Source organism: Aricia agestis, chromosome Z (genome assembly GCF_905147365.1).
Source record: "Aricia agestis chromosome Z, ilAriAges1.1, whole genome shotgun sequence".
NCBI lineage: Eukaryota > Metazoa > Arthropoda > Insecta > Lepidoptera > Lycaenidae > Aricia > Aricia agestis.
In genome coordinates, this window is record NC_056428.1 from 25,909,848 (window position 1) to 26,156,962 (window position 247,115).

A 247,115-nucleotide genomic window follows, 5' to 3' on the forward strand; every position below is an offset into this window, starting at 1 on the left:
AAGAAAAACAATAAACCTTTTTGAACGTGGCGGGTGACACGGTAGCCGTGTCATCTACTTCTATGGCGTATGACACGGCTCACGTGTCACGAGAAAAGTGTATGCCGCCACGACTGAAAGTCTTAAAAAAGGTACGCCGCATTGAATCGGGTAAGTGTACTGTTTTTCATTAAATTATACTTTTTACTGTTGAAGAAAAATAAAGTATACAAAATACTGTTTTCAGCATCAAAATGTGACATGGCTTATGGCGTATTAAACGTAGACGCTCACTTTTTTAAAATTTTAAGTTAGTTTTGCTCTAATTAATACCTCGATCGTACTGTTCATTTTACTAAAATACTGTTGAAAATACTTCAGAGATCTAAAATCTGAATATACTTTATTTCTTGCCAAAAAAGTTGCCAACCCTAGCCACACCATACTTTCGATGGCCGCTGCAACCTGCCGCTAGTGCGCGCCCGGGCTTAAGGGCGAAGCCAAACGAGCGTAAGTGTAGTTTAATATAATCAAAGGAGCGTATTTTGTGAGTCATGAGCCGCAGATTTTTTTTTATACAAATCATGACTCACAAAATCACGCTCGTGTGAATCAAACAGGGCTTTTGTTTGACACTGAATGCAGCAGAATTCTGCCCGGCAGAAATTCTGCGGCTCACGACTCACGACTAGGTTTGCCAGATGTCCGGTATTTAAGCGTACAGTCCGGTATTTTCGAGGCCTGTCCGGTAAAAAATAAACGGTCATACCGGACAATGTCCGGTATTTTGAGGAACGTCGGTGTTACTTGTACCCTAGTTTCAGGTGATTTTGGTTTTTTTTAGAAGCTTCTACCTTTATTTCGATATGTAAATTATAGTACTTTTACAATTTTATAACCGCAATAATTAGGTAAGTACATAAATAAAAAACTGTATTTTTGTGACCTACCATACAAACCATTTCTCAAAGTAAGAAGACAAAATAAGTTTGGAAACCCCGTCTACACAGATTGCAGCTTTGAAGGGTAGTTCTTGTATTGGAATTTCGAACTGCTTGAGAAAGCCAAATAATAATATTAAGTATATTATATTTTGTATCGTTGTTTATTTTTATTGTTAAATTTTAAATTCGTCATCATCTTCGGCCACGCTATCATCAGTGAGTGCATGTTACAAGCGCGGCGGCGCGGCGCGGCAGCGTTAGGCCTGCAGCCTGCAGCCAGCTCGGCTTATTATGAATCATGCTATGACGTAGCAAATGATTTTCGACCGTCTAGCGCCGCATGCGGCGAGTGTCGACTGGCGACCGCGCGCAGTACTCACTTCACTTTCCTCGGTCGCTGCGCTCGAACGGTGCGCACAGCTGCGCCGGTATATACTTATCTATTTTTTGGTGTTTGTCTTTTCCAATTGCTACATACGAGATTGTTATTTATTCGATAACAGAACGTCTCTGTTTTTTTCGGCTCATCTTAAATTATTCTAATGCGTAATTCAAAGTGAAAAAGTAGAATCAGTTGTATCGTGGTGTTGTTTACTACTCGTTTTGGATTGAGTGTTTTAATAACTTTTGTTCGGTTGATCATTTGTAAGTTAGAGGACGTTTTCTCCTCTCGGAGTATCGGTCGGGCTTGGTTCCTCTTAAGGTGAAGAGGGAAACAAGGCGGGTGACGCCTGTACCGGACGAAGTAGGCGGTGTCGGGCGACCGCCCTCCGCGGGCCCGGACGGGCGCTGTGCAAATGGTATGAGAGCGGGGCGCCGCTACACGGACCCACTGACGAATATACTTCACGAACTGCTATCACTCTAGAGATGTTCCACGACTGCTATCGATAAAACTATGCACGCAATACACACAAACACCAAATATTTTTGTTTGTAAATTTATTTTATTACTCGAATTTGTACTCGCCGGCGCCGAATGAATTCCAGAAACTAAATATTCAATAAAATAAAGTTTCTGCTTGGCCGTTTAATTTAATGCTCCCTTAGTTAAGTATTAATCAAGAAATAAGTAGACACAAATTAAGTAAAAATATTATAATTATACCTACCCTGACTCCTGAGTAAAGTATCACAAAAGAGCTCGGCGTAGTAGATATAATATTATAATGTAAGTATAAATGAGTAGATCTAACATTAATAATATTTCGAAAACGTTACACAGGTTATTTAAATGCAAAACTAAACTACACACTGACCGAGAGTAGAAGATTGAAACGCCCAGTATACTCGATTGAAAGCCTATTTTCTGAGCGTCTGCAATCGATGAAATAAACGTCACTAACCCACGCGGTCCCCTTCTCCCCTCAGGCCTCGCGCCACGCCCAGCGCGCGCATTTTCAAACAAATCTACTCGAAATGGATGCTCGGAGAAACAAGTTGAGCGAGTCGAGCGTCGTTCACAGCTAGCGCGTTTCAGTCAGTCACGCACGTCACATCAGTCAGTCGAGTAGCGATCTCGATAGCCTGCGAACCGTACGCACGGCGCACACGTGCCCTCGCGCCCTTTCCAACTTCCACCACGCCGCCGCGCCGTGCCCGCTCCGCACAATCGTCGCCTCGGCGCCGCCCGCCGCCGCTCCGACCATAGAGCCGGTCCTAGCCGGTCGCTTCAAACCATCTTGTTATGTAATACGAAAATAAACACGCTTTAAAACTGAGAGCACGTGTGCGTACCGGCCTGCAGTACAACGCCTTCCGTGTCTATATTCTTTAATCATTTTGTAATTTACATCCACATCACGACGAATTTAGCGTCCTCTAGCCTTTACAAATGAACATAGTGAACTAAAAAACCTCAACCGATTGGGACAAAACAAAATTTACAGTTATTGTGTAACAAATTATTACAAACCAGTGTTCGGTGTCCAATAGTGACCGGATTATACCAGTGAAATGTCTAACTCATTGGATCAACAGTTTGGTGAGCTCAGCCTCTCCCAGGAGGATCACGATCAGATTTTTGAGCACGAAGATCACCAGGACCAAAGGTTTGTCCGATTTTTATTAAGTATTAATTTACTTATAAAACATTAAGTACTTATCGACGCGATAAAAATATCGACACATAAACAGTGATATTCTCGGCATCTTTGATTATATATTATATTTACTCTGCACATAAACGAATCTAAACATTAGTGATTTTTGTTACTTTTATCTAATCGATAAACAATAATGTCGATAACTAAATATTATATACTTGCAAGTCACTAGTGTGGCACAGGCAGAACGTTATCGAGCTACGTTATTGTTGTTGCCCACGCCACGGCACGCTATGCTTTCAAGTTGGTACTTGGTAGTCGCAAATTCAATATGGCGGAAACGGGAAATGAATGTAGTGTTGAGCAACTGTCGAGAATCGAGAGTCGATGCTCTACTCTCGAGTCGGGACTTGTCATCAGCGCGTCAACCATTTTGTTTTTTAGCCGGTTTCGATTTTTACGATTTATAAATTAAAAATAATAAATATTATGTATTGTTATTACTCAAACCTGTAATTTTTTTAAGTAAGTATACCTATATTTAAATGAACCAAACGAAAATTTTAGTAGGTAAGTATAGAGCCTAATATTACGATCTAATAGTACCTATGTATTAAATAATAATATTATAATAAATTGATGTATCCAAGACATTACGCAAACTTTGGACAATACTAAACGAGCAACTACCAAAATTATTAAGGGGAACAAATATAATGGCCACCAATGATGAAATACTCAAACTAGATATGTTAAGGTGCAGTGGGGTAACTTCGGAAGAAAAAAAAATGGGGATATTCCGAAAATGGCAAATAATTACCAAACAGAAAGTAATTTTGAGCTCTGGCTACATTAACCGAGACGCCAATTTAATCACCTCCCCCACTTCCTTTCCCTCGAGCCGTCAGCCGGCAGTGTATGTGCGCTAAGTTCATTTTTCGCGCAAAGTGCAAATTTATGATTTTTTTGGGATTATCGAAATTATCGAAATTACCCCGTATTGTTTTACACAGAAATTAGGTAAGTTACGTAATATTTTGTTTGTTTTAAAGAAGCTTTGACGTTTTTTGCTTTCCTAAGAATAGGTTATGTTGCTCTAGCTATGATTTTTAATAAACATTCGAAATAACCCCAGTGGGGTAAATTTGTTAACGAAATTTCCCCAAAAATTTTTTCATAGTCTTTTGCAGGGGTGTCGCAACATAATATAATATTCCGATTTGGTGGTCCTAAAATATGGATTGTTGTATTTGTAGGACAAGGTTACTCTTGAATTATATAACTATTAACCTATCATTATACAAAAAAACAGCTTGTAAGGGTGCCGTTTAAGTCGTTTTAGTTCACTAATCAACAAAACTTAGTTGACTACGGAACCCTGAAACGCAACCCTAACCAGCTGATTTTCTGTATATTGATAGGTTAATAGTTCTATCTCTGTTAGCTACCACTTTCGTTGGCTTTTTTATTGTTCTTATTCTATTTATTTCTTTGCTCCAAATGTTGAGGACATCTGCATCCCCGATGGGGTAATTTCGAAAATTTTTCGGTACAAAAATTAGTTTGGTGTCTTCTATGGCTTGTATGCACAATGTTTTTGTATGGGGTAAAATAGAATAAAAATAAATATGTGCCTTAAATGTATTATTACATTAGGTCGTGTTTCGGCTGTTATTCGAAATTACCCCTTGAGTATTCGAAATTACCCATGAAAAGTAGAAATAGGGTTATATTTTAAAGGGGTAGTTATATCAGAATCCGTAAATACTTTTGAACTAAAAAATATACAATTCACATGGAAATATGTTTATTATAACTAAAATGTTACAGTTATAGGTAACAATATATACAAATTCGTCTTCTAAACTTGAAACAATGACACAATATACTCACTCTTCCAAAAACTTTACGAGATTGCCCCAATGCACCTTACTACCGCGGGCGTTGTGAAGCTTCAAATACGGCCATCGAATTTTCGTCACAGCTCAGACGAAGAAAGACACAGCGAATAGAACTGTCTCTTTTATGTAAATGGTTTTTCGTATCTTTTGTTTCACTTATCTGTCAAATTTGTCAATGTTTGCAATTTTGAATTTGAAAATTGTTCGGAAGAGATTTAAGCCGGAAAATAGTATGGACGTAACATATCTGTATAAGTAGAATATCATTGATGACCACCAAAAATGCACTGATACCCTAAACTTGTTTACCAAAAAAAGATAATTAACACCAAAAAAATAAAGTCTAAAATTGCAATACTACCAGCTATTTTAGTCATGACAACATTTCAAATTGTAATCGAACACCAAATATAGTAAATGATCACCAAATATAGTAAATGACCACCAAATATAGTAAATTATCGCTAAATATAGTAAATGATCACTAAATATAATAAATGATCACCAAATATAGTACTTACTTAAATAATCACCAAATCCTTGTGAGCAAATCAATGCGATATTTCTGTCCAAATAAATCACTACGATTGACAAAACATGTAGGTAAGCATATTATTAACAAAATAGTCGGCCAAGTGTGAGTTGGACATGGAGGGTTCCGTACCGTTATAGAACAAAATTAGACCTAAAATTGTGTTATTGTATGGGAGCCCCTTTTAAATTATTTTTTTATTATTATTATTACCTAATTATTGAAGTTAACATAATATAATCAAGGCCTTTGCGAAAATATCAACGTGCCTACCGGTTGCCATTATTGATATCGAGCAAAAAAGGCCAAAAAAATAACGTTTGTTGTATAGGACCCCCCTTAAATAATAATCTTATTTTGTTGTTATAGTGGCAACAGATATACACAATCTGTGAAATTTTTAGAAATCTAGCTGTAGCGGTTCTTGAGATACAGCCTGGAGACAGACAGACGAACAGACAACGAAGTCTCAGTAATAGAGTCCCGTTTTTAGGGTTCCGTACCCAAAGGGTACAAACGGGACTCTTTTAGACTTCGATGTATGTCTGTCCGTCTATCTGTGTTCTTCTCTTTAATAGGATATTTGCAAAATAAAAATATATTTGGTTATAATTTTACATTAAAATGCTAACGTATAATGTTGGTGATCGTTTACTACTTTTGGTTTAACGATGATTTATTTGGAGTCATTTTGCATATAATTGAACGCTGTTAAGCATTCGTGTACTAACCCACATAAAAATTACGTATTGAGTTATGAATGCAGTTATGTTCTATAAATGATTTAGAACAAGACTGCATTCAAAATTTATCAACAAAAAAAATTGTGGGTTAGGACACTAATGCTTAACAGCGACCATATACGATAGCGAGATAATAAATCTTTGGTGATCATTTTACATTAAAATGCTAGTATAATGTTGGTGATCATTTACTAATTTTGGTGATCATTTACTTATTTTGGTGATCATTTACTATTTTTGGTTTTAAGATGTTAAATCTTTGGTTATCATTTTACATTAAAATGGTGGTCTGTATTTTGGTGATCGTTTACTATTTTTGTCTGTGAAATGTTACTATTTCTGGTGATCAGTTAATTATAAGCCATTATTAAGTACATAATATGTATAATGTATCTACGGGCTACGGCCTACGAGCTACGGGGCCATCCCCCAAGCAAACGACCTTGACCATACATTTGACGCGTCGCCGAGATCCAATTTTTTTGCTTATCTTAGTTCAACATTGATCTAAAAAAATTAAAACGGGGAAAATGTAGATATAATGAAATTGTCTATTGTCGTGTGTTTCAAATAAACGTTATTTGTAAATACTAGGGAGATGCTGAAAGTATGCTTCAATTTTAATAAATTGGTATTTGGTATCACTTTGGAAGCTAATATCATGAGTATAATAAACAAAAATAGAACATTTAAAACGGGGAAAGGAATGTTGATATACTTACTTACTGAAGATTATTGCTGTATTTTATAATAACTTTGTAGCTCTCAAATTATGAGTTTATAAATTATAAGACCCTAAATACGGTAAATTACGGCTAGGGAATGCAATCTTGGACCAAAAATCAAGATTGACTACTCAAGATCTTGGCGTCTTTTTTCTGAACCAAGATTGGTCAGTCCGAGATCTTGTTGAGATTCGGGTCGAGATTAAGATATTACGACAAAATTTTGTATTTAAGCTTGTGCCTTGTGTACGTATACTAACTCTGATCCCTGAATTGCCTTAGTCTGCTATTTATATTTACGATATAAATAGATGGATGGTAATGATGCATTATGCAACAGACGGAAATGAAATTCGATAAGATGGAAATTTAAAGGATTGGATGGAAATGAAAAATAGTTATATGGAAGCGAAAAAAGTTAAGGAATTTCATGTTAGATAAACAGAATACTTGTTACTGTTTTATTTTTATGAGTAATAAAACCAGTGTCAGTTATTGAAATCTCTTCTACTAAAAAAATTGTCAAAAATATAAGACTTTTGTTAAAAAGTAGGAAACAAGTCAGACATTATTATTTTATTTAAGAGCGTTTCTCAAAAAATTTGTACTTACCATTTTTTAGAAAATATGATAAAATAAAAATGTTTAAATATTACCGATTTTTTATTTTAAGATATGGGTAAAAGTCTACAAAATTTGGAATAGGGGTTGTTTTCAGATATAAAATGTTAATAAATAGCAAAATCTATTAAAACAAACCCGAGGTGCAGAAAATTTCCTATTTTGTTACCTTTACTAGATTACGTAAATTCAATGTTGAATTGTGTTATTAGAAATTTTATTTGATTAAATGGGATAATAAAACAAAATTTAATTTGTTAAAAATTAAAGAAATATGCGCCCGCTTTTATGGGACAGTAACCAAAATATAATTCTGGTAACAAAATAGGATTTTTTAAACCTAGTCTACACAGTAGTACAAATAAAAAAAATCTGTTATATTTAAGAGTATCATTTCTCTGTTTCTTTACGATCCTTTGGTTAATAAATCAGTACCTATCTGAAACAAAATATTGTTTGTCTAATCTTATTACATAATAATCAAAAATATCAGTGTTACTTAAAATTATATGAAAAAACAAGATGAGCAAATAATAGAATCTTTAAAAGCTTGGCTACGACTCATGTAATTTTCATAATTATTTTAATAAAAATCACATAGTCAACACTCTGCCTTACAATTTCCTATTTTGTTACCTTCTTTTCCTTATATACGTTACCAGTCAAAAGTAACAAAAAAGGAAGTAACGAATAAAGTTAAATAAACTTTTCAACTTGTATACGCGTACAACTAAAATTATTACTCGTTTATGATTTGACTTACGAAATCAAAATTGGGAGCTTTAATGGATCTTAAGGCGAAATAATAATAATATTAGAGGTTACCTGCGTTTCTTGGACAAAGTAACAAAGACTGGAAATTTTTTGGGCCACTACGCTAATAGACAACCTTCTGTTCGCGCACGTGGAACGTAAAAGAAATATCAAAACGAAAATAAGATGGATATCGAGCTTAACAAATTTGCCACTATACTAAAACATATTTATACCAAAATAGACTCCAAAATTTTAAAAAATATGTTCACAAAAAAGGAATTTCAAAGAGGAACTTTTTCCGCCAACCAAATATTCTTTTTAAATGATTTACGGTCTTGCAGCCCTAAATAAATAAGTACATAAGTTTTTTCAAAAATTTCCGCAAGGCCTTACAAATACAATCAATTGTTTGGGAAGGTATGAAATTGGGACACTTCACTTTTCATACGACTAGATTAGACCGATTTTCAAAATATTTTTATAGTTAATAATTTATTAATATAATTCTAATTTGTAAATGTTTTTTACTGAATTTATTTAACTTACTACGTACACAATTTAATAGAAACGGGTAATGGTCTATTTTATTTATAGAAAAACATATTTTAAAATGTGGGACAAAGATTTAGATAGAAAGTACACTTTTTTTGAGAAATGCTCTTAAATAAAATGCAACCAATCTTTAGTTCTACTATATTATGATCGTATACAATCAACATTCCATGTACATTACCCAACTATTAACTTACTAGAGTATTTAAGGAAAACACTATTTTAAGAAATAGTTTCACAAATCGCAGTTCTATGCAATTTAGCGCCGACTAGTTTAGTAAACTCTTGAAAATAATATCCCAATTTGTTACACACCACTTTATACATTAACTGGCATTGCTGCCATACATTATATAGGCTTATCTCGCCTATATAATGTATGGCAGACATGGGCGCGGGGGTTCCGAAACATGTTTGCACGTAAATCTACAGATGCAGATTTGATCAAAAACATAAAAACCATTTGCTCGGAACGATATGAAAAATTTCGCGTGACAAAATTAAAACCTACGTTCTCTCAATGTTGCACGTATACGCGAGTTCATTCTGATGTTTAAAATGGTTAATATGAGTAGGTATTTAAAGCTAATGTTCCGGTACAAAACATGATAAGAATAATTACGAAAACTCTAAAAAAATTGTGTCTAAGCTAAGCAATCTGGGAAATGTACGAGCGTGGAAAATTAAATTATGGCTATTTGATGATTTGATGTTTAATATCTTTTTGATTACTTAATTATACTTTGCCACATATTGTGTATCCGTAATACACAATATGTGGCAAAATTTGGGCAAGAACACTATAGACTTAACATTGTATTTGATCGAAAAAAAATATTTCGCAAATATCAAATTTTGACCCCGAAAGCAAATGGGACTCGTATACTTCAAGTATTAATAGCATATAAAACTATATAGGTATTAGGAGCGCCTACGACCAGTTTATGGCGAGTATATTTTATAGATTAAGCCCGGCCGCACATTGTCCGAAATTTCTGATATGAAACAGTTGAACGTCCGTGCTGTCTCTTACATTTTGTACTGAGCCGAGTGAGCTCGAACTCGCCGGAAAGATATTTCGGATAGTGTGCGGGGTGGCGGTCCGGCGAAATTCAACTATTTCTGATCAGAATTCGGACAATGTGCGGCCGGGCTAAATCAATGGCTCGTCGGACGCACCGTGTGCCGGCGAAGTAAATAGCCAAGTGGCAACTCGCACCTGTCGGCAGGTGGGCCCCACGTGCCACTATAAATCCACCCTCGACAGATTGCACGCGGTCCACGAGACGCCGTTTACGGTTTAACTCAATCCGACCGATACATTAGCCTGAAGCCAACCCATTATTAATTCCTAATAATCGGCCAAGCGCGAGTCGGACTCGCGCACGAAGGGTTCCGTACCGTTATAGAGCAAAAATAGGCCAAAAATAGTGTTTTATTGGATGCGACTTTTTTATTTTATTTAAATATTATTAATTATTAAAGTACACATATAATTAAGGCTTTTGTGAAAATTTCAAGTGCAATTGATAACGAGCAAAAAATGTTTAAAAAATCACATTTGTTGTATTAAATATCTAATTTATTTTGTTTTTAGTATTTGTTGTTATAGCGGCAACAGAAATACAATATAATCTGTAGAAATTTCAACTCGACGGACAGACATCTAAGTCTCAGTAATAGGGTCCCGTTTTTATCCTTTGGGTACGGAACCCTAAAAATGGAAATATATAACGTTTACAAGCGTCGAGTCTTGGGACTCACGTGCAGCTTTGCGCCGGCCATGCCCAGGCCATACCGTGGCCGTGCCGGTGCCGGCCTGCAATAAAGCATATTTTCGGCTTCTTTTAAGAGGATACACCAGGGGCGAGAGAAATTGAAAATAGGTATTTGAAAATGTATTCCTGTCTCACCAATTTTTTCATACAAATTGGAGCGACATGACGCTTCTATCTTGATCTATTTCTGTGGTTTGTACGATAGTCGGCCAATTTGAAATTGTGTGAGCATTTCTCAAAAAATGTACTTTCTATCTAAATCTTTGTCCCATTACCCGTTTCTATTAAATTGTATACGTAGTAAGTTAAATAAATTCAGTAAAAAACATTTACGAATTAGAATCATATTAATAAATAATTAACTATAAAAATATTTTGAAAATCCGTCTTATCTAGTTGTATGAAAAGTGAAGTGTCCCAATTTCATACCTTCGCAAACAATTGATTGTATTTGTAAGGCCTTGCGGAAATTTTTGAAACAAATTATGTATTTATTTAGGGCTGCAAGACCATAAATCATTTAAAAAGAATATTTAATAAATAATGTTTTTATTGTATCGCGGAAAAAGTTCCTCTTTGAAATTCCTTTTATGTGACCATATTTTTTTAAATTTTGCAGTCTATTTTGCCACTATACTAAAACATATTTAATGTTTTAGTATAGTGGCAAAATTGTTAAGCTCGATATCCATCTTATTTTCTTTTTGATATTTCTTTTACGTTCCACGTGCGCGAACAGAAGGTTGTCTATTAGCGTAATGGTCCAAAAAAATTCCAGTCTTTGTTACCCAAGAAATGCAGGTAAGCTCTAATATTATTATAATGTCGCCTTTAGATCCATTAAAGCTTTCAATTTTGATTTCGTAAGTCAAATCATAAACGAGTATTAGTTTTAGTTGTATGCGTAAATAAGTTGAAAAGTTTATTTAACTTGATTCGTTACTTCCTTTTTTGTTACTTTTGAGTGGTAACGTATATAATAAGGAAAATAAGGTAACAAAATAGGAAATTGTAAGGCAGAGTGTTGACTATGTGATTATTATTATAATAATTATGAAAATTACATGAGTCGTAGCCAAGCTTCTAAAGATTTTATTATTTGCTCATCGTCTATTGACATGAAATTTTAAGCAACATTGATATTTTTGATTAATATGATTTATGTACTTAACAAGATTAGACAAACAATATTTTATTTCAGATACTGATTTATTAACCACAGGATCGTAAAGAAATGATACTCTTAATTATATTATAACAGATTTTTTTATTTGTACTACTGTGAAGACTAGGTTTAAGAAATCCTATTTTGTTACCAGAAATCCAATTTGGTTACTGTCCCATAAAAGCGGGCACATATTTTTTAGTTTTTTTTAAATATTTTAATAGGATATTATTATGTTTTTGTGATGAAGACGGAAATAAATACTTCGTTTTCTATACTTCTATACTAATATTATAAATGCGAAAGTATCTCTGTCTGTCTGTCTGTCTGTCTCGCTTTCACGCCAAAACTACTGAACCGATTGCAATGAAATTTTGTACACAGTTATTCTAGAGTCTGAAAAAGGACATAGGCTACATTTTGATGTGGGAAAATATCTTATTTCCATGAAAATATCGATGAAAATGAATTCACATTGCGCGTAGCCAGCGCTCATCCCGGGGGTCCTGGGTTCGAGTCCCGCAGGCGGAACAAAAAGTTTTCAATGTTTCTGGGTCTTGGATGTGTATTTAAATAAAATTTCAAAAATCTTTAACATATTTTAGGTATAATATTATAAAAAATCCAGAAATATATCGATGCAATGAACATTTTAGTTCTAATACGATTCAACAGATGGCGTTTTATTTTTTACTTTATTGTAACATAGAACTAATCATACTTATTAGTTAGTATGTTTTTGTTTATAGTTTTTAATACGTTAGAATATCATGTTTAATAATATTATCACTTGGTATAATAATATAATCAATCTATATCTTATCTTATAGAACTCCTACTGCATTTCTAAGGAGTTCGAGTGTACCGTGTTGGCCTATATTCCATCCAGAAAATATATCAATGCAATTAACATTTAAATTTTAATATATGAAAACAGATGGCGTTTTATTTTTTACTTCATTATTGTAACAGAACGAATCATACTTACTTTATTATATATTATTGTTTTTATTCATAACTAGCTGTTGCACGCGACTTCGTCCGCGTGGACTTTAGTTTATAGCGCGCGGTGTCAACAAAATTTGTGTCAAATTTAAAAACTTTTTAAAACCCTGGTAAGTGGTACCCCTCTTAGGGCCGCGCTACACCGGAATGGCAGCGCTGAAAGTGCTCGCCTCGCCGCTGCCATTCCGGTGTAGCGCGGCCCTTTTGACACAAATTTTGTTGACACCGCGCGCTATAAACTAAAGTCCACGCGGACGAAGTCGCGGGCAACAGCTAGTTGTATTATACAGGGTGTAACAAAAACAAGTGATAATACTTTAGGGTGTGTACGTATTCCTTGTAGAGATTTCACTGTGAAAGTAGCAGCGCTGAAAGACCAAAATTTTTTTTCACTTTTGTATGGGCAAGGACCCGAGCGTCTCGAGTTTCCCCATACAAAAGTGAAAATTTTTTTTGGTATTTCAGCGCTGCTACTTTCACAGAGAACTCTCTACAGGGAACACATACACACCCTAAATTATTGTCACTTGTTTTTGTTACACCCTGTATATGTATAAAAAATTATTCATGATGAAAATATAGACTCAATGTTGTGAAGATATGAAAGAGTTGTGGCCGAATAGTAACGTAAAGGAAACATTACCGCCTATATTTTAAGATTTTTGTGTTAAAAATAGACAAGTTTCTTTTTAACAAATAAATTTTGTGTTATTATCCCATTTAATCAAGTAAAATTTCTAATAACACAATATAACATTGAACTTACGTAATATAATAAAAGTAACAAAATGGGAAATTTTCTGCATGTCGGTTTTGTTTTAATAGATTTTGCTATGTATTTACATTTTATATCTGAAAACAACCCCTATTTTAAATTTTGTAGGGCAATTCCATATGTGCCTGACTCTACATTTGATACGACTTGCGTTTTATTTTGTCATATATTATGGTTACTATCATGTTGTTAGTATCAATTTTAAGATGGCTTTGTAGCCGATAATTCAAGTTAACTTATGTAGAAAAAATGGTATACACAGTTGTTTTCAAATAGCATTTATTTAGTCAAACATAAACGTGACCGACACTACATGCAAAATGAAGTCGTTTCCGAGAGTGTTTGTAAACACCAATAATCTTCCTCTCTGTGTGCTAAATAACTCTACTTTGTATTTTTATCGAAAGTGCATGAAACAAACTATTATAAAATGGTTACCTATAACCTGTAAGTTATTTAAAAAAATATTTATTAGCAAAAGAAATTGTGACCGACACTACAGTCCAAAACGTGACCGACACTACACTCACTTTGTGCAGGTAAAAGTCGGTAGTTTTACATTAAACATTAAAATTTATGTATCTCAGCACGTACAATACAAACTCAAAAAGTATTTAAAAGCTAATCAGTAATTAGTTAATTCATTAAAATGCTTTTTTTGAACTTAAACGTCACAAAAACGAAATCACTAATAATTAGTCAAAAAAATAACTCAACACTAAATATTCTCAAAAACTATTAACATAATAACCCAAGAGGCAGCGGTAGGCAGACTTTCGTCATTTTTTAAGCTAAAAATTTTCCGTTATATGAGCCCTATAGAGGTAAGAACGACTAGACACTATGGGGTTTCGGTCGCTATTACTTTAGAAGGTTTCCAGTTCTGCTGGTCTATCTTACATTCAATAAAGTTTAAAAATCAATAATTTTGTCTTATTTTCTTGCGATATCTGTAATAATCTCATATCCTACTGCCAGATTTTTGTGATTATTTTTCCGACCCAAATATCGACCAATAGAATTGCACCATTCGACGTCACGTGGTACAACCTACATGGTATTATACTGATAATTTTTTGAAAATTTTCTCTGGTAGTTGCTATATATAAAAGACAAACACGTCAAACTGACAGGTTGAATTCAATTGTGTCTCATGGTGCAATTATATTGGCCGACATTTGGGACGGAAAAATAATCCCGCGAATACCACACGAGCTTCAAAATTATCTGGCATTTCCCTCAAGGTTCCCTGCAAACAAATAAAGTCGTCAAGTTTTACGAACCTATCGGGAAATATCCGTTAATTTTGAAGCTCTTGTGGTATTTATAAGTGAAAATTGCTTTCCATTTCCAGACATCGCAAAATTTTGGATTTTATTTGACTTTGAGGTGGTCTGGCAGGTTCTTAAAATAATAATTTAGCTTTCTGCTTCTCTCTCTACTTTCTATAGCTGTTTTCGCCATCTATCAGCAAAAATAACAAACAAAACGCTACTTTTGGGCGTGATCCACTCTATAATGTGACTGACACTACAAATATATTTTTTAGAGTTTAGGTGTTATAAAAGAAGATGACAAATTTTAATGCCGGTATCATTTGAGTAACGCCATCACGTAGGAAAGTTTCTAATTTTGTTGATGTAAAAGTAATTTTACTGTAGTTATAGACAAAAGTAATGATTTTTATGTGACCGACACTACAACTCGACAGTGTGATCTTAGAAGAATATTATATCTTTATAAAAATGAATTTTCTCGAATCTCAAAAGCTATATCAGTATTGAATGGTTTGAACAATCAGTGTGTAACAAAATATGACAAGAATTAAAAAATCGTAACGTGAAAACTAAGTCAGAACTTCATCACACAAAACCACACTCAGCTGAGCTTACGCCATCATCTCATAAATGGCAGCTTTGCTAGAAAAGTAATGCTTAGAAATTGTTGCTTCTATAAAATCTTAATAGTGCCATAATGTTGTGACTATAATTAAGTATTTTTAATACCAAAATCAGGTATTTATTTTTTTAGTTTAAACATCCACCCTTTTACTAATAAACGTTGTATAAGCTTTGAATAGTTAAACAGTGTTTTATCTTCTTCAATCCAATTAAAAATGTCACTTGTGTGACAGGAACAAAACACTGTATAACTATTCAAAGCTTATACAACGTTTATTAGTAAAAGGGTGGATGTTTAGTAAACCCCAAAGAAGCTTCTATATAAAGCACTGTGACATACAGCAATATTTATTACTCCTGCGATTATGATCGGACATTTTTGATTCGTTTAGCCGCGGCGCGGCGCGGGCGTTGAGCGTAAAGTGTTAGCTCCGACTGGTACTTACTCTGCGAAAACACTCCGAGATTTTGTGTGCCGTGTGGCGACGAATTGATACTATGGCGCACACATGTAACAAGCCGCGCGCGGTGCCTTTGTATGAAGATAACTTACTTCCCCTCCTTTTACTGTAATGGTCGCGTGTCTTCGCCCTACGTTTCATCGCTCCACCACGGTACAAAACTCTACAATGTAATCGTAGCCTTTTTAGCGCAGGCTCTGGCGTAGGGACTGTCGACCGGTCTCGTGACGCCACCTGCAGCGCCCCGGGCGCAGGTGCCCCAATGCCCAAAGTCCCAACGGCTCCAAAGGATTGGATTATTCATATTGCAGCGGCAAAGGGTTCACTGTAAGGGTATTATTTTATGAAGCTTTAGTTTTGAAGATTTGCGCTTGTAACGTCGTATGTATGTACTTTATTCCGTTATAATAAACGTTCGCTTTATGAATTGGTTTCCACAACATTTTATGTTGCTCAAATGTTTTGTGAATATGATGAAATATAAAAGAAAAACTTAGAAATAAAAAAATAATAACTTGGCCACATTTCGGAATGTCCACAATGATGACGTCAGGACCTAGTTGAAAATCACAGTGCACAGTTGCTTAGGCCAATTCCTCTTTGTATTAGCTCCGTGGTCTAGACTCTAGACTCTGGCTAGAATAATTTCAAATTTGGCAATCGCATAGGTTCTATTTCCACGGACTAAAAAGTGCGTCACGGATAGTCTGTCGTCTGCGCTGCGGCCTGCGCCTTATCCTAATCCTACTAAGTATAATATTATCTAGTACTTTTAACTATAAAAATAAAAAATTAAGAAAACTAATTTTTGCCATATTTTGTTTGCAATAAGTACAATATTTTTACAACTAAAAATTATAAATTTTTTATTCTGTATAAACACCTAGCTTATAAAAAAATCTGATTTGCACCCCCCTTTCTAAATTATTCCAATGTTTATCCACCGATCAATTTCGTTTGATCAATGAACTGAAGGGCTATTCCATAGCTATGATAAATACTATGGACTTCAGGAAGTTGCCATGATTGATATGACAGTGGAAAGATATATTTACGGCCGTTTCCAATATTTGATCTATCTCTGGTTTTGCCCTACTAGAGATAGGAATAGCTCACATTAGACATTAGTTCCACATATTATATTTTATGTCAATTCAATGCTAGCTGCGATCGGTTGTATGTCAAACCAGAGATAGATTGAATATTGGGAACGTATACGTTAGTCGTATTTCCTTCGCACCCATGTGTCTCTTTACCAGTTTTAAAATCATATTTGTTGTGATCGCTATTTGACAGTTCAAATTGCTCGCCGATCGCGATCGCGTTGCTGTCAAAAGCCTTAGGTATGTGATACCAAATAAATTGCTACAGTATGGAGATTTCAGATTTGCGATTTAAATGCAATTATAGTTAGTTCCTTGATTGCTCGGCGGAGGGAGTACTGTCGCTCGATTGCTATCGTATTGTTTCTGCTGTTATGTAATACGAAATTGCGATTTTTGCTCAATTTTTGCTATCGTTTTGCTTTCGCGAGATACATGATAGCCCTGCCGGTGTCCGCTTAACTCGCTAAAAGAAACAGAGCGCAAGCGCTGTTTTACACCGGTTTTCTGTGAGAGCGCTGTTTGCCGTCGGTTTTCTGAGTCGGTGAGTCTGTGGTCTCACATGGCTAACACGTATTTTTTTTATTTGGCACAACAAGTATTTTATACTCTATTTTAAATTTTGTATTTAGCACAAGAAACATACTAACTATCTCATACTAACATCCCCTCTCTATGTCAAGGGGATGGGGGATAGGTTAGGTTGGGTTTAATAATTTTTTTGTTGTTTCTGTACTTACGGTTACATACCAAATTTCAGCTTTCTCAGACTTCAGGAAGTAGCCTAACAATTTTGATGATCGGTGAGTCAGTGCCAAAAATGTGGGTTTTTGGACACGTATAAAATCTAAAGTATAATAGTCACAATATTCAAACTTTGCGCATTGAACCCTTGCGCGCTTCGCTTGGCTCATCTTGGCGGTGGCACTCCCGTGCCCCCAGATTATGCATGCACGTCTTACCTCGCCGAGCCGTTGGGACTTGGGCGATAGCTAGGGGCGCAGGAAAAAGGTATAAAAGCCAACGAGTCGATACAACACTTCAGGCTTCAGCGCAAAAATATTAACAAAAATATCAGCGGGGTCTGTGAGACGTGTGGCAGTTGGCAGGTGGTTGTAAAGTCAATGTCATTAGTCATTACTCATTAAGATCCTCGTTTTACAATGATCACCATTCACCACAAACAATACCTACACATTTTGTTTAAAATGATTTGAACTATTTTTAATTCAATAAGTACTTACAATATTATAACGATCATAGTGTTACGTTAATTGAATATCAGTGAATAGTGAGTACCGTCGAGACTCGAGAAGTTTGTCCTTGAAAGTTGCAGAGTAGAGTAATTAAGAGTGAGTGGGGTGAATGGATTGTTACCGTGGTTTTTTATCAGTAGGTTGCGGTGCGGGTGGGCCGCGCGGGTGGCGGGCGCGGGCGGAGAGCGGTCGTTTTGCATCGCATGCCGGTGTGACGGCGCGCGGCGAGGCCCGCTTCGCGCCGGCCCCCGCCGCACCGCGCGCGTTCAGTCACTCGACGCAGTTCGCGCTGGCGCCACTGTAACTCCGCGTTTCGCCATTATCTGCGCCCCCTTTTCCCCGGTTTCATTTCAAATCCTGTTGAACTCGCTTTAGTCTCCACGCACAACTTTTCCTCCACCGTATCCGACGTCGCGTAGCCCGTCGACGTGATACCTATAAATTTTAGCCGCTAGTGCCAGTCTCGAAAGTTGTGCCTGTTTTTGAAACTGCTCAATGGATTCAATGGCAAAATACCGCAGGTAATAATCAAAAGAATACACCCCCTATCGTAAGCATCTGTTTTGGATTTTATTAACGGAGTTATAGTGATACGAGTTTGACGGCTAGTTAGGAGGTATGTTATAACTTATAGCCTTAGCGTATCACCAGTTTTTCGTTTGTACTTTCGCGTCGGTGAACATAATTTAATTTTGTTGGTGGCAAATTGAGTTGCTTATGAGCACGTGGTGCGTAAAGTAAGATGGCGGCGCCGGCGGCGGCAGCGCGGCCCGGAATTCGTGACTCACTGTAATAAAAGCCAAGCGTTTGCTGATAAAACCAAATGACGTTCCGGGCTCCGGCTCTAATACATGATACTCGTATTAAAATGCATCGATATCGAGTATTGCTACGTGCGTGATGATATTAAGTACGTAATTAATAATAATTATGTATTAATATAATCTTGAATGTTACTATTCAAGATTATATTAATACATAAGCTGTCGTACTCGTAACTCGTAATGCCCCTGCGGCCTGCAGTCGCGTAGGTACAAGACGTAATCACCGGAGTACACTATCTAGAGCGAGAGGGGGAATTGTGCGAAAGAGAGAAGGAAACCGTAATGTAAAAATTAAAATTCTTTACAAGCCATTCACCGAATATTTTTATGTATTATCGTTTGTATAATATTATAATGTATTGTAACGTCGCGTACGGTATCGCCTGGCTTCGGGCTTTATCACTTTTGATCCTTATCTCAATAGGAATAAGGTCGACGAGTGGATCGCCGAGCGACCACTTGACGACGACCGGACATGAGTTTATCTTTATCACAATAATTCATAACAAGTAAATACATACTTAATACATAATGTAGTAATCTCAAGTTTCAACAGAAATATTTTATCTTAGTACTTATATAATAGTATAAAGTTATCCCAATTAAATTACCACATGAGATGGCACCGTATATGAATTCTCAAAATCATGCCTAAGTTGATGATATTTTGGAGTTCAATAATAAAAGTAAACAAAGTATGGGGAAACAATCCTCATGAAACAGGAAAATGGCCCTGAGAGATAGGGTGGGAACTTCCCTGTTCTCACCTTCTTCCTTCCCCCTTCCCAGTCACTGAGAAGGACAATAAATCGAGAATGAACCGATCAGATGATCAGGTGATCCACATCTCCACACGATCCATTCAGCATCAAGTTACAAAATAATCTGAAAGTATCCTTCCTCGCCAGTCTCATTGATTTTGTTACACATTAATCAGCGCTGATCATGGACAAAAATCATTATCTAAGAAGATTGAAATATTATGTTTTCTGCAGCTGGGCTTGCACGGCCACCAGAAGAAATGCAAAAGTGTGGACAAACTGTGGACATAAACTTAAGGTCCGTTCCGATCTTTACCGCGGCTAATCGCGACCGACAAAAATTCAATTAAAATGCCACTTTATGACAGACTATAATATAATATGTCATAAAGTAAGATATTATTTGAATTTTTAGGACTATAGTCTGCCATAAAGTTGCATTTTAATTGAATTTTTCGGAACGAAAAAAGATAGAAACTTCACCTTAAGTTTATCTCCACAGTTTGTCTATACTCTATACTTTCGCATTTCTACTGGTGGCTGTGCTAGCCCGGCAGGTGTGGAACCTCCTAGATTTGACCACCATCATGGGACAAGGTGTTGGCTAGTGGACAGTGGCCAGTGCCTGCCTGTATTATGTGACTATTTGACCGAGCTTTGCTCGGCATTCGATAAAACACGAGTAAAATGACATTTTCTAATTTAAAATGATTCCTAGCTAGATCGATTTTGATTGAATGCCTTTTTTAAAAGATAAAAATTGTGTCTTTTCGACCACGTTCCGGACACACTCCGAGTTCCGACAACACGTGATGCACATCTTCCACTTTGTCACATAAACAACAGTTCGGTGGCTCCACTTTACCCATAAGGAACGCAAAACTGTTTAACATGGTTTAACGGGATGTGCCCCAAACCACAGAATATATATTAGTAGTACCAACCCGAACGAAAGTCGAAGGGCCATTACAATCTCCGACCTTCTCATATTGGCCTGATCGATCCACGGTACTGCCGAGATATTAGGTTGGATGGTTTAAGAGGATTCCACACCGCCATTTTTTCCATACAAACGTTGTCCCCTGTTTCCTCCCTGGATAATGCTAGTAGAGTTATAATTTTTTTCCTGAATATCTACGGCCACTAATACAATGTCCCTATGTTTTCTTTTTTTTCATAATTTAATTATTAAATAAGATATGAACGTTCAAAAACCCAAAAAAATGGTCAGATTTTCCACTGTGTTCAAACGTCCAGAAAACAGATTTGGATAGATTATACAAAAAAAGCAAAACATAGGAACACAGCTCAAGCCTTTTTTTAATCTTTAATGAAAAAAGTACTTAAATCGGTTAAGTTTTGGAGAAGGAATCAGGGGACAACGAATCGTTGATTTTCTGGATTTTCTGCAGTTGTCTCTATCGCGTTCTGCGGTATAGGCTTGAGGTAAGGGAGACAGCTATAGATATTACACGTACTTTTTTTTCATTTCTCTAGCCGCTGTGGTATCCTCTTAATACCGTGGCGGGTTATAGTTACACCGTACAAAGCTCAGCAGTTGTTGGATCAGCCTAGCGCTATAACTAGCCTACTAATTAATAAATATCCAGGGGACACTTATATATTATCTTATAAAAGTCTCGTGTCACAATTTAAGCCCGTGTACTCCTCCGAAACGGCTTAACTGATTTTAACCAAATTTTATATGCATATTCAGTGGGTCTGAGGATCGGCTACTGGGTACTTATTATATTGATGAGTGCATTTGTTGAATAAATAATAGTAAATTATTACAACTCGAGACTGACGGCGACCATTGTTTGCATGATACGGAATAGCGATGTACGTTGCCATGGTGACATACTTTTTAGTCACTTCAATAAAATATGGGCGAAATGCTTTGACGTTTGCCGGGACAACTAGCTTAGCTATACTTCTCCCGTCTCCGAAACGGCTTTACTGATTTTTACCAAATTTTGTACTTAAGATATGATATTATTATTGTAATATACATATATATTCAGTAGGTCTGAGAATCGGCTACTATCTATGTTTTATAAGTGATTAATGTATTTATGCCTAAGTGATTATGGTTGTCCCTTAGATAAATGATGGGTCTCGCGCGCGCGCCATCCTTAAATTTTTGTTTTTAGTTTTTGTTTAAATTTTTTTGTTTTTAGGGTTCCGTAACCAAAGGGTAATTAATAATCGGCCAAGTGAGAATCGGACCCGCGTACTAAGGGTTCTGTACCATTATGGAGCAAAATTAGGCCAAAAATTGTGTTTTTTGTATGGGAGCCCCCCCTTAATTTTTTATTTTATTTTAATATTATTATTAAACGAGCTTTTGCCCGCGGCTTCGCTCGCGTTAAGAAGTTTTTTTTTTAAAGAAGGCAGCTCGCTGTAGTCCTGACGTCACTGCGACCCATGAGGATCTATTGTGACTCCTTCGTACTAGAGTATCATCCCCAACCCAATACTGCTCAAAAATTGAACGATATGGTTGGGGTTGGTGCCACGAATTTCCTCTGTGGACTAGTATTCGTGGCGACCAAGGTTCCTGCTCTGTAGTAGAGCAGGGCAGTCGAGGAGAAGGTGAATAGGTGTTTCATCCTCCTCCTCACAGAATCTGCAAGTCGTTATGTTACAAATACCCATCCTCTTTAGGTGTTTGTTGAGCTTGCAGTGCCCAGTTAGGCTTCTGGTAAGGATTCTTAATTGGTTCCTACCCAAGGTGAGCACTAATTCTGATTGTTTCTTGTTGAAGTCAGGAATTAGTGCCTTGGAGTGTTCAAGGCCAGGGGTCTCAGCCCATTGCTTCCTGCATAGTCTGTGACCCCATTCCTTGAGCACTTGCTTTGTGGTACTGGGAGTTATACCACAGACTGGTTCTGGACCATATATGAGACTCTCGGCCCCAAGCCTAGCCAGTTCGTCAGCGGTTTCATTGCCGGGGACGTTGCTGTGGCCCGGGACCCATACTAGGCGGATGTTGTTGTTCCATCCTAGCATGTTTAACGTCTCAACGCATTCCAGAACTAATTTGGACGCGACTTCTGCGGCAGTCAGTGCGTTAAGTGCGGCTTGACTATCGGAGAAGAAAAAAATATTTTTGTTAACTAGTGCCATCTCTAGGCTTTCTAGTGAACAACCGAGGATAGCGAAGACTTCAGCCTGAAACACGGTCGCAAACTCCCCCAAACTGGCGTATTTGCCTTTTGGTGGCCTGCCACTGCTGCTGCTGGTTGTCTTTCCTTGATCCATCCGTGAACCAAACTATGTCGCTAGGGCGGACATCGATTGGGATTTTTCTTTCCCAGTCCTCCCTGGAAGGTATAAAAACCTGGTACTGCTTCGAAAAGCTATACACATTGCATCTGATGGCATGGCCATGATAGGTGATTCACTGAGAGACTGTTCCAGCTGTCGAAATGGGGTGGAGACCCAATTCGTCCTACCCGTCGTCCTGGCCCTGAAAGCCACCTTTTTTGCCTCCATCTGAACAAGCAGAGGAAGTGGAGTTAAGTTGATCAGGGCCTCGAGGGAAGCGGTGGGTGTTGAAGAGAGTGCACCCGTGATTATTAGACATGCCAGTCTCTGTACGCTGTTTAGTCTTTTATTACAGTTTACTTGTTCAGCCTTTTTATGCCACACTGCGCAGCCATATGTGGTAATCGGTCTCATTACGGCTGTATATAGCCACAGCATTGCCTTCGGCCGAATACCCCATTTAGAGCTGACAAGCTTCCAACAGGAACCCAGAGCACATCTAGCCTTTTTCGTAATATACTCGATGTGCTTATTCCAAGTGAGTCCTTTGTCTAGGATTACTCCTAGATATTTGACATCACCCGCAAACTTAATAGTTTTCCCGAAGAGTGTTGGGGGTCTTAGTCCCTCCAACTTCCTCTTTTTGGTGAAAGGTATCAAGACCGTCTTATCAGCGTTTACTGTTAGCTTGACCCTTTGGCACCAATCCTCGACGACTCTTAGTGCTGACTGCATCAACCCAGCGATGCGCATTTTCCCACCACCATAATCGCCATGTCCTCAGCGTACCCTTGAGCGTAGTAACCTATGAGGTTCAGTTCCCTTAGTAGCTCATCCACTACCAGGGACCATTCCAGGGGTGACAGCACACCTCCTTGTGGGCAACCTTGTGTCAGCCTGATTTTGAGTGTCAGGTCCATAATAGTCGATGAGGCTACCCTATTGCCGAGCGTGGCTTTGATCCATTTCCTAGTTGTTGGATCTATATTCTTTGAAGCCAGGCCATTTGTGATAGATCTGGTTGAAGTGTTGTCGAATGCGCCTTCAATATCGAGGAAGACACATAACGCAATCTATTTATCTTCAATTGCTCTATCAATCCGATCTACCAAGTCCATTGGGCCGTCTTGGTAGATTTGCCTTTTTGGTAGGCATGTTGTCTTTCATGCAGCGGCATTTTAGTGAGATAGGTGTCCACCTTCTCCATTGTTTTAAGCATGAAAGAAGTGAGGCTAATTGGTCTGTATGATTTTGGTAGAGCTTTGTCTGATGAGGACAAAATACCCTCAAAAGTTGCCCTATTTTTGTGAAAGCACCCATATAGGGGGTTTCGGGGGCGATGAATCGGTCTAGCTAGAAATCATTTTTAGAAAATGACATTTTATTCGTGTTTTATCGAATACCGAGCAAAGCTCGGTCAAATAGCTAGTTTAATTAACATTACACACAAGAAACGGGACCTCGGCTGTAAATGTGGAGTTTACAGTCGAGGTCCCGTTTTTTGTGTAATCATTGAGTTGTTATAATTACTACGTAAAATTGGGGAATAAAGATTATTGTCATTGAGTTATATTATAAGTACTATAACTCAATGACAATAACCTTTATTCCCCAATTTTATTTTATTTCCCAAAACTGATGGGTCATCAAGTTTTCGATATCATGTGAGGTGCATACGGGCGCTGTGACCTAATTTACACGTTATGCGGGTCTCTTGGAAATGGGGTGAGGACATTGTTAGTGTTGTTACATTATATAGTACTATCAGAGAAGTTGATTCCTATGCAAATTGGGGACCTAAGTAGTTTGGTTGCGTTACGTCAAACCCAGCTGACAGATCACAATTAACATTGAATTGACATATTCGACCAAATAACGTTGGTCTGTCAATTGCATAGGAATCAACTTCCTCGATGGTACATACCTACTTGTTCAGTTGTTCCCCTATGTGGAGTGCTATGGCTATGCTCACCTCACGAGGTTTTCTATTTCCTCTATTATGTCTTGTGACTTAATCGTTTTTTATTTAATAATTATTAAAAAAACTTGAAAATAGAAGACTTTAGGGCCAAGACTACCGAATTACCCGGTTACTGGGACAAGGATGGTAAAGTTAGTAAAGAAAATTTGAATTAAGCGAATCCTGTTTAGGGTTGCCAGGTTGCTAGACCGAAAAGCCGGACAAAGCAGTCAGCTTGGCCGGACATTAGTGCAAATAAGCCGGAACCTTGCTATGGAGTATCGAGTACTAAGAATCTAAGAGACTAATCTTATACGTGGGGGAGCCATGCTTCGGCACGAATGGGCCGGCTCGACCGGATAAATACCACGTTCTCACAGAAAACCGGCGTGAAACAGCGCTTGCGCTGTGTTTCGCCGAGTGAGTGCGTATACCGGAGGCCCAATCCCCTAACCCCTACCCTATTCCCTTCGCTACCCTCAACTATTCCCTTCCCTTCCCTTCCCTACCCTCCCCTATTACCCTATTCCCTCTTAAAAGGCCGGCAACGCACTTGCAGCTCTTCTGGTGCTGCGAGTGTCCATGGGCGACGGAAGTTGCTTTCCATCAGGTGACCCGTTTGCTCGTATGCTCCCTTATTACATTAAAAAAAAACTAAACTTAGTATAGCAATACGTTCGGTAGCGTGTACCGATTTTCTGTTTTATTTGATTATTGATTGTATGAAAAGATATTTACGCGACCGAAATTCTGCGACTCACGACTCACAAAATTACGCTCGTTTGGCTTCACCCTTATAGCTCTACAATGATATAAAGTTATAGATTCTAGGCTCTACAAAAGCCGGATTCCCTTTAATTTTGGCCGGACACGCAAGCGAAAAGCCTCACTGTGTCCGGCTCAATGTTTCACAGTTCAAAATATATAAAATTTATAGTTGCAACTTGCAACGCAAAAATCATCATTGAATTAGCAATAGTGACGAGTTGACATTAAAAATGAAACAGAATGATTTTTCGTTATTAATTAATTATTATAAAAGTACCTAAGTGGTTAAGGCCGTCCCCCGAGCAAACGACCTTGACCATACATTTGCCGCATTTCGAAGATCGCACTAAAACCCTATTTTTTTCCTTATTTTTGTAGTTCAAAATTGACCTAAAAAAATTAAAACGTGGAATATGTAGAACTTTATGATATTGTCGATCTATTGGCCATAAATGCAGTAGCAATACGAGGGCTGCTATTTATGTATCCGGAACTGGCCACTTACAAGAACAATATTTAAAAAGTAATTACAACATTTGAAAATAAGTACAACTCTTTGGTTGAAGAATACATTTTGTTTCATGTGACTGTCAATTATTTTTCCATTGTGGCGTCAATTTGAAAATTGCGTGTCTTCATTTGCCATGGATTTAACGCGTGAACATTTTCGTGCAATGATTTACTACGATTTTCGGCGTGGGCTAAATCAACAACAGTGCTTTATTCAACTCACCGCAACTTTTGGAGATGAAGCGCCATCAAAAACCACTGTTTATCACTGGTACAGTGAGTTTAATCGTGGGCGGTCTATGCTCACGGATGAAAATAAAGAAGGTCGCCCAAAAACAGCTGTTGTCCCACAAAATATAGATGCTGTGCGGGAACTAATAATGCGTGATCGTCATGTTACATATCGCGAGATAGAGGCGTCCTTAGGCATAAGTATGACGAGCATACATAAGATATTACACGAACATTTGGCTGTAAAAAAAATATGTTCGCGTTGGATTCCGCACAACTTGACAATCGATCAAAAACGGGCTCGTGTCGATTGGTGCAAAAAAATGATAACAAAATACAACCGTGGTACGTCAAAAGCCGTTTATAATATCTACACAGGTGATGAATCTTGGATCTATGCATATGACCCCGAAACTAAACAACAGTCAACGGTGTGGGTGTTCCAAGATGAGCCGAAACCAACAAAAGTTACTCGTGCAAAAAGTACTTTGAAGCAAATGGTCGCCTGTTTTTTTGGAAGTAATGGACATGTGGCTATTGTGCCATTAGAGAATCGTAAAACGGTTAATTCTGAATGGTATACGACCATTTGTTTACCAGAAGTCTTTGAAGAAATAAGAAAGGACAACCGACAACGCAGAATCATATTACATCACGACAATGCTAGCTGTCACACCTCAGCTGAAACAACTCAGTTTTTGGAGGGTCAAAAGATCGAATTGACTGGTCATCCGCCGTACAGCCCTGATTTGGCACCTAACGATTTCTTTTTATTTCCATACGCGAAGAACAAATTACGTGGTCAACGTTTTTCGAGCCGCGAAGAGGCTGTTGATGCGTTCAAAATTCACGTTTTGGAGATACCTCAATCAGAATGGAAAAAGTGCTATGAAAATTGGTTCCAGCGTATGCAAAAGTGTGTCGATCATCGCGGCGAATATTTTTAAAAGCAATAAAACCATATTAAATGATATATGTTTGTTTCTTTTTTTAATTCCGGATACATAAATAGCAGCCCTCGTAGTAAACTGTCTGAAACATCCAAACTCCGCCCCGAAAGCCTACAACCTCGAGCCCCGTTGTTATCTTGTACATAGAACCTAACTACATAGAGAAGACTTGTATTTATAATATAATGAATTCTTATAAGAATAATTATGGCCGTCATAACTTATAACAGTCATAAAGTCATAAGTCATTAAACATAATGAAGCCTCATAATATTAACATAATAAAAAGCCGTACAAGGCATATATTGCACAAAATATCTAGTATGCAATGACATACCACAGGCAGTGTTGCCAGGTGAGTCACGAAAAATACCGGACAACCCCAAATGGCTTAACGGCAAATATAAATCAAGTATTTCGCCCATATTATTTTATTGAAGTGACTAGATAAGTATGTTACCATGACAACGTCCATCGCTATCCCGTGTAATAATTTACTATTATTTATTCAACAAATGCACTTATCAATATAATAAGTACCCCGTAGCCGATTCTCAGACTGACTGAATATGCATATAAAATTTGGTTATAAAATTGTGGTCGCCATATACTAACTATAACTTGCATATCGAAATAAAGGTAGGAGCTTCTAAAAAAATCAAAATCACAAACTAGGTACCAGACCGACGTTCCTCAAAATACCGGACATTGTTCTGTCCGGTATGACTGTTTATTTTTTGAAATAAAGGTAGGAGCTTCTAAAAAAATCAAAATCACAAACTAGGTACCAGACCGACGTTCCTCAAAATACCGGACATTGTTCTGTCCGGTATGACTGTTTATTTTTTACCGGACAGGCCTCGAAAAAAATACCGGACTGTACGCTTAAATACCGGACATCTGGCAACCCTAACCACAGGCTAGGCTAGGTGTAGATAAAAGTGATATTATTATTAACTAGATGCGCGGCTTCGCCCGCGTAAATTAGGAATTTTACAGAAACCGCACATTTTTCCATAAAAATAGCTATAAGTACTCCTTTCACGTGGTCTGCTCTATATATGTGCCAAATATTGGCATAAAAATTGCTCCAGTAGTTCGTGAGATAAACCCTTTCTAATATTTTCCCCGTTTTTCCCACATTTTCCTGAATTTCTTCGGTCGTATTAGTCTTAGCTTGATAATATAATATAATAATATAGCCTATAGCCTTACTCGATAAATGAGCTATCTAACACTGAAATAAGTTTTTAAATCGGACCTGTAGTTCCTGAGATTAGCGCATTCAAGCAAACATACTCTTCGGGTTTATAATATTAAGTATAGATTTTTTAAAATTATCGCTCGAGTCTCGATCTAAAAGACTATGAAAAGGCTCATAATCATGGGAGGGTGTATGGTATAATATGGTAGTGATGATGATGATGATGATGATGATGATGATGAATGTAATTTGCATAGTAGCATATGCTTTCCGTTCTTAAAACGACGCCGAAACTCCCAAACTTGTATCTATAAAGAATAAGGAGTTCTCTCAGCACCTTCCGAACCACGGTATACCAGGTATACCTCGGTACAAAATCTTACTTGTTGGTAGCATATGCTTAGAATACTTCTCACGAAACCGAAGTCACCACACACCACGTTTCCCCGTAAATTTTGAGGAATTCCCTCAATTACTTATGGATCCTTCATAGTGTTGGTAAAAATAGCATTAGCAATAATAATTAATTGTTAAATGCCCATTAGCAATAATTAAATTAATCGTACTTGCTAAAAACTACGATTGCTAATATTATCGTGTGTAGCAAAAGTCTGCGATTATGATAAAAATCACGTCCGCGCTGTTTCGTACCGCGGTGCTAACTGTTAATGAATTGCTATTTTTCACTCGATGCGAAATAATACTCGACGCGAGCAGTGCGATGCGAACCGATAATTCACAATGTCGCGTTTTTAGCAAATAGCAAAGCAATAATACTTAGCATGCTGTGACAACAAAATTAGCATGTTAATGAAATTAATAGAAAATACCATTAATTCCCATCACTAATCCTTCATCAGATCACCACTTTTTTTAATATAATACCAAATTGGGATGATACCCTACATACCAAAAGAAAAAATTTGAAAATCGGTTAACAAACGGCGGAGTAATGGTGGAACATAAAAAAACGAACATAACACCTCCCCCATTTTGAAAGTCGGTTAAAATTGTAGCCTATGTGTTATTCTGATATATAAGCTATATTATTGTTAAGTTTCATTAAAATCTGTTCAGTAGTTTTTGCGTGAAAGAGTAACAAACATCCATACGTCCATACATCTATACATCCATATATCTAAACAAACTTTCGTCTTTATAATATTAGTAGGTCTAAACAAACTTTCGTCTTTATAATATTAGTAGGATAGTAGGAAGTAGGATTTATGTTTACACAAAGTACGGAAATGTGGCAGCAACAATACGCGGCGCGGTGCGAGAGTAAATTATGTAGGTAAATGCACTACGAGGGGTCACGCCGAGTGCGCGCGAGAGTGCGACGGAACCACTACGGGCTCACAGCTCACTTGTGATTTGTGAATGGCGGCAACCGGTGAATGCGGGCCGCGTCGCGGGGCGGGGGAGGCGTGCGGCCCGATCCCCGATGATGTCATCTCTCTACCCGCCATTTTGTTGCGAACGCGAACCTTCCGCTTCGGTGTGCGATTATTATAATTTAACGCAGACGATGTCTTCGGAAGTATTCGGGCCGATAGCCGGCGCATGATATCCCCCGTAAGGCCGTAACGACTATATTGTATGACTATTGACTTATATGACTTATGTTTTATCGGTTATGTCGCTTCTCGCAGCCGGTCATCGAGGGTGCTGATCAGTGGCCTCCCTCTCCATGCTCGCTTCGACACCATCGAGCCCCTGCTCTCACAGTATGGCAACGTGCAGCACTGTGACAAAGCGCATACGCGCGATGCCAACACCCAGGCAGTGTTCATCACATTCGAAACACCGGAGCAGGCTCAGCAGTAAGTATCGCACTGGGTAGCGGTCGGGTGTCCGCGACTTCGGGTGTTGGTGGTTTTCGCTTAGAGGCTGTGACGTGCATGTCCCCCTTTTCGTACACTGTGCAACCCCTTTCCTCTCTCTCTTCTATCACCCTGCTTTACTTTACACTGGGTATCTTAGTTTTTGTGGCTTTTCTTCTATGCGATCCTAATAGTGTGAGTTGTGAATAGCATGCTCCGTGAGTGACGAAGTTTCAGAATTGTTTACTTTTTTAATTGATAGTTGGCATGTGATAGATTTTTGCGATAACTACTGTAATTTTCACTTCTACGTCCATTTCGTTTCTTTTTATCTTAAAAGCGTGAATGAAAAATTTATACGTATATTATATTATAATATTATACAATGTGTCCCGACACCGATGATCATGGCATATTTTATGGGCAAATTGGCTCTCAAATTTTTTCTCTCTTTCACGGTTGTTGTTTGGTTTTTCTATGTTTAATTCCACGAAATTAATAACATATTTCCTATGAAAGCGTAGTCCACAAGTTTAGCTATTAAATGAGACCTTTTTTATCTTCATAGGATATTTACATGAGAAGTACTGGTCAGATTAGTGTGAAAGTCCGAGAAAAACTAAAATGGCTGCCATTTTACAACCGTGAGAGAGAGAAAAAATTTAAGAGCCAATTTGTCGATAAAATATGCCATAGATCATGACATTAAAGGATCGGACACCGGTGTCGGGACACATTGTATATATTATTATTTATTAATTAAATGGTTCATTTTCTTCCTTTTCAAAACTATTATTGTGGTTATAAATTAAAACCACAATCATAGTTTTAGATAATTTGGGATTCGTATGGCGAAATCTCTTGATACAAAATTCTCAAATAACAACAATAGCCGGATCCTATAGATAATAAAATTGGATGATCACAAACTGCATGTGTACTTTCTTCTCTCTCTGTAGCCCTTATTAATTATGTATTATACCGTATACGAATAATACACATTCAAAATCAAATTAATATTATTATTCTGCATTTTGGTATGATGTCTTGCATTCTCAGCAGTCATGAGTCAGCTTTTCAGCACTTAAAGCCTGTTTAACAATTTTCGAAATATAATAATTATATTTCGAAAATTGTTAAACAGGCTTATATAATGCAATATGCATACAGTAGGGCCTCAATCCGGAGAGGCAAAAACACGACCCTTTGCGGATTATCGAGGCGTGCGGATTATAGTATGCAATATTTAATGTTAATAAAACATATGCTTAACCTTAGTTTCTTTAATCAATTTTTTAATATCAGTGTCTAATATTTACGTGGCGGCTCCACGATCTTAGCCAACGCACTAAATTGACACTGTACTACGTATTAGGGTCAATTCAGACCGCAACGCGTCGAGGCGAGGCGAGGCGCGGCGCGGCATGAATTTGACAGATTTCAACTGCGTGAGACGTCTTGCGAATCTGTCAAATCCATATAAATTTAGAAATGCATCTACGCGTCGCGTTGCGGTCTGAATCAACCCATGGACACGAAAGGCGATAAACAAAAGACTGACGGCGCATTGGCTCATGACAGCCCGCGAATCCCATTGCCCGGCCGGATTACAGCGATCACCGAACAAGCGCGAGTCCGGATTACCGAGGCCCTACTGTATTATGTATATCGTGTTACATACAGCTGTTACTCAATCCTACACTAGCATGTTCAAAAAATATATTATTAATTATTGTTGTCATCATTTTGTGCAAAAATTACTCTAATCGAGTAGGTATACAATAAATTATTGGCACAGCAAAACCTCTTTGGTGCTCATTGTTTTTCATATTTATCAATTTAATTGAAACACGAATGGAGGATAGGGTTGCCAGGTGAGTCGCGAAAAAATACCGGACAAATCCAAAGTCCAAACGGGGAAGGGGGGGGGGGGGGGGGGGTGTTGTTGTACAGAAGGTCGCAAAAATACAGTTTTTTATATTATTCGGTCATTAAATTGTGGTCGCCATTATATACTTTAACTTACTTAACAGGTAGGAGCTTCTAAAAAAAATAAAATTACCTAAAACTAGGTACCAGTAACACCAACTTTCCTCAAAATACCGGACATTGTTCTGTCCGGTATGACCGTTAATTTTTTACCGGACAGGCCTCGAAAATACCGGACTGTTAGCTCAAATACCGGACATCTGGCAACCCTAATGGAGGAGCAATTAATGCAAAATGGCTTTACTGTAGTGTGGTCTCTTGTCCATCAATAGTGGGAGTAATCTTCAGGAATTTTCCCTAGAACAAAGAACGACAGAATAACCCAAACCTCGCGTTTATGTATGTTTGTATAGAATGCTTAAAATGACTCGATGATCGCAGGGCTGTTAACGGTTTAAACGGCTACGAAGTCGAGGGCAGCCGGATGAAAGTGGAGGCAGCGGAGGGTCTACCGCGCGGCGGCAGGCGCGGGCGGCCGGGCGGCGGCCGCGGGGGCGGCGGTGCCCCCGGGGGCGCGCGCCCCACTGACTTCCCGCTCCGTCTACTCGTCCAGAGCGACATGGTCGGCGCCATCATCGGCCGCCAGGGCAGCACCATCCGTCTCATCACACAGCAGAGCCGCGCCCGCGTCGACGTACATCGAAAGGACAACGTGGGCTCACTAGAAAAGGCCATCACCATTTATGGCAACCCTGAAAACTGCACTAACGCCTGCAAAAGAATACTGGAGGTCATGCAGCAGGAGGCCAATAATACCAACAAAGGGTGAGAATCTGCTTTATAAATCGAGTAGTTCATGTAAATGTTTATCCAGACAGACTAATTAGCTAACATTGCTTCCAATAACTTAAGTATTTACTTCAGGAGTTTACTTATTCGAGTATTTTTTTATTTACAGTGAAATAAGTCTTAAAATACTGGCTCATAACAACCTCATCGGGCGCATCATAGGAAAAGGGGGCAACACAATTAAAAGAATAATGCATGAAACCGATACTAAGATCACCGTGTCGTCCATTAATGACATTAACAGCTTCAACTTGGAACGCATTATCACCGTCAAGGGCACCATCGAGAACATGGCCAAGGCAGAGTCACAAATCTCGGCGAAACTACGCCAGAGCTACGAGAGCGATTTGCAGGTAAGATAGCGTACTTTAATGCCCAGTTTGTTGACAGGACTTTATCTTTTCAACAGCCTTGCTGATTGGGTAAACTCCAGTCAAAATACTTTAGAAACGTGTACTACACCGCATTATGCTGACTATATTTATGTCATGTATGTAGAGACTAGAGAGAGTATAGACTATAGACAGACTAGACATATTTACAGGTGCGCTTAGCGTGCTAGAAATTTGGGGTCAACAGGGTTCAACTAGTTATTGTGGACTGACACGTAAAGGCGCAGTGGCCGAATGTCAATCAAACACCATTTTGAAGCTATTCTCGTGTCAGCTAAATTGAATGATTGCTCAGCAAGTGCCTTATGATTGGTTTGTCAATGTAAATATTTGTTCTGACTTCTGCTTTACACTGTCTACAATCTACATACATGATTGCACAAAATTTTTAATGACACGGAATTTGAAATGAAAATTTGCAAGCATTACTGAACCGTATGTGCACCTTACAGGGTACAAATTATTAAGTACCCTGTAAGGAAAATAGACAACTTGCTCGATAGTTTTGAGGATTTCCATATTACTTTTCACAATCTCTAACTTCGCTGATAAACTTATAAATTGCAAGTTGCCACTCTAATCTTTCGATGTTCCGAGCGCCTCTGGGCTTCCCAAGTTTTTTCGCTTAGTACTTTATCTTTTTCTTTGTTGGCTTCAACTTTGTTCATTCTTGTAGGTGCTGGCGCCGCAAAGCATCATGTTCCCAGGCTTACACCCGATGGCGATGATGTCGACAGGGCGCGGCTTCTGCGGCGCACCCCCGCCGTTCCCGCCGCCTATCTACGCGCCCCTTGCTGGACAGGGTGGCGCGCAGCAGGGAGCTGGTGATTCGCAGGTCAGTTGGAGTTAGGGATTACAAATAACGGATTTTGAAAAAAATCCGGATTTTCGGTTTTTTTCATCCTCAAATCCGGATTATCCGGATAATCCGGACTTCGTAATTTTTGCGCCTACATCCGTCAGCCGCACAACATCAAATGATGCCCCAAGATCTGCAAGCCTAGAGGTGGAACTTACAAAAAATAGGTCAAAGACACAAACAATGATCTACAGTACGAGACGTAGGGTCGAGGTAGACGAGCAAGGAATTCACTATGTCAATGAGTACCTGTACTTGGGCCAATTATAGTTCTACGAGGATCTGATGGCAAAAAGTGAGAATTGGAATTGACTCTAGTAATACCGGGGTAATTGGAATAAAACATTTTGATCCTTTTTTTCCTTATAGCAACTGATTCTGTGTGTGAACGTGCAAATATAAAAATTTATCCAATGATCACTGATATTTTTTGAAAATCTGCCATCCAAATTTGCCATCAGATCTTGGCGGACCTATAGTTTCTTATGACAACAGAAATGCAGAAAAACTGGTCCATGAAGAATGGTGACTTACCAATCTCCCTGAAGCGCAGACTTGTTGATATGTGTATTTCACTCGTCATAACCAACGATGCGCAAACTCTATCATTGGCCGATTTTCGATTTACAAAACTTCCAACTCGGGGTCTGCCAAAGAGCAAAAGAGCTCAAGTCTCAACAAAACAAAAAAACTTAATGTGCTCTCAAACTAGAATCAGAGACGTAGGAATCAAGACGGCCAAGCTAAAGTGGCATTGGGTTGGTCACGTTGTCTGCATAAATCTAGGCTGGATATCGACTGAGTGGATATCTAACTCTTGGCATCAAAATAATCTAATTATTACATACTAACGATGCATAGTTTTTATGAAATAACCCGTTTATTAAGAGATAAAAACAGAGAATTTTGATGAAATTGTGGCCTCTTAGTTAAGAAAATGAAAGATAATTAGAAAAAACTCATCTGCGCATTTTGAAGATGAGAATGTTGAGCTCATTATGCGCTGAACAGATTTTAAAATTATATTAATATTTATTGCCATAAACTAAGCGCACAAACACAACTCGAAATGACATTGAGCACGAAGAGCTGTTTTTAACGCTTGATTTACCTAACATTATCTACATATATGAACTTAAAAAAAATAACTAGCTATTACTTATATTATACGCAATAATAATATTTAGTGTTATTTTATTACTTAGTGTTAGTTTGTCAAGAAAAAAATATACAAAAATGCGCAAATAATTCGCAGCGACTGAATTTTGCAAGACTGCAGCCTTACGACGGTTCCCAATATTTGATCTATCTCTGGTTTTGCCCTACTAGAGATAGGAATAGCTCACAATTGACATAAAATATATGTCTCTAATGTCTAATCTGAGCTATTCCTATCTCTAGTAGGGCAAAACCAGGGATTGATCAAATATTGTTAATATTGTTAATGTCATCACAGTATTGTAAATTGTAATGTATGTTCAATGTTTTCAGTGTTTAATTTGATGTTCTTTTACGTTTTAGGAAACTACATACCTGTACATTCCAAACAACGCAGTTGGTGCTATTATCGGTACGAAGGGATCTCATATCCGCAACATCATTAGATTTAGCAACGCTTCGGTAAAGATCGCCCCGCTAGAGCAGGACAAGGCGGGAGAGGCCGGAGCCGGTGCGAACGCCATCGCTCAGCAGGAGCGCAAAGTCACGATCGTTGGAAGTCCAGAAGCGCAGTGGAAGGTAGGCCATTTGATAATCCTCGTACTATAGTAAAATACCGTATAGAGACACAAAACTTCATATAAAATGACTAAAGTAAGCAATTTTGTGCCTTGTTATTTGATACCTTGGAGCCATAGTATATGAATGTTTTGAGTTTTTTTACACAATGTAGATCTTTGACGAGATTTTGATGAAGTTTTCCAAAGTAAATGAGTGAGTCTAGACAAAGATTAGATAAATATTAAATACTATCATGTATGTATTAAATAGTTTCATTACGTATTTTTTATTTGATGACCATCAAAGTTGTTAAATTTGTAATATTTTGCAAGATTTTAATGCGATTGGAATGCACAGTTTGTGAGGAAAACGTAACGGAAATTGCAGATTGGATATCCTTTGTTGGATTCTGATTCATTATATCTTGTGCCTCATCAGTTATCATTCGCTCGCTATGCAGCTGGGTAAAGCTGATTTAGTATTTTAACTATTTATTAAAATAACAAAAATCAAAATTAAAAAAATGGCGTAAAGTCTTGTCGATTCAATCGATTCGAATGGTCAATACTTGGTAATAATCGATGCTCTCTATGTATACTATTACTCGTTACGAATATAATGCTATCGCGTATAATAAGAGCATGATAGCAGTAGAATTCATGCGTGACTCGTGAATGATATGGACAAGCAGTGATGGGTCAATGTACGATTTTCTGTGTGTAAAATAAACTTTATTTATATCATTTAAATTGTCCATGATTTATTATAATGATATTATTTAAGTCATAATTATAAACCAATAACTTTCCGATACTATGAATGTTATGATGCAAGAAATTAATAGCATGCACATCATTCATAAAGTTGTCCTCTTATCGGTAAAATGATATCAAAGTGCCTTGTTTACTAGAATGAATACTATTACTTCTCGGAAAGGCCAAAGGTGGAGAAAGATTACATTAAAGTGTCAAGTTAAAGTCCACACTCGACACATAATATGAGGAAAAGTCTAGCAGTTGTACACTTTAATAACATCAATCGCAGATAAGGCTAAAATTGAGGCGAGTTGAGATTTTATACAGTATTGTTGATGTGGTCATTGAACTTAAAATATTTAGATTTTACTTTTTATATTTTAGATTTTAGGGTTTTACGTTTAGATTAAATAGAGGCAAAGTAAAGGCATGGAATTATTTTATGTATTAGCTTATGTCTAAATAAACGCACTTGCTTTACCGCTTTTGTAAAATATTATAAGAGTCATATTTGAGAACCTCGAAAAAAGCGACAGAATAAAGTTATCCTTATCACCTGATTTGACACATTAATTAAAAAGTTAAGTTAAACGTAAATTAGTATATTTTATTTACCGCCAATCAATGAAAGCTTAATAGTTTTGTATTCGTTTACTTCGCATAATAACCATGTGATCTGTGAACTCTTTATTGATGACTATAACATTAATATTTCAGGCCCAGTATTTGATCTTCGAGAAGATGCGAGAGGAGGGCTTCATGTCTGGATCGGACGACGTGCGACTGACTGTCGAGATTGTTGTCGCTTCTACCCAGGTATAGTCCAAAAAATATTAATCATCACTTAAATATTTTGTGTCACTATATTTAGTCGGACTAGAGAAGTTTCTGTAACTTCTTACAGTGAGAAATGTCACCGGGAATCCAGGAACCAGGCCCCGTACCACGAAACCGTTTTGAGACTCAAACAATCGAACGAGAATGCCGGTCCTACTCTAACAAAAGTGAAACAACGTTGTTAGAGGAGGGCGCGGCATTCTCGTTCAATTTTTTGAGTCTAAAAACGGTTTCGTAGTAGGCCGCCTGCGTCGATGGGAGCCCACTTTCGATGCCATACAAATAAAGCGAGAAAAAATATCACTAAGGACTCTGAGTCTGAAGTCCGAAAGGATTGTATGTAGACGATTTTTAAAAGTACAGAGTTGATATAAACAATAATCATCATGTAGTCGACGGTCTGAGGAGCTAGCATATTATGCGGGGCGGGTTTAACTTTTTACAACCCCGCACAAATGGGGGGGAGCTTCGGGGTGTTTTCCAATAAGAGCATTATAGCGCATTATGCGGCATAATGCTTAACGTTGAATGTTTCAACAACAACACCGCTTCGCACAATCGAGCACTATCAAAAGTAGTGCTTTCGCTTGATGCGTGCAATGGATACCAACTCTGACAGAAAAGTAGTTTCAGCATAATTTGACATTAAGCGCCACTGAGTCGCGTTATGCTCTCTAATTGGAAAACTAGAACTTCAGACCTTTCTGAGTTTAGATTATTTTATAGGTGGGCCGGATCATCGGCAAGGGTGGTCAGAATGTGCGCGAGCTGCAGCGCGTCACCGGATCGCTGATCAAGCTGCCCGAGCAGCCGCAGCCGCCCGCCGCCGCCGCCGACCACGAGACAACCGTGCACATTGTGGGACCATTCTACAGTGTTCAGGTCAGTTTATACGATAAGTGGTGGTGAGCCTACATGGCCTTCTATCAACATGCGCTTATACGAGCAATCATTGCTCGGCGACATGGATGGACCGATCTGGAGCAATTAGTGCAGATACGAATTGACGTATATCCGATGGTCTTGGAAATTCCAGGCAATAGTAATGCTGCTTGTTGCCCCAAATTGCTTGATGTGGTCTAGACGTCATAGTTGACGAGAATTGACTGGAATTAAGCAATTTTAGTTGCCCGTATAAGCGTACTTTTATCAATTATGTTGGTGTGCTCAAATTGCTAGAGCAACTCAATATAGTAGGGGAGGGGAGAGTGCTATTCGTGTAGTCACTCGAGCGTCATGGAGACCTAGTAGGTTTTTTAGATTAGGTAAGACTAATACAAAATAGTAAGAGCGTTTTTTTATTTTAGCAGTGGGTTCAGAAACTGCAGCCCTTTATAATAATAATAATAATAAACTTTATTCTCATTTTAAAACATTACACAACCATAATTAAAACAACATAAAATTACAGCTTAAATACAAAATAAAAACATAATACAGAAAAAAAGACATGCACAAACAAAAGAAACTTATGAACTAATACTAATAGTAAAATATTTTTGAATGTATGGCAGTGTGCAATGCCAAAAATGAAGAAAAGGGGACCTCTCAGGTTATAACAGCGACATGCGCTGCTGTCCCTGGTCGTGATCACCTACCCCCATCAAACAACATAAAAACAAAACAGTACAAAAAAATGTTCAAAGTGCAACTCTCGCACAGCTCTATATCTTTAAAGTTATGAAAAAGAAAATATATTTAGACAATTACTTTTTCAGGTAAATTATAACAAGATTTTAGACAACAAGGACTAAATTATTTAGTTGAGTGCAACATAAAATATCTGCAAAGCTTAGTTATAAAAATATATAGCTTTTTTTCTATATTTTAAAATGTCTCTACAGCCTTATCTTACCTTTAAATCGTCAGTGCTTCTTTGGGGTATGCTAAACATCTCCTATCTTAATCTGACCGATCCGATAATATTTCAATATTTAAATATATTTCAATATAATACTTACTTCAAAATAACTTTTTTTAAAACCACCACGTGAAAAATCTACCATGATAACTAGACACATGTCTGAAGTCACAAGCTTAATCTGACACGCTCGAGCAGGTCGCAAAATTCCCTCTTCGCCTCCCCTACTAATAGGTGTGATTACACGGGCGACGTTTATCGTAAAGGTATTTTTTGGAATCGGTTGCTGCTCGAACTACAAGCTTTCCAGTGTTTCAAATATAGAATGTAGATGTTAAAATTAATATTTTTTCGAATTTCTCTGCGTTTACAGTAAGTTCACTATTAATTTCATAGTGATAAAGTGATAGCGCTGTGAACACAGAATTTGACTGTTGATTTTTAAACTGAAAAGTTAAACTAAATTGTATTGGTGTAGGGTGTTTTTTTATAAGTTTATTAATATTATGCGATTGTAGCTATTTTGTAATCATTTGTTCCGGCTGTTTGATTCACTGGCGGACTAGAGGTGGGTTGCACCACCTTACTTTAACTATAATTTTTACTTATCAAAATGTCTAATGAACTGTCAAATCTCTAGTTAGAGTGAATAATGGACGCCATATTTGACGATAACTTTCACCTTAACTATAACAACGCCTCTGGTGCAACCCACCACTACGAAATTAATGTAAAAAAACCAAAAAAATATATGCGTTATTAATTTATTTGCAAAGTTTCCGTAATAGACCGGGAGATGGTGACACAAAATTCTTGGTCATTTGTACCAGTATGGCGGTTCTTTAGGGGTCTAATTATATAAAGGCAAAAAGGAAGCTGATGAAGGAATCTGGTCACACTGTTTCACAGTTTGTCTAGAGCAGGGGAAATAGTTAATGTTACCAGTATAATAGACTTCAAAATTGGACGTAAATATTTAGTTAATTAAAGTTATAAAATGATGATGACGTAATCATGGGTTCTCCCCCCTTTCCCAAATAATACTGTTGTATATACAAGTACCCGACCCCCCTTCCGGTGATCACGTAATTGTTGAATGATCCTTAATTAGCTATGCAAAAATTAGCCTGGTACAAATGGTTGAATTGTTTTATTTAAATAAATGTATTCGCGTCGGTATGGCGGGCTGTAAGTCACACCCGAGAAGTATGGCATTAGCATTACGCTAGCCTACTTCTTTTGACTCGACTATCAGCCGAGCTAGCACGGCCACCAGTAGAAATGCGAAAATCTTTTTTCGTTCCGAAAAATTCAATTAAAATGCCATTTTATGACAGACTATAGTCCTAAGAATTCAAATAATATCCTACTTTATTACAAATACTGTAGTCTGTCATAAAGTGGCATTTTAATTGAATTTTTGTTGGTCGCGATTAGTCGCGGTAAAGATCAGAACGGACCTTAAGTTTATGTCCACAGTTTGTAAATGCTTTCGCATTTATGTGGGACAAATCGTTATTTATCCGTCGCGTTCGATTAACGCCCACGCGTTTGGGCCGCCAGCGCGAGCGCTATGGCCTATGACCATCATTTTCCTTTTTGCCTTTACGTAACCCCTGAAGAACCGCCAGCCTGGTACAAATGACCAAGAGTTTTGTGTCACGCATCTCCCTGTCAATAATAATAGGATGATATTTTATATTGTTACCTATATTTATTTACATAATTCTTTAATTCTGCGTTTTTGCTTGTTATGTACGATCGAGGAAATTGATTCCTAGGCATTTTTTCTTTGGTTTTTACAAATTATGAAACAATCTAATCAAACAACCTGCGATGTGTATCTGACGATAATATGTTTTTAAGTTTATTTATCGTAAGAAAGCCGGACTGCTGGAAGAAGTCGCTGTTAGAGATAAGCAGTACCTGTTGTGTATATTTTCACGTAAAATTGTATGTGCAACAAATTGTTAAATAAAATAAATAAAGTATTACATAAAATAAAAATGTGCAGTGCATGAGAATTCGGAGAAAAATCGAATCGGTATTTATTGGCAAAAAGTACATGTAGTTACTCGTCCGTTACCTCTTAGATTGTAGTTAATAATTGTTATCTGGAAGTGTGGCCGCTAATATAAGATAAGTACTAAATTTTATTACATGCTATGCCGCATTGCGAAGTTTACTTGTTAAACGAGGTTTACTAGTTGATGGCGAATGACCGCGACATAATGAATGTTTAAATGTTGTAGCGGTCTCCCGAAGCGGGATGAAAGAGAAGCGACTGCCAACACAATCGCGCCTCGGCCTAGTCCGCTGACCGACTCTCAGTCCTACACCTTGTATGATTGTCCCCATAGGTGAGTTACACATCACTTCTAAATAGCAAGCGAATTGTATTGTACTTTACTTGCTGTTAATAAACTTCATATTATGAAACTGCCTTTTAATTATAATATGCCTCGCCTTCTAATCGTTTACAACTTTTGTCGTTGTAGGTTAGGATATTGCTTGCGCGGAAATCGTTTTGTAGGGGCGTAAGGAGTGTAACTACATGTACTTTAGGTAATCGATATCGGATATTTACCAGTGACGTATTTTTTATTTTGTTTACCTACCTGTGACGGTGTGAATCTTTAGCACCGAGTGACTCTCGCATCGATGCAAATGTAATAATGTGCGCACGCTCATGCGACTGAACGCCTAGGTGGTTAAGTGATTAACGTGTAGCGTTGGTGTTTTCAGTCGGCGCAGCGCCGCATCCGCGCTATGGTGGCTCAGGCGAGCGCGCCGGGCCGCCACCGCCGCGCCGCGCAGCCGCCGCCGCCTGCGTCGCAGTAAGCCCCGCCCCCGCCCCCGCCCCCGCCCCGACCCCGCCGCCTGCCCGCCCCGCCCCCCGCCGCCGCCCGTCACTCGCGCCTCTACTCGCACTGTCCCCCGCCGCCGCCGCCGCCGCCGCCGCCGCCGCTGCTGCAGACGCCGCCGCCAGACACGACGTTCGTGGCAGGCGCGTGTGCAGCTCGTATCCAATGTTGTTGTTGACGTAATTGTATTGAGCATAGTGAAATGTAAATTTGAATATGGTGAATTTTATCCCGGGATTATTATATGTTAACTGATTATATCTTAATGTATTTTATATATAGTATATCTTATTCATATACACTATTTTTTTGATGATAGTGACAGTTATAAATGTATTAGCCGGAATATATTTGATTGTTATATTGTTTTCATACCGTGTTACTTGACTACCCTAGAGTTTTCAATCGAATGCAATAATCGACATTATTTTCTCTGTATACATACATATACACGTGTTAGTAGCAATAGGTATATAGATTACAGCTTTTCTTCATTATTATACAAACGAGATGTACGCGATATACATTATTTTGTTTTGTTATAAAGTAGTAGATTAATCTGTTGAAGTCGATACAAAATATGCTGTTGATATTATACGGAGGGTGAGTGGGTTGCGAACATCGACGCATTGACCAGGAACGGAGAATACGACATAGCTTAATTGATGAGGCTCAATGTTAATCGGATGCTTACGTAGTGATCGTTTGAGGGGTATCGTGTTAGTGGAGAGTGTGTAGTGTCGGGCCGGGCGCGCCCTCCGGCGGCCGACCGTCGGCCCCGCGCGACCGACGGTCGGTCGCCGGCCCGCTCGGCCCGCGGCCGGCCGCGCCCCCCGCGCCCCCGCCGTCACACTGTACTGCCATTTATATATTTTTGATAATGATTGTTTGGGCAGTGAGGACTAAAAAGTATGAAGTTTAATTTGTAAGTGACATTTGTTGATCGTTTTCTTTGTAATTTTTGTCTTTGTTAGCTTTATAACGGTTTTTTTGTATCGAGCGGCCGATGAGCGATCTGTGCGCACGAGCCAGGCAGGGCGGCGCCGCGGGTCGATTCATCACGCGCGACGATACAGTCTTTGCGAGTGTACGATTTGCGTTGTAATTGTGCCAAGTGAGATATTTAAATATGAGAGATTTAAGATTAAGTGGACGATATCAAAATTAATGAAAAGCTTAGATATTTATATTTATAATTGTGATAATAATATATGGAAGTTTTGGCAAAAGTGTAGAATGTTTTACATTCTTATTCCATTGTCTCGATACGAGAGTAGAATTAATGTTCGACAAGCGTGCCAGTGTAGGGCGCCGCCGATTCCCCGGTGTATACGATAGTCTCCCTCCTCCGAGCCGGCCACCGGCCACCGACCACCGGCCACCGACCACCGACCACCGCAGCGCGCCGCGCATTCAATACCTTGCCAGCTTATACCCTGCTACTTCCACATATTATTGATTATCTCGCTCTTGGCATACAAACTGTATACACAGAACCGTTTCGATACCGATTTGATGAAACCGTATCCACCAACGTCACTGCAACGACTTGCTGATCATCGTATTTACATTGTGTAATTTCTGTTCGTTACGTGTGCTCACGTATTTTATTTTTTTATTTTGTTAAAGTATAATTCTTTATTTGTCACTTCTGTTAAGGGGCCCGAATGGAACATAGAGCGAGCGACAGTGACTGTTTCTTTAAAAATGGGCATTGGTTTTTGAACCGCTTACGTGAGGTTAAACAGAAGGCATCAATAGAATGTAAGAAACGAGTGTAACCAGGGTCGAGGAGTTTAGCACCCGGTGTACACTCGTTTTCGATGAAACCACCTAGTTTTTATGTATGTACACCCAAATACGCATACGAAGATTTTATTTTTTATGATGTGTCCTTTGCTTGTACACAAGTCGACCGTAATCTCGATTGATTTAAAATTTTACAAATATTTTTAACACCCGTATTACACTATGATAACTTGAACAATCAATACTATTTAAATGAATTTTAAATACTCAATTGTTGTAACTCGATAATGGATACGTGTCTCGGGAGATTGAGCGTGTTTTTAAGTAATATAATCTAGAAGTAATACGAATAGATTGTGACCATAATTGCTGATTGTTAGTTAAATCAGATCGGTGACGTTATCGGGATTAACGGTTGACTTGTCGATAGAGGTAGCGACGAGCGCGAACCGCCGCGACTCGAGTGTACATACAGAAACATGACCCTTAATCCTTCCAATTGTAAGCAAGAGTATAACATTGATTTATGATGAACGTGTTAGGGTCAATCCCCCTGCAACGTGACGCGCACATGCCGGGAAACACATTTCTAAATGATGTATTGAATTGACAGACTCCAATGTGGAGACGTCACACTAGTCACATTGAAGTCTGTCAAAATGTTATGCAATTTGGAAATGCACCTAACGGCGTGTACGCGGCACTCTGCCGTGGGAGCTGACCCCTAGGAGGCAGAAATAGTTTTAGTTGATTATTATTGTATCGTTGTGAAGTAGTATTAAGTATTGGGTGCGCGCGGGCGGCCGGCTAGAGACTGAACTACACCCCGCCGCGCCGCCCGCGCCCTCCGCCCCTATATGTCATTCGCGCTGATTTCTTCTCATTCTTGTTTGATGGTTCTACTGTTGTTCTATATAATGATCATTTCTCATATTGTGTGTAAATCGACATTTTGTGTATTTGGCGCGTGATTGAGTTGATTTTATTTTGCATGAATGTACCTATTTTAAAAATTGTCTTGAATAAAATTGTCATTTTGAATAACGTTTAAAATTGTCATTGTAAAAGGTATACTTAATTTGGAGGATGTTTGATCGCGGTCGAGAACGTTAAGGCCGCGCTCCCGGCCGGCCGCGCGCGCGCATTTGCCATTCGGAGTATTCGCATTTTGAAAATTTGATGTTTCAATGTACGAGTTATGGGATTAAGTTTCTTTGTCGTTCTTTCATGCTGAACATTTTACATATTCCACTTAAATTTTTTTCCTTTGAATTATACTGTTATTTTTAGAACCATTTTATAATTGGTATAAGTTCAGAAACTAATAACTACCTCAATATTACTAAATGAATATGATAATTATTAATTATCTTTGTGCATGTTTTGGGAACTGATTTAAAAAATACAAAAATCAATATAGTATAAGAACGCTATTACAGTAATGGAATATTGTCAAAGTTTAGGTTTCTTAATGTAATAAAATTATTGGAAATTAATGTATTTATTTTATTTGAAGTATAATTTACCTCTCGATGACTACTAATAATTACAGGACGGAATTGCACTACTTTGTGAATTGTAATACTTAATAGCTTTGTTTTAATTGTAACAGGTAAATAAGATAATAACAGATTTATAATTACGTTAAAGATTAATTAATTATAACTACTGTGTATAGAACATATTTGCCATAATTTTATAAAGTCGTGTTGATATTTTCAAATGGAGTAAGCACTGCAGGTAATTCTAAATATTTTACACAATTCTTGTACAAGTCGTTAGACTAAAATAGTGCTAGCTTTTTTATTGAACTTATTTTATACATGTTGAACCATTGTTGTTACATATAATATCACTAGGATGAATATTATTTGTGCTACATATTCATTGTTCATATTATATTATTATTTTATACAATCCAGACTCGCCGGGAGATATGGATGTAACTGATTTCTTCGATCTTAATTTATTCGTATTATCCGAGGAGCACATGTCGATACGAATGTATTATAACAACCTTTAGTTCCCTCTTCACTTTGGGCCACGATTGACAACTATTGCGCAGCTGTCTATACCACTAACCGAATAAAATCGACGTCGAATATGATCAGACGAATATGCTCCTCTCCAAATCTGTGATAGCTGAAATCGGTCGTCACGAACTATCGTGGAGAGGTCGCACTGTAGATACCCCGATAGACTTCTCTACATCACATTCCATCTCGTGCGAGTCTGGACGGCCTACTGATATGACACCGCGACACAGGATTCTTGTAAAAATATTTCGATCATTCATTATGTTCATAATAATCATTTCATCGCGTAGTATAGTTTGGCACACCCTAACGAATGTATGGACGTCTATAATTCATCGTATTAATATTTGTACCTACATTGGGATTCGTCTATGTTGTGTATCAAAATGGAAATTCTTGTTAGTATTAAACGGTATTGTGTGTTTGTACCTTATATTTAGCGTGGGTGCTGGTTTACACTGGTACAGCGGTGGGCGCCAGTGAACGGACGCTGGCCTGGATTGAGACATGTTTACTCTCTGACGCGGTGTTTACGTCGATACAGTGCTGGCCAGCGACGGAATCCTGAAACTCTGGTGCCCGCTGCCACGATAGGCTGTTTTTGTAGTAAGCCAGCACCAAATCATTTCTCAACGAAAACGAAACTATTCGATCTTCATTCGTCGCCTGACGAGACCTTGTCGTGCGGTCGGTTCTGCCGACGTCTATGTTTCAAATAAAAACATGTATAACTGTTGAAAACACAAAAACTAGTTTCATTTCGCATACCAAACGCTAGGTCTTCGACAACATTACCTGACTTCGATGTAGAGAAACTTAGAGAAACAATATTTTTGCGTTTTCATACTTTATCCGTAGCAACCCACGTAGCAAAGTAAATAAAATAATATACATTGCAAAGTTGGAAGACTGTAAAATAACTGTACTGAATATATATAGTTACAAGGTGTAACAAAAGTAAAACTACATAAGGGATAGGTACCATCGAGGAAGTTGATTCCTATGCAATTGACAGACCAACGTTATTTGGTCGAATATGTCAATTCAATGTTAATTGTGATCTGTCAGCTGGGTTTGACGTAACGCAACCAAACTACTTAGGTCCCCAATTTGCATACGAATCAACTTCTCTGATAGTACATTTAAAGAGTTCGCTGTGAAAGTAGCTGCGCTGAAAGACCAACATTTTTTGTGATTTGCCCTAGCGTCACGGGTTTCTCCATATCAAAGTGAAAAGAAATTGCTCTTTCAGCGCTGCTACTTTTACACTGAACACTAGTATACTCAGGAATCATACACACCCTTAAGTATAGGTAGGTAAGTATGTAAGTATCAATTAGCTAAGTTGTTACACTCTGTATAAGCCAGATTTTCTAATGTTCCGATACCACAGTAGAGTTTGATAGTTTTTAGAATTTTTTTGCACCAGTGTTTAGAGGAGGTCACAAATAGCTTAAATTCTAAAACTCGATCAAATCCGACGTGTGCGTTAGCGTATTGGTTTGAAGGTCCAATATATTTTTAGCTATGAGTATTAAGTATATATCCTTTATTTTTTAAGAAAATGACAAGGATCAAAGTCGCAAAGAAGGAGGGGCATTTCTTTGGGTACGATGTAGCACGTTGAGATATATACCAAATGAAAGGGCTTAAAAAGTTGAACATTTTATTGTATGACAAAAAATCTCTAAGCCATGGGAGAAAGAAGTTAATGGGGGTAGAAGGTAAGAAAAAATCATATAAAAACTCCCTATATTATTGCATTTTATAGTGTTGCTGGTAAGGAACCATTTCTGGAAGGTAATCGTATATGAGAAACTTAACACGTTCGTTCCCACTACGATATTCATGATGTCTTCTCGTATGCCGCCTACATTGTACGGCGACTCACCAGGTGAGTCGCCGGCACTGCAATATAAATTGAATCGACTCACCTTGTGAGTTCACTGGCACTACGTAAGGGTAAATTCAATTGTTTGTTATTTCTGTGGTCGTTACGGTGTAACTAAGGTGTTTAATGCAATTAAAAAGTGTTTGGTGTTGTTGTAGGACTATTCAGCTTGTAAAAATGGCAAAAAACTCTTGATGTTGCAAACCTTTTGCAGGTTTCAAAGTTAGAAAAATGAGTATATTAAATGGATCTAGGTTTCCGATGTAAAATTATTATACGTTCGTAGATAAATTTAAAGAAGTTCGTTGTTAAGTCTTTTTAACTGACTTCTAAAAAGGAGGAGGGTTCCAGTAATAAAGCTTAGAGGTACAAGACCACTTATAATAAAGAAGTTTGCGGTAACCGCTAGTTAGAAATATTTTCGGAAGAAACAATTTAGATTAAAATAAAAATCGTTAGAAGATTAGTAATACTTTGATGTCAACACAAGTATTTTTCTACGTAAAAAATTGCGAGAACTTGAAAGTCTAAAATAATATAGAATAATATGGACTCCCAACCCAATATTACTTACTTCTTTATTTTCTTAAAAGTTTACTACTAAAAAGCCCGGCCACACATTATCCGCATTTCTGATCAGAAAAATTCGGACGCTCATGCATTTTCACACCTCAGAATTCTGATACGAGTAGTATGCGGAGATCCACAACAAAATGTATGAACAGAGTGCGTTGAACGCACGAAATTTCTGATCAGAAAAATTCGGACGCCCACCAGAACGCACTGCGTTCTGGTGGGCGTCCGAATTTTTCTGATCAGAAATTTCGGATGATGTCCGGCCGGGCTAAAAAAAGGAGACACTTCTACTTTTTTCAATTCACAGAATATATTTTAATTTTATTGAAATGGAGTGAGGTCACAATAGACATAACTACCAGTAGTTCGACTGCAAAGAAACGGACAGGTTTCAATATCTGTCAAATTCGTCGGGTTTCACTAGGATTATGAACGGAATGTGCCTCGCGCTGGGCTGGCTGATATAATTTATTTTTAAATATTTAAAATAAAGATTTCAAAATTGGATTCTGTCAATTTTAATCGCATGTGCCAAAACACAAACAACAATACGACCAAAGAGGAACACGTCCATCGAATATGTCATATTTTTAAATTCGTTGGTAACAAGTTAACAACCCTAGCGACGATTTTCGTCATAAACCCCGCGTTCCAGATGACGTTAGAAACGCTCACGCTCAAGACCGTAGTTTTCCCGTTCCACTAGCATGTGAGCGTCAGTGATACAAACCCAAGTGGAACGGATTATGGAGCGTTTTGAGCGTTTTGAGAAAAGTTTACAAAAAGAACTATATTTTTTTATACATAGGTACATTGAACCGAGCTTGGATATTACGATCCTTTTCTTCAAGTCGTAAATAAAAGTAATTTATTGTTTATAGTTACATTTATTTTACAAATAAAATACATAATATTATATTTGTTTCGTTTTTAGTATTACATTTTTTTCCTTAAGTAATCATATTTTAATATAGTTAAACTTTTATTATATTTGAGTATTCACATTAAATCATATTTTAATAACAAAACCACATACTTTGAATATTGACTATTGTCACAATATACATTTAAACGTTCTAAGGTAACAATACCGCTTAATCCTTAGTCAAGTACGAGTAAGTCAACAAACTATAGGAGAGATGAAAATTAGTATTAATTATTATATTTTAGAAATCATTTGACCTTTCATTTAAAACAATTTATTTTCTAATCAAAATATTTCATTATAATATATTATTTAATTTATTTAAATAAAATATTATTTGTAATGAAATAATATAAAGTTTTTTTGTCTCTACTCTCTCCTGAAAACTTTCCGAACATGGCTTTCGCGATATAGTTACGTTAAAATTAAAAAAAAAAACTAGAACGCCCACTTTGACCCATCTTCGTCAAGGGTCGTTTTGAGCGAAAATGATGACGTCATGAGTGACGTCATAGCCGCGATCAAAACGACCCCGGTCGCCAAAGGGAACGGCAGAAGGGGACGTTTTGAGCGTTTTGGTCAAAATTAACGTCATCTGGAACGCAGCCAATACGTCAAATTTAAAAGTCTAAATAATAGTTCTAAGTTGGCATACTCTATCATTCTGTCTACTCTGGTGGGGTGATCAAAAGAACCAAAATATCGCTGTGATTGCATCACACCATAGACATAATATATACTGTAGGTTTATGCATCACACAAAGTAGGCATGGAGTCCAATGTCATTTTTAAAACTCTCCATACGCTTGGTATTAGTAAAATGTTTGTGTACCGGGCCATTAATAAGTACAATGCGACCTCCTCTGCTTGTGGCAGAAAAAGATGCCGTATTCGTACGAAAAAGGTGGTTAAAGCAGTAAGGGATAAAATTTGAAAAAAATCGGTTCGAAATTTTTATTTGTTTATTTTATTTTATGTCTTATCCACTTATCCTTCTGGGATCCAGGTCCTTATTCTATTAAAAATAATCCCACCAAAAACATTTTCATGTAAAAATTTTGCCAAGATGAGAACATAATAATATTATAGTTCGTCGTGTCAAAAAGTAGTGAGATCTCATGTAGAGCCAAGTTTCTAACCTTACATACTCAGCCCTAAATCTAAAAACCTTAATTTTACACTAAAGCGCGGCAAAATATTTGATAATAATATTATAATGTGTCAGACGAACTATAATATTATTATGTTCTCATCTTGGCAACATTTTTACATGAAAATGTTTTTGGTGGGATTTCATTTCTTTTTGTAAGCTGGTTTACGTTGTTTTTTCTTTTAGTTCATTCTTTAGGATTCCGTACCCATAGAGTAAAAACGGAAGCCTATTACTGAGACTTCGATGTCTGTCCGTCTGTCTGTCTCCAGGCTGTATCTCAAGAACCGCTATAGCTAGACTTCTGAAATTTTCACAGATTGTGTATTTCTGGTGCCGCTATAACAACAAATACTAAAAACAAAGTAAAATATATAAGGGGGGCTCCCATACAACAAACGTGATTTTTTGGCCTTTTTTGTTCTATATCAATAATGGCAACAGGTAGGTACTTGACTTTTTCTCAAAGTCCTTAGTTATATGACTGTTTTAATATTTAATAATAATATTAAAATAAATATTAAAGTAAAAAATTAAGAGGGGCTCCCATACAAAAAACACAAAATTTTGCCTAATTTTGCTTTATAATGGTACGGATAGAGGTTAAGTTGGTTTTGATAATTTTTTTGTTGTTTTAGTACTAATGTAATGTTACATACCAAATTTCAGCTTTCTAAGACTTCTGGAAGTACCCTAACAGTTTTGATGATCGGCGAGTCCCCCAGAACAGTTCTTTGTTGCTAGCATCCCTGCTCTACTGAACTAGGGACTAATTTTTTATTTTATAAAGGCCGCATGGGCGTAGCCACACTGGGGCAAGTTGGGGCGCTTGCCCCAGCCCCACCCTGGCTCTGACCTATAAGGTGCCTAACTAAACAAAAAAATATATTTTTCAACTAACTACAATCATAATATCCGTACAGCTCGACAAGGCTTTAAATTAACGTGGCGAAAAAAGGGGAACTAACGCTGCCATCATACAAAAACATCATTTTTCACAGTTCTCCTGCCGCTTTGGTAGGTTGACTGCGGCCCCACCCTGAGCCCAAGCCTGGCTACGCCCATGATAAAGGGTATTTATTGTATGCGGGGAGGAGCTATACTACCCCTTGTAGAACGTTATATAAAGAAAGGGTAACCTGAGTCTAGACCCTGTGGTCTATGCCCTATTGGCATAGTCCGTAGTAAATAATTGCATCGCCTTACACTTTACAGTGACAAGCGTCCCCTATTTACATTACAAAAGGGCGTCCGTAAGTGTGGTAAGGGCTATTCCGTTTTATTTCTTTTAATAGACTTTTTATATAAATAGACTTTTTAGATCTTTTTATAAACAAAGGTTAAACGTATTTGTTCAAAAATATAAGTAACTAATGGGTATTTTTTTCGCTCGTCCTAGTAGCTGTCAACCAGCGATTGTTTTTTTGTCAACCAGTGAGTACGGCCGCGGGAACTCTTTTGGAAGCTGAATTTGCAAGACCAAGAAAAATATGGGATTAATAGGAGACTTTGCCATTTTTTCGCAAAACAAGACGAGCGTCCGAGTTTTAAAAATACAACTGCTATTTTGACATGTTCTTTATTTTTAATATTCGTTTTATTTAAAACAATTTAACCATAAAGTATTTGTATAAAACTTGATATCGCCCGCAATGGAGTCGCGGCAAAAATCGTTTATCATGCGGGAACTGTGCGATTTTTCGGGATATAAATATATCCTACGTCCTTTCCCGGAACTCAAAGTATCTCCATACCAAATTTCAGCAAAATCGGTTCTGACGTTTGAGAGTGAAGAGGTAACAGACAGACAGAGAGGCACATATTCGCATTTATGATATTAGTAACTAGTAATAGTAATTAATCTGTGCTTATGCATTATTATAGATTTAAGTCCTCTTCAGTCTGATGACTTATTATTACTTAATTATTATTGTAAATAAGTATTAAATACATACTACAATAACTATTCCATTATTAAATCAGTTTATAAAATCGGGTACCTTGAGACTAGAATATAAATATAAAAAGTCTATAAAAAGAAATAAAACGGAATAGCCCTTACCACACTTACGGACGCCCTTTTGTAATGTAAATAGGGGACGCTTGTCACTGTAAAGTGTAAGGCGATGCAATTATTTAATACGGACTATGCCAATAGGGCATAGACCACAGGGTCTAGACTCAGGTTACCCTTTCTTTATATAACGTTCTACAAGGGGTAGTATAGCTCCTCCCCGCATACAATAAATACCCTTTATCATGGGCGTAGCCAGGCTTGGGCTCAGGGTGGGGCCGCAGTCAACCTACCAAAGCGGCAGGAGAACTGTGAAAAATGATGTTTTTGTATGATGGCAGCGTTAGTTCCCCTGTTTTCGCCACGTTAATTTAAAGCCTTGTCGAGCTGTACGGATATTATGATTGTAGTTAGTTGAAAAATATATTTTTTTGTTTAGTTAGGCACCTTATAGGTCAGAGCCAGGGTGGGGCTGGGGCAAGCGTCCCAGCTTGCCCCAGTGTGGCTACGTCCATGCGGCCTTTAAAAAATAAAAAATTAGTCCCTAGTTCAGTAGAGCAGGGATGCTAGCAACAAAGAACTGTTCTGGGGGCACGGGAGTGCCCCCGCCAAGATGAGCCAAGCGAAGCGCGCAAGGGCACTACCTACCTTTTCTCGAAACGTTTCGTCGTATTTTTGAACCCTCGTAACTTTGGTTTGAATAATGCCAATTAGTTGAAATTTTTAAGATAAAGTGACATGGGTATAGTTATTAAATGCGCAAAGTTTGAATATCGTAGCTATTATACTTTAGATTTTATAGGAGTCCAAAAACCCACAATTTGGTCACTGACTCGCCGATCATCAAAACTGTTAGGGTACTTCCAGAAGTCTTAGAAAGCTGAAATTTGGTATGTAACATTACATTAGTACTAAAACAACAAAAAAATTATCAAAACCAACTTAACCTCTATCCTAATAATTTATATATTATAAAGCAAAATTAGGCAAAATTTTGTGTTTTTTGTATGGGAGCCCCTCTTAATTTTTTACTTTAATATTTATTTTAATATTATTATTAAATATTAAAACAGTCATATAACTAAGGACTTTGAGAAAAAGTCAAGTACCTACCTGTTGCCATTATTGATATAGAACAAAAAAGGCCAAAAAATCACGTTTGTTGTATGGGAGCCCCCCTTATATATTTTACTTTGTTTTTAGTATTTGTTGTTATAGCGGCACCAGAAATACACAATCTGTGAAAATTTCAGAAGTCTAGCTATAGCGGTTCTTGAGATACAGCCTGGAGACAGACAGACGGACAGACATCGAAGTCTCAGTAATAGGCTTCCGTTTTTACTCTATGGGTACGGAATCCTAAAGAATGAACTAAAAGAAAAAACAACGTAAATCAGCTTACAAAAAGAAATGAAATCCCACCAAAAACATTTTCATGTAAAAATGTTGCCAAGATGAGAACATAATAATATTATAGTTCGTCTGACACATTATAATATTATTATCAAATATTTTGCCGCGCTTTAGTGTAAAATTAAGGTTTTTAGATTTAGGGCTGAGTATGTAAGGTTAGAAACTTGGCTCTACATGAGATCTCACTACTTTTTGACACGACGAACTATAATATTATTATGTTCTCATCTTGGCAAAATTTTTACATGAAAATGTTTTGGTGGGATTATTTTTAATAGAATATGGACCTGGATCCCAGAAGGATAAGTGGATAAGACATAAAATAAAATAAACAAATAAAAATAAAAAATGTTTTATTTCTGAGTACATTTTAAGAAAATACTTTCAGAATGTTAATATTAGCTACGGTGCCTACCACCGGTCCGGGAACTATCCCGGCGAGAAGAACCGGCGTAAGAAACTCGCACGGGGCCCACTTTTTTACCAAAAAAAAGTGAGGTAAAACAATTAATCTTTTAAAATAAAATTTACAATGCTGTAACTTAAAATTATACAATGTCAACATACATACATAGTAAGTCATGTACAATAATGTAGAAGTAGCCTTGTAAGCAGCCATCCTACTCCCAAGATGTGCCATCGTTTATGTAATCATTGACCTTATAATGGACCTTATGGCTTTGGCACACAAACGCTCTTTGACTACTTTCTTAAATTTATTAATGGAATAACTTACTTTCTGATGGATGAAACCATAGGTTCTTAGTAGTGCCTCAACGTGTACTTAGAATACCTGCGAATTTGTGTAGCTCTACGTGTGACACCTGGTCAGGTACCAGGTACCAAAGTGAACAAAAAATTAGTCTTACTTTACTTATTTTATCATGGCTAATATTTATATATAATTTGTAGAATATTATTCTAAACTTGTATCATGTAGTGCAAGACACTTTTTAGTGACCAAAACTTTTATCAGTCGCTTTAAAAATAACTTGCAAAATTTTTTTGAAGGCGTTATTTTTATTTTATAAATTAATAAAACACCTTAGAAAACAATATTGCAAAAATTTATTTTCTACTAGTCGTTAGCCGCGACTTCGTCCGCGTCAGCATAGTATAATTTTTTATTTTATTTTATTTTCTTTATTAGGAACAATAAACAGTTACATGTTAAAACTAAGTTATTACAATTACCTATGGTTTAGAAATGGTAAACACATAACCCACACCATTGTTCGCATATTAAAAACGGAAAGCACAGCGTATATATGGATAAAAATATGTGACAGTAAGATTAGATACAAAACTACAAAAAGCAATAACACATTAAATTAAAGATAATAAAAAGAATTAAAACAAAGGATATTTTCAATGTAAAGTTAAAAAAAAAAGTATAACAGAATAAAAATGTACATTATTAAAAAAAAAAACTACATGTAAAATAAAACAAAATTTTCAACAAGTAAATAAGTTAGAGTTCATTTTCAGACGCTAATTTGATCAATGTCTCCATGGCTTGTTTTTTAAATTTTAAACTATCAGATAGGGCAAAAATATCAATATTAGTGAAGTATTTGTTGTATGTATCGACAAGACGACGTAGGGGGATACGGAGACCAGCATTAGTCTTGCACGTTTTAGTGAAGAATAACTGAAATTGTCGCGCTTTTCTCTGATAAATTGTTCTCGGCACCGTGAAGCAAATCTGATTGGTGATAGAAGAGCAGTCATATTTATTATTATCTACATAAACCATGTAGCATCATGATATCAAGAAGTATATGTCTGGATTTTAGGCTTAAAAGTTTGAAATGGTCTAACAGCTCATTATATGGCAATTTAGATTGTTTATATTTAAAAAATATGGTGCGCAGGCATTTTTTTGTACTAACTCTATTCTATCGGAATATTTGACGTAAAGAGGATTCCAAACGGGTATAGCGTATTCTAATTGTGATCTAATTAGGGTCTTGTATAGCAGCAATAGTGTCGATGGTCTCACAAAGTCACGGGTGGACCTTTGTATGAAACCGTACATGCGATAGGCTTTGTTAATTATATTGTCAATATGTGTATCAAAATGCAGAGAAGAATCTAACATCAACCCTAAGTCCCGGATTAGGTTTACTTTATTCAAAGGCACATTGTTTATAGTATATATAAAGTCAAGTTTTATCTTTTTTTTGGAGAAAGAAATAGTTTGGCATTTAGGGAGATTGAGGAAAAGTTTGTTATGAATGCAGTAATTGTTTAGTCTGCATAGATCCTGTTGCAAAAGCTGACAGTCCTGTATATTTTTGCATGATTTAAAAATCTTCATATCGTCAGCGTACATTAAAAAATCTGAGTGTAACATACATTGTTTAATATCATTGATAAAAATTATAAATAGAAGTGGACCCAATATTGATCCCTGGGGGACACCTGAGCTCACAATGAAGGAGTCAGAGGCGTAGCCGTTAATTACAACCCTTTGTGTTCTGTTATAAATGTAAGACATGAACCAGCGCAATAAGTTGCCTCGAATTCCGTTGAACGCTAATTTCTCCAATAGCAGCGTGTGATCCACTTTATCAAATGCTTTTTTAAAATCTGTGTATATAGTGTCAATCTGAACGCGCATATCCATGTCACTAAATAAGCGACCAACGAAACATATGAAGTTAGTGCATGTAGATCTTTTTTTAACAAAACCGTGTTGCTCGGGTAGGATAAGATCATGGATAAACGGGTACACTGCATCATGTACGAGTCTTTCAAAGAGTTTAGACAATGTAGATAAAATAGAAATGGGACGATAATTCTCAATATTGCTCTTGTCACCGTTCTTGTATATTGGTGTAATAAATGCCTGTTTCCAAACCGACGGAAATACTGACTCTTGGAGACATTTATTGAATAAGATGTACAAAGCGCATGAAATGTTATTAGCGGTTTTCAAAAAGAAAAAAGGCGGAATGCCATCCGGACCGGCACCTTTGGATGAATCCAGTGATTTCAGGGCTTTTAGAATACATTTTTCAGTTAGATGTATATTTGATAGGCCTTGAGCAGATTCGGAAATAATGTCAGAGGGTTTCCAGCTAAGTGGATCTAGAGTGGAATGTTCGTAGACCGAGCGGAAAAAAGTGGAAAATTAATTACATATATCGGTGGGATTATTCGACGAGGCATTATTATAATACATGTGATTAGGGAAATTAGATTTTTTTTTCTTATTTGAAATGTAGGACCAAAAGTGTTTAACATTTGTTGGTATACTGTCTTCCACCGATTTTATATACCCACGAAAACACCTTATGATTTCACTATGAATTAACTTCCGATAGCTAGAAAAGTGTTCGTAGTCTTTACGGTTTTTGTATATTTTCTACTTTATCCATGCTCGTTCTTTGTTTTTAAACATTCTTACTAGATTGGGAGAAAACCAGATAGGGAAACTAGAATTCTTAGATCGAGTTAAGGGGACGTACAATTTAATTAAACCGAACAGAGTTTCATAAAATGTATCAACGGCATCTTCTGCTGGTAAGTGGGAAAGTATTGTGTGCCAGTCTAGTAAGCTAAGTTCCTTGTTTATAATAACAAGGATTGATAATAATTTTCCCCTTTTATGGTTCCTTACACAAAGGGTAAAAACAGGACCCGATCACTAAGATATTTCAGCCTGTTCGTCTGTTTTTCTGTCTGTCTGTCCATTTATTAATTACTTACTGATAATGCCCGCAACTTTGTTGCGCAAAAAAAAGCATTGTATCTCCTTTCCTGGGGCTTAAAGTATATCAGTGCCAAATTTCAGCAAAATCGGTTTAGCAGTTTGGGCGCGAAAAGATAACCTTTTCACGCCCAAACTGCTAAATCGATTTTGCTGAAATTTAGTCCACTTTGGTACCTGGTACCTGACCAGGTGTCACACGTAGAGCTACACAAACGCGTAGGTATTCTAAGTACACGAGGCACTACTAAGAACCTATGGTTTCATCCATCAGAAAGTAAGTTATGTCTTATCCTCCTGGGATCCAGGTCTAATAGGTTATAGGGCGGCTGCTATCGACATGAAAAGCATTTCTTTTTTTTTTCTACGAATAATAAAAACTATTTTGTTTTATTCATTTTATTATTTTTATATTGTAAGTACAATATATAATTACAGTCATCGCGATCAGTACTGTCCTTCATCGGAATACACGTCATCCCTCACTTTTATTTTGTTCCTGTGCTCGTTAACTTTTGGAAATGATTCTTTTTCTTCCTTCACGACACCCTTGCCTTCGGCGTTTTTCTTATGATATTTTTTGTTGGGTCTCGGGTATGATTCCTTGTAGAGTTTTTTGATGACACGTGGATGTCGGTGGCCGGGTATTGGCGTTATTTTGTCGTCGTCTAGCGGCACGTCCCGTATCAAGGCGCTTTTGAAAGTTTGTCCGCGGTTTGGCTCGCTCAGTGAGAAGGTAATTCTGTCGTGATGAATCTACGAAAAGAGATATTATTTGAAACTAATAGAAGAGTACTTAGTAATTAGGTATAACTTTGGGTTTGGAATTTGGTGCTATTACCGCAGCAGAATCTGCACAAAACCTTTGTCAATTTTGGCAAAGTTAAGTTCATTGTTATCCTTCCTCCTTAAAGGGCCGAATTCTCACGAATCGAGGGTGTAGCAAATAATATGCCTCCATGGGACGGCAGTCGGCACCCAATGCTCATACCTTGATTTTGTTACAAACAGCTAAGATGGAATTTAACCAAAATCGGAATCGTATTCTAGTGCTTGTTCAGACTTCAGACACAGCGGGCATCGCGCGTTTCCCGTACAGAAACAGCTGTAGTACAACGCCTTGGTACCTAGTAATAATCTGCGAGCGGTTTAACCGCGCGGGTTCAAACCGCACGGATCCCGCAGCCCGCTGTGTCTACTGTCTGAACAAGCTCTTGATAGTTTTAGGTAGGTACCTTATATTCAATAGCGATGTGGCACTCCTTTTCGTCCTCACAGACCAGCGAGTTGATGTCTGCGGGCTTGGCGGCGCTGGACGGCCGTCTGCCCGCGCGAACAAAACGCCACAGCGAGCGGATACGCGCACCGCATGATTTCACTATGTCGTTCACCTGAAATAACATTAAAATAAGCCCTAGCAGATTATAAGTACCTACTAACCGGTGCTTACTAGCACCTAAAATTAAAAAATCAGCCAAGTGCGAGTTGGACTTGCGCACGAAGGGTTCCGTACCATTATAGAGCAAGAATAGGTAAAAATGTGTCTGTGTGGGATTGATGATATTGCAAACTATCCCGAAACTGTTATGTAGTGAGTTTATTTCGGGATATCCATTCTAATACGAGAAATGTGAAAGCTGCTGAACCGATTTAGTTGAAACTTTGTATGGAGATATTTTGAAGCCCGGGAAAGGACATACATTTTTATCCCTGCAAAATGTACGGTTCCCGCGTGACAAAATGAATTTTGGCGCAACGGAGTTGCGGGCATTAACTACTTTCTATAATTTACTAGGCATAATATTATGCTGCCCCCTAATAGGTACGTCGTCTAATACCTATTTACTAAGTATGTACCACATTATTGACAAGTGCTGCCAGGTAGAAACTATACCTTGATAGGTTCGCCAGAGTCACAGTTGCCGTTGTTGTGGGGTTCGATGCCGAAGGTGTTGACGCACGCGCGGTCCTCCCCCATCAGAGAGTCGATTTGGAAAGCGCACTTCGGGGGCGAATTCACGCGATCCTACATTCAAAATGTATTTAAAAATCAGTTTAGATAGGAAATGAGATTCATTTTTCAGTCCATAAATTGCGTAAGACGATAATTTGAGGATTTCAGGTTCAGACAATCAGGTGATCAGCGTTAGATCTCGTTACAAAACATTTTCCGCGGGGATCAAACCCACGACATCCTAAGTTGAGACTCGAGAACTAAGCTATCCTAGCTCTAAACTCTAAACTGTTAGACCACACAGACGTACAAAGGATTTACAATCCAGTAGCTCTATGAATATATTTCTTATTAAACTGCACATGGTATATATGTACTTAATACTTATATTAATATTAATTATTACAATTTAAAACTATGTTTATGATATCTTACCCATCCAGTTTCGTCGCAATGCCTCGGTTCGTCATAGCAAGCGTAGTAGTTGGTTACCTTAGAACCGTCTTTGCGCTCGTCTATCGACCAAGTGTACCAAATCTCACCGAATTTGAACATACTGTTGATATGATTTTGCATGTAAATCAACGGAAAGAACAAATCGTTTGGATGTAGATGACTTTTTTCAGTTACTTTTTCGTCCTCATCATTTTCATCGACATGTTTGCGATATTTCTTCACAAAGGGCATCAATGTCGCGTCAGTCCTCTTTGTGATGGTATAGGAGTCATCGTCATCAATTCTCGAGTCATCCTCGTCGGAATGCATCAACACTTTGACTTTGCCTCCAAAAGCTACATGCAATAATACAAAAACTAAACAATACTTCATGGCGTGTACTTATTGTTTGACTGTTGATAAAACTACGGTGGTACTTATTTAGAATGTTGAAGGAAGTTGTTTTAAAAACGTGTCTGATAAGGTGTGTTTGTAAATAAATACTTAAACAAGAATCAGTGTTGTAGAAGAACTGTTTTTTTACTTAGTTTCTGGCAGTTTGGTGAGAAAGTGAGAAAAACTTTGTTTGAATTTTAACTCTTCACCTGTTTTCTGTAAAATTAAGTACAAGTGACCCTACTTATGCAAAATGGGACCAATCCACACTTCTGTCAAAATCGAGTTAATAATGTAGAAGTTTTCTAAACTCTATGAAGATCACACTGATCAGATAATTTGCACAGAACAAAACAATTTCACAACAAAGTTAACTTGACCCACATTATAAGTTATAACAGATGTCTATTAAGCAAACAAGAACCAAGCCGCATGGTCACCCAATGTTTTAAAAATAGAATGAATATATTTTTTTAAAAGATCCGTGCAGCAATGTTTTTTGCATTATTTAATTTTTTAAATAAAATATGTTATAGAATTATGTGTCTGGGTTCATATTTCTGTGAACGGCTTTCGTCAGGCCATTAAAACCTCGTTCGCATTTGATGAAAGCTTACTACCAGATCGAAAATGCCTGGTATCGCATGGTATGCTAGGTACAAAAAATTAGTCTCGCAGCTATGAGCTAAGTAAGCTTTGTTAAGTAGCTCTTTTTTGCAAAAGTATCTTAGTGTGGGATTGTTCTTTGTTATACTACTATTAATATTTTTATGGAACTATGTGAAAACTCTATATTTCTTAACTCCGCGCAGTGCCGTAAATAGCCTTTTTTGCGCCCTGTGCGAGCTTCTATATAACTGCACCTTTGTTTTTAACCGACTTTCAAATAGGAGGAGGTTATATGTTCGGCTGTGGATATTTTTTACTACATTGGGAAACATCTCTGGGGCGCAGCGGGAACTTATCGGGAGCAATTCGAAAAATAAGGATCTGTCTGGTCTGGCCATTCTTACGCCCCCCAGAGTCTACACCCTGTGCCTGGGCACCGGTGGTACCGCCCTATTTACGGCACTGACTCCGCGCAAGGGTTCCTAAACTTATTTTGTCTACTGCCCACTTTGCGAAAATTTTAGGTTTTAGCGCCCCCATTGTTTCAATTTAAAATGCATCCAGATGATTTCATTGTGTGGAAGCTTGGGGGTGATTTATTTAAATCACCCCCAAGCTTCCACACAACCCCCCCCATTTTTTTCTCGGTCCCACACCGCCCCCCTTTAGACCTCAAGCGCACACAAGGGAAAGACTGTCTTAAAGTGTAATATCTGCTTATTATTTTTAAAGTATTAAGTTGGATTCACGCACCGTACCGATATAGAGCCAAAATAGGCCAATATTAATTGTGTTTTTTATATGGGAGCCCTTAAACATTGATTTTATTTTATTGTGATTTACTAAATAGTTAACGAAATCCTCAATTAGAGTATAATATAAGTATATTAGATATACTTTATTGAGGATTTCGTTACAATTTCAAGTGCCTACCTGTTGCCATTATTGTTGATATCAAATAAAAAAACTCGTCCAAGTGCGAGTTGTACTCACGCACGAAGGGTTCCGTACCACTACAGAGAGCAAAAAATTGTGTTTTTTGCTAAGAATTGTGTTTTTTGTATGGGAGCCCCCCCCCGCTCCATTTTCTTTAAATTTATTTTTTTATTTAATAGCGTACAAATACAACTGAGTATTTTGTGAACATTTCAAGTACCTATGTGTTGCCATTATATTTTATATCGAGCAAAAAAATTGTGTTTGTTGTAAGGGAGCCCCCTTAAATATGAAATTTATTTTGTTTTTAGTATAAATTGCTGTTATAGCGGCAACAGACATACACAATCTGTGAAAATTTCAGAAGTCTAGTTATAATAGCGGTTCTTGAGTTTAAGTACAGCCCGGACACAGACAGACAAACAGACATCGGAGTCTTAGTAATTATTCGGTCCCGTTTTCACATTTGGATACGGAATAAATTACAAAATATACTATTGTAAATTAAGTTTACTTAAAATAACATTCAGTTTTAAAAAGTAAGTACACAATTTTAATAAAAACGGCTTTTTCTCAGAACTGTCATCGTGTGGGTTGGATGTGGTATGCATAAGTAGGTCCAAGTTTAATTTTAACACAAATTTAAAATGCACAGCCACATGCGATTTATCGTGTTCGTATATAATATTATGTATCTACAGTCTACACGCACGCTAGCTCGCCGACATAACTATTTGGCGTTTACTTAAAAAGTTAAATAATCGACCAAGTGCGAGTCGGACTCGCGCACGAAGGGTTCCGTACCGTTATAGAGCAAAAATAGACCAAAAATTGTTTTTTGTATGGGAGCCTCCCTTAAATTTTTATTTTATTTTAATATTATTGTTAATTATTGAAGTAGACATATAATTAGGGCTTTTGTGGAAATATCAAGTGCCTACCTGTTGCCATTATTGATATCGAGCGAAAAAGGCCAAAAAACTCACGTTTTTTGTATGGGAGCTTAAATATTAATTTTATTTTTACTTTTTAGTATTTGTTGTTATAGCGGCAGCCGGCAACAGATATACACAATCTGTAAAAATTTCAGAAGTCTACCTATAGCGGTTCTTGAGATACAGCCTGGAGGCAGACAGACGGACGGACGGACGGACAGACAGACACGGGTACGGAACCCTTAAAAGGGAAGTAAATAAAACATATTATGAGATAGATTATTGCTTTTATTTGGGTACAAAGTTGTAGAGTATAAAATAAAAATACTGTATTTGGTATCGACCTCTCGTCATAAAACTTTGATTATGAAAATTAAGCATCTCGACAAATACACGTTTTACATCTACAAAACGATATTAAAGCATAAGACATACCCCCTATACTAGTTATTATTTATTTATCTAAATAGAAATTGTATAATCATATAGTAGAAATAAAAAAGCGAGTGAAGTTTGGACCATTGTTAGGAATTTAAGTTTTCCATAGTGCATAATATACATCAGCCATAAGAATTCCTATTTACAAGATTCATTATAATTTTCCATCTAACAATCTGTTCATAGCATAAGGGATAAGAATAGCGTCACTAAGGCAGAGAGGGTGTTTTATTGTACATTATTATTAGTGCCTAAGTTACCTAAACACAGCGAGTGGGCTGTAGGCCCGATATTCTATAAAGCTAAACAGTACAACAGTGAAATAAGGCCAGATCCTTTTAAATAAACGACCCTTAGTACCTACTTAGAAATAATTAGACCTCCAAGTGTTAGTAAATTGGTTCCTTTAGACTCCACACACGACAGAAATGTCTCGTATCCCACCATTTGCATTTTTACAGTGTAAAAATGCAAATGCGTTTGTGTAAAATAAAGTCAATTTTCCCAAAAAACCAGACTGTTTCCCTACAGTCTATACATAGTATAGTACATAGTCAGAATGCAATTGACGGGAAACGAAGACATTTTAGACCGTGCGCGCGTCCTGTGTACATATCGAATAGATCAAACTACTACGTTGCAAACTAAAGAGTACAGACGCTCGCTTACTCTAACGTACGTGCTACAAACTACACTCAGCCGTTCGGTCCACGAGAAATAACATCTAGTGATATAACTATAAGGGCCGAGCGACCCTCAACGATATAATACTATCTAAGTCGTTAGATATATTGTCGAAACTGTCGAAAAACCTCAACTCAGTCAACTACGGAAAATAGACAAATCTCAACTATAAATGTTAATATATTCTTACAATTATCGTTAGCTTTAAAATTTCATTCGATTCAAACGTATCTATATCTAACTTACTAGTAGACAATTATAGTAATTATTGTGGATTTATTGAAATGTGTCGTACCAAAATAAATGACTATCTAGACAGGTAACTCTAATAAGTAAAGACAACACTCGCTAGAAGGTGGGGGATAGAGCAGGAGAGGAGATGGGGGGGAAGGAGAGGGAAGATCACATCGCTTATGTCTATTATACGTAGCTCACTCGTGAAAGTTATCAGGCAGTGAAGTATACAAGTATTACAATCTATTCATCCCCAATCTAGTAACAAATTGGCAACACTCGACACGACCCTAAAACAGCTACTAAGCTCATTTAATTTAAAATTTTGTGCTTTACACTAACTTAATTACAAGCCTCACTTGACCAGAGACTAGTAGCGGGAACACTATCGCCGCTAGCCGCTACACATCTGACTGTTACAGCTCGGTCCACACTCTACAGTACGGCCGCGGAACAAGCGGAACAAACACGCCATTTTGTTACGCCAACGTGTTTAGGAAATCAAAAATATTTTTTTATACATGTACCGCACCGATTTTGATCGGCGAGGTACATATATTATTGTCGAAATTGGACTAGTAAGATGGATAGTAATGGGGGGGGGGGGGGGGGTCCAGACCCCCAGGACACCCCCCTTATATACGCCAATTAATTAATGTAAGAATTTCTGTCTGCTTCTTAAGCGGATTATTTAATGTTTTTGGTCAGATATGTAGCTTCTACGACAGCTTTATAGATGAATAGATCATAAAAAACGTAGTCGACGGCTGCCACCGACAGGCCTATCTTATAATAAATATTGGAAAAATTTAAACATTCAAACGTCCATTAAAACAATTTACAATAATCAGTATAAATAATATATTCTTAAATAATAGAGGTAGCAGCCTTAAGAGAAGCCTAACCGGTAATATAGTGCATTCTTAAAATTTTAAAATTATACTAGCCAGTACATTCTGACGAGAGGTAGCCAATAAAAACTCGACACTACACTAGCTAGTACAATTAGGGTTTATTCAGACCGCAACGCGACGCGTAGATGCATTTTGATTTGACAGGTTCGCAAGACGTCTCTCGCAATTGAAATCTGTCAAATCCATACATATCTATGCCGCGCCGCGCCTCGCCTCGCCTCGTCGCGTTGCGGTCTGAATTGACCCTCAGAGTTTCAGAACACATCCACTGACTCTGCTATTTGGTCGCAATTTTCGCATTTATAATAAATGTGATTTACTGCATTAGTGTTAATCGTTTTTTTCTTCATTCCTTCCAATCAGTTAATAAGAGCCACGAAAGAAAATGATATTTAATCAACGATTAAGGGTCAATTCAGACCGCAACGTGACGCGGCGAGGCGAGGCGTGACGCGACCTAAGGCTGCGTTTCCACTGAAGCGGAGCGGAGCTTAGCGGTGCCGAATTGACCAATCACCATGCTCGAAATCTTCGCTGTCATTCCGCTGGAATAGCACGATTGGTCAATTCGGGCACCGCTAAGCTCCGCTCCGCTTCAGTGGAAACGCAGCCTAAATTTGTATGCATTTGACATATTTCAATTGCTAGACGTCTCTTGCGAATCTATCAAATCCATACTAAGTAATTTAGAAATGCATCTACGCATCGCGTTGCGTCTGAATCAACCCTTACGTAACAAGCGTTGTCAAAATTGGCGTGTTTATATTACCGATCAGGCTATAATATAAAGTGCGAAAGCCTTCGCTATATGTGTATATATAATCGTTGTATTAAGTACAAGTAGTCCGACCAATTAGGCCGTTATAGACAAAGTCGGGGCTAACTTTAGGCTCATTCTACACTTTTATTATGCTTGTTACCAGTACTAACACGACCGTCAAAAAACTACTTATAATAAACTGTTATTCAAATACATAATTAAGAGCTATTTCGTCTCCTCATTAATTTTTTTAACAGGAAAAAGATACTTTAATAGAAACTAAAAGTTAGATAATAATTAATTGAGTTATGAGTCCTTAAATCATTACTCGCCGTGAAGAAGCGGTCAGTTGCAGTTAACTTCTTCGCGGCAAGTCGAGACTAAAACTCTCACACAGAACGGACTGTACAGTGTAGGGTACAATTTTTGCAAATTCTGAATCTTTTTCTTTATAATTGCGATTTTATGTAATCTAAGTGTTAAAAGTACACGTATTGAATAAAACATGTATAATAAGTTATAAACTCATAAGCACAGTATAAGTAACAGTGAAAACAAATTTACAAGTAAAGTTAAATGTTGTGTATAAAGTATTTAAACTATTATAAAACCAATTAACAAAGATTTAAAACTGTATTGCGGTCGGAATTAAATTGACTAACTACTGTATTCAATATATTATTATGTTATCAACTATGAAATATAAAATATATATATGTGTATATGAAATGAGAAAAATTACAAATAAAGATGACGACAGATCTAGCCGCACTGCTGTCTTTCCCTAGATTTGCTGCGGTTCAGCAGTCTCCGCTTACCTTAAATAAATTACGTACCTAGTTATTCTCTCTCAGTTGTCGCCGTCCTTTGAAAAACTATAGTTTATCCAGACAATGCGTGCTAAACGATTAAAGCATTGGACTAAGGAATACTATTACTAGCAGGAGGAAAACAAGTTATTGTAATTGCATTTTTCAATGATGAGGTTAAAGAATATAGGCGTAACCTTAATATAACCCAATTGCTTCAGATCCTCTAGGACAATTCCCAGTTTGTTCACCGCATGCCGCATTTTGATTATAGCCAGACGGCACCTGCATAATAATGCAGGACCTTACCATAACACCAAAAAAATATTAACTTTCTCAAAGATAACAATGTTACCTATTAGACACAAAAATGTACTTTTTTTTTTTTTCAAGTGAGTAGGTATAATAATTAATTTGGCCACCGACGGTAGTCTACTGTGAGAAATCCTTTGACGGTCGTTCCAACAAAAAATACATCAGTCTTAGTATTAAGCTAAAATATAATGGTCGCGCAACCAACTTATACGCATTTTAAATCAATGTATTTTTGTTTTAAAGTACAAAAATCAATATACGTAAAAATATTCAACTTTAAATTGGTCCAGACCCCAGTAGCTACGAAAATGGCAGTGTCGTTTCCAACATTGTATCAACAGTATTTGAAATATATAGTCTATGAGAAACAGCGTATAGGTCAAAAATCATCGTGTTAAATAATATAAGTACATAGGTCTAAAATGACTTAAGTACGATTCACTGCATTCTTAACGTGAGTAGTCTGTGGTTGCGCAACCAGTAATAAGTGAAACCTGGTAACAACGCATTAATACCATTACTACAAATACTCCGGGGTATATGAGGGTACAGGTACCGTCTGACAATTTTTTGGACCTCACGGGTGTTCATTGCATAGTCCTAGTAATAGAATCCTAGTTCTAAAGGACTTAAAGTCGTGATCAATAGCAAAAGTTGACTGTCCAAAACTATTGAGTATTCGATACTTTGCTATCAAATATAGATATTATAACATTTGGGTCCAGTCTCTGAAAACCTTGAAAACCCTGAGATATTAAAATATTCACACATCTGACTCAACTTCAACTCAACAAATGAAATTATTACATATTAATTAAAAAACTCATATAATACCTAATCCGTGGTGAAGTTGACTAATTCACTAAAATTATCTTACTAAAAGTTAAGTTGAAGTTGAATTGGGCATTGGCGTATATACCCCGAATACCTGAAAATACTCAACAAGTATTTATCCATAATTGAGGCGTATTGTAATTTTCCGCATCGATTTACTACTAATAAAATATCAGATCGGAAAACGCGGAATCAGAGCGCAGCGTTTATCGACGCGCGGAATTTGTTTGCATACAAAACATTTGAAGCCGCATACAACTTTAAGATCATTCGGCAAAAATGAGAGGGACAGGTCCGTTATTTACCTTTGAATTAATTTCTTTAACAATACAATCTGAGAAATTAAAAAAGGCGGCCTACATTATTTGGTGGCGTTGTGTCAAGTCAATGTTAGAGCCAGTCCACAGGGCGCGTTGCGTCGACGCAGCGCTGCCGTTTGACGCATAGCCGGCCACACAGCCGCTACGGAGCAGTCAAGTCAGTCAGTCAGTCAGCTTCGTGCTGTCCGTCATGTGTGCGTTGCGACGACGCAGCGCGTCGTGTGAACACTTTGGTTATTTGACGCAACGCGCCGTGTGGACTGTGATTTGGCGGCTTGGTTTGACATAACTCAATCAAATTATGAAGATCTATTTCTCAGATTCACATTATTGTCAGCCGGCCCCTAGACGATCAATTGTATCGGCAATATCACGCTTAAATTTAATTGAACAGTTTATTTGAGAATTATATAAACATGCTGAGTGATATTGCGCAAAAAATTGCTCGTCTAATCCCGCTTAATCTTGTACCCATGCGTCAATCCCATCATCCTGTAGTTTCACAGACCGATCTTAAAGTTACGCGCCTCTATCGGTATTTAATATAACCCGTATCACGTATAATTGAGGGTCTTTCTCTGCAGGAAAGGAAGTATTTCAGCGAAGGTGGGTCTGTGCAAGTCCTCCCGCCGCCAGCACTCGCACATCAGTTCGTACAGGTCTCGGGGGCAGCCGGCCGCGCGGTTCATACACTCGAACAGCCCGTCGTCAGCCTGATGATGCTGTAGATTCTCGAGCACCTGAAATTGATTGAGCGTTGATGCTTATGTAAGTGGAGAGTGAGATTTCAGATTTTTGATAAAGTGACTTTGTAATGTTGGGTATGATAAATGACTAAGGCCCGTATCGCATCGTTTCGCCTCTGTGATTGGTCCAAATTTTGACAGCCAACCAATCACAGAGCCTGAAACGTTCCTTGAGGCCGAGGCGCTTCTTAAGTACTGACCAAAAATACGGGCCTAAGATGGAAGATCTCCGCGTGATAAGTGAACACATAATACCTATGGACGCTTCACACCACGTCAGTCTGGCCCAGTGCTAAGTACCTGAAGGACTTGTGTTACAGGTACCACGCAACGGAAATATATATTTTAATACTTTGACGTGTGACAGGTGAGATGGAAGATTTCTAGGTTATTAATTTTTTTAGGTTTTTCTAGGTTTCGTATTAGAAGATACGAAAAAACGCACACGCACATATTATACGTGTTAATGCTTAAAACTCGTATGTATTTATTATGTAATTAATAATTATAACACAATATAAATGTTTTGTTGTAGAAATATTAGAAGTTATTTTAAGTTTTTTAATTATTGTACACTTCCTCACCTCAGCCTCAGTCATATGCTCGTAGGGTCTCCGTCGGCAGTGCGTGAAGATCTCGTGTACGGTTACCGCGAAGGCCCACACGTCGCTCTTGGTGGTGTACCTGCCCTGCAGCACCGACTCCCACGCCGCCCACCGCAGCGGCAGCGGGACGCCGTCCACCTTGTAATAGTCGCACGCGTAAGCCTCGTTGTCGGTGCCGAAATCGCTGATCTTCACTTGGTAGTTCTTGCCGATTAGACAGTTCCTGGAATGTGGAAGGTTATTTCGTGAAGATATACCCACGATTAGAATTGTTAGTAATAATGTAAGTACCTACAAAACGTCGTCTTTTGCTGAGCCTGAAGATAAGTGGAAAGTAAGTCCTAGATTTTTAAAACCAGACGACGTATAAACGCTATGATTGTTACAAAAGTAAATGTAGGCTGTAGCCTGTCTTCGTATCTATAGGACTTAGCAGGTAGACAACGTACAATGTACCACCGAATAAATTTATTCATAACGTTCGTCAACTGTTGGATCTGTGTCATTTGGTCGGATCACGTCAACTTAATATATATGGAGCCTGGGTTTGAGAAAACGTGATGAAATGCTTAGATTCGCAATCTATGAATCAACTTCTCTGATAGTACCTATGCAGTACTTTTCTTCGATAGCAAGCAATCTTCCGTTCGTAGGTTAAACTCTGAAGTACTTATACAAAGTATTAGAAATTGAATTTTATTCATTAAACTGACAAATGACGAATCTTTTCAATCTCAAAAAGACGCCTTAAGCTGAGCTACACAGCATGCTGCAGATCGCAATTCAAATTGTCAGAACAAATGTATCTTATCTAGTAAGAGTTAAATTTCAGCAATAAGGGTTGTCGATATATCATTTGCCACCAAAGAGTCTTTCGTGTCAAATGTCGTGTCAGAGAGACATATGACAGCTGTTTGACACGTTATACCCTACGGGTACATAGGGCCAAACTGCAAACATCTCCCTCGCCTCATTGAAATACAAAGCCTCCTCTCGCCTCACCTCGCAGCCAAATCCCTGTGTACGAAGTTGAGCGACTCCAGGTAGTGCATGCCGGCCGCTATCTGCGTCGCGATGTGGAACAACGTCGGCGTCGACTGCGGCGCCGCCGTGCGCAGGAACGTGCACACGTCGCCTGTCAAACACACTCAACGTAAACACGCGTAACCTAGCTGTGAGTTGTGACCAGCGAAACTGTCAATGTCACTTAAAAATGATTATTTACGAATGTTTTTTAAAAACTCACAGACAAGAAACATTAAAAAAAAGTGTATAGTAAAACTTATTGTATTTTTATAAGACGGTAACGTTAGTAATGGACACATTTTTGTACCTGTAGTATCTCAAACTTACCCAGTTCCAAATACTCGAGTACAACAGCTAGAGGCTGCGAGCGACACGCGCCGAGCACCCGCGCCAAGTTGGGCGACGACAGGGCCGCCAATATACGTACGTCCCGCTCAAACTCCTCCCTGTTAGACAGAGATGTTATATGTTATTCAAACTACAACAAGTATAGCTGATATGATTGTAGCTTAAGAAAGCGATGTACTATGAGTGTAGCATAAGAAATCGACGGAGAGCTGGCGACGAAATCGGTCATGTGGCTTCAGCTGTATTAAAACTCCGTTAGCTACTTTCCTAAACAACCTTTTCTGATAATCTTGTGCTGGCAGGCCGTGGGCGGTGGGTAAAATACGTACCCAACGTATTTTAAAATAAAATAAAAATACTTTCGGTGAACTTCTTGATCGTAACCAAGTAATTCAAGATAGAAATTATAAATCGGTAAAATACTCTATTGCTTAATTTGAATAAGGGTTAATCAAATGAATACAAGAGCTGAATAAAAGAGGAAATACACCTTTCGTTGGGCGAGGCGTCGTGCGCCAGGAACTTGACAGCAACCAGTCGCTTCTCCGGCGTGATGGTGCCGCTGTACTCCGGCACGCCGTCCGCTTCCGCTATATACACCTGCCGAATTCAATATGGCTATTATGTATTTATTGATGAACGTACGAGTTAATATTGGAATTCTTATATTGTACACTTTTAAGATATTATAGGTGATAGTATCTATCATATCACCTGATAGACAAACTGACAAGGAAAATGATCCATATTTTCAGCGAACTCTTTTCGGCTTCAGAAAATTCCGGATGTCCCAAGATTTTTCCGGATGGAATCTAATACCACAGATTACTTAATAAAACTAAGGGCCTGTTCCACCACTTCTTTATAAGTGCCGGATGTCCACCACTTAACTTGACAGATAGAGTATGGAGAATCCGTCAAAAAAGTTGTGGATAGCCTATCTGGCACTTTATCAGGAAGTGGTGAAACGGGCCCCAGAACTTACAGTTCCGAACGCGCCCTCAGCCAGCTTGGAGATCATGCGCAGTCGGTGTCGCGGGAACTCGATCACGTTGGTCGTCTCTAAACGACGCTTGAGGTCCACCAATACGTCTTGTTGACTCTGTGACTGAAATTAAATCACAATATATCAATAATGACAACAGTCAGGCAGTTGAAATTTTCACGGAATCCTTAATTTTATGTGTACTTCAGTAATTAATAATAATAAAATGAATATATAAGGGGGGGCTAACACAACTTTAACACAACTTTTGGCCTATGTTTCTCTATAACGGTACGGAACCCTTCGTGCGCCAGTCCGACTCGCACTTGGCTGTTTTTTTTATGTCAGTAGTTACTTAAAAAGATACAATATCATTTCACTACCAGATTACTATTATATAAAAGTTAAAGCATGACTTTGTTCTACTTACCCTATTACTATGCTTAGATCTTATAGAACTGGCCCCAGATCTCCTGGTGTCCATATCCATGATCTTGTCAACATGATCTGTCATGAGCTCGGTGGCTCGATCTGACAGATTGTCTGGTAATCTCCGCTTGGTGAGCAGCGGCGCTGAACTCAGCTCAGGCACTGCGTAGTCGTAGTTTGAGCTATCTGTAATACGATGAATAAGGGTTTGATTACCAAATTGAGCCTTCAAAATTTAAACAGCTTAAAATTCATACAGCGATTGCAAGTCTACAATGTAACTCATCTCAACTCGATGTTAATGAAAACTCTACTGCATAGTTGGATGCTGTTAAGCATTGGTGTGTCATCCCACATCGGACTACTTTTGAGTTATCGGTGTTTTAAGTTTTTTTTGGAATAATCTTTATTCTCTGCTTATTTTAAGCAAAAAAATGTTATTGTGCGGTATCATTTTTTTTGTTGAAATGCGTAGATTTTGATTATGAAAAAAAGAAATTTATTTTACATTCGGTTTTAAGAGAAAAAGTATAAAAATGGTTAATGCTATATTGCTATAGGGCTTTTTACATATAACATTAATATCCTATTGTATAAAATTACCGTGACGAGGTAAGCCCACACCGCTGAACCGATTTTTCCGAAATTTGCTATGGAGATACTTTGAGTCCCTGAAAAGGACATAGGATCTTTTTTATTCTAAAAAAATGTACGGTTCCCAGGCATTCAATAAAAATGATTTCTGCTTATACCGCTACATGGATTTCAATTATATTTGGTACTAGCTGTTGCCCGCGACTTCGTCCGCGTGGACTTCAGTTTATAGCGCGCGATGTCAACAAAATTGGTTTCAAAAGCTTTTATAAAAAAACCCTGGTACCCATTAAATCAATACAGCTGTGCAGTGTGCAAACAATAAGTACTTCATTTTTGTATGTTAAACTTTATATATTATGCCAAATTTTAAAGCTTATTTAGCCCCCCAATTACACAACTTTACCCATAAACTATTTATCATTGATAGGATTAGCCCCAATTTCACCAACGTCTGTTAGTGTTAACAGCTTGTTAAAATATCCTGTCTTCTCTTTCATTCATATGAAAAACGAAACAGCTAACGTGATACTAATTCGAGCATTAACTTTAACAGTCGTTGGTGAAATTTGGTATTAAGGTTACGTCACTGCCTGCACAGATAAAGTACTGAGTTATTTAATACCGTACAATAGATATAACAATCGAAAAAAATCGAGACTTAAATGTAAGATGATACCACCTCTTATAGAAAGACTTTTGAGCAAGCGTCAGCGCGATGTAGAAGACGCACGGCGCCATCTATTATGAATTTTTTTGAACAAATTTACGACCCTTACAACCCTTTTTTCCAGTAAAAAAGTAGCCTATGTCCTTTCTCAGGCTTTAGACTATCAGTATACAAAATTGCATTACAATCGGTTCGGTAGTTTTGGCGTTTGGCGTGAAAGCGAGACTGACAGACAGAGATACTTTCGCATTCATAATATTAGTACAGATTATGTGCACACTGCACAGCTGTTTTTGGGTATTTTGATTAATTAAGAGGATTCCACACCGCCCTTTTTTCCATACAAACGTTGTCCCCTGTTTCCTCCCTGGATAATGCTAGTAGAGTTATATTTTTTTTCCTGAATATCTACGGCCACTAATACAATGTCCCTATGTTTTATTTTTTTTTTCATAATTTAATTATTAAATAAGATATGAACGTTCAAAAACCCAAAAAAATGGCCAGATTTTCCACTGTGTTCAAACGTCCAGAAAACAGATTTGGCTAGATTATACAAAAAAAGCAAAACATAGGAACACAGCTCAAGCCTTTTTTTAATCTTTAATGAAAAAAGTACTTAAATCGGTTAAGTTTTGGAGAAGGAATCAGGGGACAACGAATCGTTGATTTTCTGGATTTTCTGCAGTTGTCTCTATCGCGTTCTGCGGTATAGGCTTGAGGTAAGGGAGACAGCTATAGATATTACACGTACTTTTTTTTCATTTCTCTAGCCGCTGTTGTATCCTCTTAAGGGCCGCGCTACACCGGAATGGCAGCGGCGAGGCAAGCACTTTCAGCGCTGCCATTCCGGTGTAGCGCGCTGCGCGGCCCTAAGAGGGGTACCACTTACCAGGGTTTTAAAAAGTTTTTAAATTTGACACAAATTTTGTTGACACCGCGCGCTATAAACTAAAGTCCACGCGGACGAAGTCGCGGGCAACAGCTAGTTATGAATAAAAACAATAATATATAATAAAGTAGGTATGATTAGTTCTGTTATAATATTGAAGTAAAAAAATAAAGCGCCATCTGTTTTCATATATTAGAATTAAAATGTTGATTGCTGATTGCATTGATATATTTTCTGGATGGAATATAGGCCAACACAACACACTCGAACTCCTTAGAAATGCAGTAGGAGTTCTATAAGATAAGATAGATTGATTATTATTATAGCAAGTGATAACATTATTAAACATAATATTCTAACGTATTAAAAACTATAAACAAAAACATAATAACTAATAAGTATGATTAGTTCTATGTTACAATGAAGTAAAAAATAAAACGCCATCTGTTGAATCGTATTAGAACTAAAATGTTCATTGCATCGATATATTTCTGGATTTTTTATAATATTATACATAAAATACATTTAAGATTTTTGAAATATTATTTTAATACACATCCAAGACCCAGGAACATTGAAAACTTTTTGTTCCGCCTGCGGGACTCGAACCCAGGACCCCCGGGATGAGCGCTGGCCACGCGCAATGCGAAGTAATTTTCATCGATATTTTCATGGAAATAAGATATTTTCCCACATCAAAATGTAGCCTATGTCCTTTCTCAGACTCTAGAATAACTGTGTACAAAATTTCATTGCAATCGGTTCAGTAGTTTTGGCGTGAAAGCGAGACAGACAGACAGACAGACAGACAGACAGACAGAGATACTTTCGCATTTATAATATTAGTATAGATGTAGGTACGTTATGTGTCGGGAAAGGACTAATTGCAAACTAAAATTAGAATACATTTTATACATATTATTAATTAATCAACTTACGGGTAATTTCAGATGCACAATAATTACTTCATCAATCTAATAAATTTGCAATCTGATTAAAATTACTAATTACTTTTTGCCCAACTCTGCACGTGATAAACTAATTATTTCTACATTAACTAAATTTAATCAAAATCGTTTCAGCAGCTTAAACGCAAATTAATAAAGTTTATTGCGTGAAAACCGAACATTTTCCATGATAAAAAATATTATCCTACTATATGACGCCCGCAACTCCGTTGCGCCAAAACTTGTTTATCGCGCGGGGACCGTGCATTTTTCTGGGATGAAAAGTATCCTATGTCCTTTCCCGGGACTCAAAGTATCTCCATGCCAAATTTCAGCCAAATCAGTTCAGCGGTTTGAGCGTGGAGAGGTAACAGACAGACAGACAGACAGACAAACACACTTTCGCATTTATAATATTAGCATTTATAGAATATGGATATCGTTCTCCAAAACCTTACGTAATATCTACATGTACTCAATATCGATATCATAAGCCAAATTCATTTTTCTTGACTGCGCGGGAACCGTACATTTTCCGGGACAAAAAGTATCTAATGTCATTTTAATTGATTCAAAGTATCTGCATACAAAATTTTATCAAAATCGGTTCAGCGGTTTAAGCGCAAATCATTTTAGAAATATAGTACATAAATGCTATATACAAAACCTCACTTACAGGAATAAGCATTAACCATTTTTGTACTCTAGAATATGCTACAGTTGGTTTACAAAAAAATGGATCTCACTGTCGTAAACCTTATGTTATAAAGAACAAAACTGCATTATTAACTCAAAATCCGATTTTATGTGGGATTAAACACTAATGCTTAACAGCAGCCAGTTATAACTTATTACTCATTTTATGCACAGGTTATTTTGTCATTTAGATTGGTAGCATTAACTACCAACTTAAGGCCCTTGTGGTATGTAGTCACTAGCTATTCTGATTTTATTCGTATTAATATAAGGAACAAGTAAGCAGCCTATAATAAATAAGATAGAGGTAGTTTAGCCTCTTAACTTACCTGACAAAGCAGTATTAGAATCTTTAACAAAATCTTTCATCTCCAGCAGAACTGTGCTATAACTAAAGTATGGGGTACATTTCATTGCCTGGTACGGTTCCTGGTACTCATCGGATTTCACATCTAACCCGCAGTCCAAAATCATCTTATTTTCGGGCAGCATGGATGTACCACAAGGGTTATAATTCTCTGACACTGTTCGCTTTTGCGTCATTGTTGTTTTAGCTAGTGGCGACGCAAAACATTTTCTGTGACGATGCCTATGAATTATTAGGAACACTGCCACAGCTAGGAGGATCACTAGAGCTGTTAGGACTCCCACTACTATCGCCATGTACAGTGGATCCTCCTGATGCGCCGTAGGTACGGGAGCCTCTTTGCTAATGACCATCTTGTTCTTATCTTTAATAACAGCTGGTTTTAGAATTTCTGGTGTGTAATTGCCCTGAGCTACATCTGAAAAAATATACCAAAGTTTAGATTAGTTCTTGAGATTGGACCACAAGTCCAGAGAGAGATATGGTTTTGGGAATAATATGATCAGGGCGTCTTTTCTCAACGAACTTATAAAAAAAACTTCGATAGCGCGTTTTAGAACTTTAGCGTGTTAAGAAAATAGGCCATCAACACTTCTCGAAACTACTTCCAAAAGTCTTACCGGAATCGAAGACCACTTCGCTAATAAGAATCCACTTGGCAGCAAAGTGCAGCTCAATTCGGACCCACTTTCCTATTCGGTGGTGCAGTTTTATGCTGACGTTTCTGGAACTTTCGAATATGTGGTCCTCTTCAGGTGTATAGTGTATGGGATCGTCTTGGAACCGCGTACCACCGATGGAAAACGAAATTATCGCTTCGGAGAAGACCTAAAACGGCATTAACTTTATTTAAGATTTCTCTTTCATCTCAAAAAGGGTTGTTTTGTTTATTATTTTTGAAAGCGAAAAGGTTTTGAATTCATATTTTATTTATAAAATAACATTATAATATCGCTTCGGGGAAGACCTAAAACAGCAATAACTTTCTTTAAGTAACTTCTCTCACGTCTGAAAAAGTCTTGTTTTGTTTAATATTTTTTTAAAGCAAAAAGTTTCGAATTCATACTTTTATTTCTAAAAGGTTTAAAGGTAGTAAAATTAAGCTAGGTGTTCTATAAGGATCTATTTTAGGTCCCTTTCTTTTTCTCATCTACATAATTAATGACCTACCTTATTCATAATATTCTTATTCATATAAGTACTTATTAAAGATAACATGAGATAGTACTTTTTGCTGATGACGCTTCACTAATTTTTAATGTGAAGCGACAACAATATAATTACAACGAGGTAAATAGTGCTCTCTCAAATATAGTACGATGGTTTAATGCTAATAATTTACTATTAAATTCTAACAAAACGAAATGTTTAAAGTTCAGTTTGCCAAATGTTAGGCAAGTACAAACCAATGTTCTATTAAACGATGAGAAAATGAAATTAGTGGACACCACTGTATTCCTAGGTATAACTTTAGACTCTGCAGCATATGCTGTTAAAAAATCAGAGAAACAACTGATGTAGAAACAGTGCGACTTGTTTACTTTAGTTACTTCCACACATTATGTCCTTCTATGGGGAAATGCAGCGGACATAAAAGATGTCATCGTGTGAATCCTTAAGAGAAACGAGAAAATAAATATTCTGACCGTCGCATCTCAATACGTCTTGGATAATGTACAATATGTAAGAAAGAACTTAAATAATTTAAAAAAGAAAAGCGACAATCATTGTTTTAACACTACGAATAAGAACAAATTAGAAATACCAGTGGTCAGAGTTAGAAAAGTCAGCAATTTTTTTAAAGGCCAGTGTATACGCCTGTACAATAGAATCCCAGAAAACGTTTAAAATCTGTCTATCAATAAATTTAAAAAAGTAGTAAAAGAACGGTTGTGTACTAAAGCTTATTATAAAATCAATGATTTCATCAACGACAACACACCTTGGGAATAGGGTGGTTCTTACAGGCTACTAGATTTTTTTTTATATTTCCTATTGTAAATAGCTCTAAGTCATAATATTGTTATATGTTTTAAAATGTAATTTTCCATCTTTTTAGTAAAAGATGTGCCATGCGAGTTTCTTATGGCGGTTCTTCTCGCCGGGTTAGTTCCCGAACCGGTGGTAGGCACCTTAGTATCGACTTTCGGCAACATTTTTGTAAAAAAATACTCTGAATAAAAACTATTTTGATTTTGATTATCATTGAGAGTATTTGCCTCTTAAAATTCAAGGCTTATAGCAACATCTTCCTACGTATTTCACGATCAATATATTGTGTCTTCCTTAAGTTTCAACAACATCAAAAACATCCCAAGCAGTCACAATTAAAAGTATAATTTACCTGCACATCCCTCATGAACTTGTTATTGCAGTAAATATGGACAGTGCTGAACTCCCTCACTTTGTCGAACTCGAACTCTATGACGGGGGGTTTGGTGTCGGACGAGTTGTGCCAACCCACCCAGGCGGAGGGTTTGTTGGCCTCCCTGATCTCGTCCCCGCCGAACTGACCGTCAACGAGCTGGCCCAACCCCCCTCGGAGTTCAAGCCCCCATTGACCGTCGTAGGTCATGTCGGTCAGTTCCACCCCGTTGCTCCGCTTGTTACCTTTCGGCATCGAGTAGGCGACGATGCCGACTGGAATGAAAAAATCTTAATAAATTTCCGTATACGATTTCCGAAGTGAAGGAGACACTTTGAAAGTAGAAGCGCTGAAAGAGCAATTTTTTTGTGTGATTTATATGGGCAAGCGCTGTGTCATGAGTCATGACTGGATACAAAATTGAAAAAAAAGTTACTCTTTCAACGCTGCTACTTCCACAGCGAACTCTATACAGAGGGGCTCTTCCTTTTACTTTAGACTTTAGAGTCTAAAGTCTAAAGTAATGGGCCTGTCCACATGTCCACGTTACGACGTCCTTAACGTGGAACGGTGCGGTAACGACGTGCCACGGTACGTTGTCGTGACGTAAAAATTTATGTCAACATAACATTAATATGCACGTCACGATGTAGCAACATTGTGCGTCACCATGCCTTGTAAAACTGCTACATTTTTCACTACTTATCTAGATATGGACCACACAATGTGTATTCTGCTTCTGCTATTGTTAAGAAGACGGAGAGAGAGATTTAAGAAAAAAAAGACCTAAAATGTTGCTACACCGTGACGTGCACTTTCACGTTACGTTGACGTAAATTTTCACGTCACGTGAACGTACCGTGCCACGTTACCGCAACTTTCCACGTTGACGACGACGTCGTGGCGTGGAGATGTGGACAGGTCGGTTTTGTTACAGCCCGTAGTTTACACAATGTAAATACTTTTATTTTTTAACCCCCGATAAAAAAGAGGGGTGTTATAAGTTTGATTTTATTATATTATGTTGTATGCAATAGTTTTATCAACAATAACAACAACACTAGGTAAACTAATTTGACGGCACGTTTGTATTCACTAGTGTTGTTGCTGTTGTTAGTGTTGTGATTGTTCGTTGTTTCGCCAACTACCATCCGCATCCGAACTGATAACTTCCGCGGCAATCCCCGCCTCCAGGCTAAACCACACAATATAATGCAGTAAACCATCTTCATAATCGACCACACTATATATAGAGGAGTAAGTTTAATGATCGAAAAAACTATACTTTTCTTAAAGAACTTTCATCACCCAAAACCAATCTATACTAATATTATAAAGAGGTAAACTTTGTTTGTACTATATAAAAGTAACATTCTGAATTATGGAAAAACCACAATGTAAAAACCGGCCAAGTGCGTGTCGGGCCACGCGCAATATAGGGTATCGTAGTTCCGCAAATGTTTGATTGGTCAATGACAGGACATTTATAACGTGTTTTACACTACTAACAACATCATCTCAGTTACTTTCAAAGGAATTTTAACGAAAAGTTCAATTATACTTCGCTGAATACATTTTTTTTTAGTTGATCGACTATTACTTATTCAAAAACTTATGAAGTCTGCTTAGCCGTGATAATTTTCCTTTTAAATTCAGCATATTTCCTACTCTTGTGAATTTTTTCACATTTCTAGAAGCAACTGTTTAGCTTGTAGAAAAGGGGGACACTGAACTCAACGATTTTTTCCACTTTAAAACTTCAATTTCACAAATGGATCCCTAAATCGAAATTATACTCGTAATATTTTTAAAAAAACCTATCCAACGGTACCCCACACGGTGGGGTGGGCTGGAAAAAAATAAATCAATCCCGCTTTATGTGTAGGAGAGGTATCTTTCTTAAAAAAAAAAGTTTAAGTTCTTATATACCATTTTTTCGGAATCATTTATATGTGCATTCATGCCGAATTACAGCTTAGTAGGTCCTATAATCTCTGAGCAAAACTGCGGCCAGACGGACGGACGGACAGTCAGATAGACGGACGGACAGACCGAAACTATAAGGGTTCCTTGTTAACTACGGAACCCTAAAAAAGTGAGTCAAAAATCTGATTTAATGAAAATTGAAATACACACCAAGGCGTACTTTTAGTTCAAGTGATACTCGGGTTGGTCATAAAATTTTCGTTATCCTAGCTACGTGTTTGACAGCTGAAGTAGTCTAATGTATGAGAGACCATTCTATACTGCATCAGTCGCACGCACTCATGATAAAATATTAGTTTAGTAAGAAAATACTGTGGTCCTACATTGTAAAACTTGTGTCTGTGTTGACCGGCATTCAATAATACGACTGCGTTGCACTACTGTATGTTATTTATACTTATTGCGTTATTCCACACAACTTGTGCTTTGAGCGAGCACCTCACCGTCTGTAGTCTGTACCGACGCGATTCGCCGCTTCCATTGCTCTACGCTCGATCCTCCAAACCCCAATCCCAATTATTATGGTCGTATCTATTTCGCAAATCGCAGGTCGTATTTATTGTTTCCTATCAATTAATGTCAAACCAATGTTACATAAAAGTATAAGGTTATAACTTTGCTTTTTAATGAGAAACTGAATGTATCGAACAAAGAATAAAGCTGCAATAATGTTGCATTAGAACCGAATATGAGGAGGGTGCAGACTCGGGTCCAGACTCCAGACTGGGTCGTGCCCACTCTACGCCTATGATTCCTAACGCTTATATTAATCCCATTAGTATTATACTGGACTCTAGAGTTTGTGTTTCCTAACTTTGTTACTTATTGTTATTAAGTAGAGATGTGCCGACTAGTCGGTAAAGCCGACTATCCAGCCACTTTTGTAGTCGGCGACTAGTCGGCGAATAGTCGGCAAAAAGCGCCGACTAATCGGCTTTTTACTTTTTTGCTATTATTGAAATTATATTAAAGAAAAACCTTGATTATTATTTAAGTATAATATGTTCAGATCACACTCAATCAGTGTTACACATTTTAAAATTAAATGAAGTGTTTCTGAAATTACTTGCTAGTAAAAAAAATATTTTTGTAAATATAATTTTAACATCAAATTAAGTACCTATGTATTATTAAATCGAGATTTCATGTACATGAAATATTTAATGGAAAACCATCAACTGTAGCTAAACAAAATAAAGTAACGTACGCGAAGTAAACGTACTAAACACGATTCGACACGTTTGCAGGTGGCGTGTAAGACGCGAAACATCAGTAAAAAAGCGTTACGGAAACTTCCGAAACCATGATCGGCTTGGCCGACTAGTCGGCCGATTAGTCGGCTTCTTTGCAGCCGACTAATCGGCTAGTTGGCTAGTCGGCCAAAGTCATGATCGGCACATCTCTATTATTAAGCTTTGCAGGTCGGGAGTTGAGGTCATCACATCTTACTGGATTAGTTAATGCGGTGTCAAAGGAAAAAGTTGAAAGTAAAGGATTAAATGTTTATCTAAGAATTATTGTTTAGTTAAAAGCATTGAGGATTGGTTATACAGAATACAGATTTTAATCATAGAGAAAATCATGGATGGCGACTTAACCGGTTTAAAGTTCTATGTCGTGTAAATTTTTTGAAATTATATTTTTTATTAATAGGGTGATTATATCAACCAGTGAACGTCAATAGGGTATATTACTGGCTACTGCAATGTTTTCACGCTAGCGCTAGCAGGGCCCCCGCAAGGGCTACTGGCGCCTGTGTGCAAAAAAGGATTTTGGCGCCCCTTTAGGCAAATTTTTTGGGTCCTTGGTTTTGGCGCCCCTAAAGATGGCGATTTGGCGCCCCTAGGGGGTGGCGCCCGTGTGCATTGCACACATTGCACATATGGTAGCGGGGGCCCTGAGCGCTAGCACCATCACAGATACTAAACAAAAAGTTTTGGTCGACGTTTGAAAACATTTCTGTCAATATTCTGATATGACGTGTGCTACCATGTCCGATTTAGGCCGTAATATTTAATGTGTGTGTTAGTAGCGCCCTCTGCTCCGACCTTTGCGTAATATACCTTAAAATAAAATATAATTTTAGGAAAATACACAGCTCAGTATATAAATGGTGATAAGTTCCAAGAATTTTTGTTTTATATTTTTTTTTTATCCAGACACCTATACTAGACACAGGGAACACCGAGACAGTAAAACAAAAAGACTTCAACAACACTATGGAAGAATTAAAACTAGCTCCGCTGTCCTAAATCACAACACAATGGAGGGTAAGAACCCGACAGGTTCTGAAGGGCCAACAAAGCCTGTATTTTGTATTCCTTTCACATTTCAGACACCTGTGTGGAGCCTTTATTTTAAATTTTCACTACACTACAGTTTAGATTTATTTTACAGGGTACTCAAGGCTGCCGTGTGTTAAACACAACATCTATAATCCATACTAATATTATAAATACAAAAGTGTGTCGGTCTGTGTATCTGTCTGTTAACTTTTCTCACTTAAACCGCTGGATTGATTTTGCTCAAATAAATTTTGAGTCCGGGGAAAGGACATAGAATACTTCTGTCCCGTGAAAAAATGCACGGTCCCCACTCCCCGCCCAATAAACGATATGGGATTTATTTTATTTTAATTTTACTATTTTTTGTTATAGCTGCAACAGAGCGGTTCTTGAGATACAGCCTAGAGACAGACAGACAGACAGACAAACCGACAGAAGACAGACAGACGGACAGACATCGAAGTCTCCTTAATAGGGTCCCGTTTTACCCTTTGGGTACGGAACCCTAAAAACATGTAAACTATACAAGACTTACAGAAAAAATATACCTTAAAGTCATAATTTCATAAATTATGACTTAAGGTATATTTTTTGACTATGACTCATAATATTAAATGTGAATCATGAATTCATGACAATAATTATTCTCATAGATTCTAAGGTAAAATAAGTCTGAACGGATACTCATACAGAACAGAAGATTGATAATACGTTTTTTGTTGAGGTTTTTCATTCAATCACTTATTGTATCTAGCATCAAGCCGAAAGTTTTTTAGCAAAAAAAGTATAATCTAATTTTGGGTTTTCAATAAGATATTTTTTCCATCCTGGCGCGGGCGTCTTAAATAAATAACTAGCTTCCTAAGCAAATAAGTATATTTTTTATAGTCGTTTAACGTTTTTAACGAAAAGGTTTATTCTCAATCTTAAAGTACAATCTAGTACAATGTAGGTACCTATTATGTAATGCATTATGTTATAACTTATATCCTAATTCAACTAATCCAGGACAAGGGAAGACGTACAAATAATTTGAACAATACGACTAAAAATACATCACGTGTTTTATATAACAATCAGCCACGTGAGTTATGATCAGACACGTGTCTAATCCAGGGGTTCCCAATCTTTTTCAGCCTGCGGCGCAGTTGCACGTCAATATTTTGACACGGCCGGCGCCCTACTTTACCTAGCTATTAGAAAATTAATATACGTAAATAAACACCTTTAAATCAATATAGTTACGTTATGCAGGTAAACAATAATAAACACGCCTCCGCCTTAACGCCTCCGTGGTCCAGTGGTTCAGACCGTTCAGAACATGGCTCTTGACTCGAAGGTCGTGGGTTCGAGTCCCGCGTTAGAAACATGTTATATCCATGTTTGGTTAGGACAATGCGGGTTGATCACCTGATTGTCTGATAAGTAAGATGATCCATGCGTCAGATAGGCATGTAAAAAGTCGGTCCTGCGCCTGATCTCTCGCCAGTCGTGTCGGTCTTCCGTCCCACTGGGTTATGAGAGTAAAAGTAATAGAGAGTGCTCTTGTGTACTGCGTAGACACTTGGGCACTATAAAATTACTCCTGCGTAACTGGTCTGCCTACCTAGCATACGCCAAGGAGATATCTCACTCTACATGTTTTCTCGATGTTTGATAGTTTGTCTCTTCATCTCTATTGACCCTAGCATGACAAACATTTTTTCTCGCGTAGATCTATCATCGAAATAACACATTTTTATAGAGTTTGGTTGAGATAATGTCGAGATTTTGACATTATGAGACGAGTAACTACTCGTCTCATAATGTCAAAATTTAATTATCTCGAGAGTGAGATATCTCGTTGGCGTATGCTAGGTAGGCTGGTGTCAATGAAACCAGCCACCGTCACCGAAACCGGCGTGGGAGTTATTATTAAAACAAACAAATATTTAATCATTTACCTGCTTGACCTAATTAATATTATAATTTTTTGATGTTTGTGGTTTCGGATAAAGATGGAGGATCGACTCACGGCGCCCCTCTTATTTTTCCACGGCGCACCAGGGCGCCGCGGCGCACAGTTTGGGAATGCCTGGTCTAATCAGTAAATATAGATCTTTGATCAAAAGTTAAGAAAATTAACCCCTAGACGGGCTTATTTAGATAGTTAAGCTAGAAAATGTCAGAGCCAAAAAAACCCTCTTAAAAAGTTTGCGTAGCAAAAAAATATAATCCAATTTTACATGTTCAATTACCTCTAGATCAATTTTATTTATCCTGGCTTCTTAAATAAATAAATGTATGTACATTTTTGTACAGTCGTTTTTAAAGAAAAGGTTTGAAAACGCTTTCAATCTTAAAGTACAATGTATTATGTAATATCCTAATTCAACAAATCCAGAACAGGGGAAGACGTACAAAGTATAATTTGAACAATACGGAAAAAATAATACATCACGTGTTTTATATAACAATCAGCCACGTGCTAAATCACGTTTCTGATTAGTAAACTAGCTGTTTGACCGAGATTTGCTCGGTATCCGATGAAAATGACATTTTCTAGAAATGATTCCTAGCTATATCGATTTATCGCCCCCAAAACCCCCTATATACTAAATTTCATGAAAATCGTTGGAGCCGATTCCGAGATTCCAATTATATATATATATATATATATATATATATATATATATATATATATATATATATATATATATATACAAGAATTGCTCGTTTAAAGATATAAGATATTATATAGATTATAGATCTTTGATCAAAAGTAGCAAATCAAACCCTAGATAGGCATTTAGTGTTAGAGTGAAAAAACCCTCGTCAAAAATAAAGAACACTGAACAAGTAAACAAGGTACTCGGCCAGCATTAGGTTGAAGGCAAAATGTACTTATAAGTACTTATTCAGTCGTTTGGGGGAAAGTTTGCGAACATTTAAACGATGTGGCGCCTCTTTACTCGAGTACATGGGGTGATGCAGAATGTGCAACTTTTTTAAACTACTTACTGCCTGTTTATGATTTTTACAAAAACTAGCACATCTTAATTTATTGAAATCTACATATTTTTTTAATATCATAACTTTACAGGAGTAGAAAATATCAACGGCACTGCAAATTTTGCAACCATATAAAATGTAATACTCAATACTTACTATGTATTTTCCTGGAACGTGGATGGAACAGCAAAAAATGGAAAGGGGTAAGCGACAAAATGGTTTTTGTCGCGTAATTTAAAAACCATAAGTATATACATTTCTATAAGCTATGGGCAAATTATAGTGTATGCTTGAACCAATCTATGTACACATTTTGGAAGCTTAAATCACTCTCCTCTGTTGGCAAAAAAGGAATCCCTATTTTTACACAGGTCTTATTGATTGATTATTCTGTGTTATAAAAGTTGACCAATCGTGTTATGGTATGGACAATTCAAAGATATAGACATGATGAATACTGACAATGAACTTTAATTTCTTAGCTTTAGTCATTGCTGAGAAAAAAACGATATCGCTACAGCCAAATTATCAAGGCGTCGCCTTAAGCATATTCAATGTAAAATAAATATTGTTATTGATCAAACGATTAACTACAACATTAAACTACTGATCTACACCTGAAGCTCAGATTTTTGTGCAATCGTAGTAGATAACTCACCTAAAAGTTAAGTGGGCTATTACTAAGCCCGGTTCAGAAGATATCGATCACTATGGATCTATAACGGACAATTGATCCATCGACAATGGGAATAATAGATCTTTTGATCGGGAAGGGTTTTTTACAGCATGATTCGTTTGTCAAGATTAAGAAAGCCGATGACATAATATTATTCGACATCTGAGCCTGTTTTTTAAACAACATTTTGATCTTCGCAAAAAATATCGTCACTGCTAAGGGGCCTTCCACACGACATTTTTTACGATCGAGCGTAAAAAAATGCGCTCGTTTGTAAGAATTACATATTATGCAAGTTGAACGCTCAGCAAACGCAAGGAAGCCGACACGTTTTAACTTTTAAACTGTATATCTGCCAAAACGCGATGAAAACGCGCCGACGACGAGCGTATCGGAAAAGCGCGTCGTCAGTGCGCAAAAAATACGTCCTGTGGAAAGGTCAAACGTACAAAATCTCAATTTTCGTTTATTATTATTAGCATTTTGAGCTTCGCAAAAATATCGTAACTCCGTAAGTTAAACAACTTATTATTATTATTATGTAGATTCCCGATTCCCGTATTTACAGTACCTACTGAATGTTCTTTTGATTAAATTTTCGTTTGATTAAATTAAACAGAAATCGCCAATATAATAAATTGATTTTTTGAGTATGTATGGACTAATAAAATTGGGAGTCGATCAAATAACGTATTATTATCTTTGCTCGGTATTCGATAAAACAATAAAATGACATTTTCATAAAATGATTGCTAGATTGCTCGTTTAAAGATATAAGATAATTAACTAACCAGAGTCGCCATACTGAGAGCGAGGTATATCAATGAAGATTTTACCTTGAGTATTATTCTTTTTAATAAAGTGATTCATAAATTATCTAATATATAAAAATAAGTCGGGTTTTCCTTCCTGACGCTATAACTCTAGAACGCACGAACCGATTTCCACGGTTTTGTATTCGTTGGAAAGGTCTCGGGCTCCGTGAGGTCTATAGAACATTCAGAAAAAACTTCAAGAGAAAAGCAGGAAAACAGGGAAACATTTTTATGGCAAAACAACGTTTGCCGGGACAGCTAGTATATAATATTATAACTAGATGACGCCCGCGACTCCGTTGCGCGAAAATACGCATAGCGCGGCCGCGGTAAGTGTACATTTTTCTACGATACAAATTACAAATAAGTATCCTTTCCCGGGACTCAAAGTGTTTCAAAGGTTCAGCGGTTTGTTTGTCAAGCGGTAACCGACAGACAGCCTAGACATACACACTTTCGCATTTATAATATTAGTAAGTATGGATATTTTAAGATTTAAAATATTTTAAACGTAGTGTAATCACTAATCAGTAACTACATAATTATTAGGAAATTGCTTTTACGGAAAAGTTCAGAAAAGTCACAAAAACAAAACATTGTACTATTATATGTACTTATATCAAACTATAAACGCTGTAAAGTAGTCTGTAAAGCATAAGAAGTATAAATAATGCTGTAAAGTGTGGATCTATTTTTAATGGGTAAAACTATTTAATTTCTTTCAAACGCTATCAATTCTTAAACTAAAATCTTAAGCAATAATGGACAAACGAGACGACGGTAATCGAATTTAAAATAGATTAGGACGAGGTACCTAAAGCAATTCCAGCTTAATCTCTATCAAGGAATTGCAATACTATTTTATAGACCCCAGTCACGGAATAAAGAAAAATATGGAAAAGCCATTCGCGATTACCATTTCCGTTTCCACGATAATTCTTTGAATAATCATAGCACGTCATAGTTTCATAGAGAATATAAGTAAATTGTGACTAGCCTTGTTTCTTTGACTATAATACCTATGTCCTATAATTACTAGACTTAGTCAAAGAAGTAGTCACAAAGTTTCATATAAATGTTTTGATATGAAGACTATAAAGTTATGACTTATGAGTTATGAGTGGTTATGACTAGACATAATATGATATGAACTGACTCGCTTCGTTTTCTGGATTATACATACCTACTTAATTAGTAATAATCAGGTACATAGAAGGCGTACTAAAATTCATTATGTCCATAAAAGAAATGACGACACCCGGTATTTTATTTTGAGTTTAAAAAAAAGGGATTTCTAAAATACATAAAATTAATTAAGTCCACATAAAAGCTATATTGTTATATTCATAACAATAAAATTAAATTTGTAAGAACGGTTTGAAAAAGTTGTATAATAAGATTTTATTGTTGATTGCTTCCAGCGAAATTAAGTAAAAGACGGCAAATTATAAAATGTAATTTCAATATGAAACTTGGGGATTAAGCTAAGCCGGGTCCTGGCTTCGCGTGGACAGCTGATGGCTTTATCTCGCGACCCAGGGACATACGGACATACAGGTACAATGTACAATTACAATATGTAAGTAAACTTTAATCCAACGGCCGTTGTCCGTCCGCCCGTCAATTTTAACCGTTTTGGTAAGAGCTAGGTGGCGTTAATGTTTTGTGCTCTATTGCATATTATAAATGTTAGTTATTATAGGTACTTAGGTGTTTATAAAATTCATGTATAATTTTGTTTTATATTTTCATCATTGTTAGATTTGATTCCAGACATCTAACTTAATGTAAATTTTAAGTAGGTACAAAACACAAGTGACCGAACATTTTTCCTGCATAAAAAGTATGTAAGACGTATGTCCTTTCCCGGGACTCGAAGAATCTCCATAACAAATTTCAGCAAAATCGGTTGAGCGGTTTGATTGTGAAGAGGTAACAGACAGGCACTTTCACATATTTTCGTCTATAATTTTAAATGTAGTTAAAAATTGTAAATAAAATTGAACGAATGAAAAAGAACTCATTTTAAATGAAACGTCAAATGATTTCTTACGGCCGTTCCCAATATTTATAGCAATATAGAATAGCTCACATTAGACATTAGAGACATATTTTATGTCAATTCAATGTTAGCTGCGATCGGTTGTATGACAAACCAGAGATAGATTGAATATTGGTAACGGCCGTTATGAAATAGGTACGAAGTTTTTGTCTTTCCTGAAAACTCTTGAAATTTGACTTACGCGGTTTTGTTATCTGAGCGACGATTTATAATATTACTTAATTACATTAGAAAATCGATTTTGAGTTGTCGAAGTTTTCACATGAAATTCATGAAAAAGCCGACTAGCGATTAGGAGCGATTTGCCGCATGCTGCACGTTGCATGCGGCGACGACGCGATAACCTGTTTCTGGGTATTACCCACCAATTACCATACTATAGTCGACGATTCCTTGATCCTTATGTCGACCGAATAGAGGTCATGTCAGGTGTAAAATAACTCTGAACGCTAGTAGTCTACCACCTCACCCCTTTTCTATGAAGTGTGAACTTTATGTCGACCGCATAGAGGTAATGTGAGATGAAAAATAACTTTGAACGTTGTAAACTATTTTATCATGTTTCTATGAACCTTATGTCGACCACATAAAGGTCATGTCAGGTGTAAAAAAACGAGAACGGAGCGTAAATATTACATGGACTTTTTTTTGTCTTAAGAGGATACACCAGGGGCTAGAGAAATGAAAAAAAAGTACGTGTAATATCTATAGCTGTCTCCCTTACCTCAAGCCTATACCGCAGAACGCGATAGAGACGACTGCAGAAAATCCAGAAAATCAACGATTCGTTGTACCCTGATTCCTTCTCCAAAACTTAACCGATTTAGGTACTTTTTTCATTGAAGATTGAAAAAAGGCTTGAGCTGTGTTCTTATGTTTTGCTTTTTTTTGTATAATCTAGCCAAATCTGTTTTCTGGACGTTTGAACACAGCGGAAAATCTGGCCATTTTTTTGGGTTTTTGAACGTTCATATCTTATTTAATAATTAAATTATGAAAAAAAAGAAAACATAGGGACATTGTATTAGTGGCCGTAGATATTCAGGAAAAAAATTATAACTCTACTAGCATTATCCAGGGAGGAAACAGGGGACAACGTTTGTATGGAAAAAAGGGCGGTGTGGACTCCTCTTAATATCATAGTACTAACTACATAATATTTTAACAAGGGCATTCACATTCCGTGCTATACAATATATTTACAGTAATTTAATAATATTATGCTTTTCGTAAGTTCGCAAGGATATATTAGTTGTAGTTCGCTAAAATGTGATCGTTACAACTTGTACTATCGAAGAAATTGATCATAGGCAGTTGACGGAACAACGTAATTTGGTCGGCTTATGTCAACTTAATGAAAGTCGTCATCTGATGGCTGGGTTTTACATAAATCGACCATATTACGTAGGCCGGTCATATGCCTAGGAATCTGATTCAGAGGATTTTCTTCACAGAAGTTCTATATTATATGGACGCTGTTAAGCATTCGTGTATTACTAAGTACTAATTTACAAAAAAATTTGTATTGAGTTATGAATGTGGTTATGTGCTATTTAAAATGATTTAGAACAAGACTGCATCCAAAATTTAACAAGAAATAAATTTTTGTGGGTTAAAACATTATTGCTTTATCTTTGGCAGCGACCATAATATCATCTATACAAGTGCGCTTTTATTGTCAAACATTTTCCCCAATCAACAACGATACTGAAGAGATAAACTCGAGTCAAAACAACTCAGAAACCTAAAGCTATACAATTTATACGAACTCTCTGCATTGTTACCTAAAACACCTAAAACCTAAATAATTACCTCGTGGTAAGTTTTGTTCGGTAATTTGTACATCAGAGAGGCGAGGATGTAAATGACATGGGTACCGTCGAGCCCAGCCACGCATCAAACTCAAAAATTTACTTTCCGACGCTGTTTGTTAAACAACTTGGAAAGCCACATTATACAATACATCTAGAATTGTATAATGTGGCTTCGAAGTTCGAAATGCTATACTATATGTGACTATGATCATATTATTCATAACCTAAAATTTAAAAACTGTGCATTTAGCTTACCGGATTCATGACAAATAATATATCCATTTTTATTTCCAAAATAAAGATTAATTCAGCTTATTGTAAAAGTAGTAACAGATACAGATAGAAAATAAGCAAGACACAAAGTATTATCAGGATACGTTCAGTAGTTTTCGTATGAACGGTTCATTGCATTTCTAGTAATTGTATGATTTTGTTTATAAATCCTAAGTGCCAAAGTAAAATCGATGCGTTACTAAAGTACTAATAACTTATGAGCTTAAAAGCTTTGGGTGCTTTTGGTGAAATATAACCTTTTGCAAAATGCATAAACGAATTTGGCATTTATTTTATTATTATTGTGTTCGGTGTTTAGTGTGACAATTTATTATTTTATTATAAATGGAAAACTGTGTCTGGTACCTCTTCACGTTTATACCACTAAATGGATTTTGGTAATAATTTGAGACTAGAATGTAGAATGCAGTGATTGCTTCTCCTTCTTTTTTTTATGATATTTTATATTCAAATGCCAATGGTTCCTTTATATTATTATATTTTGTATTCATGGTCTTTTGGTCAGCAGTCAGCAGTAATAGGGCAAGTGTACACTGTACACGCACCTCACTTTCTTAGTTCTGTTATCATCGCGTGTGCGTTCGGGGACTTATCACAGTATTATATTTTCGTGTGTCGGTCGAAGGTTAATTATAATTACTTTTATCGTATATATTAAATCATTCGTGAGTCGTGACTAGTGGCTGACGAAGGTCGTGACGCCGAAGCCGAATCCCAATAATCGTCACCACAAGCTTCGTATGAAGTGAATATTGAAAATGGAAATTTTTAGTGCTCCGTTTTTAAAGTCAAATTGAGTGCATTTCATTGGTTAACGTAAAAATATTGACCAATCAACAACACTGATGAATAGATAAAATACTGTAAAACACTCAGAAACTGGACAGTTTAGATTCTATTTCATATTGACCACGGATTTCAAAATATGTTTTAATAATATGGACTGAAATTTGAATGTAAAATATAGAAAAGAAAAAATATAAACATGGACAAACATAATATAATCTTTTGTTTTCTAGAAAACAGAATATTCGGCGAGCCTAAAGCAAACGCCGTAGTTAACTTCACTTCAATGGCTGCACATAATTTTGGCTAAAGGTGTGTAAGCCGAAGCCGTAACTTTTCCGCCACTATTCATAACTCACGAACGGCGTTGGAGGCTTTCGTGATGACTTTTCTCTTCGCATTAAGCCGGATGGATACATTTATGAATTACTGCTCTACTTTATGAATAATAACTTCGTTTCGTACAAATTAAATATTTTATTACTTTTATAATTACACAACCTCCATTTACTCGGGCCTTTGTAATGAAAACACGTAGATATTATCAGCATTTAAGTGCGGTGTGAATTATCGCTAGGAGTTGGCTAGTTTTACTTCTTAAGCCACACGCATGACGCTGAAACTGCACAGTTCGGTCTCCGTGACTTAATCGTGCAGTCGCACCTACCTAAGTCATAACTCATAACACGCGGCTATTGCTAATCAGTAATCAGCAAATCAGCTATTGCTAATCGTTTCCAAAATTAGAGAATCGAGAGAGACAATAATTAATACGATCCAACCTGAACACAGCGTAAGTGTGCTTTAATTGTGTAAAGTTTAAATTGTAAGGCACTGTTTCTTACCTTACAGTTTACAATTTTTACCTTACAATTTTTTGACTAAACCCGTTCGTTAAAACCATCTCGACAACGCGTCAAATGTATGGTCAAAATCGTTTGCTCGGGGGATGGCTAGCTATAATTTATTCCAATGTGTTAATTGCTTAATTTTTTGACCTTATCATACGTCTGATTGCATATTAATCTCTATACCAGGGGTTCCCAATCTTTTTAAGCCTGCAGCGCACTTACAAGTCAATATTTTTACATAAAACATTACATTAAACAAAAATATTCCAAAAAGATACATAAATAAACACCTTTAAAGATTATAGTTAGGTTAGGCAAGTAAATGATAATAAACAAAATATTTCATCATCTGCCTGCCTTGTATAATTCATATTTTATAATATTTGTGATTATGGATAATGGTGGAGGATCGACTCACGGGCCACGGCGGCGGTGCCCCTCTTGCTTTTCCACGGCGCGGCGCACCAGGGCGCCGCGCACACTTTGGGAACCCCGGCCCTATACCATAATCAAAATAACGAGGCACATAATCTTATGCTAATAATTATGACATGATATTATGTAGTTTTATACCTCGATACGCCGTATGGACTTTAGTGAATAGATAAACCCCTGTCAAAAAACCTCTGAAAATAGGCATAAGTCCGGTCAAACGCGATTTACGCTCTTGTTAAACGGCTTAGTAGGTACAAACGGCGTAAATAACGATACGATACGATTATGTAGATCGGCCGACAACGAGGCAGCGATCTAGTACCGAAAGATTAAGGGTCAGTTCAGATCGCAACGCGATGCGTAGATGCATTTCTAAATTTGTATGGATTTGACCATTTGTTAATTACCACGTTGTCTCCCTTGTCCAGCAGTGGCGAAAGGTGAATATTTTCGGAAGGGAAGCTGGAGTAAAAAATCTACTTACCAAAACGCTCAGCACTGATGTTTAAAAATGTTGGAGTTTCAAGTTTGATAATAATGCCTTTGAAAAATGCCTTCTGAGTTAAGTTGTAAGCGTGACGGCACATACGGTCATTCTTAAAACTAAGTTTGGAAAACGAAGTTTCCTTCGACAGCAAATAATCTGTCAGACAACAGTCTCAGCTGTACGAGTCACAATTAACAAATCACAATACAAATTAATTTAAATTCGCGACACTGTACTAAAACAAATAACATTCGACATTTAAACACAAAACAAACAAGTTGTTTACAAACACTCATCCGCCATTTGACTCATAACAATTTTACTTCATGAAGTTCATCTTTCTCGCTCGCACTTGTGCGTTGCTAATTAACCTTTAATAACTCGCCGAGTATCGGCTTATTTCCGAGTATATTGGCGCGTGGTAGAACGAGACAGAACATGACGATCAGTTCACAGGAATGAAAAGGACAGATGCTTACTATGAAATATCGTTGTATGAAGAAATAACCCGCTAATTTATCGGCTTCTATCGGAGATGGCCTGCACGTTGCATTGCCTATATACATTTGAAGGCGATTAATTATTAATTTAAAATATTTCAAGTGAGAGAAAAATTTATTGCATATAAAATTTTGTAGGCGTTTAGTGAATTCAAAGTTTTTTAAGTATGTAAAATATTTATTAGATATAAATACATTTTGTATTTGGCCCATAGATTCGATTTTCCAAAAGGGAAGCTGACGGGAATCGGGTTATATGGACTCTTCGCCACTGTTGTCCAGCATAATGAAGGAGAAGGCAGGATATTTATTACAGTTTAAAAACACTAACAGTCGAAATTGGCACCTAATTTGTTAACGATGTTTTAAAACAATCAAATTCCAGTGTTTAACTGGCCCAATCACTAAAGCTTAAAAACGGCGGATTACGAGTTTTAGCAAATTGATTGCTAATTGTTATTGCAACGTTCCCAGACAAACAATTGACAAAATTGATGATTTATTATGCAGCCTCTTCACGTTGGCAGATGATGGACAAAATATACGATCACGAACATGTGGATTGATAGATAATAATATTTTTCTATGATTGCGTCTGATAGAAGTTGAAGTTGGTGGCAATCAGGGCTATCCAGCATGCATAAAAGGAAAGAGGTTTTAAATGTGAGTTCATGCAGGCAATTTTACATTCTGCCTTACTCTTGTCCTATGCCCGATTTTTTTATACAGATATTCGTGTAAGGCGCGTAAATCTCTTTTTTACGCTAATTTAAACAATAAAAGCTATCCTGACATGTTCCAGAACTCAATATATAAAAAAACACGCTTTCACATTTATTATGCAATAAAAAGTATAGATTTTTCATTAGTGAACACGACAGTAATATTTCAGTAAAATATTATTACTGTACATAATACCTAGTTTATGAATACTCAATATTCCTTTTACGCGTATCATTTATATCCTTTCCCTACTTATATTGAAGGAGTGTAATAGCCCTAAACAGTAGAGTAGCTGGTGACCCATTTGTTTGATAAAATGTGTGTTTGAAATGTGATTAATGGCTTAATTATGAAGTAGGGCAGCGTACGGCAACAGAGGTGCCAAGTTTTCAACTAATTGTTTTATTATTAAGGTAGTACCTTTAGGACGGCATCCGCGATGGATCGTTTCGATCCGTCGCAATTTTGGTATGAGCTGGGGATTTCGTATACTTGCTTCATAATAATTAATAACACATATTTTAATGCCGAAAAAGGCATGCGTCTGCATGCATCTCAAAGACCGACAGAATCTAGATTCTATGGAGTAGGGACAAAATTACAGGTTACAATCCCTGTTACAATCTGTTACTTTGTCTATTCTTCCATGGAAAGAAACCTTGTTACGTTGTCAAGCTAAGCGAGCAGCTCATCTTCGACGAACGATCTATCGCAAATCAGTTGTAAATAAGTTTAACAACTAGCGTGGAGCTGGGCCATTCTGATTTTCGATTCTATATTTTATGAATTTTGCGCGTTAGTAGGTAGTGGTAGTAAGAATATTAAGCTACCTACATTTTACGCAACTTTTAATAAACTGCCAACGAACAAGAAGATATGAAACATTTTTAAACCACCTTCTAAAAGGCTTATACAAGAGACATTTTTCAGACGCTCGGCAGGTAAATACGGTATAAAATATTTACCTTATAATAGTTAACTTGTTACAGTTCAAAGGGAACTATTCAAACACGGAAATGCAAATAAAATTACGAGGGATTAATGCTAGAGACCAATTTGCTTGTACTAATACGCTCATTACCGAATGTCTGGGTACAATATAGCCCGGTTATTGTAGTCTGGCTGGCAGATAACTGGCTTGTCTGGTGGAGGAGCATACGGGCGACACACCACAGCTAAAACGCTAAGAAGCTAGAAGCAGCCACAAAGACAGCACGGATGGATACGGATGGATAATAATAATTTATTCTGAAGATGACCATAGCATTGAGCACTGTCTCGTTGCTCTACTCGGTAGGTGTGACTGGCCCTAAGGGCCAGGCCACAACGCCGATCCCTTCGTGGCCGATGCTCCAGCGCTTTAGCGTCTTATCGTACAATGTCGTATCCGATGGAATTTTTGCGTTGCGACGTCGCATCGCATTTCTGTGCGATGTTGTTTTTGCGGTATCCCGCAACGCGGTACCGCAACGCAGCCATAAGGGTGAGGAATCGTGCGAGTTTCGAGTGTTTAGGATTTCGCTACTCGGTCTTGCCTCTCTACTCGGTCGGTGTAATCAAGCCCTTAATAGCTGATGCTGGCCACAAGAAGCGAGCAGCGACGATAAATAGCGTGCGGCCGCCATCTTCAGCCGTATTCGTGTGTAAGTAAAATCTACGAAAACTAGGAAATATGCCTGTGGCGGCGTTTTGTGGTTGGGCCCGGTGGCTCGTTTGCGGTGACCGTTAGACTTGACAATTATTATAAATTAATGGAAACCTTTACAATTGTAGAGCAAGCCATTTTGGAAATTGAAGTATTCTGTTGGAATTGGGCATGAATTGACTATGATAACTGATTAATTTGTTAGAATAGTACAAAATTGGCTAGACCGGTAATAAAGTGGTAACGAGCTGAGTGCTGAGAGTTGAGACTGCTGACACACCATGGTCTTATATACGGAGACGAATCAAACAAGCATTACATAATTAACTAACCCGGCAACATTGTTTTGTCTTATTTTAATTTATACATAGTGTCTAAACACACCATGCCTAAGTTAGGGCCTGCCCACATGTCAAAGTTACGACGCCGTCAACGTGGTTTGGTGCTGTAACGTGGCACGGTACGTTGTCATGACGTGGAAACTTACGTCAACGTGACGTAAAAATGCACGTCACGGTGTAGCAACATTGTACGTTACCATGCCTTGTAAAACTGCTATATATGGACCATACGTATTCTGCTTCTGCTATTGTTAAGAAGACGAAGAAAGGGATTTAAGAAGAAAAAAGAAAATGTTCCTACACCGGGACGTGCATTTTCACGTTACGTTGACGTAAATTTTCACGTCACGACAACGAACCGACTACCGTGCCACGTTACCGCACTGTTACACGTTGACGACGTCGTGACGTGGAGATGTGGACAGGCCGTTACGGGGCCGAAGTTCGGCAGGATTACGCCGGCAATGTACTTTAAGCTAAGTACTCACATTACGTTTTTGCTCGATCGAGCAATAGTGTGTTTGGACACTATGATACTACCGCTAAAATTCGTTTATCGCGCAGAAACCCTACATTTTTCCGGGATAAAATGATAATTTGGGTAGAGAATACTTTGAGTCCTTTGCCGGGACTCAAAGTATCTCCTACCCAAATTTCAGCAAAATCGGTTTAGCAGTTTGGGCATGAAGCGGTAATAGACAGGCACACAGACACCCTTTCGCATATTTTATAATAATAAAGTATGGATTGTGTATTTTAGAACATAGAAACCTTCCTCTTGAATCACTCTACCTAAAAAAATCTGTCACGTATTTTTCTATTTACTCACACGGACAGACAGACAGCGGGAAACGGCTTTGTTTTAAACTATGTAGTGATACCGTACTATTAGAATATTGTAATACTAGACATTACGCGCGGCTTTTCCCGCGTAAATTAGATATTTCACAGACATATTATTCCACAAAAAATAGCCTAGATGTCCTTTGCGTGGTTTACTTCTTATCTGTGCCAAATAACAGAAAAATTGCTCCAGTATGGTTCGTGAGATAAGTCCTTTCAAATTACTTCCCCCGTTTGATCCACATTTTTCTCTATTTCTTCGCTCTTATTAGTCTTAGCGTGATAAAATATAGCCTAAAGCCTTCCTCGATAAATGGGCTATCTACTGAAAGAATCAGTAGTACAGTAATTCCTGAGATTAGCGCCTTCAAAAAACAAACTCTTCCGCTTTATAATAGCTGGCACTGATTAGACCACTAACGAAGTTAAGCTTCGTTACACTAGCCCTCAAACACTTCTTAAAGTTGTTTAACAAGCTCGCTAGTCAGTAGTCACACACTTGGCTTTACAATCTTATCTTAGGGCTTAGGGCAGCCCCTTATTTGCGAATGTCTTGATCCATTGCAAACGAACAGGTATAAACTGTAACGTGATTCTGCTCTTCCTTCCTAATAATTGATTTCTCCTGCATCGGTTTGATATCAAACCTCAAAATGGTATTCTAATAAATGGCAATGAAAAGGGGGTTCTAAAGTTTTTTAAAAAATATTTGCAACGATTGGAAACGATCTATTGAAATTATTTACAGCAATATCCTACTAATATTATAAAGGCGAAAGTTTGTTTGGATGTATGGATGTATGGATGTGTGGATGTATGGATGTTTGTTACTCTTTCACGCTAAAACTACTGAACGGATTTTAATGAAACTTTACAATAATATAGCTTATACATCAGAATAACACATAGGCTACAATTTTAACCGACTTTCGAAATGGAGGATGAGTTATGTTCGTTTTTTTATCTTCAACGATTACTCCGCCGTTTGTGAACCGATTTTCAAAATTTTTCTTTTGGTGTATAGGTTATCATTCTATTCTAATTTGGTACCATATTAATAAAAGTGATGACCTGATGAAGAGAGCTATTAGTAATCGAGGGAACTCCTCAAGATTTATATGGAAATATGTGGTGACTTCGGTTTCGTGAGCAGTATTCTAAGCATATGCTATCAACAAGTAAGATTTTGCACCAAGGAATACCATGGTTCGGAAGGTGCTGAGAGAACTCCTGATTCTTTATAGATACAAGTTTGGGAGTTTTGACGTTGTTTTAAGAGCGGGAAGCATATGCTACTATGCAAATTACCTTCATATTAATCATCATCACTACCATAAAACGTTATAGAACTATGTTTATTACATTTATGATGATCATCATCAACAACATCATCACTACCATATTATACCATGCATCGTCCCATGATTATGAGCCTATTATGACCCTGTTATTGGTACTTTTAATTGTCTTTTAGATCGAGACTCGAGTTTGTAAAGCGATACTAAAAAAAAATCTATACTTAATATTATAAACCTGAAAGTATGTTTGCTTGATCGCGTTAATCACAGGAACAACAGGTCCAATTTAAAAACTCAGACGTGGGAGAGCCATGCTTCGGCACGAATGGGCCGGCTCGACTGGATAAATACCACGTTCTCACAGAAAACAGGCGTGAAACAGCGCTTGCGCTGTGTTTCGCCGAGTGAGTGAGTTTACCGGAGGCCCAATCCCCTAACCCCTACCCTACTCCCTTCCCTACCCTCAACTATTCCCTTCCCTTCCCTTCCCTACCCTCCCGTATTACCCTATTCCCCTTAAAAGGCCGGCAACGCACTTGCAGCTCTTCTGATGCTGCGAGTGTCCATGGGCGACGGAAGTTGCTTTCCATCAGGTGACCCGTTTGCTCGTTTGCCCCCTTATTTCATAAAATAATAAAAAAATAACACTGAAATAAGTTTTTAAATCGGACCTGTAGTTCCTGAGATTAACGCGTTGAAGCAAACATACTTCTTTAAGTTTATAATATTAGGTAGGTATACATTTTTTTAATTATCGCTTGACAAACTGGAGTCTCGATCTAAAAGACTATGAAAAGGACCAATAACAGGGTCATTATAGGCTCATAAGTCATAACCATGGGACGATGCATGGTATAATATGGTAGTGATGATGATGATGATAAATGTAATTTGCACAGTAGCATATGCTTTCCGTTCTTAAAACAACGCCGAAACTCCCAAACTTGTATCTATAAAGAATCAGGAGTTCTCTCAGCACCTTCCGAACCACGGTATACCAGTTATAACTCGGTGCAAAATCTTACTTGTTGGTAGCATATGCTTAGAATACTTCTCACGAAACCGAAGTCACCACATATTTTCCTATAAATTTTGAGGAGTTCCCTCGATTGCTTATGAATCCTTCATCAGATCACCACTTTTGTGAATATAATACCAAATTGGGATGATACCCTATATACCAAAAGAAAAATTTTGAAAATCGGTTAACAAACAGCGGAGTAATCGTTGAACATAAGAAAACGAACATAACACCTCCCCCATTTTGAAAGTCGGTTAAAATTGTAGCCTGTGTTATTCTGATGTATAAGCTATATTATTGTAAAGTTTCATTAAAATCCGTATACTAGTTTTTGCGTGAAGTAACAAACATCCATACATCCACACATCTATACATCCATACATCCAAACAAACTTTCGCCTTTATAATATTAGTAGGAAGTAGGAAGGATAGTAGGAAGTAGGAAGTAGGTGTTCGAGGAATTCCCTCAGTTAATCTTCCGTAGAATTTATTATGGAAATCTTTCACCTAGAGTCTAGAGTCTAGACCAAAGTGGCAAGTGACCCAAGTGGCCGGGCCGGATTTATATTTTTTAGCCATAAGACTCTGCCGCCCATAGGCCATGGCCTATACTGCCTATATACAGAGTGCAATTAAACCTACCGGCCAAATTTTTTGTAGGGCTTAGATATGTACTAGATAAAGTATGTTTTTATCTATAAAGATAATTAGATATAGATAATAACATACTTTATCCCACTTAAAATCGTTGCAGAACGGTCACTTCGCGGCGGTGGCTAGAGCGGGGGATACGCGGGGGGTGGTGCCTCCATCCATCCTCCATCGGAGTATCAATTAATTGTAGTGTTTTTTAGGATAACTTTTGGAGGGTATTTCTCAACATTTTAGTACTGAGTCATATGATCAATATTCAATAATATATCGAAATTTGGCCGGAAGGTTTAATTGCACCCTGTATAAATCCAGAGCTGCCAAGTGGACCTAAGTAACGTTCCACTTACCGTTCCAATAGCATCCATAGAGCTCGACCCTCATGCAGACTGTCCGTCGATGAGAGCTGTACGGTATAACCCGAATCTTGGACGCCCAGATCGGTGGTTCCAAATGATTCTTCTTCTCCAAATACGTGTTCGTATTTCCACTCAGAATCTATAGAAAATAACAATGAAATTTAAATTGAAGTTTATCATCGCTATCGTACTATTCGCTGTATAATAGAATAATTATTTAATTCTGAATTGTATTAATGATAGATTTAAATATCAGAATCAGGCACTCTACCAGTAGCCGGTAGGTAAAAAATTAATTGAGTTTTATTTTACTACTTTTTAAATTAAATTGATTGAAGGAGCAGATGTTAGGTCATCGAAACCACACTGAAATATTTCTCTTCTAAAATATTTCAAAATAAACTCTAGTTTCCATTCATTCTGACCAACTATTAAATTGAAGTTAAGTAAACGATATAAAGGTCTCTCTGAGTACGCCTGTGTGAGGTATAGCGAAAATTTTAAGGGAAATAAGAGCCAGTCAACACACAACACAGATGCAGCGCTGCGTTGTTTTACATACAAAATATAACCAAGGTGTTCACTTGGCGCGCTGCGCAACGCAACGCACACATGACGGACAGCAGCACCCGAGAAGAAGCGGGAGGGGGAAGCGGGAGCGTTGACGTTAAGGGTGAAGCCAAACGAGCGTAATTTGTGAGTTGTGAGTCGCAGAGTTTCTACCGCGTAAATATCTTTTCATACAAATCATGACTAACAAAATTACGCTCGTGTGAATCAAACAGGACTTTTGTATGAAACTGCATGCAGCAGAATTCTGCCAAACCGAAATTCTGCGACTCACAATTCACAAATTACGCTCATTTGGCTTCGCCTTAAGACTGCTACGTAATAACCGGCATACGTACGTGTCAAACGGCAGCGCTGCGTCGACGCAACGCTGACGCGCCGTGTGGACTGGCTCTTAGGTTTCGTCCATGGTGATTGGCTCACAGAGTGGTCACCTAACGTGCTCCGAAATGCAGACGCTTTTAGTCGCTTGAACTTGATTCCATTTTCAATTACAGCGACCGGGAGACCATTAATGGTTTTCGATGGCAAATAAAGTATATGTATAGAGCTAATTTGTGCCTGGTTTCTGAGGTTTTAACTTTTCTGTAGCATTTTGGTTAACGTGATGTTAGGCTAATATAGTTAGGCTAGTGAATAAGCCCATCTATTCACTAGCCTAACTTTGATAAATTAGGCACTAGCCTAACTTATAAACGAATAGACTAACTTCTGTCAAAAAACTTTATGCTATGTACTCACATACGGTTTTACTCCAAATCGAGTAATAATTACTGTGTGGACCGCAAAACTGACAGCTCGAAGGCTCGCATCGAGCCGGTTTGATTAAAAAATATATCGTTTTAGAGTAAAACTATTGAGCAATGCTGAATGTGTGGACGAAAGCCCGAGCCGCGGGATTTGCTAGAGACGTTATTGCTAGATGGAGCAAAACCGTATGTGAGTACTTAGCATTATACATCGTACGTCATTGTTTGACGTTTTTGGTACGTTAATTAAAACCGTTACTATTTCGAGACTTAATTTTGTAAAGGTTAATTTACACCGAGCGTGGGAAGACCAGCGACGCATGGCTTTTTTGGTGCTTTTAGCTCTGCCACAGCAATAATTCCCATGTATATGTCCCATCGAGAAAATTGCTTCCTAGGCAGTTGACAGACCTACGTCATTTAATGGTCGGATCATGTCAATTCTTATTTCAATGTTAATTATTGTGATGATGATTTGTGACTGGTTTTGACATAACGCGACCAAACTAGGTGGGTCCCCCAGTCTGAGGTACTATCAGGAATCAATTTCTCTGATAGTACCTCAGACCTCAGTGTTACCATAGAAACATCATACCTCCTGCCCATCAGCTCCCTGATACCGGACCCACTTGGCGAGCTTCGGCCTCCAGTACTCCAGCATATAGGCCTCCGCGTACTCTACCCCCTGGCTGTTCCCGAACCTCCCCTGGGTGCCAACACCGGTGATCACGTAGACGGAGTGCAGGTTGATCTCCAACCACTCGGTGGACTCCGTCGTGATCTGAGGTTTCGGACACCAAGCGCCGCTCTTGATCTCTTTATTTAACCTGGAAAATAAATGAATTTCAAATCATATAAATGGAATAATATTACATTTTAACACATTTAATATAGAAAGATTACGTGCTACATGTTGTTTCTATCCTTGTTGCGCAAAAAATCGTATATATATATTACGAGAAAACCGGTTCTTTTCCGGGACTTCAATGATTTCCATACAAAATTTCAACAAAATTGGTCTAGCGGTTAAGGCGGTCGCAGCCAGACATACTTTCACATTTATAATGATACTATAGATTTGTGCTAAGGCCTATTGCATTAAGCTCTTTTGTACAATTAAAGAATTAAAGGCTAGAAGACCAAACGAGGCTATCATTGCACTGCAGTATTGCATAAATCTTGGATAGTTTCTAAACCAGTAAATAAAACTCCCATTCGAATACAAATTACAAATTCAAACTGAGTTCACTTTGATCGCATTAATTGTAAAAGTAAACGTAACCCAATTTCGAGTTCTACTTAAAAATTGTTAGTGATCTCAAGTTAGCGGTCCGGCAGATTGTATCTTTCCATTTAGAAACCGCAGCCACGACAAACAAACTTATTTACAGTGATGTTAACGAAACCGCAAAGTAAAACTCCCCGAGAAAGTAAATATCACACTAATATAGACCATTAGAAACCTTTGATATGTGTTAAACTTTAAAGTAACGGTTATAAGAAACTATTGTCCGATTGCGTAAAATATAAAAAACGTTTAAAAAAGTCCGTGTCATAATTTGAATCTATTTACCTACAACACGACATCTCATTTTTGCAGAGCTTTTAGCTTTTAGCTTCTCTGTATTTAGGTAAAAACCTTGACCAATGCATTAAACTTTAAAGTAAATAGTACAAAGAAAAACTAAAAGCATCCTTATATTTTAGCCCTTCAATTACTAATATACTGCCGACAGCAAGAAAACGCGCGGGAAAAGCATTAAGTAGGAAAATAAAAATTCCACTGTATTGAATCACTACGACAATTTTGAGCAGTGACGTTAAGGCCACTTTGCGAGACATCAACAGAGTAACGTTATATTTTCGTTCCCAGTTTTAAGTGACATAAAAGCAACTTAGGATGCAGCTCCATTTGCGTCGGGCATATAGTTATATCTTGAGATAGCGGAGCAAACTTGTTATGACAGCGACGTCATTACTGCCACACTAGTGCTTGTGCCCGTCGGCAGTGAAAAACGCGGCAGATATCAAAGTCTTTTCTCGGCACTTTTAAGACATGTTCCCTTGTACACAATGGAATAATGAGCCTATTGTAGTGAGTAGAAATCGTGATAACGATTGCTACATTTTCTCGATGCTATAATGCTTCCAAATAGATCACTATATTCTATCGCTGAAATGGAGTTTTGATCGGAAATGAAACATATAACTAGCTATTTGACCGAGCTTTGCTCGGTATTCGATAAAAGATGAATTAAATGACATTTTCTAAAAATGATTCCTAGCTAGATCGATTTATCGCCCCCGAAACCCCCTATATACTAAATTTCATGAAAATCGTTGGAGCCGATTCCGAGATTCCTTATATATACAGGGTGTAACAAAAATAAGTGATAATACTTTAGGGTTTGTACGTGTTCCTTGTAGAGAGTTCACTGTGAAAGTAGCAGCCCTGAAAGACCAAAATTTTTTTTCACTTTTGTATGGGGAAACTCGTGACGCTCGGACCCTTGCCCATACAAAAGTGAAAAAATTTTTTGGTCTTTCAGCGCTGCTACTTTCACAGTGAACTCTCTACAAGGAACACGTACACACCCTAAAGTATTATCACTTATTTTTGTTACACCCTGTATTGCTCGTTTAAAGATATAAGATTTTCTTTTTAATATTGATTTCGTCTGATTGTTGTCTTCGAGTAAATTCATTTAAACTTCAACAATTTATCTGTTTCCTCGGTTATCTACGAGTATGAAGGATACTCAAAAGACCATGGAACTGACTAAAGGTAGAGTTGTTGAAATTAAAATAGATTCCTCCAGATTTCTGTGAAATTTCCCTGACATCCAAACACCGAGTTTGCGTGGGCGAATAGCGTCTACAAAAGCGCCAGTCTAGATACCCAGAGTTCCTCCGTTACAGCCCGGTTCATTAAGAGATTCCAGCTTAATTTAACTTCTATAATAACTTAAGAATATAACTTTATTGAAATTCCACGTCGGGTTACAACAAAAAAATCCTTATGAATGCTGCAATAGAATTTTAATAATTGTTACTGAATGTTCGGAGCGTGTTCGCGAATAGTGAAAAATGCGCTAGCTATCTTTATGAACTTCAAAGTCATCGGCTGAAAATATGAGAAATATTTTTTGTAAACGGCTACAGTTTCATACACGTTTATCTCAATTCTATTACATTCACGATGATCCACTAAAAGTTATTATTTAATCATTTGTGTATATCTACGATTTCAATCTCGTTCGAGAGCCCTTTGAAGTAGTGAGCACACTGAGACGGGCCGTGCCGGGGCTCAGCGTGCCAAGGCTCATCGCAAAAATCCGCCTCCATACAATTTGTATGGAAGCGGAAATCCGCTGCGCCCCGACACAGTGTTCGATACGCGCATCCGCTTCCATACAAATTGTATGGAGGCGGATTTTTGCGATGAGCCCCGGCACGCTGAGCCCCGGCACGGCCCGTCTCAGTGTGCTCACTCCTTAATAGTGCAATGTCTTATGCGGCCTCTCCATATTATGATAGTAACACGAGGGATTGCGATACTGGTAGCGGGTGTAATGGAAGGACAAACATCGGCGTCAACGTCATGCTATAGACTTCGCCATCATGTTGGCATTTAAAGTTTAAATGGAGATTTTATAACAACTCTTGGTCTATAGACCAAGATCTTTCACGTGCGACTCTAATGGCGGCTCTCGACATAGGCGAACGCGTTGGCCAACGCGTCTGCAGACGCGTTGGCCAACGCGTTCGTTGGCCGTAGGTATTTAGACGTTGGCCAACGCGCGAACGCCCGTTCTACACATTGGGCCAACGCGTCTGCAGACGCGTTGGCCAACGCGTTCGCCTATGTCGAGAGCCGCCATAACATGATGCCTTAGCAAAGTTAGTCAAGCAGTACGGAAATGGGTAAGTAATCAGACCTAATTTTAAGTGCAGGTAAGTTGAAACAGGGCACCACTTGTTCAGCTGACGAGATTTAATCAAAAGTTCAACGAAACGAGTTACATTCAGCACGCCGATTCTACTAATATGACGGAACTTTAATGCAGCTTTGTTCCCTGTTCGATCAAGTCAGTTTTCTAACTACATAAGTTAGTAACATAGAATATCATTGTACATAATTATTAAAATAATTTATAATTCATAATCTATACTAACATTAATGCGAAAGTGTGTCTGTCTGTCTGACTGTTACCTCTTCACGCCTAAACCGCTGAACCTATTTTGGTATAGGGATACTTTGAGTCCCGGGAAAGGACATAGGCTACTTTTTATCCCGGAAAAATGTACGGTTCCCGCACGATAGAGTTTTGGCGCAACGGAATTGCGGGCATCATCTAGTATATTATAAAAGCGAAGATGTGTCTGTCTGTTACTTCTTCACGCTTAAACCACTGAATCGATTTTGGTGAAATTTGGCAGGCAGATACTTGGTGTCCCGGGAAGGCATATGGTACTTTCAGTTTTTGTTGCGGAAAAAATGTACGGTTGCCGCGCGATAAACAAATTGTGGCACAACGGAATTGAGGGTAAATTATATTCTTAATAATTATGACGTCATGTGAAACGACAACGACATTGAAAAGAATGCCAATTTGTGCTATGATAGGAAATGGACGTCGTCACACGGTAAACGAAGCTGCATGAAATTGCAGAATTGGGGTACAGTTACTTAAGGGCTACTCAATATAAAATAATTTAATATATTTTCGCCGGAGAATTTAACGCTACAATAAACTCGTTCAGGTAAATATGTTTAAAATAATTTTAAAGATTAAGTACTTACCGAACTTTATTTATTTTATACACTATACACTGTGTAACTAAATTAAGTTATAATACTTTAGGGGTGTGTACGTTTTCCTCTAGAAAGTTGCAGATGTGTGCAGCTGTGAAAGTAGCAGCGCTGAAAGACCAAATTTTTTTCACTTTTGTATGGGGAAACTCGTAACCCTGTATAATGGAAGCAAGGATATGGCCAAAATAAAGAAAGGAAAGCTATAGATTGAAATAAATCTTGATGACGGTCTTCAAAATGTAAGCTAAACCGATAAGAATTGAGTCACATGAACCTTAGGGCCTGATACACCTACCGAGTAGTGGCGAGACAGTTAACAGACAATTTGATTGGACGAGAGGTTAGAGCACTGTCTCGCTACTCTCAGAGTAAACAGAACCGAGAAGGCCGACTCAGAAGAGATCTCGAAATTCGTGGACGAAAGAAAAAGAAAATTCGTTTGCCACATCGGCCGGCTCGCGCACTTTGTGAAACATGTCGAAAGTGACGCTCGCGCCCAACTCGCGTAGATTCACCCGTTTGTTTGAAGTCGAGGTGCTCCTTAGTTCTGTTTTCTCTGCTACTCTACTCAGTAGGCCGTAGGTGTAACAAGGCTTACACAGCTACAAAACTGTCAGCCACTGTACAGTATACTTACAGTATATAATAATTTTAATTACAAATGAATTAATTTCGCACTATTGAAATGAAATCACAATCATTTGGTAACGCAGGCAGGGTCTCGCGGGACGTTTTGCATAAATTCCGTTAATCCAGATACATCATCAGTTGATTCAATCAAAATGTTAACTACCTGTCTGTTTAATGCACAATCTAATAAAATTATGGCATCTAATTTGTTAAACTAGAGATCGCCCAATGGTCGATATTCGACCTTAGTTTCAACGACATTAAGACTACTACGTGTATTTTGTAAAAAATATTGACTTTATCATTATTTTTTTTAACTCTTGTCTTTGGTACTTAGCTGATCTCAGACTGGCCGTGTAAGCATTGACTAATAGTAGATTATCGTAAAAGAAGATCTTAGATTCAATAAAGAAAACTATAATCCGTTTCAATTTGTCAACTTGTTGTCAACAGACTTCAACCATAAATAAAAGAGTATAATTCGTATGTATAGGCTTGTCACTCAAAAATCTGTCATTTCTCATGTGTGTGTGTGTGTGTAATGTTTTATTTGTTAAAAAAATGTATGATAAAAGCATAATTTCAGAATAATATTAGTTCGATGCACTCCTTCACCATATAACTGTGAAAAATTTCATGCACCTACGTTTTCCCATTTTTCGTAAAAAGGGTTAGAAAGTTTTTCGTTCGTGTATTAATATTATGATACATAGGACATCATAATTATTATGACTGCAATGTTTTCTTTTGACGCTAGAGGCAACACCATAATAGAGTAAACAAAAAGTTTTGTTCGACGTTTGACAACGTTTCTGCCAATATTCTGGATGTGTGCAACGCATCGGACTATTTACATTTTACTGTATGTGCTAGTAGCGCCCTCTGATCTTTGCGTAAAATCCCCTATCGATACATAATATGTATTGTGATGAATCTACATCTAAATTTTAATACAATTCATAGTTTGAGCCACTATGATATTACAAGCAAAACAATCTGAGTCTAATAAAGATCCTTTAGTTTCAGTCAAATCATACTCAATCTTCTTCTTCTTCTTCTTCTTCTTCTATATAATATATAAAACTCAAAGGTGACTGACTGATTGACATAGTGATCTATCAACGCACAGCCCAAACCACTGGACGGATCGGGCTGAAATTTGGCATGCAGGTAAATGTTATGACGTAGGCATCCGCTAAGAAAGGATTTTGATAAATTCCAACCCCAAGAAGATCAAATAGGGGATGAAAGTTTGTATATAATAATACTTCTTAACGCGAGCGAAGCCGCGGGCAAAAGCTCGTTAAGTTATAAAAAGCGACTGTGACTTGTCATATCTGTCAGTCCGTCCGGACGTACAGACAGATATGACGCATCTATACGGGTTTCGTAATTTTGTTACGGAACCCCAAAAACAAAAATAAGAAGATTGAGCGTCTTTACGCGAACGTAATTTTGTAACATTTAGCTTTAAATGGTACTAAATTTGGCGTCTCCTACTTTGCGGCTGATAAACTAAAGTAGATTTAACTTCGCAACTTTTAATTTACAGCTGCCTGGATGCTTAATTGGCGTATTTGAGTTACGGGGCAAATATTCCAAGTCTGTTGCAACGCGCGAATACAAACATCCCTTACGTAGACGTTTTCTTTTCACGAGAATACCTTTCAGTCGGGGAGACCAAGGAGGAATCGAGATATTTTTGAGTGCGTCAAATCAAGCTAGTATAATAGGCAACCCACAGGTCAGATTAGTAATCATGTTATCATATTGTAATAAAAATATGATTTCTTTGTTAATTTTTAGGCATTACAATGTTATCGGATCAGTCAGATTAAGATAACATTAAGGGAGATCGCAGATCTGCGGCGCCCATACAGTCTGCATGGCCGCGCCATGCCGACTGTATGGGTAAGAATTAAAGCAATGACGATTTAAAAAGCAAGGTAGGATAAAAGATGCATTATAAAAAATAAAAAAAACACAAATCGGGGCTCCCCGCGATGTCTATGTTGGATTCGGGTTTTGAAAAAACTACAGAATAACCTAACCCATCCATGACCCAATCCCACCACTATTTTTATTACACCAAGAATACCTACTAGGTCTCCGCAAGAACAATCGTACACGAATACCAGTCTGGCCTCCCCTACTATTACGTAGACATTTTCTTTTCACGAGAACCTGTGTAAAATATTCAAACCGCTAGCCGCAGGGTTGTCAACCGTGGAAGTGTTTTTGTGCCCTGTTTGAGGAACATCGTTAGTACGAACTTTGAAACAATGTTTACAGTAGCGACATAATTTTAAAGTGATAAGTTTTTACATGCTGCATTCATTTCTTCGTGCTTTATGACTATATGCTTTTACTTCTATGAGTGCATGTGTATTATTATTTACACAGAAAGCTTAGGGTTTGCATTGCGATACGTAAAAAAAAAGTAAAAACCAATTTTTTGAGTTTTCAATTTGTTACCGTCTATCGGATAAAAAAAAGATTTTGCATACATCATCAATGCACATTCTTAGCATGTTCGCTATAGAAATGGTTTAGGACAGGTAAAATGACAGAATGACAAAGAAAATCTATCAATATTTACGCATTTCTAACCCAAGCCATTCATATATGCATTCTACAAGTCACTTTAGTCATGGTATATTCAGCTGTGGTAAATTTTCAAAATCTCTTATCTACCAATTCGTTTTAAATAAAACTCATTAATATTTTCGTACTAAGTCCTTATCTTAGTCTGTGTCCCTATAATAATGGCTTTATAAACACAATTTAACATTTATCGGCCAACGATACACCACAATATAAATAGTATACAGTAGATCAAACTGACCAAATCGGCCGGGCGCAAGTATAACAGTGTGATTTCAGATAACCAGATGCTTAGTCAAAGTACATTCGTTAGTTTTCATAACGAAGTTAGATGTCAAAAATTCTTTTGGGATTGCTGACTGTAATGGCGCTTGCGATGCGTTATGTTTACTAACATTTTATATTTTTTAAATCTTACTTCGCTTTTAAAACAGGAAATTGTATTTTGACTAGACTCTACATTATTTAGCCTAAAGTAGCTAAATAATGTAGAGTAACGTCGCACGCGCCAAAACTCTGCCCCGTTTCTATACCCGGTATTATTGGATTGACATTTTGTTGACAATATACAATTTCGTAATTTGGATAGAAACGCACTGGATCGAAGAAGGAACGTAGCTGTAGTAATGTTTCATGGAAAAAGGAGAATCAAATTAGTTAATCCGCCTCAGGTTTTTTTTTTCATTTATAGGACATTTTAAATATTGATATTCCGGTCCCGTTTGTCTCAGTGCTACGACTATTGGATTTCAAGGATACCTTTATTGCTTACTTGATATACTGTATGATACTTATACTGTGCTGTAAATGTATTAAGGTACATTGCTCCGTCTGACTTTTCAAGCGCTCGTGTCTGACGTGCCGTGATATTATAACCTCAATTGCATTTGATTTGTAAATATATATTGAAATTCACGTTGGAGGCTTGTGTTCAATTTACTATCCGCATATTGCAAGGATCGCGATCTTCATAGGTCAACAAGTTAGGGCTAGTAGTAGTTAGGGCTCTTACAAAAAACTGCGAATTCGCATCCATCGCATCGAAATGTCATTTTTAATATGAGTTTTGTTGCAGATTTTTGTGATGCGATGCGAATTTGCAGTTTTGTGTCAGCCCTTAGGTCTTCTGAGGGTTTTGACAGGAGCTTACCTATTCGAAAGCGTTGTTGATTAGTTTAATGTGACGTTAGCCAATGAAAATGCTAATGAATAGATAAACTCAAGACAAAAAACCTCTGAAACGCATTAGAGCCACTACGCAATTGCTACTTTGATCGTTCTCGAGCTCTTTAATGTTAGGTATAGATAAAGTATAGTTAGCATACTGCTTAAATAACCATATCTTATAAAACATCAATATAATATTTAAAACTTCGCAACAACAAAGCACTACCATAAATTAAACTTAATCAAGCACATATTTATCAACACTGGAAGGTTTCACAGTTACATTTATTTTCCATTGCGTTTCCCCCAAACCACAGAGCTCACCTTTGCCCACTTTTCCCATTTAAATCCATTACCCCGCAGCGCGTGGAAACTTTTAATTCAAACAATTCCGTTTCGGGTGTTTCACCACAGAGCGACTTTCAATAACGACGGTTTACAATAACCAATTCTGTGAAGTTCAAAAAACAAAAGTATAGTTAAAAGTAATAATTATAGAAAAAAATATGTAAATGTCCTGAACTTAAAATAAACTGATATATTACTTTTTTGCAAATTGCCATAAAGATTATATTCTAAATAATTATTGTGGTAAATCCTAAATGAGGGAGAACCATGCTTCAGCACGGATTAGTCGGCTCGACCGAATTACACGGTCTCATAGAAAAACGGCAGATTTTATTTGGTTTTGATTGGTTTTCGCTGAGCGAGCGACCTACGCAATTCGTATTTATAAAATATGAATCAATAAGTCCAAATTCTATTTCATAAATTTGAAAATTATTTTTTTCTTATCAAACTTCACAATCTATGTTTTTTCCATGATAATACTTTTCCTGAGTTTGGGAGTTTTCGTCAGGAATCGATGGTTATTTTGAATTTCGTGGACATTCGTGAAATTGGCTTCATTGTTACTTACCACCCATTACCGTTGAGAGCTTTCACAAATAAACTCTAAAAATATTTCTCTATTTTAGAAAATGTTTTAAAGGAAAACTAGGGAGCTAATGGAAATTGTATGAATAGTGTAAAGGTGTGAACGCACTTGGTGACCACCGGCGGAGCGGCTCGAGACTTTATTGTTATTTTGCCACCGTTGTTAATGTTGCCATGTGGCATTTACTTGAGAAAAGTTTATACGTACTGATATTATAAATACGAAAGTGTGTGCTGACAACATCGATACATTTAATGATGATTATTTTCAATTTAATGAAGACTTTGACAGATAATGTATGGCGCTTATGTCAAAATCTTCATTTAATTAGACTTAAGTAATTATTATTCGTCTCAGATGGCGGCAGTGAGAGATTACACTAAGGAGAAGCGCAAAGCACACCTACCACCAACTTCTCGCTCAAAATTGTTCCATTAGTAAAGCGCAAATATTTATCCCGCTGCATTAGCTAACTTAAGCACCTTACTGTTTAGTGTACGTGCTAATCCGGCTTACGGCTTATCGGCCAGGGGACTCTCAAACTCGGAGGTGCTCACTCAATCGTTTACTTTAGTCAATGTATCTAACATCATTCGTATGGGCTCCGCGCGCGTTCTTAGAAGACCTGAAAACGTAGGTCTTCGGAGAAACATTAAAAATTTAGATTACAATTGAATAGATACGAATCCTAAAGGGTGATGTAATGCTTGAAGCTTAAGGTCTCTCGTCACGTTGGACATGGCATACAAGCGATAACCAACGTGTAGACTCTACACGAGAAATCTCAGCGGGGCTAAAATGGTCACATTTAGCAATTCCTCTCAATCAATTCAGCAAATCAATTGTCAAAACTGTCAAACTGACAAATGTCAAATCAGTACAAAAATACAGAAATTAATTACAAACAGAGTTGCATTTTGCGATTTTAGAAAAATGAATCATATTATGATTCATATCATGATTCTTCAAAGCGACCATTTTAGCCCCGCAGACGAATATATTGTCTCTGTTCGCTATAGAGCAAGGGCTCGCAACATTTTCTTGGTCAGGGACCACTTTTATATTTTTTCGTCAACAGCGCCCACTATGAAGGGAATAAAAGCTCAATAGGAAATTATAAAAAGAGAACTTTGGCATTTTAGTATTAATGTGATTTCTCAGCTTCCATCTTCTTTACGAAACCTGAATGATGATCGATGACGGGTTGCAGCCAGCAGACCAACGAGGACAGGCATCAGTATTACTTTAAACACGTTTCTAAACTCCAACTCGAGCTTGTCCAGTTATTATTAACTAGGGAACGGCAGTAATAATTTATTAACAAGGACTATTCATGAAATATTATAGCAAATTAGTGGCACGCGTGCCGTACTTTTACGTCAATTTTATAATTACTCACATTACTTTTGGGTCACGACATTTGACGTATCTACGTTTTGGACATTATGTATTTTACTGTACAAATAAAGCAGCCAATTTGGACTATAATGGACCTATATTAAGCTCTTGTAATCGGACTATATGAAATTTAATTAACTCGGCATTAATATACCGACAATTATAATAATCTGATTGGTATTGCTCATCTCAGCCACTCTGTGATATGAATGCAGTATTCGAATCTGGCACTATTTTGTTTATGTATTAAAATATTTTCTTTAGCATAAATATTTAAGGCTTGTTTAAGGCTTCACGTGGCTTTTGCTTTCTATGAAGGCTAAAATGTTTTGCGGCAACGAAATATCTTTTGAACGGTTGAATTTCTCTACAATGGACTTATTTACATAGGGATGATGACAAGGTCAAAGATTAGCGAATTTTGTTAATAAAATAAAGAAATCACGGTAAAAAATAAGTGTTCCCAAAATTTCAGCTTGATAGCATTTGTATTTTTTTGTTATGCGCATTCAAAGTTTGATATTCAAGTCGATTTTTTTTTTCAATTAAATTTCTTAATATTTGTATACAATTCGACAACTTATGCAATTAAAAGCAACTTTTGTTATGAAACCACTTTCATAAACGCAATATTTAATATACCTGTCGAACAAAGTTGTCTCCCGATGCGTACAAACTACGAAAGACTGACGTCATACTTTCGTAGCACTTTGTATGGAGCGTTTCGGGCAGGTCTTTTTTATAAGATTTTTGAATTGTCATATCTTGGTGAATTTTTAAGCTATCAGAGTCATTCTTTCAGCGATGTTTCTATTTTTTGAGTATCTTTCAATTACAGATAAGAAAAAAATATAGTCATCATGCCTATTAAAGATGGTACTACTTGATAGAGCTGGTACCATTTAATGACTTTTTGCAATTTCGATCGCGATATTTCGCAGTTTATTACGCGGCCATATTAAAAAAACACTGATTAAAAACGCTTGTTAATCCACAAAGACAACAGAACGGACCAGTACAAAGCCGTATGAACTCCAGCATGAAATATTTTTCCTCACTTATAAATACCACATGCGGCCTGGTTTCCCGTTGAGATTAATCTGTACGTATGAATTATTGCTGGCCGATATCGCCGAAGTTGCTGGTGTACAGTTTTAAGTTATTGCCAAAACAGTTGCTCAAGTCATCGAAATACCATACTACGGAAGAATAACTGAGCCAAAATAATGGTCCCACGATATGCACACCTAGACGTACTTTTGGTTGTCATAAAATTTTCGTTGCCTTAGCTTGCGCAGTAATTTATTTAGTAATATGTGTCCTAGCTACATTTTTAGCTAGGTAGGGCAAATGTAAGCAGTATCATGGAGCTTTATTTAAATTGTATGTATTAATAATAATTTATACAAGACAAGTATTTATTGTTATACTATACAAGTATGTATCTAGTCTGTATATCAGCTAACCAGAATTTAAAAATCCAACAAAGTTCGAGTACTAAATATACTTTACTTAAGTATTACCTCACACTAAACGAAGTTTGGGTGGCTGCTCCGAACCTGTCATGCTTTCGAAAGCGCTATACAGAATTGAAATCCAGTTCAAGCAAATGAAGTGGCACTGATTAAAAGTGACTTTAGTTAAGAATAGTTAGTTTAGTGCATTCACTTATGTGTCACTTCTGTCCCGGGCCAATCAGGCCGACATGGCAAGTCATTAAGAGTTATTGGCGCGCGGTGGACCGTTTACACCAGCAATGATGCGAGGAGCGGCTCCGTAATTGATATCTGTATTCATATTCCATCAAATTCCAATCACCCAGTACGCGATTATACACTTTATAGCGCCGCGATAAGCGCCAAATTGCGTTTGTTCTAAAATTAAAACTGTGCCTTATCTCCGTATTGTTTCGGCCAGATATTTAATGAGTCGTAAGTTCCCTCAAAGATTTCATTGTTTGCGTTTAAGTTTGTTGTACAAAAATTGTTTTGTGATTCATAAGTTATACGATTTAAATTAGCCTCGTTAGTTTTTACCCGTGTACCCTTTTGTTTGTTTCAAACTTTTTGAAACCAAGAGATGAACTCTTTGTTTATGTAGCGATAATTGCGAATGAATGAAAAACCAAATAATAATTATAGTTCGCTCATGATTTTAGGCCCGTGTGTAGAAGATGCTCAGAAATTACATTCATACACAAATTAACTGATGAATTCAAATCGAATTTTAACGATAAGTCTTAAATTGATGAATTCATGAGCATAATTGATTAAAAATAAAATAAAAGTTTGGGAGCTTCTGCTTTACTCCTAGCGTTAGTGGTAACAATAGAACAATAGAATCAAAAATGCATGGGAATATGGGACATAATCTTATATATAAAATTCTAGTGTCAAAATGTTAGGCCGCGTACTCCTCCGAAACGGCTTTACTGATTTTAACCAAATTTTATATGCATATTCAGTGGGTCTGAGAATCGGCTACTGGGTACTTTTTATATTGATAAGTGCATTTGTCGAATAAATAATAGTAAATTATTACAACTCGAGACTGACGGCGACCATTGTTTGTGCGACGGGATAGCGATAGACGTTGCCATGGTGACATACTTATTTAGTCACTTCAATAAAATAATAATATGGGCGAAATACTTTATAACTATGGCAAAGAAACGTTTGCCGGGATAGCTAGTATTATATAGAAGCGCAAGCGCCGCGTCACAAATGCACGGTTTTTGAGGATTTTTAAGAGCTTATATTTTATCTACTCACTACTTAGTGCTTTTGACTGGCTAACTCCATAGGCTCCATCATCATTAATTTCTGATTATGATCGCTCGCCAGTCGTGTCGGTCATCCGTTCCAAGTCCCAACCCCAACACGGTTATGACTTATGAGAGTAAAGCTTAGGCCAAACCTACGCGACCAGGCGACTGCGAAGCGGAGCGTCAAGTTGTCAAATGTGTGTTTTGTATACAAAAACACATTTGACAACTTGACGCTCCGCTTCGCAGTCGCCTGGTCGCGTAGGTTTGGCCTAAGCTTAAAAGAAGATTTATGCCATACAACAAACGTGATTTTTTTGCTCGATATCAATAACGCGACGGCAATACATAGGCATTTGAAATATTCACGAAATACTCAATTTTATTTGTAATTAGAGAACTCGCACTTGGCCTTTTTTTTTGTACTGCGCACATAATTGGCCACTATGAAATCCTCCTGCGTAGCTGACCGGGTTTCAATGAAGCCGACCACCGTCCCCAAAAATTGCGGTGTGCATTATCAACTGCAATTTGACACAAGGCATTTAACTATCACAGTCCATAGTCCACTACTCACTATGACCATTGCCCATCAGACCCCAGCAATAAATCATTGATAAGCGTGTGTTAACAACTGCCAGTATTAGTAACGGTTTAGTTTGAACATATGGCAATTCGTCTCACTTCTCACCACGTCAGTTCCGCAATCCCACCGGGCTTTCGGATAATTCAGGTGTTAGATTATGTATGGTCACGTTTACCACATTTTACACTTTCTTATGGAGCCTCTCCACGTTGGCACGTGATGGACAAATATAGGCGAAGAAGATCACGAACTTGTAAGAAAGAGTTCGTTTTTAGGGTTCCGTACCCAAAGGGTAATAAAATCGGCCAAGTGCGAGTCGGACTCGCGCACGAAGGGTTCCGTACCGTTCAAGAACAAAAATAGGCCAAAAATTATGTTTTTTGTACTTATAGGAGCCCGCTTAAATCTTTATTTTTTTTAATATTATTATTTATTATTGATTATTGAAGTACACATATAATTAGGGCTTTTGTGAAAATATCAAGTGCCTACCTGTTGCCGTTGTTGTCCGTCTGTCTCCAGGTTGTATCTCAAGAACCCCTATACCTAGACTTCTCTACGTCAAATTTAAAAATTTAAACATCAGTTCTAAGCCGGCATACTCTATAATTCTGTCTACTCTGCTAAGGCTGAAGTTGTCATGCAAATATATAAAAAAAAATGAAAGCTCTATTAAAGAACAAGCAATATAATTTCGAAGTGTCGCGACTCGCGATAGTCGCTTGAATAGTTAACGCGCTTCGCCGTGACAGGCGGCACTGTTCCTATTTAATTACAATTCATAACATATGTACAACACTATCACCTTCAAACGTCTACATTTCAAAGGGATTGGCATTCGTTAGGGTAATGATAGAGCAACGATATCGAATTGTGATATGAAGGTGTTGTCATTAAAGGTGATCGCACATTTATCAAAAGCGTACGCGCCGCAAGCACCGCATTTCGTGTACTAAATGCAGCGCGTACTGTGCGGGTGAATGTCTGAGGTTTCATAATAATATCATTGCATACAACTAATTTTAAAATGCGGCGCGTTCACAATGTGCGATCACCTTAATTTGACTAAATTTACGTTTACTTTTAGGCTAAGTATCCTGATTCTGATAGAATAATCCATACAGCTTTACGGAAGTATGGACACTATCAAACAGAAAAACGGTATTGATATCAACAGCTGACTTTTGCATTTTGATAACACTAATAAAACACAATTTTTCGTGCACTTTTTGCACTATATTAAGATATAATTACACAATTAGTGTAATTTCTTAAACGTTGTAATAATATCTTAATATAGTGGAAAAAGTACACGAAAAATTGCCTTCTCATCCTTGTAGGATAATAATTATTGTAACCTCTCGGTCACCTGAATTCTTAAGTAACGAGAAACCTGTATTTAGGGTTCCGTAGTCAACAAGTAACCCTTATAGTTTCGGTCTGTCCGTCCGTCTGTCTGTCCGTCCGTCTGTCTGTCCGCGGTTTTGCTCAGATACTATAGGACCTACAAAGCTATAATTTGGCATGAATGGACATATTAATGATGCCGACAAAATGGTACGTGAAATCTTAAAAATATATTTTATGGTACCTTCCCTACACATCAAACGTGGATGAATATTTTTTTTTCACATCCACCCCATTGTGTGGGGTGTCGTTGGATAGGTTTTTTAAAAATATTATAGGTAATCATAGATCATTTTCCGATTTAGGGACCCGTTTGTGAAATATTAAGTTTTAAAGTGGAAAAAAATGTTAGAGTCCAGTGTCCTTTCTACCAGCTAAACGGTTGCTTCTGGAAATGTGAAAAAATTCAAGGGAGTAAGAAAATTTGTTGAATTTAAAAGGAAAACTATCTATATATATATGGCTAAGAAGACTTCATAAGTATTTGAGTTATACTCGACCACATAAAAAATATGTATTCGGCGAAGTATATCTAGAAACTAGTGTCCGACCGAAACTAGTTTTACGACCGAAACCGAAACCGAAAACAAATTTCGACAGCAGTGTGTATTTCGGCCGAAACCGAACCCGAGACCGAAACTTCTTTACAAGGCTCATATTTTGAGGGAAAAATAAAGAAAACGTTATTATAATCAGTCACTCTTTAAATCACATAGATTTCTCTTTATACTCTAAAAGGTATCAAATTATGTATTAAAAAAGAAAAAGGAGGATTTATAGTCTAGATTTCTTTTAATTACTCGCAATATTCAGGACATCTACATAACCCGTCCCATAGTCGGGTCTTTTACCTTAATAATTTCTCAAAACAAAATTGGTAGTAGGTAAGTTAGTATCTACTGTACTTGCCACTTGGATACCTTGGTGATAAATACTAAAATAAACTTTGAAACTCTGAATCCATAATATTGTCACCATGAAATGCACTATAGTCATTACTAACTACCAAACTAATGTTTGTTTACGTATAGCATAACCAAATAAAAATTTATAGGTTAGAACTTGATTATACTTTTATCAGTCATATTATTTTTTTTTTATGTTTACTACCCGCTCTTATGTTATAACGACATAAAACGAGATAAAACTTAACAACTTCAAAATAAATCACTCGAAAACTCGCCACCACAACAAAACAAAACGAACAGCAAACAAACAAGCGAGCGAATCTCTACATTGGCTCTGATCGGATTCATTTACTCATTCTACGCGCCGAACATGACCGATAACAGCGCGGAAACTCCCGAATGCACATTCGGTTTCGGTCGTAGTTTCGGCAAGTTTGCCGCCGAAAACGAAACTAAACCGAAACTCGGGTTTTTACCGAAACTCAACCGAATACGAAACCGAACATTCGGTCGGACACTACTATAAACTATTCGTTCAAATTCCTTTGAACGTCCGAGATGATGTTGTTAGTAGTGTAAAGCACGTTATAAATTTACATTAATTGAGCATACAAAAAATATCAAAAACTAGTGGTACTACGGTACGGAACCCTATAGTGCGCGTGGCCCGACACGCACTTGGCCGGTTTTATTTTAATCACCCTAATTGTCTCAACTCAATACCACGAACAAATTAAGTGTTAAAATAAATACCGACGCTGTGTTACAGAAAGTTTTTAATTAATTAATTGTTCAGAAATTGATGTTATATTATGCGGCCTCTACACTCTGGGTCATGAAACCAATACAAACGTTTACGAATCTGCAGAGATATTGGTCTATGATTGACGGTGATTGTGCATGCTATAAACAGCTTCGCAATCATGGTTGGTCAGGACTCAGGACCATAAAGTTAATATACTAGCGGAATAGAGAAACAAAGGCCTGAGCAAAAGAGATGTCACTATCAGTAACACTGCGTGGTAAAAAGAGACGTGTGATACATGACAGCAGCACTCTTTTTTGACGTCCAGTCGGCACGTGCCGCACAATCATGCTTGTGTAAAGTATACGTTCACATATTTTTACACATAGATGAAACCAATTTCGGTTTCGTTTGACAGCTCGACATTTTTTTTCTATTCCGCTAGGTATATTAACTTTATGCTCAGGACACGCGTGGAGATAGGCCTTTAGAACTCTCTCTAAAGGCTTCTCTGCACTCTCAGACACCATAGTTGGGGAGGGGAAGAGGGGATTTCGGGACAAGCTCGAGCGTGTCAGATTAAGCTTGTATAGGCTGCCGACATAAATGTTTAGTTATCATGGTATAGAAATCAGATTTCTCATGTGGTCGGTTAAAATTTTTTTTTTTGAATATTGAAATGTCATCGGATCTTTCAGATTAAGATAGGGGATGTTTAGTATACCCCAGAGAAGCTTCCATATAAAGCACTGAAGATTCAAAGGTTAGGTTAGGTTAGGTTCTAAATCTGTTTTGGAGCCACTCATTAGTTGAAAAAAAACTTATTTGCACTATTTTAATATTATTAATTCCAAACGCCATTTCCAAGCTCTTTTGTTATTTCAGTTGTTTAACGCCATTCTGCTGCAATTAAAACCATGTAGCTGATGATAATACTCTCTGAGTGCAAAATGCCCGGGTTAATAGAAAATTCCGAAATCCAAGCTCCTGAAAATGCCCCGTAATATCCGCGTCACATCTTCATAACTCGTGGCATACCGATTATGCTGACCAAATACGTCACTTTTGTGGTATTAACCTAAAATCATAGTGCTATTTTAATCCAGCTAGTTGAGCTTAAAATAAATAGTTACGTGTCAGCAAATTCACCTCACGTCGACTTTAAAAGAAAGTTTTTTTTACGAAACGAATACTTACTTAGTTTTTCTCCAACAAAATATCTACTTAAATTCCGAATAACCGAGTCTCTAGAAAGGTCTCGATTTAGTTGGTTTAATAATAATTGTGCAGCGTACAGATACAACCGAAATTGAGATCCGAAATAAGCTTTTGATGTATTAAACGGTTCGCTGGAATCAGTACTGTATTGACCGTAAAGCGTCCAAACTATTGAGCGGATACTCAAGTACAATTTGTATACAGTAGCAGAGATATTAGAGAGTGAATTGTGGAAAATACATTTTTGATGTGAACTGGGGTATTATTGCTTTCATGGTTGGGGTGAGAGCAAGTTTACATATTTTATTATCTTATACTCCTGCCGAAAAATGAATCTTATGTTGTTTCCGAATCCGAGTCTAAACGGAATGATGCGCAGATCTTATGACCGCCGCGCTGGTCAAGATTGCGTCTGTAACATGTTACAGCAGACAATACGGAATACAACAATATTAAGTTACATGTACACTAACAGGACGATATAAACCCTCATTTAATGCATCGTGCAACGCGTTTGTGCAATACTCCAAAGGCATATCAAATATATCCCAATTGAGGCTTCATCCAAAAGGATCGATTTCGGTCTAAAATTACTCGCTCGATTGTGCACCGTTCTATAGCCTTTGAAACATTAATATTACAGCCACTGGCACCAGCGACTCCGTCTATTCTCTGCGGACTCGCTTTATTAAAAACTCTTATTCTTTAACTCTCTGGATACTTCAATTATTAACTTAGCCCGGGGCGTTGCGATGGAGCCGCCATGTTTGAGAACAGTGGAAAGTGGAAACAGTGGCATTAAAGTACGTGATGCACGGTGTGACTGGGAATCATTTTCAGAAAATGTCTTTTTATTCGTGTTTTATCGATAATCGATAAACTGAAAAATATGACTCATCCTGACAACTATTGGCGAATAATAATACTATTTTGTTAGCAACTAATTGTTTTAACGACCAGCAGATGGCGTTATTAAGTAACACGAAGTCAATGAGTGTTTGCTATATACCGAGCAAAGCTCGGTCATCCAGGTACTCTCTATTTAACCAAGTTACCACAAGGAAACAAGAACTTAAGATAAGCGCGCTTAAATATTTGAAGCCCAAATGAGCACTTAGAAATTCCATCATTTTGAATTTCGACTACTTTTGTATTTTTAGGTGAAAACGGGACCAGCTATTACTGAGACTTCGACGTCTATCTGCCTGTCTGTCTGTCTCCAGGCTGTATCTCAAGAACCGCTATAGCTAGCCTTCTGAAATTTTCACAGATTGTGTATAATATCTATAACCGCTCAACAAATACTAAAAACAAAATAAAATTAACATTTAGGGGGGGCTCCCTTACAACAAACGTGATATTTTTGGCCTCTTTTGCTCGATATCAATAATGGCAACATAATATAGGCACTTGAATCTTGAAAAAATAATAACTTAAAGGGTGCTCCCATACAAAAACATAATTTTTTGCCAAATTTTGCTCTTTAAGAGGGTGACTAACCCAAAAAATCAAACATCGTCCTTCTCTCTTCACACTCACGCCGTCTTTCATATGCCAGGTGAAAAAGGACGACGCGGATTCATCGCCAAATTAGTTTTTTCTCAATAACTCGATAAATATACAACATTTCAAAAATCAACTAGGTCGATCTCTCAATGATAGAATTTTATACAATGTGTTAAAATATTAACTTAGTTCAATGCACGGTTATGCCAATAAATGAAAAATTCGTGAAAATTAGATGCAACTTTGTGATTTTTTTCTATCGAGAAAATCTTAAGATATCGTATTTTTGCTCAGATCGAATTCTTGGAAATATAACGAAGTATCTAATTTTAGAAAATGACACAATTCGGGGCGTATTTTCAAGTATAAAAATGAATTGTAAAATCGAAAATTTTGGGTTTAATGGTACGGAACCCTTCGTGAACGATTCCGACTCGTACTTGGCCGATTTTATGTCAAATGCGTTTTCCTGCGTATTCCCATGCGACAGTCGTGTGTATAACGACGCTATATTGTTTTTGTGCCGTACATAGGTACATATAATATGGATATGGGATAACATGATAGCATACCATATTTTCAGCATAACATACTTACCAAAATTCCTTAAGCAATTGATGGATGAACCTGGTATGGCGCTCCATATCAATACGGATTGCTTTTTGCAGTCGAACCAATTCCTGTCCGCATAGCTAACTATGAATGATCTATTTTCTATTAATGTTTGAAATATCGCTACTCCAATGTACTATTTCGGTTTATTTGGGACCGCAATGATATGCTTTCGACGATTTACTCGGGAATTTTCAGGAAAATTTGTAGACACTTTTCATTAGCATATTTCCAAATTTTAAGATAAGTATTTCTAGATAAAAAAAGATCGTAGTAGGCTCAAACCGCAGATGTCCCTCGGTAATAAACTTGGTTATGCATAGTTTTGAACGTGAATAAACTCTCAAAAATGAAATAAAATGCATATTAGTTATAATGTAAATAAACACTGTGTGGATGACTTTCTTTTTTCGCGTCCACCCCATCGTGTAGGATGTCGTTGGATAGGTCTTTTAAAAATATTATGGGTATTCAATGACCATTCTCTGATTAGAGATCCATTTGTGAAATATTAAGTTTTAAAGTGGAAAAAATCTTTAGAGTGCCGGGTCCCCCCCCCCCCCCTTCTACCAGCTAAACGGTTGTTTCACGGGAGTAGAAAATATGCTGAATTTAAAAGGAAAACTATCACAGCTAAGAAGACTTCATAAGTTATTGAGTCATAAGTTATTGAGTAATAGTCGATCAACTAAAAAAAATGTATGCAGCGAAGTATAAAGGAACTTTTCGTTCCTTTGAAAGTAACTGAGACATACTGAGATGATGTTTTTAGTAGTGTAAAACACGTAAGGCTGCCTTCACATTAAGTCGCGAGTAGTGCGGCTGCCGCACTACTCGCGACTTAATGTGAATGCAGCCTTACAAATGTACATTCATTAACCATAGAAAAATTTTCAAAAACTAGCGGTACTACGGAACTCTATATTGCGTGTGGTCCGACGCGCATTTGGCCGGTTTTTTTATTTCTTTAAAAGGCTTATTACTATCGTGTTAAAAAATAAGTTTACGATGTCAATTTATCATTATACATAGTGCTATATACGTTTGAATATATTATACATTTGCAAAGTAGGACGCGTGTCGCACTCACAGTTCAAACATACAAATAATTCACATCTTGTCAAATTAACCTACAAAGCGAGCCAAATGTTATCGAAGCTCAATTAATCATATTGCGCTTTGTATCAACCAACCGCACAATTGAAGAGTGAATAGGGATAACTAACATTTTACAACATAACCTCCTCGTTTTTTGGAAGTCGGTTTATAAAAGCCCTCATTTTTCCTCTTATAATTTTTTGATATAATTCGCCACCCATCCATCCTTTGCGTTTTTAACCCCCGACAAAAAAGAGGGGTGTTATAAGTTTGACGTCTGTCTGTTTGTCTGTGTATCTGTCCGTGGCATCGTAAAATCAAAACGGGTGGACCGATTTTGATCTTAGTTTGTTTTTATTTGAAAGCTGACTTAATTGAGAGTGTTCTTAGCTATAGTTCATCATGATCAGCCTGCTTCGTGCTGAAAAATCGCGGTTCATCTGGTTCGTGAAGGGCCGATTAGCAACTTGCAGTCGTTTGGTGGGCTTTATTGCGTTCTAGTTCGTGACATTTATAAATATTTACACATTAATGGAAAGTTCACCTGGTGCTGCAGCATCACCTGGTGATCAATAGGATACCCGACTCCTCACCAACTTAGAGCAATGGTTTCGTGTTTGGGCTGATTTTAATTGCGACAACTAGTAAGATGTAGATAACCAATAAATTTTTGCATGCTGCTGCTGCAGCATCACCTGGATTTTGTAAGAGCCGAGCTTCATATTATGAACCCAAAGTGGAGGTTTCATGTTTGAACTCATATTGACGGCCTCATCCAAAAGGACACGCCTAGATGGTATTCATTGGGATATAATATGATCCTGTTGATAGAAATTATTCTGCACTATAATATTAAAATAAAATAAATATTTAAGGGGGGATCCCACACAAACAACACAATTTTTTACCTACTTTCGCTCTATAACTGTACGGAACCCTACGTGCGCGATCCGACTCGCACTTGGCCGATTTTTTTAGGTCCTAAAGTCGTAGTTTATGCAAAAAGATTTTCAAAATCATTAGTTATCCACTTCATTCGCTTACGTCTTCAATTATTGTTTTCGCAATACGCTAACTTTCATCAAACACAAGCCAGCGCGTTATTTAAGTATTAAATTAATAATGCTTATTTCGTGGGAATAGAGGTTATGTTACAGGTGGAATAACTTTAAACCGTATTCTTTGTATCAATTTAATTACAATAATGTTATCGCTAAAGCCACAGCATTAGTCAACTCGGCCTAGAGCGATTAATATTTAATACCTGTAAATCATCTTATACTCAATTTTAATTAATTTCGATCTAAATAGTAAATACCTAACTTGATTGATTAATCGAATTCCAAAAAAGTGGAGGTTATATGACAAAATGTAACAAAACTAAGTGATAATTACTTTAGGATGTATCTGTTTCTGTTACCTATATAGAGTTAGTTAGTTCACTGTGAAAGTAGCAGCGCTGAAAGAGTAAATTTTATTTACGATTAGTATGCTTTCCATACAAAGACAAAAAATAAGTTACTCTTTCAACGCTTCTACTTTCACAGCGAACTCTATATAGGGGACCCAATGTACATACCCTAAATAAAGTATTATCACTTAATTTTGTAACACCCTGTATTATGTTGATGATTGATGGTAACATAAAGTAAGAATAAAAAATCGGCCAAGTGCGAGTTGAACTCCCCGTACCGTTATAGAGCAAAAATAGGCCAAAAATTGTGTTTTTTGTATGGGAGCCCCCCTTAATTTTTTATTTTATTTAATTATTATTATGAACTATTAAAGTACACATATAACTAAGGTTTTTGTGAAAATTTCAAGTGCCTACCTGTACTTATTATTGTTACCGAGCAAAAACGGCCAAAAAATCACGTTTGTTGTATGGGAGCCCCTCTTTAATATTTATTTTATTTTTAATATTTGTTATTATAGTGGCAACAGATATACACAATCTATGAAAATTTAAGAAGTCTAGCTGTAGCGGTTCTTGAGATACAGCCTGGAGACAGACAGACGGACAGACAACGAAGTCTTAGTAATATGGTCCCGTTTTTACCCTTTGGGTACGGAACCCTAAATAATAACTCTTGTTCTAAGTCTTAAATTATAACAACATTTGTAACTTGAGAAAATGATATTCCATTGTATTTTATTGTGTGGTTAATACTAGACAATATAAAAACGATACAGCAATTACTTGTAATGATCTTTATATTTAAAATTAATTGCAACAATCCCTTCATAGTTACTCTGCCCTTACAAGATATTTAGAAGATATTTAGTCTCAGTACCACGTACTACTAATATATATACTGTGGACTGTGGTACCGCTCCAAAGACATATAACGTCTACGGGCCACCTCCGAGGTCGTAAATATTACAAATCCGCTGTCCGTCTGCCTGTCACCAGACTCATGTATCCTGATAGCTGGACACTTGAATTTCCAAAGATAATATAAACTCATACAACTCTGGGTCCGTTGTGAACTGCGCGCCGGGTTTTATTCATGCAATTTATGCTAGACGCTCGCAACTCCGTTGCGCCAAAACTCGTTTATCGCGCGGGAACCGTACATTTTCCGGGATAAAAAAGATCCTATGTTCGTTCCCGGGACTCAAAATATCTGCTTACTTTTAATCAAATTCGGTTCATCGGTTGACGACGTAACACTTTCACACTTTCGGATTTATAATTTTAGTACATAGATACAATTTAACGATTTATTACAATCCTTGGCGAGTAAAAATTTAGACTTCCTTTAAGAGGGCGATTAACCCAAAAAATCAAACATCGTCCTTCTCTCTTCACACTCACGCCCGTCTTTCATATGCCAGGTGAAAAAGAACGACGCGGATTCATCGCCAAATTAGTTTTTTCTCAATAACTCGATAAATATACAACATTTTAAAAATCCGCTAGGTCGATCTTTCAATGATAGAATTTTATACAATGTGTTAAAATATTAACTTAGTTCAAAGCACGGTTATGGCAATTAATGAAAAATTCGTGAAAATTAGATGCATCTTTGTGATTTTTTTCTATCGAGAAAATTTTAAGGTATCGTGTTTTTGCTCAGATCGAATTCTCGGAAATATAATCTAGTATCTATTTTAGAAAATGAAACAATTCGGGGATTATTTTCAAGTATAAAAATGAATTATAAAATTGACACTTTAGGGTTAGTCCTTAAGTGGACGTTCATAGTTATAACGAAGCATTTTAAAAACTGCACTACAATATTTCAGCGTCTTCTCCTATCAGGATCAAATATTTCACAAACTTTTATACTTTCCAACTTTGTACATAAAGATCTGCTTTTTCGGCGGTGTTTACTAGACAGTATGTCGAGAGTCGAAGTAATGTATTACATAGGGGATACCCAGTGGCCAAGTATTGCTGTGGCTGGGGACTTCTAAATAACTTGGTAATCATGCTTTATAGATTCCAGGGGTGAAATCCATAGCCGTAAAAGGTACGTACCCGTTTATTAGGCCTTTTTAAGGTTTTAACACGCTTTTATTAGCTTCACTTGTAGTACCTATGGATCCATACTAATTTTATAAATGTGAAAGTATCTCTTCAAACCGAAATCGCTGAAGTTATTTTGCTGAAATTTGGATTGCGGATACTTTACCCGGGAATGAACATAGAATACATTTTATCCCGGAAAAATGTACGGTTCGGATACGGTACGGATAAACGAGTTTTGGCGCGGTTATCTAGTGTTTTATAAATATTTTGCACCTTTTTAGTTTCCCGTCTCCTAGACGCGACGCTACGCTGTACGCTGACTTATTTAGAAACCGGCCAAGTGCGAGTTGGACTCGACCATTAAGGGTTCCGCAGCAGCAATAAGGTTTATTTTTATAAAATTAAAAGGTTTTTGATTTATTTTTATATCTCAGTTGATTTAATGAAAGTTAATTTAAGGTTTACCATTTAAGAGGTATAAAAAAAATACTTGATAGATCTCGTTCTCAAACCAATTTTCGTTGATAGTTTTTATAGTAATGTACATCATATATTTTTTTAGACATATCATACACTTTAGAAGTTAGAGAGGGGGGGACACACATTTTACCACTTTGGAAGAGTCTCTCTCGCAAACTATTCAGGTTAGAAAAAAATGATCTTAGAAACCTCAATATGATTTTTAAAGACCTATCCATAAATGCCCCATACGAACAAGTTAGATGAAAAAATATTTTTTTGTTTCAGTTGTACCTACCCTAAAATTTTTAATATTTTTTCTATTTTGTATTAAAATCTTAATGACGTTCACAGACTACATCTACTTACCGAGTTTCAATAGTATATCTCTTATAGTTTCGGAGAAAAGTGTCTGTGACATACGGACGGACAGACAGACAGACATAACGAATCTATAAGGGTTCGGTTTTTTGGCATTTGGCTACGGAACCCGAAAAAACCTTGTCCACGTGTAGTCTAACAAGCACACAAGACGGTTTTTAAATTCAGAACGGTATACTTAAATGTTCAATTTTATGAACGTGTGAAGCAACTGATATAAAATATATTAGAAATGCCGATAATATTATACATTTCCCTACTCAAACTTTGCGCCGCGCTGGAAAAGCAGAATACAATTTTCACGTAAATATCTAGTCTAGGAGCCAACAAAGGATTTTTTCTTTTAACAAACCTACATATTTATTTTCTTCTTCTTCTTCATTGCTAACTTAAGATTCAGTTATTTACTGGTAATATTATCAAAACAAAAAGTCTGTTTTTATCTTTTTCCACAATTCAAAGTTATACAAATTTGTAGATTTGCAGTCAAACCTAAGAATTTCTGAAACAAAGCTATTTGTCGTTAACGGTCTCTTGTACTACAAGTTTCAACCGCGTTGTATAAAATATAAAAATGTTAAACTATCGATATCGCGTGCTTGTTTTCAATCGATCGTGTTCCTATTCAATTTCATTTTTTTTTCAAACACTTTAACAAAACTCTTTTTCACGGAATTTTTAATCTAAGACGTAACCTTTTCGTGACCACTCAATTTAAAAACCAATTGTTTATTATTCACTTACGTTTTAGAAGTAAGGATAGGCTATAACGAACAGTATATGAAAAAACGAGTTTTTATTGGAACTCATTATTTCTACTTTAAAATCCGAATTTAATTATTAGTCATAACATAACTTTATAAATTACATAACACAGCCATTGTCGAGAAATCAATCAGATTTAAATAGAAAAGGTTCACTTTAAGTTTCAAGATTAAAAACAAGCAAAGCCATTTTTGTTAAGATTCATGGAAACCAAAATATTATGTCGAAGTGCCAAGACGACAAATCTAACTTAAGATGTTCCAAGCTTAACAGTGGGTCACTTTAGGTGGTAACACTTTGCCTCGATATACCTCGTATACTATATTAAGGGCCTGTTTCACCACTTCCTGATAAGTCTATCCACCACTTAACTTGACAGATCAAGTATGGAGAATCTGTCAAATAAGCCTATCCGGCACCTTATCAGGAAGTGGTGAAACAGGCCCTATTTGTTGCATGATTAATATTAGACAGTAAGTCACATCTCGCATCAGACACTTGTTTGAATGTAACCACAAAGTTCTTGATTATAGTATTACTAATAGCTAGAAGACCGTAGTCTTAAATTATTATTACTAATAATAATACCATATGCCTATTTGTTAGTTCTAAGGCTGGCTTCTCACGGCGTGTGATATCACAAGCCGCGCCGCGCCGAGCCAGCTATTACGTGCGAGCACGAGCCACAGGCGAGCACGAGCCACAGGCGAGCACGAGCCACAGGCGAGCACGAGCCACCCCTTCTCACGGCGCGTTATATCACAAGCCGCGCCACGCTGACAAACATTCAAGTAAATTTAATCTTTATTAACACGATAATAGATATCATTTTGCTCTAAGTCAATACGTTAAATAAGTAAATTTTAATGAAATGCAACTTTATTCACTAGGCAACTAGGTTGCATTTCAATCTATGCTGCTAATTTTATTATATTAAGTTTAATTCCTTTATTTTGATAACAGATGCCGCTGCTTGGCGGCACAAGTAAAAACTGTATGTGTGGTAGAGTATTATTTCAGGAATTTCAAGTGAAAACATAGTTTTATTCAATTACCTTTTTTTTTTAGCTGTTGCGCGCGGCTTCGCTCGCGTGACATTCAATTTCTCTGGACCTTAATTTGATCGTTTAGTATCACAAACAGACACTTATTTTTTTAATACTAAAGATTTATTTTTAGTCCAATGAAAGTCTGATAGGTAATTTTTAATATTTTCTATACTTACAAATTATTATCAGGTGTCGTTGTAAATACCTAATATTTTACTTGTTATAATACGTTACCCAATAAAATTATTCAAAATGTTCATTTTTTTAATTGGAACCCGGTGACACCCGGTTCACGTGACGTTTTAGGACCAGAATAAAATCCGAAACCGAACCTGTGGCCTTACTCCCGAAACTGATATCGATTTCGATTTTCGATTTCAACGGTTTATTTGACATTTTTTATACATAGTTTATATAGCTAAAGTGTCAAAAAACCGTTGAAATCGCAAATCGAAATCGATATCAGTTTCGGGAATCGGGAGTAAGGCACCTGGTCTACACCGGCTACCTATTAAACAATAAATTTCCGGTTATACTTAAATCTATATGAGACCATTTTATACCGGAAATATAATTATAAAAGATTTTAAATGTCTCACCATGTGTACATTAGAAAAGTTTTGATTTGTTAAAAAAATCCAAGTTAGTATATATTGTAGGATTCAAATTAATATGAAAACTGCAAAGCTTTTGTAATTTAGCATATTGCTTTACTGAAGTATTTTTATATTTAAAAACTTAAATAAAAGTAACCGTTTTAAGCTTTCGCGTTGCATTATAATTAAAACTTACTAATCGGGTCTTACTACTAGAATAATAAGTCACGTTAAGTTACGATTAATAAGTTTTGAAAAGTAGCCGTTTTGGTTTGTTTCTGCTCAAAAATATTTCACGGCATTAATAAAATATTTCTTGATTTATCCAATCACTTTAATGACTCAATGTAGTTTCTCTAACCTTCTGTTTAAGTATTAGACATTAGTCAGAAATTTAAAAAAAAAGTTTAAATGAATCAAAAATTTGGTATAGAAATATTGATAACCCTAAAACCATAGTTACCATAGAAAACTTTAGAAGTTTCTAACTTCGGTGCCCTTTATTATTTGGATCTAATTTTTTTTACACGAATTCTAGTACATTTAAGTAACAATTCTGTATAAAAATAAAATCCAAATAATTATAAATACGTTCATAAAAAATTTAAGAATAAAAACCTAAAACGTAAATAAATCTTTAAAAACTTGTTTAAGAAATATGTAAATTAGGTTCAATTGTGTGTCCAAAAAAAAGGCATGGCCAATTTTTTGGACAAAAAATACACTGTGCCACGCCACCACTTTCTTCGGGCGCGTGGCTCGAGCTGGCGCGTGATATTAAACGCGCCTGCTCGAGCCAGCCCGAGCCACCCCTTCACACGGCGCGTGGCTCGAGCGGGCGCGGCGCGGCTTGCGATAATACGCGCCGTGAGAAGGCACCATAAGATGGAATATAGCGACGAACGTGGTGCCAAAGTACTGTCACATTTAGTTGAAATAGAATTTCCAATAACAATTTTCAAAGTAAGTGCTTGACATTTAATAGTTTTAATAAAGGTTCCTAATGGGTATAAATGTGGTAAAGTATCGTTTTGTCCTCAAGCATTTAAACAGAATCCTTATTTTTCTCGAAATTATACTCAAAGTGGAGAAGAAAATAGAATCGAAAAACTGAGGCTTTATAACCGCCCCTTCTGTGGTTATCTCGCGTCGTCTTAACATCTGCTCTGTGGTTCAACAATCGCTGTCTTGACTTACCATCTGTTATGTCTTGACCATAAAGTTAATATATCTAGCGGAATAGAGAAACAAAGGCCTGAGCAAGAGAGATGTCACTATCAGTAACACTGCGTGATAAAAAGAGATGTGTGGTACATGACAGCAGCATTCTTTTTTTGACGTCCAGTCGGCACATGCCGCACGTTGACAATTTAATCTCATAGAATTCAAGTTCAATCATGCTTGTGTAAGTGTATAGGTACACATATTTTTCACACAAATGAAAACCAATTTTGGTTTCGTTTGACAGCTCGAGATTGTTGCTCTATTCCGCTAGGTATATTAACTTTATGGTCTTGATTGACCATGGTTTTTGTGGTCTCACTAACTGCCTCGACTTACCGGCCGTTCTCTTGTCCTCATATCTCCTTACCTTACTTACCGCCCCTTCCGTTTGACTGACCGTCCATTTAGCGGTCCCACAATCTCTATCTCTACTTTCCGTCAGTTCTGATATCCCCCTACCTCGACTTACCGTCCGTTCTGAGGTCCCACGTTGCCGTCGTCGAAGGACGAGCTCGCGGTAAGATCTCGGTCCGGTATCATACCACTCTCCATGCCGAGCGGCGCGATGCATTGCGCTGAAACAAGCGACTCTCATTAGTTGATTTGTTCGCACGGGTAGTAGTAGTACGAATTGGTTAATATGTATATCTGCAGTTGGGTAATTCAATCATTAATTGGTTGAAGATATAAAACCTAGGCAGTACAGTCTTTCTTCTAAGCTTTAGACTTGTATTTAATTTAAGCAAAATATCCAGGCAGGCGGTATGTATACATAAAGCTAGCACAAGAAAAATGGCCGACAAGACATTTTCTCCAAGCATAATTCTTGGTTTTCCATCCAGGTAGAGTAGCGAATATTTAAAATATTTTTAAGGAATATTTGGGTAATTTGGAAACAAACACCCCAGTAAGTCAGGTATTACAGGAGGTATCTAATTTCCGTTGCTTCGACTCTGTAATAAATAATTTTCAATTATTTTTATGTTAAAAATTTCCCTTCAACAATCAACTACAGAAAAGTCATATCGTAAGAAAAGTTTTTTTTCAAACTTGAATCATTTCCGTTGACCTAAAAACTGACGATTACATAAATATTTTATGAATCTCAGCTATAGGGCCGAGTATAATATCACCGATTACATGAAGGCAATCATTATCTATATAACTTGGAGCGTATGGTACTGATATGGTGTTCCACAATAATTCACGCCGCGCATGTACTAAAAACTAAAGTATTATTCTTTTGTGTTCTTCACAATACAAAATTATGCTATTGTTGGGGAATTGGCCTCCCTCCTATGGAGGTTATGTACGCGCTGCTTATTTTATTTTTCAGAATGAAAATTGTTCCAGTGTTGGCAGTACCAAAATGAGCCGATGGTTAAAGAAGTAGGACATGGAAATTATATGCAAGTTAGAACTGATTTGTCGGTGGCAGTATCATTACTTTTAAACTAATATATGAGACAACATTATACATATAAAAATAATATGCATATTCCTGAAGACACATTCCTTTGTTTTACGTTTTATAAAGAAAGTAGCGCAGACAATATAAACTAAATAGCTTGATAAGAACCCAAATACTAAAAGGAACAAATCATGGTAGATGTTAAACTGGAACCGAATCGAAGTACCAGAATTGAGGACTCACTCGACTCAAAGTCTTTTCGATGTTTTTAACCAGAGGAAGTTGAATAATTAACGCCAAAAACGAAAAGTGACGAACGTGGTGCAGTTTGCATCCGACTTTTTCTAACTTGGTGCTTCTGAATGTGCACCTTACGTCCTCGGCATAGAGGTTAATAACACTGTTCACGTAAATGCATTTATAAAAGGAACAATGGATTCTAATCAGTGATCTAAGCGGCGCGGCGTCACGATGCGGTACAGTACTTCCTGTGCGTATCCCCACGCGGTGTCTCCTATCGTTGTAGGGGGATTTAATCAGTATGAGATATGCAGTGTTGTGCGCCCAAATGAGGTTGCATCTCAACTCACGAGGACAGATTAGTTGTGCGGGTATCAATTTTCACCCACCTTGAGATAAACTTTAAGAAGACATCTTTCACTTGTTCGCCATTTTATAACCTCGGTTACCTCGAGTACATCGGTTTTTATGTTGGTAAAAAATTGTAGTGTCAAGTCAAGTGTCGCAGATTTTACTTTTTATTCTATAGCTAAGATAATAATAAATGTATGGGACTTTAAATAACACGAGCGCCCGTATTACCACGTCCGCGTCAGTATCAGTGACTCCTGCGAATTGCGATGCGTCACGTCAAATCCCATACGTTTAAGGTAATATCTCCATCAAAATTACCGAAATCAAGTTGACTAAAAGCCCAGTGTCTATGACCTACTGATCAAACAGTACGTCCACGTATTCCGGCCACGAATATTCGTGAATTTGTCACAATCGCCGCGGTTTTTTTTAAAAGGCATAATTGAAATTCAAACCGACGCGGCGCCAGTTATATTTTTAACGTCGCGATAAGATCCTTCAAGATCCGAGAAGGGAAGTCTTTCAAAAAAATAGATGGAAGAATTAAATGGAGTTGTCATTGCGAAAAATATTTTTTCCATTTTCATAATTTACAAAAACGTTAATAGGCTAGGCGTTATCACAAAGATATTTAATTATTGCGTTAGAATTGCGGATGAAAATATTTTGTAAATTTAAATAAAAAGCGGACTGCGGCGGGCGCGCAGTGGAAATTGAAAATGTAAATAAAAACTCTTTTGAAATGAAGTTGTTCTTAAAGGCGTGTTTAAAATGAATAACTATATTTTTATAGAGCGTAGTTATTCTTTCAATCGCGAAACAGTATTTGTGTTTTCTATAGAATTCAAAATATTGTGGCAGATAGTCCAGGCTTTTTGACGACCTCTGTGGCTCAGTGGTGAGCGCGTTGGTAGCTCACGAATCCCGCCGACGGAACAAAAAGTTTTCAATGTTCCCGGGTCTGGATGTGTATTAAATATGTGTATGTGTATGATATAATAAAAATCTTAAATATAATATGCATAGTATAAAAGTATTAAACATATTTCCGTTGTCTGGTACCTGTAACACAAGTCCTTTAGGTACTTAGCACGGGGCCAGACTGACGTGGTGTGAAGCGTCAGACTGACGTGGTGTGTGGTGTGAATATTATTATTATTATTTTAAAGTCTCGAACCGGATTAAATTTGTACAAAAGGGGTTTGGGTAATATTGGCGTCATTTTCAAATCTCGCGGCCACTCACCAAACCGGCATATTATGAGAGAGCATATCAAGGGGAGTAAACTTTATTATGGGGGGCATATCGTCGCTGCGCGTGCGATACCGCGTATGAGCAGTTGGTAAATACCGCGTAACAGCAAAATGCGCAAAACTGAGATATTGTGCCAGCCGATTCGAAACGCATATTGACTTATATTAGGCTTCACAGAATTTAAATTATCCAATTAGAAACGTACATTTTGCCATCGAAACAATACCGCGGAACAGTAGGCGGCCGGAAGTTAGAAGCAATTCCGCGTATTTACCACAGCGGAAAGAAAGATATATCGAAAATATGTAGTAAGTGCTCCCAGAAATAACTATTTTTCTGAGATAAACCACCACGTAAGTATATTTTAATTATTGTTTAATATTGTTCATATCTATTGTATTCATGCTAGAATGTTTCAATTAATTTACCACAATTTCCATTGCTTTGGAAATCAAGGAAGGTTACATGTGATCATTATATCTTCACCTTAAAAATACAGGTGGCAACCAATCGCCACGACAAAATATGATCACCAAGTTGGGGTAAGTAACTCAGTTAAACTAAAGCACCTCGGGGATATGGGTGACTAGTAGTGCTAAACCTACTCACTACAACCACATGCGATTTGCCTTCAGCCGTATACGGAGGGATGTTCTGGATTTGTCAAACACAGGGCTTCCTTCACGACCGGACGGTCTTCTCCAAAAGGGAGCAGACTACCATCAAAGTAAGGGAACGCTTCGGCAAATTAAAGAGTTCCTTGCGGCGTCGGGACTAGTGAAGCTGGGTAGGTTCCAGCCTCACCGATTTTCCTTTAGCCGTATACGGAGGGATGTTCTGGATTTGTCAAACACAGGGCTCCCTCCACGGCCGGACGGTCTTCTCTAAAAGGGAGCAGACTACCACCAATTACCAAAGTTAGGGAATGCTTCAGTAAATTGTAGAGTTCCCTTTGGCGTCAGGACCAGCTAAGCCGGGTAGGTTTCCAGCCTTACCCGGAGCCCCAATTCCATGGAAATTTGGAGGTTCGCATAATGACGCCTCCACACTCACGATGCGGAACAGAGAATAGCTCATTATCTTCGTTACTCTATGGCCCAACGATCGTATGCCTCGAGGCTGCTTTCCTTGCCTTTAACTCCGGAACTCCCACTGCAGGACGCGACGTCCTCTCTGGAACGAGGATGAGCAACTTGGCGAAGATCTTCGTAACCAGCTACCACGATGGATCTCGCGCTAGGGCAGTAGCTGCCGCCTAGGAGACCGTACAGCACCTACTGGTAACCCTCACCGCTACATTGTTAAGAGTAGCTGCCCCCCGGCTAAGGCGGGCGCCTTACTACGAAATTAGTGACGGAATCTGCCCATATTGAACCACCGTACAGAGTTAAGCTCCGACAGACTGGATTCTGGCGGCTATACTCTGGAGAGTATAGCTGCTGTGGTTCCTACATTTAAGCGTCGGACTCATTTTCACCTTCGACCCTCTGATAACAAGTGCTGCGGGTGGGAGTCCTTTCTTCAGGTCCATGGAAGAGCAGGGCTTCAGTATGTACTTATATACTAAATCAATATATATTTTTTTATTTTAAATGATTATTATGATCTCTGTCAGATAAAGTAAAAAATCTATGAAAAATTGGGATATCAATTAAAATTAAGAATAGATAATATTGTTAAATGATTTTGGTAATTAACACGTCATATTTTTGCTAAGTTACAGTGTAATAAAATATAAAAGATTTGATTTTTCTAATAAAAAATACAACCTTTTACTAAATTGTTTGATTTCAAAACCACGTATCTTTAATATTAAGCCTACTTATTTTGTGATTGCTTAATACAAAGTACAAAGAACTAGCTGTTAAGTTTAGTCGGTAATAGGAGTCAAAATAGCTGAGATATTCAGTTTTTTCTTCCTCCTGTAAAATCATCAAAAAGCAGATACGCGGTATTTACCACCTGCTCACATGCGGTATCGCACGCGCAGCGACGATATAGCTAAACTATATCGGGGCCGAGATATTTGGCATTTTAAGTTCGTATTTTCAACTAAACGTAAATTCAATCATAACATGAATATTTAGGAAAATACAATAAAACGGCGTTGTTGATTAGCTTAAAGCCTTCCTCGATAAATGGAATATCCAACACAAAAATATTTTTTCAAATCGAACAAGCAGTTCCTGAGATTAGCACTTTCAAACACACAAACACTTCAACTTATACTTAATAATATTAGTATACAGGGTATAACAATACTAAGTGATAATACTTTAGTGTGTGTACTGTGTATGAGTCCCGTGTATTAAAATTTACTGTGAAAGTAGTAGCGCTGAAAGAGATTTTTTTTTCACTGGCGTAAATCACAAAAATGTTTTTGTGATTTACGCCAGGGCGCGTAAATCACAAAAACATTTTTTTGAACTTTCATTGGTCTTTCAGACCTGCTCTTTTCAGAGTGAACTTTATACAAGAGACGCATAATGTATACCCTAACTAAAGTATTATCACTTATATGTTACAACCTGTAGATACAACCTGTATAAGAACAATTGTTTTTTATTATTTATTATTATTAATTAATTATTCATCTCATCATTTATTTTTAATTTTAGTTATTCGTACATTTTAGAGAAGACTTAATAATTTAACATACAATCTACGCGCCGCGTCGTCATTTAATGAGTTTTTAACTATTTACTTTGCTTTTGCAAAAAAATGCAAATCCATTTTTTCTCGAATTTCTTAAAGAGGGCGTTTTGATTTTTTTATATTTTTTGTGTAAGTAAATAGTTAATTTTCTCATAAGTATATCTTATATACAGAAATGGACTTTCAAATGTGTTAGTCGCGCTAAAACTCGATAACGGCTGAACGGATTGGGCTGATTTTAGTCTTAAAATATTCGTAGAAGTCCAGGAAGGGTTTTAAAGTGACACGAAGTTCACCGGGACAGCTAGTATTCTATAAAACATTCCTGCAGCTGTACTTCTATAATGAGTCGGGAAGTAGATTAAAAGCTGGACTGAAAATTCTGCCGAAAGCTGGTGGCGTCGGGCATCATACTACTTTGCAAACTGCAAAATTCGCTAAATAGTGGAAATAATCGACATTTCATTATGGAAACAATACCCTAGTCATTTTACCCACAACACATTAATACACAAAAACAATAATTACAATTGCCTAATATTACATCCGGCCCTTTGAAAACCACTAATGAAATATAATCTCAAGTCTGGCTATATTTTAGTCGGACGAGAGTTTCATACATATTTTCACACCCAGTGTGAAAATATGTATGAAAAATTATTCATATTTGACGCGGACGAAGTCGTGGGCAATAGTTAGTGAGAAATATATATTCAACAGATTAATAGATCCTTTCTACGCATGTTTGTTAAGGATAGCTGCATAAAGTAACGTTAATTACTATTGATTTTGTGAACATAAGATGCAAAAATAAATATACTAAAATAATCGTAGCTCAGCTCCGATATTACTAAGAACAATTTTTATTACTAATATATGTTTCTTTAATGTAGTGCTACAAAATAGTTATGGTTTTATCCCTGGCCGCTGGAAAAAAAATGACGCCACAGGTCCATACAAAGTTACCCAATGCCCTTTATTAATATTTAAAGTAATATGATTTCGTTAATAAATTATTTTAAACTAAAATTAGTAGATACATACTGTCCTTTTGCAAATCCATTCAACAGTGATATGGGTATTTTATTGGTAATATATACCTAAGCTTGAAAAAGCCACACACACACAATAAAAAAATTAAACATATTTTATATTCACTATTCAGTAAAACTATAACGTAGTAAACAGTTAAGTAAATAAGGAAAGTTGCAATCAAAAAAAGGCGAGCCATTTCAAGTGTTGCTGTTAAAATTGAAAAGTTGGGGGTGCAAAAGCGACGCGAAAAAATACGCTCGGAATTTTTATCAGACATGTAATATTATAATTTACGAAGGGTTACTTAGTCATTACTCATTTGTACAGTCAGCGTTAAAAATGAGAGTTCGCATTTTACTTTTCAAACGGTGAAATATTTGTTAATCTGTAGCTATATCTATTGGTCAGGACGCTAGGGACCGCTAACTTTTTGAAGTGACAAACCAAAATTAATCACATAAATATTTTTTGTTGAAAATTGTTTTTGTTCTAAATAAATCCAAAAGTTTTTGAATAAGGTACTTTAAGACTTTTTTGAGTCCCAAAGAAATTGACACGTACCTATCTTATGACTGTTGTTGCGTGAGGAACTTTACAAAACTCCAAAAATTTTCCTAACTTTCACACAATTTTTTCTCCTATCCACCACCACCTCTTGGTATAGGTCTTTTTATACCAGTATATTTATAGTGTAATATGTAAGTCTAAAATTTTGTTTCTCATTTACTTTCTTCGCTCTCCGAGAATAGCTCGTGGGATGTTGGTGTCGCGTCCAATGATTGTCACATTTTGCATCAAAGCGCCATTTGTAAATAGCCGGGTTATAACTGGCATTTAGCTGAAAGGTTGCGAACCATTGTCGCTGTTCGGCTAATGAATCGTAACGCGTCACCGGCCTGTTTCCTCTGACGAAAAAGAGGAATTTCCTACGGTTTTTAAAGTATTTTAAATTGTTCAATGGTCATATTATATTTTAGGTATTTACTTTACATCATTTACAGCTTCTATACATTAAGTGATTGACATTGACAACATGTTTTATTACTTTTTAGGAACGTCAACGTGTATTGGATTGCATCAGAGTACATAATGGCATATACTAATATTTAAAGTGTGTATGTCTTCTCAACCACCAATCTTTATGAAATCTACATGAAAATCTGATGAATCGTCTCCGATATAGTAGGTTGGATTTTTTTATGTCGAAAATTGTACGTTTCCCAGACGAAAAACAAATTTCGAAGCAACAAAGTTGCGTTCAACATCTAACACCTTCGTCCTTTATACATCACGTGATCACATCTAACAAGCCTGTTAAATCTGTCTGTGAGCTCAGTGGCGTATTTACTCTGCGCCAATTTGCAGGTGGGTAACGTTATTTAGGTCAGCAGGGTCGGGAAGGGTACCCACACGCCACAGACGGTGATATAGTAAGCACTCGTACATGTAATGAGTGTTAATGGACTCGAGATGACGTTGCCAAAGGGCCGTTAGAGGCCGAGAGGTTCCGAGACTAATTAACTACGCCACTGAGTATCGAATTATATTTGCGATATCGATTACTACGGATAGTCGAGTTCCAAAGCTTGATGTCGAAGTTATAGGTCAAAATACGATTTGACATAATATTAAGGTGTCGTAAGTGGCATGTCATGATGCAACGCGTTAAGCCAAGTCCCATACATCTTTGGCTGGCTTCTCTCGGCGTGTGATATCACAAGCCGCGCCGCGCCGAGCCAGCTATTACGAGCGAGCACGAGCCACAGGCGAGCTCGAGCCACCCCTTCTCACGGCGCGTTATATCACAAGCCGCGCCACGCTGACAAACATTCAAGTAAAATTAAACTTTATTAACACGAAAATAGATATCATTTTGCTCTAAGTCACTACGTAAAATAAGTAAATTTTAATGAAATGCAACTTTATTCAGTAGGAAACTCGGTTGCATTTCAATCTATGCAGCTAATTTTATTATATTAAGTTTAATTCCTTTATTTTGATAACAGATGCCGCTGCTTGGCGGCTACATCGCGCTACAGCTAGCACGAAGATATTTGATAAAGGTATAAGGTGATTAACTAGTATGAAGTTATTTCCTTTCACACTCACTCTTGGTGTTGTAGAATTATCATGCCAGAGCGATTTTAGTCCCAGGGTAGCCGTACAGACGGATTTCGTGATGTTGTGCTCGAACAGAAGCATCATTCTTCCACCAGTTTATACGTGGGAGAGCCATGCTTCGGCACGAATGGGCCGGCTCGACCGGAGAAATACCACGTTCTCACAGAAAACCAGCGTGAAACAGCGCATGCGCTGTGTTTCGCCGAGTGAGTGAGTTTACCGGAGGCCCAATTCCCTTCCATATCCTCCCCTATTCCCTTCCCTTCCCATCCTTACCCTCCCCTATTACCCTATTCCCTCTTAAAAGGCCGGCAACGCACCTGCAGCTCTTCTGGTGCTGCGAGTGTCCATGGGGGACGGAAGTTGCTTTCCATCAGGTGACCCGTTTGCTCGTTTGCCCCCTTCTTTCATTAAAAAAAAAAAACAGTACGAGTGGAAACATAATAATTATTATTATTGTGAATTATAAAAGTAGTATAGCATCACGGGGAACTAAAAAGGTTTTGAACAATTATTATTGTTCGGAATCGTACATCTTGCGAGCTTTCGTCATCATTCCACGCGAAAAACATACCATCATCAATCCTCATCACCTTGGTGAGTGGCAGTCTTCCACCGTGCATTTTTTGCGTAACATCCTGCCATGCACTGTAAAACTCAGGAATGAACTGCCACCAGTATTTGAGGACCAATACACGCCACAGGAATTTTAATATTTAGTCCCAGACTTACTTACTTAAATCCCTCTGGCGTGATAATTCTACAACACCAAGAATAAGTGTAAGTGAGAATAGTTTCATATTAGTTAATCACCTATAATAAAAATCTTCGTGCTAGCTATAGCGCGATGTAGCCGCCAAGCAGCGGCATTTGTTTTTTTTTTAATGAAATAAGGGGGCATACGAGCAAACGGGTCACTTGATGGAAAGCAACTTCCGTCGCCCATGGACACTCGCAGCATCTGAAGAGCTGCAGGTGCGTTGCCGGCCTTTTAAGAGCGAATAGGGTAATAGGGGAGGGTAAGGATGGGAAGGGAAGGGAATAGGGGAGGATATGGAAGGGAATTGGGCCTCCGGTAAACTCACTCACTCGGCGAAACACAGCGCATGCGCTGTTTCATGCCGGTTTTCTGTGAGGACCTGGTATTTCTCCGGTCGAGCTGGCCCATTCGTGCCGAAGCATGGCTCCCCCACGTCAAAAGTGTTATCAAATAAATGAATTACATTTAATTTAATAAAATTAGCGGCATAGATTGAAATGCAACCTAGTTGCCTAGTGAATAAAGTTGCATTTCATTAAAATTTATTTATTTAACGAAGTGACTTAGAGCAAAATGATATCTATTATCGTGTTAATAAAGTTTCATTTTACTTGAATTTTTGTCGGCGTGGCGCGGCTTGTGATATCACGCGCCGTGAGAAGGGGTGGCTCGTGCTCGCCTGTTTGTTCAAGCCGCGCCTTTGAAGTTATCGACTTTAATCGGATCGGGACGCGCCTGCACGAGCCGCGCCGCGCCACCCCTTCACACGGCGCGTGGCTCGAGCGGGAGCGGCGCGGCTTGCGATAATACGCGCCGTGAGAAGGCACCATTTGATTTCTTACTTCGCTTCCTAGCTGTCAAAACTGACGATGGCGGTGGCCCACGCGTTGGTTTACAGACGTAAGCCACGTGAAAGTCAATCGTTGGTTTTTAACTTATTACAGACATAAGTCGTGAAAGTCAACAATTACAAAATTTCGCACGTGTCTTTAAAAAAATAAATCTGTTTATTCACCCACTTGGGAAACGTCTTGTCGAGATGTTTTTCGCTATGACATGAATAATTTCTAACACGATTATTGGAAGACATTGGGTAAATAATTTTAAAATGTCGTTTTTTGCGTAAATGAAGGCTTTAGGACTGGAAAACTGATTTGAAACAAAAAAAAAATGTGATTCTTTGTATACTTAGCAAGATGACGAAATAGGTGAATTACAAGGTTTTAGATTAAAGTAAAAAAACGAATAATTGCTCTTATGTTGTAAAACTATTTTGTCTACTCGTGTCTATATTATGTTAACCAACCAACCAATCTTCGCAGCAGATGCTGCGAAAATCATGTATAATTTTTCACAAAAGACTTCAAATATGGCTAAGTCATTTACAGTTGGAAGTATATTACACAGTATACAGTATATACACATAACCATTAACCGAGTAAAACATTACCTACTTTGGCTTCGCCTAGGGTTGTCAGGCGTTCGGATAAATCCGGACATAGTCAGACCTTTGCTTGCGCGTCCGGACAAAATGTTAGAGAGTCCCGGTTTTATAGAGCTTTCACATATAATATACTACTTTTATGTAAAAAATATTTTAATGTTAGACGATTTTATATCTTATTAAAATTGACATACATAGAGTTGAGATGTTAAGCAAGCAGCAGCCTTTTTATGCAAATGTCCGGTTTAGTTGACTGCTTCGTCCGGCTTTTCGACTTGGCAACCCTAGCTTCGCCTAAGCACGGAAAAGGCAATCAGCAACGCATGCCGACTTAGCTTGTTTTCGCATTGAGCTTATATCAGAAAACCAATTATTTTACAAGCATGTAGCCGGCGTATGACTTTATTAATAACGTGAAATGTGGAGGAAATTTATTACTAGATTACCATTTACCCCATATTAATGCAATAATTCATGTGTTTTCCAAAGTACACGCTACAAGTTGGCGCAGGCCAACTTGCGAGTTATACCTATCTAAAATTCTTCTTATATTATATAATAAACATTTCAATTAGGTATGTGAATGAGACCGCACTAGTACCTACTACACAAACAAAAAGATATTTAAATGCGTAATAAAGCTTAGAACAAACCTACGCGTCAGTGACGGAGCGTCAAGTTGTCAAATGTCTTTTTTGTATACAAAACACACATTTGACAATTTGACGCTCCGCTTCGCAGACGCCTGTTCGCGTAGGTTTGGCCTAAGCTTTATTATGGTTCCTGAGGATTTTTTTATTTTTTACAATGTTTTATCTTTATAGAGATTTCGATAGAGATTTTGATCTTTAGAGAGATTAGTTACGCGTTTGACATTAGTCAATCAAATGCGCTATTGATGAAATAAGCTTCCTTCAAAAAATTCTCTACAATATTAAACGGCATTTAACTTCGTTGCAACTTGCACCTTAATCGGAGATTATTTGTTTGATAAGTGTGCACGTGCAAGTGAAAACCGAAATATTAATCAGAGATTTTATCTGCACCAGTCGGCGTTATAGAACAGTTCGGTTCTGAAACTTAATTAATTTAGCTTATATTTTATGTGCCTTGTCTGAGAAATCATAGGGGAACTCCCTTATTATTTCTCGAAATACATTTTGTTAAGTTATAATTACATGGTTACTTCAATTTAACAAGGTTTTTAAAACACGTGTCGAGTTTCGTTCATCGAACGAGTAGTTATACTTTTTACAGGTTACCGACTATCCTATGTCCTTTCCGGGACTCAAAATATGTCCAAACCAAATTTCGTCAAAATCAAATCAAAATAAAGGTAACAGACAGACACACTGCTGTATTTATAACAGAATGTAAAATATTATTATTGATACTACATTTGAACAACCCCAAGCGTTTTTATAAGTTACATTTACAATATGGCGGCGTATAAATTGGCGGCGTCTCCGTTCTGTAATTACCGGCGGCCGTACGAGTGCCGCTAATGAATCAACTAATAGATGAAATGCCATCGCCACACTAAGCGATATAAATTACAAACTTTTAATGGATGTTCGTTACATATAACATACGCAAAATAGATTTAACATTTGGGCACTAGTTAATAAAACTAGAGATCACCCAATGGTCAAATTCGAGTTTCGACCCTAAATACAAAATTAAATTATAAGTTTCAAACAACGCTTTTCTATTGATTTTCTATTATCAAAATATTGACTTTTAGATTTTTTAAGCCATACTAGTAGAATACCCAATAACTTCTGTTCGTTCATGCATCAAGTGATCAAAAATCTCTTCTCATCGATAATTGGATGGCTGAAAGATCTAGAGAGCTATTATAGGAACATTGAATTTGACATGTTTGAAGCTATCTGTTTATATGAGTCAACACACTGCATGATTATCATTTTGTCATAATCCACTAATCACAGTGGTCGATTGGATTAAACAGATATGAAATTTCTGAAACAAAAAGAATCACTTAAATTAGAATGTGTCTGTCCTGCAGTTAAAAATGAAGTTAAGCGACATGGAAATTTACTACCAAATACCATTCGCAGTATTGTTTGTGGTCCCTCAAACTGTGGGAAAACAAACTTAGTAATCAGTTTGTTACTACACCCGAATGGTCCACGATTCAGAAACCTTTATGTGTATTCAAAGTCTTTGTATCAACCTAAATACGTCTTTTTAGAAAAAGTATTGGAAAAAGTTGAAGATACATCGTATCACAAGTATAATCATAACAGTGAAATTTTAAGTCCACAAGAAGCCTTACCTAATTCTATCATAATATTTGACGATGTTGCATGCGAAAATCAAAATAATATACGTGATTATTTTGCTATGGGTCATCACAAAAATATTGATTACTTTTATCTTAACCAAACTTATACTAAAATACCGAAACAACCAGTAAGAGATAATGCCAATCTCATCATCATGTTTAAACAAGACGAGATTAATCTAAGACACATCTACGATGAACATGTAGGGTCTGATATGACTGTGTGGAGTAAACCGTACAGTTATGTGGTAATCAATAAGGATTGTGAACGAAATTATGGTTGTTACAGAATGAAATTTGATACATTTATAATAGTGGATTAATTTATTCTATAAAGCTTATACGTACCCCACTATGTAGTAGTATAACTTGAGACATCAATCAGAGTAGAATTTTTAACATGATGGAGCGGAATCTTAAGGAACAAATTGTGAAATCAGCGTCTGCAGTGAAAAGAAAGGTAGAAATGATAAAAAATACTAAAAACACAAATGACATGGCACTGGAGACGATATTTCAACCGATCGTCAGTCCGCTAAAATTATTAGCAAGCAAAACTGAAAAAAAAACGTCATGAAGAAGACGAAGAAGAATCTTCAAATTGTTCACATGAAAAATTTGAAGAATCTGAGACGGATCTTGATGATGAAGAAAATTCAGATAATGACGACTTTAGTTCTAAAACACCTGACAAAACGTTTACTACATCACCTTCTGAGGATAATGATATCCATGAGAACTCATTTAAATCTATTCAATCATCACCGAGTATCGCAAACGATTCTTTGTTTTGGTCTGTATCGTCTGAAGCGCCGAAAGAAGATATACCATATGGAGTAAGAAGTGAACGAGGAAAACTTTGGCTAGGCAAAACCCGTTTACATGATGATGGAAAAGTTCTGAAAATTAGAAGCCGCTCTTTAAAAAAAACTTCTGGTCTGGCAGAATTGTTGTACAAAAAAAAACCTAATTTAGATATTATTACAGAGGAAGACTTACAAAATTATAAATTGCTACTCATCGACACAAATGCACATAAACGTAACTGGAAACCATCGAACAAAATAAATGGTAATAAAGGGTTCAAATATACTCACGTGATAAAGCCACTATTTAAATTCGCTAGAAATAATACCAGTAGCGTAGAAAGTCTTCAGCGAGGTGAAGGAATCAACATTTTGAAAGAAGTTAAGAAAGACACTGATTTAGTATACTGGAATGATCCTGATGAGTTAGTTGAGAGACTAAAAATATTATGTGCATCTCGGGCAGCTGGTAATACGGGATTAGAAAATGAAGTTAATGACATACTTGAAGAAATGAAGGAAGCTGGTATCATTAAAAAAATGAAATATATAAGGCTGCCATCAGGAAAAATTTGCAGTTCTATTACACTGCAGAACCCAGCAAGACGGCAATGAATATAGACAAATTTGGTCATCACGTTCATAAGCGATTATCTGAATTTTCTGAAATTCTTAGCGATACATTGGTAAGGTCCGATACAGGGGAATTCGATTTAAAGTCATCGAAATTAAAAGGGGTGCAAATTCCAGAAAAAGACGACGAGGCTGTGAATAAAGAATACGTAGATAAAAGTGTCCAGCCCTTAAAAATGAAATGATGAAAATCCAAAGTAATGTCAGAAACTTTCTTCATAGTTTAGAAAAAATTACTACTACAAATTTTAGTAAAATCTACTACACAAAACAAGAAATCGATAACATGATTGCAGCAAAATCTATTCAGAATGAGTAAACAAGATATAGTGAATGAACTACACAGAGGAGCGAGACGAAACTTCGCTCGTCGACATAATTATTAAACCAGAATTCAGAAGAATTATTAAACCTTACTTAAAAGACCGAAACATTATCGTAAAAGTGAAATGGGTGAAAGAACTGTGTGATCATAATAATATTGAGATATAAGTTACAAAGACATTCCAAGATTTAACATTCTGTACGATCTGTATTGTAAGGAAGAATCGTATAACTGTTTTATTCATAAGAAGTATTGTGCATTAAAAAATGTATTATGTTTAAAAAATGCTGTTTGAAAATAATGTACACTTTCAATAAAAAATAACTTATATTTATTGCTTTTTATTTAAATAATTAAAGTTGAATGAAATAGAAATAAAACAAAATATATTCACATCACACATACAATTTATTTAAGCAATAATTACGTACCCATTAATTTACAAAACAAAGGGTTTGTTACTTATATTATTTTCATACAAATTATATATCTTGCCATTTTATCGACTTATTCATTCTAAAGTCTATTGTGACCCTACAGCTAAAACAAATACTTAATACCAAAGTAAACTAAAACCAACTCGTATAACTGTAATTACATATTTTTTTTGATATATTACTTCTCTTCTCGGTTTGGTCCATTATTTCATCACCGTTTTCATTCACAACATATTGTGCGGATAAAAAAATATGATCATCGTCTATAATGTCACAATGTTGCTGGGATCCATGTAAATCAAACACTGAGACCTTTATCAGACGGAAACCTTTTTTGGGAACGCCGTTTACCACAAACGAATGAACTGGGATATTTTTTAGTTTACTTAGTGCACTTTTAGAAACATATTTTTTTTTAATTTTGCTGGACGACGTTCCCGAATCTTAGCGTTCGGCTTTTGCTGAGCTTTCATTTTTAAAAACTCTTCAGTAAATCCTTCCCATACTCGTAGTTCCGGCGATAGGCTCAGCAAAGTCAAATGACAGAAAATGTACGATAAAAAAAATCCACAGCCGAATATATAACCTCCTCGTTTTTTGGAAGTCGGTTAAAAAGCATAATAATTTCAAAACAATATTAGCTCGATGCACTCCTTCACCACATAAACTATAACTGCAAAATCTCAACGATGCTAAAAAGATAAACTTGTGTCTTAAACCTAAGGAACCTAATTTATTCAAACTAGTTTTTCAAGCTCATTGGAAACAAGCCTTATGTCGGCGACAGCAACACTTCGTCAAGTTACAACTTTGGCGGCGATGCGGCGTGAAAAGAGCTTGAAGTATGCCAATTCTAAATTGAAACGTGTCATTTCAAGCTGCAAACTTCTTTGCGAAAGATGCATACTTTTTAAGGCTGGAGATTTAGGGCCTGTTTCACCACTTCCTGATAAGCTATCCACCACTTAACTTGACAGATCAAGTATGGAGAATCTGTCAAATAAGTTGTGAATATCCTATTCGGCACTTTATCAGGAAGTGGTGAAACAGGCCCTTAGTATAGGGCTAGCAACGTTTTCGAAAAGGTATTTCAGGTTTTGTGATATGTCGTCCTTCTTGCTCTTACAGTTAGTCTGGTTGTCTGGCTGGCGGTAGCGGTTGCGTTCAATTGAAAATAGAAGATATGAGCCAGTTTTTAAGACAATTCTGCCAAGGATAACCATGACTGCCACCATGATTGCGAAGCCGTTTTCAGTATGCATAATAGACATCGATGGCAATCAGACAAGACGAATATTATGCCCTTCTACACGTTCGTGTGTATTAACAATTAATCCATCATGGGCTAAATGGGAGTTTACACGGGTGACTATAGCCTCCATAAATTGCACAGGTAATGTATAATGTCCCCTCGGCCATCTTAAGGTTGCTGCATACGGCACGCTGAGAGCCACAAACGCCGAACGCTTACGAGTCCATTTATGAAAACTATATAAAATACGAACTTTACATGGCTGGCCACCCCGGCCACAACCACAAAACGTCGCCAGTTTTGTGGTGGCCGGTATTCAGTGACCCTTACACGGAAAACGTGATCACAGATTTAATTTCATTCATTGCTCGGTCAATTCTGATGCGGGTTTAAATTGTTTTCGAGCGAGTACACTCACCATATCTCCACTCGACCACACCATAACCCCACTTAATATGAAAAGGAGGTCACGATTTAAATATTCGCGTTAACTGATCTAGCACAACTTCATACATCATTGGAGCTTTCAACATATTACGGTACAAGCATGTACCGACTTTTATCACCTATTTAACCAACATTATATCCATATCCATGCTAATATCATAAATACAAAAATGAGTCTGTCTGTTTTTGCCGAAATTTGGTATCGAGATACTTTGAGTCCTGGGAAAGGACAAAGGATACTTTTTTAACGTTGTTAGTGGCGGCCGAAAAGGAAGATCTTCCGACCGAGCGAGATAGCATGCTCGGTCAGGCCGAAGCCCACTGACGTCATTTCAGACGTTGTATATATCTTGCCGTTCTCCGAAACTTCGATAGCGCGATGCAGGAATGTTAGGCGAATTGTGGGTACCGCCACATCACTCCCCCCCGAAGACCTGTGGTATTCTTCGATGCGCTTGTGTTGTCAGGTGTGGGCCGAAGGGAGGGACCCCCGTGCTCTGCTTGTTGACCGGTCGTTGTAGCCTATGGCTGCCCCGTTCAAGCCAGACGCGGGTTCGACCGGCGCGGACGCCCAACGCGGCTTATGGTCGAGGCGACCCGGTTATACTTGATGTCTGCTGACGTGGTGCGGAGGGGCGGGGAGTGTTGATGATGATTAATGTCCAGAAGGATGCGTGTTCTTGTCGGTGGTCACCAATTTAACGTTGTTCGTGGCGGCCGAAAAGGAAGATCTTCCGACCGAGCGAGATAGCATGTTCGGTCAGGCCGAAGCCCACTGACGTCATTTCGGACGTTGTATATATCTTGTCGTTCTCCGAAACTTTATCCCGAAAAAAATGTACGGTTCCCGCACGATAAACGAATTTTAGCGCAATGGAGTTGCCAACGTTGTAGTTTAACTCATTAGGACCAAAATTAAAACTTTTTACAAAGGCAGAAGTATCACGAAAAACGAAGCAATGACCATAGTACAAAGGGGAAAGAATAATGATTACTGATTATACGGAACTTTAGGAAGAAAATGACAGATCTCCATAGTCTGTCACTTTGACTGTTATTCCATTGAAAACCCTTTTTTGTTCTTCATACTAAGCGAACTTTAAATGGCGCCAGTAATAAAAATGGTTTAAATGTTTTTCAATTTCAAACTGCAGGAACGTTCCAAGTTCCAACACGCACTTATTGCCATCTTAAAATCGATCTTCAATTCACGGACGTGTGATGAGACCTTAAATTGAAAATAATAGCAAGAAATCATCCGGCGTACTTTAAAATATTCGCATGAATCAACCGTAGGGAATACATTGAGTGAATATGTATGAACGGAATATCTATTTTTGTTCTCTTAACAATCAAAACACATACACAACTCATGAGCAGGAAGCGATCTACTCAATACTGTAATGCATACATTTTTAAATTGAAGCAGCTATGGATTTTAGCTTTAGGGTCGTCCGTATGTTACGTTAGTTGAGGGGGGGGGGGGGGTTATTTTTTAGTTTTATCTCACCAAATACTTATATTAGGTTTTCAAACTGTAGCAGCTTCGTAGCTGCTACAGTTATCTGTGAAAGTCTATCAAGCCAATATAAAAATTGTTACTTATAAATAATTAAAATATTATGTAATATTCCAGCAGCCTTAGCATGGCTACAGTAGAAATGTGAAAGTATAGAAAATCTGCGGAGATAAACTGAAGGTAAGTTACCGTTCCGATCTTTGCCGCGGCTAACCGCGACCGACAAAAGTTCAAATACAACGCCACTTTGCACTGCAGTGGCATTTTATTTGAATTTATAGACTATATAATCTATGTCACAAAGTGGCATTTTATTTGAATTTATAGACTATATAATCTATGTCACAAAGTGGCATTTTATTTGAATTTTTAGATCGGATCCGGTACCTTCAGTTTATCTCCGCATTGTTCTATGCTTTCGCATTTCTACTGTAGCCATTCTAAGGCCGCTGGAATATTACATAATATTTTTATTATTTATAATAACAATTATTATATTGGCTTGATAGATATAGAACAGTAGAAATCCACTGTGGCCATGCTAGGGCTGCAGGAGGATTCAGCCATTCAGGGCGAATCTTACGCAATCACCAGGCCTAAGAGGAAGCCGGAGGGGTACAAAATATTCTCAAACCTCACGCAATTTATGGACATCCCCTAATTTATTGGAATTGCGAAGGCATTGTAGATTTAGCATTTGACGTGCTAGATAATATACAACATTAATGGAGCTTCGTTCCTTGTTCGACAAAATCCGTTTCCTATAGAAAAACTAAAAAAATATACATACTCGTTTAACATGACGTTTTGTTTTTTGCAGTTCGATGGAAAACTGAAAGAGTAAAACAATTGGGACAAAGAGTGTACTAACTAGGTACTAAGGCCTGGATTTATTTAATTGATTTTTTAATAACTTGCTGCAACTAGCAACTGTATTTCAATTTGTAAAACCGTTTTCGTCCCAACCGTTTCGAGTTTACCAATACGTTTTGGTTTGCCCCGCAGCCGTCCATTTTATATTTCAATATTCTAGAAATACATTCCGCCATTTTATAGACCTGGATCAAGTGAAACATATTGGCTTTGTTGGCAACTGAATCCCCTACTCCTTGAAGCGTATTCTGTAGGGGAATGTTAGCATTTTTTAAAGGATACATTCTGTATAGTCTTATAGATGTTGCACCTTCTTACGTCGCTGGCATTAAGCTCATTTTGGAGGTAAAATAACTCCGAATCCGCTGTAAGCACACGTGGCGTGGAAATGGAAACGTATTTAAATAAAAGTTTTATGGCAAAGCAAAGTATCAGGTTTTGATACTGTTTTACTTTTATTACATTAAATACAATACCTCATAATATTTAAATACCATATAAATTATAATATTATATAATGGCTCTAATTATTTTCAACTTATCTTTTTTCGATTGTAATTGATGTATTGAATTTATAGATGTGCAAAAATTATATAGTTTTTTGCAAAAATATTGAAAAAAGACACTACAGATAGGTTACCAATTAGAAACTATCAAGACGAGCCAAGCGAAGCGCAAGGGCACTGCCTACCTTTTCTCGAAACGTTTCGTCGTATTTTTGAACCATAATAATTCCAGACAGTTTAAATTATAATATAATGACATGAGTATAATATAATTAAATTCGCTAAGTTTGGATATCGTAGCTACAATTATACTTTAGATTTTAAAGGTGCCCAAAAACCCACAATTTTGTCACCGACTCACCGATCATTAAAATTGTTAGGGTACTTCCTGAAGTCTTAGAAAGCTGAAATTTGGTATGTAATAACCGTGTTATGCTATGGGTAATTCAAAGTTAAAGACATGATAAATACTGACAATGAACTTTAATTTCTTAGTCTTAGTTATTGTTGAGAAAAATCGATATCGCTACAGGCTACAGCTAAATTATCAAGGCGTCACCATAAGTGTAAAATTAAGGTTTTTAAATTTAGGGCTGAGTATATAAGGTTAGAAACTCTACATGAGATCACACTACTTTTTGATACCACGAACTATAATATTATGTTCTCGCATAGTAAGTAATTCATACTAATTTGACATTCGTCAGTTTGACAGTTTGGACAATTCATTTGGTGAATTGATTGATAGGAATTGCTAAATGTGACCATTTTAGCACCACTGCACTGGTCTGTCGACGACCGTATATTGTATATTGCAGTGCCTGCGAGCATTAACGCATTGATTGCGTACGTCAGGTAACCTGTAGCAACCCTCGCCGGTCTTGAATAAACAATCGTACCGTCGCGCGTCGGCAGAATCAAGACCTTCCGAAAAACGGCACACAAAGTATTTTCTTTATGTGTATGCTGCTGCCTGCTTACATAATTTGCCTTTGTAAAAACTGAAAATAGATATTGTTAACTTCAATCTACTTTATTTACTCTATAATATAAGAAACTGGTCTGCTTATATCATTGTATAGTTAGCAAAATCTGAAGTAAGTATATCTCAAAAGTAGACGTTACAAAGATGTTAAATTACACTTTAATGCAACTGCATAATAATTAATAACGAAAAGATGCATTAAAAGAAAAATAAACTTTTTTCTTTTTCGATCACCTCCGTTTTATAATAAAGAAGCAGAATCCAAACCACTATTCTATAGAAAACGGACTGAAACGAACAAGGCACGAAGCTGCTTTAACTTGGCATTAAGCAATAAGACAAAGTTATTTCATCGAACACCAAGAAAATTAAAAAGTTACCACGTTTCTTTACAAGTCACAATTTACAGTTACATATCACAACTCATATCAATTACTAAGTCCGTCGCTCAGCGTACCACCAGCAGTGTAAAGGACACACCACAAATTACACATCGCGTGTTTTAACGCTCCTGATAATTCTACTTGTCCCTTTTATAATTCCAATAATTAATGACTCCGGCTGCAATTCCTTTTTTGTGAATTAGTGGATCGATATACAGACACTACAGTATAATATTTAGTATTTCGTTTTTGTAACGCGTTTCAGTAGAGTTTTCATATACTTAATCCATAACTTAGCCTGCATTGCATTTTATCCAAATTATACATATTGTGGTGTGGTTCTCTATTTTAATTTACATAGTAAGTTTGTGGATTTTAATGTAGTTTTCAGCTGGAAACTGAAAAGTTACAAGGTCTCAAAACATCTCCCTAGCTACAAAAAACCGCTAGGCAAAAGCGTGAAGAGGTAACAGATAGATGCTATATTATTATTATTCCTACGGATATGCAGAAATAGCTGGACACTAGATTATCAATTATAACACACCAACTTGCAGGCTGCAGATATTATCAAGTGACAATAACTCTCATAATTAATATTCAGTGTACATTAATATAATATGGGACCGAAGAGACATAGATATGATTCAAGCGATATTATGTAAACGCTCTATGCAGTACGCACGAGGATGGAAATCACGAAACAATAGGCGGCTCATTCCGATGTCCACTGATAAACTTGCAAATTGTATGCCGGTGACACTTCCAGGTAGGAGGGAAGCCACGTTGCTTCATTGCGTTGACGGATTGCGGGACGGAAAAACGCTGCAGCAAAGCGCGATAGACAAATGGCAATACAAGATGATAAAATATAATTATAATAAATTTATGCAATATATTACTTTCATTTAAGGATAACTAGTTTTGTTCTTTTTTCTTTTTGTTATAATTTTTTTCTTTTGTAATCTGGGAGCACGGCAGTGCTCCAGCCAAGCTTTTTAGCAAAGGCACGGCCGTAGCATACTTTTCTCGAATTTATATATTTATTTAATGTGGTTGTGTAATGTTTAAAAATTATAATAAATAATTTATTTATTTATGATAGCGTAGCGGTTTAAGGCACACATATTCCGATCTTTTCGGTCGCTGTATGTCGCCGACCTAACCGGACTCGTGTTCACGGAAATGCACAATGTGTCCGGTCAGATCAATCGGTAAGCCAGGGTGATTTCAAACCTTGTAAGTTGTAACAGCAATGCACATATTTTTGAAAATTTCTGATCGATAGCAGATTGTTCAATTTTCGGATGTTGCTTTGCTTTCACAAGATAGCTGTGCGCTCTCTGTCGCAGTCGTGAAACTGTTTTTTTTATTCGTCCGTGTAGAAACGACGAGCAGGAGATGAAATATCTCCTGCTCGTCGTTTCTACAACACATTTCGTTCGATGCAACGCTACCATATTAATTATGTATGTAAAAAATCGTATCGTCGACGCTACGTCGCGTCGCTACGCACCGCAACGCAGGAAAAGTGGCCTCGCTTCAAGAGGCTACAGAGCTAAATGCATTGCGGTAAAATACTTGTAACACTTTGGTATTTTCTCTTTGGACTTAGAGAGTAGAGAATGAATTAGAGAGGAATAAAGCAGTGGGTCCGTTGTGTAACTTAGAAATCCCTTTTACCAACTTCAAAAAAAAGGCTGTTGTATGGTAGATTGTGAATATTTTTCGCAGAACAGACCACCGCTAGCCATGCCACTATAAAAATTCATTTATTTTCTTTTTTCATGGACGGTTAATTGGTTATACACATAGTTTTTCCTGTCTATGTAACAAACATCATATTTTAGCAGACAACGCAAAAGACTCTAGTCAAATGAAATCGTTATCGATAGTATGTGGTGTATGCTTCAGACGGGTAAATAATTAAACACAACCCATCCACATAATAATTAAGCTGGATACCTGGCGCATGCACGAATCAAACCGCAGCCCGGTCGGCGGTTGTTTGATGTTTTTTGCATAACCGAGGGGATCATTTGAACAGCTCAATAAAAAAGTTAACAAGGATCAAGCGTGTAACCTTATGGCGACTTTTGTCAATGTACATTTTTAAACGCATTATGTTTTGCAAATACCGTGGGTTGTTTTAAATATGCATTATATTTGAGGTTTCTTTGATTTAATTCTACAACTTCACATCATCAAAACTCTACATGTTATCATCACTGTCCATGTTAAAATAATAAATACAAAGTGTTACCTGTTCACGCTTAAAACGTAGAACCGATTTCGATATATTTAGCTATGGAGATAGGAATACTGGGAAGAAAATAGTAAATACATAGGACATTTAACTCGGAAAAATGTTCTTTGCCGTAAACAAACTTACGGAATGCCTAATTAGTCATAATTGTCAAACTCAACATGAATATTTAGTTAATTTCTAAAGCTTCCCTTTTTCTGCCTTTTGTTGAAGTACGTGAAAGTTTTCAAACGCAATTGCGAGTACAAAAGACACACGCTTTTAGGTCAAATGCAAATATTATTTGCCCGTCGCGTGTCTTGTTTTCGCCTCTTGTTGAGCGCTTGAGAACAAATCGGGTACGTCACAAAGCCAGTTTTGTTTAATAAACGGGAATAAATGATGCGGCGCGCGGATGTATTACACGCAGACGCACAACTTTGTACCTGTCTTATAAATATGGCATGCTCGAAATCTGGGATTCTCCTAGTTTAATTCAACATGAAAATATGATTATAATAGATAAATTTCATTGATTTGGATTGCTACATGCCTGATATACCAGTCTATTATATCCATATGAAATACCAAAATAGCATTCTCGAATCGACAAACAATTAACGTCGACCGATTTTTGGAATTTCGAGCAATCAGATCGCGTTTATTTGACATGACTTTCTGAAAATTTCAAAAGCCTACCTGTTACTATTATTGATATCGAGCAAAAAAAGGCCGAAAAAATTACGTTTGTTGTATGGGAGCCCCCCTGAAATATTAATTTTATTTTGTTTTTAGTATTTGTTGTTATAGCGGCAACATATATACACAGTATGTGAAAAAATTATAAGTCTAACTATAGCGGTTCTTGAGTTACAGCCTGGAGACAGACATACGGATGGACAGACGGACAGACAGACATGGAAGTCTTAGTAATAGGGTCCCATTTTAACCCTTTGGGTACGGAACCCTAAAAATGTACCTATTGGTGGAAATCGGATTTTATTTCTGAGAATATCATTTTGCTGTTTTACCGGACCCAACGCTATATTCACGTTAGAATAAAATAGCATCATGGTAGTTAGCAGCAACTGGTTAGGAGCCCACCCCCTATCAAGTAGCAACCTTTACACGAAAATACGAGACTTTAAGGGGAAAGTTTGAGAAGCAGTGCGTGCCTATGCTTGCGTGACATATAGTCGTCTGATGAATAATAAACAGCGCCGTGGCGACTGGTCGCTACTCATTCACAAAGGCGATATTCTTCGTGAGCTGTGCTTGTCTCCGGCTTAAACCTTATTGACTATAATATTTGGTTAAGCTAATGGTATGGTAAGCCTTATGGACTCGAGAACTATATATTAATACGTGAGAGAAAAACTTTGTAACCCTTTTTACGAAAAATGGGGAAACGTAGGTGCATGAAATTTTGCATAGTTATAGTTTATATGGTGAAGGAGTGCATCGAGCTAATATTATTTTAAAATGATGCTTTTAACAAATATATTTTTAACAAATAAAACGTTACACACACTACGACACTACATGCAAAAGTGTGTAAGTGTCTGTCTGTGTAACTGTAGAGGTATCTTCACGCCATAACCGCTGAACCGATTTTGCTGTTTGGCATGGATATATTTTGAGTCCCGGGAAAGTACATACAGGATATTTTTTATTCCGGAAAAATGTACGGTATTAATACCCCCTTTAGGACCAGCTGTGTACGTGTACGTCAGTTTTTTACCGAGCGGTTCGCGTGATATCGCCCTGGCGACTATTATTTTAATTACTTTGTACTGTACGATGGCGGATCGTTATTTTGTTATTCATATTTCAGCTTTAACCATTAACACGACTGTAACGGCATTACCAATAGTTAAATTATGTACCCGTGTACATAAACAAATAAACTAATATTATAAATGCGAAAGTGTCTGTCTGTCTATTACCTCTTCACGCTCGAACCGCTGAACCAATTGTGCTGCAATTTGGCATGGAGATACTTTGAGTCCCGAGAAAGGACATAGGATAGTTTTTGTCCCGGAAAAATGTACGGTTCCCGCACGATAAACTTATTCTGGCGCAACGGAGTTGCGGGCGTCATCTAGTAATATATAATGTAGTAAACATAAAATACAACCAGTAATTACGAATGAAGAAGGTAGTTAATATAAAGTCTCTCTCTGTTTGTTACCTTTTTACGCCAAAGCCGCTGAAACCGATTTTGTTGGTTGTGAAGATACCCATTAGTCCTGGAAAAGGACATCTAAAGATACTTTTTTCCGGGAAAAATGTACGGTTCCCGGCCCAGCACAATAATGGGCGTCATCTAGAGAATCTATAAAGCAAATCACCCGACTTTGTGAAGCGTATTTACGTGATTCCAGCAAAGAATAATATCATTCCAAAAAAGGTGCTACATTAAAATCGGTTCATCAGTTTTGGAAATACTTTTCACTTGGATCAGATTCACGAATACACTAACTAACCTAAATTCACCAACTAACCGTTAAACCACAGTTTAACCGTGATCGCTTTAACCGACTAATAACACCCTTTACACTAATAATTACGAAAGTAGCAATTGTATATGATTTCCTGTTGCATCGATCTAATGCATAAAATACTAGAAATTTCTCCACGGCTATAAAATTTTCATTTCAGCATATGAATAGCTTATGCCAGCATTAAAATGACACAGTTCTGGAAAGTTCAACGTATTACTTTAATCGACTAAAAACGTGCAATTTTTGTAAATACCACAATAAAGACATGCATGTTACGTTGGTGGTTATATTTTGTTATTTGTATTTGTAGTTTTATGTATTTCACTACAGAAGGTTACACAATATTAAAAGGCTTTACGATGCTTTGTTTTTGTCTTGCGACTTTTCCGATGCATTAGATTAGGACAAGACATTTTTTGTGTAGTCTGATATACAAGGGTTTATTTTAGCAAGGGCAAGTTCATATTTAAACAAAATAAACTTTAACTTATTACATAGACATTTCGCTATCAAACATTAATGTGTGTAACGTTATAAAGACCATAGTAACTTGGCCTACATCATGCTTCTGTTTACATTATGGCAATGTTTTATCGATATCGGTTTAATGGTCTTCGTCATCAGTGGACCATTACTGCGCCATTTTACGACCATTACTGGACTCCTTACGATAACATTCTATTCAAATTTTACTACTATGCGCAAATAAATGATGATTTTAAATTGAACATTTGACATGGCTTCTTCAAGGCCCCTCACTAACATTTCCACCATAATTTCGAAGATATTGCGAAGCTCAGCCATGTGCCGACGTTGATCGTGGGCAATCCGAGACGAATATGCCCCACTTATTGGCAATCGCTTGCTCCCTCTGGTCACTGCAGACTGTTAATGACATTAATCGCTCGCACTGGTCACCGTGTAGACTGTAGAGGTTGCATTCGCACTACATAATGCCAATGACATTATCAGACGTGGCAAATTTCAGTCAGCTGTAAATATATCTTCGATATTCGTCGCGATCGCTTAAGCACATCATGTACTGCAGTGACCTACAAAACGCACAAAGTAATATCAACGTCTTTGTCGACTGTACGAACTGTATCCGTGAATTTAACAATGAGAAATACGTTTTTTGATCCGTTTTTACTCAGCACAAAAGCGCGTTGGAATAAAAGTTCGAAAGAGTTGGGAATATTACTCGATAGTGCTCGCTGTGGTAGATTAATTTTACTGCGCCCATTCCTTTTTATGCGGTCAAAAATTGCATCTACGTGTGCCACAGGACAATTGGAAATCCCCATGGGAATGGACTGGTTCTGAATGAGGGTTGAGAATGGAGGATTTCGGTATAACACCACAGCTTTTACTATCCTCCCCACTCCCAGACTCAACTGCAAAATTTTGCAAGATAATTTTAAACACCACAATAGACAGGCTAACCGGTAAAGGGAAGAACTAATTGATTTGCCAGACAGGACGGCATTAGCATAAACAAAATCTACATACTAACTATGAAGCTAGCGTTAATTTTGATCCACGTAGAGCATTGTAGACTGAAGCTTAACTCCCATTACTTATAGTACCTGGATGACCGAGCTTTGCACGGTATAGCAAACACTCATTGACTTCGTGTTACTTAATAACGCCATCTGCTGGTCGTTAAAATGAGTTGCTAACAAAATAGTATTATTATTCGCCAATAGTATTATTATTCGCCAATAGATGTCATATTTTTCAGTTTATCGATTATCGATAAAACACGAATAAAAAGACTATAATAAGAATATATATATATATATATATATATATATATATATATATATATATATATATATACTAGAATTGCTCGTTTAAAGATATAAGATTTAGTTACTACGCATTGTCTTCGTATTGTCTCAATATTACCAACGATTTTGTTCTATTTAGACAATTCAGAACGCATATCAGAAACCGTGTCCAAACTTTGTAAGATTATTTAGCAGAAACTGTACACTAGATACAAAATTCAGGTATACTTTTTATGTACCCAACGTGTGAACTTCAATTTAATTAACTTTGTAGCTATTTTCTACACCGTTACGTTCATTTTAATCCTTCAATCTTCAGAATTAAAAAACAAACACATAAAATGCATTTCACGTACAACTCTGTCCTCACGCGACGTAATTGTATTAAGCAAATTGAGTTTATTTTGTTAAATCTCGTGTCCATAATTATTATGAAGTATGTGAAAATATAAAGTAATCTTATATCTTTAAACGAGGTGACTCTGTGATAAATAATAATACTATTTTGTGAGCAACTAATTTCTTTAACGACTCAACAACAGCTAAAGCTATTCCAGCAGATGGCGTTGTTAAGTTAATTAACACAAAGTCAATGAGTGTTTGCTATACCGAGCAAAGCTCGGTCATCCAGGTACTATAATAATTATATATTATATGCAGTATTAAATTAAACGGGCTTCGCCCGCGTAAATTAAGGATTTCGCGGGAACCGTACATTTCCTGCAAATAAAAATCGACTATTCCTATGTCTCACGTGGTCTACTATAATATTTCAATACAATACAAATACAATTCTGGTTATTTGTGCCAAATAACCAGAATTGCTCCGGTAGTTCGTAAGATAAGCAGTTTCAAATATTTTCCCCAGTTTATTTCACAAGATTTTCCTCTGTATCTTCGCTCCTATTGATTTTAGCCTGATAATATATTATTATAGCCTATATAGGATAGCCCATTATCGAGGAAGGCTAGATAGCCTTCCTCGATAATGGGCTATCCAACACTGAAAGATTTTTTAAAATCGGACCAGTAGTTCCTGAGATTAGCGCGTTCAAACAAACAAACTAACAAACTCTTCCGCTTTATAATATTAGTATAGATTAGTACAGATTAAAATATATGTAATAATATCCTCAGAGTTTGTTTCACAAAGGTGACTTTAAAACCAGCTCTTGATGTTATACTATAAAAAAAAATATAAATTATCTAAGTACTATTAAATCATGGTACACTTTTACTCGACTACGCCCGAAGAAGGGTATTTTTCTCGACTACGGCGAAGCCAGAAGGGATGAAAGTCTATGTGTGTCGTAACTCGTAGCAGCAAAACTACTGATCGATTTTAACAAAAGGTATCAAAAGTTTGATGCCGCGTCGAGTGACATTCAATAACTACAAAATTTTGCCTTTTTACCTAGTCGGGTCTTAAAACTCATGACATTTTTAATTCCACGCACAGTCGCAAGCATCGAACAATACGTTTAATAACTTGCATCGGGAGTTTCTTTGTATGTATTACGGCTATCGATATTTCCGTTTATAAGTGCGTATTAAATATTCTTTTTGCATTCAGCCCGATGTGACGCGAGGGTGGTCGCATAAAATTTTATTCCGATCTGATGGGGGGATCGGTGGGCATCTCAAATTTTAAAGCCGTTGTAAGTGCATGGTGAAATAACGTCGGTTTTACCTTTCAGCGTTTCCCAAAAGCAATTATGCGTGTGGAGTTTTTACGTTTTGCTGGGTGAATTACATATTATTGGGTACTTTTAAAATTAAAAGATAGCTGTAATTTTACGTTCATAAACAGACGGTACAGATGACGTCTTGATTATAAAATAATAATCTTACGTTTTTTTTTAAATTAATAGACTAAACAACCGCGCTACCGTCACTTCCAGCGACAGATTTGAAAAACTCTCATGCCGAAGAATGGGTATCATCTTTCTTGTCAGACCATCAAGTGGTTCGCAGTAACAAAGCTCGGAATTTTTTTTTCATCGCACCCACAACATGCCAAGCTAAACCACTACACCAGCTAATTTTTAATAAAATAAAAAATATTCTCACCCAGGGCGCTGGTAGTGCTAAAACCGGCCCTGCTTATGTAATAACTAATACGTAATAACTAATAAGTGACAGCCTACCGCTAGCCGTATGTCGTTTTTTTATTATGTAATTTGGGGCCGTCTACGGGCCATTCGCCCATATCCTTTTTTGCTATCTTTGTATATAGGTTTTTCGCACCAAGGATAATTGAAATAATATTATTACTTATATCGTTAAACCATTTTTGAATCAGTCTACTCTTTAGTATTTATTATTCGTATACAATATACATATTATATCCTATATATGTAAATATGTAAGGATGTGTCACCGATATGGTATATTGATAATGTATATTATGGCGACGGTATCTATTACGCTAACGGTGCCCGCGGTGTGGTCGTAATAACTTTCAGAACCGTTCGATAAACGTGGACAATCGCCCTGGAGTTCTATTCTCGTACCTCGATCGCTTCGATCGCAGGCTGTTTCACTGGCAATATGCGAGACATGCCAAACAATGATGCCGTGTGAATGACGGGTGCCAAAATCGAACCATTGGAGCCCTTTTCTCATGTTACAAGTAGCTTCGACTGTAGGTTGTCACACCCGCGCTTGAAACATTATAATATTACGTAGATAGATCATTTATTTGCTTTAATATAGGTAGGTAATACAATAATTAGATGTGCGCGACATTCGAGTCCCGAGAATAGGACCCTGGATAGATGGGAATTTAATAAGCCTGCGGTTTCAATTTGCTTTATTTACATCGAGAAATAGGGTGTAATACTTTTTTATTAAAATGCATATGAAATGCATCTATATCCCTATTTCCCGTGGTCGCGGCTAGACCTATTTTAATTAAATTTGCAAATACATATAGAGAAGAACAGGTTGGACATAGGCCCTTTTATTGCGGAAAAAATCACATACTTACTTAAAAATACTATCAAAAAAATTATTATAATTTAAAAATGCTTAAATTGGGTATTACCCGCGCAATAAAGAATTTTAATTTGTTTCACAGTCGGTTGAAACTGAATCGAAACGCGTAGGGCTTGAAGGAACCCGTTACCCGGGCCCTACCTCGGTGTCAATTGTAGACCCTCTCACCTGGACTGGGCCCTAGGGAACAAACATCCCGCACGTGGAAATTCTGTATGTATATTAATATTGATATCCCATTGAGAATAAGTGTTTGTGAAAGTCATATCATGCTTTGTTTTGTAAGTGTCTAGGGAGAACTATTTTACATATTTATATTTACTACGAGGACATGACAGTTTTGTATTTGTGACAGCCTAAATAATGATATGGTTATAGTTAAGACTATGATGGACAGAAGTTATGCTTATGAAACTAAATTAAAAAAAAAACCAATAACCAAGAACTATCATTTAACCAATGTTCACACATACCTACCTACTAAAATAGGAAAATAATGTCAGAATATTTGACCCGATTTTCCTATCGAATACACCTGTAGGCTGTATGACATTTTTCCGGGATATAAACTAACCTATTTCCCCTGGACCCGAAGAATCGATTTTGATGGATATGAATTCATCGAAATGGATTTGATCAACTCCATCAGCGTCAAAAAAGAGATAAAATACAGTTTATAAAAAAGTACTTAGTTCTAGTTTATACTTTTTATAATAATATTAGATGTTGTACGCAACTTCGATGTTGTATCGAACTTGTACGAGCGGGGAGCGGGGACTAGTACATTTTTTCAATTTAAATTTAATTATTTTGGCTCCCCGTTTAAACTATTGACTGTTTCCGCATTTTTCGTCAAAAGGCATCCAAAGTTTTTCGCTCGCGTATTAATCTTATATATAAAATTCTTGTGTCACAATGTTAGGCCGCGTACTCCTCCGAAACGGCTTTACTGATTTTAACCAAATTTTATATGTATATTCAGTGGGTCTGAGAATCGGCTACTGGGTACTTTTTATATTGATAAGTGCATTTGTTGAATAAATAATGGTAAATTATTACAATTCGAGACTGACGACGACCATTGTTTGTACGACGGGATAGCGATGGACGTTGCCATGGTGACATACTTATTTAGTCACTTCAATGAAATAATACGGGTAAATACTTTATATGGCAAAGAAACGTTTGCCGGGATAGCTATACTGTACTCGGCGAAACGTCGGTAGCGGTCATTGACTCCCTGTCAAAAACTTGTCATTTTCTATATATAAACCACGATTGACAGTGAAGTGTCAGATGTTGTCACTCGCGGCTTTGTATGGAAAATTACAAGTTTTTGACAGGGAGTCAACGACCGCTACCGCCATGTTTTGCCGAGTACGGTATAGTATAAGTATATGATTGAGCGTCATTTTTTTAAAGAAGAGGTAACAGACAGACAGAGACATTTATAAAATTAGAATGATGGAAGCTTAGATAAGTAATTAATAATTTTCCGTTAGTCGTACTATAGCAACATTAGACTTAAGAATTGAAGTCCACATACGTTGCAAAGTCACGCACAAAGTACCAGCACCCGTACCACGTTGTGATGGATTGCCGTTGTAAATCACGCTTCGGGCGATTTCGATCGAGCACACATTTTAACGGCCGCAACTTTTATACTTTTTCCATCGAAATCGATGCCAGACGTACTAACAAAGCAACAGAAATGTGACTGGTCCGCACGAAGTATGAGCAAGAAAGTTTTTTCATCGTAAATGAAACGAAGGGTGCGTTTATTGAGGTTTATGCACTAGCTTTGCGTTTCCAAAGCGACTTTATAAAGGCAGTTTTACATGAGTTTCGTTATTGGCAGAAATGGTAGAGTATACGTGGGAGAGCCATGCTTCGGCACGAATGGGCCGGCTCGACTGGAGAAATACCACGTTCTCACAGAAAACCTTCGTGAAACAGCGCTTGCGCTGTGTTTCGCCGAGTGAGTGAGTTTACCGGAGGCCCAATCCCCTACCCTATTCCCTTCCCTTCTCTTCTCATCCCTACCCTCCCCTATTTCCCTATTCCCTCTTAAAAGGCCGGCAACGCACCAGCAGCTTTTCTGATGCTGCGAGTGTCCATGGGCGACGGAAGATGCTTTCCATCAGGTGACCCGTTTGCGCGTTTGCTCCCTTATTTAATAAAAAAAAAGAAAGTTATAGAATAGACAAAGTGACTGAGGTACCAAAGTAATCTGTCATTCCATCCCTAAAAGCCAATATTGCTATTCTTTCATATTTTTACTAGGCCATGCTAAGCCTGGTGGAATTCGGAACCCATAGAAAATTAAAAATAAAATGTGTACCTTACTTTGCGGCCATTTTGACATTTGAGTTTGAAATACCCCTTACCGAGAACAGCAGACAACTGATAATTAAACATACTTTCAAGCCTACAAGCACTATATTTTATACCTTTTATTGTTTTCAATTTAAACTCAATGCCATTAACAGGATATGTCAACGAGTTGTTTTATCCCGTATGTGTTGGTTAAAATGGACAGTTGGAAGATTTATACGCCGCGGTGCCACCGTTCGGCAGGTACGCTTGCAAATAAAAATGTATGCCCGCAAGAAATACGATCCAGGTGAATTTTCAGTGACATTCATCATCATCATCATCGCGTATTTTAAATGCTGTTTTGAATCACATGGATAGGATGTATTTAAGGGTATTAGTTTCATTAGTGCGTGTGCAAGCGATTAGGAGAAATTAAAGGACTTGCACTTATCAGTCGCTGTCCACACTTACGTTCTTCTGATTATTATAATAGGACCAGATCTACCAGAATCTGATGGAAAAAAGAGAGAAAATAAATTGACTCTATATTCGAATAAAATTTTTTGATCCTTTTTTCCCTTATAGCAGCATATTTTGTGTGTTAAACATGCAAATATAAAAATGTATCCAATTATCAAGGATATCTTTGAAGATCTGCTGTCAAAAATTGCTTTCAGATTCTGGTAGACCTATAATCACCTACAATCGCAGTAATCACAGTGAATACAGGCCCTAATGTTTAGTCCAAAAGGCGAAGCACAAAGCTTTTTATAAAATGTCATTTGTAAAATTTTGTGTCTCGTCGTTTTAAAGTCCTCGTAAGTTAATAATACAAAGTATACTTACTCTTAACTAGTTCAGTGTCCGATTCTATTATTTTACAGCAACGTTAATGCTGCTTAGCTTCTTGTGCCATCTATCTCCCTTAGGGCCTGTTTCACCACTTGCTGATAAAGTGCCGGATAGGCTATTCACAACTTTTTTGACGGATTCTCCATACTTGATCTGTCAAGTTAATTGGTGGATAGCCTATTCGTCACTTATCAGGAAGTGGTGAAACAGGCCCTTAAACTACAAAATATTTTAATGAAATACATACCGAAGAACATAACGAAAGCTCAAATAGCGAATCGATTCACGAAACTTCATAATATACAATATCAAAATTTGTATGAAATATGCTTCATTATTTGGTTATGAGAGTCGAGGAAGCAACGAAGCTACATTAAAGACGTTTCAATAGTAGAATCAGGGTACACATTCCAGACTCAATTAAGAACATATTTTCAGTTTACTTTAAGAAAATGTAGACACACCGATCACAGGAATAACGATGTGCTGAGTAAAATGTGCAACGCGTGTATTGATGGACAAATATACTATCATCCCTACTAATATTAATATCACTAGATATTTGACCGAGCTTTGCTCGGTATTCGATAAAACACGAATAAAATTACATTTTCTAAAAATGATTCCTAGCTAGATCGATTTATCGCCCCCGAAACCCCCTATATAATAAATTTCATGAAAATCGTTGGAGCCGATTCCGAGATTCCATATATAACTAAACTATATTACAGATATAAGATAAGATAAATGCGAAAGTGTGTCTGTCTGGCTGTTAGTTGTTAGTTTGTTACCTCTTCACGCCCAAACCGCTGAACCGATGTTGCTGAAATTTAGTATGGGGATACTATGAGTATTCTGATAGATTGTGTCTTTTCCCGGGGGAAAAGACACAATCTATCAGAAATTTCCTGACATGTAAGTATATAATTTTTGGCAGACATCCGATATTGGGCAATATCTCTTTTTCTTTCGGCATTTTTTTAACTCAAACCCATCACAAAAACACAATTAAATATAATATAAAAAAATTAAGCATTTACTCGAAAGAACGATTCTCTAGAGAGAATTGTCTGATATCAGCTTCACGTAGGAGGCACAGGTGGGACTTGGGAGGCAATCAATCATTCACTTAATTATATCTCATTTTAATAAGGACTCGAGGACTCAAAATATCTAAGGGCTGTTGTAAGCTTATTAATGGGATGTAGGGGCCCGTATATGCAAATATTTACCGTAGGCCTTTAGCTAAGACGTTTTCTTTATCGTTTCTTAATAGAATCGCTGAACAAAATGTATGAAAATAAAGTCGTCATTCGACTCATATGTTATGTCAATTCTTTAAATTTTGATCGGCTATTCTATATAGAAGCGATAAAGAAAATATTTTGGCTAGGGGCTCTAGGTATTTAGATAAGTTGCAGGCGAAAATTTTGACAGCGAAGTAGGAGACAATGGGATTTGAAGAGATGACTGCGTTATGAGATATTATGTCAAATACATTTTTGAGAGCTACCTTGAACCTTCACTGTCGAAATTATCAAATGCCACTTGACTAAAGGCCCAGTTACATTTAGTCAGTTTTGACTTTTGACTGGACAGGGGTACGACATCCAAACTAATATAATAAATGCGTAAGTGTCTGTTACCTCTTCACGCCCAAACGGATGAACCGATTTTGCTGTGATTTGGTATGGAGATACTTTGAGTCCCGAGAAAGGACATATTATGATACTTTTTATCCCTGAAAATGTATAGTTCCTGCGCGATAAATGAATTTTGGCGCAGCGGAGTTGTGGGCATCGTCTAGTCTTTCATAACTTAAAGTAAGTATTTAGTATTGTAAGAAATCATTTAAAAATACATGATGCAATTTTTTTTTTAAACTTTGTAGCTTAGATTTTGTGAGTACTTGGTGTAACCTATTATTACAGGGCTTTTACCAATTTTTTTGTCTAAAAAAATCCAACAGAAACGCGAAAAATTGGCAAATTGTAAAGACGTATGCAACACTGAAATTCAACTGAATAAGCCCGGCCGCACATTGTCCGAAATTTCTGATCAGAAACAGTTGAACGTCCGCACTGTCTCTTACATTTTGTACTGAGCCGAGTGAGCTCGAACTCGCCGGAAGGATATTTCGGATAGTGTGCGGGGTGGCGGTCCGGCGAAATTCAACTGTTTCTAATCAGAATTCGGACAATGTGCGGCCGGGCTAACGCTTGCATGACACTTGCGAGTAACCGTAATAGCTTTTTGATGTGAAAATGGCGGTTCCCCCCAGGCCATGATTTTACATGAACGAATTGTATATTGTATATTATGTACCCTCAACTATTATAGTAGGCAAATGTATAGACTAGATGACGCCCACAACTCCTTCTCCGCCAAAATTCGGTACTTAGGACCTGTTTCACCGCTTTCTGATAAAGTGCCGAATAGGCTATTCACAACTTTTCTGACAGATTCTCCACACTTGATCTGTAAAGTTAATTGGTGGATAGCCGATTCGTCACTTATCAGAAAGTGGTGGAACAGGCCCTTAGAGTCCGGGGAAAGGACATAGTATAGTTTTTGTTGCGGAAAATGTACGGTACTTACCCGCACGAAATACACGAATTTTGATGAGCTGCGGGCGTCATCTAGTATAATATATTTTAATATATTATCCTTTCTTTATCCGCGTGTAAAAACCTCTGTCGAATAAAACACACGTATTTACTGCAAAGTTTGCACAACGCTTTGGGCATTGCACTTTTACCACAGACGCAAATACGGGCGAAACAAAACGTATAACATTAACTACCTTTGTGCATAACTTTAAAATATTATGGTCTAGGTTCCGAAATAAAACCCAGTATTGTACTGGCTAGTGCTCGAGACGTCATAAAATTGTGTCCGACGCAATAAGTTATTAATATAATACCTAGCGGAATAGAGAAACAAAAGCCTGAGCAAGCGAGATGTCACTATCAATAACACTGCGTGGTACAACAAAGAGACGTGTGATATATGCCAGCAGAACCAATTTTTTTCATTTTGACGTCCAGTCGGCACTTATCGGCACGTTAAAAATTTAATCTCTTAGAAAGATGCTTGTGTAAGTGTATACGTAAAAAAATAGACACAGACGTAAATCAATTTCGGTTTCGTTTGACAGCTCGAGATTGTTGCTCTATTCCGCTAGGTATATTAACTTTATGGTCCGACGCCAATTGTACTGTGCGACTAGTTGGACAAGTATGACGTATTATATGACATTCCAACAAAGTCTACGTCACTACACCGGCGTATATTTCGGAATGAATCAAGAGTATGGCGTCGATCCTAGACGTCATGAGCACTGGTCAGTATACTGGATTAAGTTCGGAACTTACCCACAGAGCAATGTTACTTAGGCGTACTGTATAATATGTATATCGTATCTTTGAAATCAATCTAAAATAACATCATACTATAATTAAGTCAAAGATACCATATCATCTATATATTAATACGTGAGAGAAAAACTTTGTAACCCTTTTTACGAAAAATGGGGAAACGTAGGTGCATGAAATTTCGCATAGTTATAGTTTATATGGTGAAGGAGTGCATCGAACTAATATTATTTTAAAATTATGCTTTTATCATATATATTTTTAACAAATAAAACATTACACATACTACGACACTACTACTAAAAAAGATGACAGATTTTTGAGTGACAATCCTATACATACGAATTATGCTCTTTTATTTATGATTGATGTCCGTTGACAACAAGTTGACAAATTGAAAATTGATTGTTTTTTATTTAATTTTAGATACTATTAGACAATGCTTACACGGCCAGTCTGAGATCAGCTGAGTCCCAGAGACAAGAGTTGAAAAAAATATATTATGATAAAGTCAATATTTTTTTACAAAATATAGGTAACTTAGTCCTAATGTCGTTTAAGCTAAGGTCGAATTTCGACCATTGGGCGATCTCGAGTCCTAATAATTAGTTGACAAAGTTAAAGCTGTAAAATAAAATATTTTATAGAAAAATATCAGATAAAATGAAAATCGCGTAAGACGCTTAAGCTATTTGCAAATCAATAAGATTAAGTGCTAAGTGCACTAATAAAAAAGCTATGAAACTTTCACGATTCCAGCGTTTTACTACTAAATTCCAGTTTTAAAATTTGTCAGAGAATTACAGCAGAGCTAATTTATAAAAGAAATGAATCACAGAAGCCGTGTGTTTGTGAGAGAATCGTGTGTAAATCTTTTGATTCTGTTCATATTTACACACTTATTTCCCCTCTATGTGCTGTATCGTTTGATTCCTACAATACAGGAAAATGTAATTAGATGGTGAAGGTATAAGCACTGAAACCACGCTCTACCCTCTATTTGTGAAGTTATTAATTTTTATCTCCCGTTGTTTATTTGAATTCCTTTACCGTACCTCCACAGACTAGGGGAACAAAGGGAAATCATCGAGACATAATTATTATGTACGGATTTTGGTTAAGTTTAAGCGCAACACGTCTTGTATCTTGGCGTGTTGTGCAAAATCACAGACATTTTGTATATCTTAATATATATATTTTTTGTGTGCGTGTGTATGTGACTGAACTCCTCCTAAACGACTGGACCAATTTTGATGAAATTTTTTGTGTGTGTTCGTGGAGATTCGAGAATGGTTTAGATTTACAGTTTGGTCTACTGGAAAATGTTTTTTCAATTAATTTCTTATTTATAAGGAGTTGTTGATTTTGGAATGTTTTACATTAGATCCGGCGGACGGCGCTATCATCGCATTCAATATTATTCTATTTCAATTTTAGTTTGTCCTGACAGATGGTGCTACGATTAATTTGAAAAAAATTTTGTTATTCAATTCATGTGCTGATTAAAATATTAAATGTAATTATTTTTTAAAGAGTTTTGAAGTGTGTATAAATAATTTTGTGAATTCAGATGTTTTTTTAATAAATTTTTATTTGTAAGGAGTTTTTGATTTTGGAATGTTTTACATCAGATTCGACGGATGGCGCTATCATCGCATTCAATATTATTCTATTTTAATTTTAGTTTGTCCCGACAGATAGTGCTACGATCAATTTGAAAAAGTATTTCGTTATTTTGTGTTATAATTGTGTTATTCAAGTGAAGTTGCTAATTAAAATATTTAATGTAATTAGTTTTCGAAGAGTTCTGAAGTGTATATAAATAACTTATACATTTTGTATATATAAAACTCAAAGGTGACTGACTGATTGACATAATGATCTATCAACGCACAGCCCAAACCACTAGACGGATCGGGCTGAAACTTGGCATGCAGGTAGATGTTATAACGTAGGCATCCGCTAAGAAAGGATTTTGATCAATTCTACCTCCAAGGGGTTAAAATAGGGGATGAAAGTTTGCATATAATAATACTTCTTAACGCGAGCGAAGCCGCGGGCAAAAGCTCGTCTAACATAATTTTCAAATCGAATGCAACTTGACTCTCGTCAAATGTGTGTTAATTGATAAGTAGGATTGGTAATAATAAAAATAATATCTATGGACGCTTCACACCACGTCAGTCTGGCCCCGTGCTAAGTACCTGAAGGACTTGTGTTACAACTTACAGGTACCAGACAACGGAAATATATTTAATACTTTCATTATACCATAGGTACATTATATTTAAGATTCTTATTATATCATACACATATTTAATACACATCCAGACCCGGGAACATTGAAAACTTTTTGTTCCGTCGCGTCGGCGGGATTCGAACCCGCGACCCCCGGCTTGAGCTGCCACACACTTAAGAGGATACAACAGGGGCTAGAGAAATGAAAAAAAAGTATGTGTAATATCTATAGCTGTCTCCCTTACCTCAAGCCGATACCGCAGAACGCGATAGAGACAACTACAGAAAATCCAGAAAATCAACGATTCGTTGTCCCCTGATTCCTACTCTAAAACTTAACCGATTTAAGTACTTTTTTCATTAAAGATTAAAAAAAGGCTTGAGCTGTGTTCCTATGTTTTGCTTTTTTTGTATAATCTAGCGAAATCTGTTTTCTGGACGTTTGAACACAGCGGAAAATCTGGCCATTTTTTTGGGTTTTTGAACGTTCATATCTTATTTAATAATTAAATTATGAAAAAAAAGAAAACATAGGGACATTGTATTAGTGGCCGTAGATATTCAGGAAAAAAATTATAACTCTACTAGCATTATCCAGGGAGGAAACAGGGGACAACGTTTGTATGGAAAAAAGGGCGGTGTGGAATCCTCTTAACCAATGGAGCCACGGAGGTCGTCAAAGGTACCGTCGCGTCGGCGGGATTCGAACCCGCGACCCCCGGCTTGAGCTCCCCCACACTTAACCAATGGAGCCACGGAGGTCGTCAAAGGTAAGGAGGTAAGGGATACTTTGAGAGACGGAAAAAGACATAGGATATTTTTTACCACGGGAAAATTACGGTTTCCGCGCTAAAAACCGAGTTGCGGGCAACATCTAGTTACAATTAGGGCGCGATCAGACGTGCACGTGTTCTGCGCGGATATGGGTAGGCGCTATAGCGTATGGGAAAATACGCGCGCGGGCTCTGCGCGGGTTCAGCGCGTGCTGCGCGCGTGTTTTCCCGTACGCTATAGTAGATCACGCGCAGAACACGCGCACGTCTGATCGCGCCCTTATCGGTCCGCTTGTTCAGTCGGAACAGGGCTCATGATGCGCGGGCGCAGGCGGTTTCCGCTTAATTCTTTAAAACCATCCTCCATGACGCTACTCCCTATTGTGCCGCCGGCCGCCGTACGTGAACAGAATCAATTCGTATATCAGTTACAACACTAGTGCAAATATAAAACGCTATGAGGTGAGGATTTCTGTAACACGAGTCATTCTCGAAGTGTGCTCCGCGGAGCTACGGGACTATACGCAAACGCCTTGTAGGGGCACCGCCAGCGATACATAAATTGTTTTTAGTTTCATCAGACACCAGCATCTGTGTCTGATGAAACTAAAAATGTCACCAGGTGACAATTCATTCGAAGACTTGACATTATTTTTTTGGGGATCCGTCAAAAATGTCACTCCTCAAAAGGGTTTCGCCATCAAAAAAGTTTATAGTAGAGGAAGGGAGGGTGCTATTTTTGTAATCACTCGAGCGTCATGGAGACCTAGTAGGTTTTGTACATTAGGTAAAGCTGATAAAAAAATAATAAGAGCGTTTTTTTATTTTAGCGGTGGGTTCATTCGTTTTTTATTTTAGGGGTGGGAAACTGCAGCCATTTTAAAGTTTTCAAAAGTAATAAAGAAAATATATTAAGAAAATTGCTTATTTAGGTAAATTATAAATATATTTTTGAACAACAAGCACTAAATCATTTAGTTTAGAGCAAAATAAAATATCTGCGAAGCTTAGTTAAGAAAATATGAAGCTTTATTTTATATATATATATATATATATATATATATATATATATATATATATATATATATATATATATATATATATATATATATATATATATATATATATATATATATATATATATATGTCCCTACCTTTACCTAACCTTTGAATCGTCTGTGCTTTATATGGAAGCTTGTTTGGGGTATACTAAACATCCCCTATCTTAATCTGACAGATCCGACGACATATAAATATTAAAAAAAAAGTTTACCCCCCACGTGAGAAATCTGATTTCTATAACAGCTAGACACATGTCGGAAGCCTATGCAAGCTTAATCTGACACGCTCGAGCTACTCCCGAAATCCCCTCTTCCCCTCCCCAACTATTGAGAACCGCTGCGGTATACTAATGTAAACGAAAATGAAGTACTGAGTAGGTACCTTATGATTAAAGACGTCATGACCGGCCAAAGAAAATATGGCTACGAGCTGGAGCCAGGCAGTGGAATTCTATGGGGAGGCCTTTGCTTAGCAGTGGCAGTAGGACAGTAGAGGCTAGTTAAAAAATGTGAACGGAATATCTAGCCGCGCCTGACGCGCCTATTTCCGAAGTTTATCTTTGCCCTAGCGCTTATGATTGGCTTAAAAACATTAACCAATCAACAATGCTGCTGAATAGATAAACTCCTTTGAGAAACCCCAGCAACCACTCAACCAGGCATCGATCTTTTTTACATTTTTACTAACATTAGCTGCGAGAAGTACAAAAAATATTTTGTAAACATTGTATAGACATGTGGCTTCCATGTTAATATTCCTTTAAACATTTAAACTCGTAAACCGCGGTCACACTTAAACCAATACGTACATTTCAAACAACAAGTCTCCATGACGTTTGTTAACCCCTATAATCTTATGGGGGTAAGCCATATAATCTTATCTCGTAATTAAGGGTTACAAGCGCGGTGACATCAACCCTAACCCTAATGCAACCGGGGGTAGTTATTACATATACCATATTGAAGAATCTGCAAACATTCCTACCGACTGCGCTAAGTGATTAAGGTTTTTTTTTTATTATTTGTAACGTATTTTATTTTTCCTTTCTACCAACTTCGGAAATAAGTTGGAGGTTATGTTTTGCTGGGACATAGATAATAAATAATAATTACTTATATTCATGTGTCATTAATTTTATGTAAACACAAACGACATAAAATTGCTCAAATTGACCGTCAATCTACAAACATAACTCAGTCGTAATTCACAAAGTTACGTCTTGGTGCTGAAAATATAAAAAAAAACAAGTGTCTCTAACTAAACGGTCGGATAAGTTCTGCACAAACCCCGCACAAAGCGAAATATTATGTCATGTAAATAACCGAAGTTAACCGCAACTCCGCTGTATAACTCATTATTGCACAAAGTTTTTTCAAGGTATTCACTGCTGCTAACTATTTCCTTGTCGAGTTCAAAGTAACGTCAGATCCTCTGTATTATTCACTACGCTTTTATGTGCTTTTTAACTTATTTTTTCAACATCTCTGCGATCCTGTTTCGCTAGCATTCCAGTGCCGTCTTTGTTATCTAAAATTGTGTTTGTGTTTTAGCACAAGGCTCGAAATTACGTCTACGTGGTTCCGGACGAAATTACTCTGTCAGGGGCACCCGCGTTGACAATTTTGTATGAAACCACGATGTCCAAAGCAGTTTTGTCTTAGAGGATGATGCCCGGGCTTTTGTCGAGAAACCCGGAAATGTACAATTTTAGCACTTTAGCAGTTCATACAACGGTGATCCGACTATTGGCATTCCTAGTGTTTTCAATTAAAAACACGGTTTTGCTCGATCGAGCAATAACGTCGAGCAAAACCCGCGGCTTATGTTATGTTATGATAGTTTTACTCTAAATCGATATATTATTTAATTCCATCGAGCCGGCTCGATGCGAGCCGGCTCGCTGGTTATTACATAACGCGATCAAAGAATGTTGGTCTGCCATCTGCTTATGAATCAACTTCTCCGATTGTAACTATTTAATATTTAAACAACAATAAATGAATAAATATACCGACATAAAATATTCAGTTCTCGGCAGGTGTTTTGAAATAATTTAGAATATTGAGGTGACATTTTTATCAGATTATATTTATCTTCACCTCGTAATGTCCTTCTGAAAACGTTCTAATTTGAATTGCGATAAAAATCATCTTTGAATAAGTTTAAACATCATCGGAGGTTGTGACTTGTGGTACACATTATATTTTACTGGGTTTTCGTGTCAATGTTTTTTTTCTGAAAAATCATAAATCTAAATTAAGAATAGAAAATATGAGTTTTTCAGATTCTGTGTCAACGGCGATCTATGAATGTCTGTTCTTAGATCGCCGTTGATGGGATTGTCTATCCCCCTGAAGTTAATGTAATTTAATCGCCCTTGCCCTTTAAAAACTAAATTTATGTCATGTCAATAGAAAAAGGTGTCGCGTAAGGCTATTAAAATTTCCATACTACAATAAAAATTCAAAAATACCTGTACTTTAACGGTACAAATATTTATAACGTTTCGTAATTATTTTATTCGTTATTGGGTATGGTATGCGCAAAATGTGAAATTTATGTTTTGGGAATTTTTCGTATAATATTTGTTTAGTGTGGGATTGGACAAATTGTCAAATTGTTGGAATACCAGCGGACCGGGACGAATCGGGTCCGGGGCTTTTGAGTTATCCCGCTATCCTTTACACCAGAGGAATTTATACCTAGTAGTTAAACCTAATTTGACTTTAGGGACCGAGTGTCGTGTAAAATCATCCCTAAGCAAATTGCCATGCCATTAAATGTAAAGGTGGCCTTTCCGATCTTTGCCGCAAATGACCGCGACCGACAAAAAATCAAATTAATGCTAGTTTATAACATATGCTAAAAGTTACATTTAGCTCTACGCCACCACAAAGCAGCGCCGGCGTGGGACGCTATACCAATGTTGGTAGAAAATGAAAGCTATATCTGGGGTATAATAATATAATATAAAGGGTGAGGCCAAACGAGCGTAATTTTGTGAGTCGTGACTCGTGAGTCGCAGAATTTCAGTCACGTAAATATTTTTTCATACAAATCATCATTACTTGAATTTTTGTCGGTCGCGGTCGCTTGCCGCGTTGATATTTTAATACAAATAATATTACTTGCGGTAGGCGACAAAGCCTACGGACATAGTAAAAGGAGGGGAAGTAAGTTATTTTCATACAAAGTGCGCCATAGTATCAATGCGTCGCCACGTACGGCACACAAAAAAATCTCGACGGTACCAGCCTCTAAAACTGGCCGAGATTGCATGATTGCCACAATGGCAAGTAACGAATATGTGACATCCCCCTATACGTAAAAATCCGAATTATAGAACAGTCCGCTGAACAGCTGGTGAATTTACAGTTTACACTGAAGTTCATACGGCGAATAAGGGCATATTAAAACTTCACACAAAACACGCGTCTGGGGAAGATTTTATTGAAACCGGTCGTGTAAAAAATTTAAATTAAAATTGTAAGAAATATTATTATAATTATAATAAAGTGGAAAATGCAGGTAGTGTATTAATGTGAGTCTGTGAAACAATGAATGAATTTCCACCAAGAAGTTACAGTATACATTCAATATCATATTTGTATGAAATTCTGTGTCTCGTTTTTTTGATCATCTCATATAACGCAAACTGTACGATAATTTCACTCTCAACGAACCTAAAGAAGTTCTCCACAGTATTTATTGGACTGCACAATATACAGGGTGTAACAAAAATAAGTGATAATACTTTAGGATGTGTACGTGTTCTTTGAAGAGAGTTCACTGTGAAAGTAGCAGCGCTGAAAGACCAACATTTTTTTTCACTTTTGTATAGGGAAACTCGTGACGCTCGGGCCCTTGCCCATACAAAAGTGAAAAAAAAAATTCGTCTTCCAGCGCTGCTACTTTTACAGTGAACTGTCTACAAGGAACACGTACACACCCTAAAGTATTTTCATTTATTTTTGTTACACACTGTATATTTACAGTTAGGAGCTAAAACTCTATTGCATTCAACCAATAAACTTATCAAAGGACTGTCCGTCGCAGTTAAGTGGAAACGCTCGATACAAGTTTAATTAATGGTAGATACAATTTTGTCTAATTAATTTCTGTGATAAATAACTTTCTTGGAAAACGGTCGTCTGCAATCAATACAGTTTGCGTAACATGGAAATGACAACAGAACGAGGTTCCTTGAAGGCTTTCTGTTCAAAGTTACCAATAGAATAGGGGTTAATATAATAATACAAACTTATGTAAGTACAACTTACGAGTGATTTACCAATTGAATAGGGGTTAAACGTAATAATATAAAGTTATGTACAATTGAATAATATGGGTTAAGTTGTTACTCAAACCATAATATTCAATTGTACATTTATATATTTAGATTACTAGATGACGCCCGCAACTCCGTTGCGCCAAAACTCGTTTATCGCGGCGGAACCGTACATTTTTTCAGGATAAAAAGTATCCTATGTCCTTTCCCGGGACTCAAAGTATCTCCATGCCAAATTTCAGCAAAATCGGTCCAGCGGTTTGGGCGTAAAGAGGTAACAGACAGACAGACAGGCACACTTTCGCATTTATAATATTAGTATGGATATATAAAATTCTCGTGTCACAATATTAGGCCGCGTACTCCTCCGAAACGGCTTTACTGATTTTAACCTATTATATTATGCATATTCAGTGGGTCTGAGAATCGGCTACTGGGTACTTTTTATATTGATAAGTGCATTTGTTGAATAAATAATAGTAAATTATTACAACTCGAGACTGACGGCGACCACTGTTTGTGCGACGGGATAGCGATGGACGTTACCATGGTGACATACTTATTTAGTCACTTCAATAAAATAATATGGGCGAAATACTTTATATGGCAAAGAAACGTTTGCCGGGACAGCTAGTTGTTATATTTTATAATGTATAACTGCGGATGCATAAACACCTCCCAGCCCAACAATTTTTCTGAGTGGCTGAAGATGTGTGAGGTCTAGCGTTATCATGGTGAAAAACCACACACACCCCTTCTGTTGATTAATTCCGGCCGCTTTCTCTCAACTTCTTGCTTTAATCTCATCAGTTGTTCGCAGTACAGTTCAGAATCGATGGTCCTGCCTGGCGGTAACAGCTCATTATGAATAATGTCTTTCCCTTTTTTTCCTTTCCAATCCCACCACACACACAGCATCACCTTGTTGCGAGTTAACCCGGGTTTCGCCACAGTCTGTGAAGCCTGATCGGCCTTTGACCACGATCTTTTTCGCACGTTCGTGTTGTACGTGATCCACTTTTAATCACCAGTTATCAGCTTCTTCAAAAATGGTTCGGTTTCATTACGTCGTAATAAAGAATCACAAATGAGTACACGATTCATTAGGTTTCTTTCAGTGAGCTCATAAGGCACCTAAATATCGAGCTTTTTAGTGTACCCAGCTTTTTTCAAATGAGCCAAAACCGTTTTGTGGTCAATCCCCAGATCTCCAACAACATTGTAACTACTAATATGCAGATCTTGCTCCACTTTTTCCAAAATAGCATCAGTTTTGTCCGTAACAGCACTAACAGGGCGACCAGAGCCGCGACGTGCATCTTTGATATCAAAATTTCCGGATTGAAAACGCTTAAACCAAATTTGCGCTACTCTCACATACTGCATTAGGTCCATAAACATTTTTTACATAAACAAGTTTTTTCGCGGCTTGTGTTGCTTTTTTACCTTTTTTGTAATCTCAAAGTTGTGCGCGGCCTATTACCTATAGGTACTGTATACTGCTATAAGGTCGACAAAATGAAGAGCGCAATTTTCTCTTCTCAATATGGAAGTCATTAATTAAAAATATCGGCTTCACTTTTTCACGGCTCGAGTAACGACAGATACTTTATGATATTCTCTGTTAACTCAATACCGATTAACAAGATAAATGCTTTAGCTGTCCAACTGTTCGACCTTATAACTATAGCACTAGGGTTCAAAAGGACGCGATTGTACCTAGCTCCCGTGCCACATATCCGCCGTATCACTGTGAACGTAAGGTTGAAAATACACAAGTATACAGTGGCCATTATTACTAATGAACTTTATGAAATGTACGTGCCCTGTCCTACCCCATATGCCATTAATGTATACAGTAATTATACATTTATGAAAAAGGGCCTGTAGTCTGTACCCATCGCTCGGGGATATCATAGTTTCAAAAGTATTCTATTTTAATGAAGTTATTTAATTTTAGGTCTAGGGATCCCCTAGCCCCTAGGTTTGGTTTAAAAAACCAAACCGACAGAACAAAGGAGTAATTTTATTGTCACGAAGTGTGCGCAAAATACTCCTCCTTTACTTTAGTAGCCCCCTAGGATGCATGACGACACAACTAGCAAAAGATCAGGCACAGGGTCAACTTTTTACAAGGTCATCCGAAGCATGTATCATTTTTTGTGCTTTTCGTGGGCTATTAAAAAAGTAGCAGTAGAAAAATGGGTCAAATTAGGGAATTTGACTCATTTTTCTATACGAACAATGGTTTATGCTTATCTTGAATAGAGATTTAAGCTAGGCAGCAGCAACACTCCTCATCGCTAGATTAATTTATATCAATGATAAAGGGTTAATATGATTTCAATTGGATATCAATTCACGGCCTATATTGAGAAACGGTGACTTACAATGGCTCAATGAATCGAGAGTCAATCACTTAAATAAATTCATCGTTGATTTATGCGTTCTGGTTGTTTTATGAGTTATAGCTGGGTCACAATCGATTATTGCTGGGAATTGGAACGATTCAGGAACTGTTACTGAATCGGCCCCGTTTCACAAATATTTCAAATATTACAGAGTTACGTTCAAAGGTTATTATTTTGCTAAGTCAAAATGCTGACCGAAATAAATGTGTGAACTGTAAGCCCAACACGAGGGCTCGTTTGCCCCCTAATTTTTTAAAATAAAATTAGGGGGCAAACGACCAAACGGGTTATATGATGGAAATCAACTATTTCCGCCTATGGACACTTGCAACATCAGAAGTTGCAGGTGCGTTGCCGGTTTTCCAAGATGGAATACGCTCCCTTGGTGAAGGTCCGTAAATACTTTGTTCCAGAGTTCCACAGTCTACTGTACGTGGAAGAAAGTTCCACGAAAAACGCAAACATTATACCCAAAAATCGGCAAAGTGCGAGTTGGACTTTTTTAAATGAAATAAGGGGCAAACGAGCAAACGGGTCATCTGATGGAAAGCAACTTCCGTCGCCCATGGACACTCGCAGCATCAGAAGAGCTGCAAGTGTGTTGCCGGCCTTTTAAGAGGGAATAGGGTAATAGGGGAGGGAAGAGTAGGGAATAGGGGAGGGTAGGGAAGGAAATAGGGTAGGGGATTGGGCTTCCGGTAAACTCACTCACTCGACGAAACACAGCGCAAGCGCTGTTTCACGCCGGTTTTCTGTGAGAACGTGGTATTTCTCCGGTCGAGCCAGCACATTCGTGCCGGAGCATGGCTCTCCCACTTGCGGTCGAAGGGTTCCGACTTCCGTACCATTATAGAGCAATAGACAACAAATTGTGTTTTTGTATAGGAGCCCCCCTTGATTATTTAGTTTATTTTTATTTTACTATCAATTATTAAAGTATAAACTATACAATTGAGTATTTTGTGAATATTTCAAGTGCCTACCTGTTGCCATTATCCATACTAATATTACAAATGCGAAAGTGTATCTGTCTGTCCGTCTGTCTGTCTGTCTGTTACCTCTTCACGCTCAAATCGTTACAAAAGTATATAACTCAGTTAAATAACTTTTCACTTTTAATTGCAACCTTGCAGCTCTACAATAGAGCTGAGAATAAAACAGGAGATTTAATAAGGAAATAATGTTAGTAAATACTTTGTTATTAAAATTAATGAGGTCAGGAATTCACGAGGGTACCTTTTTCCGTGACGTTCCTGGCTCAAAGGAGTAATACCTCAGTTGAGCCCAAATTACACATACCTCTCAAATATTCAGTGTCCTCTCATTGTTGTAAATATATTATTCACCCAGGCACGTCATGTTATGTTTTATAGTTATACAAAGACCACTTCAAATAATTTCCTTTCGATCGCGGAAAAACGAGACACAATAGCTTATCTATTATTATCGCGGCCGGATGTGGCCGCTTGGGGCTTCATAATTTAAACGACCATTTGAAAAACTAGAAAGCTAACTGCATCTTGGTATATATATCCATTACAAACAATTATTATTAATCTAACGTAAGAATTAATCTAACAATTATTATTAATCTAACTATAATCTCCTCTCAAGCTTAAATCCATCAAGCTGTTCAGTCTACAAAGCGTGTCAACTGCCAGACAATAAATAATTAAGTATACTTACAAACATCTCCAAACTTTATATAAAGACTAGATGACGCCCGCAACTCCGTTGCGCCAATATCCGTTTATCGCACGGAAAACGGAAAACATTCGTCTGGTATAAAAAGTACCCTATGTCCTTTGCCGGACTCAAAGTATCTAGTATATTCCAAATTTCAGTGTTTCAGTTTGGGCGTGAAGAGGTAACAGACAGTCAGACAGACACACTTTCGTATTTATAATGTTAGTAGGTATGGATGTAAAAATTTGTATGAAATTTTGCGCCTCGTGTCGTCGTTTCGACTAGTTCATACTTTTTTCTGGGTCAAGGGGAACATTTCTATGACACTCTGTCCACCCTGCATCAAACGAACCTGAAATCTGAAAGAAATACCTCGGGGACCTCATCTGGAACCTCATTAGCATTCAACATAAAGGTTTCAATCTACCCTCAACGGCATAATTAATGGATGTAAGTAATATTCGAAAATTCGAAATTATTCATACGAGTGCCAAAAGTCGAAATGAATTTTTGCCACATGAAAGGCCGAAAAGCGCGGATTTTCGGTGACAGAGATGCAATTTTGCTTTGCAATGTGGGGTCGTCCATGAAGTATGTCACACGTAGAGGAGGTGGTCGACAAAATATGAGATGGGACAAGGAGTGGAGATTAAGGGGCCTGAGTTTTGTGACTTCACAATTCAAATTTTAATAAATTTAATTGCGAAATTGAAAACATTGAGGTGGTTTTAATTTTTAGATGTAGGTTATTCCAAATTTGTGACGTCACACTTGGATTACAATTAATGTGAGCACCTGTCCAAAGGACGAGGGAGGGTTCTAAAATCATTAAATTCGTGTGACGTACTTTATGAATGGTCCCTTTGTGATGTTAGCGGTTTTATTTACCGAACACTAAATTACTTTTAGGGAATCCTCTGTCATGGACAGTCACCGCATTCGTTTTGTGCCTTTTGAGCTAGTTGCATATTATGTCCCGTTATTAAGGGAGCGAATAAAGGAAAAAATAAAAATATATTGGTCTTCACTCTTACGCCCATCATTCATATGCCAGTAGCCCTAACGACCACCAGTAGAAATGCGAAAGTATAGACAAACTGTGGACATAAACTAAAGGTACCGTTCCGATCTTTACCGCGGCCAATCGCAGTCGAAAAAAATTCAATTAGAATGCCCCTTTATGACAGACTATAGTATATGTCATAGAGTAGGATATTATTTCTATCTGTCTGTCTGTCTGTCATAAAGTGGCATTTTAATAGAATTTTTGGAACGAAAAAAGATCGGAACGCTACCTTAAGTTTCTCTCCACAGTTTGTCCATACTTTCGCATTTCTATTGGTGGCCGTGCTAGGGCTACAGGTGAATAAGAACGATGCAGAATCGGCGCTTAAAGTTTTTGGTATTATGTACATAAATTTTCAAATTCCACATTTTTGTGTAAGTTACTGCATTCTGGTTTTAGGCTTTATTATTATATATTATTATATATTGCCCGGTAAGAAGTTTAATCACTGAAACACAAACATAAGATTTTAACATAAGTGTAAAGATAGGGTAACGCTAAAACATTAACCAATCAACAACGCTGTTGAAAAGATAAGCTCCCAGTGACTATAACCTCAACCGAGCGTAAGCAATAGACACCACAAAAGTTAATCTTGATTCTGCCTAATCTCGTTCAGTGAGTCATATGCCTAGTCTAATGTCTAGAGCTAGATGTCTGGGCAGCCAATTAACGGATAAGATCCGATATCCTATGTTTCATGTGAATAGGAGTTAGTTAGGTTAAGATAGTGTGATAGTTTGAGATTACTGGCCCAAGCGAACGGCGCGCGGCGGGTAGCGTTTCGATTATAAACGAGTTTAAGATTATTTATTCTGTTTAATTGTATCAAATCTACTTCATTGTAATCTTAGGTAGAGATAACTCGCGGCAGAAAATGTCCTTTAGAGATAACTAATAGGCGATCTAGTGTGCAAATTCACGATTTCCGTTCGACTCGGAAAACTCGGAAAACTTAACGTGCGGCCGGTTTTTGGATGTCGCGCGATGAAGTTTCCGTATCCTATGAATTAAGGCCTAGGTTACCGATTGACCATTGAAAAGTAGCGACGAAAAGTGTCCTATCTGTAAAGTGTAAAGTCTCTTAAACCATCGATCCCCAAGCGGCAGCCGCCTGCCGCATATCAATTGAAAATATATTGTGTCTGCGATACCCACGACGGAAGTGTTAAATACTGTCGCAGTCAGAAATTCAGGGGGATATTTCTCACATAATATGATTACTTATTTAGAGTACCAGGTCCCACCAAGGTTTGGTCTCAAAGGACATGGCTCTGACATGACACTTTTCTTATGACAAAAACAGTGCTGCATAGTGCATACTGGTGTTATAAATACGATACTTGTACTACATTTTATATTATTAATTACTTGACATGATTACTTGGTACCTATTGTTCCAGCACGCTCCTATATTCATATAGGAATATACAGAGTGTAACAAAACTTAGTGATAATACTTTAGGTTTAGTATGTGTAAATTAAATAGAGTTCACTGTAAAAGAAGCAGCGCTGCAAAAGCAATTTTTTTGTTATTTGTATGGGCAAACGCCTGAGCATCATGAATTTTTCCATATAAAAGTAAAAAAAGCTTCTCTTTCAGAGCTGCTAATTTCACAGTAAACTCTATACGGGGCACTCATACACACCCTAAAGAATTATCACTTACTTTTGTTACACACTGTATTGTATACAAACCGCAAAGGTAGCGAAATAACATTTTATACCCTTATTATTTATTACAATAAGCCGTTTGGTTTGCCTGCCCTTATTAATGAAAGGTTCGGCACAACGGTTGCGATAATACATTATACATTTTATTTGCAAAGTTCGAATTTCATACGTAACATGAACTCCATGCAGTAAATTATACTTAATTTCGTTTTAATTATGTATCGTATTTTAATTTACATGAAAAATATTTAATTTACATGATGATTATTTATAATGTCATTGTTATGTTAAAAATATGATAATTATGAACTTTAAAAAAAGCGCATGCAACATCAATATTTCATTTGAGTCACCTTACATTTTTTTGTACCGACTGGGCCTCTATCATGAGCTCTTAAATCCATTCACTTTACGTCGTTATACAGTCAGATAAGGACGTAAAAAGAATGGATTTAAGAGCTCGTGATAGAGGCCCTGGTAGAACTTTAAAGCAATTTTCTACCAGGTACAGCTAGATGTAGGAGCTGAACATGAACGGTGACCTACACCGTTTAGTTTTTCTAGATACTGGTAGATTTTTAATGCAAGTTAAGTGATTTTCTACCAGCTTGAAGGTTCAGCCGTCCAGGGTAGGTAATTAGTTATTGTCAAGTAGGAAGCTGACGGCTCTGCAAAATACAACAAAAAATACTAGGAGGTCAACATCCAATTTTCTAACGGGGAGTGACCTAAAATGTAGCTAGCAGTTTTTGAATATTATTTAGTGCCACGATCTGTTACTCCATTTGGACTCGTGACTCATAAAATACTTGTGGCACTCGTAGGCTGCCGCGGTAAAGCTATTGTATAGCATTTTTATCAACTTATATGCAATTAATAATTATAAAACGAAAACGAAAAGACTTTCCCAACCTATTATTTTTCCGGGCCCTAGTTATGACTTATGTGAAATTTAACATCTACGTTAGCGGTCTCCCGACACACATTGTCAACATTTATGGATTAAAATATCACTTTACACTTAGGAATTGATTAAAAGATTGGGAACCCCTGCCGTAAGGACTCGTAGTAGAGATTAAATGCTAGGCTGAAACCAAGTCGTGAAGGTAAGGCTTTGTAGAAAGAGTGAAGCTGGTCACTTACAAGCACTTTATACATAAAAAGTAGTGACCGACCGAACTTTCGGTTTCGGTTTCGGTTTCGGCCAGTTTCGGCCAAAAAATCTAGTTTCGGCCTTAGTTTCGGTTTCGGCCAAAATATAGCCGAAACCGAAACTTACGCATCGTTCGGTAAACTTCGCAGTTAACTCGAGCTTGCTTGCCAGCGAGGCCCTGGCTCAGTTCGCCACCATCTATTTAATCATGTTCTGAGATTATGTATTCCAGACTGTTGATGTCTTAACTTATTTTTTATCGAAATTATATTATTGAATTTTATTTCTACGATAAAAGCAGGCTTATTTAATATATATAACTGTTGGCAAATTACGTGCTATTTTAACAATGTTTCCCAAACTATTTAGTAAATGCTATGATAAATTGATTATATTGTGTGTGAACTTTATTTACTTAAGAATTTTGTTTGACTGTGAGATTATAAGATATCTTAGGATATATCTTGTGAGATTTAGGTATCTAGTAAATCATCTCACTTAGACCGTTCCTACCCTGCTAGAATCTTATCTAGCCAACTTCCCCGTAAGCTTCACTCTTGCGGCCCTCAGTATATTTTTCAGGTTTAGTGGCAAAACGCCTTCTGAAGAAAAAATTTGTGACGTCAACTGCAAGTTTGCTTAGTCATTTCGTTTTGAACTTCGACTGCGGTCGTGTCCATGTCTCCCATAAAAATAATATACTGCAATTATCGAGTTGTTTTCAGTAGTACGTCGTTCAGTAGTATGTCTAAGGGAGGATTTCACCAATCGCACAACTTCGTTTTATATAACTTAGTTCTCATTAAACGCGTTCCTACGGGGATCAATAAAAAAGCAAGAAACTATATATAAACTACCAAAAAGCATCATTTTTTTCGTCTATGATTTTCGATTCGCCATGACACTACACTGGCAGGACTTTAACGGCTTTAATGAAGTTTAACCGTGCAACAGTACATTGGACGTTCTGAAGATAAAACTCGGATTTGTTGTGAACTTTATGTTAGTGAAATGCAATGTGGTGCTATAAACGCGTTTATACAATTTAGTGTAGGTACACTAAGCGCGTTCTATTTCTTAGGTGAATCGCACCTAAACAAAATGACTTTAAATAACTTCTGCTCTTGTTTCTTAGGGTAATCCTTCATTATAATAATACATTAAGGGGAATTTTCCAATCACACTTAAACGTTTTATTAAACTAAGTTCTCATTGAACAATGAACGCGTTTATTTATTTATTTATTTAAATCAGGCATCTTGGCCCATATTATACATAGCTTATAGACTAACACACATATAAAATATAAACTAAAGCTAACCCTAAGCACTAAACACGTATTGACTGTGACGTGGGGCGCGACGTGTTCGGAAGTCGGCCTCGGAACCTCCTGTAGACGACTCCAATCAGCCAGAACTCCTTCTCGAAGGTCGGTAGATGATGCGTCGGGACCCTCACCACAAAGGAGCTAAAATTGACTTTGTGGCGGGACTCCAAACGCAAAAAAAAAAACATATGGCGATGTGAATCTCGTTTTGTTTCAAATAGATTTTACATTCTTCATTTAATCGCGATTAATAAATCTAAGTTTACGTTATACGTTTGATTGATGATTTTTATACGTTTTTATCATCTTTGAGCCTTGTCACGTTGTTGTAGTAACAAATAGCAAGAAACGATTAATAAGCTAACCAAACGCATATCTGTGAAAACTGTCAACTTAACAATTTTTTCGCCTATGTTTTTCGATCCGTCATACACTACACCGACAGAACATGTGTTTTATGAAGTTAAAACTGGAATATTGGGCGTTCAGAAGATAAAAATCGGATTTGCTGTGAATGAGACGAAACGCATCTACTTGGAATCATATAAAAAAACGGAATATAATACAAAAAGTTATTCGAGTCTAAGAAAAATAATATTTATGGTAAGAAATGTCGCAAAAAGTAAAAAATTCAATGTGGTACTTTTTCTTTAGTTTAAAAAATTGTAATGTATGGTAAAAATCAATAAATTTCAGTAAATAATCGTAATTTTGCATGTTTTACCAAGTTTCGGTTTCGGTTTCGGTTTCGGCCGAAACTAAGAGTAAGGCCGAAAGTTCGGTTTCGGTTTCGGTTTCGGCTGAAAAATCAGTTTCGGTCGGACACTAATAAAAAGTAAGTACACCACAACCGCGACAACTCGCCTTAGAAAGGGCGTAGTTTCAATAGTATAATAGGGCGCATTATCAGCAGAAACCTGAAATTACCCGGCGAGGCGTAGTTTGATCGGCCTCAGACCTCAGTAGTTCGCACTTCGGAGAACTCTATTTGGTCATAACCATGCTAGCCGCTAGAGCCACACGCGGTCTTAGAATAAATATCAGTATTTAAATATGATTTCAAATTGTGTGCTTAGGATAAGAGAACAAACGAAAGCGCTGGTTGTTAACTCTCGAGCACTTTCAATGCAAATCGAGCGCAAACCTGTATAGCGCTACCTCGCCTACTGCCGGGCTGGCCGGCCTTGTAAACCCTAAAATAACGATTATGTTTATTGACCAAATCCTACTAATCTAATATATAAAATTCTCGTGTCACGGTGTGCGTAATTTTTTTTTTATGAAATAAGGGGGCAAAGGAGCAAACGGGTCTCCTGATGGAAAGCAACTTCCGTCGCCCATGGACACTCGCAGCATCAGAAGAGCTGAAAGTGCGTTGCCGGCCTTTTAAGAGGGAACAGGGTAATAGGGGAGGGTAAGGATGGGATGGGAAGGGAATAGGGGAGGGTAGGGAAGGGAATAGGGTAGGGGATTGGGCCTCCGGTAAACTCACTCACTCGGCGTAAAACAGCGCAAGCGCTGTTTCACGCCGGTTTTCTGTGAGAACGTGGTATTTCTCCGGTCGAGCCGGCCCATTCGTGCCGAAGCATGGCTCTCCCACTCTCTCTGAAATTATTTTTATCCCGGAAGAATATACGGTTCCCGCGCGATAAACGAATTTTGACGCAACGGAATTACGAGCGTCGTCTATTTTAAACTCTACTTTTACTCTACTCTACTCTTTAGTCCATGTAACGCAGTACCAAAATTTACGGAATGTGACAATATTATCAGAGAGGACAGAATTATAGAGTATGCCGACTTAGAACTGATGTTGAAATTTTTAAATTTGACGTATTATGACGAAAATCATCGCTAGGGTTGTTAAATTGTTACCAAAGATTGTTACCTACGAATTTAAAAATATGACATATTCGCTGGACGTGTTCCTTTGGTCGTATTGTTGTTTGTGTTTTGGCACCAAATTTGGCACATGCGATTAAAATTGTCAGAATCCAATTTTGAAATCTTTATTTTAAACATTTAAAAATAAATTATACCAGCCAGCGCGAGGCACATTCCGTTTTAAATAATTCTAGTGAAACCCGACGAATTTGACAGATATTGAAACCTGTCCGTTTCTTTGCAGTCGAACTACTGGTAGTTATGTCTATTGTGATATTATGATGTAAAATCATTAATTTAACAAATTGTGAAAAATACACTTGCGTAGAATTATACGCCCTTAAAAAACACAGCAGATAACAAAACGAGGTCTACTTGTATTTGTCTGGCATGTTTGTAAAGTCCTAATACACACGAATACAGCGGACCCTAAATATTTATATGCTGCATTCATTTATGCTGGATATCTGACAAATTTTAACCATTAGGTAAGACGGGATAACGCATAAGTTTATCCCGTCGCTGTCGCTGGTTGTACTATTATATCTATTCTGTGCTAATGGGCAATTTTCCTTTAGTAAATAATATAAAACCTTCACAGATTTAAGAGCACAAACACCACTACTTAAGTATAGTAAGTTTGGAAATACCCAATTTAAATCCTTGGTAACAAACACGCTATTAAGTATTTCCAGTATCCAAAACAAAATAAAATTCATCAACCTGGATATCGACTTGATACTTATTTATCCTTTATCCGTTGAAAAAACGCTGTATCCTGCTTCATCCACGGGGAATTACAGCCAGCAAAAAATATCCATCAAGATTGTTGTTAAAAATCCTCATTCACAGATTTTCATCAGCTGGAAACTTCAGTGAGGTATTGAATAGCTTTGAAACAGTTTTAGTTTGACTAGTCACTAGAGTCTAGTCGCTCTAGACGATATCGTGCCACAAGTAAATACTAAAAGAAATATATCAATACGATAAAGAGTAGTCTAATAAGTTGCCGTGGTCTACTGTAGGCACATCTCGACATGGGTTTTATTAAAATTAGCGAAGAGTATAAGCATGAAAACTAGCAAAATCTGTTCATAGAATATCCTACATATATGGAAGCTAGTAGATACATAATATTTATCTTTAAACCTGCAAGTTTCTCTGTACTTGCCTACGAAGCTGTATGACTCTATGAGATATATCTTACTACCACAGTGCTCTATACCTCTCTTCTCTACTACCATAACATTATGGTTCTGAGATTTCTGGACCAATACAACTAGCAAAGCCTCAAGAAAAGAGCGTATTCCCTCCCTTAGGCTGCGTTTCCACTGAAGCGGAGCGGAGCGGAGCGGAGCGGAGCAGAGCTTAGCGGTGCCGAATTGACCAATCACCATGCTCGAAATCTTCGCTGTCATTCCGCTGGAATAGCACGATTGGTCAATTCGGGCACCGCTAAGCTCCGCTCCGCTTCAGTGGAAACGCAGCCTTAAAAGGCCGGCAACGCACCTGCAACTCTTTTGATGATGCGAGTGTCCATGAACGACGGTAGTTGCCTTCCGTCAGACGACCCGTTTGCTATTTTTATAAAAAAAATCTAACGACCCACGACTACGGTCAGACTCTATACAGCACTAATCCCACTTGGTGTTCAAACAAACGGTATTGATTGGGGTTTGACAAGCTCTTACATCACATACGTGTGCGGACGGCCTTAATATTTAATTAGAAATCTCCCCGCTCGGGACGCGCCGTCAAGTAAAGGTACGCTTACACTATGTCGAGCTGCATCGTGTCGGAGCGGAGCACAGGGCATCACAAAATGCGTATCCAGCAGATTGCTGACTGACCCGGCCGCAGCGGACCTGGGTGGAGCGCAGTGCATTAACTGATTTTGACTACAGTTAACAAAAATTGTAAGTGGATTTTGAAGGTATAGCTAAGGCGTTTGCTAAGCACACATTTGACGAGGCGCAGCGGGAAGTGGCGGGCTACAGCCTGCATCACACGGACGCAAATCCGCCTAGCAATAACGCGAGCCGTTGCGGGGTGCGGTGCGGCACTGCGTGTGATAATTCATACAAATTGTATATCTAAGTATTTTCAGCGGATTTCCAAGCTCCGCCCCGACACGCTGCGACTCGGCATAGTATGCACATACCTTTACAGGGAGAATTATAAATTTAATAAGTACATATTATTCACACTTTGTTTTGCAATTTAGGAAGTTATAAAGGTCGGAACTCTGTAGGGGCTTCATTATTGCGACAGATTGTGAATTATTTTTAAAATACCTTAAATAGCTGTTGGAAATTTTTCCGAGAGAAAATTTTTTACGCCCACTTGATGTAAATCACGTTGCGATGGAAAATTTCGAAAGGTGGCTTTAATAACAGTAAATACTTTAAGTTCTGTAATTGCTTCTTACCCCCGCACCCAGATACGTTATATGATTGCTTTACTTTTTTATGAAGAATTAAGTTAGCAGAAAATATATTTTCTAAATCTTCATTAAGTTAATGTTACGTAATCATTAAAAGTCTCTGAGTGCAGCCGTTAAATATTTATTAGTAAATACTAATAAATAGATAGACTGTATAGACATACTGTAGATAAAGATCTCATTCTATATCAGTATAAATCGAAATATTTAAAGCAATTATTTAGTACTATATGGTACTATATATTAATAGGCAATCGGCACGCCAAGGGGGTCGCATCATCAAAAACTAACCTAGAGGCTAGATGTAAGATTTGCTTAAAAAATAACATCAATAACATAATATAAAGCAGAACTACTGCAAAGTACTGAGCATGGAAGGTACAATATTAAACGGGCCTCCATGATAAATAGTTTAAGATTACATAGATATAGTGAGTACTTCAAAGCATTCCAATCTGAGTACACACTACACAGTAGATAGTTGTGTATAAACTTGGCGTGTGACTTTTGACTAGTGATGGGACTCGAATCAAAATTGAGTATTCGAATCCATTTGAATCACCACGAAAATAATCGAATAGTGATTCGAGTCAACCTTTGATTCGAATAGACTGTTGATTCGAATCAAATCTTTAATTCGAATAGATTGTTGATTCAAATCAAATCCTTATTCGAATCATGATTTAAATCAATAATCATACAGAAATAGATAACTACAACGAAATTAAGCTGTCCATTTATCATTCTGTCTGTGTCTGCTACGCTTTCACGCATAAACCACTGAATCGTTTTCGATAGGAGTTAGTATAGACGTTTGGAAAGGACATAAGCAGTTAAAGATAGATAGCTAGCCTAGATCAACAGTAAGCTGCTATCCATCCGTAATTTGCGTGTCACAATCAACGATAGGCCCAATGAGAGCTCTCATTGGGTCTATAGTCTCCATAATCGCACTGAACATTACCTTATAATTACGGTACTAATCTTTATCGGGGCGTTGCATTGACGTGATTCGAATCAGCTCGTGAATTCGAATCAGCGGTGGATTCGAATCAACTCGACAATTCGAATCAATTTAAAAACTGACTCGAATCGAGATATAAATGTCATGATTCGAATCATTCGAATCAAATGTGATTCGAGTCTCATCACTACTTTTGACTAAATTCGAACCTCTAGCGTTTCACACCAGACAATGCTGCAATGATACTAAGTTATCTAGTGAGCAAAATTAGTTTCCTAACTAATCCCTACTAATATTATAAAATATACGAAAGTGTGTCTGTCGGTCCGTCGGTTGCCTCTTCCTGCCCAAGCTCTGAAATTTGGTTTGGAGACACTTTGAGTCCCGGAAATGGCATTGGATACTTATTTTTATAAATATTCCTGTAAATGAACATAGGATACTTTTATCCTAGAATAATGTACAGTTTCCGCCAATAAACGAATTTTGGCGCAAAGGATTTGCAGGCGTCATCTAGTAAAACTATAAATGAGAATTTGTTTGTTAAGTTTCATCGTTTTATATGGAACTGTATGTGATAACTTCAGTACTTAACTGGGTTTTTAGAGTGGAAAATGTTTCCGTAACAATTGATTGCTGTTCAACAAAGATCCGAGAAACATCCAGTATCATAAATCAATAATACAATGCGACTGAACCACGTCGGCCTATCAATCTTATGATGGACCTTATATTCGTCTATGATAGTTCACAATCGGCGTCGATTGCGCATGCGATAGACAGCTTCATAATCATGGTTTTCCATCATGGTCCAACTCAGTGACTGATGGTGACCTAAAAACTGTTAACAAAGCATCTTTTCTGCAAAGCATCCCTATCTTTTCTTTTAATTTTGCCGTCTGTACTCAACCCCTTTTACTAATAAGGGTCAAATTCAAGGTTCGTTATATGTCAGTTTGTCACGTTACCTGACGTTACTTTTCCAATATTATGCCAGACAAAGACTAGCCAAAAGTATAGCAAGTTATTCACTGTGTAATTTTAAGCTATTGCATAGCTTTTATCGAGGCGACCGAATCAAGTAATTCCGTAACGAAAATAAACCTAACAACCCCAACTCTGGCGTTGCCGGGCCGTGCAACATCGTTTCAGTTCGGCAGACTTTAACACTGTGTTTGTGTGCGTGCGTGCGTGAGAATTATAAAAATTGGTGTGAAGTTGATAAAAATGCTATGCGCGGTCCCCTAGTGTCACACGTATTTTTTATGGACTAAAGTAAACTCACGACCTGCATAATATTATGATATTGACTGGGTTCCTTAAATTCAATATCATTATGTCATAAATACTTTACTGCCTCGCTCCCTAACGTTGATAAATATGCCCTCACCTATGACATCTCGTAAAATTTGACGGGGCCTTAGATTACTAGCCGTTTTATTATAGAGCACTTTCGTTGTGGCCCGATAGAGTTCTGTTTGTGGGTTAAGTCAGTCTGAACTCTGAATGGACCAAAGTTGTGGTTACATGGGCCATTCGAAAATAATGTAAGATGGAACCAAAGGATGTGGAACAAATAACAATAGCGAATATTACGCAAAGGTCGCTACTAGGATATACAGTAAATAATCCGACCAAAATCAAACATGTTGCACATGTCATATATCAGAAGTGTTGTCGAAGGTCGAACTGTTTGTTTACTATGCTGGTGCTGCCTCTGATGTGCTGATGTATTATTATAGATATATTCTCTCTTCTATATACAGAGAATATATCTATATTATATAATATAGATATATTCTCTGTAATAAACTCCTGTACGTTCGACTGCTCAATTTAAGATAAATCATAAAATATGTAGACGTGACTTAATGTGACCATAAGTCCTGGTCCTTCCAGCCGGATATTTCTACACAAGTAATGATTACATTTTTAATTACACCATACTTATATTAATCCATATTAATAGTACAGCCCTGTCTATCCATATTAATATCATAAATGCGAAAACATGTCAGCCTTAAACCGTTCAAACGATTTAACTTTGGTCACGTTAATACCTAAAGTCCTGGGAAAGGACATAGTAGAGTTTTATCGCGGAAAAATCTCCTACTCTCGCACTGCCCGTGTCTTGTAGTACCTTACTAAGGTACTAATTATATATTCTGTGGTTTTGTTTAAACTGTGTCGTTTCTTTACCTATTTTACCCATAGTATCCGCGTACAACTCGTTGGTATGATAACTGTGTTCCAATATAAAATATTTATTATCTTTATAGTTGATACAGTAGTTCATTAGATAGGATATGGTTATAAATAAACAATTTCCTCTATACATAGGCAATCTGGTAGTACCTTTATTGGCATTCTACGGTGTACTGAGAGTCGTGCACTACCGGATCCGCTCGTAGTAGTTCCACTTTTGAACCCTATTGCCACAGTAGTAAGGTCGAAATAGGCTAAAGCGGCGATCGAACCAACATTAGCAAGGAACCATTATACTATAGTTATTAGTACATATTACAAAAGGTTGTACGTGTTTTGGCTACAGTTTTGAGGGAGGCAGGTTACAATGGTCTGACATAAAAACTTCGCAAAATATCGCTTGCGAAGTCGCAACTCGCACTTCGTAAAGAAACTGGTGTAGGAAAGAGAGAATTTGTGTTCATCTACACAAAGAGTGTCTATTCCTTTTCAGCTGAACCGATGTTCATGAAAGTTATAGACCTTGGTTATGGAGTCACTCTGAGCCTCTACCTACTTCTTTAAATAGTTACAATCTTTGAAAATGTACGGTTCACGGTAAACGAAGTAGCGGGCAACGTCCTTTAACTGAACGTTTCGTAAGCACTTCTCGCTACACAATTTACCCCGAAGTAGGCAAAATCGATATCAAACTGCAACATCATTACGGGAACAACATTTTGATGACGTACTAAACACGATAAATCCGAAAGAAGGTGGTTAATGAGGCGAAAAGTAGAACGCCAACCTAGAATAAGACCTCTCTACAGTCCCTTAAGGTACCGTTCCGGTCAACGCGGCTGGCGACCGCGACCGACAAAAATTCAAATAACATGCCCGTTATGATATAGGCTACAGGTTTATTTTGCTCTACGTCACTACTTAGCGCCGGCGGCATGGGTCGCCGATGTAGGTAGAAAATGAAACTTATAGCCTAGTGCCTAGGCCCTAGGCCATGTTCCAAAAATTCCAATAAAAAGTTTGTCGGTCGCGGTCGCTTGCGGCAAAAATATCGAAGAGTCACCTTTGGATTTATTTATACAAAACGATACTATGGTATCAGCATAAAAGTCTTCAGCAAGCAAGAAAGTTATCAGCATAAAAATCAAGACAGAGGTAAAATAAACGTCAACGGACAGTAGGTACTCACTGCTCAGTAATACAAATGTGTATCTTAAGTTTTCCACACGTAAATTTTAGAGTCGGCAAAATCATCAAGCACCCGCGGGCACGGTCGACAAAAATGTCGCTGTTTGCCTGTACGTATCACTATAGACATTAGTGTAAGCACAAAGTATGCAATATAGTATACTTTTCGTCAAAACTTGCACAGGGAAACAAATAAGTTTGTAGAAAAGTAAACTCTATTTTGTGTATTGATGGAGTCAATATTCAGAGTGCTTTTTCAGAAAATATCTCGGTATAATATCGGTATAATAGGTCTAAGAAAATACATGAAACTTTGAACTTTTGTACCGAAAAATACACACTTTTAATTAGGTGTTAGTACATATTAAGAGTCCCCTGTTTCCTCCCTGGATAAAGCCGGTAGAGTTATGATTTTTTTCCTGAATTTCAATGGCCACTATTAGCATGTCCCTATGTTTTATTTTTTTTTTCATTATTTTATTATTAAAAAAGATAAGAACGTCCAAAAACCCAAAAAAATGGCAAGATTTTCCTCTGTGTTCAAACACCCAGAAAACAAAACTGGCTAAAATATACAAAAAAAATAAAACATAGGAACACAGCTCAAGCCTTGCTTTAATTCTTAATGAAAAAAGTACTTAAATCGGTCAAGTTTTGGAGAAGGAATCAGCGGACAACGAATCGAAGATTTTCTGTTCTTTTATTAGAACTTTTGTCGTGTTGTCTCTATCGCGCTCTGCGGTGGGAGACTTGAGAGTGGTGGAGACAGCAATACATTTTCAAATATCAATTTTCAATTTCTCTCGCCCCTGGTGTATCCTCTTAATGAAATAAATATTACGCAAAATTAGCTTCATAGTTTGGGTAGCAAAATTTTGCTCACTATACAATAATGTATGATGTATGCAGTATGCATTATTAACACAACTTAAAATATGAATACCCAACAATTGCATTTCTATCTTGGATTTTACTGACATAAAAATAATATCTTCACACAAAGTTGTTATGTTAATGTAAGATAGAACATAATAATATTAAATATTACGTAATCTCTGAAATATAACACAATTCACATGAAGCCGAAGTAATATTGTGAGTTATGACACTTTAATTAGTTTTGTTAAGATACCATGACACTTGAAGACTGAAGAATTAAATTCAAGTATTTAAGTTAAGGGAAATTTAATTAATTTATTTGAAATACTTGGGTAGTGTCATCATTTCGACTAAGTAGAGATCGGCTAGCAATGAAAAAAAAGTGAATATTAACTGTCGCGGAATATTTCGTCTATAAGGTCTCTCTGACGAAATGACATTATAGAGATTATTATGCAAAGGTCAGAGCAGAGGTCGCTACTAGCACATACTGTAAATATATAATCCAACTGAAATATAAGAATATGGGAAGAAACGTTGTCAATTTCGATCAAAACTTTTTGTTTACTGTCTATACTCTAAATCATAAAGTTAATATACCTAGCGGAATAGAGAAACAAAGGCCTGAGCAAGAGAGATGCCACTATCAGTAACACTGCGTGGTAAAAAGAGACGTGTGATACATAACAGCACTCTTTTTTGGCGTCCAGTCGGCACGTGCCGCACGTTGACAATTTAATCACATATTTTTACACACAGATGAAACCAATTTTGGTTACGTTTGACAGCTCTATTCTGCTAGGTATATTAACTTTATAATCTATATAGGCTGGTGCTGCCTCTACAGTCTAGCGTGAAGACATTGCAATAATATATCCTATTCGTTAAAATCTACCAAAAACTGCTTATGCTTAGCGCATGACGGAGATATAATAATTAAAAGATATTCTGATAAATAACTGTAAATTCTCTGAATCCAGCTGCATAGCAGCAGTTCACAGTAATCAAGTTCCGTTAGTGTTCCCTCTTGTAATCCGATGCGACTTTTTACATGATATTGATACTGGTTTACATATTATTATTATTATGTGGATACTGCTGTAGCTTGTGAACTTGGCAAGAGCCATTCGACGGTAAATTTTATATAGACTAGATGTTGCTCAAAAGAGTCAAGACAAAACTATACCATATCCTTCTCGGGACTCTACTAATTTTGACGAAAATTGGTATAGAGATACTTTATCTCTGTATCAAATTTAATCAAATTCGGTTCAGCGGTTTAAGCGTGTAGAGGCAACAAACAGAAAAAAGACAGATACATTTTTTATAGAAGAAAAAAATACATGAGAAGGTTCAGTATTCTCGTTGGCAGGAGCAAAAGCGAGACACGCTATTGGTAGATCTGTGATCAGACGGGTGTGGTAGGCAATCAGACGAACGAAATCTCACATTTTAAGTTATTTGCTACCAAGTACCAACACTCCGAGCAAAGCTCAAATTAAATATCTTCTTTATCTAAAATCAAATTTTAAAAAGATTAAGGAAGGCTTATGAAAAATCTAATGAAGGTTGTGGGGTAATCTTTTGTAAGACATTATGTCAAGTTTAATAATCGCGAAAATTGGAACAGAGCCTTTCTTCCTTGGTTCAATGGAAAATTCTAGTTGGAAGGAATGAGAAAATCAAGTGACCTCCTTTTTTAACAAATCAAGGGTGAGACTTTTTACAGCAAGAACAGGGACTTGAATGAAGCCTATTATGAGCATCTCGTATTTTTACATACGGAAATGCTTTGCGCACCCGCGGCGGATTGGGGACATAGGCCGGGATAATATGTAGGAGTACTCCGTAGAGTCTACCCACAGACCACTCTCCGCATAAGGCAGAGTTGCGGGCACGGTAGAACCTATGGCAACTCTACCAGTTATCAGATATTGCAAGGTTCCGTACCCGAACAACACATCAACAAGATAATTGTTACAAAACGGCATCCTGTTGGATTATATTTGAGTTCCTATTTTGAGCAATTTCCGCTAAATCTTAATGATATATTTTAATCATTCATATTTAAATTATTATTAAATGTCCATAAAATGTTAAAATAAATAATATCTATGGACGCTTCACACTACGTCATTCAGGCCCCACGCTAAGTAGGTACCTGAAGGACTTGTGTTACGGGTGCCAGACAACGGAATTATTTATGTATATTTCCGTTGTCTATTACTTTTAGTGTCTAAACACACTAGGCCGAAGTTACGCGACGGAAATTCCGCATGATTACATTTTATATTACCGATGACACACTATTCCGTCCCGTTCCGTCCGTATATGGTATGCGTTTGACATTGCGGGCGTAATCATGCGGAATTTCCGCCGCGTAACTTCGGCCTAGTGTGTTTAGACACTTATACTATACAATATATTTAAGATTTTATATTATATTATACACATCCATGACCCAGGAACATTGAAAAACTTTTTGTACCGTCAGCGGGATTCGAACCCGCGACCCCCGGCTTGAGCTGCCACACCCTCTACCCATTGAGCCAGAGTCGTCAAATTAATTATTATATTTAAAACTCAAAGGGTTATCAGTAAAACAAGATTAAGACTAGATCGTTTTTTTCCCACCCTCTACATACTGAGTCTCAAAAAAATAGCAACCGTTGTATAAAACGGAATGTATTATGTATACCTAAATATACGAGATTGACTCAGTTATAAGACTATATAAGTACGAATATAAACGCTGTAAGGGTAAGACTAATTAAGCCCTTAGAATTGAAACCCTTCCATGTTGCTTTGAGACACAAAGTTTTGATTGCGAACCAGAAGTTGACCAATCGCTAAAAGTCATGAGCTGCCCAAATATAACAACCCCAGTATAAATAATACTCACAGTAGACCAGCTTCAGGTTATTTTCAGATGACAAGCGCTCAACGCGTTGCAACTACACGCATTTTATTCAAGGCGTAGGTACACACTACACATGCTAAAGCGCGTTTATTTGATATGTATTTAGTTTTTAAACGCGTCTTACCAAATTCCGCAGTAAGCGTTTTTCATCTGAACCATGAATATATTCTCAATTCTCGGCACTCTTTAGAGAGCAACAAGTCCCAAAGGGCGAGACCGAGTACAGTGAATGTGAAATGTTTAGACTTTTGAGTTCACGTTGTGTTACAATAGATTCTAAAAATTTACCTAATTAGACATATTTTAAGAACTTCTGAAATTAGAAGTTTTTTAAAAACTATGCCTTTTAAGATTATTTTTTTTGTAAATCGTCTGAATTCTGACATGTAGCCGTTTTCCGACATCCGCAATCAATCAAATTAAAAAATACGGTGGTTAAGTTAGACCAGCATAACAATTCAGTATCACATTAAACTTATACCTTTGTTGGGCAAGTTTTCTTTCAAGGGGCTGAGTTAATGTACCGTATTTTATACTGTGTTTTGCCAGTTCCAAACTTTATGTATTCAATATAGCTTGTTATGCTTTGAATGCACTTTTATCCCTACGAATGGCTTTTGATTTTCGGCTCGCGCTTTGGGGCTTTTTGGGGGTAGGCATATTTGTCCCCAAAATACGTTTGTATTTTGCCTACGTAGAAATTTTTCACAATGTTAAACAAGACTAACTTCCATAAACAGAAAAAATCGGCCAAGTGCGAGTTGGACTCGCGCACGAAGGGTTCCGTACCACTATAGAGCAAAAATAGAAAAAAATGATTTTCGTATGTATGGGAGCCCCCCTTAATTATAAATTTTATTTAAATTTTATTATTAATTATTAAATCTATATATATAAAACTCAAAGGCGACTGACTGATTGACATAGTGATCTATCAACGCACAGCCCAAACCACTGGACGGATTGGGCTGAAATTTGGCATGCAGGTAGATGTTATGACGTAGGCATCCGCTAAGAAAGGATTTTGATAAATTCCAACGCCAAGGGGTTCAAATAGGGGATGAAAGTTTGTATATAATAATACTTCTTAACGCGAGCGAAGCCGCGGGCAAAAGCTCGTTATAAATAAAACTGGTATTTTGTGAACATTTCAGGTGATTGTTGTCCTGTTGTCATCATTGATAACGAGCAAGAAATGTTTAAAAAATCACGTTTGTTGCATGGGAGCCCTCCTTAAATATTAAATTTATTTTGTTTTTAGTATTTGTTGTTATAGCGGCAACAGCAATACATAATCTGTAAAATTTCAACTCTCTAGCTATTGCCGTTCTTGAGTTACAGCCTGGAGACAGACAGATAGACGGACGGACAGAAGAAGAGTCCGACAGACATCGAAGTCTAGTAATGGGGTCCCGTTTTTACCCTTTGGGTACGGAACCCTAAAAAGAAAGTAACTTATTTAAAAAGGTTTATAGAATGTACATAATATATTAGTGAAAAGTAAGTAAACAACTAATACGATTTTTAAAAGTTGACTTCATAACACGGGAGTTAAATGAGCAAATTCCATGTTGTGAATTATAAACGCATATCAAATTCGCTCGCGAAGCTGAAACACGAACGGCAAACTCAAATAACATAAAAACCCGACAGTAAAAAACCAGACAAGTGCGAGTCGGACTCGCGCTCGAAGGGTTCAGTAGTCAGTACATTGACGGAACAATATCGCACTACATACTTTCAATTGTCTAACTGGTTTTTTAATTAGGACTAAAGGCAAAATCGCATTTTTTGTATACGAGCATCTCTTTACAAATAATAAATCAGTACTAATAATAAATCAGCTTTGCTCGGTATAGCAAACACTCATTGACTTCGTGTTACTTAATAATGTCATCTGCTGGTCGTTAATACAATTAGTTGCTAACAAATGAAATTTAGTATATAGGGGGTTTCGGGGGCGATAAATCGATCTAGCTAGGAATCATTTTCAGAACATGTCTTTTTATTCGTGCTTTATCGATAATCGATATTTCTGTGAAAATTTCAACAGTCTATCAAGTTTCAATAATTCCATTTTTACGAAAACATAAAGACGGATATTTGCAAGAGACACGTCACACAATAAGGGATCTTTTTATTTTATACCCCACTGCAGTTCGTTCACACTTATTTGACCTTCTGAGGAACCTTATTCTGACGACATAAGGATCACTCCTAAAGGTACCCTGTGAGTCCTGTGACTGTGAACTGTCTTTTTCCTCGAGTTATCATGCAAACTTTGACAAACAGGACGGCTGCATTACTTAGGGAAGTCCTAATGCTACAAACAAAAGCTCTTCAGGCATAGTTTGCAAGATCACAGCAATACTTTCATAGGGCTGCCTCGTAATCGTTTTGCTACTGCTAGTTTATTCCCGTGGCTTCACCCGTATAAGTGTTCCTGCCATAATATATTAAGGCCTCGTAAAACCTATAGGTAGAATTATGAAATATCCCTACCCTTTCTTAACGGACGCCTACATTGTGTGCGAAATTTCAGCTTTCGAGCCAAACAATTTTTGCTTTGCCTTTTATACCTCAATAGAAATAACTTGTCCTCAAAATGATGATAGTACTTGAACAAGTTCTGACATTTGAGTATATTTTGCATCTATATCTATTAAGTATCTGGTAATTAATAGGTTTTACGACAAGAAAATTATTAAACCAGAGAGAGAAATAAAACCAGAAGACAGGGAGAGCCCTGTCCTCTGGTAGCTAAACACCTAATAGATCACACAGAGAAAAACGATTTAACACAATTTGTAGAAAACCGAAGTTGGCAGCCCTAATTTCAAATGACGTACGGCACCCAGGCAAGCCAGGTTGTAATATTGTAAGAGCCCGTACCGTGCAGCCAACTACGCCGAGGTAAAGGCTCCAATCTAGCTTCATAACATTATGCATTGATGCCAAAGCGAATCAAAACTTGCAAACGACCCATCGCAATTTCGTTAGGGTTTATACTGTAAAGTTAATTAAGACGTGGCATGGAAATTCATAGAAATATAGTATGTCGATATATGGTCGATATGCTATTTTGTGGTAATGAAAAAAAAAACAATTTACATTAAAAGCCCGTATAAGAAAAAGATTGAGACACAATTTAGTGCATGGCTGACCCGTGTCTAAACACTATTTCCGCGGCGGAAGTTACGCTTGATTCCGCCTGCATTGTATTTTAAATTACCGATGACACACCATGCCGAAATTCCGTCGCGTTATATTGTATGCGTTTGAATTTGCTGACGTAATCATGCGGAATTTCCGCCGCGGAAATTCGGCATAGTGTGTTTAGACACTTAGCTTTAACGTGATCTAATTGATAATTCTAGATTGGCTTGGCTGTTGGGGTCGCGGTCGTCGTGATAGCAAAATTTGTATTAAAATTATGCTGGCTCGCATGATTGTCTAACAAGAAGCAAGATACGCATATCCCATGTAATTGTATGGGCAAGTCCAAAATCTCTGCGCCTATCTTACGGCAGTTGTGCTGTCATCCATACTCGTATGGTCTCATAACCAGAGTTGGTAGAATAGAGTACTCCTGTGTATCATCTGCTCTTGGGCACTATTAACACTTGTATCAGGGGGCCTAAAACAAAACCGTTTAAACTAAAACGACCGAACAACGTCATTTCACGTTTGTTAGAGTAGGAAGGGGCATTCCGATTCGTTCGAGTCTTAAAACGGTTTCGTTGTACGGCCCCTGGTTTCACCGCACCCGCCACGGGGATGTACTTACATATGTCAAGCGCGTGCAGGGCCCGGGCGAGCAGCAGCACAGCTACCACACAAGGCACCATCTCGCCCTCACTTCACCATCTCCGACACCAATCTGGTGAAAAAAAGCAGTTGGTTAACCTAGATAATAAATTAATAAGATATCCCAATTCCCAACTTTGTGATCGAAATACAATAATTATTCATTATTATACATTTTAAAATTTATTTTATCAGGATTCTTATGCCTCTTAAAATATTTTATTATTTAAATAATAAAAATATGAATAGTTCTGACATATTTATAAAAGTGTGACGGAATCTACGAAATACGAATAATAAATTCAGCGTACTATTTTAACTTTGACGACTTTTATATTTCTCCTACAAAACCAAACCAAAGACGCAATCGGTTCACAGATTCGACTAATAAATGAAGTTCACAAGGAACAAGGAACATTAACTCACCTCACAAACTTACCCTGATTTAAATATCAAAGCAGTCAGTTCTGTAATCTACATTTACGATTTTATATACTTTAAGTTGCTTTAAGTACGATGCGAAAGTGTAGAATTAGGTTCGGTTAATTTGATAATGGTTAAAATCCAACCGTGACAGAGAAGCGAGTTATAAAAGTTACATATCAGTCGGTCTAGCAATCAGGTAATTGCGTAACTCGATTTATTTCACATTATATCATTCACGTCCAGTTTTTGAGGTTTGACAGGAGTATCACGACGGCAAATTGCAAATAAAGGCAGAAATCGGAAATTATAGTTCTTACAGAAAAGGTAGGAGCAACAGCACAGAAGCTGAAGCCGAACGAGCGTAATTTGTGAGTTGTGAGTCGCAGGATTTCAGCTGGCGCCCGCGCTTGGCAGAAATTCTGCTGCATTCAGTTTCATACAAAAGTCCTGTTTGATTCACACGAGCGTAATTTTGTGATATATGCGTAATAAAATATAAATTACGCGGCAGAAATTCTGCGACTCACAACTCACAAATTACGCTTAATTGGCTTCACCCTAACTCTCCAGTGTTAAAAGAGTATGAATGTTAGGTACAATCGTCACAAGTGAATCTAAAATTTACGTGGGAGAGCTATGCATCGGCACGAATGGGCCGGCTCGCCCGGAGAAATACCACGTTCTCACAGAAAACCGGCGTGAAACAGCGCTTGCGCTGTGTTTCGCCGAGTGAGTGAGTTTACCGGAGGCCCAATCCCCTACCCTAATCCCATCCCTACTCTCCTCTATTCCCTTCCCTTCCCATCCCTACCCTCCCTATTCCCTCTTAAAAGGCCGGCAACGCACCTGCAGCTTTTCTGATGCTGCGAGTGTCCATAGGCGACGGAAGTTGCTTCCCATCAGGTGACCCGTTTGCTCGTTTGCCCCCTTATTTCATTTAAAAAAAAATGATGTTTCCATTGACCTATAGTCAGTATCGATGGTAATTGGTAGCAATGGCTTACCATCAGGAAAGAGCAAAAACATTTTGTTCCCACCTCCTAGACCATTTCTTAGGAACACTTCCTATTTTAGAAATATTTAAACTAAAAGCCACGCGGAACATGAAGGAAACAGCCATGCCTGCCTAGCATACGCCAACGAGATATCTCACTCTCGAGATAATAAAAAACTACTCGTCTCATAATGTCAAAATCTCGACATTATCTCGAAAAAACTCTATAAAAATGTGTGTTTCGATGATAGATGTAGATGTAGGCGAGAAAAAATGTTTATCATGCTAGGCTCAATAGAGATGAAGAGACAAACCATCAAACATCGAGAAAACATGTAGAGTGAGATATCTCGTTGGCGTATGCTAGACAGGAAGGGCAGCGAAGGAAGACCCAGTATTTAAACACTTCGTGGATGTTAACTGTGATGATGACAAAATATGGAGGATTAGTGTCACAATATAAATAACAGTAGCGTAACTCAACGTATTGTGATCAAATTCATGGATGACAGATGCATTATTCTGATCTCTAAAGTTCTCAAATCACATCTTCTGATGCGCTCGATTTGGTTTTTCTGAATACGACGACGTTCTAATCGGTAGACCGTTTTCAGAAAGAAATGGTCTATAGTCTAAACCAGGGGTCACCAATTACTTTCGCTCGGGGTCCGTTTTAAGACATGAAATGACCTACGCGGTCCACACATTTTTTATTTAAAAAAATTATGAACATTACAAAGGCATTTTTAAATATCAATGACAAAAGTAACCATTTTTTGTAGCTAATTATTTATCTCTCTGAAGTTTGGAGTGAAATATTGGTGCAAGCTATTATAGCATACTCGTATTGACAATATTAAATCCTGGAGATGTTGAAGTCCTAAGATGAACGAAGATCATCTTCGAACATGCTTGGTCCGCACACAATAGGTCGGCGGTCCAGATGCGGTACGCGGTCCGCCATTTGGTGACCCCTGGTCTATACTGTTAAATAATAATGTATACAGTAGACTCTACTGTATAATATTTACGCTACACAAATACCAAGTAAGTAGCAATCCATGGGTGAGTAACCTAAGATTTAGTACCACAGAACTGGTTGTAAATACATATTTAATTGCACTCCTCATGAATAGGGTACATTTGAGGAGTGATGAGAGGTCGTGACCTAACTCTAGTAACCATTTATGGTAACCGTTTTTAGTTACTATAGTTACTGCTTGATTATATTGTGTTGCGTTATGAACTTATGACTTATGAGTCATGCTTAGGCTAGCCGCATACACATGTTTTCCGTATTCGATTTCCGAATTCGTTTTCGGTATTCGGACATCCGAATGTGAATCAGTAGAAAATACATTAACAGACGAACACGTTCGCTTTTTTCGGAAACGAATTCCGCACGTACGTTTCGAGTGCAAGCCAGCGCGTTCGCGAGTGAAAACGAACGTTTGCTTAGTCTCACGGAATTCCAAATCGAAATTCCACATTAGGAAAACGAATACGGAAAACGTGTGTATGCGTCCAGCCTTAGGGTCAATTCAGACCGCAACGTGACGAACAACCTAAATTTGTATGGATTTGACACAATATGTCGTCAGCGTGAGACGTCTTGCGAATCTGTCAAATCCATACTAATTTAGAAATGCATCTACGCGTCGCGTTGCGTTCTGAATTGACCCTTAAGGCGCATTATGACGGGGCGCGTTTTCCATGCAACACCTTCTTTATCGTAAACTAGATGACGCCCGCAACTCCGTTGCGCCAAAATTCGTTTATCGCGCGAGAACCGTACATTTTTCCGTGATCAAAAGACGTATCCTATGTCCTTTCCCGGGACTTAAAGTATATCCATACCAAATTTCAGCAAAATCGGTTCAGCGGTTTGGGCGTGAAGAGGTAACAGACAGACAGACATACTTTCGCATTTATAGTATTAACTATTAAGTAAGTACCTACGGTTATTATATACGAGCATGCTTAATATGGCAGCCATAAAGGGTTTATTTCGATTTCTAGAATAGAGGTTAGAACAGACAAAGAAATTTGTATCATTTAATTGTGGTTGATGGACCGACTGGTACCAAGGCTGCCGATAGCACTTAACCGTTGTATTTGATTTAGCTAAAGTCTAAACCGTCGCTAAGCTGCGACTTTCGAGAATAATAATAATTATTATAATAATTAGCTACATTGACGCGCCAAACGCCAGACAGAATATTAGCAATTCCAATTAATTCAATCAAATTAGTTTTCATCGATCATCGCGCGGTGCTGAAAAACGTGCATATTAGCTAATATGCACGTGAAATTACATCCACACAAAATGGCGACCGCACCAAAATGGCGCCCGCGCGAAAATGGCATCCGCGCCAAAATGGACGCCTGTAATTGCATTTACGATATCGCAAAGCAGAGATTAATATCACTGCAAATACAGTATTTAAATATGCATTTTTCATCGTTACGTCATTGCATTGGACCCAATAAATTGGGCAAATTAATCGTATTTTAAGATTCGGGGCGCATCAGGAGTCTGGACGGGTTGCATTTTCATATTAGTTTTATGTGTGTGCGATGGGTCATAAAACTTGTTTAATAGTAAGTTTAATAACAGTTTAAAAAACTAAAAAACACGCTTTTAATTATTTTTTTTAAAATTTTAACAACTGATTGCATTGTCATTGTCTTTTAATATGTATGCAAAATTTCGAATTAATTAGACAACTGTACATAGGTGAAAATCGTGCTCAAAGATTTGGTTACATTAGTTAGTTGGTTACAGACCACGCTAATAAAAGCGTGTTAAAAATGGGGCCCACCCCGGACCCCGTTGCGCCAAGACATAATGTGAGCGAAGATTTATGGATGCGGTAAGACCTTATTCGGAGTTCGGATAAGTTTCTGTCTCTCTACGTTGGTCCATGATAGAGAAATACAAGCGATTACGAAAAGAGCATAATTATAATATATCGTCGTTGCGCTTGCCAAAACCTCTGTAGATCATGTGTATTGTGTAATTAGTCAAATTTTTAGGGGTAGACAATCACTATTTTATTGAATGACTAGCTGTCCCGGCAAACGTTGTTTTGCCATATAAAGTATTTCGCCCATATTATTTTATGGAAGTGACTAAATAAGTATGACACCATGGCAACGTCCTTCGCTATCTCGTCGCACTTTACAAACAGTGGTCGCCGTCAGTCTCGAGTTGTAATAATTTACTATTATGTATTCAACAAATGCACTTAACAATATAAAAACCGGCCAAGTGCGAGTCGGACTCGCGCACCGAGGGTTCCGACAGCTTAAAGGTATTATAGACCTGAGTATTTGGTATGAATTTCAATTTAATACCTCTACGCGTTTATGAGGAAATGGGTAGTAAGTTTAAAATTATTAAAAAAAAATATATTATGTGATGTAACTAAAAATTTATGGTTTTCGTAATTTTTCCTTTATCTATGCTATAAGACGTTGCTTCGTACCAAATTTCAAGATTCTGAGTTCACGGGAAGCACCCTGTAGGTTTTGATTCCCTTGCAAGTGTCGAAAATTTGCGGCATAAACGGCTGTATCTTTTGATTGCGTTGGCTTAGAAGTTTGATTTTTTCACAGCTTCAAGGGACAGTAGACCTGAGTAATTGATATAAATTTCAGCTTCATACCTCCACGCGTTCCTGAGAAAAAGGGTCTTGACAGACGGACGGACGGACAGACGGACGGACGGACAGACGGACAACAAAGTGATCCTATAAGGGTTCCGTTTTTTCCTTTTGAGGTACGGAACCCTAAAAAGTAGCCAGTACGATTCTCAGACCTACTGAATATGAAAATTTCAAGTGTCTAGTATATTACGAGCCACGAAGACCAAAATAAATCGGCCAAGTGCGAGCCGAACTTGCGCACGAAGGGTTCCGTACCGTAATAGATCAAAAATAGGCCAAAAATTGTGGTTTTTTTTTTTATGGGAGCGCCCCTTAAATTTTTATTTTATTATTATTATTAATTATTGAAGTAAAATGATATATTTAAGACCTTTGTAAAAATATCAAGTGCCTACCTAATGCCATTATTCATATAGAGCAAAAAATGCCAAAAAATCAAGTTTGTTGTATGGGATATTTGATTAATTTTGTTTTTAGTATATTTTATTGTTATAGCGGTAACAGAAATACGTAATCTGTGAAAATTTCAACTCTGTAGCTATCACGGTTCTTGAGATACAGCCTGGAGACAGACAGACGGACAGACAGACATCGAAGTCTTAGCAATAGGGTCCCGTTTTTACCCTTTGGGTATGGAACCCTAAAAATAAAGTTTGTTGTATTAAAAATAAAGTTAGCCCTCCTTAAATATTAATTTTATTTTGTTTTTAGTATTTGTTGTTATAGCGGCACCAGAAATACATTATCTGTGAAAAGCGTCTAGCCTATTCTTGAGTTACAGCTTGGAGACAGACAGGCAGACGAAAAGACATCGAAGGGGAACCCCCATCCAAAAAACACCATTTTTGCCCTACTTCGCGTCAGCAATGTCAAACGCATACAATATATTTCGGCATGGTGTGTCATCGGTGATTTAAAATACATTGCATGCGGAATATCATTGCAGATCATATTATATTAACAGAATTTACTATGAAACGTAAGTCAATAATAATTTTCCTACTACACTTCTACCTGAGCATAATTTTATTATTAAGTTTTAAAAAACACATTTCAATTCAGACGCGTCATTTTGCACTTTTCTAAAAATTCTTGAAGCATGAAAAGGTTTCCTAGTGCTCTTTTCAATATAGCGCTTCATCAAAGCGAAGGGTTCCGAAGGCTAAGTTTCTTCAGCCGTGCATTAAGATGCGGTTCTTACCATAAGAACAGTCTCGCGTGGCCTTTTTTCAGTTTTTAGCACTCACATTCATCCCGTTATTAACCACTTCTGTTTTCTACTTTTTACTGAAAAAGGTATAGGTAACACTAAAAAAAAAACAATTTAGCTCTTTCGAGGTGCTCATCACCTCAAAAGAGCTAAATTGTTTTATGTTAAGTTAATATCATTAAAAACTTTCGTACTTTCGTAATATCGGTATTCGGTATATGCAATATGCATATATATTACAAAAGTCTGTCTGTCACCTTCACACTGATTTTCATTGAGATACTTACATATTATATGACTTTGAATCCCGTGAAATTACATAGGATATTTATTACGGACATATTTCTGTTTTACTTCATATCAGACAATGAATTTCGGGGTGAGGAGATTACATTACGATTCCTATTAGTAGTTAGCAGGCGATACAGGGCCTGTAGACAAGTGGCAAAGCGCTAACGCTAACGCTAGCGCTACAAAATGTATGCGATTTGACATAAGTCATCGCTTCGCTAGCGAATACTAATGTCAGCTCCATAATGGATCCATACATTTTGTAGCGCTAGCGTTAGCGTTAGCGTTAGCGTTTTGCCACTTGTCTACGGGGGCTGTTACGATTACGGTTACGATAGTTTCAGAGTTGATATATACAATGTATTGTGACCTTAAACCGAAAACTTGTTAGTTGTTACAGACTACAGTATTGATCGATAGAAATAAAATCATCATTACATAAATCGTTTTTAAATGCTTCCAAATTATACCGGTACAGAACTAAAGGCTTTATTAAAAGAACATTATAGTGGTGACTGATGATTTTCAATTTCAAAAGTTTCCATATTAATGGTAAAATTTTAATTGCCCAACGAATTTGTCCAAACTATGGCAGCTATATTATGTCCAGTTAAATGTGACCTGTGTTTTGTACGGATCTTTATGTAACGTTGGGTTTATTTATATTGAAAAATAGACAGGTGTAACCGCCATAGACCGGACACAACTTTAAGGCCCTGTATTCCCAAAAACGGACGATTTTCAGCATTCAATAATGGCTACACGTAGGCACTTTAAATATTCACAAAATACTTGAGGGTAAAAGTACTTCTCCCATACAAAAATATTTTTTTTTGCTTATTTTTGCTATTAAGAGCTCACCTGACTAAAAATCAAACATCGTCCTTCTCTCTTCACACTCACCCCGTCTTTCATATGCCAGGTGAAAAAGGACGGCGCGGAATCATCGCCGAGTTAGTTTTACTTGAATAAAAGACGAACGACGATTATGAAAAAAGTGTTTTGAGCACATTTAGGTTTTATCAATACCTTTTTAGATATTAAAAAATATTAAAGAAAAGACAGCAAACTTCGAAGATCCAAGCAAAAATGTGTCTAAAACAAGGTTTTTTGTAAAAAAGAAACTATCGAGCATTTTTTGAGTAATCGTGTTTTCGTCTTGAGCATTTAATCTTTATGAACTGAAGTTACTTGTGTCATCAGTTTTCTAGACCTTACAGATTTTGAGATCTAGGTTAATGTATGTAGTCAAGTTAGGGTCATATGGGGTCTTAAATGGTACGGAACCCTTCGTGCGCGAGTCCAACTCGCGCTTAGCCAATTTTTTCTACTACAAAACAAGACAGGGGTCCTCAACGGTTCTTCAAGAGCAGTCAGAAGTGCTCAACTTCACTTTCAAGTAAATATAAACTTAAGAGTTAAGACTCGCCGCTAGAGAATAAAGCAACAAACTTTTAATTATTTAATTTGTTTATTGACGTTGCCACCAGCATTATCTATATCGGGCAGACACTTGTTATAACAGTCACGTCAGCCTTTAAAATATTATGATTTTTCTTACATTAAATACAAACACTCAACCCAGGATTAACTTTAACCCAGACAGGCGCAAAAGGCGTTATCCTAGCTAGATTTAATCCACGGAATAACTAAACAAAAGGTGCTAGAAACAATATTCCTTGTATCCGTGTATGCCTACTTCAAACAACAAAGAATAATTGTCTGTGTGTAAACAATGCTGTCTTTAGTCTAGCCTTATGTCAAGGTCTTGAGTTGACTGAAGTGGGACAGATATTCCACGAGTAAAGAAAGAATAAACTTGAGATGAACTATGGTACGCGCACATGACGGGGCGCAACGGGCCGCACTTTCGATAAGCTACGTAGTAGTTTACGTTTTCCTAACGTTTTTATAGCTTCTTTGAAAAAGTATAGTGATGCTGACAGATTCTGCATCTCTATTTTACTGTAAAAAAGAAACGTTTTCTATAGTGACCATGCTGATGGTATTACATGCGCTCGTAGTCCCATCAGGAAATATCTATAGCAGGGGTCACCAAATGGCGGACCGCGATCCGCATCCGGACCGCCGCGCCGACCCATGGACCAAGCATTTTCGAAGATGAACTCACTTTGTTGAAATAAATTTCGGTCTCGACTTACCGATCAACATATTCTCCAGGATTTCATATCAATAGCTTGCACCAATTTCACCCCAAACATCAGAGAGATAACAATTAGCTACAAAAAATTTCACTTTTCTCATAGATGTATACAGTAAATGATGATGAAAAAAAACCTATGTATTTTCCGTAATTACCTTTGTTTATTATATTTTTTTATAAACATGAGATACACTATGTCGACGAGTGCGTTTACCTAGGCCAAATTACATCTTTCAAGAACAGGCAAGATAAGGAAGTAAACCAACGCATTGAAAAAGCTTGGAAAAGTTATTGGTCTATGAAAGATCTTATGAAAGGGAACCTCCCACTTTGCCTAAAACGTAAGCTCATGGACATGTGTATCTTGCCTATTCTGACCTACGGCGCCCAATCATGGTCTTTGACAGTTACACAGAAGTCCCGACCGGAGTCTGCCAACGAGCCATGGAACGCAGCATCTTAGGTGTAAAAAGGATCGACCGTGTCCGAAATACCACTCTGCGTTCCCAAACGAAGCTCGTTGACGTAGGCAGGAAGGCAGCTAGTCTAAAGTGGAGCTGGGCAGGGCACGTCTCCCGTATGCACCCGGATAGGTGGGCGCATTTAGTTTCGGAGTGGCTACCGACCGGTCGGCCTGATAGAGGCCGACCCAAAAAAAGGTGGCGCGACGAACTGGATGCGTTCGACAAAGAGTGGCCAGTAACAGCGCAAGATCGCGAATTGTGGAAGAAAAGAGGGGAGGCCTTTGCCCAGCAGTGGGATACAGTGGGCCAATAATAATAATAATAAGAATTATAATAAAATGTGCGGACCGCGAAGGTCATTTCATTTCTTAAAATGGATCCCGAGCAAAACTAATTGGTGACCCCTGATCTAGAGCATGGAAACCATTACATATGTGTAATGTATTAATTATTACATAAAAACTTGTAACACACTTAAAAATTAAAATTGCAATGCTTTGGATTATCATTTCTATAATATTTTACACATTTTTTATAAAATTAAAGCAAGAAAGCTAGTGATAATCATAGTTAACACAGTATTAAAATAAAATACATACTTTAGCTCACTTGTGCAGATCTGGATAAGAGTATTTTATTTTTATTTTATTTGTAGCCTTTATTTTCAGGCTTGTTGGATTTTTCTTTTTTTTAGCTTAACCCGGTGACTTTAGCGGGTCAGTAGTACCATATACTACGTCTGTTTGCCATTTAACAAAGGCCTCCCCCATTTTTTTCCATTTTGTTTTGTTTATTTTAGGGATTACAGTTTACCATGGATTAAACATTTACGGCCTTACCACAAAAACTTTAAACATCTATTGAACAGTTATTTTGAGACTATTTTGTACTGATTTTTTTTCTAATCAACTGTTCAACAGATGATTAGAAAAACCGTTAATTAAAGACCGTTATTTTTTATCTTTTTAGACAAAGTAAAGAACGATAGGGATAAGATGATGATTAAACAACTGTGCAATTAAGCTGGCAGGAGAACAGCTAATTAATTTATTTTGTGGTGGTTGCTGTTCACTAATAATGGTTTGCAAATTATATTAAAAAAAATTGGCATTACATACTTTTATGTAGGTAGATAGGAAAGACGGTTTCAAGTCTGCTGTCAACAACATAAGGCACAATTTGAAGAGGATAAGCTTAATATTATACTATTACTTAATGTTGCACTGAAGCTACTTCTAACTCAAAAGGAACATTTTTGGCAGCATTGTTGAATAATGGTAATTAAGGAGTCAATGTGTTAGAAAATTTCACAACATAAACTCGGAACTGTTTTAATTCTAGTCAAAAGACCAACTTTCCTCACTAATATACTCCTTCCTTCCTCACTAATATCACTAATATATAATAAACTAATAATAGAAGTATAATAAAAGTTTCAATTAATAGCAATTAATAATAAATGGAATTCCTGAGTTTTGGCAGAGACCAGACATACATTTATTCCCCTATGGTTTTGGCAAACTATTTCTGAGAATGAAACTAACTGTACTGTTGTAAAAAAAATGCAGAATCAACCAACAATAAGTAACAAAAATAAGAATCAGGCTTAATGATTTAATATAGGTTTAATAAACAAATGATCACATGCAAAAATATATTGTCATACTATCGCAACAGCAATGCAACAACAAATAATAAAAAAATGGATATTTTGTAATTCTAATCGGGCACTATAGAATAGGTACCAAAGAAGCTAGCAGATCACTTAATAAAAAAATAATTATTTTAAACTTGCATAAAACTTTTTAACAATTTGCCTGCCACTGACATAATACATAACATTAGGTATTTTTTTAAACATGTTAAATAATTGTTTTATACTTTTTGAGGGAATGAAGATTGTTTACAATAAATTATAAATGGGATAAAATATAAACCAATGGCCAAATGTGCCCCATTGAAAGATTTGAACTGTGAGCATGTGTTGGACCAGGTTGTTTGTTTAATTTTACTTTGTTGATCATTTGGTCTTATGGTTGAATTTATTATTAGTTGTATGTTTACAATATAATAACATATTTTGTTGGTTTCTACACATTAGAAACCAACAGCTTTGCGTTAAATACTAACGGTTGTAAAATAAAATAACGATACAATATAATTATAATCTAAGCACAACTTATTAATTAGGTACCGCAATAATTTGCGATTGCAGCTAATGCATAAAATGGTAAATAACGCTAGCAGATCTGTCAGCGGTAATGTAGAAAGGAAACAGTAGGGCCATTGATAAGCCCTCATTTTAATTTATTTATGTTAGCGCCGCTGCTACTCTTACACAAAGCGCACCATTTAAATGTTTAATACTACTTTCGCAATAGCATCATCTTATAAATATAACGATCATGTAATAAATATTTAGTCAACGCACCTTCTAACGCCAGGTACATAGGTGAAACCCGGTAACATGGGAAAGAATTACCATAACTTTGTCCTCGCACTTCTTATACCACTGGTCATAATTTAATAAATTCAACTTATTAGTTCCCGTGTCACATAATAACACACTGATTTTATTATTTTAAGTCCATGTTAAGTTATAAAATTAGCAATTTATTTCGTACTGAGGCAGACATTACAAAATAACACCAGCTTCAAGTCCATATTTTGTACGATTACTAAAGCACAAAGCTTTCAGTTGTCACCCCTGACCCCTCGGCCCTCAGCCCGCGCGGCCCGCACGTAGTAAAGTTCGCTGTTCGGTGTGAAGTTTGCCAAGTACGGTACCCGATTTCCGAGCTCGAACACCGAATTAAACAAAGCAGTGTGCACACGATTGAACAAGGTGAAATGCTGTGCAGTCTGTAAACATTGTCTATGGTTTACATCCCTAATTTATTATTTTATCGAAAAGTTTTGAAGATAAAATAATAAATAAACTTAGTAATTATGTAATTATGAGTTTTCAGACCGACGAAATTTCCAGTATTGTATTTTTTTAATTTTATCTAAAATTGCGTCGGTCGACGGTGATCAGCGGGGCTAAAATGGACGCTTCGAAGAATCATGATATGAATCATAATATGATTCATTTTTCTAAAATCGTAAAATGCAACTCTGCTTGCAATTCATTTCTGTATTTTTGTACTTATTTGACATTTGTCAGTTTGACAGTTTTGATAATTCATTTGCTGAATTGATTGAAAAGAATTGCTAAATGTGACCGTTTTAGCCCCGCTGTATTTAATTTTTAGATTCAGACTTTTTAGGCGATAGTGCATATTTTGATAATTCTTCATTGATTGTGCATATCTCCAAAGTTCAAATTAGCTATTATGAAACACACCGAGGGTATGAAATCGAGGTATGATACATAAAAATAAGTACTGTATACCGTGCATCGAAAATTTTGGGTTAGTCTTCTTAAGTCTCTCTCTTATCTTAAGTCTTAATACCGTTTATGTTTTTCGAAAAAAATAGTTTAAGGGGGCGACTAACCCAAAATTTTCGATTTTATAATTCATATTTATACTTGAAAATAGGCCCCGAATTGTGTAATTTTATAAAATTAGATATTACATCATATTTCCTAAAATTCGATCTAAGCAAAAACACGATATCTTATAATTTTCTCGATAGAAAAAAATCACAAAGATGCATCTAATTTTCTCGAATTTTTCATTTATTGCCATAACCGTGCATTGAACTAATTTAATATTTTAAAACATTGTATAAAATTCTATCATTGAGAAATCGACCAAGCGGATTCTTAAAATGTTGTATATTTATCGAGTTATTGAGAAAAAACTAATTTAGCGATGAATCCACGTCGTCCTTTTTCACCTAGCATATAAAAGACGGGCACGAGTGTGAAGAGAGAAGGACGATAGCATGAGTAAAATAAACGCGTTTAAATGTAAGATGAAGAAGATGAATGTAATAAGACTCTATATACTCAATTAAAAGTAAATAATAATAGATTCTCAATTAAAAGCAAATAGGTACTATGTGTCTTAATTCATTTTACTGAGTATTTACTCTGGTCTGAGTAAATACTACAGTGCTTACCCATCCCTAGTCACTTCCACCCTACACCTTCCGTGAATTCCCGTGTACAGCATGTGTAGCGTGGCCAGCGTTGAGCTATGTGTGCACCTAGGGATGATGACAAGGTCAAAGATTAGCGAATTTTGTTAATAAAATAAAGAAATCACGGTAAAAAATAAGTGTTCCCAAAATTTCAGCTCGATAGCATTTGTATTTTTTTTTGTTATGCGCCTTCGAAGTTGGGTAATAGGCATTATGACTATTTTTTTTTTCTTATCGGTAATTGAAATATGCATATATATTGAAGCAGTATGACGGGTTGGCTGGCCAGAATTAAGTATGCACAGTTGGTGATAATCTACTAGGTCTAGTATTTCCCGTCCCCATGGATTGTCTTTATGACTACCCCATGATTGATGATGTGCATTTAAGTCTCCCAGTATAACTACTGGCTTGGGTAATTGGCCAATCAAATTATGAATATCAGAAAAAATGTATGAAGGATGAGGTATATACAATGAAACGAAACATATGTTATTTACAGATGCAGCAAGAATTGAAAAGTGTGAGTGATGTGGAGGGAGAGAGATGTGATGAAATAAATGATGATGTTTAATGAGCAAAGCTGTACCACCATGCCCATCAGATCTATCTTCCCTTAGACAGATATATCCGGGAATCTTGAAGAGAGATTCCGGTTTTAGCCATGTCTCTTGTAAGGCAAGAATAGAAGGTTTATATTTATTAATTAGATATAAGATTTCATGTTTTTTACTAACTGCACTTCGGCAATTCCATTGTATTATATGGTCCATTATTAGATGTATTATTACTATTTAATTCTGTATTCAGTAAAGCTACGTTGGACGGTGAAAAAGTAGATAGGGATGCAGTTATAGCATTGTATAGTAGGGAAATGGGAATATATACAGATCTACGGGCAGAGCATTGTAACACATAAATACCCTCTTGGGTAATACTTGTCCATCAAACGTTATAACAACCGACTCAGTGTTATTAGATTGAGTTGTTCCATTGATAACTGTTTTTTTTCTTTAACCTTCTTATTTTTAAAATCTCCCCACAACCGACAGAAACTGTTATATTATTAATTATGTCCTCGTCGGACCAATCAGTGGGAATCCCCCTGACTAGGCCTATTCTGCTGACTTGGAAGGAAGGTATAAAAGCTTTGTATTGATCTGCATTTAATGATTGACTATTTATAAAGTTGTTTGCATCCGAATAAACAGAAAAGGAAATAGATAGCCTATTTCTTGCTATCTTTTTTATGCTACCGTTAATTATATTTTGTATGTTATTTTTCTTTAAATAATGCCCAAAAACAATCGGATGAAAATTTACATTTTTTAAAATTAACCTACCTAACCCTAGAATCAACTAAGCTTTGGTTTTTCGCGGTATTATCAATTGTCTGTGTTTCAGAAATTGTATCATTCTCTTTACAAGCTACGTTGTTTTCCGAATCGCTAAAACACATACAGTTTATATCTTTTTTAGCTTTTGTTGGGTCACTTTTAATTTTTTTCATGCACTTCCTACAGCGCTTCTTAGAAATCGCTGGACGTTTGCGTGAATTTGTTGAGTATGAAGCACCTGTATCCATATTAGAGTCGTTTGAAATAGTCACATAACAACTAACGGGGGGACCAGGTCCCCCCGGGTCGGGCTCCACCATGGTATTCTTATAAAACTACAAAATAAAAGAAAACTTAACTACACTACTAAAAAGAGAAATTATGACTAAAAATAGACTATATAATTAACTATTTACATATAAAAATTAATTTTAAAATTTTATGAAAAGGTACCGCGACCGCCTTATTCAAGTTCCCGCGCTTTTTTTCCATCTTTGACCTTGTCATCATCCCTATTAAGTCGATTTTTTTTCAATTATATTTCATAATATTTGTATACCATTCGATAATCCTATCGATCAAAGTTCTCTCCCGATGCATACAAACTACGAAAGAGTGACGTCAGTCTTTCGTAGCACTTTGTATGGAGCGTTTCGGGCAGGTCTATTTTATGAGATGATTGAATTGTCACATCTTGGTGAATTTTTAAGCTATCAGAGTCATTCTTTCAGCGATATTTCTATTTTTTAATGGTCGTTCAATTACCAATAAGAAAAAAATAGTCATCAAGCCTATTATTATTCGAGCAAGCTACGTGAGTCAATTCGTGCGTAGTGTGTGCGTGGGTTACAGTGGACACAGTCACATAATTATATTTCCTTGCAAAGCGAAGCTTGACGCACGTGCGTAGTCTCTTCGTGCGCTGCGGTAGAATGGCGCTTTATTTCATACAATGTTGTTTTCAGTCTTGTTTTGTGAAATTAGTCGAAGTAGAGATATAAGGGACACGTCCGATTTCCGAATACATTCGGCCGGCATCGACAATGTGTTTGCGACTTTATATAGATAATATCTTCTGTCAAACAAAAGGAGGATAAATTGTCTATTCTCCTTGTCTATAGATTGGCACGGAGTTCAGATTGCGGATGAAAAAACAAGTTCCGAGTTTTGCTTTGGACATTTTAGCAAGTGATTTAGGTACCACCAAGTCTTGTAACATTAAAAATTTTTAATTAGTGTATCAAAATGGCAAATATAGCAGCAAAACGTATAAAAAGAGAATTTAAAGAAGTAATGAAAAGTGAGGAGGTAAGTAAAAACAAAGTTTAATATCTTATTAGATGTAAAATACATTTTACTTTATATCTATTATAAGCACTCCAGACTTTATTGAACATAATACTTACTTATTAGATTAAATCAAGCGTATGTCTATTAACTTGGCAACAAAAAACGTAAAATGTAATTCTTTATTTTGCGACTGACGCATGATTCAGCAAGTTTTGTTTACTTTGCATACATGATATTATTCTCATTTTATATCTCAACTGATTAAAATGTTCCAAGCTACATTCAATTTTATTCCTATCTTATGATTGTGTTATATTCATACCTATACCACTGCAACTAAAGTACTAATTAGTAACTAGCGAAGATTTGTCTGAACGAAACAATGTGCTTAGGCAATCTGCAACATTTTATTCTTTGTGTTTAATAATGTACAAAAACTAACCTCTTGTTGCTTTTTTGTTGCTGTCATTGTTAACCTTATTAATTCAAAATCTTACCATTATCTTCCTTGAAGGAAGATGATAATTATTTTAAAACCTAATTTGTATCATTCTCGAGTTTTAGTTGGACTTTATAATATTTTTTTATAAATAAAATAGTCAAAATGTTTAATGCAATTCCAAATGGCAAGTTTTTGTTATTGCTGCTTGGCGAAATCCATAAAGTTAATATAGCTATACTCCATTAGGGCTAACTTGTCGCTAGCGATCATTGACTCCCTGTCAAGAACTTGTCATTTTCCATATAAAACCATGATTGACAATATCTGACACTTCATTATCAATCGCGGTTTATATGGAAAATGACAGGTTTTTGACAGGGAGTCAATGACCGCTAGCGACAAGTTAGCCCGAGTGGAGTATAGCGGAATAGAGAAACAAAGGCCTGAGCAAGAGAGATGTCACTATCAGTAATACTGCATGGTAAAAAGAGACGTGTGATACATGACAGCAGAACTCCTTTTTTGACGTCCAGTCGGCACATGCCACACATTGACAATTTATTCTCATAGAAATCATGTTCAATCATGCTTGTGTAAGTGTATACGTACACATATTTTTACACACAGATGAAACCAATTTCGGTTTCGTTTGACAGCTAGAGATTGTTGCTCTATTCCACTTTTAACTTTGAAATCTCACCTTGACATTATTTATACTTTGGTTGTACACATTCGTGAAACTGTTTGAGCCTCCTTTGTGCTATGTAAGCTAAGCTGTTGAATTTATAATATAAATCACATTGTGTCAAATTGTAATTGAGCAATAAAGTGAAAACTGAACCAATATTTCGCATTATATATGAACTTATCTTAGAACTTGCCTTAGAAAGCAGAATGTTGCAAATGGTGCAAAAAGAAGAAATGAACTCTTATAATTTTTTGTGTGAAAACTACAATTTACTTATTAGGATATTGTTACTGAATGTGAACATGCTATATCGGAAAACATCATGTGACACATTTCACATGATGTTTTCCGATATAGCATTTAAAAAATCTGGAAAATTATGTATATGTAACTGCCCACTATGTCCCAACTACTACCCACTTATATTACCTAATTATGAGTTAACAATTTAGCTGGAACATAATCAGCTAATTTTGATTAAACTTAGTGCACATGTACAGTAGATCATAGGAAAGAACATGATTCCTGGCCTCTTATATCATGCATTTTATAGCTGGCGAATATAATTATTGTTTCTTGATCATTTGTGTCCCTGGTATTGTATTATGGTATGCAAATAAGGAATGGCTAAACAAATTTGTTTCATATTGTAAACAGTGTAAGAATTAATATTGTTTGTCATTTTGAAACATGTGGTTGTGCCATAATAATAGATGCTTGTCAGAGTTCAATCAATTTATAATGTTTTCGCAATGGCTTCTTATATTAAAGAGTAATTTGATCATTTTAGTTACATATAAACACTACTTTACAAACACGTTACATGCAATGCCTATATAATATATTTGTTATATTATTATATTCTTGTGACTATCTGACTAAAAACTTGAGTGATTTTGATAAAAATTGTAATATAATATTAAGACTGGATTGCACCAACTAACGCCTCACGCCTCAGGCGTGGGTAAAGTTAAAGTTAATGTTATAGTTATAGTTAAGGTAAATTTAACTTTAACTTTAACTTTACCCTTAACTTTGCCCAGAGAAATTGACAGATGACAGCTGATCCAACAAGGTTATACATGCGCGTGGGCGGGGGCGCTGCTGGTAAAGGAAAACTGTCAAAAATTGCGGTTTTTGTATGATGACAGCGTTAGTTCCTTTTTTCGCCACATGCATTTAAAACCTTGTCGAGCTCTATGGTTATAGTTAAATATGGCGTCTTGATGGCGTCCATTTTTAACTTCACCCAAAGATCTGACTTTTGCACTGTAGTCAAAGTTAAAGTTAAATTTGCAGTTAAAGTTAGTTGGTGCAATCCAGTCTTAGTGTGCCCATTATAAAATTTAATTGGCTGGATCATCATAAAAAATATAATTGTCTGGGTCTTCAAGTATGAACACAATCAATATTTAAGCTACAGTTGCCATGCACCCTACTATAATATGTTTGATATATTAGATGTCCCCTCCTACCTCAAATACACCCCTTGTTAGCTTAATGGCCAACAGTCATGCAATAATATTCTATATTAAAATAGAACTTTGTCCTTTTCAAACTTTCATTGTTTCATATTATATCATGAACATGTTTTTCCTCACTTATAATTTTTGCTTTATTAGCAGAGCCGGATCTACCATATGGCTATTTGGGCTTAAGCCCAGGGCCCCATGAGTTCAAGGGCCTCCACCGCCCAGCTACGTCAAGTCAAAAATAGACAATAATGCGAAATAATTCATAATTTTATAAATTTTTTGTTGGTATCCCTGAGAATCATACGGTCATGGTTTATTATACAAATTTAGTTGTTGAGACCACGAACTGACAGTTAAAATGTTGTAGCCCTAAGTAGTATCAACCCAGGGCCCCTAAAGCTCACGGTCCAGCCCTGTTTATTAGTATCTTGTACTTTCAATGAGCCCATCTTTTATTATATTTGGTCTCTCAGCAATTACATCAATGAAAGTTAGTATTTGGTTACCCTACGTTGATCTAGGTATTATCCTTAAGGAGAATATTTATTTTAAATTTATTCAGAAAAACAATTTTGATCTAGGCATTTTCGAGTTATGCTTTATATTTCTTGACACTTGAACTTGACAACACTTAGGCTGCGTTTCCACCAGGGCTGCAGAGATGTGTTGCAAGGAATTTGTTATTGAGAACTAATAGAATCTCTTCATTGACGTGTGCTTGCCGTGATCTCGCTCAGTACATAGCCTAGTAAACGAACGATTCTGCTTGGAAAAGTCGAAAGCAGAAGTTTTAACTTTGGTACCTTGTTTAGACTAGTTAGGAGACAAACATACAAAAATTCCTGACCCCTCCGAGGTGAGCTCGAGGGAGAGGGGGGCAAAGAAGGTCCCGTTTTTTGGTTTTTTGCTTACTCATCATAAACGGTGCTTCGTACGAAATTATCTTGTACTACATAATAAAAGCTAAATAAATTCTCTACAACTTTGTTCTTTACACTTTGTATCTATCTCCAATCATCGCCTCGCTATGAGCTTCTGAAATTGGCCGAGTGTGTTTTTTAGGGTTTCGTACCCAAAGGGTAAAAACGGGACCCTATACTGAGATTTTAATGTCTGTCCGTCTTCTTGACCGTCTGTCTGTCCGTCTGTTTGTCTGTCTGTCTGTCTGTCCGTCTGTCTGTCCTTCTGTCTGTCTGTCTATCTGTCTCCGGCTATAACTCAAGAACGATAATAGCTAGAGAGTTGAAATTTTCAGAGATTATGTATATCTGTTGCCGCTATAATAATAAATACTAAAAACAAAAGAAATTAAATAATTTAGGGGGGCTCTCATACAACAAACTTGATTTTTTTGCAATTTTTTGCTCGATATCTATCATGGCATAAGGTAGGCTGAAATGTTCACAAAATACTAAGTTATATTTATACTTTAATAATTAAAAATAAAATTTAAACAAAATAAATAATTAATAATTAATTTTTAAAAAAGGAGGGGCATATCGTCCAAACTAATGTAGCACTTTGAGACATACGCCAAATGAAAGGGCTTGAAAAGTTGAACATTTTATTATATGACGAAAAATCTCTAAACCATGGGAGTAAAAATTTAATGAGGGTAGAAGGTAAGAAAAAATCACATAAAAACACCCTATATTATTGCATCAATTTATGGTGTTGCTGGTAAGGAATGACTTCTGGAAAGTAATCGTATATGGCAAACTTAAGGAAGGTGTTGTATTTTAGTACATATATTGTTTCATATTTTTAAGAAATCTATGACAAAACAATAAAACATTAAAAATCTAACCTTTTCTGGGTTTAACCGTACATCGTTACCTTGGAGAATTTGTTTATAATAAGCAATACTAGCGAATGGTGCAATAATACAGGGTGTTTTATTTTTCCTAAGAAATAAAAAAAAAACATCCTTTATTATTGCACCATGCGCTAGTTTTGCTAATTATAAACAATTTCTCCAAAGTGATATTAAGCGAAAAAATCAGGCAAAGGTTCGATATTCAACATTTAATTGTTTTTTGTATGAGAAAAATAAAGTTTGTTGTATGAGAGCCCCCCTAAAATATTTAATTTATTTAGTTTTTAGTATTTATTGTTATAGCGGCAACAGAAATACATAATCTCTGAAAATTTCAACTCTCTAGCTATTATCATTCTTGAGTTACAGCCTGGAGACAGACAGACGGACAAACAGACGGACAGACAGATGGACAGACAGACTGTCAGGAAGACGGACAGACATCAAAGTCTCAGTAATAGTGTCCCGTTTTTACCCTTTGGGTACGAAACCCTAAAAAACACACTTTTGAAATTCGGCCAATTTTAGAAGCTCATAGCGAGGCAATGATTGGAGATAGATACAAAGTGATACAGGACGAAGTAGTAGAGAATTTAATTAGTTTTTATTATGTAGTAGAAGAAAATTTCGTACGAAGCATCGTTTTTGATGAGTAAGCAAAAAAGCAAAAAATGGGACCTTCTTTGCCCCCCCCCCCCCCCCACCTCCCTCCCTCCCTTCCTCGAGCTCACCTCGGAGGGGTCAGGACTTTTAGTATGTTTATCTCCTAATTACTCTAAACAAAGTACCAAAGTTAAAATTTCTGCTTTCGACTTTTCCAAGCAGACCCCCATTTTGGGCATTCGTTTACTAGGCTAACAGCGATTCTACTGGATCTTAAAAACACATTCCTTGCAACACGTCTCTGGTGGAAACGCAGCCTTAATCTCCTACATATTATTATAAGGGAAATAATAAAACGAGCGAATAAAAAATTACTTTGCGACTTATGATGAACATACTGTTTTAATAACATGAGCGGTATTAATTTGACTGAGCGAAAAATAAACTAAACTAACGACTAATATTGATTTATAATAAAATCCAGAACGAGCTTACAAAATGTGAATTGCGATTAATCTACTTCAGATATTAAAATTCTATTCGAGCGACTGTATTACTAAGTGAGCGACTGGAAATACATAGCGGGCAACTTCAATATTAAATATAGATTCAAGTTTTCTAAGTGAGGTTATTTATTACGAGCTACTAAAAAGTTCATTATGAGCAAACTTTTGTGAGCTGCTTTATTAATGATAATTGGTTACTGATATTCTATTTGAGGCTTTATATTTCGATACGTGTTTTAATGAAAACTACATATTATTAAATGTGTGCGAATTCGAATGGGGGCGGGGCGACGAATCGTTGCAGTCAGGTAAGTTGGGCTGCGGACCAATACGACTTTTTTGGGTTAGGTTAGATGGCTAAGGCCTTAGCCATCGTGGTTATTTTTTGTAAACCACCCAGAAGTAGGAGCCTCGCGTAGCGGGGCACCGTCGAATCATAATTGAACCAGCTGTTTTTTTTTTTGGTAGAGGTTGCCATTAAAATTTTACCCATTTCTTAGACGTTCCGTTAAGGATTATAATTTGTGTAATTTATTAATGAATTTTATATATAAACGCACTGACCTCTATACACTGGACAGGCGATCGCTATCAATAAAATATTCCTATTTGAAAGTCGCCATATTGGCGCTGATTGCTATGTGAAAGCAATAGTGAGTGTACTTGGAACTACTATTTTGCAAATGGCGGTTGTCATTTTCTATATAAATTAGTTCACAGTACGCTCACCGCGGTGCTTCAAATCGGCATAAGAAATAGCTGTCATTTTGTACGGCATAGCCTGTCCAGTGTATTATTGAGGTCAGTGTATAAACGGGATTTACCCCCCTCCCCCGCCCCCACTTCCTCCCCTGCCCCCTTAAATCGTTGGGTATGATTCTAAACTTTTACCGTTATATAATTTAAGTTCCTACAAATAGAACAATACATATTTTGGGATCATCAAATCAAAGTATGAAATACTTTCTATCTCTGTTGGCTACCACTTTTTTTCACATATAAAATTGTGGTTTTTCTTATCCAAATGAAGCTACCCACAAAAAATTTCCTTGATAGTAATAAAAAAAAATTGTTCTATCCCTGTCCGTAGTAGTCCCTGAATAAAAGTGTTTCATCAAATAGTTATTTCATATTCATTTTTTTTTTATTTTAATGTGTGAGCACACACATTAAAACAAAAAAATTATATTATACCCTGCTCATTAGTGTATTTTTCAAAGTGGTTTTTGGTAAGTATTCGAAACACTTCATTTAAGATAAAATGCCGCCCGGTATAAAAATTACATTTGCCAAATATTGAAAAAAATGCAGGACGTAACGTTGACACTCAAACAGATATTAGGTGTCGCTCAAAAATTATAAAGCTGCTCGTTTTGTATTTTAGGTAACTCAAATAAAGAATTTCTAAGTTGCTGTTCTCTTAATTTCTCGTCACTCACTCTCAGTCGCTCAAATAGTAATTCTATAACCCAAATTTAGTAATTTTGACACCTAAAACTGTAATTTACAGTCACTCGATTAAATACTACCCTTATTATAATGTTATGTCATGTATGCACTACCATATTTTAATCCATTGAACAATAAAGAGTTATTTTATTTTCCCTTATTTACAGGTTGTGGATGGTTCCATAAAATTAGAATTACTAAACGAAAGCTGGACAGAGCTGCAGGGCGAGATAGCAGGTCCACCAGAGACACCGTACGAGGGTGGCACATTCTTACTTGAAATTAAAATCCCAGATACATACCCGTTTAATCCACCCAAGGTAAATATATTTATATTATTGTAAATTAGAAAGCGACTCTGTCTCTTAATTCTTCACCCCTAAGAGCTAATCCACACGGCGACGCAGCGCTGGCGTTGCGTTGTTTTACATACAAATAACCAAAGCGCGCTGCGTCGTCGCAATGCACACATGACGGGCAGTAGCCCACGCGTACTCTGTGCCCACGCGTCTCGCGGGCTACTGCCCGTCGAAGCGGGAGGGGGTGTAGACGTTAAAGCCTCCCGCACACAGGCGCGTTATTATCGGTTGATAAAAACGAATGCGTTAATGCGTCCCGATTCCTTACATACAGCTGCGTTTTTATCGTCCGATATTTCTTACGAGAGAGCGCGGCGTCGCGACGGCACTATTATACCATCTGTCTCAGGTATGCAAGAAAATTGCGTTATTGCGATATACTTCCATTGCGGCGTAATTATCAGAGCAGTGTGTAACTACATGACCGTCCTAGTACAAAATGTACTGAAAACAGATATCGCAATAACGCATGCGTTTTTATCGACCGATAATATAACGCACCTGTGTGTGCGAGGCTTAAGAGGATGCACCAGGGGCGAGAGAAATTGATGCTATCATGTTTTTTAGATCCGCTTCATGACAAAGATTTGGCACCCGAATGTGTCATCCGTCACGGGGGCAATTTGCTTAGACATTCTGAAAGATCAGTGGGCGGCAGCTCTCACCTTGCGCACAGTCCTCCTGTCTATACAAGCTCTGCTCGCCGCAGCTGAGCCCGAGGACCCCCAGGATGCCGTGGTAGCGAAGCAATACCGTAACAGTCCACATCTTTTCACCATGACAGCGAGGCATTGGGCCAACGTGTACGCTGGAGCCCCAACCGTCATGACGGAGTGCAATCACAAAGTGCAGCTGCTCGTGGATATGGGCATCGATGAAAACAGAGCACGAGTCGCACTATCCAGCTACGACTGGGAGCTCGAGAGAGCCACGGAACAATTGTTTAGTTAGGTATCAAATTTTAAAAGTTGGGTGACCTGTTGGTTTGATTATAAGATAACAGTAAGTTATAGTTGGCAAGTTACAAATGTGGAACGTTCAAGTATTACGTCAAGTGGTTTAGGGACATTAGCATCGTTATTTTGCCTTACTTACGAGGTTTAAATATCGTTTTTACGAAAGGTTGCAACCATCCTGTTTTCCCACGACGTTACGTCTTAGTTTTTGTAGCATCTTGAGACAATGGACATCCTGATAAAATTTCGAGCAGCGTCTTGTTACATAATTACCTTAATAGTAAAAAAAATTGTTACAAAAAGTTCTTGTTTTTTTATTAGGATATCAATCTTATATGTAGTTTTAAAGGTATTATTTTATAGAAATTGTCTTAAAATTTTCGATGTGTACTAATTTTACAATATATTTCTAGATGAATTAGTCCTAGTTTTTAAAACTTCAAACCTGTTTTTCATTTGAGGTTGGCAACCCTATGTTAGGGTAATACTTCTGAGAAGAACGAACATATTTTGAACTTGTTAACTAGTCTACTGAGAAATATTTGATTGTTGGCAATGCAAGGTGTCTTAAGCCCTAGGCAACATGGCAAATCAAGTAATAAAGTTGATAATAGTTTTTAAAGTCCTGAATTGTAACTTGTTTTATTTTTTTAAATTGTTCTGTTTTGTAGAAGTTGAACTTGCTTAGACTTAAGTTTAATTTCAAAGTCATGTTCACAGAGATTTTAATACCTGATCATGCAGCTAGTATGCTATCATAGTAATGAACCATTCAATGTATTTCCTAAACTATTGTTGTGAATAGCTAAAACTGTAATAAAATGTTCTAAGTCACTATGCGTATTCCTAGTTCCTACTATCTTATCTTATTTATATATTTAAACGAGCAATTCTTGTATACTTATATATATTTATAATTGAACGCCTCCGTGGTCTAGTGGTTAGAGCGTCGCTCTCGACTCCGGAGGTCGTGGGTTCGAATCCCGCGTTGGAAACATATTATTTCCAAGTTTGGTTAGGACAATGCAGGCTGATCACCTGATTGTCTGACAAGTAAGATGATCCATGCGTCGGATGGGCATGTAAAAAGTCGGTCCTGCGCCTGATCTCTCGCCGGTCGTGTCGGTCTTCCGTCCCACTGGGTTATGAGAGTAAAAGGAATAGAGAGTGCTCTTGTGTACTGCGCACACACTTGGGCACTATAAAATTACTCCTGCGTACCTGGCCTGGTTTCAATGAAACCGGCCACCGTCACCGAAACCGGTGTGGGGAGTATTATTATTATTATTATTTATAATTGGAATCTCATAATCGGCTCCAACGATTTTCATGAAATTTAGTATATAGGGGGTTTCCGGGGCGATAAATCAATCTAACTAGGAATAATTTTTAGAAAATGTCATTTTCATCGAATACCGAGCAAAGCTCGGTCAAATAGCTAGTATCTACTTAATTACTTAGCTTTGAAGTTACTTATTGGCAGCCCTCAAATAGTTACGCTACGACAATATATTTATTAGCAAGGTGGGCCAAATCTATACTTGATATTAAAAAGCAGAAGAGTTAGTTTGTTTGTTTGAACGCACTAATCTCAGGAACTACTAGTCCGATTTGAAAAATTCTTTCAGTGTTAGATAGCCCATTTATCGGGGAAGGCTATAGGATATATATTTTATCACGCTTAGACTAATAGGAGCGAAGAAATAGAGGAAAAAACGGGGGAAATTATTTAAAAGAGCTTATCGACGGAACTACTGGAGCAATTTTTAGAGTTCCATACTCAAAGGTTAAAAACTAAGATTATTACCTAGTTAGACCCTGTTACTAAGACTTCGTTGTCTGTCCGTCTGTCTGTCTGTCTGTCTCCAGGCTGTAACTCAAAAAAGGTAATAGCTAGAAAGTTGAAATTTTCACAGATTATGTATAACTGTTGCCGCTATAACAACAAAACAGGGGGGCTCCTGTACAACAAACGTGATTTTTTGCTCTTTTTTGCTCTATATCAAATCAAAGTATGTACCATTGTTATCGATGCATTTTTACCATCTTAAGGGTAGTTCGTTGATTGAGAGTCAATAAATTCTTTGAATGCTGATGTGGCAGTCCAAGCCACATCAGAGTTGAATTTTTTTCGGCTAAGGTTCACAAACCTCACATGGGTTGAGGAAGGATGTTTTGGGTAAGAAAAACCTCCTCGTGCCACTTCCACCCCCGGAACCCCCCTTTCCCCCCATTTAGGAGAAAGTTACAGGGCGCAGCACCCCGCACAATCCAGAAAGTCCAAAAGTAGGTTAGGTTAGAACTGTGACTGTGCTGCGGCAGCGTCACAGTTAAAAAATGCGACCAAAAAACTTAGATGTATCATGTAACCTCAGAATTCCGAAAATTTCAAAGGTGAGTAGCTCCAAAACTGGGGGGTTTCTCAGTGGGGATTTGGTACGGGGATGTTTACCCCTCCTCCCCCCTCCCCCCTCACCCCTGCTCCCCATCAATTTTGAGGTAGGTTTCCGAACCTTTACCTTTTTAGTGTTCCGTAGCCAAATGGCAAAAAACGGAACCCTTATAGAGTCGTCATGTCTGTCTGTCTGTCTGTCTGTCCGTCCGTATGTCACATATATACAACAATGGAAAAATTATTAAAAATTTTAGGGGTCCCCAATCCCCATAGGTACAATTGAAACAAAAAAAAAATTTTCATCTAACCTATGCGTGTGGGGTATGTCCCCCCCCCCCCTCTAACTTCTAAAGTAGGGACATGATAAGTCTAAAAATAATATTATATAATATATAGGTACATTACTGTAAAAACTACCAACGAAATTTGGTTTGAACGATATCTAGCAAGTAGTTTTTTTTATACGTCATAAATGGTAAACCCTAAACACTGACCTCCATTACATTATTGGAGGAGTGACCTTAAACCAACAAAAAAAAAATTTTTTTTTCATCTAACCCATACGTTCTCAACGTGTGGGCGTTTGAGACTTTCGGGGGGGCAGTAGAAGTAGAAGACCCAGAGAAAATTAGGGGGCATTGAGATGGCGCAGATGGGGCGTGGGTAGATTAAAAAATACACGCTAATAAAGTAAATTAAAAATTAATATAGTTTAATTTTTGTTATTGTAGGTAAGTATTGTAATCATTTTTATCACGTGTGCACTGTGCACGTATTATATAATAGATATGCAAAATATTGCTCAATATAACTAAGCATGCATTTTAATTACTCCCATAATTGAAACATTCTTCTTTCATTCTTCATTTTAAACTCAGAAATAGGCAAGGGGTAATATTCCTATCTTACGACTATAATATAATAGCTTAGGAACGTTTAAATATAATCGTGGCAATAGCTGTTTAAAATTCGCAACAGATGGTAAGTAAAATTAAGATGGGGGCTCTAGAAAAAAACATGAAGTTATCCAAGGTCCGGGGATGTCACAGACATTCCAATTGCAGCTCCTCCAGTTTTGCGGTCGTCTGTTGTGCAGTGTGTGGTCTAAGCTAGACCACGTAGACCGTCTAGCATTGTCCTGAAGCAGCAGTGGCATAGAGCGATTGACCAGCCTTGGTTGTTTAGCAGCTAATTCTTCCATCACGGTTTGCAGTTGCTGACAATAGATATCTGCCGTAACCGTTTGGCCAGATTATGGAAAGTTGTAGTGTACGACACCGGCACTAGTCCACCAAACACTCACAAGCAGCATCGCCAGATTTTTTTTGTGTCAAGTCGGGAATTTGGAACTTTTTGAGTGACAATAGCCGGATTCTTCCGTCAAAAACGGGACATAGTAAAATATTGCATAAAATCAAAAGTTTTCGAATTTTATCTTTTTATTTAACTTAAAATTACGTTTAAAGTTACAATAGATAGCAAAGTAGCCATAGAAAATCCACCCCTCTATCCTCCACACTCTTATCGTCGTTACAGAGTACAGACTACATACAGACTTACCTTTCTCAGCACGCTGCGCGTACGTTCGAGTTATCCTCGAAAAGCGGGACTAAGGCCGGTATAAATAGTCAGTACTCAAGATGCATCTCGGTCTCAAGACACGGTTCAGGCTCTGTGATTGCTTGGCTGTCAAAATTTGGACCAATCACAGAGCCGAACCGCGTCTTGAGACCGGGTCGCATCTTAAGTACTGACTATTTATACCAGCCTAAGACTAATGATATAAATAGTCAGTACTTAAGATGCGACCCGGTCTCAAGACACGGTTCAGGCTCTGTGATTGCTTGGCTGCCAAAATTTGGACCAATCACAGAGCCGAACCGCGTCTTGAGACCGGGTCGCATCTTAAGTACTGACTATTAATACCAGCCTAGGTGTGATAAAATATAACCTATAGCCTTCCTCAATAAATGGGCTATCTAATACTGAAAAAGTTTTTCAAATCGGACCAGTAGTTCCTGAGATTAGCGCGTTCAAATAAGCCCTTTCAAATAATTTCCCCCCGTTTTTTCCACACTTTCCTCTATTTCTTCGCTCCTATTAATATTAGCGTGAAAAAAATTATTATTATTATTTCATGGAAAATATTATAATGTATTAGTATGTAGGCAGTTAATTTCGAAAATGTTGAAATGTGTCTATTGATTTATTGTAGTAATTAATTGCACGTTAAGGTTATGAACTATAATAATTTATGTATGGAAATGTAGTAAATGAAAAACTTTTCATTAATTTCAGATTTTTAGGTCCCTGTACTAGTTTGCAACATTTTAGTCTGCAAGCAATGGTTGTTAAGAAGATTTAAGGAGGAGGAGAAGGAAGGTATGGGATTTTGAGAGGTGCGGCCACTAAGGGAAAATCCTCTGATCAAGTGAGGTGGTATACAGCTGGCCTGAGCCCACGCGATATATTTCAGCTGTCGTATGTACAGGGTGTAACAAAACAAAGTAATAATACTTATGTATGTATGTATAAAGATGCGCGTCCACTGGATCGAAATCGGAGCGTAAGCAGCGGACGGATTTGTTGCCTAAACCTTATGGATTAAATCTGTTTTATTGTTTTGGTGTTTATTTAGCTATGTACAATATTTTTTATTGAAATAAAATATTTATTTGAGCTCATTTTTTTTTTAAATTTTGGCATGTTTAGAGTGGAAGGTTTTGCACTTAAAAATTTTAACTTTAGTTTCAATTTAAAAAAATAATAAATGTATTTTTTTTTTCTTCTAAGTCCGACCTCTTGTTACGTAGTATATGACATTCTCTTTGGTACCTTAGAGATTAGTTAAATTTCATTTAGTTAGATATTTAGGTGACCTTGAGCGGTACTAGGCTGACGTTACATGACAGATCAAAAGGAACCAAATTTAAAACGGTAATAGCACAGAATAGATAATAGTACAAGGTAATACATAATGGGAGTTACGATTTAGTTTTTATTATTCGTAGACTACACGTAAACACTGTAAAACATGTATTTTGTGATTTTAATTACATGACCCAAAAACAAAAAAATAATTTCCTTCAGCGGGATTTGAACCCGCGATTCGGCTTGGGCCGTGGGCGTCGACACTCTAAAAAGTCTAACCACTGAGCCACTGAGGTCTTGTTCAATGTAAGGTTACAATTAACGATATCTTCCTTGACCTATTGAAGCTCCCAAAAGAAAAGTAATGACTGATTTCGTTCACGTGTCGGAGACAATAGTGAGGTCGTGTTGATGCACCGTATATGGCGTACTAATGCACACCTGTTTCATTCATCATAATATTCATTATAACTGCCCTTTAAGTTAAACTTTAATTATATTCATAATTATTTAGACGTGCCGCGCGGTTTCGCCCACCTAAATTAGATATTTCACAGACTAATTAGGGGGAGGGGCGAGAGGGACACTTGCCCCGGGCGGCAAGTGGCCACCTCCCAATTTTTGTTCTGAACTTAGACTTTTTCGAGAACAAGGCAAATAAGTACTTACTTTTAAATATAAATGAATTACAACCTGTTTCTTTGTGAGATGTTATTTAAAAAAAAACTATTTACAGGATAACTTTAGCACAGCTCTTAAAATTTATGCAACCCTTCCAGTAACTTCTGCTTCATGTCAGAGAAGCTTCAGTAAAATGAAGCTTATCAAGAATTATTTACGCTCTACAATGTGCCAAGAGCGCTTGTCGGGTTTGGCTATATTGTCCATTGAGAGCGAAATAGCCAACAACCAGTTTTTTTTTTTAAATGAAATAAAAGGGGCAAACGAGCAAACGGGTCACCTGATGGAAAGCAACTTCCGTCGCCCATGGACACTCGCAGCATCAGAAGAGCTACAAGTGCGTTGCCGGCCTTTTAAGAGGGCAAAGGGTAATAGGGGAGGGTAAGGAAGGAAAGGGAAGGGAATAGGGGAGGGTAGAGAAGGGAAGGGAAGGGAATAGGGGAAGGCAGAGAAGGGAATAGGGGAGGGTAGGGCAGGGAACAGGGTAGGGGATTGGGCCTCCGGTAAACTCACTCACTCGGCGAAACACAGCGCAAGCGCTGTTTCACGCCGGTTTTCTGTGAGAACGTGGTATTTCTCCGGTCGCGCCGGCCCATTCGTGCCGAAGCATAGCTCTCCCACGTAAATGTTTTTATTATTCGTAGCAACAACCTAAATAATTATGAAAGTGTAATTGACGATTTCGCTGAAATGATATCGAGAAAAATAAACCTTTAATTTTACTATATTAATAAACAATTTTATAAAAAACAGCATTCTATTTAAGTACCAATTGAAAACGCACATTTTTACTTGGAGGGCGGCAAATTGGGATTCTGTTCCCCCCTTTTTAAAACGTAGATCTTGGCCTGCTAATTAGTCCACAAAAAATAGCCTATGATCCTTCACGTGGTCTACTTCTCATCTGTGCCAAATAACAGAAAATATATGCTCGAGTAGTTCGTAAGATAAGCCCTTTCAAATAATTTCCCCCCGTTTTTTCCACACTTTCCTTTATTTCTTCGCTCCTATTAGTATTAGCGTGATAAAATATAACCTATAGCCTTCCTCAATAAATGGGCTATCTAGCATTGAAATTTTTTTTCAAATCGGACCAATAGTTCCTGAGATTAGCGCGTTCAAACGAACAAACTCGTCCGCTTTATAATATTAATAAGTTGTGGCGGTACCCACAATTCACCTAACATTCCTGCATCGCGCTATCGAAGTTTCGGAGAACGGCAAGATATATTATACAACGTCTGAAATGACGTCAGTGGGCTTCGGCCTGACCGAGCATGCTATCTCGCTCGGTCGGAAGTTCTTCCTTTTCGGCCGCCACGAACAACGTCAAAAAGTATAGATCCCACCAAAAACATTTTCATGTAAAAATGTTGCCAAGATGAGAACATAATATTATAGTTCGTCGTGTCAAAAAGTAGTGAGATCTCATGTAGAGCCAAGTTTCTAACCTTACATACTCAACCCTAAATCTAAAAACCTTAATTTTACCCTAAAGCACGGCAAAATATTTCATAATAATATTATAATGTGTCAGCCGCACAAGGAGAATCTATAAACTCTACACATTAGTCAAAATCGGTGGCCTTTTTTAGATTTGATGATCGGTGAGTCAGTGACCAAATTGTGGATTTTTGGACACCTATAAAATCTAAAGTATAATAGCTACGATATTCAAAATTTGCGCATTTAATAACTATACCCATGTCATTATATCTTAAAAATTTCAACTATCTGGCATTATTCAAACCAAAGTTACGAGGGTTTAAAAAATACGACGAAACGTTTCGAGAAAAGGTAGGTAGTGCCCTTGCGCGCTTCGCTTGGCTCATCTTGGCGGGGGCACTCCCGTGCCCCCAGATCACGGAGCTAATTAGCTCCGTGGTATAGATAGCCTTCCTCGGGCTCCTCCATCGGACTAGTAGTTCCTGAGTTTAGCGCGTTCAAACGAACAAACTAACAAACTCTTCCGCTTTATAATGTTAGTATAGATAATATTATTATAACTTAACTTTAATTTAATGAAGAGGTAAAAAAATGAACCTATGTTCAAAATTATCTTTAAAGTAATCAACAATATCTAATTATTATTATTGTGAGTAGTGACCTCTGAATATGGCCATATTTTAATCGAAACCAAATTTTTTTTCAGGATGGTAAGTGGTAACTATACAACATTTTAAATTTTTATACTCAGTTAAACAGTAATCTATACTTCTATACTTAATATTATAATTGGGAAGAGTTTGTTTGTTTGAACGCGCTAATCTCAGGAACTACTGGTCCGATCTGAATAATTCTTTTACTGTTGGATAGCCCATTTATTGAGAAAGGCTATAGGCCATATTTTATCACGCTAAGTATAATAGGAGCGAAGAAATAGAGGAAAATCTGGAAAAAACGGGGGGAAATTATTTGAAAGGGCTTATTTGAACGCGCTAATCTCAGGAACTACTGGTCCGATTTGAAAAATTCTTACAGTGTTAGATAGCCCACTGATAGAGAAAGGTTATCAGCTATATTTTATCACGCTAAGACTAATAAGAGCGAAGAAATAGAAAATAAGAAAAAAAAAATGTGGAAAAAACGGGGGAAATTTTATGTAATTGCTTATTATCTTATGAACTACTGGAGCAATTTTCACAAACATGTGAATGTGTCAAACATGAAGAATAGACCACGTACAGGGACATAGGTTATTTTTTGCTGCAAAATGTACGGTTGCGTGCATTTCCTAAATTACGCAAGCGAAGCCGCGCGGAACATCAGATATATAATAAAATCGTAGAAAAGTCAATTCTGTATATTGAACATTTTTGTACAATAAATAATACTTGGGATGTGACCTACTGTGCTAACGCGGACGAAGTCGCGGGCAATAGCTAGTTATAAATAAATCAGTTATACTTACACGGTCTACTGTTCCATAGTTCCATTTCCATGCACAGCAAGTTACGCTAAATACGGCATCAAATTCTATCCCCAAAGGGTAAATAAAACGGATTTTATGAAGTTTTGTGTAGGATGAAACGTGGATGAAACCTTTAATTAAAAGTTTTTTTGAAAAAGCATCAAAGCCTTTCTTGAGCAAACACGAATGGTGCCTGTAGATATTTTTATTGAGCGAGAGACGTCGAGAGTCGAGACAGAAAAAGGCTTTCGCTGTCTTGTTTGTGTTGGAAAGATAATATATTTATTTCTATTATTCTATTAATTAGTGTTGTGTCAGGGTTTTAATAAACAAACTAAACAGTATAGTACACTGTACACTGTAGTATAATTTTACAATGTAGTCCATACTTACATACTTGTACATACCTACACCACGCTGACACTGGTGATGCTATTTTACGTCGTCCGTCGTATTTTTTTAAAAATGAAATAAGGGGGCAAACGAGCAAACGGGTCACCTGATGGAAAGCAACTTCCGTCGCCCATGGACAGCAGCTGCGAATTACAGCTTTGTAGGTCCTATAGTCTCTGAGAAAAACCGCGGACAGACAGGACGGGCGGATAGACGGACAGACAGACAGGCGGACAGACGGATGGACGGACGGACAGACCCGAACTATAATATAAGGGTTCCTTGTTGACTACAGAACCCTAAAAATAATCATGCTATAATCAATAATGTAACGTAATGTTAACAGTATGAAATGTATGAGCGCTGATGTCACTTTTAACATGGCTTTACTCAAAAAGTACAACGAATCTTGACAAGCGCCCTATTGGTCATTAATGTACATGGGTATTTGGTATACCTTCCTAAAATATACAATCCATTCCTGTTGGCTGTTGAGCCCAATACCAGAGCCCATACATTTTTGCCCATCATCATTTAAGTGCTTATTTTAACAAAATGTTATAAAATTACCTCGTCCCGCCCAAACTGCTGAATCGATTCTTCAGAAATTTGGTATTACTACTTATATATACTTTGAGTCCCGGGAAAGGTCCTTTTTATTCCGAAAAAATGCACGGTTCCCAGGCATTAAATAAAAATGATTTCAGCTTATACCGCTACCGGCTATGTGGATTTCGATTATATATTTTGGTATACAGATACGTTATGTCTCGGGAAAGGACATAGGATACTTTACATCCGGGAAAAAGGTACGGTACCCGAATGATAAACAAAAATTATTTGCGCCATAATCACTGAACCGATTTTGATGAAAATTGGTGTGCACTGTGCATATACTTTGCCTCTCGTGAAAGGGCGTTATAAAATTTCCTATTATGCGCCTAAACCGCTGAACAGATTTTGATGAAACTTGGTATGGAGAGACTTCGAGTCCCGGAAAAGGCCATAGGATCCTTTTCACATCCTTTTTATCTCGGAAAAATGTACGGTTCTCAGGCGTTAAATAAAATGATTTCTGCTTATACCGCTACATGGATTTTGATGATATTTGGTATGCAGATACGTTATGTCTCAGGAAAGGACAGAGAGTTCCCGCTTCTTCTTCCCTTCCCGCAGAGTGCTCTTATGTATTGCGCACACATTTGGGCACTATAAAATTACTCCTACTTAACTGGCCTGTTTTCATTGAAACCAGAGTGCTCCTGTGTATTGCGCACACACTTGGGCACTATAAAATTACTCCTGCGTAACTGGCCTGGTTTCATTGAAACCAGAGTACTCTTATGTATTGCGCACACACTTGGGCACTATAAAATTACTCCTGCGTAACTGGTCTGGTTTCATTGAAACCAGAGTGCTCCATAAGAGCACTCTGGTTAATACATATATTGCGCACACACTAGGGCACTATAAAATTACTCCTGCGTAACTGGCCTGGTTTCATTGAACCCAGAGTGCTCTTGTGTATTGCGAACACACTTGGGCACCATAAAATTACTCCTGCGTAACTGGCCTGATTTCATTGAAACCAGAGTGCTCTTATGTATTGCGCACACACTAGGGCACTATAAAATTACTCCTGCGTAACAGGCCTGGTTTCATTGAACCCAGAGTGCCCTGTGTATTGCGCACACACTTGGGCACTATTAAAAATACTCCTGCTTAACTGGCCTGGTTTCATTTAAAATCGGAGTGCTATTGTGTTTTGCGCGCACACTTGGGCACTATAAAAATATACTTACTGCCGCACTCAGAGACCAACATTAATATTACTTACTAGCTGTTGCCCGCGACTTCGTCCGCGTGGACTTCAGTTTATAGCGCGCGGTGTCAATAAAATTGGTGTCAATAGCTTTTTCGAAACCCTGGTACCCCTTAAATCAAAATACCCAAAACAGCCGTGTAGTGTGCACCTAATATGTTTTTTTTTAAATTAAACTTTTTTATACCAAGCTTATTTAGCGTTACACAACTTTAGCTTTGCCCAATACCCATAAACTTAAATAGTTTATGGGTATTTATTATTGGTAGACTGTTATTTCTGATATCTATGTTGGTACGTGAGTTATTTAATAACATACTATAACAATTGAAAGAATCGAAATATTAACCACAGATTACTAATATTAACTCAACATGGTACCACCTCTTATAGAAATACATAATTATGAGCAAGCGATAGCGCGATCTAGGCGGATCTTGGCGCCATCTGTTCTAGTTTTTGGAACTAACTTAATTTGAACTAATTTACGCATTTTCACGCCCTTACAACCCTTTTTTCCAGTAAAAAATCTCAGGATTTAGACTATCTGTATACAAAATTTCATTACAATTGGTTCGGTAGTTTTGGCGTTTGGCGTGAAAGCGAGACTGACAGACAGACAGACAGACAGAGATACTTTCGCATTTATAATATTAGTATAGATTATGTGCACACTGCACAGCTGGTTTTGGGTATTTTGATTAATTAAAGGCCGCGCTACACCGGAATTGCAGCGACGAGGCGAGCACTTTCAGCGCTGCCATTCCGGTGAGCGCGGACCTAAGAGGGGTACCACTTACCAGGGTTTTAAAAAGTTTTTAAATTTGACACAAATTTTGTTGACACCGCGCGCTATAAACTAAAGTCCACGCGGACGAAGTCGCGGGCAACAGCTAGTTATGAATAAAAACAATATAATATAATAAAGTAGGTATGATTAGTTCTGTTACAATAATGAAGTAAAAAATAAAACGCCATCTATTTTCATATATTAGAATTAAAATATTGATTGCATTGATATAATATTTCTGGTTGGAATATAGGCCAACACGGTACACTCGAACTCCTTGCGCCTTCTGCTGTCAACTTGTCACATATATTAGAAATGCAGTAGGAGTTCTATAAGTTAAGATAGATTGATTATTATTATACCAAGTGATAATATTATTAAACATAATATTCTAACGTATTAAAAACTATAAACAAAAACATAATCTATACTAATATTATAAATGCGAAAGTATCTCTGTCTGTCTGTCTGTCTGTCTGTCTGTCTGTCTGTCTCGCTTTCACGCCAAAACTACTGAACCGATTGCAATGAAATTTTGTACACAGTTATTTTAGAGTCTGAGAAAGGACATAGGCTACATTTTGATGTGGGAAAATATCTTATTTCCATGAAAATATCGATGAAAATTACTTCGCATTGCGCGTGGCCAGCGCTCATCCCGGGGGTCCTGGGTTCGAGTCCCGCAGGCGGAACAAAAAGTTTTCAATGTTCCTGGGTCTTGGATGTGTATTAAAATAATATTTCAAAAATCTTAAATATATTTTATGTATAATATTATAAAAAATCCAGAAATATATCGACGCGATGCAATGAACATTTTAGTTCTAATACGATTCAACAGATGGCGCTTTTTTGCTTCGTTGTAACATAGAACTAATCATACTTATTAGTTATTATGTTTTTGTTTATAGTTTTTAATACGTTAGAATATTATGTTTAATAATATTATCACTTGCTATAATAATAATCAATCTATCTTATCTTATAGAACTCCTACTGCATTTCTAAGGAGTTCGAGTGTGTTGTGTTGGCCTATATTCCATCCAGAAAATATTTTTACATTTTAATTCTAATATATGAAAACAGATGGCGCTTTATTTTTTACTTCATTATAACAGAACTAATCATACCTACTTTATTATATATTATTGTTTTTATTCATAACTAGCTGTTGCCCGCGACTTCGTCCGTGTGGACTTTAGTTTATAGCGCGCGGTGTCAACAAAATTTGTGTCAAATTTAAAAACTTTTTAAAACCCTGGTAAGTGGTACCCCTCTTAGGGCCGCGCAGCGCGCTACACCGGAATGGCAGCGCTGAAAGTGCTCGCCTCGCCGCTGCCATTCCGGTGTAGCGCGGCCCTTAATTAATCAAAATACCCAAAAACAGCTGTGCAGTATGCACATAATCTGTACTAATATTATGAATGCGAAAGTATCTCTGTCTGTCTGTCTGTCTGTCAGTCTCGCTTTCACGCCAAACGCCAAAACTACCGAACCGATTGTAATGAAATTTTGTATACTGATAGTCAAAAGCCTGAGAAAGGACATAGGCTACTTTTTTACTGGAAAAAAGGGTTGTAAGGGTCGTAAATTTGTTCAAAAAATTCATAATAGATGGCGCCGTGCGTCTTCTACATCGCGCTGACGCTTGCTCAAAAGTCTTTCTATAAGAGGTGGTATCATCTTACATCTAAGTCTCGATTTTTTTCGATTGTTATATCTATTCTACGGTATTAAATAACTCAGTACTTTATCTGTGCAGGCAGTGACGTAACCTTAAGACCAAATTTCACCAACGACTGTTAAAGTTAATGCTCGAATTAGTATCACGATAGCTGTTTCGTTTTTCATATGAATGAAAGAGAAGACAGGATATTTTAACAAGCTGTTAACACTAACAGACGTTGGTGAAATTGGGGCTAAACCTATCAATGATAAATAGTTTATGGGTAAAGTTGTGTAATTGGGGGGCTAAATAAGCTTTAAAATTTGGCATAATATATAAAGTTTAACATACAAAAATGAAGTACTTATTGTTTGCACACTGCACAGCTGTATTGATTTAAGGGGTACCAGGGTTTTTTTATAAAAGCTTTTGACACCAATTTTGTTGACATCGCGCGCTATAAACTGAAGTCCACGCGGACGAAGTCGCGGGCAACAGCTAGTAACTAATAAGTATGATTAGTTCTATGTTACAATGAAGTAAAATATAAAACGCCATCTGTTGAATCGTATTAGAACTAATATGTTCATTGCATCGATATATTTCTGGATTTTTTATAATATTATACATAAAATATATTTAAAATTTTTGAAAAATTGTTTTAATTAATACACATCCAAGACCCAGGAACATTGAAAACTTTTTGTTCCGCCTGCGGGACTCGAACCCAGGACCCCCGGGATGAGCGCTGGCCACGCGCATAGCGAATTAATTTTCATCGATATTTTCATGGAAATAAGATATTTTCCCACATCAAAATGTAGCCTATGTCCTTTCTCAGACTCTAGAATAACTGTGTACAAAATTTCATTGCAATCGGTTCAGTAGTTTTGGCGTGAAAGCGAGACAGACAGACAGACAGAGATACTTTCGCATTTATAATATTAGTATGGATTATTATGTCCCTGAGTGCTGCAGCCGTTAGACTATAAACTTTAATAGTATAAAGTGCAGGGCCCGATCTAAGGGGGGGCGAGCCGGGCGTTTGCCCAGAGCGGCAAAAATGAGGGGCGGCGAAATTGACTTATTCCTATCTTCCAACCTAGCCATCCACCACTTAAGTTTGAGAATTTTACCAGCTAACCTACCTTAAGTTTGCTAGTGGAAATATTTGAGTATTTTACTTAAATATTCCCCCCATTTTCCCCCAACAAATATGTTTCCTGTATATGTAAAGGGCGGCGAAAATGATCTTTGCCTGGAGCGGCTAAATGGCTAGATTGGGTCCTGATAAAGTGTGTTAAACCAGTTTAGGTTGGAGCGAAACTGTAATCAATTTTGTGAAATATCGTTATCCCGTTGACCCTAAATCTAGGTCAGCTGGATGACCTAGGTTTTATCGGCTAGTGCCTAAATTTAATCACTTTGATCGACTTCGGTATTGACTTTATGTTATTCACTGGTGAATGACTGACCTAAGTTGAGTCACAGAATAGATAAGTTGAGTTTCAATTTGTTTACGGATTTTTGTGGATGACATTATCTTCTTATATGTATACATATATTAAATTCTCGTGTCACAATGTTAGGCCGCGTACTCCTCCGAAACGGCTTTACTGATTTTAACCAAATTTTTTATGCATATTCAGTGGTTTTGAGAATCGGCTACTGGGTACTCTTTATAATGATAAGTGCATTTGTTGAATAAATAATAGTAAATTATTACAACTCGAGACTGACGGCGACCATTGTTTGTGCGACGGGATAGCGATGGACGTTGCCATGGTGACATACTTATTTAGTCACTTTAATAAAATAATACGGGTGAAATACTTTATATGGCAAAGAAACGTTTTCCGGGACAGCTAGTAATTTATTACTATCGCCAGCAGTGTTTCCGAACCATTACGACCGACGACCTGCAAACCTTCAAGAAGAAAGCTTATTTTTCAAAGGCCGCCGAAGCACATTGTTACTCTTCAAAAGTTCAGATGTTGTGAGTGTCCATGAGCAACGGTAGTTCCTTTCCATCAGGTGACCAATTTGTTCGATTGCCCCTAATTTTATAAACATAAAACAATCTGTAAAAATTTCCGAAGTCTAGCTATAGCGGTTCTTGAGTTACAGCCTGGAGAGTGGAGACACACAGACAGACAGACGGACAGACATTGAAGTCTTAGTATAATAGGGTCCCGTTTTTACCCTTTGGGTACGGAACCCTAAAAATGTGCGAGTGTGGTTACATCTACGAGTTACGACCTTTAGCCCAGTCGGTGAGCGTGTTGACGCACAAGTGTTTTGTAGCCTGTAGAAGGTCGCATGTTCAAAAAGGAACAAAAAGTTTTCAGTGTTCCTAAGTCAGATATACAATGTGTCCCGACACCGGTGTCCGATCCTTTAATGTCATGATCTATGGCATATTTTATCGACAAATTGGCTCTCAAATTTTTTCTCTCTCTCACGGTTGTACAATGGCAGCCATTTTAGTTTTTCTCGGGCTTTCACACTAATTTGACCAGTCCTTCTCATGTAAATATCCTATGAAGATAAAAAAGGTCTCATTTGATAGCTAAACATATGGACTACGCTAAAGCGGGGAATTCACTACCGGCCGTGCCGTCCGGTCTGGGACAAGTCTGCCGCTTGCCCCTATTGAACACACACGGAACAGGCAAGTCAGTCGAATAGATAGACTGCTGCAGCTCGGTCGTGGACTAATTGACTCGATATTCTTTGTAACAAATGATAGATCAGCATCGGCATTGAGTTCTTTGGATTTTTCAATAAGTTCGCTGTTTTAGCAGCATTACGTAGATCGTTGTTCATGTAATCCTTGCTTTTAACTTTCCACAAACAAGGATACGACCAGTAAATGGAAATAAACGAATGTCAAAATTGTTTTTGTTCCTTCATTCCTAACTTTACTGTTTGTATTGTTTACAATAATATGTTTTAAAATAATATTTTAAGTGCACTCCAGTCGCTCTCCAAGGTGCGAATGACAACGGGCCGCCCGTCGCGACCATTCATGTTCACATTATTTTGCCCGTGCCCGCGCGGGAAAAATGCGATCTCGCGGGCAGGCTGCGGGCTCGGGCCAACGGGCATGTCTGTGCCCGTACCTAGGAATTGACGAGCAGACATGCGACAGACCTGCCCGTGACGGGCGGCCCGTAGCGGGCGGCCCGGTGGTCAATTCCCCGCTTTACACAGGCAACATTTTATAAATTTCGTGGAATTAAACATAGAAAAACCAAAGTTTAAGAAAAAATGTTTTAATTAATGGTTTTTTTGTGTAAAATTTAGCTGGTTCTTTTTTGTTTTAAAAAGATAGAGGAGGTTTTCATCTTCAATAAATTAGTAATTGATCAATGCTAGATAGATTACACTTTAGAAGTTTTGAAGTCAGAGAATTATTTTTTTTCAAGTTAGAGAAACAACAAAAACAACAAGAAATTTTTAGCTCATGATTTATGGCATATTTTAGTGACAAATTGGCTTTCAAACATTTTTTTTCTTCAACTTTTGAAAAAATAAAAGTTTCTCTGGCTTTATACTATTTTATTTTGTTTTCAGTGCCTATTTGTTGTTATAGCGGCAACATATTATATGTCGTAGGATGATTTGATAAATCTAATTTCGCGAAAATTCTAGGGTTTTCGCGAAAACACGGATAATTAGATAATGTTGATAACATTTTTCAATCTTATCTACTGAC

The 247,115-nt window shown here is 37.2% G+C and overlaps 4 protein-coding genes and 1 long non-coding RNA gene across 8 annotated transcripts; 3 read left to right on the plus strand and 2 right to left on the minus strand.

Moving 5' to 3' along the window:
* Positions 1–2,372: 2,372 nt before the first annotated feature.
* Positions 2,373–42,585, plus strand: LOC121738776 (insulin-like growth factor 2 mRNA-binding protein 1). Of its 2 annotated transcripts, XR_006037330.1 has the most exons (10): positions 2,374–2,974; positions 30,373–30,543; positions 32,914–33,297; positions 33,431–33,674; positions 34,390–34,548; positions 36,094–36,309; positions 37,764–37,862; positions 38,610–38,765; positions 41,997–42,104; positions 42,490–42,544. XR_006037330.1 is itself a non-coding variant. In XM_042131009.1 (9 exons), exons 1-9 carry the CDS (start codon positions 2,880–2,882, stop codon positions 42,583–42,585), a joined length of 1,620 nt encoding a protein of 539 aa, XP_041986943.1. In that variant the 5' UTR covers positions 2,373–2,879. The 2 variants fall into 2 exon arrangements, 1 of the variants encoding a protein (XP_041986943.1); XM_042131009.1 differs by lacking the exon at positions 41,997–42,104 and having other exon boundaries at positions 2,373–2,974; positions 42,490–42,585.
* A 69-nt stretch (positions 42,586–42,654) lies between these two features.
* LOC121738621 lies at positions 42,655–47,142 on the plus strand. The gene is made up of 2 exons (XR_006037310.1): positions 42,655–46,834; positions 47,009–47,142. It is a non-coding gene; the product is annotated as an uncharacterized LOC121738621 (long non-coding RNA).
* Positions 47,143–47,487: 345 nt separating this feature from the next.
* On the minus strand, positions 47,488–60,916 carry LOC121738620. Of its 2 annotated transcripts, none has more exons than XM_042130796.1 (5): positions 60,467–60,916; positions 59,972–60,103; positions 59,313–59,468; positions 58,509–58,833; positions 47,488–47,535 (listed from the first exon to the last, which is right to left on the minus strand). In XM_042130796.1, exons 1-4 carry the CDS (start codon positions 60,857–60,859, stop codon positions 58,525–58,527), a joined length of 990 nt encoding a protein of 329 aa, XP_041986730.1. In that variant the 5' UTR covers positions 60,860–60,916; the 3' UTR covers positions 47,488–47,535; positions 58,509–58,524. The 2 variants fall into 2 exon arrangements, with proteins under 2 accessions (XP_041986730.1, XP_041986729.1); XM_042130795.1 differs by having other exon boundaries at positions 47,497–47,535; positions 58,501–58,833.
* A 7,919-nt stretch (positions 60,917–68,835) lies between these two features.
* LOC121738994 (discoidin domain-containing receptor 2-like) lies at positions 68,836–217,574 on the minus strand. Its single transcript, XM_042131295.1, has 15 exons — positions 217,290–217,574; positions 205,622–205,714; positions 134,317–134,422; positions 104,098–104,329; positions 102,175–102,322; positions 79,300–79,595; positions 77,576–77,783; positions 76,918–77,373; positions 72,791–72,975; positions 72,361–72,483; positions 71,866–71,975; positions 71,355–71,473; positions 71,004–71,136; positions 69,981–70,224; positions 68,836–69,390 (listed from the first exon to the last, which is right to left on the minus strand). Exons 2-15 carry the CDS (start codon positions 205,680–205,682, stop codon positions 69,205–69,207), a joined length of 2,607 nt encoding a protein of 868 aa, XP_041987229.1. The 5' UTR covers positions 205,683–205,714; positions 217,290–217,574; the 3' UTR covers positions 68,836–69,204.
* A 3,830-nt stretch (positions 217,575–221,404) lies between these two features.
* On the plus strand, positions 221,405–230,702 carry LOC121739103 (ubiquitin-conjugating enzyme E2-22 kDa). 2 transcript variants are annotated; one of them, XR_006037394.1, is made up of 4 exons: positions 221,405–221,592; positions 228,721–228,873; positions 229,480–229,969; positions 230,011–230,702. XR_006037394.1 is itself a non-coding variant. In XM_042131427.1 (3 exons), the coding sequence occupies exons 1-3, from the start codon at positions 221,530–221,532 to the stop codon at positions 229,861–229,863; spliced, it is 600 nt and encodes a 199-aa protein (XP_041987361.1). In that variant the 5' UTR covers positions 221,405–221,529; the 3' UTR covers positions 229,864–230,702. The 2 variants fall into 2 exon arrangements, 1 of the variants encoding a protein (XP_041987361.1); XM_042131427.1 differs by having other exon boundaries at positions 229,480–230,702.
* Positions 230,703–247,115: the final 16,413 nt, after the last annotated feature.

Bases quoted from the DNA above. Each gene is read 5' to 3' on its own strand.
- LOC121738776 (XM_042131009.1), top strand. From the start codon at position 2,880: ATGTCTAACTCATTGGATCAACAGTTTGGTGAGCTCAGCCTCTCCCAG. The intron at 33,675-34,389 runs GTAAGATAGCGT...TCATTCTTGTAG, and splicing joins GCTACGAGAGCGATTTGCAG to GTGCTGGCGCCGCAAAGCAT. The intron at 38,766-42,489 runs GTCAGTTTATAC...TGGTGTTTTCAG, and splicing joins GACCATTCTACAGTGTTCAG to TCGGCGCAGCGCCGCATCCG.
- LOC121738620 (XM_042130796.1), bottom strand. From the start codon at position 60,859: ATGAAGTATTGTTTAGTTTTTGTATTATTGCATGTAGCTTTTGGAGGC. The intron at 59,469-59,971 runs GTATAGTTTCTA...ATGTTATTTCAG, and splicing joins ACTCTGGCGAACCTATCAAG to GTGAACGACATAGTGAAATC. The intron at 58,834-59,312 runs GTACCTACCTAA...CTCTTTTCGTAG, and splicing joins ACATCGCTATTGAATATAAG to ATTCATCACGACAGAATTAC.
- LOC121738994 (XM_042131295.1), bottom strand. From the start codon at position 205,682: ATGGTGCCTTGTGTGGTAGCTGTGCTGCTGCTCGCCCGGGCCCTGCAC. The intron at 72,976-76,917 runs GTAAGTTAAGAG...ATCGTATTACAG, and splicing joins TTCTAATACTGCTTTGTCAG to ATAGCTCAAACTACGACTAC. The intron at 71,976-72,360 runs GTAAGTTCTGGG...TGAATTCGGCAG, and splicing joins CTGAGGGCGCGTTCGGAACT to GTGTATATAGCGGAAGCGGA.
- LOC121739103 (XM_042131427.1), top strand. From the start codon at position 221,530: ATGGCAAATATAGCAGCAAAACGTATAAAAAGAGAATTTAAAGAAGTA. The intron at 221,593-228,720 runs GTAAGTAAAAAC...CCTTATTTACAG, and splicing joins AAGTAATGAAAAGTGAGGAG to GTTGTGGATGGTTCCATAAA. The intron at 228,874-229,479 runs GTAAATATATTT...CATGTTTTTTAG, and splicing joins ACCCGTTTAATCCACCCAAG to ATCCGCTTCATGACAAAGAT.